This window comes from Triplophysa rosa, linkage group LG20 (genome assembly GCF_024868665.1).
Source record: "Triplophysa rosa linkage group LG20, Trosa_1v2, whole genome shotgun sequence".
In the NCBI taxonomy this organism is placed as follows: domain Eukaryota; kingdom Metazoa; phylum Chordata; class Actinopteri; order Cypriniformes; family Nemacheilidae; genus Triplophysa; species Triplophysa rosa.
Genome location: NC_079909.1, coordinates 2,599,249 through 2,838,962, shown reverse-complemented (window position 1 = coordinate 2,838,962; position 239,714 = coordinate 2,599,249). Strand labels below are relative to the sequence as shown.

At 39.0% G+C, this 239,714-nt stretch overlaps 17 protein-coding genes and 1 pseudogene across 26 annotated transcripts in view; 10 read left to right on the top strand and 8 right to left on the bottom strand.

The window, feature by feature from the left end:
* The first annotated feature begins 3,529 nt into the window (after positions 1–3,529).
* On the top strand, positions 3,530–12,127 carry LOC130571052 (uncharacterized; annotated as a pseudogene).
* A 28,032-nt stretch (positions 12,128–40,159) lies between these two features.
* On the top strand, positions 40,160–66,536 carry pparg (peroxisome proliferator-activated receptor gamma). 3 transcript variants are annotated; one of them, XM_057361731.1, is made up of 7 exons: positions 40,160–40,468; positions 51,954–52,301; positions 52,605–52,774; positions 57,352–57,490; positions 61,905–62,104; positions 63,720–64,188; positions 65,442–66,536. In XM_057361731.1, exons 2-7 carry the CDS (start codon positions 51,956–51,958, stop codon positions 65,687–65,689), a joined length of 1,572 nt encoding a protein of 523 aa, XP_057217714.1. In that variant the 5' UTR covers positions 40,160–40,468; positions 51,954–51,955; the 3' UTR covers positions 65,690–66,536. The 3 variants fall into 3 exon arrangements, with proteins under 3 accessions (XP_057217714.1, XP_057217713.1, XP_057217715.1); XM_057361730.1 differs by lacking the exon at positions 40,160–40,468 and adding an exon at positions 40,502–40,591; XM_057361732.1 differs by lacking the exon at positions 40,160–40,468 and adding an exon at positions 45,241–45,373.
* Positions 66,537–69,742: 3,206 nt separating this feature from the next.
* On the top strand, positions 69,743–81,766 carry tsen2 (TSEN2 tRNA splicing endonuclease subunit). The gene is made up of 11 exons (XM_057362351.1): positions 69,743–70,025; positions 70,278–70,344; positions 70,445–70,484; positions 70,565–71,099; positions 72,472–72,546; positions 73,020–73,070; positions 73,152–73,290; positions 80,112–80,148; positions 80,980–81,091; positions 81,486–81,566; positions 81,656–81,766. Exons 1-11 carry the CDS (start codon positions 69,855–69,857, stop codon positions 81,713–81,715), a joined length of 1,368 nt encoding a protein of 455 aa, XP_057218334.1. The 5' UTR covers positions 69,743–69,854; the 3' UTR covers positions 81,716–81,766.
* An 822-nt stretch (positions 81,767–82,588) lies between these two features.
* Positions 82,589–85,352, bottom strand: mkrn2os.2 (MKRN2 opposite strand, tandem duplicate 2). The gene is made up of 4 exons (XM_057362352.1): positions 85,131–85,352; positions 84,983–85,032; positions 83,893–84,061; positions 82,589–82,844 (listed from the first exon to the last, which is right to left on the bottom strand). The coding sequence occupies exons 1-4, from the start codon at positions 85,331–85,333 to the stop codon at positions 82,589–82,591; spliced, it is 678 nt and encodes a 225-aa protein (XP_057218335.1). The 5' UTR covers positions 85,334–85,352.
* Positions 85,353–85,854: 502 nt separating this feature from the next.
* Positions 85,855–88,020, bottom strand: mkrn2os.1 (MKRN2 opposite strand, tandem duplicate 1). The gene is made up of 4 exons (XM_057362353.1): positions 87,452–88,020; positions 87,316–87,362; positions 86,866–87,028; positions 85,855–86,072 (listed from the first exon to the last, which is right to left on the bottom strand). Exons 1-4 carry the CDS (start codon positions 87,691–87,693, stop codon positions 85,862–85,864), a joined length of 663 nt encoding a protein of 220 aa, XP_057218336.1. The 5' UTR covers positions 87,694–88,020; the 3' UTR covers positions 85,855–85,861.
* Positions 88,021–89,081: 1,061 nt separating this feature from the next.
* Positions 89,082–100,043, top strand: mkrn2 (makorin, ring finger protein, 2). Its single transcript, XM_057362631.1, has 8 exons — positions 89,082–89,201; positions 89,499–89,627; positions 89,838–89,989; positions 90,170–90,480; positions 90,587–90,801; positions 98,358–98,468; positions 98,987–99,131; positions 99,238–100,043. The coding sequence occupies exons 1-8, from the start codon at positions 89,176–89,178 to the stop codon at positions 99,385–99,387; spliced, it is 1,239 nt and encodes a 412-aa protein (XP_057218614.1). The 5' UTR covers positions 89,082–89,175; the 3' UTR covers positions 99,388–100,043.
* A 2,390-nt stretch (positions 100,044–102,433) lies between these two features.
* Positions 102,434–136,600, bottom strand: raf1b (Raf-1 proto-oncogene, serine/threonine kinase b). Its single transcript, XM_057361595.1, has 17 exons — positions 136,542–136,600; positions 118,934–119,157; positions 118,664–118,779; positions 114,357–114,459; positions 114,119–114,276; positions 113,439–113,525; positions 112,044–112,200; positions 111,907–111,931; positions 111,712–111,812; positions 110,724–110,841; positions 110,534–110,618; positions 110,240–110,416; positions 108,205–108,251; positions 106,299–106,417; positions 105,822–105,953; positions 103,506–103,640; positions 102,434–103,288 (listed from the first exon to the last, which is right to left on the bottom strand). Exons 2-17 carry the CDS (start codon positions 119,129–119,131, stop codon positions 103,157–103,159), a joined length of 1,890 nt encoding a protein of 629 aa, XP_057217578.1. The 5' UTR covers positions 119,132–119,157; positions 136,542–136,600; the 3' UTR covers positions 102,434–103,156.
* Positions 136,601–140,990: 4,390 nt separating this feature from the next.
* cnbpb (CCHC-type zinc finger, nucleic acid binding protein b) lies at positions 140,991–143,500 on the top strand. Its single transcript, XM_057361596.1, has 5 exons — positions 140,991–141,118; positions 142,352–142,476; positions 142,564–142,629; positions 142,997–143,195; positions 143,270–143,500. Exons 2-5 carry the CDS (start codon positions 142,374–142,376, stop codon positions 143,385–143,387), a joined length of 486 nt encoding a protein of 161 aa, XP_057217579.1. The 5' UTR covers positions 140,991–141,118; positions 142,352–142,373; the 3' UTR covers positions 143,388–143,500.
* Positions 143,501–147,148: 3,648 nt separating this feature from the next.
* On the top strand, positions 147,149–152,983 carry isy1 (ISY1 splicing factor homolog). 2 transcript variants are annotated; one of them, XM_057361831.1, is made up of 11 exons: positions 147,149–147,258; positions 147,786–147,808; positions 147,905–147,956; positions 148,866–148,931; positions 149,077–149,119; positions 149,223–149,335; positions 149,532–149,649; positions 150,624–150,746; positions 151,811–151,926; positions 152,022–152,108; positions 152,248–152,983. In XM_057361831.1, the coding sequence occupies exons 1-11, from the start codon at positions 147,256–147,258 to the stop codon at positions 152,353–152,355; spliced, it is 852 nt and encodes a 283-aa protein (XP_057217814.1). In that variant the 5' UTR covers positions 147,149–147,255; the 3' UTR covers positions 152,356–152,983. The 2 variants fall into 2 exon arrangements, with proteins under 2 accessions (XP_057217814.1, XP_057217813.1); XM_057361830.1 differs by having other exon boundaries at positions 147,150–147,258; positions 152,019–152,108.
* Positions 152,984–153,210: 227 nt separating this feature from the next.
* zgc:77375 (uncharacterized protein LOC402927 homolog) lies at positions 153,211–160,635 on the top strand. The gene is made up of 8 exons (XM_057361828.1): positions 153,211–153,583; positions 156,610–156,813; positions 157,274–157,386; positions 157,637–157,730; positions 158,433–158,466; positions 158,597–158,771; positions 159,082–159,270; positions 159,500–160,635. Exons 1-8 carry the CDS (start codon positions 153,488–153,490, stop codon positions 159,897–159,899), a joined length of 1,305 nt encoding a protein of 434 aa, XP_057217811.1. The 5' UTR covers positions 153,211–153,487; the 3' UTR covers positions 159,900–160,635.
* Positions 160,636–162,439: 1,804 nt separating this feature from the next.
* On the bottom strand, positions 162,440–166,065 carry rab43 (RAB43, member RAS oncogene family). The gene is made up of 3 exons (XM_057361832.1): positions 165,757–166,065; positions 164,610–164,793; positions 162,440–164,039 (listed from the first exon to the last, which is right to left on the bottom strand). Exons 1-3 carry the CDS (start codon positions 165,943–165,945, stop codon positions 163,786–163,788), a joined length of 627 nt encoding a protein of 208 aa, XP_057217815.1. The 5' UTR covers positions 165,946–166,065; the 3' UTR covers positions 162,440–163,785.
* Positions 166,066–166,781: 716 nt separating this feature from the next.
* Positions 166,782–176,531, top strand: nuf2 (UF2 component of NDC80 kinetochore complex). Of its 4 annotated transcripts, none has more exons than XM_057362061.1 (14): positions 166,782–166,914; positions 167,670–167,797; positions 171,221–171,295; positions 171,384–171,460; positions 171,568–171,629; positions 171,744–171,841; positions 172,069–172,142; positions 172,230–172,323; positions 173,459–173,521; positions 173,620–173,757; positions 173,864–174,004; positions 174,114–174,289; positions 174,675–174,810; positions 174,905–176,531. In XM_057362061.1, exons 2-14 carry the CDS (start codon positions 167,675–167,677, stop codon positions 175,010–175,012), a joined length of 1,365 nt encoding a protein of 454 aa, XP_057218044.1. In that variant the 5' UTR covers positions 166,782–166,914; positions 167,670–167,674; the 3' UTR covers positions 175,013–176,531. The 4 variants fall into 4 exon arrangements, with proteins under 4 accessions (XP_057218044.1, XP_057218045.1, XP_057218043.1 ...); XM_057362062.1 differs by having other exon boundaries at positions 166,784–166,901; XM_057362060.1 differs by lacking the exon at positions 166,782–166,914 and adding an exon at positions 166,919–166,998.
* A 93-nt stretch (positions 176,532–176,624) lies between these two features.
* On the bottom strand, positions 176,625–183,540 carry mybl2b (v-myb avian myeloblastosis viral oncogene homolog-like 2b). Its single transcript, XM_057362161.1, has 15 exons — positions 183,318–183,540; positions 182,624–182,720; positions 182,419–182,490; positions 182,227–182,319; positions 180,264–180,484; positions 179,886–180,033; positions 179,742–179,798; positions 178,870–179,070; positions 178,382–178,654; positions 178,159–178,301; positions 177,980–178,079; positions 177,753–177,863; positions 177,504–177,620; positions 177,286–177,420; positions 176,625–177,185 (listed from the first exon to the last, which is right to left on the bottom strand). Exons 1-15 carry the CDS (start codon positions 183,335–183,337, stop codon positions 177,057–177,059), a joined length of 1,917 nt encoding a protein of 638 aa, XP_057218144.1. The 5' UTR covers positions 183,338–183,540; the 3' UTR covers positions 176,625–177,056.
* A 797-nt stretch (positions 183,541–184,337) lies between these two features.
* On the top strand, positions 184,338–185,242 carry si:ch73-303b9.1 (uncharacterized; the record flags this gene model as incomplete). The annotated part of the gene is made up of 3 exons (XM_057362749.1): positions 184,338–184,374; positions 184,460–185,078; positions 185,145–185,242. Coding segments are annotated over 2 exons (648 nt in total), but the record flags the coding sequence as incomplete, so codon positions are not given.
* A 172-nt stretch (positions 185,243–185,414) lies between these two features.
* ift52 (intraflagellar transport 52 homolog (Chlamydomonas)) lies at positions 185,415–192,584 on the bottom strand. Of its 3 annotated transcripts, none has more exons than XM_057362057.1 (14): positions 192,508–192,584; positions 192,033–192,262; positions 191,559–191,646; positions 191,325–191,454; positions 190,869–190,944; positions 190,380–190,451; positions 190,062–190,188; positions 189,884–189,967; positions 189,422–189,490; positions 187,111–187,265; positions 186,945–187,032; positions 186,422–186,530; positions 185,967–186,112; positions 185,415–185,873 (listed from the first exon to the last, which is right to left on the bottom strand). In XM_057362057.1, exons 2-14 carry the CDS (start codon positions 192,173–192,175, stop codon positions 185,829–185,831), a joined length of 1,332 nt encoding a protein of 443 aa, XP_057218040.1. In that variant the 5' UTR covers positions 192,176–192,262; positions 192,508–192,584; the 3' UTR covers positions 185,415–185,828. The 3 variants fall into 3 exon arrangements, with proteins under 3 accessions (XP_057218040.1, XP_057218038.1, XP_057218039.1); XM_057362055.1 differs by having other exon boundaries at positions 192,033–192,192; XM_057362056.1 differs by lacking the exon at positions 192,508–192,584 and having other exon boundaries at positions 192,033–192,501.
* Positions 192,585–197,527: 4,943 nt separating this feature from the next.
* On the bottom strand, positions 197,528–201,998 carry srsf6b (serine and arginine rich splicing factor 6b). Its single transcript, XM_057362556.1, has 6 exons — positions 201,790–201,998; positions 200,805–200,980; positions 199,296–199,441; positions 198,860–199,062; positions 198,702–198,773; positions 197,528–198,623 (listed from the first exon to the last, which is right to left on the bottom strand). The coding sequence occupies exons 1-6, from the start codon at positions 201,894–201,896 to the stop codon at positions 198,101–198,103; spliced, it is 1,227 nt and encodes a 408-aa protein (XP_057218539.1). The 5' UTR covers positions 201,897–201,998; the 3' UTR covers positions 197,528–198,100.
* Positions 201,999–202,479: 481 nt separating this feature from the next.
* On the bottom strand, positions 202,480–204,637 carry acot8 (acyl-CoA thioesterase 8). Its single transcript, XM_057362190.1, has 6 exons — positions 204,379–204,637; positions 203,970–204,106; positions 203,666–203,891; positions 203,417–203,574; positions 203,087–203,278; positions 202,480–202,987 (listed from the first exon to the last, which is right to left on the bottom strand). Exons 1-6 carry the CDS (start codon positions 204,507–204,509, stop codon positions 202,872–202,874), a joined length of 960 nt encoding a protein of 319 aa, XP_057218173.1. The 5' UTR covers positions 204,510–204,637; the 3' UTR covers positions 202,480–202,871.
* Positions 204,638–222,447: 17,810 nt separating this feature from the next.
* phactr3b (phosphatase and actin regulator 3b) overlaps positions 222,448–239,714 on the top strand; it is a 72,965-nt gene continuing 55,698 nt past the window's right edge. The window contains exon 1 of one of the 2 annotated variants that reach the window (XM_057361709.1): positions 222,448–222,720. In XM_057361709.1, coding sequence (XP_057217692.1) covers positions 222,615–222,720 — 106 coding nt within the window. In that variant the 5' untranslated portion in view covers positions 222,448–222,614. The remainder of the gene's footprint in view (positions 222,721–239,714) is intronic. The other variant, XM_057361711.1, reaches the window with a different exon arrangement.

The window sequence follows — 239,714 nt, the reverse complement described above, 5'->3', positions numbered from 1 at the left end:
AGTCCAGTCCGGTGGTCCAGCCGGCGTCCAGTCCGGTGGTCCAGCCGGCGTCCAGTCCTGTGATCCAGCCGGCGTCCAGTCCTGTGATCCAGCCGGCGTCCAGTCCTGTGATCCAGTCCGTTGTCCAGTCCGTTGTCCAGTCCGATGTCCAGTCCGGTGTCCAGTCCTCGCCACATCCATCCGGCAGTCAGCCGGCATCCCCCCAGTCCGGTGGTCTCCAGTCCGGTGGTCCCGTGTCCGGTGGCCCAGCCGGCGCCATGTCCAGTCAGCCGGCCTTCCAGCCGGCGCCATGTCCAGTCAGCCGGTCTTCCAGCCGGCGTCATGTGGTGTTCAGCCGGCCCTCCAGCCGGTGCCATGTGTGTCTAGCCGGCGATCCAGCCGGCGCTATGTATTGTCCAGCCGGCATTCCAGCTGGCGCCATGTGTGTCCAGCCGGCGATCCAGCCGGCGCCATGTACTGTCCAGCCGGCGATCCAGCCGGTGCCATGTACTCTCCAGCCAGCAATCCAGCCGGCACTATGTACTGTCCAGCCGGCATTCCAGCCGGCGCTATGTACTGTCCAGCCGGCGCCATGTGTGTCTAGCCGGCGATCCAGCCGGCGCTATGTACTGTCCAGCCAGCCTTGCAGCCGGTGCCATGTGTGTCCTGCCGGCCTTCTAGCCGGCGCCACGTACTATCCAGCCGGCCTTGCAGCTGGCGCCATGTGTGTCCAGCCGGCGCTCCAGCCAGCGCCATGTGTTGTCCAGGCCACCGTCGAGCCGGCGCCATGTCGTTTATTTGGGACCTTTTTTTTCCTGTTTGGTATTGTTCTTGTTGTTGTTTGTTTTGTCACAGTCTGTCTAGTCTTGTTTGTTCCTTAGGGAGCGTCAGGATGCCGCTCCTTAAGGAGGGGCTTCTGTCATGGTTCTGCCCCATCTTGTCCTGTTTTTCTTGACCTAGTGGCAGAATCGTGACAGAACCTCTTGTTTTATGTGAAGAGAGGCAATCTGGTGCTGATTGCCTTCCATCTCTCCATGTCTCATCATTGTTCCTGCCCTCCTGTTTCCTCGTTAGCTATAATTATTAGTTCATGCCCCACACCTGTCCCTTCTTGATTTCGTCCCCTTTATAAAGTCCTCATGTTTCATTGTCCTGTGTTGGTCCATTGCTTGTGTGTTTGTCACGTGGGTGAGTTCTTTGTCAGTGAGTTTAGTGTTAGTTCTTGTAATGTTTTACTAGTCTAGTCTTGTTAGTTTAGTGAGTCTTCGTTCCTTTTGCCATGTTTTGTTCTGTTGTCCCCCATTGTGGGCTTTTGTTTTGTCTGTTATTTATTATTAAAGTCTTGTTAACCCCTTACGTCCCTGTCTGCACTTGGGTCCGTTGTCCTCACCTCACCCGAGAGATTCGTGACACATGATTGTTAATGTTCACGGTGTCGTCTTCGATAAACAGGTTTGAATGAATGAATAGATCACAGTTGTTGAATGACCTCTCTCTACTGGGTTACCTCACAGAACATTCTTGACTGTAATGGATTTGCAGTTGGACCCAAACAAGTCCAGGCAAAATGATTTCAACCACCACAAATCCAGATAAACGGTTCAATCGTCATAACCAGTTGATATCTGTCTAATGGGTCTCACCAAAGACATTTTAGCGATTGCCATCAAACTGAATGGCTAATAGAAATCTGAGATTTCAGAATATCAAGCTAGATTTCACCTGTGACTTCATCCTCCCATGACTTCTCGACTGTCATCTTATATCAGACATCATTATAAACAATATAAAACCTGTTGCAGAGCATGTATTCAAATGGGTGAATCATCACTTTTTACCCTAAAATCAAAATATATTTTGCCTAATGAAAATGAAGCATTTATAGGACTATTAACATTTTGTAACATTGTGACATTTTTCTGATAATTAAGCATACTTTACCCTCCTCACTACTATAATGTGAAATATAAAAGGTTCGATTTAAAAGTAAAAAGAAAAACTATACAGGAATGAACACAGAGGAAATAGTCACAGTCATAAAATATGCTTTATATTTTACATCTTCAGATTTTGGGGTAAAATGTGACCATGTTTTTGTGTGATTTAGCCAAATATACTTCCATTACATAAGTTAAGACAAGTGTAAGCATTACAATAATCCCTGTGCTTTATTACAATGCAGTTTTCTAGCATTGCTTGAGAAGTGCCATGTTTTAGCCATACAGTGTTTTTTTATGCAAAGATAAATAAAGATAAATATTTCAATAAATTAATAAGCTAATATAGTGATAAAATTTTGACATTACATGATGCAATATTAGTTTGACAAACCGTTGCTCTTTTCTGTACATGACATCCGTAGGTTCTGTCATTCGGAAACATGGCTTTTCCTATGACTGCTATGTGGATGATACACAACTCCACCTTTCATTTCAGCCTGACGATCCGACTGTTTCTGCACTCATTTCAGCATGCCTGAGTGACATTTCGCTCTGGACGAAGGACCATCACCTGCAGCTGAACCTCGCAAAAACAGAACTGCTTGTAATCCCGGCCGACACAAAGATTCATCACAACTTCTCCATCCAACTTCACCATCATCAACCATCACACCTTCCAGAACGGCCAGAAACCTGGGAGTGGTAAGCGATGATCAGCTAAATTTCACGGATCATGTTGCCAGCACCACCTGGTCCTTTATGATATATGATATCTTTATTTCAGACTCAAAAAGGTCCATATATACAATAAAAGAAAAAAAGAAGAACAGCATACAGCATGAATAACAACAACAACATACAACAAGAAGATATTAACATCTAATGTCCATATAAGCACTTTCTCCAGTGCCTCCAAAGTGGAGAAGTGTACCTAACAGTGCTCTTCTCTAAGATCACAATAATTTCATTTCTAGAGGCCTCAAATCGCTTTATAAATTTATACACAACATTTATGATAACATCATTTAACATGGGCACCTGATTCTGTACAATAAGCTTTAAACAACGCTATTTTGACATCATCAGTACACATGCTAAATTTACGAATAAGCATGTTAGCTTGTGCATATAATTTACAATACTGTCTCTGAATGTCATCGTCATCACAAAGATCACTTCTAATGGCATGACCAAGATATTTGACCTTATTCACTACAGATAACTCCTGACCAGTCAAATAAAAAGAGGGAAACACGGCCTTACGGTCCTCCTTTGTCCTCATCAACATAACAACACTCTTTTTGATGTTAAACTTTAAATCATATTGCTCACCATAGTCAGAGCAGACTCTGAGCAACTGTCGCAGCCCAGTAGAGTAAGGTGACATTACAACTACACTGTAAAAAATTTCCAGGATTTCACAATATGTAACTGTGAAATTTTACAGTAAATTAGATTATTGGCACTTCACAAGCTGTAGCTGTGATGTTTTACCGTATAATACACTATTCAGACTTTTATTGTGAAAATAATGCAGGTGGGACATTTACCGGTAGCTACAGTAAATTACGTCTTTTGCGCATGCGTCTGGGCTTTCACAGCTGCTCCCACGGATAAAGCAGTAAGTGATTAATTGTCACATTATGTTAAATGACCGTTTTCATCTGATAGTTCATGTAATTTTACAGTTTTAACCAAATTATTGTTAGTTACATGTTCTGTTGTCACGTTGTTAGCAGTTAAAGTACTCCGGTAACTAAACAAGAAATGAGCAGACGTCGGTTGTAATGTCTGTAAATTCTCGGGGTTTTTACTGCATAGAGAATTTAGAAGCAGCTGCCTCCGTGAAGTTGCATGCTTCATCTAATATTCAACATAAAAATTGTTAGATATTTGAATTAAAAACTCCCAATCACACAAGTGTAACTTTTAACTGCAGTTACAGCATTACACTGAAGAGGTGGCGCTGTATCGTCGTAAGCACAATGAAGGCTGACTAAACTTTAGACGGCGAAAAGATCTCCAATATATCACCTTAATAGCGGTTTCGTAGCTGTTCAGGTAAACAGTTTAGATAACATCTACATATGTATATAGGTAACGTGGCATGCCAACAGTATAATGTTTTAAGCATTACAATGCGACTTCACGAGGGGATGAGTGCAGGTAAAACAAGACAGACAACATGTTCATGAATACAGTGTTTTGACCTATTTTGAGTACAAGTAATATTTGTAACTATTTTTTGTAAGGGATTAATATGATTTATTATATAAATTTGCGAATTATATAGTTATATATCAAGTAAAGGATTATGATGTAACAATTTTCTATTTTAATAAGCAGGAAAATATAGCTTTGTTTGGCAATATGGTACTGTACATAAAGATGACAGTAAGAGTGACGGGTACGAAGGTACCCAGACAGCAAGCTAACAGGTCCAAACCATTGAATCAATGTTAAAAATGGTTGATTTGTCAATGTTAATTTCATTGAATCAATATCACTTTTGCACCTGCTATTAATATGACATCAGCCTTAACACTGATTAAATATCACACTAAAGTGCTTCACAATTTACACACATTAATGCCACAACACAATCAAAAGTTTTTAATTGACTGACATCACAATGTCTGTAACTGCACAAAAAGTTTAATATTGTATAGTTCACTCAAAACAATTCTTCACTCAAAGGTTCTCTCAGGAATTCTGTTATCACTCTCTTACTCTCTGACATTTGGTCAGATTTTTGCCCTGATTTTCAGTCTGGAGTTGTTGCAGAAAGTCTGCCCCAGTCTGCAGATTCTATTACGTATTGTTTTCAATGAAAATGTTAATAAAGTTGGCAAGTGTATGAAGTCTAGTTAAAAAATAAAAATGTGTACAGATTTTAAAAGTCGTGTAGTGATCACCCCCTAGGAGGTTGCTTTGATTGAGATCAGTATGTGTGTAACATTGGTTTTGCTCTTTGTCACAACAGCGTTTTCTCATTCCTTATTGGTTCTCACCACAGCATTTTTCTGCGGTTATAAGGTAAGATATGGTAGGTATTGTGACCATTTTTGTGACTGAGAAATTACAGTGTTGTGGATTAGGACAAATGTATCATAAATTAATCACAAATTACTAATGTTAGCAGCTCCCTCTTTGCTGTTTTCTCAACTCTGGCACGCGAATTCCACTTTCCTGCTAAAATTAGCCCTGACCATAATCAAACACACCTGAACAAGATTAATCAAGCTCATTATGCAACTGCACAGATTGACCTACGTTTGACATTAAAGCACTGCAAGAGCAAATCTACAAATAATGTGCGCAGCACTGCATTAAGTTCTTTAGTAAGCTTCTTCATTTGCGTTTTATTAGGGTCACTCAGGGCTAATTTCATTGAGACTTGAGAACCACTGGTGTATATATTGGCCGTGACTTTTTATGTGCCTCAGTAATGTTTAGTTATTCTTGTGTGTGATCCTAATTTGTTTACTTGGTGTTGTTAGGGGAGACTGCTAGCTATATCCAAAATCCCAGCATTGTTAGTTTTAAATCGCTGTTAGCTTGATATTTCTTTCGCAACTAAATAGAACAATGTTCATCTGTAAATTCAGGTTGTGTGAGCATGTGTCTCAGACTGTATGGCGTTATTATAATGACAAATGTCGCGAGCGCATTATTACAAGGCGAGAGCGCATTCTTGTAATACGAGCGCGCGAATCTCTCCGCTCGCACGCCGATTTCCTTTGCTCGTGCACAAAACTGGACGCGCGCTTTCAATTATACGCTGCTCTCTTATGAATTTTCTCTCCTCTCGCTCAGTGAGCGTGTGCGCACTCAAAATGCGTGCCGTGCGTCCACGAATCCTTTGGTACTCTTGCTCTCGAGAGGTCCTCCTGTGTGTTCCAGGCATTATAGGCTGTCAAAAGTAGTCAACCAATCAGGGATAGGCTTCCACGGCGGGCCAATGAAAACGCGACCTCTTACATGGCATCTTATTGGTTGAAAGTGACTCGACGTATTCAACGAAGCAAGATGGATCCACCACGTTCTCAGGTAACAATATTAATATATTTGATGCAACATTATTAATCAAATGTATATTAGAAATGAACGGGGCATTAGGATGCTTTGTAGGCTACATATAAACATCCTAGTCAGTTTAACTACCATGTTATTCAGACAAAACAGGCCAACACCCTCAAGTTCATGTGGTCCTCATGCATGTCCTACACTAAACATAGTATTGTCAAAATAGTACTAAATTGATTACCGAACAATTTAGATTGGTGTCTTAAGTTAGCTTTATTCTAAAATAATATTTACTACAAGTAACGGTACATATCAAAACAATAATAGCACTGGAGCATTTGGAAAATCATATAATATTCTATACCTATTTGGTTATGCATTTAATGCGTTTGCAGACAGACACTGTAAGTGTTCTGCATTCAGTGTTCCAGAAGTTCAGGGCACACAACTGAACTTCTATGCAATATACCAAACGCTCCCTTACCGTTCATTTATAATATACATTTGATGAATAATGTTGCATCAAATATATTAAAATTGTTACCTGAGAACGTGGTGGATCCAGAGGCGTATTAAGACCTCATGGTGCCCCCCATCCACCCACCCACCCACACGCAAGAATCCACTCATTAAAAGATTTATATATTAAAAGATTTTATAAGAATGAAACTCAGCAATTTACAATATACTATTTTACAAGAATTACACATTAACATGACACTTTTGTAGAAAAGAACACAAAAAACAACTCTTTTCATCAAGCATTTTTAACAATTAGGCCTACTGTAGTTAAGAGGTCGCGTTTTCATTGGCCCGCCGTGGAAGCCTATCCCTGATTGGTTGACTACTTTTGACAGCCTATAGTGCCTGGAACACACAGGAGGACCTTACGAGAGCAAGAGTACCGAAGGATTCGTTGACGCACGGCACGCATTTTGAGTGCGCACACGCTCACTGAGCGAGAGGAGAGACAATTCATAAGAGAGCAGCGTATAATTGAAAGCGCGCGTCCAGTTTTGTGCACGAGCAAAGGAAATCGGCGTGCGAGCGGAGAGATTCGCATGCGCTCTCGCCTTGTAATAATGCGCTCGCGACATTTGTCATTATAATAACGCCATAAGACTGTTGTTGATTTTATTTTGCACGCAAAACTGCATAGCAACGCTCCTAACTATAAGTATCATTGCGGTGTGCTTGAATGCACTCAGAAATATCGCAAAGCAAATGTTTTGAGGTCTCATATGTATAGAAAGCATAAAAGGCTTGGCTCAATTGTGAAACATAGCAAGCAATTTGAAACTCCCTTAAAATGTGTGGCTCCGTTTTGTACAGTTACAAGCTCACCTTAAGCTGAATCAGTCATTTCTTTCTGAACCTTGCCCTATACACAGGGGCATTGTCATGTTGGAAAGGAAAAGGGGCCTTTTCCAAACTGTTGCTATAAAATTAGAAGCACATAATTCCATAGAATACCATTATATCCTATTACATTAAGATTGGTACCCACGGAAATTAATAAAGTAGTCAAACCTGTTTATTAAAAGGGGGTGACCCAATACTTTTGGCAATATAGTGTAGGTAGCTGGATTCAATGTAATGAGAAAAATGCACACCCAGTTTGTGAACTTGATGGGTGTGCTTTTCGAGCCCACAGGATGTCCTTTGCTACATTTTTTCTATGTTCTCTAGTACATGTTCTTATCACAGTGATCCAAAGAAAAGGAAAAATAGTTGATTGTGAAATTGTGCTTAGTTTAAAAAAAGTTATTTATCATTCATTACATGGCCAATTTAAGTATTTTATAGTCTGTTTACAAGTTAAGATGTAAAAATGCATTATATAGTCATAGACAGTGTGACAGAAAGGTGTAGTCCAGTCTGTTACAGTAAAAAAACTCAAAGTAGTGTATAAGACCATAGTCAATTGACAAATGAAATTGTTTTCATGTCTGCCCAAACTTTCTATTTAGAAAATGGATGATGTAAGGGTGAAAGATTTGGTGTTGTCATTCTTACCGGGCCTCTCTCACGAAACTCTGACTTCATTGCTGAATGGGTTGCAAGAGCTTGGTGTGGAAAACAAGGAAGACCTTGCATTGGTACAAGAAAGAGATCTAGAGCAATACCTTCGACCTATTCAGTCGAAAGTTACTGAATGGCTTTCAAGGTAACTATTTTGATATTGTACAATGTTAAAGTGGAATAACTTAAACTTGAATTGATCAATAATTAACTAGAATTAAATAATGTTACTTAAGGTTCATTCATATACATAGAGTGCATAAAATCAAGGTCAATAATATTTTCGAAGAAGCCCATAAATGCATGTGCAAATATAACGTAACTTTTTTTGCCAGTTTATGTGGCAGTTTTTTTTATTTTGGCAGTTTATTTATGTGTTATTTATTATAGGTTGTGCAACAAATGGGAGTATGTGGCATTTTATTGATACTACTATTCTTATCATTATTGGGATATCAGGTTGTTTTTCTATCAATAACATATTTTGTACTCACAAGGTTACAGTAGGTGAGAAACCTATAGTTGCTTGAAAGATGAAGCCAATCTGTTTACCAAATATGGCATGCAGCGGCAAAATATAGTCATTCTTTTCCCTCCCGGTAGGATTTTTTCATTCTCCATGTATTATTCTGTTCTCATATTTTTAGGACTTGCAGTAGGTCAACTGGATCTGGTTCCTGTCACCTCTTCAGCTCACGCCCCCAGCTCCTCGAACACTCCTTGCACCATACCTGCCACCTCTCCATGCACTCAAGAACCAGTTTCCTCTCCCTCTTTTCAGCTTGGCAGACCATGGCATGCAGACTTCCAGGTCAACTGGGCTAGAATGCCAGCAGCAATTCGAAGGGCAATAGCAAATAGAACAAGACCATCACCAGGCGATAGAAAAGATATGGTGAAGGCAGTGGTGGATCAGATGTTGGAGCATGAACCTAACCCAACCAGAGCAATTTGTCACAGTGTTGTTCGAAGCATTATAAGGAGCCATCCAGAATGTTTTGCTGATGTGGCAAAAAATGGAGACGTCCTTGGAGATGGTTGTTATTCTCTTCTGCAGCAAATTAAAACTAGGGTGGAGTATAAAAACAGGAACAATACTCTTGGGAGACGACGCAGGGAGAGAAGGCCACGAAGTGAGGTTCCAGATGAAGGCAGAGCGATGCAAAGAGGCCCTGTAGATCAGTATGGCTGTGTAAGATGGGGTCCTTTAGAAATTCCTCCTGGTGAAACTGAGGCATCATTGGATGGCATCAAACGTCATCTCCTTGACATCTATTCAAAGGAAGGCATGAGTGGTGCTGAGAGAGCTGATCCTCTGATGGAGAAGACCTATGTCATCCAGCGACGCTATCTTAATAGTGTGCCTCCACCAGCCATTGCAGTGTTAAAGGAGGAATGGCCTTTTCTCTTTTCACCAAGAGGTTTTTTTCCTAAATTTTGATTTTGTGAAGCACAAGGCTCATGCCATTAGCCGAATATAGTCTTAATCCAAAAAGTAAAATGCGAATTTGATTCAGAAACCTCCCAAGGCACACTGTAAAAGTTCCCTTATTTTACATGGTGTATTTTTACACAGACCACTGTGTTTCAACCAACACAGGTCACTGTGTAATAAGTGGAAAAAGAACTCAAGATAACTGCACCGTATCTGGGATATTTTTGTCTGGGGGAGGGGTGGAGACACGTCATCTATCTTAATATGCAGTCTATGGTCGCAATGTGTTTGTTTTAAAATACATATTTTAAAGAGGCCACTATGATTGTTGATTCTGATTGGTTGAGCTGTGTTGTAAACTGTTATCAAATACCCCAAAATACACAGCATTACATGAGTATCGCTGCTCAACTGTATGTGTCTATGTCTGTGTTGCTTTCCAGGTTTTTTTTCACACTTCACTCTCTTGACTGATATCCCCATCCTTACCAAGTTTCGAGAGGCCCTGGATAGAAAAGGCAACACTATTATGAGGTTCTGCCAGGAGGTCAAGTGTCATCAAAGGGTGAAAAGTGTTTTGACTTGTTTTGAACACGAGGATTCAGAGAAGGCAGCGTGCATTCTTCTCCTTGTGATGGCATACTTCAAAGAGCCCAAGGATGCCATTGTGCTTGAAGTTGATGTAAGTATTGATTAATTGTCGCATTAGGCATTTTGTTTGTTGTAAACTGTAAATGAACTTTTGAACACACAATCATCCACTTTCACACACTGAAGACACATGGCAAGGACAGTTTAACTTGTGGTCTGGGTAAAACCAGGATCAAACCACTAACCTTCCAGTTGGCTGATGACCTGCTTTACCACTAAGCCCTGTTTGTACAAATGCACTGTCATGTTGTCCTTTTTGATATATGGTCTATGTTGCTGTCCTGTATCTGCATTTTTATAGTCGTAGCTGAGACTTATAGCTGAAGTGCTTGGTGAGTGTACAGTGAATACATTACACAAAGTCATAATCACAATCTAAACTGTACCAAAGGGGTACAGGGATAATTGATGGGGTCAAGGGATGGTTTGTGCACAGATTTTGACTCTTTGGTACCATATGTTGTACATATTATTAACTTAGTCTTATTCTACACTTAATCTATTGATTTATTATTTTTGCAGACTTGTGCCACAGCCACTGACATTAAAAGTACTATCACCCTAACAAGTACTCCTCGCTTGATTGTCCAAGGTAATGTTGATGTCTAAATGAGTAGTTTCTTGTAGGAACTGTTGTTTTCTTCTAAGAGTTCCTAAACTAAAAAAGAAACTATTTCTGGTTTATTTGGCAACCCAGCACTGGGTAAATATTGGACAGAACAAATGCTGGGTAATTTTGACCCAGTTTGTTTTATACATTAACCCATTTACTGGATTGTTTTTTGATATAGTGCTGTGTGAAATATCCTGATATTCAAGATTTGTCAGGCATGATGACTATATATGGTTTTGTTTCAGGTAACACAACAAGGCCAAGGGCATGGATGTTGTCTTTGGATGGTGGAGTAGTTATGGGACCTCATCCAGACTTCACAACTGGTCTGTGTGCTATTTTTGCCAGCTACTACAATTTCAATTTACAGTATGCTGAAGATGCTGCTTGCACTCTGGAATTTATTCAAAGGTAGTGTCTACAATTATATTGTAATTGAGTGCTTGTTTTTTATTTGGTGGGTTAAACCAGGAAAGTTTGGATGTGTTGTGCAGAACGACAGCAGCCAAGCAGTTACAATGTTATTTAAATGGTTGCAGTTTAACAGAACCACAGTAATGTCACCTTGCTCAAACTGAGATAACTTCAGTTTTGCTCTCAACAGAATAAGAGACTCTGAATTATGAGCATGAACTACAAACATCATGTGTGATATTATCAACTCTATTTACTACACTAAACACTGTACACAGTATTTTAACATACACAAATATACAGGTGAATCTCACAAATTAGATTGCCATGGACAAGTTCTTTATATTTTGTATTTTTATTCCAAAAAAAGTAAATTTTATTATAAATTTATTACACAAACAGTGAAATATTTCAAGAGTTTTTTGTTTTATTTCTGATGGTTACAAGTTACAGCTCAGTATCCCAAAATATTTTCTCAAAGATCAAATATTATTTCCAAAAAAGTATTCTCTTGAACATTCGGCATGGGTTGCTATTGCCACCATAGTTGTGTTTTTGCCTCAAGGTGTTAACTTGTTAGTTTGGTGGTAACAGTACCTTGTGATTAGCTTGCCTGTTGAAGGAGAGGCTTACAATTATATTGAAAGAAAAGTAACTAATTATTGTGTGTCTGATTTGGCGCAGTCATTACACCACTGAAGGTGGTGACTGAGGACTGCCACCTTTTTCATCCCATTTGGATGAAACTAACAGCTTTTCTCTCTGCTTTTTTGTTTATAGGTGCTTTCTGGGCATAAATCCAGAGGCTGGCACAAAGTCAAAGAGGCATACAGGGCAAATAAACCAGCAAGTTTGTACATTTATAAGAAAACTCATTGATTTTGAATGGATGACAGAGTAAGCAGTCTAAACCAACCTAATACCGGCATGGTCAAGCTTTTGTTAAGTTATGTTGTTTGGTTTTTCAGTTAGATTCTAGCTGAACATATTCTTGGTTCAGCCTGTCTTGGTTTCATAAAGAGTCATGATCTGTGTGTCATAGCTGAAATATTTAGAGAAACTATTAAAATAAATAATATGTCAAACTGTTTCTGCTTGTTTACTTTAAAACAGGTTCTCGGTCTTCTCAGTGTTATTCTGTATTGATGGGCTATCAGATAAAAATCATATTTTTAAGTGTAAATTAAAAGCACATTATTGGCTGCTGAGGTATAGCCGTGTATTGTCATGAGTGTGTAATTGGTTCACTTTACACTGTAATTCTGCAGCTGGCCAACTGGTGAATCACAGATATTTAATTTTAAGATTTTAGCTAATCTGATCCTTATCTGGCACTTACTGTTCAGTTAAAAACCATCACTTTCACAGCAGCCAACTGCAACCTCACAATAAACTGACAGACATTTACTCACGGTTTAGTATAATAATTGTACAACACTGAACTGCTAAATAACAGTAGTGTGACAGACAGGAACTTTAACTTCACAGTTAATTAAACTAGTTTCAATGGAGCATTCTATGAAATCACAGTAATACAATGGCATACATACTGTGAGGGCACAGTACACAACAGTTAGTTTACAACTCTTTACTGCAGACATGACACAGTGAGTTACTGTGAAAACAACCAGAAGCCGGTAATTTACTGTGAAGTCACATACCACAGCATACTGTGAAAGTCATGTAACCAGAAGCCAGAAATATACTGTGAAGTTACGGTCAAACATTTTACAGTGTAGGTCATCTGCATACAGTAGATGGTTCAAAAGTCTTTCTCCCGTCATGCATCCAGTCTTACAGTTTTTAAGTCTTTGAGCTAGGTCGTCCATATAAAGGTGACCATATTCCACCCTGTCTAACCCCATTTGTCACTAAAAAAGGCCCATCTAACCTGCATTGATTGGTGTGTATACCAAAAATGCAGAACCCGGACTAGGTATGGGGGAACCCCTCGCTGCTGTAATTTTACAAATAGCTTTCCATGATTAATGCGATCAAAGGCTTTGGAGGCATCTAAGAAGCACAGACACATAGTGGAGTTCTGCCTTCTGTACTTACTCACCGCCTCTTTCAGTGCATAGATACACATATCAGTCCCATGCTTACTTTTAAAACCAAACTGCTCATCATTGGCATCTGACCGAGGTTGTATCTCGTTATTGGTGCTGCTAGACCTTAGTGCTGCATTCGATACCATTGACCACAGCACACTCCTACATAGACTCGAAAATTACGTCGGCATTAAAGGAATAGCTTTGAAATGGTTTAAATCTTATTTATCCGACCGTTTTCAATTTGTAGCAATAAACAATGAGGTGTCACGCAAATCCCAAGTCCAGTACGGTGTACCACAGAGCTCAGTCTCAGGGCCTCTGCTCTTCGCATTAAACATGCTACCTCTAGGAGATATAATAAAGCGACACGGCGTTAGCTTTCATTGTTATGCTGATGATTCTCAACTTTATATTTCCTCGAAGTCTCATGAAACACAGCAGTTCCATCGAATAATGGAATGCATAGTCGATATAAAAAACTGGATGAGTAACAACTTTTTATTACTGAACTCGGACAAAACGGAAGTGTTACTTATTGGACCGAAAACTGCTATAAGTAACAACCAAGAATACTGTTTAACTATTGACGGATGTTCCATAAAACCCTCGTCGTCAGCAAAGAATCTTGGCGTTCTATTCGATAGTAATCTGTCATTTGAGAGCCACGTCGCCAACACCTGTAAAATTGCGTTTTTCCATTTTAAGAATATATCTAAACTACGTCATATGCTGTCAATCTCAGATGCAGAGAAGTTAATTCATGCATTCATGACATCAAGACTAGATTACTGTAATGCACTGTTAGGTGGTTGCCCTGCAGGCTTATTACAAAAACTCCAATTGGTCCAAAACGCGGCAGCTCGAGTTCTTACACGTACAAAAAAGTATGAACATATTAGCCCGGTTCTGTCAACCTTGCACTGGTTACCTATAAAGCATCGCGTTAACTTTAAAATCTTGCTTATTACCTATAAAGCCTTACATGGTTTAGCTCCTCAGTACTTGAATGAACTCCTTTTGTATTACAGTCCTTCACGTGCATTACGCTCTCAGGCGTCCTGTCAGTTGGTAATACCTAGAATTTCAAAATCAAGTGCAGGTGGTAGATCCTTTTCCTATCTAGCGCCTAAACTTTGGAATAGTCTTCCCTGCACTGTCCGGGAGGCAGACACACTCTGTCAGTTTAAATCTAGACTAAAGACGCATCTTTTTAATCTTGCATACACTACTCTTCCATAATATAAATCTTCTGAGGGTTTAGGCTGCATTAGTTAGATCAACCGGAACCAAAAACACAACTGATGTACTTGTTGCATCAAAGAGTGCAGAACAGTACTCTACTCTCAGCCAGTCTTGTCTCATTGTTCCAAGGTTACCACAGCGAGCAGGATGCAGTTCATGGCCTGACCTGATGGTAGAGCGGAGAATGGGAAGTGGGGACCTGACAAGAGCTGAGATGATAGAGCTGGATAAAGAGGTCACCTGACACGTCTTCACCACAAAATTTCAAATGCTGTTAGATTATTAATGATAATCTTAAACTATAATTTACCTTATTAGTAAGTTTATTTATTTTATTTAGCCTTGTTATGCAAGTTCTCTGGAGCTTGTGCAGAGGCAGCAGCTTTTGCCAGAGGGGAACTGGAATCCCCTGGTTGCGTCTGGGTTCTCCTGAGGTGTTTTTTCTTGATTAGAGTTTTGGGTTCCTCGCCACCGTTTGCATACTGTTTTTTGCACTATTTGCCTGGCCGGGGGGGCTGCTTTAGAATTTTAAAGTTTTACTTAATTAATATTGCATATAGGAATTTATAGTCTGTTATATTTGACCTGTGCTTCTTTCTCCTTTATATTAAATGTGTGCTCTCACTGAGCGTGTGTGCGTGCGTGCGTGTGCGTGCGTGTCTGTGTGTGTGCGCATACTTGTCTGTGTACGTGTGTGTGTGTGCATGCGTGCGCATCCGTGTGTGTTTGTCTTTGTCTATGTGTGTTAGTACGTGTGCATATTGTGTGTGTGGAGTGTTTTGTATGTGGGTATGTCTGTTTTCAACTTTTTCTTGTTTTTACAGGTACAACTTTAATTGTTTTGCTTATAGTCAATATGTCTTATGTACAGCTGCTTTGTAACAATGAAAATTGTAAAAAGCGCTATATAAATAAANTTTAATTGTTTTGCTTATAGTCAATATGTCTTATGTACAGCTGCTTTGTAACAATGAAAATTGTAAAAAGCGCTATATAAATAAAGTTGAGTTGAGAGTTGAGTTGAGTTGAGTTGAGTTGAAAACATATTGTTGAAATTGGTCCAGTAATATAAGGCAATAGGCCTATAGTTTTCTATGTTAGATATTTCCCCTGTTTTGTCTTTAATTACAGGTTTCCAGCAAACAGAAAGGGCAATGTACCATGAATCAACATTCCAGTAAAACATAAGGCCAATAAAACAACAAGTCTGTGACTAGCAAATTTCAAATGCTCTACTGTGCTCTGATCTAGGCCACAAGATTTATTCATAACTTATTTTCCTATAGCAGAGGTTACTTCCTCAGCCTTAACCTCATTATTAAAAGACACATTCCCAATAATGAAATCATCACTTTTAACACAGTTGAAGAATAGTTCACTGTAATGCCTTCTCCAAAGATCTGCAATATTTTCAGATCCAGTAACCCTTTCAACACTAGAGGGCAGAGGAATTTTACTAGCATTCATAACTTTAACTTCTTTCCAGAAATCTTGTATATCATTTTGTAATAACTTTTGAGCCAAAGAGTTAGCTCTTAGAGTATGTTCGCTACTTTTTATGAAGCGAACAGCATATTTAAACTGTAACAGCTTGTTTCTTTACTTTGCATGTACAGCCATTCCTTGGTTTCCCAGCCGCAACCGAGTTTTTAAAGGCTTCTCTTGCTTGCTGGTGTTTACTCACATGCTCATTCCATCCTGGTCTAATACTGTATTGTTTAGATCTTTTGTTACAAAATGATTTGCTTGCATTGTTTAGTACCATCACAATTTCATCATACATGTTACAGAAAACATCATTATGGTTTGAGTTGTCACAATTAACATTATCACACGAAAATACATCATATGGAATTTGAATATTCCCCAGAGACAGTCATTTTATAATAATGCTGCAAATCACAATCTGCGAGTTTAGCCCACTCAACTCGCCCATCATAGGTATAATTGCGCTTTTTGGTTATCTCAGGTAATTTTTCTATATTTAGCATCACAGAAATAGGCATGTGATCTGTTGCAGCTGTTCCATACAAGATTTTGACAATCACTATACTTTCATGGGCATCAGCAGAGCATATACAGTGATCCAGCCATGAAGTTGTGTTCCAGGCCTCACTGACATATGTGTAGCTGTCAGTTGGCAACAGATCCAGACTTGACAGAATTAAACTATTATCCTGACAAAACCTAATCAAGTACTGGCCAAACAAAGATTTCACATCAGAAACATCTGCATTAAAATCTCCCATTACATAGATACAAGTGCATTCACTCTCTTCAATAAAATAGCCTATAAAAGCAAGCCTTTGAATAGATTCATCCTCGTTACCAGGACATTCATAGGGCATATAAACATTTAAGATAATAAAAACATTAGTGTCAATGGCTACTTTAATTCCTATACACCAATCAACATTCAGTCTAATCACTGTGATTACAGGATCATATTTTATATGCCACATAATGGCCACTACCCCAGATATTCTGCCATGCACAAACCCCAAACTCAAGTCTGTTGTGGACTCTCCCACCCGTGAAAGGCACTTTTAACAGAGTTAAGTTTGTCCAGATCTTGTTTCGGGAGGAAGGTTACCTGTATTCTGTGTTTTCAACTTTTTCTTGTTTTTGCAGGTACAACTTTAATTGTTTTGCTTATAGTCAATATGTCTTATGTACAGCTGCTTTGTAACAATGAAAATTGTAAAAAGCGCTATATAAATAAAGTTGAGTTGAGTTGAGCTGTACACATAAAATGTCTGTGTTCTCAAACAGTTTGTCAACAACAAGCCGTCGAGCCTCATCCGCCGCAGTTTGTCCCAAACGCAGACCACGAGTGTTATATGACACGACTCTCATTATATGACAATTTAATCTACTGGGTAATGTGCCCCCCTAAGCACGTTCATCTTAACATCTTCAGTATCACCCTTTGATTTACGCACTTCTAGAAGTGCCGCACAAACGCATCTTCAGACCACAAGTCCGGGTCATACATTTCCCTCACGTCATCACACTCCGCCATAACTTTAAATGAATTATATTGACTTTGCACAGTGTCTATCTTCATGCACGTGACGTTGCGGCCAAGTTTACAAATAGCTTGCTAATGTATCCGCATCTAGCTCCGGCGTGAACTTTGTGGCAAAAATACTCACCAATTTAGTCCTCACAGTATAGATGCTACTACCCGGACCAGTACCAACAATGCCAGCTCTCTGGCCCCGCTGTGTAGGTCTGACCCCCCGGGGCTTGGAACTCTCGTGCGCCGTAGCTGCTGTTTGTAACCGGTGACTGCCTCTCTTAGCCATGGTACTCCAAATAGTTGTTGTAGCCGCTGCGATATCACTCTCCTCCACCATTCCCTCCATGGGGGGGTCATCACTAGTCGGTACGTTCCCATTAGGCTTCCGCCATACACGTTTGCTAGTTGTTGTTGTAGCTGCTGCAATATCACTCTCCTCCACCACTACCTGCACAGGGAGGTCATCACAAGTGTGCTAGATGTATCCTCCATGTCCTTGTCCCCTTTTACTGTAGTTTGCTTTGGGGCCTGCAAAAATCCACGGCCATGTTGTTCAGCTGCACACAGACGCCGAATTAAATCCTCTGACACGGCACAAAGATCGGCAGAAACTTTTACTTGCACATTCATTCCTTGCTTCATAGCAGCTATGTCAACACTCAGCCTCTCCATTTTAGCAAGTAAACATGACACATCAATGCTGTTAAAGGAAACAGGTGGCAGCTCCTCAAGATAGTATGACACAGAGCAATGTAGCGTTTAACTAGGGATGTAACGATTCACCGTGAGCCGGTTGAAAATCGGTTATAATGAGTGACGATTCAAATCGGTTGAGGTGTGAACTGAATCGCAATACATTTTTTGAACAGCAGGGGCCGCTTTTTTCACTGCAAATCTAAACTTGGACATGCTGATATTTCTTAAATGCAAAAAAATCCAAGAAAAGCTCAGACAGTATTAGTTTGTTTATATTAAAGAGACTTTTTCTATTATTAATTTGTTATAAAATTGCGGTTTAGTTTTGTTATTTGAAATAAAACATTTTATTATACAAAGAAACGTGAAGCATTTAAGAAATAATGCAAGGGAAGTTGTTCATTTCTAATTTGTTTCAACTCATTTTGTAAAAATAAATCGTGAGTAAATCGTGAATAAATCGCATCGTGAGATCAGAATCGTGACTCGCATCGCATCGTGAGCTGAGTGAATCGTTACATCCCTACTTTTAACATTATTAATGTCTTTTTGTTCTCCCCTGTGCTGAACAAAGCGCTGAGAGGAACCCGGAAAAAGTTCAAATAACACTTTCCACTTCCAACCGGCAGCACTACATATGTCTGCCAGAGAGGCGCCCTGAGCCAGTGCCCACGAGGAGGCCATACTCCGAGTGGGCTCTCACTGCAAGCGGGCACGGGCGATCTTGGGACTGGTATGCCAAGAGATGGCATCCACAATCCAGTGCGCAAATCTCTGTTTGGAGAAAGCCCTCCCAGGTGCTGTCCCCCATAACAGACAAAGAGCTGCTCAGAGCTTCTAAAGCTCTGCGTGCGGTCCAAGTCGAGGTGCAGTGCGCGTACTGGACACAACACATTGAAGGTTGGGTCTTCCTCCCCAGAGGGGAGCGCCTGCAGGTTCACCACCTGGTTCCGGAAGGGAGTGGTGGGAACCTTGGGCACGTAACCAGGCCGGGGTCTCAGGATAATGTGAGAACTACCGGGCTCGAATTCTAGGCACCCATGGGACATGAAAAATGCCTGGAGGTCCCCCACCCTCTTGATAGAAGCGAGCGCCATCAAGAGTACCGTCTTCATCGTCAGATGAGGAAGACTGGCGTCTCTGAGGGGCTCGAAGGGGCCGTTCCAAGGCCCTGTAAGACCACATTAAGGTCCCAAGAGGGTACAGAGCACGGTCGAGGTGGATTCACCCCTCTCGCGGCCCTAAGGAACCTGGTGACCAGGTCATGTTGGCCGAGAGACTTACCCTCCACGAGATCGTGGAGCAATAGCGGCTACATACACTTTCAACATGGATGGGGAGAGGTTACTCTCTAGTCTCCTTGTAGGAAGGCCAACGCTGACCCGATCGAGCAATTCCATGGGTTCTTCCTGCTGGAAGAACACCAGGATGAGAAGAGACGGCACTTATAAGCATATAGACGCCTAGTGGCGGGCTCTAGCCTGCAGTACGGTCTCTCTGACCGCCGGCGGCAAGTCTCCTCATCCCGTCCAGGGGCCAGACATGGAGAGTCCAGAGGCCTGACTTGGGGTGCCACACCGTGCCCTTCCCCAGGGGTATCGGCCAGGGGGGCACTGTCATCAGCGTCTGGTTGGGCCCTTAAGGCGCTTGTCCCGCGGCCAGCTGTGTGCTAAGGCATCCGTGCCGAGGGGTCACTCGGTCAGGGAGTGCCAAAGCGGGCGATGGGTGGAGTCCGGGGATGCAACAGGTCCACCTGCGCCTGGCCGAACCACTCCCATATGAGCCGGACTGCGCGGGGATGGAGTTGCCATTCTCCGCAGGGCGTCCCCTGACGAGAGAGCGCATTGGCTGACTGGTTCAGGTCTCCCGGGATGAAGGTGGCTCACAGGGACTTGGTCACCTGCTGACTCCAGAGGAGGAGGCGTCGGGTGAGTCATGACATCTGCCGTGAGCATATGCCACCTTGGTTGATATACGCCACGGCAGCCGTGCTGTCCGACCGGACCAGCACTTGTTTGTCCTGCACGAGGGGCCAGAGCCTCCTGAGTGCCAAAAGGACAGCCAGCAACTCCAGGCAGTTGATGTGCCACCGCAGCCGGGGACTCGTCCACTGCCCCGATACTGCGTGCCCGTTGCACACTGCACCCCACCCCTGCAGGGAGGCATCTGTCATGACCACGACACACCTCAACCCGCCCGAGCAGAACCCCACTCGGAGAAAGGTCAGATCTAACCAGGGGTTGAGGGTGCGAAGGCACTGAGGCGTTACCATAATGCGCCTGGTGCCGGTGTGCCACGCCATCCAGGGAACACGACTCTGAAGCCAGTGCTGAAGCGGCCGCATGTGCATCAACCAGAGAGGGATTACCCTAGGGCTGTAGTCAAGTCCACCCATTGTCGAGTCCAAGACAAGTCCAAGACCAGGACTAGTCGAGACCGAGTCAAGTCCGAGTCCAAAGAGGTTCGAGTCCAAGTCAAGTCCAAGTCCAGAGAGGTTCGAGTCCAAGTCAAGACCGAGTCCAATTGAGACAGTCAAGACAGAGACAGAAAAAATTCATGACTACAAGACCACATACTTAACTATTGATAACTTATGTGACGCAAGAGACAGCATATCTTCTATTCTAAGATAATCATTTTCATTATTGTTTGTAATGATTGAAAAGCAGATAAAATAAGGTCATTTTATTTTTACTATATAAGTACAGCACTAAAGTCACAAAGCCGAAGTTTAACTGTATATTACTTTTTTAAGGAACTTTTTTATCAGCCCTCCTAACAGCAGGGTTTTGCAGCAATGAACACTTTTGTGCATGCGTGCGTGTGCGCGCCTGCCCGTGCATGTGCTTGTTCGATAGAGGAGCCGCTAGAAAGAGCAGAGGTTCCACGGCTCGTTAATAAGCACGTCGGTGCCTATCCTTAAATAATCTTACAATCTTATCTCTGAAACATGGCATTAACTTACCTCTCTTTGTGATGCCTTTGCAGGTGTCTTACGAAATTGTATGTTGTCCCACATGTTTCGGGGAAAGTTTTGTTGTAAAAAGTTTCCTTTTAAGCGCACTGTCGATACATTTATTATGGTTTGTAAAACCAATCTGTATTATGCCGCTGCTCTCTGACATCGTGCCTGATGAATGATTGATGCTGGTTCGTGCTGCGGACGAATCATTCATTCGAACCGGTTCTTTCTTTTTAGTGAACCGGTCGAACCAGTTCAGCTGAATCGTTCCCGTTTAGCGTCTCCCGTAAACACTTAATATTATCCACAAATTAATTCAGTTATTCATTTCCTGGCGTGCATGACAGTCCCGCGGACTCGAACCAATATACCGGAGTTATTTAATTACAACAACAGCACACACTGAACTGAACTGCTGTGTGAAAAGAGAACTTATGAGCACGCGCAGCTCTCTTTCTAGAGTCGAGAGTCGGCAACAGTTTTCGGATCATTCGTTTTCGGATCACAAGAATATTGCTCTATCAATGTTTTGTTTTGAAGGAGAAAATAAAACATATATCGCTGGACTTGGACGAGACCGACTAGAACATTTGCGAGACCAATGACCAAGTCCGAGACAAGTCCGAGTTCAAATACCAACGAGTCCAAGACAAGTCCAAGACCATAAAAAAATGTCTTGAGTCCGGACTCGAGTCTGAGACCGGACTCGAGTACTACAGCACTAGATTACCCCTGCAATATTGTGATGTTCCACAGGAGCCTCTGGAAATGTTTCAGCGGGACCGCTGGAGTGCGCCTGACAAATTTCAGACAGTTCAGAACCGGCTGCGCACACTCGTTGAGACGCACTGACATACGGGCAGAGTCTAGTTCCATACCGAGATAAGAGGAGCTCTGCGCTGGGGAGAGCTTGTTCTTTTCTCGGTTGACCCTTAGGCTCAGATGGTCTAGGTGCCGGAGCACGAGGTCCCTGTGCGTACACTACATATCTTGCGAGTGTGCCAAGTTAAGCCAGTCGTCGAGATAGTTGAGTATCCGCAAGCCTTCGAGTTTGGTAAAAAACCCGAGGAGACAGGGCCAGACCAAAGGGCAGGACCTTATACTGATACGCTCTTCCCTCAAAGGTGAACCGCAGGAACGGTCGGTGTCGAGGGAGGATGGAGATTTGAAAGTATGCGTCCTTCAGGTCAATTGCCACAAACCAATCTTGGTGACGAACTGAGCCAAAGATGCGCCTCTGCGTCAGCATCCTGAATGGCAGCTTGTGTAGGTGCTTGTTCAGGAGGCGCAGATGCAGAATGGGGCGCAGCCCCCCACCTTTTTTGGGCACTATGACGTATGGGCTGTAAAATCTGGAAGACATCTCGGTTAGAAGCACGGGTTCAATCGCACCTTTCGCCAGAAGGGCGGCAACCTTGTCCCGAAGCACGGGAGCATTCTCCCCTCGAAACGAGTTGTGGAGAATGCCCCGAAACTTGGGCGGGCACCTGGCGAACTGGATCACATAACTGAGACGGACCGTCTTCTCTAGCCAGCGTGACGGGCTGAACCAGAGGGACGATTTGCTTCACCGTGCCGTGAGAGGCTGGTTTGGTGACTGACAAAGCGGTCACCTCGCAAGGGGCAGAACCCCGGGGAGGTTGACGGCTCTGCTGACTTACCTGCCTGGTGTTACTGCCGGCCAACGCAACGTCAAGTGGAGATTGCGGAAGGCAGCGAGAAGTTGTGTCACCCAGCGTACCGTCGTATCGAGAGTGGAGGGAAGTAACAGCTCCTGAGCCTGTCAGACGGGAACGTGCCGCGAACGGCATATTCCATGTCTTTGTGAGCTCCTCATGCACCTCCAGGTCAGCCTCGAGCCCCGGGAAAGCATGGCCGTCATCTCTGCGTCGCCTCGTCTTGGGCTCGACCGCCCGGGGGTGGGAGCTCCAAGGGGTCTCCGCATCCGATGCCAGGAGGTAGCTGTCCGACGTTATGACAGAAAGTTCGTCCCCATCCCGTTGTTGAGTCTGCCTGCTATGGGACGGTACACCGCCGCCCATCGGGGACAAGCCGGTGGGCATGCCAGGGCACGGATGGTCCGTGAGCCGAAACTGGCAGAGTGACATCCGTGGGAATCACCCCCGCCGCTCTCCGAAGCGGTCGACCTCACCGAAGCGGCAGTCGTTTTTGCTCGGGAAGCAGACAGGGTTGTGGCTACATTCCAAAGAATGTAGCCGACCGTGACTGCAACACCTTAATCTATGAGCCCTGCCACTGCATGCTGGACCCCCAACATGCAATACAGGTGTCATGCTCGTCGGACTCGGGGATGAGTCTGTCATACCTAAGAACACAGCTGCGAGACATGCCCAAAGACAGTGCAGAATGTGAGAGGAAATTTGCTCTTTTAGAAATATCTGCGGCTTGCTGCCGAGACGCCCAGGGGAAGTCCACTACCAAGAGGGAGAAATCCACTGCTTCGCGTCGTAAATCCAGCTGTCTGGAAGAATCTCGAAGAGATGGAGCACTTGACATGTACGTCATGCAGGTTCCGCGTTACATTTACTTCGTTACATTTACTTGAGTAACATTTTGGAAAATATGTACTTTTTAAGTAAAATTAAAAGTGTGTACTTTTACTCTTACTTGAGTAAATTTCTAATAGAAAATCTGTACTTTTACTTCGTTACATAACTTACATTGCGTGACGTTCCTTCGTTCCTTCATTTTAAAATATGCTTTTTAAAACGCGTTGTTTATTTCAAGGTTGTCGTCTCTTTTTACGGGCATTCCCGAGTGATCGATTCTTTTGAGTCGATTCTTTTGAAAGCATTAATTGAACAATGGGCAAAACCATTTGAATAGGCTAATGAATCAGTTCAAATGATTTGTTCAGTTCGCAGCACGATCTGAATCATCTGAAGCAGGATTACTCACTCCTCGTAGCGCGAAATTTAAGAACACGCAGAACACAAAGAGCGTTGGATGAAGTGGATATTAATCTATATCTATACAATCAAAACTGCAAATGTGTCATATTGTTTGCCAGCAATGATAAATGCCCGCCATATGCGCGCACCCACGTGACCTGTTCGTCAGACACAGCAACATGTACGTTACCTGTTAGACACAGAGACGTGGGCTTGCAGAAATATACATTTGAAGAACAGAAGGAAGAAAACTTGTTGATGGGCGTGTGGTTCACTGTTTACTGTTTGTTTACAAGTAAGAGCGTTTCACAATACACACAACACAACACGAGAAAACATGAGCTTTGTTCAAAAATGTGTATTTCACATTTTTCAGCACTGCAGATGTTCTAGATCATCTTAGGAAATGCTCTGAGTTTAGTTAATGCTTTAGTTTGACATGGTCTATTATTCTAAATAATTTGTGTAAACTACATTGACATCAGGACTAGATGAAAATTACAGAAATGCTTTTCTCTTCTGTGTTTGTCTATTCTATTCTCTCTAGTATATTGCAAAGATATGTGTTTGCGGAGATGATAGGTTCTCATGATCAAACCCACAGTCTGTCTCTCAACACAACGTCGAGCGTATGTGCAATTTGCGCATGAGAAAGAATGTTTATTTGATCGCTGATGTAGTTCTAAAAAAGCTGACACTTTTGAATTACTTAGATAGGTAATCTTTTTAGAGGAATTTAAGGCATGTGTTCCCGAAGCAGCGACTACTTATCTAAATGAACAGAAGGTCGATACATTAGCGGAGGCAGCAGTTTTAGCAGATAAATTTGTGGTGACCCATAAGAGTGTGTCTGGTAATTGGCATGGTGCTCAGGGTGAATCTAGAGGTTTCTCTGGGAATACTCACAGACCTAGTATTACAGTATCTAAACCTGGGTCTCCTCAGAAAAGTAGTGCTTCATCTGAGATGAGGTCTAACATTATTTGCTTTTATTGCAAGAAAGTTGGACATAAAATTTCTGTATGTCATGCTTTAAAAAGAGGTAAACAGACTAAACCTATGGCGTTACTGACATTTTTACCTATATTGGGAGATAGTACTCCCGTAGACATGGTTAAATCTTCAGAGATAGGGATTAAGGATGGATGTGCCAATTATGCTCAACTCAACTCAACTCAACTTTATTTATATAGCGCTTTTACAATTTTCATTGTTACAAAGCAGCTGCACATGAGACACATTGACTACAAGCAAAACAATCAAAGTTGTACCTGCAAAAACAAGAAAAGGTTGAAAACACAGAAGACAGACACACCCACACACAAAACACTCCACACACAGAACACGCACACACACCAACACACACAGACACAGAGACACACACACACACACACACACACACACACACACGTACGTACACAGACAAGTACGCACACACACACACGCTCAGTGAGAGCACACATTTAGGATAAAGGAGAGAGAAGCACAGGTCAAATATAACAGATAATAAATTCCTATATGCAATATTAATTAAGTAAAACTTTAAGATTCTAAAGCAGCCCCCCCGGTCAGGCAGATAGTGCAAAAACAGTATGCAAACGGTGGCGAGGAACCCAAAACTCTAATCGAGAAAAAAAACCTCAGGAGAACCCAGGCCCAACCAGGGGATTCCAGTTCCCCTCTGGCAAAAGCTGCTGCCTCTGCACAAGCTCCAGAGAGCTTGCACAACAAGGCTAAATAAAATAAATAAACTTAATAATAAAATAAATTATAGTTTAAGATTATCATTAATAATCTAATAGCATTTGAAATTTTGTGGTGAAGACGTGTCAAGAGACCGCGTCCTTCTTTATCCAGCTCTATCATCTCAGCTCTTGTCAGGTCCCCACTTCCCATTCTCCGCTCTACCATCAGGTCAGGCCATGAACTGCATCCTGCTCGCTGTGGTAACCTTGGAACAATGAGACAAGACTGGCTGAGAGTAGAGTACTGTTCTGTACTCTTTGATGCAACAAGTACATCAGTTGTGTTTTTGGTTCCGGTTGATCTAACTAATGCAGCCTAAACCCTCTGAAGATTTATATTATGGAAGAGTAGTGTATGCAAGATTAAAAAGATGCGTCTTTAGTCTAGATTTAAACTGACAGAGTGTGTCTGCCTCCCGGACAGTGCAGGGAAGACTATTCCAAAGTTTAGGCGCTAGATAGGAAAAGGATCTACCACCTGCACTTGATTTTGAAATTCTAGGTATTACCAACTGACAGGACGCCTGAGAGCGTAATGCACGTGAAGGACTGTAATACAAAAGGAGTTCATTCAAGTACTGAGGAGCTAAACCATGTAAGGCTTTATAGGTAATAAGCAAGATTTTAAAGTTAACGCGATGCTTTATAGGTAACCAGTGCAAGGTTGACAGAACCGGGCTAATATGTTCATACTTTTTTGTACGTGTAAGAACTCGAGCTGCCGCGTTTTGGACCAATTGGAGTTTTTGTAATAAGCCTGCAGGGCAACCACCTAACAGTGCATTACAGTAATCTAGTCTTGATGTCATGAATGCATGAATTAACTTCTCTGCATCTGAGATTGACAGCATATGACGTAGTTTAGATATATTCTTAAGATGGAAAAACGCAATTTTACAGGTGTTGGCGACGTGGCTCTCAAATGACAGATTACTATCGAATAGAACGCCAAGATTCTTTGCTGACGACGAGGGTTTTATGGAACATCCGTCAATAGTTAAACAGTATTCTTGGTTGTTACTTATAGCAGTTTTCGGTCCAATAAGTAACACTTCCGTTTTGTCCGAGTTCAGTAATAAAAAGTTGTTACTCATCCAGTTTTTTATATCGACTATGCATTCCATTATTCGATGGAACTGCTGTGTTTCATGAGGCTTCGAGGAAATATAAAGTTGAGTATCATCAGCATAACAGTGAAAGCTAACTCCGTGTCGCTTTATTATATCTCCTAGAGGTAGCATGTATAATGCGAAGAGCAGAGGCCCTAAGACTGAGCCCTGTGGTACACCGTACTGGACTTGCGATTTGCGTGACACCTCATTGTTTATTGCTACAAATTGAAAACGGTCGGATAAATAAGATTTAAACCATTTCAAAGCTATTCCCTTAATGCCGACATAATTTTCGAGTCTATGTAGGAGTGTGCTGTGGTCAATGGTATCGAATGCAGCACTAAGGTCTAGCAGCACCAATAACGAGATACAACCTCGGTCAGACGCCAATAGCAGATCATTTGTAACTCTGATCAAAGCAGTCTCTGTACTGTGACATGCTCTAAATCCAGACTGGAATTCTTCATTGATGTCATTCCTTTGGAGGAAGGAGCATAATTGAGTTGAAACTACTTTTTCCAGAACTTTAGATATGAAAGGTAGATTCGATATAGGCCTGTAGTTCCTTAGTTCTCTAGGGTCGAGTTGGGGTTTTTTGACAAGGGGCCTTATAACAGCCACCTTATATGCTTTAGGCACATGTCCTAATGTCAGAGATGAGTTAATAATACCAAGAAGAGGATCTATAATTTCTGGGAGCATCTCTTTCAGTAGATTTGTAGGTATAGGGTCTAGTATGCATGTTGTTGATTTAGATGATCTAATAATTTTAGACAGCTCATCTTGATCTACGGTATAAAATAATTGCATTTTCTCCTTAAGGGCGCTGTAGTTAGTTTGTTCAGCGGGTTTCACTTCTGATTGCATTGTTATAATTTTTTCTCTAATATCTTGGATTTTATATGTGAAGTAGTTCATAAATTCATCACTGCTATGCTGATATACAGGATCAGAAGTCACTGACGATTTATTTTTTGTTAATTTAGCCACCGTGTTAAATAAAAACCTAGGGTTGTGCTGGTTTTCTTCTATTAGTGATGAAAAGTAGGCGGATCTAGAAGTTATTAGGGCTTTCCTGTATTTTCGAATACTATCCTTCCATGCTGTACGAAATACCTCTAATTTAGTTTTCTTAAAGTTGCGCTCCATTTTTCGGGCCGCTTTCTTTAGAGCCTGAGTGTGTTCATTATACCACGGTGTGGGGCTGCCATATTTAATCTTCTTTAAACGTAGTGGAGCAACTTTGTCTAGCGTTACCGAGAAGGTGGAATTAAAATTTTCAGTGGTCCATGCTCCTTTCATCACTTGTGGAACTGTGTCTCTGCTTGGGTTGGAAGAAAGACCCCTTTGTATATTGCGAGATACAGGTGCAACACAGTCTTTTTTGGTATAGGGAGTTGTTCCCCTTTCTGAGGAAAATGCCACAGGAACACATGTGCTAATTCGGGTTTTTGAAATGGGTTTTGTGGAAGTACCACTATATAGGGTGAACCTTACCTCTGATTTGGTAACTGGGACTGTAGTAGTGGGGGTTTACATTACATCTTTACGTGTGCCTGATGTTGAGTTTATATTGGGTAATGACCTAGTTGGTGGAAATGTGTGGGGAAATTACATGAGCACACCAAAAAAAATTCTCAGATTTTTCCAGCTTGTGCTGTAACTAGAGCCAGAGTTAAACAACTACAGGAGAAGACTTTAATAGAGGTGCAGAACTCCACTGGTGAAGGCATGAGGTCAACTGATTCTGAGTCAGAACAGCATTATGAGAAGGCCTCTGGAAAAATTAAGGTTGGTGGAGAGATTTTCCGTGAACCTGAGAGTCAAATTAACTCCCATGTTGTTGCTGAAGTAAATTCCTTGGAGTCTAAAGAGACTCGTGGATTACGATTCTCTCTCCTCATTGCTTAATGTTTCCCGAGAGGATCTTATTGTGGAGCAGAGAGTTGATGAGGATCTTTTGAAATTATTTAATCAGATTGTATCTGAAGGAAAATCTAAATTTGAATCATCATCCCATTATTTCTTACAACAGGGTTTACTGTGTAGGAGATGGTCTATGACCAAAGGTTCTCTCCATTCTGATTGTATTCAGGTGGTAATTCCCCGTCTGTTTAGGTCTGCAGTATTGGAACTGTGTCATGGACAAACTGCTGGACATGGTTGTATTAGGAAAACTTATGATCGAGTAACCCGCAGGTTCTTTTGGCCTGCAGGTTCTTTATATCAAAGAGTGCCATACATGTCAGATTACAGGTAAAACCAACCAAAAATTGCCTGTAGTTCCATTACAGCCTATCCCTGCTATTACCACGCCTTTTGAACATCTATTAGTGGATTGTGTGGGGCCTTAACCCCGTTCACAAGCGGGGCATTGTTACCTTTTAACTATGATGTGTCAGTCAACACGCTATCCAGCTGCTTATCCCTTGCAGTCAATTACAGCTCGCTCTATATTGAAAGCATTGACTAATTTCATGTCTACTTTTGGAATTCCCTGTATCATTTGGTCTGACCAAGGATCAAATTTCATGTTGAAACAATTCTCAAGGGCTTTGCGACAGCTAAGGACTCGGCATAGGATTTCTATTGCTTATCATCCACAGAGCCAAGGGGCTCTGGAAAGATTTCACCAGACCTTGAAGTCCCTGTTATTGGGCTTACTGTGTGGAATTGGGCAAGGACTGGGAGGAAGGTCTTCCTTGCTTTTGGCCATACGTGAAGTGGCTCAAGAAAGTACGGGTTTCAGCCCGACTGAGTTAGTCTTCGGCCATACAGTTCGTGGACCTTCTGCAGTTTTAGCAGATCAGTGGTGTAACCAGCAACCTGGGGACAATGTTCTAGACCAGTGGTCACCAACCCTGTTCCTGGAGATCGACCGTCCTGCAGACTGCAGCTCCAACCCTGCTTCAGCACACCTGTCTGTAATTATCAAGCAAACCTGAACACTTTGATTAGATAGTTCAGGTGTGTTTGATTGGGGTTAGAGCTGAAATCTTCAGGACGGTCGATCTCCAGGAGTAGGGTTGGTGACCACTGTTCTAGACTATGTTAGTGGGTTTAAATATCGCCTCTATAAAGCCCAAGTGTAACCGGTTCCACTCGCACCGCTCTGTGCGGGCCTCGAAGCGGCGACGGTCCGGATGGGAGACGGGCGCTCTAACGAGGAGTCTAAAGACCGCAGTCTCTAGCGTCTGTCGCTAGAGCGTCTCTGTTGGTCGGGGAGTGAGGTTTACACACTGCACAGCTCTTCACTAGCTGGCCTCCGTTACACAAGCAACAGCTAGAAAAATGTTGGTAAAATCCCAATGTAAGATGCAGCGACTGTTTGACAGAAAATCTAAACCTCGATGCTTTGAGGTTGGTGACCAAGTGTTGGCACTATTGCCTGTTGTTAACAGTCCTTTCCAGGCTAGGTTTGCTGGTCCATATACTGTAGCTAAGAGTATGTCGAATAACAATTATTTGTTAAACACCACTGATCGTAGGAAGAAAGTGCAAGTTTGTCATGTAAATCTCTTAAAACGATATTTCCCTTCTACTTTGCCTGTGATTTCCAGTTCAACACCCTTAATCTCATGTTCTTTGGTAGGGCCAAATATCGGGGCGGAGGATGACAATCTCAGGATACCATCCCACAGTATTATTGAGGGAAGGCTGAGTAACTCTGAGATGCTGAAAGAACTGGATAAACATTTTATTTATTTGTCTAAGGAACAGCGTAGGGACATTATTGGACTGGTAGATGCTTTTCCAAATTTGTTCCCTGACATGCCTAGCTGTACCTCGGTTTTGGAACATGATATAGATGTGGGTTCTGCGATACCCGTCAAGCAGCATTTCTACAGAGTAAATCCTCATAAGCGAGCCTTGTTGAAGGACGTGGAATATTTGTTAGAACATGATTTGGCTGAACTGAGCATTAGTGCTTGGAGTTCGCCTTGTGTATTAGTCACCAAATCAGATGGGACTCATCGATTCTGTACGGATTATCGAAAGTTAAATTCCGTTACCAAACCTGACTGTTTTCCTTTGCCCAGAGTTAATAACTGTGTGGACCGTGTGGGGGGTGCCCAGGTTGTAAGTAAGTTCAACCTTTTAATGCGCTATTGGCAAATCCCCTTAACTACACGTGCCCGAGAGTTAACCGCTTTTGTTACCCCTGACTCTTTCCTGCAATACAAGGTTATGCCTTTTGGAGTTAGAAATGCCCCAGAAACTTTCCAACGCTTAACTAACATGCCTGGGTGTGAGGCGTATCTGGACGATGTGGTGGTTTTTAGTTCAGATTGGTCAGAACATATTGATCAACTTCGAGAACTTTTCAGACGTCTTTCAGAGGCCCATTTTACCATTAATCTTGCTAAATGCGAGTTTGGGAAGGCCACCGTAACATATTTGGGAAAGGCTAAAACCAAATATTTGGTGAGGCTATTTGCAATTTTACTGTGCCTAGGAATCGCCGTGAACTACGACGCTTCTTAGGAATGTCAGGATATTATAGGGGATTTTGTAAAAACTTTGCTACCGTTGTTTCACCCCTTACTGATCTTCTGAGTCCAAAAATTCAGTTCGTATGGACTGAAGCTTGACAACAGGCTTTTGAAGTCACTAAGGTTTTGTTGGCCAGTAACCCGGTGTTGGTTGCTCCTCGGTTTGAGGAAACTTTTTGTTTGGCTGTTGACGCTAGTGATTCTGGCATGGGATCTGTTTTGCTGCAAGTTGGTTTTGATGGTGTTGAACATCCAGTAAGCTACTTCTCAAAGAAGTTTAATGTACCCCAAAGGAGGTATTCCACCATCGAGAAAGAGGCTTTGGCATTAATAATGCCTTACAACAGTTTGAGGTTTATTTAGGTTCCTCCTCTAGCCCAATCACAGTCTATAATGACCATAACCCCCTTGTCTTTATAGACTGATGAAGACGTCCAACCAGCGTATCCTTTGTACCTTAAACATATTCGGGGTGTAGATAATGTTATAGCTGATGGTCTTTATAGGGCATAAAAGTTGTGTGTATTCTGTGTCTCTTCTCTTGTTTTTCAGTGCCTTGGGCCCATGATGCTGAACAACCGGGGTAGAATCTAATGGAGGGTCTTATGGTTCTTTTTGGTTTCCATAAGTAACCCTCTTGGGGAATGAGGTGTGACGACCCTCTGCGTTCCTACCTGTCTGTGTACTGGCCATACATTGATTGGAGGAAGGTATCCTGGGGTAAATCATTGTCACCCGGATGGGGCGTGGCGAAGGAAATAAAGATCTGCGCGTACCTTCTGGCTCGCACTCACTCTCATGGATACTCAGAGACACACACAATGCTGAGAGACTGATTTAGTCTTAAACTATTTTGGGTTTATTTTTTATTAATTTTTCCCAAAAAATTTTGTTATGTGTTTTTCTCCCGCCTTTGTCAATGTTGTTTTCATTTAACCCTTGATTTAACCCTTGATTTAACGCTTCATTTAACATTTGATGCTTGCAATAAATTGTTAACAACACCACCTTGCATTCTTGGCAATTTTTTTGTTGCGGTCTGAACGAGCCAGGCCGTAACATTATGAAGCAATCATCTGTGAAATGCGCTGCACACACTTGAATATTTGGATTGTACTGTTCTGGAACAGTATTGTAAATAAAATGTAACCATTCGTTTTTAATTGTCTCATCTTTTGGAAGGGTAAACAAAGAGGCTTTCTTTTCGCAATGAAACACACAGCATCTCCACGACATGGCTGCAGCGGCGACTATACAATGAGATTTACAGGATGCCCACCTTACTTGCGTATAGATTTGGGCGGTCTTAATCAAGTCATACCACGAAATGACGTAGATTTGTGGGGGTGAGGCGTTACACGAGGCGTTTCAGGCAGGTCTGGGTGAGCATTCGTTTTTAGATAGAATGCATCTTTTTTCCGACACATTTTACATTTACATTTAGTCATTTAGCAGACTCTTTTATCCAAAGTGACTTACAGATGAGGGAAACAATGGAAGCAATTGGAACAACATAAGGACAACAAAAAGCATAAGTGCAAAAAAGAAAATTAGTCTCATATAGCCTATCACAGTATACAGAGCTAGATTCTAGATGTCGAGATCCAATAGATAACTGAATCAGTCCAACCATCAACAGAAGATCCAAACGGAAACTTGGTAGTCCTCCACACAATAATTATCCCCGCTACTCCTGGACAGATCTGAACAGAGACTAGAGTGACGATAAGCATGAGTGAACAACGATCTGACAATGAGCATGTGGAATAGCAGGGCAGATATAGGCAGCCGGCAATGCACAACAGGTGCCGCCAAGCTGATTGCTAATCAGCGCCCTGGTTGCTGAGGCAACGCTAACCAGCAACAGACATGAGACAGACAAGCAGGAATGAAGACACGGATCCATGAACCGTAACAGTACCCCTTCCCCTAGGAGCGCCGCTTGGCGCTTCCCAGGGATCCTTCCTGTTGATTGTAAACATCAATAAGCGAATGATCCAATATGTCTCTGGCAGGAACCCAACTCCTCTCCTCAGGACCGTAACCTTCCCAGTCCACCAAGTATTGAAATCCACTTCCCCTCCGCCTAGAGTCCAGAATACGTTTTACAGAAGCTAGTTCCCCATCTACGAGTCGCGGCAGTGGGGGAACTGGGGCAGGCGGATTAATGGTAGCAAAAAAAACTGGTTTTAATTTGGAAACCTGAAATACGGGATGAATTCTCCTGTACGCTGGAGGAAGTTTGAGGCGGACTGCCACCGGACTAATCTTTTTGGTGACAGTAAATGGATGCCCAAGCCAATGAATTTAGGAGCAAGTTTATTACAAACGGTACGGAGAGGAATGTTCTTGGATGAAAGCCACACTTTTTGACCAACGACGTAGATGGGAGGCTTAGACCGGTGGCGATCGGCTTGGGCATTGGTGCGTGACCTTACCTGGAGGATAGACTGTCTAGCCTTGCTCCAGCTGCGGACGTACCTCTGGACAAAGGCGTGGGCAGAGGGGACCGCGACTTCGGATTCCAAACTCTGAAAAACAGGTGGCTGGTAACCTAAATTAGCCTCAAATGGGGATAGGCCCGTAGACGACACTGGTAACGAATTGTGCGCGTACTCCACAACCGACAGTTGCTGACTCCACGAAGATGGGTTCTGGGATACCAAACACCGTAACATGCGCTCAAGATCTTGGTTTGCCCTCTCTGTCTGACCGTTACTCTGGGGGTGCAGCAACTCTCTATTACCAATGTAGTAATTACTCTCGGCAGGGGATAAACCATGGGAAAAATACGCGCAAGGGTGAACACCTTGCCGTCCGTGGAAGAGCGCTGTGAGAGAACCGCACCAACCCCCACCTCTGATGCGTCGACCTCCACCACAAACTGACGAGAGGAATCAGGGGCAATGAGAATAGGAGCTGAAACGAAGCAACTCTTGAGTTTGTAAAACGCAGTCTCAGCCGCGCTACACCACCTGAATGTCTTTTTGGTGGAGGTTAAAGCAGTCAGAGGTGCGGCTAGCTGGCTGTAATTGCGAATAAAATGCCGGTAGAAATTGGCTAAGCTCAGAAACCTCTGCAGGGCCTTGTGGGAATCAGAAGTTTGCCAATTTACCACAGCCTTAACCTTGTCGGGATCCATGCGTTCTCCATCGGATGACACGATGTACCCTAAGAAAGGAACAGACTGTGCATGAAAAATGCATTTCTCCGCCTTGACAAAAAGCCCATTCTCTAACAGCCTCTGAAGCACTAGTCTGACGTGCTGAACGTGTTCCTGGAAAGACTGAGAAAAAAATCAAAATGTCGTCCACGTAGACATAAATGAAACGATCCACCATGTCCCTCAGCACGTCATTAACCATAGCCTGGAAACTTGCGGGGGCATTGGACAATCCAATCGGCATGACCAAATACTCAAAATGCCCCCTGGGGGTATTAAATGCAGTTTTCCATTCATCCCCCTCCCTCATGCGGACCAAATGATAAGCATTGCGAATGTCCAACTTTGTGAAAATAGAAGAACCCTGCAGATTCTCGAAGGCCGACGACATCAATGGCAAAGGATATGAATTCTTTACCGTTATGCCGTTCAACCCTCGATAATCGATACAGGGACGAAGAGAACCATCCTTCTTTTCCACAAAGAAAAACCTGCACCTGCCGGAGATGAGGAAGGGCGAATGATCTTGGCTGCCAGAGAATCAGAAATATATTTCTCCATGGCCTCCCTTTCCGAAGTGGAAAGGAGTATAACCTGCCCTTAGGCGGAGACGTACCTGACAATAAATCTATTGCACAGTCATAGGGACGATGAGGAGGAAGAGAAGCTGCCCGAGACTTACTGAACACTCCCTTCAGGTCAAGATACTCAGCAGGCACGTTTAACAGATCCGCATGCTCATCCTGTAACATAGAACCAGAAACAGGATAACGGGCAGACAACAAACAAGAAACATGACAATAATCGCTCCTGGAGGAGACAGTGTTCTGGCACCAGTTAATGCTAAGGTTGTGGCATGAGAGCCAGGGGTGACCCAAAACAACCGGGGACAAAGTAGAGTCAGTCAAATAAAAAGAGATGTTCTCAGAGTGATTGCCCGATGTGATGAGACTCACCCGTTCCGTGACATGGGTGACGGGTGGGAGGGATTGACCGCAGAGGGCACTGTCCGAAATGGGAGGTTTGAGAGGAACCAACGGAACCCCTAGCTTCAACGCAGCCTTGCGGTCCAAAAATTTACCCTCTGCCCCTGAGTAAATCAGAGCCTCACATGAAAATGTGGCACGACCCGCCTGTAGCTGCACCGGGAGATGAGTAGTGGTAGAGGAGGATTTGTCAAAAGCGACTCCGCCCATCAGTAACCTCCTTCCTACCGACGGGCTTCGGTTTTTACTGGGCACCAAGCTGCGATGTGACCCGCAGCACCACAATACAGGCAGAGTCCCCAAGCTCTGCGCCTCTCTTTCTCCTCCCTAGTGAGACGAGCTCTGCCCACCTGCATAGGCTCCGGATCAAAACAATGTTTGGTGGTCTCATTAGCTCCGTAGAAAGGTGGGTTCTCAGCATCGGCCACAGTCCTTAGAAAAGGTTGTTGATCGCAATGTCGTAGCCTAGCGTCCACTCTGATAGCCAGGTCAATCAATCCATCAAGGGAGGTGGGCAGCTCGAGAGTGTAAATCTCATCGAGGATGCGATCGGCCAGTCCATGCCTGAACATATCCCACTACGCCTCCACATTCTATTTACACTCGGCCGCCAGCGTTCGATATTCGATAGAGTAGTCCGTCACAGATCTGTTGCCTTGGCGTAGCTCAGCCAATTCCTGCGCCGCCTTTCTACCAGATGCAGCCCGGTCAAACACCTTCTTGATCTCGTCCGAAAAGGACTGAAATGACGAACAGCATTGGTGTCCTTGTTCCCACACTGTAGTTCCCCAGAGAGCTGCTTGTCCCGATAGCAACGAAATCACGAATGCCACTTTGGCTGCTTCTGTAGGAAACAATGAAGGCTGGAGAGTAATATGAAGAGAACAGGTAGTAAGAAATTAGCGACATAATCGGGGCTCACCAGAGTAGCAGGTAGGAGGCGGTAGGCGGGGTTCGACGTGCCGGCTGGAGATCTTAGGGGATGAAGCTGCGAGAGGGTGGGGCGCCACGGGCTGTTGGGCAGACTCAGTCCTAAACTGTTGAAACTGAGCGGTTAACTCCGAAACCTGTGACACCAAGGCCTGAACGGCATGTCCCGTGGCCAAGATCTGTTCATCCTGTTGTCCCATGTGAGCGTTGCTGCTGGTAAAAATGTCTCTGATCTCTGCCACACTTGCTGGATCCATGACAAAGTGATTAGATTCTAGATGTCGAGATCCAATAGATAACTGAATCAGTCCAACCATCAACAGAAGATCCAAACGGAAATTTGGTAGTCCTCCACACGATAATAATCCCCGCTACTACTGGACAGATCTGAACAGAGACTAGAGTGATGATAAGCATGAGTGAACAACGATCTGACAATGAGCATGTGGAATAGCAGGGCAGATATAGCCAGTCAGCAATGCACAACAGGTGCCGCCAAGCTGATTGCTAATCAGCGCCCTGGTTGCTGAGGCAACGCTAACCAGCAACAGACATGAGACAGACAAGCAGGAATGAACACACGGATCCATGAACCGTGACAATTCCATAAATGTGGAACCGATCCCGAGAAGGTATGTGAGAGAGATTTTTTACCTTTTTGGGATGGCACCACAAGACGTCGTTCATTCACTTTCATTTTTGCAATTTTACGTGTCTAATACATGCATGGGCAACTTATAACACACCAAAGACACAGAAAAACACTTATTCGCACCACATGACCCCTTTAAGTAAGTTTATTACTTTGTCACGTTTGTACCCCACCTCATATTTTGATAGCTTAATCTGAGGGAACGGGTTGTACAAACATGACACCCCCACACACATACGACGAGAGAGATATTTTGTGTACTTTGTGAGAAATCAAAGTTAAACTCTCAGTGAGGTCATTACTCTTGTAATGGACAGGGGCTGGACAGGGCTTGACGCCGGCTGGAAGGCCGGCTGGACAGGACTTGACGCCGGCTGGAAGGCCGGCTGGACAGGGCTTGACGCCGGCTGCTGTACCGGCTGGGGTGCCGGACTGGACACCGGACTGGACATCGGACTAGACATCGGACTGGACATCGGACTGGATGCCGGACTGGACGCCGGACTGGACGCCGGCTGGATCACCGGACTGGACGCCGGCTGCACCGGACTGGACACCGACTGCACCGGACTGGACAACGGCTGCACCGGACTGGACACCGGCTGCACCGGACTGGACACAAGACTAGACACCGGGCTGGACACCGGACTGGACGCCGGCTGGATCACCGGACTGGACGCCGGCTGGATCACCGGACTGGATGCCGGCTGGATCACCGGACTGGACGCCGGCTGGATCACCGGACTGGACGCCGGCTGGATCACCGGACTGGACGCCGGCTGGATCACCGGACTGGATGCCGGCTGGATCACCGGACTGGACGCCGGCTGCACCGGCGTGGACGCTCCTCCGCTGCGCCTCTCCCTCCTTCTCCGCACCATCGGATCCATAGCCGACCTTGGCGAATCTGTGGGGACTGGAGGGAGTTCCGCAGCGGAGGAGTCAGCCGATGTCATCCCCGGATCCCCCCTCTCCCGCCCGCTACCGGCTCCACCAGAGTGAACGGGGACCGTGGAGCTCAAGCCGGAGGGTACTGAGTCCTCCCGGGTAGCGGCAGCCAGGTCGAGGCCCTCCGGCGTGATCGACTGCGAGGTGGAAGTCCCACGTGGAACCCCACCCCCGGGATCGTCCCGGTTGGCCACGAACCTGACCATTGCCGCGAACCCAAGGGGACCCAGCAGCCTCTTCTCAGATGGGGTGAGGCGCTGAGTGAGGCAGCAGTTGAAGATCGTCTTCAACTCTGCCTCGTTGAACTCAGTCGCCTCAGCCACCGCCGAGAATGCCCCGGCGAACTCCTGGTTCCCTTAGTTCCCCTGGCGGAAACCTAGCAGCAAGCTGGCTAGGGCGGACCGCGAGGACGACGCCTTGCCGTCCATCTTGCTGCCCGCTGGGTTCTGATATGGCTCGTGTATTCTGTCACGACTGGCGTGAAAGAACCCAAATGCAGGCAGGCGGTGGTGAAGGGGTTAACAAAGACTTTAATACAAATATCAAGACAAAACAAAAACCCACGATGGGGGAAAATCAAACTAAGGATAAATACAAATAAAAACTTCCCACGAGGGGGCAAAACGTACAGACAGGATCAAAATAAAACTAAAATCCACAGACAGGGCAAAGCAACAGGAACACGGGCAAACACAGACACTAAACAACCAGGTAAGCACATAAGTACACTTACACAGGACGCAGCAAACACAATGACCACAACGTATGTAATACACGAGCACAGGACAAAGAAACAAGAGGGTATATATAGGTAACACAAACGAGGGATAACGACACAGGGCAGGTGTGGGTAATCAAACACTCAGGGAAAGATAACAAGGATACGAGAGGAGCGGGGCCAATGACGAGACACGAGAAAACACATGAGAAGTAAAAACAAACAACTCATGGTTTTCTCACATAAAACCTAAGGACTCTGCCCCGATCGCGCCACACGACTAGAATTTCATAAACAAGACGGTGGGACCGTGACAACTCTCATCTTAAACTTGATTTATAAAAAGTAAAGCCAACATGAGTCCAGCAGGTGGCACTTGATGACTTGTAATGCAGTACGTATAGAAAACAGCAAAGTACACTGACTGATCAAATAACTATGTTTATAAAATATGAAATTTAACCTAAAAAAGGAATTAAGGAGAATTAATTTATTTTAGTGAATTTAACCAAAGTTTGTTATTGGCATGTATATATAATATTGCTTATAACACTAATGCAGGCACAAGACATATTTCCAGACTCTGTCAGAGGAATTCTGAATGGTCATATCACTGATGATGTTTACAGATGCCGTCTGCCCTTTTCACATCTCTATTACATTATATTTAAACATGTGACCATGTTGTATGTCAAAACAATGACACACACACTCAGTGGACAACAGTGGATCTTCACAAGCATGTGAGGCTTCATTTCATGACATTAAACTGAGTAAGAAACAAAGATACAGCTCTGAATCCATTAAAAGATCAGCAAAATCGCCAGTGTTAAAAAGGGTCAAATTAACTCTCACAGTGTTTATATAATCCACACTTTGAGAGTGTGGATTATTAACACTGGCGATTTTACTGTGTGGTGATGATATTTATAAGACATGGTAGTTAAAGTACAAACAAATAAAACCATGAGAAACTGTTTCTTCCAACATGAAAAATAATGTAGCCTACTGTATACATAGTATTAACTATGGTAAACTGTAGTAATAACTATAGTAAATTGATAAACTGTAGTATACTTTTTACTATAATGAAGCTCAAAAACTATAGTAGCTAGGAAGAATTTTACTACAGTTCACAACAGTAAATACCATACTATTACAGTATTTTTTCATGTTGATTAGAAGAGCAAATGATGAACACGTCAAAATGAGATCATATAAGGAGTTGGCACGCATGCAAATGAATTTATTGGATTTTTTTCACCCCAGTATTTACCATCAGTCACACTTTCTATGGTTAAAAGAAAAAAAACACGAGCTGACTAAATTATCAGCATCGAGTTTGTGTGGTTTCACAGGAGTTGACAACAGGTGGAGTGTCATCCACAGTCAAGTCCTGCAGTTCATTGCATTGACTCTTCCGCATATAGTCCATGTGCTCCAAATGTGATCCAGATGGGAGGAGAGAGTTCATGTTGTCTACATAGGCAGCTTACTAAGTTTCGGGACACATTCCCGGAGTGTACGTGCCCCGCGCGCATCTGTGCGCGTTATAGAGCTCGAGCAGTGATTCCTGCATCTGTTACCCGCTTCATATTAGCCCAAAACCTGCTAAAGACAGTCTCGTGTAAAGCTCTGAGGACCAGGACACATTGAGCACTGCAGAGCACACACAGAAGAGCAGAGGTTTGCTGTTCATACCAGGCGGAAACATATTTACCGTCATCGTGTACTTTGAAGAGACCCCTCACAGGTCAGTGCAGTCTGAGACCACCTGTATGAACAGCAGGTGAATGCTGAACTTCACCCACAGTCTCTGTTAACTTACATATGCTGCACAGTCGTTTCACTATTAAAAACACATCATTTAAAGACGGTAAGATGATGTTATCTTTAATAATTTGCAAAAAAATTGTTTAAAATTGGCTTTTGGATATTAAAGTTTGTGAGTTAAATTGAGCGATATATAATTTCAAGAATTCTTATAGATCTAAAACAGTCAGTAACACGTCATGTTCTGTATAGCTGTATATCTTGCTTTATTAAAAACTCAAAGGCATTTTGAAGATGTAATATTCTGGTAGCAATAATATTAAATCGTTCAGTAAAATGCATATATAAATGTATTTATTTATTATGTTGAAACTATAGGTCGCTTAGTTTAGTTTTAGGCACTTTAGTTTTTTTGTAGATTTTTATTTAGTTTCTTTTATAAAACCAAAAAAGTTTGATATTTTGTTGTTTTCCTCATTTACATTATATTTTACTTTCAAACACCAAAAAAACAGTTCTGTTCAGTATGCCAGGTTTTCAGGCTTTCTCTTAACTAATGTTAATTTAATGTAAACGATCCAAAATCTACTTAAAGGCCAATTGTTTTCTTGCTATTGTTGCCTTTTGCTCACTTGTGGCCGTTGGTAGATTTGGCACAAAACATAATGTGAATACGTAAGTGCCACAGTATGTGAATAAATTGGTCTGTTTGGCTACCGTGCTATTAAAACTATAGTTTAATTCATATAATCTCCTTCCACATGATTATGAGTCAGATGAAAGTATGAAGTATAATCATCATGGTGCTCTGAAAGACAGTTAGACATATAATCGTACTCTCTCACATGGTGGCTATATTCTTTTCTGCAAAACCGGCTGGGTTTTTGTGCAATGATTTTATTGTTGCCAATGCGATTGCGCAATGCAAATTATAATTGTGATTCTGGAAAGATGTACGTCATAAATCATGACTAACTGTAATCGCTCTTTAAACTTTAAAGCTGTTGGCGTATGTCTGTGTCTTGATAATGACCACAGTAGCTTTATCATTGAAAAATAAAAAAACTTTGCCCATGTAAGCATTGTTTAGTTTAAGAGTCAGGTTCTTGTGACAGGCACAAATAGCAACTCACTCAGAATCTCTGGCTTGCTGTTATTTAAGGAAATTAAAGAATCCTTTGACATTTGTGATGTATGACACAAATTGTGAAATGATTATGACGGATATATTGTTAAATATATGATTCTGCTTTACCAGTAAATCAGAGGTCAGCTTTGTAATTTCAGCTCAGACTTCTGGTTTTTGCGGAAAAAAATGAAACTGAAAATCAAAGTTTGAAAGAATGCATATGTTTTTGTACATCAGTGTGTTATATAATTGTGCGAATGTATTCGCATGTTTACATACTGCAGTCCAAAGTTTGAACATACCTACTCATTCTATCTTACAATTTTATACATTTTAGTAAATATCAGTTATAATATTTACTATAATGTATAGTAAATATAAGTATAAACATCGAAACTGTTGAAATTTCTTGAAAGCAGCCGCTTTGCACAGTTCTGGTCATTCTCTCAACCAGTGTCAGGTGCATCCTGGGATACTTTTTAAACAATATTAAAGGAGTGCCCATGTATGCTGGATGTGATTCACATGTGAACGCAACTTATTTAGTCTCCAAAACCTATTTTGAGAATTTAGGCGTAAGCATTTAGATCAAAGTATTTTTTTAAATCATTTTAACTTATACAGTATGTGGTAAAGCCCGTAGAATGTGTGCAGACGGTCTGACCTGTTGTATAACCGAAACACAACGTGATGGACTTTGGCCCGTTGTCATAAATGTAAGGTGTGGAAACAGCAGCGTGTCGATCTTTATGGCAAACCAGCCTGTCGCTTTGAGTGTTTAGTGTTGAAACTAAGATTTACAGTGAAAGGACTCAATAAGAGTAGTTTTTCCTTTTTTTTTAGGTTTTGTCTGTTGTGGTTGTTTTGCATGTGTTCAACCGATGTAGAGTGCGTTGTGTTTTTAGCCGTAAAATATGACTGGAGTCTGTCTGTAGGTGGGTCAACGCATCATTTACTCTCAGACGGCGAAAATGCATTCATAATAAAGTGCTGCTTTGTGGTCACCCTCAGTAAATGTATTTCTTGAACTGCAAAAGAAACAAACAATACAATAATAAGTAAAATTGAAGAAGAAAAAAAACATTTCTTTGTCATACCTGATGATGAGTGAACATTCTTAAAGCATGTATTCATCAGAGTATACATTCATGGACCGACTCTAAAGTGTTGTTTTCCACACAGACTAAACCAGTTACATTTGTGCTTTGTCAGAAGTGGTAAGACAACTTAGTTTCAATGTACAGATGAGGGATTAGGTCTCTTTTGAAATGGCCAGGTTATACATTAGTGTGTTATCTTTCTCTTGTTCCTACACAAATTCTGTGATTATGCAAGAGCGTTTAGTACCATTATATGGCAGAAGCCGCACCTTATCCAAAGACGCCTCCTGAGCTTTACAATTCAATGGCCTGGAACTTCACTTCAGGAACCTGTTGTGGCAGCATTGCATGCGTGGCAAATAAGTGTGGGCTGTATAGTGTGTGCACGTGTATGCTTTAGTGTTTGTATATTGAGAAGTGTTGATTTATTGATGTTTGGATTCTGGAGTAATGTGTATCAATTTTTAAAGGGATGGTTCACCCGAACATGAAAATTCTTTCAACATTTATTTTCCCTCATGTCATTCCAAACCTGTGTGAATTTCTTCTGCAGAACACAAAAGAAGATATTTTAAAGAATGTTGGTAACCAAACAACACAGACCCCCAGTGACTTCCATTGTATGAACACAAAAGACATTTCTCAAAATACATCTTTTGTGTTCCACTGATGAAAGAGCCATATACAGTTTTGAACGACATGAAGGTGAATAAAATAATGACAGAATTTATTTTTGGATGGGATCTGCATGTAGACTGACATGAAGAAGATTTTTTAACCAATCAAACCTAAATGGGTAGTTCACAGACAAATACGCAAACTTGTCCTATGGTGTGACGCAAACATTTAGAAAAAACTAACAAAAATGAAGATAAATCTCTCTTGTGCTATTTTATATGATAAATATTAATATCAATAATATAAAACAATGTAATATCAACAGTTTGTTTTCTAAATTGTGCTATGTCACACCACACATGTACGATTTATTTGCCAACTAGCCAAATACAGTTTTGTGAACTTGATTTAAATACTGATTCAAAACATGAACTGAATGCTGAATTTTCAGTTTTGTCGAAATGTTCACATTGACATGAATGTGCCAAATCACAAAAAAACATTTTATGTTCATTCAGCTTATGTTTAATGAATAAGGCTCAATTTACAACAGTGCAATAACGTGTAAACAATGTCCGTAAACCAGCATATGACTTAAAATGGAACTTTGATTGACGTTCAGAAGAACTCATGGTTTCGGGGTCATTTCAAGGGTTGTAGTTTCTGCCGAAGTACAAAACGACAGTAAACATTGAAATATTTGGGAACGCTCCTCAGAGGTCTTTCACAGTAGCGCCATTAGCGCATGTTTTTAGCCCTAATGTGACCATAACTAACCTTCTACCCCCTTTCCTCCCCACATCGAGGAACAGGGAAGACCCTTCCTCTGTTTTTTTTACGGGATCTGTAGCGAATTGCGAAGGCCTTGACAGAAAGCATGGTTCTTCCTTATCCGTTTAGGAAGCTCCGCAGAACCCTCAGGAGAGTCATTCACTATTAACTCATTCCTATTAAAAGTAATTGGGAGAAAGTTCATGTCCTTAGATGTTGTGCAAGTCAAAATTCCCAAGTAGCTTTACAAGTCCGCGCTGGGTTTGCTCAAGTCCCTCATGAACATTTGGGTGAAACGTCAGAACGCATCGTGTCTTCATTAGTCAAATGTACTTAACGTCTTTTTCTCGATTCAGAAAAGGGATACTTCACCCAAAAATGACAATTCTGTCTTCATTTACTCACCTTCGAGTTGTTCCAAATCTGTGTAAATGTCTTTGTTCTGATGAACACAGAGAAAGATATTTGGAAGAAAGCTCATAACCAGACAGATTTTGTCCCCCATTGACTCCCATAGTAGGAAAAAAAACAATGGTAGTCAAAAGTGCCCCAAAACGGTTTGCTGTCCTACATTCTTCAAAATGATAAAGTATTTTTACTTTAGTAAATGGAGTAAATGGGGGGCAAAATCTGTTTGGTGATAAGCATTCTTCCGAATATCTTTCTCTGTGTTCATCAGAACAAAGACATTTATGCAAATTTAGAACAACTTGATGACACGATGACACGATTTTCATTTTTGGGTGATGAATCCCTTTAAACATTGTACTAGGTTAATCACGCTTTAAAATAGTAGAATTTATAGTAGTTTTTAGTAGTTTTTTATTTTTAGTAGTACAAATATGTCAAAAGTAACGAACCGCAACAATCGCCTGCCACCAATCAGTTGTCTTGTGACGACTGCAGCAGACGGCGTCTTAAAAGCCTAATTTTACTTCTGTCTCTCGGGTCCGTTTATTAGAAGACGCTCTTCTGCGAAGAGAAGTGGAACCAGCAAAGCTTTGAGTTAGAATGAAGCAACAGGAAGTCATGTTGGCGAGCCGTACACCTCATAGCAGGACCACATGATACTTAGCTGTCTGCACTTCTGCTGAGGCTGTGGAGATGTGTCAAAAAAATCCTTCAGTTCCTGTTCAATTTAATATAACCACAGAAATAGCCACTCACTTGCCCATTCGCTTAAGTCAAAAGTTCACAGCGCGCGACTCACTTTATCAACCTAAATCGACAAGGATTTGACCTCAAGAGAGGAACTCGGGTTTTGAGGGTGAGATCTAGTCTTTTTGTCTGGTTTTGTTGGATGCATTTGTGTGTTTTCTCTTGACTTGAGTGCAACTTTGTGTTCCTTTTTTAGAAACCTGTCATACGGTCTGGTCAGGTATCAACCAAAGTGTTATGTTAGTGAACTACTATAGCTGTTAAATGCAGAGCTGTAAAACGATGTCAAATACTTGCTGTGGACATTTTAAAGACCTTGAGGCACATTAGTCATAGATTAAGAAAACAAAAGATTGTTGGTATTTTAAAAAAATCACACACAGAGGTGGTCGCTAAAGCATTAGGTGTATTCATTTGTTTCCCAGTATTGAATATTTGTTTTGTGAGTATGCGACACCAACACTAAAACCAAAAGAGTTTTGGAGAATTCCCCGAATGAGGTCACGTTTCAAAATAAATCAGGGTTCACTCGTGCCACGCTTGAGGGATCTGTGCCAGGCTACCTGAAATGCGTTCAGAAATGTGTATAACGTGAAACCTGCATCAAAGCGACACCAGCGTGCATCGCAAAATCAGTAGTAGCCGAGTAGGCGGCCAGACAACTTTATTGTCTGGGCAAACAGACTCATAGCGGGAGGGCAGGGGTCAGACTTCAGCATGGAGGTAGTTGTAGCAGAGTGCTGAGGTGAGGAAGTCATATTTTTTCATGCCTGACAAAGCTTTGAGGTCACGCTGGGTACTCCCCCACCCTGGTGCCAAAGGCGCCCACGACACACAAACTCCTCCAGACGTATTTCTGAAGAAAATGTTGCATCAGGTAACTTTAAGTCCGGTGCACATTACAAAGATCTGATTATATACTGATTTTAATGTGTGGAAAATAAAATAAGACATTTGGTTGAATCTTTTGTCAGCTCTCAGGAAAGTTCAGTAAAGCTATATTACAAGTCTTCTTAATTCATGTAAAATAATGTAAGTTTGAGGAACAGACCGACAGTGTTCTTAAATGTTTCTCACACAAAATCATCATTATGCACTCAGAAGATATGGAATATAGTGCATATGTATGTTATGTGTAGGGCTGTGCGATATTAAAGAAAAACGCGATATGCGATAGCATGCTAAATAATGCGATAGCATGCTAAATAATGCGATATTCAATATGCGATACGATATTTCTTGATCATCTTTCTAAAATCTATTGAAATAGTTTTAAAATATATTGAAAAAATGAAATAACCTTGGGGCTGCACGACATTAAAGAAAAATGTGATATACAATAATTTGCTAAATAATGCGATGTGCGATCGAATAATGCTCAAGTTTGTGTAATGTATATTTAAAAACTGAAAATGATATAACCAACATAAATATTTTACATTATTTCTGATTACTGATCCTCTTCCACACAAGTCTCTCTGCTGTCTGCATCAACCTAAAACTTATAGACTATAGACCACTTCGCGAGATGTAAACACTGGTCCAGAAGCACTTCCGGTTTCAATCGGGTTTTTTTTATCTCATATATACTGAATTGAAACTTTAAGATATTCGTTTAACATTTTGATTAGGGTAAAAACGTTCTGTTAGTTGCATTTTGTTCAACCATTGTGTTGCGTTAAAAACTGAAACAGGAAGTTCTTTTGGACCAGCTTTGGATCAGCGTTGTTTACGTCATCCAAAGTGGTCTATACATAACTTTTTGAAATGTGCGATATGCACATTTGCAATATTTCGATCATTTCGATACATTGCGCAGCCCTAGTTATGTGTATTATATGTTGTCTTTTGTGGTACTACAGTATATGAACATGTTCCTGTTTTCAATTCCACAATAGAGAGAAAGTCATATGGTTTGAAACAACTTGAGGGTAAATAAATAATGGCAGATACATACACATTCTTAGGTGAACTGTTGCTAATGTGGGGACTGTCATTGCTGTCTTTTATTTAGACTAAACAGTTTTTTGTAGGCTATGTGTTTGTATGGGTTCCGTTCACTGCAACAACCAAAAGACTTTCCGCGACCCACAATTCGAAAATCCCTGACACAGAAGATCTAAAACAAATTATACAAATGGAAATACAGAAAAACGTTGCAAGAACGTATAGAGACAGGGGTTTGGGTTGCACCCTTTTATCAGATTTAGTGATGTTATCATCTGTAAAATGGCCTTTGGGAATCTTTCAAGGAAACTTGTCTTTGCGGTGGTGTAGAGATGCCAGTGAATGTTGTCGGGCAGGTTTTTCTTGTGCGCTCTCTGTGTTTTAATGACGATTGCCTGTCTGCAGAGCAGCATGAGAGCTTCTGTAATGTCTAATGTAAAGCATGTCTCTGCTTGAGAAATATGTGATATTAACAAACTGTTAGTTGAACTATTTTCATGAATACAATAGAAATATATTTTATTATTTTGGCATTTCTTGTACTTTAATAAGTAAGTACAATTACACTTTACGATTATATTTACTGTTATCTTTCATAAAGTTCTGTTCTTTGTGATTCTACTTCTTACACAAATGAAATATTAGAGATGTAGACGTTCAGATTCATGTAATATACTGTGGCCCCATCCTTTTGGCTTTTGTTTAGCGCTCTTAAGAAACACTGTGAAAAACATCATGGTGCTGTTGCAATAATGTCCCGATGGAAAGGATTTCACATAACAGGCTCCTCTGGTTGATTTTCTGTTTCTCACATCAACAGTGAATTTGTCAAAATAAATTGACTGCTCTTGTGTTTGTGGGCACTTCGACTACCATTCACATAGTCAATTTCATAAATAAAAAATAAATCAGCGGTGTCTGCCGTGTTGTTTAGGAGATTCTTTATCATGGTGAGATTAATGCACCAGCAGCATTAAATCATGTGTCACATTCATTTTTAGTGGTGCTTGTTAATGCAAAATAAACAATCATGAAACCCCAAAGGCTTACATGTAGGGAGAAAACAGAGACACCAAAACAGCAAGTGTACTTGGGGTAACCCATAGCAACGTTTTAACGATAATCCAGATTACCCTAGCAACCACAGAGCAATACCCTGGCAACCAACCACAACCCTCTAGGCTGATGGTAAACTCTTGGCCAGGCTAATCCAGCTGTTTTTATTAGTTTTAAAAAATATATTTTCATTTTTTGTAACACTGTACAATAATGTTGTATTTGTTAACTTTAGTTAATGCATTATTTAATTTTACATAATTCAACTCTTTATTTTACATGATGGGTTTAAAATAACATGTCAATTTCATCGTACAATTTCATCGCACCCCAGTTGCCGGAACATTACAGTGTAACATGAACTAACAATGAACAATACTTCTACAGCATTTATTAATCTTAATACATGTTAATTTTAGCATTGCCATTTACGAATTTTAAAATCAAACATTGTAAAACAGTGAATTAACATGAACAATTGTATTTGTATTAACTTTGTTAACTAACAATTACAAATATTCATCAATGCCGAAAAACTATATTGCTTATTATTAGTTCATGTTTGCTAATGTATTTGGTAATGTTAAAAAATGCATCCTTACTGTAAAATGTTATCCATATTTGATATTTCATAGTAAGTTTGTTTATGATTAACTAGTGATTGTAGTAATGTTTGTAATGATTAACTTTGAACAGTTTATGGAAGGGCTTCGTTCTTTTTTTGTTGGCTACAAAATTTAGGCAGGGCGAGTCGGCTTTTCACAGGCTTTGTTCGCAGCGCTTAAACTCGACATTTACCTCTGTCTCAACTTCCACATTCACTGCAAGATCAGACATGATTGGCGGAGGCAACGCTGAAAATCTGTCCACGTGGTATTTGTTGTCTTTTGTTAAGATACAGGGCATTAACTTTGGCAATTTATCATGTTTTGTTATGTTCCATTCGCACGTCACACCGATGCAAACATTTTTGTCCAATGAATCGTAAGTTGAGTCGAGAGCCCCATTGTTCCTTTAAGTTTGTCAGAATTATGTAACAAAAAGCATTAACGAGTGCTTGGCTTGGCCACGTTCAAAGCACAATGTATAAGTTATATTCTTGCTGCGCCGTAAAGAACACGACCCTGAAATGTTTTTAGGTTTGACCTAATATTTTGACGAGTCTGTGGTTTGAACCAAAATATCTCTTGGTTTTCAACCACTTGAGTCAGAGTTGTGGAAGGTTGTCTCGCTAAATTAAATTTCTGAGAATGCTACAATATCATTTGCCAAGTGGAGCAAGTGTCCAGTGGCAAGATGTTTATCACATGTCAAAATAGGCATGTTGTGAACGGAAACTTCTTTACTAAGAATAGATCGTTTCGCAGTATATCGAGACACGTCGTTCGACGAAAGACAATTGGCAGAGTTTTGTTGGGTGGTTGGCATTCTGTTCAGATGCTCAGCCCTTGATATGAATCTGTCTGTATTTTTAGAAAATCATTGCAGTCACTGAAATATTTCCCAGTGCCTTGTTTGAGTTTCTCACCTGCACATGTTCTCATGACATGTTTTAACCCTCTTTCCTTGATGTTTTTAGCATGAATATTTTTAAGCTGACGTTCTTGTCTGGTGTTGAAAGATTTTGGGGTGGGAAGTCTTTACATTTAAACGCTTTGTGTCATTCGGACAAGACCAGAACTGCTTAATCTATGTAAACCAGGGGTGTCCAAAGTCAGTCCTGGAGGGCCGGTGTCCTTAAACTGTAGCTGTTATACCTATAAAAAAGTGGACTTTAGAGGAAAGTAGAACAACGATGAATAACACAGAGAATTGAGTAGCTCACAAAATTTCAGCTGTGTTTTGCACAACCAGTGACCTTTGCTATCTCAATGTACATTCTCTGTGTACAGGCTTCGTATAGAGAAAGCCAACGTGGTCAGCTGTTTATAAGGTCAACCCAGTTAGACGTCGGTTTATTATCAACTACAGTCTTTTCTATGATGGTGGTACTCTGGATTTGTATTCTATATTTAGCACATTTTCTTTAAACATGTCTTCAACATGTATCATGTGTAAGAGATCTCTCAGGTTTCCTAATGATGCCATATCACATGAAATTACTCCCTTTGCTTTCAAAGCTTCTCAAAACCATCGCCTTCACTACCAGGTTACTGTACAAACATTGTAATATAACGCCCTGCCTAAAAGGGATAGGCCCTAGAGCATTGAAAGTTTTATGCAAAGAATTACATAAAAAAAGTTTGGGACGGACATTATTTAGATGGATTAAAGGCCAGCAAAACCTGAAACAGAATCGATACTTAATGATACCTGGATATATAGCAAAATTCAACAAGCATTTCATTCGTCACCATTGGTCACCAAACAGTGTTTACCATCAGATCGCAGAAGATGAAGAACGACACCTCGCTAAATATTTGCGAACAAAAGAAAAGGTGCATTTCTATAGATGCAAAATTCACGTAGGAGGAAAAATGCACTTTCATTTTTAAAAGCCGAAGTGATATTTTCCTGCTTCTGTCAGAGTGAAGAAAAAACAGTTTTCAGCTGATCTTTTGAAGGAATGCACAAGTTTGATTCGATTTAACGCTACGACTATAATGTGTTTTAGAAGTACAAATGTCAATGAAAACATGCTAGTAGATGATTTTATAGAAAGCATTGCACACAGCAGGACAAGATTTGATGGTCTTTCTTAGATCCCCTCTTAAAAATAAAGTGCTAGACGGGGCTGTTTAGACACTGTTTAACACTTAATCTAGTGAAGGTTCACACTTTAAGTCACAGAATGTCATTTATGGCAGAACCTGTTAACTGAGATCTCTCGTAAACTGAGTTGTGTGCTGCTAAGAGTCCTTCAGCATCAGTTTATTTGTTTAGACTCTTACAGTTGGGATTTTGCTATTTATAAATGTTATTTATTGGTATGTTTGCTTCAATGAAATTCAACAGTGTAGGTTTGGTACCCCTGTAATGTACCAGATTGATGTCAAAAACAAAATCCGATAAAATTATTCTATACACCTTTAATACGATGTTTAAAACAATATTTAAAGGAATCAACTGTACAATCCGAAATCGATCATAGTTTTATGAGTTGAAAACCCACACACGTAAACCTTTCCAAGTCTTTTAATGCTTGTGTGATGTTCAGGTCTATGGGACTTGTTTTCAATATTTACAAAAAAAATGATGAGATTCATGGTTTTCTCGACCTCAAACATTTTATATTTATTCAAAATGAACGTGTTTTTATCCATATCATAAATTTGAATTTTTAGTACATTTTTAACAAGCAAAAATCATAAATGTGGTTTGACAGAGGCAGCTGTCAAATATGAACCATATATGCTTTCTGTTTTTTTTGTAATTGTGATGTATTTTCACATACTGTACATTGTAATGGCTATAACGATTTAAAACACAAATAATGCTGTGAACACTGACGAGAAACTAAAACATAAACACCATATAAGGGTTAAATCAGCTGTACGTGTATTTCTCATCCTGATCTGTAAGTATATGTAACATTTTGGCAGAAACTGTGATCGCCGTGGCAAATCTGTGAGCCGTTGCCAAAACATCTTTTAAATAAACACGCTAAGAATGATTCTGATGTTATTACAAGAACACAGATTTGCCTTTGGCCTCACTTTGCGTTTGTGTCTCTCTCTTTCGGGCAGATATGGTGGACACACAGACGTTTTCCTGGCCTGTGGGATTCGGTCTGAGTGCTTTGGAACTGGACGAGCTTGACGATAGTTCTCACTCGCTGGACATGAAACCTTTGTCCACGCTGGACTACACCACCATATCCGGCGTGGAGTACGAGCCGAGCCCGCCGCCGAGCGAGATGCCCCACATGATGGACCTGACGCACATGTACTACAGAACACAGGACAGCTACAGGGTGCAGGAGAGCATCTACAGGGCTCATGAGAACACCTACAGAGGCCACGACGGGAACTACAGAGCACAGGAGAACAGTTACCCGGCTGAAGAGAGCAACTACAGATCACAAGATGCCCAAAGTATGCACTTCACTATAACACTCATAACAAGTCAAGCTCGTTTTAAAGTCAAGCCAGACAAATAGCAAGTATATTACATATTATATGATCGCTTGATATAGATTAAATAGAGTAGCTCAATTGTTTTAGCATCACGTTATCAGCCAAACGTCATCGGTTTGATTCGCTCTGGACACACTTTACTGCACTTGATTGAAATAATTTTGTGATTTTTTTTATTTACCATGTACTGTGACTCTACGCATACGTAGCTGTACAAGACTTATTTTTGTGTTAAGTCTTTTCCCTGTGGTTTTATTTCAGACACAATCAAACTGGAACCCGAGTCTCCTCCTCAGTTTGCAGAGAGCAGCCTGCCATTTACCAAACCTCATGAAGATCTGTCCACTTCAGTTTTAAATATCGAGTGTCGTGTGTGTGGAGACAAAGCTTCTGGCTTTCATTACGGCGTTCACGCCTGTGAGGGATGCAAGGTATACTGGTTTGTTAATGCGTTAGATATCACCGCTTAACACATGCTAGGAATCACAACACCAGGTGTCAGAGATCCAGGCTCCTTTTTTTATCACGTTAAAAAACATGTCTTAACTTTATCTGTGAATCTGAAACATTCAGGGTAAAATCTACCTGTGAAACAAAATTGTTCAAGATAATTACTTTTTTATTGTCAAATAGTTTTTTAGGTATACATCTTTAAGTATAAATAAAAGACCTAAGCTTACAACAAGAAAGCGTTATTTGCCGAAAGGTGTAGAAAACTAAACACAAAACTAAACAAATATCTTAAGCAGTTTATCATTTTGAAGGATGTTTTAGAAAACATTTTACCATTCCAGGTAAAGCAGTGAGAAATGCAGTGATCGCGCTCATGAACGTATGGATTTTATCAGTGGCGGTGAGACTGAGTGCATAGATTGAAACACGTGTTAAGGTGTGTCACGACAGGTTTTCAGAGAAAAGTCATTTATCTGCCCATCCTAAAACAACCCACACATGTCAAATCAGAACACAGCAGACGTTTAGCATTTAGCTATATGGATTAAGACGTTGGACCAGTGAGATTTCACAGAGAGCAAAGCACCCAGACTTGCTGTGGTTGTGTTTTTATTGCTTGTCCATTTATTGCAACACATCTGGTTAGGACAAGAGTCTGTGATGGCTGGAGACATTGAAACGCTTTTATACAAAGCAACAAAAAACTTACCACAGTAGAGGACAGACATCTGATGCATGATCATACATCACATCATATACATTCAATTATAATTGATACTGGTGATGTAGGAAATCACGTTGTACGCAGAAATTTAGCATGTGTCATATACAGTAAATATATATCCAATTTTTTGTATTTTAAAATAAATGAAGAGTTTATTTCCAAAATGAGATAACACTGCAGTTGGTTTGTTTTTATTTAAGACAAAATAACAAAAAAAATACAGCTAACTAACACAATAAAACACAATAAAAACATGATAGCATAATAAAAAACATGATTTTTGAAAAAAAATTGTAAAAACAAGTTATCTCTTTTTGGAAATAAACTTAATGTATTCGAAAGTATGTGACATCTATACATAAACACAACTATTTTATTAGATTTCTGTACGTGATGTTAATCTTAGCAAATAATTTTTCAGCAATGTTAAGACGTGACCGTAACAAAAATGATGCTGTTGACAAAACATGACAGGAAAAAATAACTGCACGGTATTATGAATGTGTTAACAACGTTTTAGGAAACTGATTCCGATTTGAGTGTTTTTGTATATTGGGGTTGCTTGTGCGCATGAGAAGCGTTTTTTTTTAATGTTTACATTATGTTCGGTTTGGTGTATCTTTTTTGACAGTTTTGCTTTTGTCAATTACAATTATACATCATTTTAGTCAAATTTATTGAATAATGCGTATCATGACAAAATATTGCCTAAATTCAAAGCATCACAAAAAGCTGTGACTAAAACTACTACTACTTTTTTAGAAAGTACATGGTGATGTCCCTGATGGGTGCTGGGGTTAGGTATCTCAATAACAGACATGCAGATGATAGTTGGTGTATCGCACCACGCAGGGTTCAAACCCGCCACCCTCTCTGTGCTTTCCGACTCCAAACCAACGCTCCACACCACCCACACGCACAACAGCACGTTTGATGTACGAAGAGCTGTGAACATCTGTTTGCTGTAACACATCGCGCTCTTCCAGTCATTCTGATAAATTTAGAACATTAAGAAAATTCAATTCAGACGCAGACATGCAGATGAGATCAGAAATCGTCCTTCCATGCCTGAGCAACCTAAACTTGTCTGTCACTTCGACCGCAAAGCCTCGATAAGTTTCCACTGTGGCAGACATACGTATGGGCAGAGCAATATGTCTGAATAAGAATAATCATCCGAGTGGGTGACCCAGACATGTCAGATGCACTCTTCCCACCGACTCAACAGAGGTGTCTGTGTGGTTTTGGTGATACATGTTACAGAAATTAAAAGACACGCGTTTATGAATGGAACACTGCATCCTTTCAAACAGACTCTTCTTTCTTTCTTTTAAACATCGATCATTTATGAGCGTCGGTAACAGAATGATCCTTTAAAAATGCAACGCTTGTGGCTAACCACATCCCTGGTCGACACGCAGCATTCTGTGAAAAAAGCGGACTTCGCTAGAACTATTTTCTGTGCGATTGTCTGAAAATCACAATCGGAAAGCACTAAATTTAGACCGTTCCTACAATGGCAGAAGCCAGATCTGCTCGTGAGCAGAAATTGTTCCAGCGTCCTCAACAATGTGTAGAATGCTCTAAGATGGGTTCAGCCAAGCGGGTTAACTCATTTATTGTCCAATAATACAAAGCCACGGGTTCTCACCTTACTATTTATATTCTTGGCCTACCGTATGTTTCTAAATTTAAAAGTAAAGTGATCGAGGGGTTAAATGCATGAAAAACATCCTCTTTTAAAAAACTCTTTCCTGTGCGCTTGCTTCTCGCATTTGCATGTATTTTTTACTTGCTAAAAATACCATGCTAGCCCCTCTCGAGTTTTTCAAAAAGTACCAAAAATAGTTTCGGTCACCGTCTTTCTGCACCCTGTATTGTTTTCCACTTTAACAGCACTTAAGAATCGACCCGCGCTGATGAAATCTCCTGGGTTGGGTCTTTATCGTTTTTCAGCATGCACATTGTTTGTTGGGGTCCGACCATGCGGGTTTTCATAATATTTGCTTTAAGATTCTCAGCTACGCTTATTAATGACTTCACGTCAAGACAAACACTAGAAAGAATTGTTTCTGGCCAAAGTCCAAAGCGGGCAGCACTTGTCTGTCCTAATGACATATTATTTAGATAAAAGCTCACTATCATGAGACCTCGGGTTATCTTTGGGTACATAATGACTCGAGGGGCATGTTGGAAGTAAATCTCAGCCTGTGGTTTGGCTGGATTAAAGCATAACTTCTAAAGCGCTGAGGGGGTGCAGGGAGCAGCGTCGGTTAAGATGAAAGTTTAGACGGACAATTTTCATTTTGTTTCATAACTATAAAAGTATAGCGATATTATATATATATTTAATATTTTATTAATAGAATATTTTTCGGTATTTGTATTGTCAATGTTATGCTGGCACTATTTGATATCAATTTACAAATGTCATGACAGATGTGGTTAACAGGTGCAGCTGTTCAAATAAACACCTTTATCACTGTAAATGATAGCATTTGTAAATTGTTGTCTCACAGGGAAGTATTTCACTTCGTCCAACATTCTGTTATAGTTTTACCAAAGTTATTAATATTACCAAGATGCGCCACTGCCGTTACAATGAATGGCGAGGATTGCAACGCTCAATATGGCCGCTCTGGCAAAGGAAGTCCCGCCTTCCAGTGAAACGAGCCAATCGTCATTCAAGATTGATTTAGGATTCTCTGGGGTGGGGCTCACGTGAGGCGCTTGCCAGCCTGTGCGCATGTGCAGTAGGTGAAGTGACCTCGAAAAAGATGATTTTCAGCGCAGCTTCGCAACCCAAAGTTATGGTACAGTTCATGTCATGTTTTGTTATTGATCGGAAACATGCTGTTTAATAGAAATATCCGCCTTTCACCATTTAAAGAGATAGGACTGTGGACTTGTTATGATGTAAATAGCTGCCCAGAGAAGTTGCAAATATGGCCACCGAGTGACACGATTTCCATAAACGGCCTTTGGTTTTATTGAATAAATTAGCTTTCAAAATGATTCAGAATCATTTGTAATATTATATTACAAAATATCACTATTACACACTCTTAAAATGGATGTGTTAATTGCAACACATTGTTTGTGTTATCCTTTATACAACGGTCAGTTCTGGTCCTTGATTCTGATTGGTTGAGCCAAGTTCTAAGCCGTTATAAAAATAGAAAACTTGTGCATAGACTGTTCAAACTCTATCTACAAGGGTTTAGTAAAATATAAACATATGATTCAGTATGTTGGTAAGAAATACATACTATGAGCGTTCTTATGTCACATCCATAACGCTGGAATTGCCAGATGTCGAATCAGAAAATTGGACTTTTAACAGAAAACTGGTACAATCAAAATGTCTTGTTTTTAGAGTGCAGTTACCAAAAAAACCTGCTTTGTTGGGTAGTTTTGTGCACTCTTACTTGGACCTGTTCACGATGTTAGTCTTACAAAAAACGTGTGATTTAAAAAAAGCAAAAATGAAGCCCCATCCCTGGAGCGAAAGCAGATCATACAAAGACAAATGAGATTACCAGTTTTCTGTTATAAGTCCAATTTTCTGATTGGAGCCCTAAAAATAACATTTGACAAATGATTATGAGGTCGATTCATTAGTTTAATTGGGAATTGTTTTTGATAAACGTCAGTATTAGGACTGATTTCTGTCATTGGGGCAGAGAGCGTCGGAGCGCTGCTCTTATAGGAACTGGTATTGTGATTCTTGACAATGAGTTGAATAGATCAGATGTGTGTATAAGAGCACTGAGAAGGCATCAGGAAAGGCAATAGCCCTTCCTTCCTAACAGCATTCCTTTCATTTGCCAGGGATTCTTCCGTCGAACCATACGGCTGAAGCTGATCTACGACCACTGCGACCTGCACTGCCGCATCCACAAGAAGAGTCGCAACAAATGCCAGTACTGCCGCTTTCAGAAGTGCCTGATGGTGGGCATGTCACACAACGGTGAGGTGCCAGCGCACACGAGAAAGGCCCTGTTGTTTCACGGAAGTGCTTTGTGTTTGAACCGCTCGAGGTAGACTCTTTTCGACGCTACATGCCTCCTCAGGCAACTGCGCTTGGCCTCGTGTGCATTGTTGTTTCCTTTGTGTGGTCTCCTGCTGCAACATATGTGGCATTTCTGTCAGAACGTGTGCACATCTGGTGTGTGTGCTGTGCGTGTGTGTGTGTGTTAGTGTGTGTGTCTGTTAATGTGTGTGTGTGTGCTGGCTCGGGGCTTAAAGGCAACTTCCCTCACAGAGTGACACCTTACTTGCAACCCTGCAACCACACGAGTCTTGGTTTAAGCACCTATGTGTGGAACACCACAGTTCATTAGCATCCGCACCAGCTCAAGAGCTGCAAACTGTCTGTGTGAGGACCTTCATTACAATCAGAGCTGAAACATTTCTGCTAAAGACACACTACTAAAATAAAAAAAACAACTGAGTAAAATATATAAGAGACTCTCTCTCCTTATCTGTCTGTCTCTGTGTATCTGTCTGTCTGTCTTTGTTTCTTTCTATTTCTGTCTCACTCTCTTTGCATGTCTGTCAACTGTATGTGTCTGTATTGTATATCTGTCTTTATTTGTCTGTGTTTATCTGTTTGTCTGTCTGTCTATTTATATCTTTCTGTCTATATACTGTACATCTGTCAATGTCTGTCTGTCTATTTATATCTGTCTGTCTGTCTATATCTATCTTTCTACATCTTTCTATCTCTGTCTGTCTGACTCTCTATGTCTCACTGTCTGTCAATGTATGTCTGTCTATATCTATCTGTCTGTATTTGTCTGTCTTTTTGTATCTGTCTGTCTGTCTGTCTGTCTGTCTGTCTGTCTGTCTGTCTGCCTGCCTGCCTGTCTGTCTGTCTATGTCTCACTGTCTGTCTCTCTATGTCTCACTGTCTGTCTGTCTTTTTGTATCTGTCTGTCTCTCATTCTGTCTCTCTATTTCTCTCTGTCTGTATCTGTCTGTCTTTTGTATCTGTCTGTCTGTCTGTCTGCCTGCCTGTCTGTCTGTCTGTCTGTGTCTCTCTGTCTCTCTGTCTCTCTATATCTCTCTGTCTGTATCTGTCTGTCTTTTTGTGTCTGTCTGTCTCTCATTCTGTCTCTCTATATCTCTCTGTCTGTATCAGTCTGTCTGTCTGTTTATATCTCTCTGTCTGTATCTGTCTGTCTTTTTGTATCTGTCTGTCTGTCTCTCATTCTGTCAGTCTATATCTCTCTGTCTGTATCTGTCGGTCTTTTTGTATCTATCTGTCTGTCTGTCTGTCTGTTTGTCTCTCATTCTGTCTGTCTATATCTCTCTGTCTGTATCTGTCTGTCAGTCTGTCTGTCTATATCTCTCTGTCTGTCTGTCTGTCTGTCTGTCTATATCTCTCTGTCTGTATCTGTCTGTCTTTTTGTATCTGTCTGTCTGTTTGTCTCTCATTCTGTCTCTCTATATCTCTCTGTCTGTATCAGTCTGTCTATATCTCTCTGTCTGTATCTGTCTGTCTTTTTGTATCTGTCTGTCTGTCTCTCATTCTGTCAGTCTATATCTCTCTGTCTGTATCTGTCGGTCTTTTTGTATCTATCCGTCTGTCTGTCTGTTTGTCTCTCATTCTGTCTGTCTATATCTCTCTGTCTGTATCTGTCTGTCTTTTTGTATATATCTGTCTGTCTGTCTGTTTGTCTGTATGTTGTTCTTTAAGAATCTGTTTTCAGTCCCTGACTTTCATGTCAGCTTTATTTTAAAGTTTTTAATCAAGTTTACAATTACATTTGTTTTTTAGTTGATGTATATCAGTGATTATACCATGGTCTGTCTGAATCCCTATTCTGATTGGCTCAAATCTGTGCAATTAAAATCCGTCCCTTACATAGCATGCTGCACCTTACTTATCCATTCATGTGTAATTGTTTATTTAGATTTTTTTTATTTTGTTCGGTTCGGTTTTTAATTTGTTGTTCATTTAATTTTTTTGTTGTTTTATGTAAAAAAAATGTTTTTCCTTTTATTCATGGATTAGTTTTTTTGAACAGCTTATTCCATCTAGCTGTCAGGTTCTTGTATTTCCTGGGTGTTAAAGGTTTTCTGAGAGCATTGAAGTGGATTGCAGGTGTTATCCCGCGCTCCGCAGGGTCAATCGAGTTTAACGTTATCAGCTCGCTGGCTCCTCATTGGCTTGCTCTGTTTTCCCTCCTCCCTCTTTGCGCGCTCTCTCTCTCTCTCTCTCTCTCTCTCTCTCTCTCTCTCTCTCTCTCTCTCTCTCTGTCTTTTCACGCACACTGTAGTGATTGGATGAAATCTGGCTGCTTGTCTCCGTTATCAATGATTCATGAAAGCGTGGACGGGCTGCCACAAACATGCTGTGTCACTCAATCTGGCCTGAGGCCAAGCCATACAGGAGGAGGAAGGTAGTTTGGCATGCGCTGGTTTACAAAAGGTGTGATAATAATGCGCACGTCATATTAATCAAAACTGTTTTGCAGCATGTCGAGGCAGACACATGAAAGCAGCATGGGTTTGTAACTTTGTCACCTTTACAAAAGTTTTCCAACCCTCAAGTCAAATAATGAAATCAAATTGCTCGACAAAGGATTATAACCATTATGTCTATTAAAATGTTTACAAAAATATCTTCCAGTTTTTTCAGTTCATTTTATGTCTGACTGGCCTACAAACATACTCGAAGTTTATCAGAAGGAGCTAAAAAACGTAACATTTCTTTTAAGGTTAACATTGAGGGTGGCACTAATTTTAGCATCACGTGAGATGATTCGACGGTTTTGTGATCTTGTTTCTGTCGACTTTGAACGCGTCTGCTGGCCTACATTCAATTTATGAGTTAGAAGTTTCACAAAGTGAGATCTGAATGCACAGATTATTTTGGTATTAATTATATTTTGGCATTATAATATTAATGACAGAGAAATTTCTGGCATGAAACTCTAGATGGCGCAGTCCTATACATTTACGCATTTGGCAGACGCTTTTATCCAAAGCGACTTACATTGCGTTGTACATTTTGTTGTTACATGTGTAATCCCCTGGGATCGAACCCATGGCCTTGGCATTGCTAGTGCCATGCTCTAACCACTGAGCCATAGTCTAACCCAATCTGACATAATAACTTTACCACACGGCGCAGCTGATTGGTTCGTTCTGTAATCGGCAGCCAATGAGCTTGCTGCTCAACGTTTGCTCAAAGCCCTCCTCCTTCCCCAGCTCCACTGTATAGATCTGCTACAAGATGATCATGTATGCTATACAGGGTTTATTCATATATGTTATATGTGCAGCACACAGCAGCATGTTGTGGATGTATTGGCGGTAGAAAGTCTCTGTACTTGCTCCGCCGCTGCATCAGCAGAAGATCTATCCGCCAAGATCAAATATATTTATATGTCATTTACACTACCATGCTAAACCCTCCGAAAGTTGTCATGACAGAGATATAATTAATAATATTATAAAAATATGAATTGTCTCAAACATATCTGTAATACAAATAGTTATTTATTAAAGTCAGAAAAACTTCTGATTTGTTACCATGAAAGTATAATAAAGACTAAAGATTGGAAAGGAGCCATGGCCTTGTGGTTGTAAAGAAGCTTCAAGCATCTTGAGGTCTGGTGCTTGTGTGGGAGTCATGGGTTTAAACCTGACCTCATTTGTACCTCTTCAATTTCTTATCATCACTTTTTGCTCAATAAAATAGCAAAAAAAGGTTTGTGACGTGATGCAGGCATTGTGGTTTAATATAAATGATTGACCTCTCCCTTTTGTTCTTTAAGTAAATGATTAGATTGAGGGAGCGTCTTTATGCAGTTGATAGAGTAGCGTGACAACACAACATGTCAAGAGTCCTGGAGGTGCAGTTACTTTTCATGCGATCTGCTGGAATGCAGCAGCGTCATTAGTCACATGCATCCCAAGTGACGGTGGCTTGATTTTTGAAAGCTTTCCCATCAATACTACACAAAACCAAGTGTTGAGGTTCTGTCTACAAGTCCCCAAGGAGCTCTGACCAACAGTCAGATAGCGCTGAAAATGTGCTGAACTTCTAAAGCATGCAATATATAACAGAGTAGCTCTCCAAGCCACACAAAGCCCTGTTTTTGTTTTTAATGAAACAATTTGATGTTTCGAGAAATTAGATGGCGCGAATGCTTCGTTTTCTCCATTACCGTGAGGATGATAAACATGAAAGAATGTTGGAAATGGTCATAATGACCTGCGCTAACATACCGAAAGACTGAAAACAAACTCCCTGCCTTTAACTCCCACACAGATCCCAGCAGACCCACAGATATTAGTAAAGACTTCAAGCATGTTGGATCTGGGATTTGGGGGTTTTCAACTGTCTGTTTGTTTGTTTGTTTTTTTCCCAGCCATTCGTTTTGGTCGGATGCCCCAAGCAGAGAAAGAAAAGCTTCTGGCTGAATTCTCTACTGACGTGGATCACATGCACCCGGAGTCGGCCGATCTCAGGGCCCTGGCCAAGCACCTCTATGAGTCCTATCTCAAGTACTTCCCTCTGACCAAAGCCAAAGCCAGGGCGATTCTCTCAGGAAAGACCAGCGACAACGCCGTGAGTTTGCTTTGTTTTTTGGTCTTGAAAACAGGTGCAGGAATAAATCCATCATAGCTGTTCTTATCAGAGTAAGGAAGAGTGCTCTTGAAATGAAACGTAGCCGGGGCAGAAATTCAGGTTTCTAACGTTAACCTGTCATGCGTCTCTACATGTAGATAATCTTACTGTATGCTTTTGTCATGTCTTGTGAGTAGCCTAACTGCTGAGAATATGAAACCATATACACGTAAATTATAGTGTAACTGTAACCTATAGAATATTTGAAGAATATTTCTAGAGAAAAAAGCAATATTAGGCTACATGTCATAAGTAGAGGCCAAAGAAGTGGCCAAAGAGCATTAATTTCACTACTAATACTAAATTTCTCCACGGATACCGATAGCCGATTATTACACATCAATCAGTGTGAGTGTATAAAGTTGATGAAGCCAAGTGCTTTTTCCAGCTCTCCATGTTTTTACTGTTGTCAGGAAGGGGGCGCTGTTGCATGTGTTCTTGATGAGTACCTGCACCTTAAAACAAGCAAAGCGAATGCAAACTTTTATGTTTTTATCACCTTTCTGAATCCGATCTGCATGAAGTTACAATTGTCTTTTTTAATGTATTTTTAAAGATTAAACTACAGTGGCGAGGGGATTAAAAAGATAATAAATAGAAGATAGACATGGATTTTTATCTTTTTAGTTAGTTTGTTTAAAAGTAAAGGTTTTGACATTCTGTATGTTTATATATTCATAGAAGAGCATTTTCGGGGGGGGGCATCAAAGTTTTGTGAAAATGATTAAACATGCTGGTGCTGACTGGCAAGTTTTCTAAAACACACTGGCGGGAAAGAGTTAAACGTTTAACGCTCCTCTCGCTTTCCACTGTAAATTTCTATTCTTTTAAGAAAAAGAACCACACTTTTTTCTTGTCAGGGAAAATAGGTTTTTATTAACACACACCCCACAAACGGCTGCATCACGTATCTTTAACAGAAGATATGGGCAAGGCTGTTAGATGCTTGTTTTGACTAACACAGCTCAGTGATATCCAACATCTGCTCCATTTGGAGGGAGGCTATATTTATACAAGCACAAGCTTTAGGAAAGAAAATCCTACAAAAATATAGAAATTATAGATATAAATCTGTAAATCTACTCAGAACCGGCTTAATTCGTGTTTTATTGTTGCATGTACTGTACATGGCCTGACGGGTTCTGCGGGAGCTCAGCCAACTCAAAGGAAGTTGACAGAAAAAGAAAAATCAGCTTGGGTTTTCACCCAATGTGTTTTCTGTACAAATACAAGAGTAAACATCGAGAGAAACTGTGTTTAGAGAAGAATCCAAGACCTCCTGATATATTCTTGGCTTGGCTCTTTCGGTGACGTTGGAGACTGAGGTGAAAAATACTTTGAGAACATTCAGGATACCTAGAATAAAGAGACCTTTACAAAAATAAAATAAACAGACAGGTTTTCACATGTGAATGAGAAAATGCTCTGCGTGGGCACAAGAAACATCTCTGTTTTTGTAAAACACCGGAATGTTTCGTGTGTGCAAGAGAAACTTGATTTATGTGATTTATGTAAAACCTGTTTTCTTGTCTTTCATTGTCTCTCTCACTCACAGCCTTTCGTTATTCACGACATGAAGTCTTTGATGGAAGGCGAGCAGATCATCAACTGCCGGCAGATGCCGATACAGGAGCACAGGAGATCAGACATGGGCATCATGCACGAGGTGGAGCTTCGCTTCTTCCACAGCTGCCAGTCGCGGTCGGCCGAAGCCGTCAGCGAAATCACCGAATTCGCCAAGAGCATCCCGGGGTTCATCAACCTGGACCTGAACGACCAAGTGACGCTCCTGAAGTACGCCGTCATCGAAGTTATCATCATCATGATGTCACCCCTCATGAACAAAGACGGCACGCTCGTCTCCTACGGCCAGATCTTCATGACCCGAGAGTTCCTCAAGAGCCTCCGCAAGCCCTTCTGTGAAATGATGGAGCCCAAGTTTGAGTTCTCCGTCAAGTTCAACACGCTGGAGTTGGATGACAGCGACATGGCTCTGTTTCTAGCCGTCATCATCCTGAGCGGAGGTGAGTCAAAGGCAGACTGTAAGGAAATTCAATGGAAAGAGAACACTGTGGCCGACACTTCAGCGTCAGCTCAATGGCATAAGCTTGGGCTGTTTTGCTGATGTACTGAATGTTAATATCAACCCTCAGTTGCATTTTTACTGCAAATCTAACCACAATGTCTGTGAGTCACACTGTGGGTATCGAGCTGAAAGCAGACTCGCGTGATCAGAGCCATACATGTGAGATTGTGTCATACAGTTAAAACTGGCAGGTTTACATTTGGCTCATTGTGAACATTGATCTGAACTCATCTTTAGTTTTATTCACAGCACGATTTTAAAAGCAACAGTGCCGTTATCACATGTTTATTGGCAATTCATGACCGTTTAATCTCTAAATCTCAACCTTGAACTTTGATGATTAAAATCACCTAAAGGACAACAAAGTTATGAAAAAAATATGGAAATGACGTGGGATTTTAGCATTTACAGTACAGTACACTTTTTTCCTAAATTCTCATTAGTGTAATGGAAAAAAAGAGGTTAAAAATAGTTTTTTTAAATGTATTGTCATTATCAATAATAAAATTATTTTTTATTTGTGGTTTTATGATCAATTATTATTCATTTATATTAATAATATTTTATTGGTGGTTAATTGTTAATTATTATTATTTATAATAAAACATATTTTTTATTTGGTGTTTTATATTATCGTAATGTAAAAATGAATATTAGTTTACTTTTTAATATGTATTATTTACTAATTAATTGCTTATACATTATTCATTTATAATTATTTATCTAAATATTTATTGGTGGTTAATTGTTAATTATTATTATTTATAATAAAAAATATTTTTATTTGGTGTTTTTTATTATCGTAATGTAAAAATGAAGATTAGTTTACTTTTTAATATGTATTATTTACTAATTAATTGCTTATACATTATTCATTTATAATTATCTAAATATTTTGTATTTATTCATGGTAAAAGAGTGTAATTGTAGGTGTTTAGATTTTATTAATTTAGTTTATTACAGTAATACATTTACTTTTTTTTTTATAGTACTTTATAGTTTTTACACAAATATTTGTGAGAGTTGTAAAAAATCTCAAAAATCTCAAAATGCAGCAACAAAATATCAATGATATCAATTCAAGCCTAAAAACAAGAAAACACAAATAAAGCCCAAAATAGAAGAAAAAAGAATCTGGTGGTTTCTCGATGAGCATACAGTTTTTGATCCACTCTTGTTTTTCGGTGACAGATCGACCCGGGCTCTTGAACGTTAAGCCCATTGAAGATCTGCAGGAGACCGTTCTTCATTCTCTGGAGCTTCAGCTGAAGACCAATCATCCCGACTCTCTTCAGCTCTTCGCCAAAGTCCTGCAGAAGATGACGGATCTACGGCAGCTGGTGGCCGATCACGTTCAGTTGGTTCAGCTGCTGAATGAGACGGAGGTCGACTGGTGCTTACACCCCCTTCTGCAGGAGATTATAAGAGACTTGTACTAATTGTGTGGTTTGCTGATAAGTCATTTTGAGTTTTGGTTTACCGCTCTGATGTGGGGGGTGATGTTTTTGCACTGTTTCAAACCTTTGTCGACAGAGAAACTAGAACAGAGCGTTGCTTTTTGGTCAGCAAGCGCTTTGTGATTCGTTTCTGGCTTTCGAGACAAAAGAGTGGCGTTTGCTGCCCATTGCAAGGACCCTGCTTGAAAGGACAGTGTCACTGTGAATATGTTTTACAGGGTGAAACATGGCCCTTACAGATAAAGCCATGGACATAGAAGTGACACTCCATTTTTAATAATAATAAAAAACATTTTCCTTTTAATACGACAGTTCATTTTTATCACTGTAAAAAAATGGAGTGCCACATATATGGCCAACTTAGGACTGCAATAAAAGTGACTGGTTTTTGGACAAAAACTAAAAACCTTGAGTATCTCGATATATGCACCAGCTACTAAATGTACCAAAGAGTTTGTATTTGTCCCGTATGACAGGAACAATACACCCGCAGCTTTAATATTTCTCACAGCTTTTCATTTTGCTTTTAGCAAATGAAATTCTTTCTTACATCTTTCTTAAATTTGCTTCTCGCTTCAATGATGTGCCATTTGCATTTATCATGTTTGGACATTTTTTTCATGGATATTGTGAGGGATATAATGATTTTCTTTATTTTTCTCAGTCAGGAAGTAAAAGTTGAAATCATTCCAAAGCCTTAATTGTTGACTTTAATTGCCAAAATGTATGTAAATATAAAAACGGATTTTACAAGGGAGCGTTTGAACTCAGTTGTATTTGAATATGTAAATAAATATTTTCAAGCTACAATTATTTTAGGTCTCTGGATTTATTGTGCTGTTACACTCCCCAAGTTTTTCCATGTTTTTTCTTTCAAGTTGATGTCTTCCTATTAAAGTTTTGATCAGGCAAATGTGCGTGCAGTCCCGTAACACGCAAAGCTACAGTCATTACGTCATCCTTTTATAGCGTGTCTCTGAACACACCCTGTTGTGATTGCAAAACGTGAACTTCAATGCACCCCGCTGTAGATGTATATCTCCCCTGACAAAATGCAATTTCCAGCTGCTGACTGGAATATTTCTTCCTCTTGATATGGCATGTTTTGAAATGTGCGTTAAAGAAACACGAAGGGACTTGAAGGATAATAGATGTTTGATCACATTTTACGATACACAAATAATAAACAGAACTGTTTTATTTGATGTACTTTTCTTTCATAGAGGTCATAAACGGGGAAAGTAAAACCTGGCAATCCATTATTGCCTATATTTGTACAATTCCACCGCTAATAGATGTATCTTTCACAATCTCGAGAAGAAAACCTGCGAGTCGGGTTTCACACTGTAGTTGTACACTTAAACATTCTGAGTGCTCGTATCACTCTTGTATTATGATATCCCTATTATGGGAAAATTGTTTTATACATCAGCGATATTTCATAAACTTGAATCCTCGTGAGACACAGACGGGAATGGATGGTTTCAAGTGGACTGGCCCTTGCGACGCTAAAACACGGCCCTGTTCTCTTCTGTTCTGATGAGGATGATTAAATGTGTTTTTGTGTTGTGTCAGCACGTCCTTACTTTGTTGCTATCAATTCCCCGGAGACTTCATCCTGCCAAGACGCTTTATGCACAATGCCAAGTCATTTCAGAAAATACATTTCCCTGCTTTTTTAAATCTTGAGAGGAATGCAGCCAAAGAGCACCATTCCAGTGTCAAACATCTGTGTTTTTTCTCTGAGAAGAGAGGAGTTGTGTGAGGATGATGCCTGAGGAAACTCACCTGCTGGAAGGAAAACAAATGCAGTGCGTGAACAATGTTAAAGGAACACTCCACTTTGTTTTGGAAATAGGCTCATTCTCCAACTCCCCCAGAGTTAATAAATTGAGTTCTGCCGTTTTGAAATCTATTCAGCCGATCTCCGGGTCTGGCGATAGCACTTTTAGCATAGCTTAGCATAGATCATTGAATCCAATTAGACCAGTAGCATTGCGTTCAAAAATGACCAAAGAGTTTCGATATTTTTCCTGTTTAAAACTGGACTCTTCTGTAGTTATATCGTGTGCTAAGGATATGATATGATTAGGAACTATACTTCCATTCCGGCGTAATAATCATGGAAGTTTACTGCCGTAAACTGGCATCCACACTCTTCAAAATAAAGGGCCTTTCTCAGGCTGTATCTGCTTTCAAAAAGCTTTTAACATAGACTTTTTTTAGGATACTAAAATGTTTTTGATCGTTGAAAAAGATCCTGCAGACTATAAAAAGAAAGAAATGGTTCTTCCTCTATATAAAGCACCTTTATTTTTTACAAGTTTAAAACTAGTAGGGTATGAGCACTGTGAAGTAGTCACATTAAACGGAATTTTTAGTTTTCATTGTTGTGTATTTACATGAATTATTATGGGTAAATAAAGAATGAAAAAACGAGAAAAAAATGTAATTTTTATTGTCATCCATTTGTGGTGAAACAAATGTGTGCGGTTGTGTTGAAGGGAAAGTTTACAGTCAAGTTCCAAACCTGTTTAACACAAAAGAAGATATTTTGAAGAAAGTGGGAAATCAGACTGTTCTGGTCATTATTGACTATAGATTATTACTATAGTAGTCAAATTGCCCCAGAATTGTTTAGTTACCAAAATCCTTCAAAATATCTATCTTTGTGTTAAGCAGAACCAAGAAAGTAAAAAGTAACAAGTTCACTTATGTGTGTCAGTGTCAAAAATAAACTTGAAAAACTAAACAATATTTGTCCCCTGGAATTTCCGTTCAGGGACATTTTTACCCTAAAGTTTCCAGTTCTCTGCTAACTTTGTACTAAGCCTATAACGTGGACTTACAAGAGAAAATATATATTACATATTGAATAAATAAATATAAACTATATTTTCTACAGAGGAATGTTTTACCCATTCTCACTTTTGACTTAACGTCCTACTTTTTAAAATATTATTTAAAATATTTAAGCCCACACATAAACACATAATTACATATGCCTACATATAAACAAAATGAATGTTTACTATATTCATAAACAGTGGTGTATATATACAGTTTAGTATATATTATACACATTCTGTGTTTATATAGCCCACTAATATACTTTGTAATTAAATGTGGAAATGTAAGTAAAAACATTAAACAAATTTAAAGCATTGTATAGCCTATAGCCTTTTGTATAGTCAAGAGATAAGATATCAACCGTTGATATTTTACTAATAAATGTAGCATTTATAACTCACTGATATGAGATTCATAGCCTACTTTACATATACATTTATAATAGCCTCATAGTGGTTCCTCTGGACACTGTCTTATAATGCAGCATTTTTAAAGCAAAACTTCACCCGTAATAAAACATATGGGCTGCTGGTTTGACTTTCCTGTGAAACACTAAAAGAAGCTGGGTTTTGAAGAGTGTCATTGGTATTGTTTATAGGAGTAAATGATCATAGAAATTGTTTTGGGCCATTTTTTCTTGTCAACATTGTCTTCATCCAAAGTAGGTTTTAATAAAAACCCAGGCAGCAAATGGACAGACTTGTTTATCAAAGAGTCTTACATAGTAAGAAGTTACTTTAATAAGAAAACCTCCTGACTGATGATTTTGAAAGCTGAGTTAACTTTTAAAACTAAGAAAAACTTTCTATTCTTTATATCAGGTCATTTTTGTATTGTTGTATTGCGTCACTTTTTACACATCTTTAGTGATGCTACGTATACTAACATTTGCACGTATAAAATGTTTAACTGAAACGTATCAACTTAGTTGGAAAACATACCACCACGGCCCTCTGCTGGCTCATAAAACTCATTACATTTAAAATGTTTAAGGAAATGTGTGGATAAATTGGTAACATCAGGTAATTATTCATATCGAATTGGGTTATTGAATATTTATTAACCACATATAACACAAAACTTATTTTAAATTTAAATGTAACTGCAGGCCAATTTGAACTTCAGTCGGAACTGAAGACGATATTTGCTGAAGCGCTACGGATGTTATTTAATGTGACACCGCAACTCACATGGGCTGGCAGAATGCATTAAAGCATGAAACTTCTGTCAAACAAACACAATCTGTGATAGACACCTAAAGTAATGTTGTTTATGTGATGTGAGGGATATTTCCTTCATGACTGAAGCTGTGTTTCAAGCGCCTAAACGGCGAGCGAAGATCTATGAATCATTTGAAGCTCCTCTTCCCATCAGAGAAGATGAAGATCACATCATATACAGAGCAGAAATCATCAATCATCATGTCATAGTGAAACATCCTCTTCACATACAAGCTTTGTATGACAGGGTGAGACGCACTTTTTCACTGCATATTATACATGTGTTTCAAAGTCTTAAATGAAAAGCTTTTGAATGATACCTATAGGTGATGGATGTTATGGACATGTGAGTATCATTATAATAGGTTTTTGTATTTTGTTACATTGTTAATCTTTGATATTCGTTTATACTTACCTGACACATCTAATGCTGATCATTTGATTTGTCATGATAAGTTATTATACCACTTTAAACTGTTTATTTTGCTCTCTTTCTGAAGGGTTATTTTGGTAAAGGAGTATTTTCTAGGTCCAGGCCTGAACACAGGATCTCTCAACAATGGAAATGTGGGTATAAACTTTTTTGGTTGTTTTTATTTTTAATATCTAACCTATATATTTTGTAAGTATACTTCATATATTTGTATATATTCCTCTTGTTTATTAGGTATTGGCGACAGGTATCTTCCTGTGATAACAGCATCAGAGTAAGATCTTAAATCGTTTAAGTTCATTTTGAGTGATTTAATGTAAATACTTAATCTAATGACGATTTCATTTCTTCCAGGTATCAGAAACGTGTGAGCTGGGCGCGGGCCGCTCTCTTTATGCAGGGTTTGGATGATGAAGCTGTCAGTCATGCACTGCAGACCCTCACAAAACCTGTGGAGCTTGATATCGGTGAAGAACATGACCCAGAACCCATCAATTCTCAAGCAGGACATTTCGATGGGTCATCGGTGGACCACTTAATGGATTGCACGTCTGGTGACGCAGATCGAAATGATGAAAACGCTGACGTGGTCCAGACTGACACTATAAAGCCTCAACGACAAGGAAACCCACGTTATGATCCATTGGCTGAACTCTGTCCTGATGAACCTGAAGCACTGACTGAAGAAAATGAGGATTCAAGAGTGAATGTGAAGTGCAAACGACATGATGATTGGATCATTCATTGTGGCTGTAGAGCGGATGATAACCAATCACTGAGTTCAAAGCATCGAGTACCAGACGCTGACCCTTCTGATGGTTATGAATATGTTTTGGTGGAGAAAGCTGAAGATGATCACGAGAACTGCACCAAGGACAACGTCTCAGTTGTAAATCAAACTATATTTGTTTTTACACAATGAAATACTAGGATTGTGACGTTTCCATGCAATACACGTTATACTGGGATCACAACATGAAGAGTTTATTTGCAAAAATAGATAACTTGACTTTCAAAAGTCATGTTTGTATTGTGTTAGTTTTTTGTTGTTGTTGTTATTATTACTTAATCGAAACAACCCAACTGCAGTTTGATTGAAATGACTTGTAAAGCACAATATAAAAACTTGATTAAAAAAAATAAAGTTCTGTTTTTGCAAGTTAACTCTTCATATATATATAATACACAAAATTGGAAAAGAATGAAACTGAAATGCAGGTTCCACATTTTTATTGCACACACAACAACATGGTTTAATTGAACATTCTGTGTGTAAAATAATACAAGTTGAATTTGGTTTATCACAAAAAACTAAATTCTAACACAAATTTAAATGACGGAAGGATTTGAAAAAGCTAATACCTAAGAGATAACAGGAAATAGCAGGAGAAATCTTTGACAACACTGGTCACATGTTGACAGCACTACCAATAGGATTAAAAAGATATGTTCTAAAAATATTGCTGTTTTATGATCACATAATATATTGTTACAGCCCTATGAAATACCAAAAGATTTAGAATAAATTGCTATAGATGTAAAAAGATCAGTTCAGTCACAATTCAGCATGTAAATATTGTAGTGACATTATTTCCAGTTAGATTTTGCATGCTGCACATTCAGTCAAGTTATTTTGAAACATTTTATTTTAAATGTAGTGTCAAATTTACCAAAAGCAAAACACACCTGAAGCCAGAATAATCTACAAATTAAAGTTCAAATAGATTGCAAAACATTGTGGAGAAAAAAAACGATATTGTTAAACTTCAAAAAATATATATGCACAACTTTCAAAATCATTTATGTTTATTCAAAAATGTTTAACAACTTATTTTGGTTATTTCTAAAATAACCAACAACATGCAATTAATAATAGCCGTGGAGTGGCCTAAAACTGAAGAGTCAGAAAAATACAAACCGTTTTTATCTTATGGCTGTTAAAACCTAGTAGTATAAGGTTATTTTAATATTGTCAGTTTTAGGTCTGCAAAAATCATGGCCATTAATGAAATCTTTAAAAGTTATAGGGAAATGAAGTTATATACATTTCTATTGTGACGCCTGGCTCACAAAATATTTGTAAAAAATCCCTATTCACTGATGACATATAAATCAGGAAAATTGACTCCTCAAAGAGTGTGAGAAAGTGCCGTCTTATTTACAACCTGCATGTTTGTTAAAGAGCTGTCTTCAACCCTTCAGAAAACGTTGAGGATATTTGCAAGTATGAATGTGTTAATACGGTCATTTCTTTGTGTCAGGATGGATGTGGGAGGTTGGAGTGTAGGATAAACCCTTTCAGCATGATGGAGTACCTGCAGCTCACTTATGAAGAAGTACGTCACACATCAGCGCCACAGAATAACATCAGTGTGTCGACATATTGAATATTGCAGCATCTTTTCCCAGCCCTGAACGCTTCTCAGCCCCTGTGGTCTGTGCTTTATCTGTCAAGTGTGACTCAAGTAGCATAAAAAACATTTCGGTAGTGCTTGTATTGTTTCAGCTGGATGTATTAAAGAGGTTTCACTCGACTGAGCCAATGCAAACAGCAGAATTCAAGCAGTGAATACATTTGGTTTTATTTACTGTATTTCACTGTAGCTTACTGAAATCACACCCAGGAGTCTGATGTAAGGGTCAGAAATGTGATATTTTATCATTGATCATTTAGCCTCCCAACGGTATGCCGGCTTTGATCCAAATGCGGTGTGATTTAAGACACATCCTAACATAACCCTGTTAGCAGCTGGGTGGATGAGAGTACTTTTTCTTTCCACATAATAACGTTTTTATTTTTGTATTTCAGGCTTTTTTCCTGGTTTATGGACTTGGATGCCTGTCAGTTTATTACAGTGGGGTAAGTTTCATCTCCTGCTGTGTACTCATAATCGGCATCATTGTGTGTTTGTCAAGTTTTCCCTTTGTTTGTTTACTTCAGGAGCCTCTATCGATTCTTGAGGTTTGGTCGATGTTCCGCTCAGTCCAGCCCAACTTCTCAATCACCTACGCGGCCTATCACTATTTCCGTGCCAAAGGCTGGGTGCCGAAGACGGGAGTTAAATATGGAACTGATTTAAGTAAGCATAGGAGAATATTACACATTTTCAACAAAACCTAAATCTACATCAAATTTTATTTGTAAAAAAGCAGAAAAAGCACCTCTGGCATTTTTCAAGGCATCTCCACAACAAATGTTGCAAACCATGTCCAGGCTGTAAAATTAAACTGAAATAAAAAAATATGAAGATATGCAAAATTTTAGAAAACTAAATTAATTACTTTTTTCAATTTTAAGGATTTTAATCTAGGTACTATTTTGGTGTCTTAATCAAATGAAAAAATGTAGTTACTTATAATACATTTAATAATGAATAATAATAACAACTTTTGAAGAACAAATTTGAACATCACTAGTTCACAGAAAGTAGCAGGAAAGTGGCACAAAGTATTGTTTACTCATGTTTATTATTTATAAATAATCAGAAATGTTGGTTATGGCTGTGGTAATACACAATAGATGTCTCTTTAAAAGTATTCAATATTTCCTGTTTGTAGAAGCGATATTAGAAACCTTGAAAGCACTAGGTGTGACTCCTAACTATCTGAAAACTTCACACATGTTTATAGACGGTTTCAAAGCAACAGCGTTACTGCGCATGCACGCTTTTGTGGCCGGTGTGTGATGACAAATCCTGTTTGTGCCCGCTTAAGAACCCGCGTGGCTAAAAGAACTTCGAATGGGTACTCTTTTTAGCGCCTGATTGCATTATTACAAAATTACATTACGATTAATGTCCCTAGTACTTTGTTGAAATGACCATTATTGTCTTTTTCACTAAATGCTTCATATAATAGTACATAGATGAGGCTATGGGCAGTGAAATCAAACAAATCTCGTTCTTACTGTTTTAGTTATTTACTATAATAAAACCATGGTAATTTTAAGATATCAAAAGTGATGTTGACCAAGAAATACTTGCGTGTATGTTACATCAAGCTTTGACAAAAAATGTTTTTCGTAAACTTAAAATTCAACATGTCATTTTAATGCTTTTATTTTACACTGCATATTTAGCTCACTAGAAGCAAACGCAGCTTCGATTAGCCATACAACAACATATCGAGATAACAACTTTGTGATCAGGCATTACAACTACCTACTAGGCCCTAAGCGGACACAATTCACATGGGTGCATTTTTCATGACACCGGTACACATTCACATTCCTAGAATCCCTGAAAATAACTTTCTGAAAACAAGCAAAACAAATAAAGTACATTGCTAAAGTACATTAGCTAGTATTTAAAAGTATGTCTAGCTAGAATTATTTTGGGTTACCAGTTGAAGAACCGTTACTTGGCTAAACTAAAATGCGACAAAGTTACAAGACCCAAATTGTTTATTTAATAAAAATGAACATAACAAAAGTCAACAACTTGTTTATTTAATCAAATTAGCATCCAATACAATTATACAAATTGTTTACTTAATACAATTAACATCCAATCAAATTCAACAAATTGTTTATTTAATACAATTAACATCCAATAAATTCAACAAATTGTTTATTTAATACAATTAACATCCAATAAAATTCAACAAATTGTTTATTTAATACAATTAACAGCCAATAAAATTCAACAAATTGTTTATTTAAAGGTGCCATGAATTAAAACCACAATTTTAACCCGAGCTTTTGTTATATAAGAGGGAATTGTATTCACGCGAACATCCTGTAAGTGTCAGAATTGAAAACGCCCTTGTTACTGAAATTAAAACTGTTATTGACACCAGGCCCAGCCAACGCCAGGTTCTGGAATGCACCTATAGGTTGAACACCGCCTCCACAGAAGAATATTAACGACTACTTCTCCAGCCCCGCCCCAATTCTGAAGTAACACAAGTGGCGCGGAACCAGATAGAGCGAGCAAGCAATAAACAAACATGCCGCTAAAGATCGCAAAATATTGTGCCATCCCTGGTTGTGGAAGAACACAGTCGCTGCATAACCTTCCTTTGGATTCTGACAGTAGGAATGCGTGGTTTACGTTCATTTTTAAAGACGTTCCAGCTCACGTGGGGAAAACATTGAGTGTTTGTTCGCTTCATTTCAACGCGGCTTCATGAACAAGTCACAGGTTGACACTGGATTTGCGGAGAGACTAAAATTAAAAAGCAGTGCTGTGCCGTCAATATTGGATCCGATATGAATGGCGCAGCAATCTTATGTGAGTAAAACATTTTTGTACTAGATCGCTTGATATGCCCTGATAGTATTACCTGGGGACCTCTAGTCATTTGTATTAATTGCAGATGTTGTCTGTGATCTTCAGCCCGTGCGAATCGGGATCTCTGTGATTTGGCGGGCTCATAAATCATTTTTCAAGGTTTTATCCACCGTTTGCGAATAATGGATGTGTTTTGGTATTATTTCGGGTGCTGGGTCATATCCATAAGTTACCGGGAGTCTCCCGTTTGTTTATTTATCATGGAAACTCTCGTAACATTTGAGACCGCGATCGCAGTGATCTTCTGTCTGGTTCGAGATCACGGGTCTCAAATGCTGAGAGGTGCGGTCATATATCACTAAACACCATACAACTATAGGCTATACAAACTATATGCAAAGCCTTGCCATCACATCCTGGAAATAAGTCAGTCAATTTGAGTAAAATCATCCCGTACGAATGCGTCACATGAAATACTGATGTGGGGAGGCAATTTATAAATCACACTAGGTCCTCAGATAATACTAATCCCGTGCGAATGGTGCTTATGTGTAACCTAATGTTACGTCTCTAACTAGGGCTGTCACGATTATGAAATTTGGCTGACGATTAATTGTCTAATAAATCATTGTGATTATGACGATTAATTGTCTGTTTTAGAGCTTTGACTTTTAATTCTCATACATTTTTTGTTCAGCTTTGAAATGACCATATTGTTCTGAATATAAAGACTATGTTCTTTTACTTGGAAATACATAGGAAAAAATTGGGTCATCATACTTAAGGTTTAGGCTTTTACCTGTCAATAATACAACCGCCAAATACTTGTAAATTAAGTAAATTGATCAGGAGTGAATTGAAGCCACCATTAAAATGCTATCAGTCATAGAAATGCTTCTAGTCTGTTTTTTTCTCACTTGCAAGACTACAATATAAGTTTACTTCTATGTTAATGAGATTTTGGTAGACTGGTTTTCACACTGAAATAATATTAAATTGTACTGCAGGTTATTTTTATGGTGTATGCTTTAGTTTTATTTAAAGTGATTGTGTTGCGGTGGTACATTTTACAAGTATTACCATGCTTTTGTTACAATATATACAATAAAATATGCAGATGCACTACAGCTCCCCCTAGTGTCTTCTAGAGAGATGTGCAATAATTGCGATGATCTGAAACCATTGCGATGAGGTCAAACAATAGCGATGAGATGATTATTTAATAATCGTGACAGCCCTATCTCTAACCAAATTCACAGAAGGCTCCAACTAAGTTTACTACGCAAACTGCCATCCAATCAAATCAGTGGGCGTTTACTTCCAAGTCTTCAATGGCGGCACACCCATTAAAACAGAGCATTTGTTTGAATGGGGCCTCAAAGCCCGGGTAGAAAATAGCCTATTACTTATTGATTTGGATGTTTTTGAATGTAAAAACCACGCGAACGTCATAAGTAGACCTCATACAACAGTATAAAACAATAAACAAGCCCAGTTCATGAGACCTTTAATAAAATTTTAATTCAACAAATTGTTTATTTAATTAAATTAACATCCAATAAAATTCAACAAATTGTTTATTTAATACAATTATTATAATATCAAATATGAATATAAATTAATATGAATATAAATGGATTAAAATATAAATAGTTATATTATTAACCACAAGACAGGCCGATCAACAAGTTAACTTTGAGCCAGACGTTTGCGACTGATGAAACCGTCTATATGTTGTGTGTGAATTAACGTCAATAAAACATGTACATATGTTCATAATATACTGTAGTACTGTATGTATTGTTGGACTTTAAAGGCAGTCCTGCATGTTCGTATTTAATGTTATTGCCTGTAAACCAGGTTAGATTTGTAGCAGTTTGAAATCTTCAGACGTGAGCTCTGTCCCTTTAAAACATTAAGGCTAACCCTGGATCGACTGATTCTAGCTGCTGATGAGAGATTTTCCGAGTAGTGTCGGTAACACTTGAGGACGGCAGGTGAATTATTCAGGTGTGTTAAGCATTGCTTTGCTTGCCCTTCTGTCCCGTTTCAACGCAGTCTCGGGGCACAGGGTGGAAAGTTCAGGAACAGCGTCTGAATTGATGGACACATGACTCTTCTACAGCATGATAGAGTTCATGCTTCAGGGCCCGTATTCTTAAAGCTTCTAAGAATCCTCTAAGAAAGCTCTTAATTTAGCTTAAAAACTTCTACGTAGGAGTCTTAGCTTAAAAACGATTCAGGACCAATCTGAGAGAAGCAAGGAAAAAAGAAAAACTTTTATCTTTGCGAGGAGGCGGGGCTGACCCCGTTGCTATGTATGACACAGTCTTTTAAAGACTGTGATTGGTTGGTTGACTAAGAAGGAAAAAGGAGCGCTTTTAAGTATAGGGTCATTAGTTTGAAATTGCATACGTCTTTTTTCCTGTTTTACCATACTCACGCACTATATACAGTATATATATACAGTGGCTTGCAAAAGTATTCATCCCCCTTCATTTTATTCACATTTTGTTATGCTGCTGCCTTATCTTAAACTACTTTAAATGATTATCTTTTTACATTAATCTACACTCCATGCACAATAATGACAAAACAAAAAACAGATTTTTGACAGCTTTGCAAATTTATTAAAAATAAAAAACAAAATTAAGTACATTGCATAAGTATTCATACCCTTTTCTGGGACACTTGAAATTTAGCTCAGAAGCATTAGTTTTGCTTGTTGATGTTTCTACACTTCGAGTGGAGTTAACCTGTGCCAAATTCAATTGAATAAGTATGATTTGGAGCGGCACATACCTCTCTATAAAGGGTGCAACAGCTGAAAATGCATATCAAAGTAAAAACCAAGACATGAGGTCAAAAGAACTGCCAGTAGAGCTTTGAGACAGGATTGTATCAAGGCACAGATCTGGGGAAGACTTCTGAAAAAAATCTGCTGTATTGAAGGTTCACAGAAGCATGTAGCCTCCATTTATCCTCAATGAAAGAGGTTTGGAACCACCAGATCTCTTACTTGAGCTGACCTCCTGTCCAAACTGAGCCATCGATGGAGAAGGGTCTTGGTTAGAGCGGTGACCAAGAAGCTGATGATTACTCTGGTTGAGCTCCATGATCATATATGGAGATGGGAGAAACTTACAGAAGGACAAACATCACTGCAACACTCCACCAATCTGGGCTTTATGGCTTAGTGGCCAGACTCAAGCCTTTGCTCAGTGAAGACACATGGAAACTTGAAATATGCAAAAACGTACTTCAACGAATCTTTCAAACTGTCAGAAACAAGATATTCTGGTCTGATGAATCTCAGATTCATGCATCATGTCTGGAGAAAAACAAGCACTGCTCAACACCTCTACAATACCGTCTTAACAGTAAAGTGTAGTGGAAACAGCATCATGATGTGGGGGTGTTTTTCAGCTTCAGGGACTGTACACAAAATACAGAGATAATGATCATGAAAACCTAGCCCAGAACATTCAGAACCTCGGACAGGGCAGAAGGTTCATTCTCCAACATGACAATGATCCTAAGTACACAACTAAAACAATGCAAGAGTGGCTTATGGACAACTCTGTCTATGTCCTTGAGTGGCCCAGCTAGTGCTTGAACCCAACTGAACATCTCTGTAGAAACCTGAAAATGTCTGTACTGATGATCTCCATCCAACCTGACAAAGGATCTGAGGAGAAGAATGGCAGAAAATTGCCAAATGCAGATGTGTAAAGCTTTTCACATCATACCCAAAAAGATTTGAGTCTGTAAAGGGGCTATAACCATTTTCTGAGTTGAGGGTATGAATACTTATGCAATGTACTTATTTATTTATTTTTTAATAAATTTGCAACGCTGTCAAAATCAGTTTTTTGTTTTGTCATTATTGTGCATAGAGTGTAGATTAATGTAAAAAAAATAATTTAAAGTAGTTTAAGATAAGGCAACAGCATAACAAAATGTGAATAAAATGAAGGGGGATGAATACTTTTGCAAGCCACTGTATATATATATATATATATATATATATTATATTCTTTATTTTTTTATTTACCATGCTGTTAATGTCAACGTATTTGATAGAAAATGAACAGTGGCACAATAATTTTCTGTAGTGATTTCTTCTATGTCTGGCGCTATGGCATTTCTGCGCTATCTTGGAGATGTTAGCGTGTCTCTAATAGGATCGATCACAAACATCTAATGTGTTGTGTCTTATTAATTCACTGTCATTCAATTCAATGTCATTTAATGTTATAGTGCGTTTACAATTTGCATTGCATCAAAGCAGCACACACACAAAAACAATAAAAAAAATCTGATAAACCTTTAAAGCGAAATGGAAATTGTCATGCATTGCAACACATTTCTTCTCACTTTTCGTGTTTCGTCCATTTTCTCTGCTGCTAAAGAATCTCTAAATAAAGTCCTCTTCGCTACTCCTAAAATTTTGAACCTTAAGAGCTCTTTTAAGGGTTAAGATGCTTTATGAATGTATTTTTTCTTTACTGGGATATTTTCTATAATTCTAAGGGGAAATGCCCACATTTCTAAGAATTTTCTTAGAATTTTGTCACTAGGAGCAATTCTTTGCGCTAAGATTTTTCATGAATATGGGCCCAGGTTTTTTGTGCTTGTTCTTAATTAGTCTCTGATTCCTTACTTTCCAGTGCTGTACCGAAAAGGACCACCGTTTTATCATGCAAGGTTTGTTCATTTTTGCTCTCATGATCATCATTTTTCAATCAGTTAAAACTGCAACATTTCGGAGAGACTGGATTTTAATGTTTATATATTTATATGAATGTTATTTATATTAATATTTAAATGTCTTGAAACTAACATTTGAGTAAAATAGTTAAAGTAAGAGTAAAAAAGTCATTTTATTAACATAAAAGATCCTTTATTTAGACTAAACAATCTAGGTGGGACTTCTATTTAGACATAAATATGGCTGCAGTCTTTAGACCTGGGCTAGTTCACCCAAAAATGAAAATTCTGTCATCAATTACTCACCCTCAAGTTGCTCCAAACCAGTAGAAGTTTCTTGTTCGGTTGAACACAAAGAAAGATATTTGGAAGAATGTTAGCAACTGATATTTCTGGGGCACCATTGACTCCCATAGTAGGAAAAAATAGAATGGTAGCCAAAGGTGCCCCAGAACTGTTTGCTTTCCTAAATTCTTCTAAACATCTCATCACAAAAAAAATGATACAATAATTTCCCTTACTATGGGAGTCAATGTTGTCCGTCCAGAAATGTCAGTTGCTAACATATTTGCAAATATCTTTCTTTGTGTTCATCAGAACAAAGAAATGTGTACAGGTTTGGAACAACTGGAGGGCGAGTAAATGATTACAGAATTTTCCTGTTCCTTTAACAGCTTGTTTTACTTGTAATATACAGAATGTACTTTTCACTTAAGGGGGTGTCACATCTTACTCCACTCGCCCTTATTCATGCTTGCTTCTTCTTAAAACAAGCACATTTCTATAGTTTTCTAATAGGAGTAAATGCTCTATTGTTGTCATGTTCAGTTATTCAGTGGTGGTGGATAGAGCAGATGATTCATTCACAGGGTCGGCCCTGCGGCCCTTCACATGGAGATCTCTCGCTGCTCTGAGCAGAATCACTGGCAATGTTTCAAAGGTAAAGTCATTTTCTGCATGTAGCCATCGTTGACATTATGCATATAAAGAAATATAAACAAGAAGGACTGTTTGTAAAGCCTGACAACAGAACCTGATACACACAAAGCAATTTAAGTGTTATCCTAATAAATATCACAAGAAATGACAAAGCTTACTTCACCCAAAAATGACAAATCTGTACTTATTTAGGCTTATTCCATTTCAAATCCAAATGCTGTTACATCAAACATTTGAATTTCCATTTTTCTGTTCCACAAACATACTGTAAAATAAATAACGGCAAATTTTGAGTTTGAAATGAAATTTTGCCCTTTTTCGACTCTTGTCATTATTAGGTAAGTATGCTTACAGAAAAATGACCGAGTGAAAGCTAACATTCATGTCTCATACAGGAACTGATGCTCTGCTACGTCATCACACCGTCAGAAGACATGTTCTCATCTCCAGAATGTCTGAAAAGGCTCACAGTACAGGTAATAAACCACATCACACTTTGCTTTAAGAGTTGAAGTGCTTTTTTTTCGTTTAAATCTGTGGTGTGATATTATTTGTGTTGTTGCAGGAGGTCATCGTGAGCAGATGGGTCTCCTCTAAAGAGCGAACCGAGCAGGATGAACTCTAAATAAGCCAGCATTCCTCTCTCCATTCCATCAATATTTATTGTGAAGTGGAAAGAATTTTATTTGTTTTTCTTGTGTTTGTCTTTCTAAAAATGTCCATACAATGACCCTCGGAAGCAAAAAGTAATAAATGATGGATGTTAAATATACATGAACGCTAAACATCATTGTAGTGTAAGGTTTATCATTTAACGTCATGAGCTGGGATAGTTCCCCCGAAAATCTTTTACTCACCCATCTTTATGACTCTCTTTTAACACAAAAGAAGATATTTTGAAGAAAGTTGGTAACCGAACAGCACTGTGCCCCATTCACTTCTATTGTATGGACACAAAACCAATGCAAGTGAATGGGGGCCAGTTAACATTCTTCATAATATCTTCTTTTGTGAGAAAGTCATACAGGTTTGAAATGAGAAAAGGGTGAGTAAATGATGACAGAAGCTTCATTTTTGGGTGAACTATCACTCAGTCCTATTGTGACGCAGACCGCCGTGACCTCAAACACAAGCGTTCAAACTAACCTACAGTATTATCAACTCGTGAAACAGTTCTTTATTACATTTTCAGTTTATTTTCTTTATTATGGAGGTAAAAACAAAGGTACAGTTTTACATTAGGTCACTACTCGCCTCTTTCAAGTATCCAAACCCAAGCGTTTCCCGAAACAAACCTCATAAAGCATTCATTGGGGTGAAGCAAAAGCGTATCTGTTCCACAACAGCTTTACAAAAGTGGCATTGAAATTTAAGATGGTACAGAGCAGAGGGCGCATAAACGCATCACGCAATCAGACATCACCTTGATACAAGATATTAGAGAAATTATTTCATTCAATAAAAGGAACTCGGTGTTATTTTGTCCAGAAATTCTCCATTAAGTGGAATATATTCTGTCATCTTCCTCACTCGGAGCCTCTTGCGAGTTTCTCCGAGGACTGTTCATGATGTAGAAGTGATTCTGGGAAATCTCTCGACACAACATCATGTATTTGGTAGCTCTTCTAATGCGAGGCAGCACAAACGTGTGTGTAAATTCCTTTTTACTCAGGGCTGGCTTCGACTGGGTGGCCAGCACGCAGTTTATGAACATCAATGTGTAGTTGTAGCAATTGTGCGTTTCCTCGTGAAAGCTAAAAAGAACAGATGGATTACCAGCATGAACTTAAAATAGCATGATTTTTATTGTATTGCATAAACGTTTATTTAAAGTCCCCGTGAACCGGAAGTTGCGGTCGTTTTTACGACAGTGGGCAGGACTTTCATCTTTCTCTGCGATTTGATTGGATGTATAAAAACAGCCGTTGCATTTTGAAATGGCACTGGCAGCAGACTGGCAGTTGAAGGGGAGGAGTAATTTTGCTTCGCTAAATTAATAAATGTAAGTATACAGTAAACATTACATACAAAATAATAAATGAATAAATACTTCAATGCAAGGAAGAGCTGTATTTTGATGTTTGTGACAGTTAAAGATCACAGTGTCTTCTAGGCAACAACGGCCACTTCTGTTTCGCGTTAGTATGTCCCAGTGCGTGCATACAGTTTTGCTACGCACTAAAATGTATATACTTTTCCATAACAAAAACAGTACACACTTTAAGGGCATATAAGTAGGCGAATTGGGACGCAGCAAGAGAGTTGCGTCAACGGAAGTAAAAAATGTCACGCGTCACGTAATTCATGGTGTCTTCAGATCGTTCCAAGAAGTGATGTTTTCTCTTTAAATGCTTTATTTCTTTCATTTTTTTATTCCTTAAATGACTTGCGTCTTTAAATGGGTTAAAAGTTTACCTCAGTTGGTCTGTTTAATGTTACTTCACGCGTTACTAGTAACTTCCGGGTACTATTGAGAGCCTCCATGAACCGCCATTGTTGTGAAAAAACTGTTCCATTGGAGTCAACGGAGTTGACGCGACTCTCTCTCTCAATGGCCCTGCTCCGCCCGAGCCGTCTAACATGGATAGTCACTACAGGACGGAAGTGCAATTTGAACTAAAGATTATGAGGGAACACGATTCTTTAAAAGAGAATGACCCACATTGATAAACTATTTACAATAACCGCTGCAATATTTCATGAAAAAATAGGCATTGTAATTTTTTATTTCACTGGGACTTTAAAGCAAGCAGCATCTGTAAACACAGTGATGTACCGTACATGAGGCATCCGTCTGTTTACCTTTGCCATAGAGGATCCCACATCTGAGCGGAGGAGAACTTCTCCAGATACTCATCCCACTGACTGATCAGATTAAACATGTCCGGCTGAACCAGCGGGATGCAAATACAGCGCTCCCATCCCTGATGATCTCTATGGACACCCGTCCTGGTGTAATTGTAGACCACTCCTTCATTAAGAAAAAGAAATACATCTTACAGTCAAAATAAAGAACAATGTCACTTGATTGATGTGGAGTTTTTAACATATTGTGCAATACTGCAGGTCATATTCAGAGGTCATCATATTGATATTGAAATGTCCAAGCGGCTGGGGGAGACTGGGCCTCTATCTATCTTGTCACATGGGGCCTATATAATTATAACTGGATTTGAGTCCAGTTTAAAAAGATATGTTCCCCTTGGCAGCGGTTTGCTTTTCAGACTCAGAACTTATATTTTGAAACAGTTGTCTTAAAATGTTTATTATTTATTTATAAATATTCTGATATCAGGTTGGGTAGCAAGCAAACATCATACATCTGCACTGGCATCAGAGTCATTTTAGTTTGATATTTTGAATTAGCCATATACTGTATACGTGTATGTTCATTTTAGTTTAAGCCATTCTTGTGTGCTTTTTCAATACATTATCTCATTTGTTTTTATTTTTTTACTGCAATTATTAATCAACTGATTTTTTTATCAACTTAATCATATTTCAGTTTATTGCTGGGGCAACATTTCTCATTTTCATTCAGTTTTTAAGAAGTATTTAGGCATGATTTTTTTAATGTTATGCTAAAAAAATTACATGAATTAAGATTAATAAATCATGTAGAAATATTGTTCATTGTGTGTTCATGTTAACTAATGTTAGCAAATGAAACCTTATTGCAGTTGGTTCAAGTTGTCACATGTGTTTGTATCAGTTACGATTTTTTTTAAACTAGCAATGCTTTAATATTTTTGTATCTTAAATTGTGACTTTGTTGAAGTAGAGCCCTTAAAGACAACATAAACCGTGCAAAATGTGTGACAATTACCCCCGGTTCCCTCTACTGTGTAATATGAACACACCTTACTGTGAAATGACAAAAACAGCTCCGTACCATTTGTGTTCGTAACTCCTGTATGTAGATCAGAGTGGCCATCAAAGTCTCTGCAGGAAGAAAATAGCTGTAGATGTCACCTCAGTCCGTTAAACCTTTGCTTTGATAAGAATGAGAAGAACTTCTACAAGATGAAACCTGGTCCTACCTTAACACGCTGTCTTCAGTTGGTGCCACCAGAAAGGCACATGGGACTTTATGTCCATTGGAGAAAGGGTTTGGGATGCTGACCGGTGCTTCTTCAAGCCTCTTCCCACTGAAACGAACTCCACATTCAGGACATTCATCGGGAACAAAGCAACAAAAGATGTCCTTGTCACAGTGGTTGAATCTAATAATGCTCTTATCCATTGGGAGAGAACATAGAGAAGCAGCTGCGTGGCGTACGAGAGCTGCCCGGCCGGCATTAATGCCGCGGTCGAGAGAGACCAGCAATTGTGTTTCAATAGAGTGACGTTGATTGGAGTCGGATCTGGTTGCAGTTAACTCTAAACCTGTGGATCAGCTGGATCTGTTTGCACGCCAGCTTCTTTAATGTTCACCGATGCTCGCGTGCGTGTGGACAGAGCAGAGGATACGTCATGATGCTTGGAGCAGGACTGAATGAGACATGTGTGCATGCTTACCAATACAGACACCTGATTGTGCTTTATTTATTCAAGTTGAACAAGTAGTTGACACGGCATCTTTTATGTTGTTGGTTTAAATCCGACTGTTAAAGTATTTACAGGTTTACAAGCTGTCATGAGTAATTCAATCCCATCTGTCATGTGTAAATAACACCTCACACCACAGGCGTGGTTTCAGTCTACAACAGGCTTACTACTTCATAAACTTTTGCATAACCCATGAGTGTAGCGTTTTAAAAAACAACATGCGTCACGTGTGGTCCAGTTTGTAAAATCCGTGCTGTAATATTGTATGGTAGATTTTGATGTATGTGGACACAGTCTTCATTCTGGGTAATATGTAAGATCCTGTGAACTCGTCTCTGCTCAGAGACACTTTTCCATCCAGTGAGCGCATGCGGTTGATGAAGGTCAAAGCAAAACCGTAACAACAGGATCCAAATTCTCTCTCCTCGTCAAATCTGTTGTTAAAAAATATTTCGAATCTATTATTATTATTATCATTTTTAAAAACGACAATATTTTAGACATTATTATAGCCTAGTGTATAATCTTACATTTGAAAATCTGACATTTTTGTTAACTAAAACGATTAAAGCATTTCTGTTCATTTAAGTCAAATAAAATAAAGGGCTAAATATTAAAAAACTAAACTACTGTTGCCTTAGCAAAAAATGTCGAGGGACTAAAATATAACTGTACCTGGAAATGAATCAAATCTAAACATAAAAATGAACCAATACAGCAATATAATAAATAGATTTGATTTATTATTCCTGAAAGTAAATAGTAAAATTTCTACAAATGTTATTAAAATTCAACTAAAGCTATTCAAAACATTGCTAAAACTAGAGAAGAAAAGAACTTAAATAACTCTGTAATAAATTCTAAAGGATCCAAAAAGATTTTTTTACATTTCAACACAAAGTATTAATTCTGTATTAAGTCCAACTGAATATTTTGCTGCAACAACCTACCAGACATTTAAAGCAAATCTAAGTTTATTAAAACTTCTTTTATTCTCTAAACCTGTTTTATTCCCATGTATTTCATGTCATACATGAGCATTTCACTATAAATCCTCTGTCAGTTTGTTCTTAAATATTATTGTGTGTGCGTGCGTATGTTTGTTTGTGTGTTCTTGGTTCTAAACTACAATGAAACGACCAACAAGAATCCTTTGTAATGTTTTGGCTATAGGGCTGTACATATTTTTACACATTTCATTATGTATTGCATAAGGAGTATTGTTACCGTTCTGAAACCCATTCTGCGAGTACAGAAAACTCTTCTAGTTCTCTGTCCCATGATTCCCTCAGGTCATGTCTCCACGGTGGGACCAACTGTACACAGACACACTGTTCCCAACCCCGATCATCTCTCTGGACTCCTGACAGCGTGTAGTTATAAACCAGACCTGAAGGTGCACATTAACAAACTATAAACACAACAACATCCAACCAAAACAACAGATATTAGCCTATAGCATGTTAGGGTCATATTTTAACTTATAACCTAAAGTTGTGCACAATTATATATCTGCATAAACAAAATGTGTTAGTGTACAATTTTGATTTTCAGCATTGTGAAATAATTCTCTTATACAAAAAATACAATATAAAGCATATTTCTGTTGATCATCGTGAAATATGACATTATTTACATTATAATAGTTCATATAGGCTAATCACTTTTTGTCAATACCTTCTGAATTTGAGACTCCCACGTGTATTTCTGTGTCATGCCATTCTCTGGAGAAAACAAACGGAAAATATATAAATAACTACAGAAACAGGACCATCGTGTTATTATGACCTCAATTTATCATCATTAAACTCACCCCAGATATGATGGTCCGTGAACAGATCCTATCACAAAAGCACACGAGACTTGATGCGCGTTCATAAAAGGACAGGTGAGCGTCACAGGTGCGTCTAAAAGACCGAATGTCAGAGTTTGATGACAGATCGGACACTCGCTTCTGTCCACGTCATCAGTTTGCTGAGTAAAAGAATAAGGTGAACATGAAAAACTGTAAATGTCTCTTCCACAATGTCTGTATTTGATCACGGTTTGATCCATCGAGAGAGACAGGGTCGCGTTACCTGACCTCAGATCAGTTTCGGTTTCTCCTATTTCCCTGTTGACGTCACGTGATGCCTCAAAACTCTCCGTCTTATCACGGGATGTTTTTATTTTATCGAAAAATATCCACTAATTATAGAATCCAGGCTTGTCAATGTCGTTTCGATTATTTTTTTTTAAATATTACCCAATATACGACTGTGATTAGTAAGCGGACAAACAAGTCGGTAAAGTCATTAACAACCAAAGTTATTACAAAATACTTAAAACAGAAAATGTTCATTATTTAGCCGATTTAGATCGATCGTACCTGTCCATTTAAACCATTTCCGGACGGCTAAGCCCCGCCCATTGGAGTACATGACAAACCCATGCATTTCATGTTTTTTCGTGTATCCTTTTAATTTTAATTTGTATGGTTTTATAATTTCTTCTTTGGTAGCCTGGCTCCTTTAAATCTACCTATACGCGTTTAAGATTAAACTTCAAATAAAAATCCACACATACTGAGCCACAGCTGCTTCCAGGTTAGCGTCTAAACTTTCCATTAAGATTTATTTAAGATATTACCATTTACATATTTCACACACACCATTCCTAAGACTTTTTTATTGAATTATAGCAAATTTACAAAACAAATTGGCATATACTTTACATTAAAAAACATCGGGTTTTAAAGGGGCTTAGACACAAAAACATAATACAACAAAAATACAGACAATAAATAAATAAACAAAAATAAAATAAAATAAAGACTTCATTCTTTTAACCATCCACATTATTAAATATAAAACATACATAGGGGCCCAGATAGCACAATCCATCTGGTTTACGTCTATTTGACGTCTGTATCTGCAAGACATCTTAAATACATAGTTTGCTCATCTGCAATACGTCTCGGAGACGTCTGAACGTCTGTAATACGTCTGCTAAAGATCTGGAGATCTGCTGCTTAAAAGCATCTGCTAAACATCTTAGAAAGAGCTGTTGTACACCCATTCTAAATCATAAACATCTTACAGACATCTTCTAGATGTCTGTATGACGTCTGACAGCAGACATCTCCGAGACGTATTGCAGATGAGCAAACGATGTATTGTAGATGTCTTGCAGATGTAAATGCAGACGTCAAATAGACGTAAACCAGATGTATGTGTGCTATCAGGGGGAAGATATCATAATAAATTATATTTATCAAATAGATCTAATAGGATTCCAGATTTTTATTTTTTGTTTTCGACAGTGTTTTAGGTATTGTCTTAAATAAGTTTTAAATACTACAAACGGGGGGGGGGGGGGTTGTTCCTAAAACGTATTTATAATGAAATATCATGTTGTGAACGTCATTTAAAGCGCCAGCAAAAGATGCGGAACCAGTCAGCAGAGCAGCGTGTCCGCGATCTAGCCGGAGTTGTTTTCCGGTTGCACAGAACCGTGGAGACCGAACAAAAATATAAAAAATCGGTCTACGGAAAAAAAATGTCAACGAAACAAGTGACCTGCAGGTAAAGATAAACACGAACATGTCGTTACATAGAAATGAACGCATCGCTGTATTAATAATGCGAGTGATAGTGTCAACATTACTTTGACGAGAGAAAATGGTGCTGCTGCACTGACGCATGTGTGACTGCAGATCTCAGACGTTTACACACAACTGCTTAACATACATTTATTTAACATAGATATTTGAGTGGTATAAGCGCGAGTGGTTGAAATCTTTGCTTTTGAAGGTCTGTGCCACGAACAGTCCATTAAGATGTTTGATTCACGTGTCATTGCTTGACTGATGTTTTCTGTAGATATTTCCTCCATGGTGTTTGTCGAGAGGGCAGCAGATGCATGTTCTCTCATGATCTGACCACAAGCAAACCTTCAACTATCTGTAAATACTATCAGAGAGGAGTTTGTGCTTATGGAGACAGATGCAGGTGAGAGATCTCTTCTGAAACTCTATTCTTATGGGTCTGATCATGACTCTGAGCAGGTTGTGGTATAATGTGTGATGTCTGACTTTTGTAAAGGCACCATTATAAGCTTTCCTCCAGCAGTTCCTCTAGCTCAAAAGTCCCCCACACACCATATATTGATAATATGTGATACGTGGTGGTTAAGGAAAGCTTACCATGTCTTTTTTATAGATATGACCACATCAAACCATCTGGCCGTGGCAGCGGCCCACCGGTAGACAACACTACCAGAGCCAGCACGGCGGGAGCGTCAGTGCCAGAACCCGGACCACCATCAAACTTGACGAAACATGTCAAGAAACCCCTAGTGTTGAGAGACAAAGGTTTCTGAATAGCATTTTGATTTCTACACAAACGTAATGAATTATGATATTAGAAGGTAATGTCAATGAAACCGTAGCTCTGTTTTATTATGTACGTTACACGTATTTGTGTGTCTTTAGTCTTATGTCATTTCATTTATTTCTTTATGTTTCGTGTACAATTGTTTATTCCTGTGATAGCTCTGGGTTGTGACAGCAGAGGTCAGGCATACAGCGGAGGAGAAAGCACAGAGTGCTGGGACTACAGAGACGACAGCGCTCACGGCAAGCCGCACACTTACCTGGACGCCATCCGCTCGGGTTTGGAGAGTTCAGCCTCTGCCAGCGCTTATCCAGACGTGAGCCAGCAGCCTCAGCTCTGCCCGTACATGGCGGCGGGCCAGTGTCACTATGGAGATAGCTGCCCGTATCTGCACGGCGACATGTGCGAAATATGTCGCCTGCATGTTCTGCATCCACACGACCCTGAGCAAAGGGCAGCGCATGAAAAGGTGACCGTACCTTGTTTCATTTTCTGTTACTTTCCAGATGGTGATCGCTGTGCAACAGCTCAACAGAGAAATATTGTTTAGTGATGGTGACTGTCATTGTTTTTAGATGTGTATGATGGCCTTTGAGATGGACATGGAGAAAGCGTTCGCGGTCCAGCACAGTCAGGACAAGCAGTGCACCATCTGTATGGAGGTGGTGTATGAGAAAGCGTCTCCATCAGAGCGACGCTTCGGCATTCTTTCCAGCTGCTGTCACACGTACTGTTTGAGCTGCATCCGTCAGTGGCGCTGCGTCGAGCAGTTCACAAATCAGATCCGCAAGTGAGTCAAATCCTCATCTGTATTAGGGCGATTCTCAGGAAATTTTGATTTCAAGATTTCTTAAAAACACTCATCAACAAGTTTCCTTTTGCTTCATTAGGTATGACATGTTTATAAATATTCCTTATAAAACTTTTCCTGACAGTTCAACACAGTTTTGAACATTTTTTACAAAAAAGGCCTTAAAGGGATATTTCACAGGCAAAACCAAATTTCCCCATGTTTTACTCACCCTCAAGGCATCCTCACTGAATATGACTTTCTTCTTGAAGAATAATGCAGTCGGAGTTATATTACCACGTATCGTTTTCTTCCAAGCGGTAGAATGGGAGTGAATAGGGGGCAATTTTTTGAAGCTCCAAAAAGTGAAACCATCGATCAAAGAACGGCTCAACACTCAACTCAACTCAACTTTATTTATAAAGCGCTTTTACAATTTTCATTGTTACAAAGCAGCTGTACATGAGACATATTGACTATAAGCAAAATAATTAAAGTTGTACCTGCAAAAACAAGAAAAGGTTGAAAACACAGAAGACAGACATACCCACATACAAAACACTCCACACACACAATATGCACACGTACTAACACACATAGACATAGAGACACACACACACACACGGATGCGCACGCACACACACACAACACACACACACGCACGTACACAGACAAGTACGCACACACACACACACACACACACACACACACACACACACACACACACACACACACACACACACGCTCAGTGAGAGCACACATTTAGGATAAAGGAGAGAGAAGCACAGGTCAAATATAACAGACTATAAATTCCTATATGCAATATTAATTAAGTAAAACTTTAAAATTCTAAAGCAGCCCCCCCGGTCAGGCAGATAGTGCAAAAACAGTATGCAAACGGTGGCGAGGAACCCAAAACTCTAATCGAGAAAAAAAACCTCAGGAGAACCCAGGCCCAACCAGGGGATTCCAGTTCCCCTCTGGCAAAAGCTGCTGCCTCTGCACAAGCTCCAGAGAACTTGCACAACAAGGCTAAATAAAATAAATAAACTTAATAATAAAATAAATTGTAGTTTAAGATTATCATTAATAATCTAATAGCATTTGAAGTTTTGTGGTGAAGACATGTCAAGAGACCGCGTCCTTCTTTATCCAGCTCTATCATCTCAGCTCTTGTCAGGTCCCCACTTCCCATTCTCCACTCTACCATCAGGTCAGGCCATGAACTGCATCCTGCTCGCTGTGGTAACCTTGGAACAATGAGACAAGACTGGCTGAGAGTAGAGTACTGTTCTGTACTCTTTGATGCAACAAGTACATCAGTTGTGTTTTTGGTTCCGGTTGATCTAACTAATGCAGCCTAAACCCTCTGAAGATTTATATTATGGAAGAGTAGTGTATGCAAGATTAAAAAGATGCGTCTTTAGTCTAGATTTAAACTGACAGAGTGTGTCTGCCTCCCGGACAGTGCAGGGAAGACTATTCCAAAGTTTAGGCGCTAGATAGGAAAAGGATCTACCACCTGCACTTGATTTTGAAATTCTAGGTATTACCAACTGACAGGACGCCTGAGAGCGTAATGCACGTGAAGGACTGTAATACAAAAGGAGTTCATTCAAGTACTGAGGAGCTAAACCATGTAAGGCTTTATAGGTAATAAGCAAGATTTTAAAGTTAACGCGATGCTTTATAGGTAACCAGTGCAAGGTTGACAGAACCGGGCTAATATGTTCATACTTTTTTGTACGTGTAAGAACTCGAGCTGCCGCGTTTTGGACCAATTGGAGTTTTTGTAATAAGCCTGCAGGGCAACCACCTAACAGTGCATTACAGTAATCTAGTCTTGATGTCATGAATGCATGAATTAACTTCTCTGCATCTGAGATTGACAGCATATGACGTAGTTTAGATATATTCTTAAAATGGAAAAACGCAATTTTACAGGTGTTGGCGACGTGGCTCTCAAATGACAGATTACTATCGAATAGAACGCCAAGATTCTTTGCTGACGACGAGGGTTTTATGGAACATCCGTCAATAGTTAAACAGTATTCTTGGTTGTTACTTATAGCAGTTTTCGGTCCAATAAGTAACACTTCCGTTTTGTCCGAGTTCAGTAATAAAAAGTTGTTACTCATCCAGTTTTTTATATCGACTATGCATTCCATTATTCGATGGAACTGCTGTGTTTCATGAGGCTTCGAGGAAATATAAAGTTGAGTATCATCAGCATAACAGTGAAAGCTAACTCCGTGTCGCTTTATTATATCTCCTAGAGGTAGCATGTATAATGCGAAGAGCAGAGGCCCTAAGACTGAGCCCTGTGGTACACCGTACTGGACTTGCGATTTGCGTGACACCTCATTGTTTATTGCTACAAATTGAAAACGGTCGGATAAATAAGATTTAAACCATTTCAAAGCTATTCCCTTAATGCCGACATAATTTTCGAGTCTATGTAGGAGTGTGCTGTGGTCAATGGTATCGAATGCAGCACTAAGGTCTAGCAGCACCAATAACGAGATACAACCTCGGTCAGACGCCAATAGCAGATCATTTGTAACTCTGATCAAAGCAGTCTCTGTACTGTGACATGCTCTAAATCCAGACTGGAATTCTTCATTGATGTCATTCCTTTGGAGGAAGGAGCATAATTGAGTTGAAACTACTTTTTCCAGAACTTTAGATATGAAAGGTAGATTCGATATAGGCCTGTAGTTCCTTAGTTCTCTAGGGTCGAGTTGGGGTTTTTTGACAAGGGGCCTTATAACAGCCACCTTATATGCTTTAGGCACATGTCCTAATGTCAGAGATGAGTTAATAATACCAAGAAGAGGATCTATAATTTCTGGGAGCATCTCTTTCAGTAGATTTGTAGGTATAGGGTCTAGTATGCATGTTGTTGATTTAGATGATCTAATAATTTTAGACAGCTCATCTTGATCTACGGTATAAAATAATTGCATTTTCTCCTTAAGGGCGCTGTAGTTAGTTTGTTCAGCGGGTTTCACTTCTGATTGCATTGTTATAATTTTTTCTCTAATATCTTGGATTTTATATGTGAAGTAGTTCATAAATTCATCACTGCTATGCTGATATACAGGATCAGAAGTCACTGACGATTTATTTTTTGTTAATTTAGCCACCGTGTTAAATAAAAACCTAGGGTTGTGCTGGTTTTCTTCTATTAGTGATGAAAAGTAGGCGGATCTAGAAGTTATTAGGGCTTTCCTGTATTTTCGAATACTATCCTTCCATGCTGTACGAAATACCTCTAATTTAGTTTTCTTAAAGTTGCGCTCCATTTTTCGGGCCGCTTTCTTTAGAGCCTGAGTGTGTTCATTATACCACGGTGTGGGGCTGCCATTTTTAATCTTCTTTAAACGTAGTGGAGCAACTTTGTCTAGCGTTACCGAGAAGGTGGAATTAAAATTTTCAGTGGTAATGTCAAGATCTTCAACGTTATTTCTCATGATTTGAGACAATTCGGGCAGATTATCGAGAAACGCATCTTTGGTAGTTGAAGTTATTGTTCTACCATATTTGTAACAATGAGTTTTATTTGCAGCCGTAGGCCAGTGAAGCAAACATAATACCAGATAATGATCCGAAATGTCTTCACTCTGCTGAAGGATTTTAACGTCGTCCACATTTATACCGTAAGACAGTATTAAATCTAAAGTATGATTACGAAGGTGAGTGGGTCCTGACACATGTTGACTAATGCCCATGGAGTTAAGAGTGTCTTTGAAAGCCATTCCTAAGGCATCTGTAACGTTATCTACGTGGATGTTAAAGTCACCAACGACAAGGAGTCTATCTGCGGCCAGTACTAGTTCTGATAAGAACCCACCAAATTCTTTAATAAAATCTGTGTGGTGCCCTGGAGGCCTATATACAATAGCTAGAATCAATTTAAAAAGTGTTTTATCTTTAGTATTAGGTGTTGAAACATGAAGAACCATGACTTCAAAAGAATTATATTTAGAGTTCGACTTCTGGGAAATGCTAAGAGAGTTATTGTAAAGTGCTGCGACACCTCCCCCTCTGCCTTTTAGACGAGGCTCGTGTTTATAATAATAATCTTGGGGGACAGATTCATTTAAAGCAATATAATCATCTGGTTTTAGCCATGTTTCTGTCAAACAGAGCATGTCTATTTTATGATCTGTTATCATATCGTTAACAAAAAGTGCTTTATTAGAGAGAGATCTAATATTTAGCAATCCGAGTCGTAACAGTTGATTATCTGTATTTTGTTCATGTTTAGTTTGTTTAACGTTTATTAAATTACTTTCAAGAGGTTTACGCATTATTTTATGTTTGCTAATCCGGGGGACAGACACAGTCTCTATTTTGTGATGTTTGGGAGAACGGATTACTACATGTTGTACATTTTGTGTATTCTGCGACGTGAGACGGCAAGCAGACAGTTGGTTAAGCCATACTGTCTGCTCCCTGACCTGGGCCCCAGCGAGTCAAGTTTTAGCATTAGCATTAAGACTTTTTGCCATATTTCTAGACAGGATGGAAATCCCAGCCCAGGAGGGATGGAGACCATCTCGTTTCAACAGGTCAGGTCTGCCCTCAAAACTCTTCCAGTTATTTATAAAAACTATATCATTCTGCAGGCACCACTCAGACAACCAGCCATTTAGTGATGATAATCTGCTATAAATCTCATCACCACGATAAGCATTGAGGGGGCCAGAGAATATTACAGTGTCTGACATCATGCTTGCGAGCTCACACACCTCTTTAATGTTATCTTTTGTGATCTCCGATTGACGGAGTCGAACATCATTTGTGCCGACGTGAATGACAATCTTACTGAATTTACGATTAGCCTTAGCCAGCACATTTAAATTTGACTTGATGTCAGGCGCTCTGGCTCCCGGTAAACATTGGACTATGGTGGCTGGTGCCTCTATGTTAACGTTCCGAACAATAGAATCACCGATAACTAGGGCACTTTCAGCAGGTTTCTCAGTCGGTGCGTCACTGAGCGGGGCAAACCTGTTCGAGACTGTAATCGGAACGGTCGAGTGATGTTTTGTCCTGCGACTACGCCGTCTCACAGTCACGAAGTTTCCCAGCTGCGGGGGATTTTCAACCGGAACCGAGCTGTGTGCGCTAATGTTGCTCGCATCCAAAGTGTTTTCTATCGTCGTTAAACTCTTACTATCCTCAGATAAAGATTGGATGCGAGACTCTAATTCTAAGATCTTCTCTGTCAGCCTAACTATTTCCCTGCATTTATCGCATATAAAGCCCTCGCAGCTGACAGAGAAGGCTAAGCTAAACATATGACATGAGGTGCAAGTAACAATAATAGGAATAGAAGCCATAACTCACCGGATTTGAAGTGCAATTCCAACTTACCAAGGTTGCTCGATGGATCGTAGTATACTCGCTTAAAAAGAGAAACAGTTAGCACACAAGACAAACCAGAGGCAAGATGATATTCCACAGTGTGAACAGAAAGCAAGCTAACACGCTATTGCTATGCTAACGGCGTTAAGTTAACTATCACTTTTGGTTTAGACTCTTCCAAGTAAATAACAGGAACAGGGTTATTGAGATATCAGGATAAGTTAGCAACGACAATAACAATTAACGATAATAAAATACACTAATATTAGAGCGAAGTGGTAAGCGCACTGATACAAACAAGCCGCCGGCAGCGATGCAGGAGTTTAACACGGCTCTGTGGTCTTAACAAAGGTCTTCTGAAGCCAATCTATGCGTTTGTTGGAAAAACAAGCCAAACGGAAGCTAGACATTAAGTTAATAGCATTGTCAATATGGATATTTCTCTTAAACAAACGCATCGATTGGCTTCAGAAGACCTTTGTTAAGACCATGGAGCCGTGTCGAGCAGTTCTTTGATCAATGGATGCACTTTTTGGAGCTTCAAAAAGTCGACGCCCATTCACACCCAGTCTACCGCTTGTAAGTAAAATGATACGTGGTATTATAACTCTGACTGGATTATTCTTCAAGAAGAAAGTCATAGTCAGTCAGAGTGAGTAAAATAAATTTAGTTTTGCCTCTAAAATATCACTTTTAAAATTGTCGTTACCGTAACCATTTCAAACGGACAATCTCATAGCACATTTGTTTAAAAAAAACAAAGCCATGATGCCTAAGCAAGTTTTTATTAATCATGCACATAAAGACATTAATAAAGTATATTTCCATAGAAAATTTTACATGAAACTTTTTTTAAATGCTGAAAACTATCTGTAACGGTAATGAGAATATAAAAAGTCGTGTACACAGCGTGACAAGAGAATTTTAAGCTTTTTACTAGAAAAATCGAAAGTAATCTGTTAACCTGTAAGCCATTTGAAAGGTACTGGCAGATGTGTTTCTAAGCATAAAATAAACTTAACTTAAAACTTAATGTAAATATATTTGTATGTGTTTAAAAAGTCCTTTAAAAATGTTACGGAGGATGAGAATATCAGTCATGGATACTTATGTTTTCCACTATTTCTTTATTTTTATTATACATGAATATTCTGTCAATTCTTTGTCATTTGAGAACATCTAGAAGAACATCCGATTGCTTTTTTTTCAGTATATTTAAATTTAAATTACAACATATAATGCGATCAGACAAATCAGGATGTGTTACGGTAATGAAAATGTCTGCAGGAAACACAATAAAAGACTTAAATAATGCATTACTATGTTATCCTGATGCTTTGTGCAATGTAGAGAACACAATTATGTTATTATTATGATCATTTTTTTGTGTTACTAAATTATATTGTATAACTAAACTGTTTACTGCCATTTTGTTTCAGTGGTTTCGGAAAAATTACCCTTTTAATTTTACATTTTGTGTCCTGCAAAACAGACATTTCATAAGTTTGTGCAGTATTCTTTGCTGATGCTTGATCATGTATGCACTCCATGATGACACAGAAACCAAACAGCAATGCTGTCTCTTACATACAAACATTATTGTTCATCATTCAGCAGATGCTTTTATTCTAAGAAACGTATACAAATATACAGTACAAAGTTATTTATCTTAAGGAGGGAATCATATTTTTTTAATGGCATGGGTTCAACAGTCTTGGTCAAGTGCTACGCTTGTACACATTTCTTGAATATATAATTATATATTGTGATGGACTGCTGTTTGGGAAACACATTCCACTGGTGAGGTACAGTGTAAGTGATGTTTTGATGGCATCATGAAGGTGTGTAAATGTAAATCATGTATTTATGCAGAGCTGGGTAGAGTTGCTGAAAACTTGACCCAAGTAACAGGTAATATAGAAATAATTAGTCAAGTAGAAGTAAACGTAAAACTCGTTAGTGAAACAGTACAGATGGTTTTTGGCCGCAAAGAATTGACTCAAATGACTCAAATTGTCATTATAAATACAGTCAAGCGATTTTCTTACGTCACTCAAAATAAATGAACAGAGTAAATGTAGCATCATGTAATGTAAAACTATGATGCATTATGTTCTTACTATTGTCTTTTTTGCTTTTGAGGAAAATGTAACGGTTTGACATGAAAAGCGGTGTGTGTGCAGGTCTTGTCCAGAGTGCCGTGTGGTTTCTGAGTTTGTCATACCCAGTATGTACTGGGTGGAGGATCAGGACGAGAAGAATCGGCTCATTGAGGAGTTCAAGTCTGGGGTCAGGTGTGTTTCAAAGACATTTTCAGTTTGCAAACATAATTTTGCTACCGGATTTACAAAAATACTTGCAAGTACCAGTGAAGAATCTTTCAACTTTCAGTCCTGGTTAAAGCGACAAGCTTCAAGAAAATAAATTCCTGACCAGTTCTGTTTGGTCAAACCGGGTAGCCCCACCCACTACAAAATCTCATTGGTGCAGGATCTCACTTCACTATAACTACACATAAAACGTTGAGCTGTGCAGTTCACTTTAAAGACGAGCTGCGTAGCTGAAACAGAAATAAATAGAAAACCAAAGGTTAAATGTTGGGAGTCATCCCATAGTGCTACCTGACTGTCAGCTGCCTTTCATCTGCACTGAGACCAATAGTCAAACTCTTTAGATGTTATTCTGTTTTCATCTATTTATACATTCATCTATTTTATTAGCAGATTTATTTAAAGCGGCAAATTGAATCTTGTTTTTAGGTTTTGTCAGTATGTAATGTGTCGTGTAATATATTCTGACATGTGTCTTGCAGTAAGAAGCCGTGTAAATACTTTGATCACGGTAGAGGAACGTGTCCATTTGGAGGAAAGTGTTTCTACATGCACGCCTACGCCGATGGGACACTGGCAGAACCCGACAAACCACGCAAACAGCTCAGCGCTGAGGGCAGCGTCCGGGTAAACACACACACACACACCTCATGTGCCCATAAATACACTTAGACAATACCTTGACTGTGATTGGTTGAGTGTGAAGTAATGCACTGGCCCATTTTGTCTTCAGTTTCTTAATTCGGTGCGTCTGTGGGACTTCATAGAGGAGCGTGAGCACCGCGGTGTACCTCAGCATGAGGATGAGGTGAATGAACTGGGTGAACTGTTCATGCAGCTGTCAGGAGCCGGAGACGAGAGCGCCTCTTCAGCATCACATTGATTGCATCACACACAAACACGGATGCTCTTAGGTACCGGGTTCAATACCCAGGCAATAAAAATTTGTTTGCAGGTTAACTTTCACGTTTACATTCGAGATGGTTTCCTAAGAAAACATTTTTCCAAGTGGTTGGTTCTTGTGCAAAAGCATATACTACATGAGTATATAACAAATATAAAGCACCTGTATCATGTCTGTAGGCTGCTATATTCTGCATAAGGATTGAATAGATTGTTTTATTTAATGCCCAAAGATGATTGTATGCTCAAAATGGAACTAAAAATTGGTTTGGCACATTTTACAAGCACTTGAGAAGTATATGAAGTTTAATAAAGAAATATTGTAATAGTGAAAAAAAAGTAACTGTTGCACTTTGTTCATATAAAATGTATACATAACTTTATTACTTTTGGGCAACAGGCAATATATTACTGTGATTTAACAAACACTTTGTAACTGTTTATTCATTGCAGACAAATGGATATATCTATATTTTTAGGGCCGTTTGGGTATAGATGATTCATTTTGGAGCTAATGTAATACTGAATTTCACTCCTCTGGTTTACTCTTGAACCTGATCTCATATGAGTTATATATTCTGTTTTATGAATTGTATTGTTGAGTGACACTGGACCGAGTGTATTAAACAGTTTAGTGTTGAAGTGTCTTGTACTTCATAGTAAATGTGTACAGTATTGAACATTTACTGTACACATTTACAACAACATTTTTGTGTCTTATTCCATATTATGGGGTCAGTTTGTATGCAACCACACACACTACCGGTCAAAAGTTTGGGATCACACGACAAAAATGTTTCTCATGCTCTTAAAAATCTTTTAATCTGAAGGTGTGCGTTTCAATATTTGTAATTACCCGTGTGGACAAAAATAACTGCCAACATTAATTTCTTTCTAAAAAACGACATTTTTATTTGAAAAAAATATTTTTGAAATGGATTACTTGGACGAAATAATGAATAAAAAGCAGCCAATAAAAATTCCAGCATAAGAAGCTGGTTTATAAAATGCCAAGAGAATGCAATGCAAATTCTAATCAAATGGTGACTACAATGAAAGTACTAAAATGCTAGAATGTAGAGTTCATTTATTTTGAATGCTTTTAGTCACAACTGTATTATTCCATGGTTTTGATGAGTTTACTATTATCTTAAAATCCCTACTTGCTCCCCGGGTGCTGCAGTGATAGCTGCCCACAGCTCCGGGTGTACGTGTGTTCACCACTTGCTGTGCGTGTGTTCACTACTCTCTGGATGGGTTAAATGCAGAGGTCACATTTCGGGTATGGGTCACCATATCTGACTAATAGGTCACTTTCACAAAATGTGGATAAAATATAAAGAATGAGTGAGTGATCCCAAACTTTTGACCGGTAGTGTAATTAAATGATCACTTTAGAAATATAATCAAATTCAGTTAAAGGACTTTGCAAGAGTTCTTAAAATACCCCCAAGATAAAATTTTATTTTCATAAGATTTATATGTAAACATATATTTTCATAAGATTTATATGTAAAAAAAAAAATGTTCCTCTCTTAACACACATTACTGAGTGTTAGCATCATATTTCTCATGATTATAAAACCTTTAATTCTAAGGTCAATTTTCGGAGGATAACATGTCAAAATTTGGTTGAAGTATTGTTACATTGTCATTCAGGGAAACACAATATTTATGTACAAATTCAAACAACATGCTTATTCTGACTTGTACATATTAAAATATACAAAAGAAGGGAGCATATTAAATTTTATTGTGCTTTAAATGAGCAAAAAATTCTTATTGACAAATGGGCAAAACCTATAGGATAGTGGCAACTTTTAAAAAAGGTAAAATTGCAACCAATTAGCATTTGGGGTGAAAGTAATTAGTCTTCGTTTGTCATAAATTATTTTTGTTGTAAATATGCCTGAAAAGATTGTAAAACTGAATGACATTTTAGTGGGCGTCTTCTGTAAATCAGGGAAAAATATATGGTATTAATTTTTGCTCAGAAATATAAAAACAAAAATGCAATTAAATTAAACAGAAAACTTAAATTTAAAGCACTTATTGTTTTTATGCATAAACCCTTTTTCGTCTTTGACCCATGAATGTTTTAAATTAGTTACGTAGACAACAAAAATAAAATTGTTCCAATGTAAAATACCTTTTTGGTTTGCAATGTACAATGTACAAAGTGTTGGTTTAAATATTTTGAATGGATTATTTGTAGTGAGTAATGTAGAAAAACAGTCAATAAGAGCTGAGTATAGACGGTAATTCCTTCAATTGTTTTAAAAGCAAGTTTATATCTTGGCTGATAAACTGCCAAGAGTACATTGCAATTTCTGAAAATGCTAAAAACTATACGTTTTGATCAAGGGGCAATCTTCCGGTTTCTCTCGTGAAACCAACACGGAAGTGACAAAAACTGCAATTCATCGACTGGCCGCTAGAGGCTGGCTCCAAAACAGCAGAATCTCATTGAGCCCCATGTTAAAATGGCCAACTTTACAGCACAAAAAACATGTTTACAGCCTGGTTTTTTATAACTCATCCGTTTAGATTATATTAAGCCTTAAAATTCTGCATAATTAAGGGCGTGGACACTTGAGTGACAGGTGTCCATTTAGCTGTCACATGCACATTTTTTTGTGTAGTTTCAGGTAATTTACCTCAAGAGTAAGCTGTAGCCGCCAATAAATCGAGCTTGGTTGCCGTGGTTTGTCTCAGCAACCAGGCACGTCAGCTCCACCCACGTCCTGCCTCTTTGCCCATTTTCGATTATCGGGGAGTGACGCGTGATGACGCGCTGCCAAGATGGCGACGACCGGCTCCGCCTACTTTAGGCTTCATTTTTACTCTTCACAAACCTACGGGTGACGTCACGGACACTACGTCCATATTTTATACAGTCTATGGTTTTGATCCATTTTGGTATTTTTTACAACACAAAATCTCTAGTTCTATTGGTTTTATTTCAGTTTCAATGAATTTACTGTCATTCTAAAATATGAAAAAAATAACCTTGGCAGTATGATTTACATTACAACAGAGCCTGTGTGTTGTATTTAACTTAATTTTATTAAAATACAATGAATAAACGATCTGTCAAGTTTACAAGTTAATTCTCACTGACAAGCAGGAACGAGCCAAAAATATATGAATCCCAAATAAAGTTAATACCCACTTTTCTTTGAGTTGCGTACGAGGCACAAACTCAGAGACGACACATGATCATAAAGTGCTCCCCATACCCTGTGCTGAAGAGGCATTTAACTGGTGTCCGATTAAAAAACCATACCAACTCCACGTTGACAACCACAGTACTGGCACTTAAGAAAAATATACACAATGCTAAATGTCCAGTCACTCGTATCACGCACTGTATAACTGATTGTATAATGTTTGAACATGATAGTACTTCTGATCGACTGATCCAGTTCTGCTATTGAAACTACACGAGATGACTACACGCAAGTGTGAACCGAGAAAGTGCTGTTAACCGTTCCCTCTCCCAACGGATCCTTGGGTACATTGATGTCCAGCAGACCAGAAGAGAGGCCAGCATCATCAAAGTCGACATTCCACCAGTCATCTTAAGTATAAATACATACAAAGCACATAAACCACCAGCACGTTACTCCGGTCAAAAATAAAACGAGGCCACCCGGGCGCTAATTCATCCACGTCGCGTCCATTCATAGCTTAAATATGTGGAAGTCTGTGTTTCTAGCTTGCGTTTCGCTGGAGTGAGCAGCTGAGCTTCATTTGAAGGCAGATGTGAGCGTGAAGACGTTGATGTCCTCCGTGTGAGAGGCTCGGTGCAGCGACGGCTCGGATGCGCTGCGGTTTATTTTGGGGAGGGAGTGCTGGAGAAGCTCTATCGAAGACAGGATCTGTAAGACACAAGCGGGAGTAATCGACTGTGAACATCACATCCAACAAATCATCAGGATCAAAATGAATGACTTAAAAACAAGAAAATCCTTTATGCAAATGAACTAGGTATCTATTTCTGTGGCGAGACTTTTCAACCCCAATTCTCTGAATGATTTCAACAATCTTTGCTTTAGAGAACTTAAAGACCATAGCAGTGATGTTAAGTGATGTCACCTGTGGAAACAATGGCCTGTCGTCTTTAGACTTCTGGATGCAGTCGGCCACGAGTCTCTTCATGGCTTTGGGGCAGCTCTTGTAGAGTTTACTGAGATCTGGGGTGAGATATCCTCTGCCCACCATAAAGATGATCTACATGCAACAACGCGGATAAACATATTATTATATAGGTTACTACAACATTAATTTACCAAACTAGATCTTTCCATTTTCTAAAGGTAATGTCAGAGATGAAAACGTCAGTCACAGTGCTAGGGAGTTCTGGGTGGTTGCTAGGGCATTACTATGTGGTCGCTAGGGTGTTCTGGGTGAGTGTGTCATAAAGGCAAAAGTATAGCCCAGCCACCCATGCACTGCCCGCATGACGCAATTTTCGTCATTTTCGCGCTCGTCCGCACACCCTGTCCGCATGCAGTCCATTTTTTGAGACCGCGCGGACAGAACGTGCACAACGGCGCATGAGCGAAAAAATGTTGAATCAGCAGTCCACTCGGTGACGTACTGCGCATGTGTCGAACTCGTCTATCCGCGATTAACCGCGATTGAGTATCTCAAGAAGATGTGCAGACGTGTTTGTGCGCGAGACGGACACGGACGCGGAAAGTCAAGTACTGTATACCCGGCCCTTAAGAGGTCTGATTTCCTAATGGCTGGGGTTTTATTGTCATAGGTGTTGATCTCACGGGACAGCAAAACCATTTTATGAGGTGACAATTTCATGTTCAAAGCACAAACACAGCAGGATGAGTTGAAAGAAGTTTATAACTTACACATTTAGAGCAACATATAACACTAACACTTTACAAAAGGCTTTACATGTTAAGCCACAGTTTTAACACGAACTAGCAATGCATACTATTACAGTATGTATTAATATCTAATTATGTTAGTTTATACAACATTAACACAACATTATACAACTAAGAAGAATAAATGCCATAGAAGTACTGCTTATTGTAGTTAGGCTACATAATGTTCACAAACAGCAACAGTAATAGTGATGCTTATCACATTTAATAGTTTTTGCTAAGGATTTACTTAATTATGTTAAGATGTTCTTAGAAGAGGTTATAGTAAGAATAAAAATGTCAGGTCTTTGTTTCGGAGTCCAGCAACAATAAAGTGAGAGTCACAGGTCACACTAGAAGTGACTGGGCTTTTAAAATGGATCTTTAGCCTTTGGGCGGCTAAATTTAGCAGCAGGGCTCCAGGGTGACTATCCAAGCACATCACACTCATGCCAAACGCACTTCAGCTGCTCACTGAAACTCATGCTTCAAGAAACAGTCAAAGATACACCTCACACCAAAGGCTGAAGTATATTTCCCTTTTTACGCGTATGCGAGGGACAGCGTACAGTGAGCATTACACAAATTTTGTCATCAGAATAGTATGCGCGTACTGTACGTGCACCGCCGGAATTTTGTTACCTTGCGTACAAAGTACGCGCCGGTCAAGCATGTGCATTCCGTTTCTTGCAGTAATTAGTTTAACCACCAGGTGGCAACCGTGTCCTGGGAGCATCAATTCAAGGTAGTAGAAGAAAACCTGACCCCTGTAGGCCCAGAGAGGTATTGCAATATGTTGTAATGCGCATGCATTTAAACCCGTGTGTACGCGTACAAGTCGAAAGCAGTATACCTTGCAAGGCTGTGTGTTCGGCTGTACACGTACGCTCGCGTACACGTAAAAAAGAAGTATACCACGGGCATTACTATGAATACTGAAGAAAGTGTCATATGTCATATAACTATTCGAGGACTGTCAAACGATTAATCGCAATTTAACGCATCCAGAATAAAAGTTTGTGTTTAAATAATAAGTCTGTGTACTGTGGATATTAATTTTGTATTTATAAACACATACACATACATGCACATATTTAAGAAAAAAAAAGTGTATACAAATGTATATATATATATATATATATATATTGGTCAATATAAATAAATGCATATAAATATTTCCTAAATATATATACATGTGTGTATGTTTTTGTGTTTATAAATACAAAATAAATATGCACAGTACACAGACATAATATGATGTAAACACAGACTTTTATTCTGGAAGCGATTAATCGCAATTGATCGTTTGACAGCCCTAAACAATTCAAGTCTAACCTACATTATTAGTCTTTAATCATTTCTGAATCTTATAGGGAAATATGAAATAACCAACATATATTTTAACCTCAAATCATAGTTTATAAACATCTAAATTCATATTTATGCTCAAAAGAAATGTCCTAGTATAGAATCAAGCACAGAATATTAGTTTATCAATTACATCTGAATGATTATTTCATCTTACCTGATCTCTATTTCCAATCATAGCATAAGGCAATTCCCCGGTCATGAGCTCATACAGAACAATACCATACGAGTACACGTCCGACTGAAAACTGTAGGGATTATTATCCTCCATCCGGATCACCTCAGGAGCCTAAAGCAAAAAATCTGTTCACTTCATCTCACATTCTTTCACACAGTATTACACAAAATATACTTTCTTCATTTTGTTTTTTTTATGTGTCATCACTGTCCAATTTGGACATTTTTTAATAAAAAAGTATGTTTGAATAAAAAAATAAGTAAAAAATTACATTGAAAAATAAACGCTTCAGCAACTGAGCAATATGTGCCAGAGATGCTATGATAACAAGACAAAATTGCCGGCAGTGGAGATGTGGATAATCTAATAATATAATATCAATACATAAAAACAGAGCGTTTGTTTCTTTAAGTAACAACATTTAAGATCTGAGATCGGATCAACTTTCAAACACACCATCCACAGAACTGATCCAGACGGTTGCTCTACTCGATGTGAGCCGGTCCACCTTGCTTTAACTGTGGCCAGTCCAAAATCGCCGATCTTCACTGTTAAACCTTCATGCAGGAAGATATCTGAACATGTCATCAAGAAACAACAAAACTGCTGAAGAACACACACACTACAGCTGAAAACAGAATTATTAAATGGACATATACGGTGAGGGAAATAATTATTTGATCCCCTGCTGATTTTGTAAGTTTGCCTGCTTATAAAGAAATGAAGGGTCTATCATTTTTATGGTAGGTTTATTTTAACTGATAGAGACAGAATATAAAAAAAACAGGGGAAAAAATGTTATATAAAGGTTATAAATTGATTTGCAGCTCAGTCAGTGAAATAAGTATTTGATCCCCGAGAAAAACATAACTGTACTTGGTGGAGAAACCCTTGTAAGCACAGATGTAAGACATTTCTGATAGTTGGTCACCAGGTTTGCACATGTGTCAGGATACATTTAGTCCACTACTCTGTCAATCTTTAAGGGTTCTTGGCTGTCGCTCAGCAAATTGGAGTTTCAGCCTCCTTCACAGAGGTTCTATAGGACTAGGGTCTAGAGACTGGCTAGGACATTTAATGTGCTTCTCCTTAAGCCACTCTTTGGTTGTCTTGGCAATATGTTTTGGGTCTTTGTCATGTTAAAGGCACATCCACGACCCATCTTCAGTGATCTAGTTAAGGGGAGGAGGTTCTCGTCTTTTCTGAATCATTTTGATGTTCATTGTCAAACTTCAGACGAGCCAGACGGGTCTTCTTGGGCAGGAGGACCTTGCGGGTGCTTCAGGATTTCAATCTATTGTGGCATAGCGTGTTACCAATGGTTTGCTTGCTAACTGTGGTCCCAACTGTCTTGAAAGTTTCTTCCGTGTAGTTCTGGGCTGATCTTTAACCTTTCTCATGATCATCTTTACTCCATTGGGGAAATCTGCAGGGAGCTCCAGCCGAAGGGCAATGGATAGTTAATTTGTATTTCTTCTATTTCCAAATAATCGCACCAACAGTTGACTCCTTCTCACCAAGGTTCTGTCTGTAGCCTATTCAAGGTTTGTGCAGTTCTACAATCTTGTCCCTGACATCATTTGAAACCTATTTGGTCTGGACCATGGTGGTGGAGAGGTTGAAATAGAAGATACAGATTCTGTTGGCATGCATCTTTTATATACTGTACATAACAAGCTGATTTAGGAGTACTTTCTTAAAGTGACAGGACTAATCTGTGGTCCATATAGGCACATAACCAATCTGTGGAGCCAGAATTCTTGCTAGTTGGTAGGGGATCAAATACTTATTTCACTGACTGAAATGCAAATCAATTTATAACCTTTATAAAACATTTTTTCCCCTGATTTTTTTATATTCTGTCTCTATCAGTTAAAATAAACCTACCATAAAAATGATAGACCCTTCATTTCTTTGTAAGCAGACAAACTTACAAAATCAGAAGGGAATCAAATAATTATTTCCCTCATTGTATCAACAATAAAACGTGTAGCATGCCAACCACAACGATAGAGTCCTGTTAATGTATCCTGAGCGCTTTGCAATGTTGCAATGTGGTTACAAAGACGATGCTAAGTGGTTGCTCAAGGGCCTAGATTAAAGAAGCCTAAAGTCAAGTGGCTCACCCCTTTAATGCAAATCTTAAAGGGACAGTCATTCATCATTTACTCATCCCCATTTCATTCCAAACCTGTATGACTTTCTTTCTTCAGCAGAACACAAAAGAAGATATTTTGAAGAATGTCGGTAATCAAACAACACTGAACCCCATTGACTTCCAGTGAATGAACACAAATGTATTTATTTTCGATAAACAGAAGTCTAATCATTCAGAAAAGCAAGAAAGCATTGCAAAAGATACTGTTTGACTTCATGTCCCGATGGATGATATTCTTTGCATGTAAGTAACTAAAGGAGAGAAAACATGATTAGTGATATTCACATATATACCATGGTCTATTTGAATCCTTGATTCTGATTGGCTGGAAGGTGTGCATTAATAAAGCAATAAGCTCCAAGAAGCAGTGGGTTACAGTGCATTTTATAACAGCTAAGGGCGTTGTGGCACGACGCGAAGCGGAGTGCCTAAAACCCCGTAGCTGTTATAAAATGCACTGTAACCCACTGCTTCACGGGGCTTATTGCTTTTATAAAACGGTTATTCCATATGCTTAGCAAGGTTTCATAAAATAAAGTAAATAAAATGATATTTAGGCTATGTGGTGCGGTCAGCCGTTATATATTGAGGTATTTTATAACGGCTTAGAACTCCGCTCAGCCAATCAGAATCAAGGACCAGAACTGACCGTTTTATAATGAGGTATTTTATAACGGCTTAGAACTCCGCTCAGCCAATCAGAATCAAGGACCAGAACTGACCGTTTTATAAAACCCTTTAACGCATGGGTAGCTCCAGTCAGTTTGATTACATTTGAAATTAACTGACAAAATAACTGTCGTTTTCACCTGTTTGATCTAAAACTACACTGTAAACATTAATAAAAGCTTTAACTTGGCAAATGACCATGATATAAGTGGGGACTTTGGGGAGGGACTTTTTGGCCTCCACGTCGTGCATTAAAAGCCTTTAACGCACGGCTAGCTGTTGATTATCCCATACATAACAACAGAAGTTTGTATATTCTAGAGGTGTTTTCCTTTTTTTCAAACCAAAAAAGCACAATACACAACCCATGGTACACTACGTACCACAATACTCTCATGAGGTACAGAATACCCACCGCCCCCTGCTAACCCGGCCTATAGTTGAGATTATGTCACGATACTCATTTTTCATTGGCATTTGATTAAACAGTAATTCACACACTTTTAACAACTAAGAAGAGCTGGATTTTTTCTGAAAACCATACACTAAAGTTACAGCCTTCCAAAGAGAAACACAAAGCCAATGTTTAAAGTTAATAAAGATCAAGTTAATAAGTTAAATTATTATAATTATCATCAAGTTAAAAGTGAATCTAGTGTTCTTTAGCATTGCTAAAGCAACAAATGAACTTTGTCCCCATATCAAACCGAACCGAACCGTGGCATTGTTATATCATTACACCCCCTATATTCTGCATGTGTTTGACATTATCACTGTGCTGGTGGAGAAAACAGACTAAAAGTGTTAACTGACAAAACCACCTCTATATTTATATATAAACAACCCCCACCCCCCCAAAAAACATTCTATTTTTGTGCCTCGTCCCATTTCTATAAATAACTAATGGTCTCGTGATCAAAATGCAAATCTGTTACTGAAAATACACTATGAAGCCATGTACTATTATGCTATATCAAAGTTCCTAAATGTTTAAAAAGACACTTTCTAATCCAGTGAGTTAAGCCCCAAAAAACAGATCACAGATCAATTGTAGAACAATTGTAAGCTTATAATAATGATTTATAATTGATACCAATGTATTATAATTTGAACTGTCAGGTATGTTTTCATAGGAAATCCTAGTTTGACAAACGTTGACAAAATGTTAAAGAGTGTCAAATGTTTGACATCATTTGACTTTAATAGAAACAAATAACTTGCCATTTTTTATTTCAAACAGAGATGGCGATAGAGAGGCAACAGTTACCAATTGTAGCTGTAACCTTAAAGGGATACTTCACCCAAAAATGATAATTCTGTCATCATTTACTCACCTTCGAGTTGTTCCAAATCTGTATAAATGTCTTTGTTCTGATGAACACAGAGAAAGATATTTGTAAGAATGCTTATAACCAAACAGAACCTGCCCCCGAAGGTGAGGAAATGATGACAGAATTTTCATTTTTGGGTGAGGTATCCCTTTACCTATGATTAATACATTTGAACAACCTGAAGCATTTACTGTAAGCCTGCAGACTGCATGTCCTGAATTGGTGTGTGAGATACTCACTCCATGCCCTGAGCTGTCTGTCTGGCGATGTCGATGAGCTGAAACATCTGAAAGTTTGTCTCTTGCACGTGTAGATGTTTGTAGAGGCTGCTGCCCTCACACCACTGTGTCACAATGGCCAGATTTTCCTTGGTCATGTAACCCATGAATAAAACAATATTGACATGCCTGGTCTTCCTGCGATCCAAATAAAGAAACATGATCATTGGCATCGGCAAAGGAAATCTCCTGTGCATGAACAGGATGTTCAGGATCTTCAGATGTAATTTCACTGGGCTTTTAATGTTGTTTTACCTGAGAACAGCCACTTCGTTGCGAAAGGCCTGAAACTGCTCCGGCGTGGGATTTGTGACCTTTAAAACCTTTACAGCGACATCGCCTGAACAGAGAACATTTACAGACAGTGAACGAAACGTTCGATGATGTGTTTAAATAACATCTGACATATGCCGTCATATATTGACTGAAATTGATGTCATCTTACCGTGCCACTTCCCTTTGTAAACTGTGCCAAAAGACCCCGAGCCGATCCTGGAGAGAAAAACCACCTCCGTGTAGTTAATCTCCCAGTAGTAGCTGGAATCTCTCTTCTCTCGAGGACGCTAGAAAAGAATAAAATTGGGTTAATTATGGAGCGCTAATATTTCACATATTATTCACATGACAGTCAAATAAAATAAAAAGTTTGTGTTTACATAATATATGTCTGTGCACTGTGCATATTATAAACACATACATCTACACAAACATGTATATATTTAGGAAATATTAGCATGCATATATAATAATATTTATATAGTATTTAAATGATATATAAACAAATATTTATGTTTATATTAATAATATATACACATCTGTATGTGTTTATAAATACAAAATTGATATGCACAGTGCACAGACATATATTACGTAAACGCAAACTTTTCTTATTAATCCTATTAATCGCAATTCATCGTTAAACAGCCCTGACATGTTTGTACGATTCAAGAAAAAACGGTAGGACAACAAAAATCAAATAATAATATATATGAATAATAACATAAATTAAATAAAATATAAAACGGTCTATATTAAAAACATTTTAAAACAAAGAAACGTACATCTACACACTGTCATTATTATAGTTTTCATTATAAATTGCGCGAAAATACTTGAAATGTTTAGAAATTAGAAATGTTGCAATAAAGTGAAGTAAGTTTAAAAATGATTTTGATGAAATAAATATGAAAAAAAAATGAAATAAATAAAAACAAAACTAGAACTGAAATAAAAACATATTCATGTTTATATTTATAACATATACACGTGTCTGTATGCGTTTATAAATACAAAATGAATATGCACAGACATACAGTATATTATGTAAACGCAAACTTTTCTTCTGGATGCGATTAATCACGATTAATCGTTAAACAGCCCTGACATAGTTGTACGATTCAAGTAAAAACAGAAGTAAAATCTCAAAAACGTACAATTCTGTTTGTTTCCTGAGTGTTAGCTGAAGGTGCTTTCTCTTTATGGGCTGGTGCCGGGGTTTTGGACCACTCCGTCGGACTTTGGTCTTGAGGGCTTCCTGTAAATCAACATGTCCCGAAGAGAGAAGAATGAGCAAACAGGCCCTAGCTTTACTGAGAAATCTATAAGGGGGTAAAATCAAAACTCCATACCAGATTCATTACTTCCTAAGGCTTCCTATGAATAAAGAGAGTAAGTATTTTAACATATGGAGAATCTGACACATAAATCTGTCAAGAAAATGACACTGCTTCATGGTGATGTTGGTTGAATTTGTTGATGTTTGTACCTGATAAGCGGCTTCATCAACAGGCTGGGTGGTGCTCACCATGTGGACGTTGGGGGTGGATGTGGACAACACTTTATTATGACTGAGCGAAACCCCGGGGACTGGCATGGGAGTGATGTAGTTGAAAGCATTTGGCGTTGAGTATCTGTGATGTGGACTGAAAAAGTGTTCGGACATTAATGAAGGCCTGGCGATTTGTCACCGCGTGTAGGAGTGAGTGTGATCACAAGATGTGAAATGAGATCTGTCCACTGACATTTCATTCTTACACAGCGTGGTTTTATCATAGAGCCGGGAAATGAACTTTCAAAAAATCTACAATACGATGACATTAGCCGGGTTTCCATCCAAAGTTGCGAATTTAGCTTATGCGCAAAATTGGAATATCGCATAAAACATTTTCGAATAAGCACCGTTTCCATCCAAACAGTCAACCGTCACTTCCTAATAAACTGCCACTAAATATCAGTAAGAAAAGTAAGAGAAGCCACTGAATATAATGATTTTCATACAGAATAATACTTGCGCAAGCAGACGATTACGAAACACAATAAATGCGGTGCTTTTGTGGATGCCTGCTGTTCGGGAAACACAGTTGTGACAGTTCTAAGAGGCAATTACAGAATACTTTGACGACTTTGCTCAGGCATTTAAGAATGACCATAACAATATTTCTGATGCTGTGTAACAAGATCAGTACTCTGGTTAGTCAGGTTACGCTGTCTCATAGTGCAATTACGTGACTTTTTGGAGGAATTTATTCGGCAAATGTGTTTCCATCTCCCATTATTCGCATTAACCCTTTTTCGCAAAAATGAAAAACCACCTCAAGCGAGTGTAAAAACTTTTTGCGAATTAAGGGTTTTTAATTCGAAATTTGGCGTTTCCATCACTCGTTTCTGATGCGAAACTTCAAAATGCGAGTGATGGAAACCCGCTTAATGATACCTGGCCGATTTAAATACAAACATCACATCGTTCTCTCCTGATTGGTTGTTCATAAATATCCTTACATCTCGATTGGCTATTGAGAAACATCCTTATGTTTGATTGGATGCAGAGAAAATATCTTCAAAAACGTCAAAAAATTTCAGTGCATTTCTATTAAGATGGTCTCTCTGGCATGGTGATCTGGTTGGATTCAAGTTAAATATACAGTTAGGTCCATAAATATTATAGTATAAAAGTGTATTCGAGTTACAGTTTTATAACAGATATTGTCTTAAAGTGCACACTCTCAGCTTTATTTCGAGTGTAGCTGAGAGTGTGCACTTTAAGACAATATCCATTATAAAACTATAACTCGAATACACTTTGATACACAGCTAAAATAACAAAAAATGTGCTTCGGTCCAGTATTTATGGACCTAACTGTACATACAGGTCTTTCGTTACCTGAAAGGGAATCTAGAGTTTTGCATACGCCGTGATGAGGGGGGCGGGAGGGATGGAGTCCCGTTCTCTCCTGGAGTAGGAAACAGCCTGGACGAGAAAGAAGAGAGGGCAGTTTGACCCGAAAGAGTGGTTGAAATGCCGTTCTGCAGCAACACATCCAACAGTACATGGCGACTAACATAAGAATCAGAAGAATGGACCGTTGTGTCCTGCATTACCTCATTTTCATTGATAAACATCCACAGAGTTAAAAGTATGACAGGCCTTTATCTTTATGCAAACGACATCAACAAACCTATCCTCGCTTCACTGGAAAACACTGCTGTGTGAGCATTACCGAACACTGGATTTCTAGATATACTAGTTACACAAGATGGTAAAAGGGAAAATTCTGCCATCGTTTCCTCCATATGATGCCTTGTTAAGGAATGTACTGGTCCACACTATGTTCAAAACATAAGTTTACTGATAATCTGTTCATTCAATTCATTCATAACACAATGGTTGGGTCTGCACATATTTTATCAATACATGGGATGAAAACAACCAAGCGCAAAAAAAAGATATGAACGATGCCAGAATTTTCATATATGGGCGAACTGTTTCTTTATGTAAATGAAAGAATACAGATCCATGGTTCCAACATGAAATCGCATTGCTTCTTCACAAGGGCAACTTACAGAAGCTGTCGGATGTTGCTCCAGTCCACACACATGGTGGGCACTCTGGTGCTGCAGTGCTCGTGAAATTTGTAGCCACACGTCTGACACCTGAAGCCGTGCAAGAGAAACTTCTGACATATGTCGCAGAAGGCCAACTTCAAAAACGTTTTCCGTACCTGTGACAAAACGGACTGTCAAATCGAGACAGTTGCAAGCCGATCATTTCGCTTTTTCAAACACATCAATATCAACTCACAAAATTGTGCGTAGTCAGGGGTACGTGATCTAAGACTTCAACCAGGAGCTCCTCTCCCATCAGTGAGGTAGAATCTGTGTTCCAATCCATACGTGACTTTTTGCTAAAAAGAAAACAATAGATCATTTTGAATTTTCTGTTTTTTCTTACACAAAGGTCGTGTAAGAATGCGTCGATAATGCTTTCAAACTGGGTATTTTATATAGACAGTTTCATCTTAACAACATAAACGAACGCTAATGCGCACAACTGAACTTCCGGTACACATTCAACTCAACTCAACTCAACTTTATTTATAAAGCGCTTTTACAATTTTCATTGTTACAAAGCAGCTGTACATGAGACATATTGACTATAAGCAAAACAATTAAAGTTGTACCTGCAAAAACAAGAAAAGGTTGAAAACACAGAAGACAGACATACCCACATACAAAACACTCCACACACACAATATGCACACGTACTAACACACATAGACATAGAGACACACACACACACACACATGCGCACGCACACACACACACACACACACGCACACACACACACACACACACACACACACACACACACACACACACACACACACACGTACGTACACAGACAAGTACGCACACACACACACGCTCAGTGAGAGCACACATTTAGGATAAAGGAGAGAGAAGCACAGGTCAAATATAACAGATAATAAATTCCTATATGCAATATTAATTAAGTAAAACTTTAAAATTCTAAAGCAGCCCCCCCGGTCAGGCAGATAGTGCAAAAACAGTATGCAAACGGTGGCGAGGAACCCAAAACTCTAATCGAGAAAAAAAACCTCAGGAGAACCCAGGCCCAACCAGGGGATTCCAGTTCCCCTCTGGCAAAAGCTGCTGCCTCTGCACAAGCTCCAGAGAACTTGCACAACAAGGCTAAATAAAATAAATAAACTTAATAATAAAATAAATTATAGTTTAAGATTATCATTAATAATCTAATAGCATTTGAAGTTTTGTGGTGAAGACATGTCAAGAGACCGCGTCCTTCTTTATCCAGCTCTATCATCTCAGCTCTTGTCAGGTCCCCACTTCCCATTCTCCGCTCTACCATCAGGTCAGGCCATGAACTGCATCCTGCTCGCTGTGGTAACCTTGGAACAATGAGACAAGACTGGCTGAGAGTAGAGTACTGTTCTGTACTCTTTGATGCAACAAGTACATCAGTTGTGTTTTTGGTTCCGGTTGATCTAACTAATGCAGCCTAAACCCTCTGAAGATTTATATTATGGAAGAGTAGTGTATGCAAGATTAAAAAGATGCGTCTTTAGTCTAGATTTAAACTGACAGAGTGTGTCTGCCTCCCGGACAGTGCAGGGAAGACTATTCCAAAGTTTAGGCGCTAGATAGGAAAAGGATCTACCACCTGCACTTGATTTTGAAATTCTAGGTATTACCAACTGACAGGACGCCTGAGAGCGTAATGCACGTGAAGGACTGTAATACAAAAGGAGTTCATTCAAGTACTGAGGAGCTAAACCATGTAAGGCTTTATAGGTAATAAGCAAGATTTTAAAGTTAACGCGATGCTTTATAGGTAACCAGTGCAAGGTTGACAGAACCGGGCTAATATGTTCATACTTTTTTGTACGTGTAAGAACTCGAGCTGCCGCGTTTTGGACCAATTGGAGTTTTTGTAATAAGCCTGCAGGGCAACCACCTAACAGTGCATTACAGTAATCTAGTCTTGATGTCATGAATGCATGAATTAACTTCTCTGCATCTGACATTGACAGCATATGACGTAGTTTAGATATATTCTTAAGATGGAAAAACGCAATTTTACAGGTGTTGGCGACGTGGCTCTCAAATGACAGATTACTATCGAATAGAACGCCAAGATTCTTTGCTGACGACGAGGGTTTTATGGAACATCCGTCAATAGTTAAACAGTATTCTTGGTTGTTACTTATAGCAGTTTTCGGTCCAATAAGTAACACTTCCGTTTTGTCCGAGTTCAGTAATAAAAAGTTGTTACTCATCCAGTTTTTTATATCGACTATGCATTCCATTATTCGATGGAACTGCTGTGTTTCATGAGGCTTCGAGGAAATATAAAGTTGAGTATCATCAGCATAACAGTGAAAGCTAACTCCGTGTCGCTTTATTATATCTCCTAGAGGTAGCATGTATAATGCGAAGAGCAGAGGCCCTAAGACTGAGCCCTGTGGTACACCGTACTGGACTTGCGATTTGCGTGACACCTCATTGTTTATTGCTACAAATTGAAAACGGTCGGATAAATAAGATTTAAACCATTTCAAAGCTATTCCCTTAATGCCGACATAATTTTCGAGTCTATGTAGGAGTGTGCTGTGGTCAATGGTATCGAATGCAGCACTAAGGTCTAGCAGCACCAATAACGAGATACAACCTCGGTCAGACGCCAATAGCAGATCATTTGTAACTCTGATCAAAGCAGTCTCTGTACTGTGACATGCTCTAAATCCAGACTGGAATTCTTCATTGATGTCATTCCTTTGGAGGAAGGAGCATAATTGAGTTGAAACTACTTTTTCCAGAACTTTAGATATGAAAGGTAGATTCGATATAGGCCTGTAGTTCCTTAGTTCTCTAGGGTCGAGTTGGGGTTTTTTGACAAGGGGCCTTATAACAGCCACCTTATATGCTTTAGGCACATGTCCTAATGTCAGAGATGAGTTAATAATACCAAGAAGAGGATCTATAATTTCTGGGAGCATCTCTTTCAGTAGATTTGTAGGTATAGGGTCTAGTATGCATGTTGTTGATTTAGATGATCTAATAATTTTAGACAGCTCATCTTGATCTACGGTATAAAATAATTGCATTTTCTCCTTAAGGGCGCTGTAGTTAGTTTGTTCAGCGGGTTTCACTTCTGATTGCATTGTTATAATTTTTTCTCTAATATCTTGGATTTTATATGTGAAGTAGTTCATAAATTCATCACTGCTATGCTGATATACAGGATCAGAAGTCACTGACGATTTATTTTTTGTTAATTTAGCCACCGTGTTAAATAAAAACCTAGGGTTGTGCTGGTTTTCTTCTATTAGTGATGAAAAGTAGGCGGATCTAGAAGTTTTTAGGGCTTTCCTGTATTTTCGAATACTATCCTTCCATGCTGTACGAAATACCTCTAATTTCACAAACAATAGAGTGCCTGTAGATTATTTCTGATAACAAGCAAAAGAAACCGAGAAGAACTGTTACTTGGCTAAACCTGTCTCTCCAATATTTTTAATTTAGACTACGATACCAATCTCAACCACTAGATGTCAATGTACCATACGGTTTCTTTAAATGCGACCAAACTACAGGACCCATTCAACAAATTGTGTATTTAAAGGGATAGTTCATCCAAAAATGAAAATTCTGTCATAATTCACTCACGCTCATGTAATTTCATACATGTATAAATGAAACATTTGTTCCGATGAACACAAAGAAAGATATTTGTAAGAATGTTAGTAATTTTCAGTTCCGGGACATCATTGACTACCATAGTAGAAAGAATTAAATGTTAGTCAAAGGTGCCCGAGAACTCTTTGTTTTCCTAAATTCTTCAAAATATCTCATTATGTGTTCAACAGAACAAAAACATAAAAAATTTTTTACTAATATGGTAGTGGATGATGTCCCAGAACTGAAAATTGCTAACATTGAGCTTTGTTCATTGGAACAAAGAAATGTATACTGGTTTGAAACAACCTGAGGGTGAGTAAATGATGACAGACTATACCTTTAAATACAATTATTACACAATCAAATAATTATATATATTAATATTAACATAAATTAAATACAATATAAGTAGTTATATTATTAGACACTCTGGGTCAGGTGCACGCGTGTCCGATGAAACTGTCTATATTAAAAACATTTTAAAACAAAGAAACATACATCTACACACTGTCATTATTATAGTTTTCATTAGAATTGCGCAAAAATGCTTGACTGCACACAAGGGTTATTATACTTAAAACTATTAAAAAATGTCTGTTATTAAACATCAAATACAATATAGGCCTAAATATGATGTGGGAAGAAAACTAGATGAAAATGAAAAATGTTAAAAAAGATTGAAAATGAAAAAGTTTAATAATGATTTTATTGGAAATGAATAAAAACAAAACTAGAACTGAACTAAAAAAAATCAACCACTATTATTAAATCTTATCAAATTAACATGACAACGAAAAACATGGTTCCAGAATGGGTCCATAGATTCAACAGCAGCATCGTGGGATTTTCTTCAGCTTTCTTTGTGTGTGAATGATAGCGAACACTTACGTTTTGCCATGTTCTGTGTGCAGCTTGAACACAGCGCAGCATTCTGGTTGAAGTCCTCGAACTTTCAGGGCTTTGATGAGGCAGTTGTGCAGCGTCATGCCTGCTCGCCCATTCACCTATTTCAACAGCATTTACAAGATATTCTCATTTCAACAGGGAGGACAAACATGAACATGTTCTTTAAAGATGCAAAACATTCACACATCTGCCAAAATTACGAGATCTATAAACTGATTCTCTCGCCACACAAACTAATGATTTTCAAGTTACCACAGTGCGCTGTTTGTTGGGCAGGTAGACACGGATTGTGCTGCTAGTTTTAGAGTCTGGTATTCTCCCGTCATCCGATAATCTCCGGTACGGAAAGTTCTTTAGAATGGTGGGAGACATGCAGGAATCTTCATATACAGAGTCTTTGCATCCAAACACGTGACTGATGCTTTTCCGGGCCCCTTGAATGTGCTCCATCACAGCGGGCAGCAGACTACAATAATCTGCCAGGAGAGGAGAAACAATCATTCATTACTAACATCATCTGCACCGGTCGAACACAAAACCTTAAGGACTTCAAATGAGGGATGTGGGGTATGAGGGTACATACTGTCAAATGGTCCAGATTATGTTATATTACTTAGATCACAGAATAAACATTTGCACAACCACCAGAGGGAATGAATGTGAGATTGACAAAATAAGTGAAAATATGTGTTCCAAACAAGTCAAGGTGAAAATGTAATTGTTATTAATAAAACAGGCCAATTTTATTATCTTATAGTTTAGCTGGTAAATTGGGTCACACTTTATTTTAAGGTCCAATTCTTGCTATTAACAAACCATTAACTACAACTTTTTCCTCAATAAACTCCTAATTTGGTACTTATTAATAGTTAATATAATAGTTGTTAGGTTTAGGTATTGGGTAGGATTCGGGATTTAGAATATGGTCATGCAGAATATGTGCGTTATAAGTACTAATAAACCAATATTCTAATAATATGCATTCTAATAATATGCATAATATGCACGCTAATAAGCAACTTGTTAATAGTGAGAATTGGTCCCTATACTAAAGTGTTACCGTAAATTGTTATTTAAAGTTGGGGTAACATGCTATTTCATGCAATCTGACTTCTTAACACTGTTGAACGTGCTTGCTTCTCATGCTTAACATGATCAACTTGTTAAAGAACGAGTTGGATGTATGACGTAGTATTTCTGTGCTCGATACACTCCCCCAGCACTCCAACTTGTTTCGGAAAGTTTTTTATAAGTCTGGATCCCTGTTTCGTAACAGGGATCCTATTCCTTTTATTGGCCATTCTCCCAGAAAAACACACCCACGCGTCATCCACCGAGCGAAAGAGCACGCCCATACGCTAGAGTGAGAAAAAAGGGCACACCCATGCGCTAGCGTGAGAGAAAGAGCATGCCCACGTGCTAGCGTGAGAGAAAGAGCATGCCCACGCTCTAGCGTGAGAGAAAGAGCATGCCCACGCGCTAGCGTGAGAGAAAGAGCATGCCAATGGGTCTGTGCAGCGCTGAATGATGTCACATATACACGCTGAACTGCTCCGAGAGCAACTTAACCGGAGCGAATGAGACGAGTGGAGGAAATCATTGATGATCGCACATAAAGACAGAAACTGTGCATTAAACATGAGAACTGTTGCTGAGACTCTGTAGGCTACTGGCCATCTTTCTAACATAAATAACGTTTAACCAGGGCAAATGAATCGAGTGGATGAAATTATTGATCAGCGCACATACATAGAGCGATATGGTAAACATGGGAAGCGTAAACGAGCATGCACCAAGCGCCAGATGTGTTGCTGAGACTCTGCACTGGCCATCAGGGTTTTCCTGGCTCAAAATGAGGCGGAGGTGGTGCCATCCTGATCTTGTACACACACACGTAGGCCTACCGTACCTTTAAGTGGCTTAACCAAAGTGACCTTGAGACATTACAAGTTTATTCAACCAAACAGAAAAGTGTTTTTTATCAAATAAAGCTTTTTTATCATTTTCAACTAACTTTTCAGCCCACAATAGCCAACTGAATTAACCAGTCTTACTAAATGAGCAAAGCTCATTCACATCTTGCATTCTCTGTGGTTCACTTTAAATGATTCAAGGATCTCTTATATTCGCTAGTGACTGAAAAGTTCAATAGCTTAAATGAATCGGTTCAAATGAGTCATTCGTTGCGAGTCGTTCTGAACGCAATGTGCGTTCATACTGGCGAACTGGCTGTGTACAGTATACGCTGATTCAACAATACAACGGCACAGCTAAAGACATTACAATGATGTACGTCATGTTAATTCAAGAAATTTCAAGAAATTAAACGTACTTGGATGCAAAACAAACTCTTGTTCTGAAACTCTTTTTAGCGCCTCAGTGTGCTGATAACGAAACAGCGCCTCCACTGTGGCATAATGCCGCAACTGCAGTTACAAATGACAGAATTTTTCGTTTTTTCTCTAAATCCCAACACCACCAGTCTTGTCAACCTTATGGCCGTTCGAACATGGAAGTGTGATCGGCTTCAGCGGACCTCCGAAACAGCTGTGGCCGGCACACAGCATTTCTTGTGAAGACACCTCTTATAATCAGTGTTGGGAGTAATGCGTTACAAAAGTAATGTATTACAGTAACATATTACTTTTTGCTGTAACGCAGTAGTGTAAGGCATTACTAATCAATTTTCAGTAATAATTTACTCGGTACATGTTCAGTAACGCTTGCGTTACAACAAACTTTTCGCCCGCGAGACATTAACAAATCAAAAATCCCGCAAGTAAGTTCTATTTCCTGTTCGTGAATAGACGCCTGTGGTGTCATTCATCTCCCTCTGGCTGGTGGAACTTTGTATTTTGTATTGTAACGTGGCATGATTTCAGTCTCTGAGCTAAAGGTCCGAGGCTATTGACCCCGCCCGGTTCGCTGTAAGCCCTAGCGCCAGTGTTGCCAGGGTTTCGGTTTTCCACACAATTGGGCTATTTTTAAAATGCAGTTGCGGGAAAAATTATGGGCCGGTTGCGGGTTTTGGGGCTACTTTCATAATGCACTGCGGCCGCCAAATTGTTTGTTTATATTCTAAGTATAAATGTTAATTGATGAGATTCTTAATGTGTATTCATACTCAGATTAATACCTGGCAACTCCAGGACCGGGACCCGTTCTCGAAAGTGTGGGGAACGAGCGTCTGACAGGCAGGCTACAGTACAGGGAGGGACACGGGAGCTCAGCTTAACCAAAGAGGAAAATATAACGGTGGTATTAGACAATCCGAATTATGTTTTTACCAATGTTTCGTACTAAGGTGCATGTCACCTTGCACAATGAAAGAAATCACTCTTGAGTGTACAACAGTTGATTCTCCCGGCTGCCAAAAATCACGTTTGAGCAGCGCTATACGCAGTCTGGAACAACTAAAACATTGACGTGCTTGTACACATCATTATACATATGCAATATATTTAAACCTCGAGCACACATGGGATCTTTTTTAAAGATACACTCCACCCAAAAATGAAAATTCTGTTATAGATTACTCACCCTCTAGTTGTTCCAAACCTGTATAAATTTCCTTGTTCAGTTGAACACAAAGATATTTGGTAGAATGTTAGCAACTGAAAATTCTTTGGCATCGGCTGTGTCTCGTTTCGGAAGGCTGCGTCCTCCGGAGGTCTCATTTGAAGCCTGTTACGTAGGCACCCTTTTAATGCAACCTACTTTCATGAGAATTTCGGAGGACACATGAGGTGTATCCTTAGTTGTTAGAGATAACCCACAATTCTTTGCGTCGGCCAACGTCTGTTAAATAAACGTGTGTTGAATAAACGGCAGCAGCTGCACATTCAATCAAATATGTGGTGTTTAAATGTGAACAGTTAACAATTTGTGTCAAGTTTTTTTAATCTTAGTAGGCATATGTAGTAAATAGGTTTACAAGTGTTTAGTGATTTTTAAACGTTTTAAAACAGTAAGGCAAATTTGTTTACATTTGTTTAATTCTTTTGGCATTGTTTAGGGTAGAACATAACCAACTTTTTACCTCTTAAAATCATCTAGAAATCATTTTAATTCATTTGACAAGTGTTCGAGTGCAAAGTGCTGTCATAACAACGTGGTACTTCCTGTTTCCTTTTGCCAGTATGTCCTACAAAGGACTTCTCGTTTAATTCTAATTTGAGAATCCTCCTTATACAACCTTACGAAACGAGACACAGCTATCATTGACTACTAGGGGTGTAACGGTTCAAATTACTCACGGTTCGGTTTGTGACACGGTTTTAGGGTCACGGTTTCGGTTCGGTTTGTGCTATGTTCAGGGAAAAGGGACTACTGACAAATAAAAATAAGAACAAATAATCAAATCAAGCTACAAGTAACAGCACCAATAAAACAACAGAGCAAAGCAGAATACAGATACTGTATATATACCTTTTAAGGTAGAAATGGATTAAAGTAATCAAATAAAACATAACATTGCATATGTACAAATTAAATAAAGATGAATCATAATTGAAGTTACAGAAGCTATTGAGTCACAAGCAGTGAGTGATTTCCTTGACTTTTAACAGACAGCAGGAATATGCTACTGTCGCTTTAAGAGGAATGAAACCGATCCAGTACACCGATACTGTACACATGCGTTGTTTTTCGTCTGTTTCGTCCGTTCACTTAAGACATAACCTACTATGTTTGTTAAGATACTCGACAAGAGGGGCATGTTGACCTACTTCGTGTGTGAATTTGTCTGTTTAAGCGCTTCAAAGACAACTCAATATTTGCGCCATGTCTGAGACTTTCCTTATGCGCGCTTCGGATTTTCTTGTGCATCATCTTGCACTTAAATGTTTAAATTGGCAAGGCTTGAATGAGTGTAGTTTAAACAGCAGCATGTGCTGTTCAGGTCTCACCTGCACTCGCATGCTCACAACACCCGGGTGATGAAAGCATAAATGACTGTACAGCATACATCAATCCTATTGAAATTTGTCTACGTTATTTGATTTGCTGTAGGTATTAAATGTGTATCCATCGACAAGCATACATTAGCTGAACTTTGTCAGTCTGTTTTACGCATTATAATTTTGAACGAACTAGTGTTGTCACGGTACCAAAATTTCAGTAGTCGGTACCAATACCAGTAAAATTCCACGGTTCTCGGTACCAATTTCGGTACCAAAGCAAAACACCAGTACATGCTAATTGAAACACAATTTTATTAATCAAGCTCATTGTTAATATAAATGTATAAAAAGCAATGCCATTTTGTATACATGACGTATAAGTTAATTGTTGCTGAAACTGTTGTGTGCTCACTGGGGTCTTTCATGCTGATGAACATCCTCCTCAGTCTGCTGCTGTATAAGACAAATAGAATAAACTTCAGTAAGTCAACTGACTGAACAAACATGCATATGCAATATTAGAACAAACCTCAGTTTTTATACTGCATTTACACAAGATTACTTATATTAAGGTAACTGTATATTAAAATAATAAATGCAACAGATAGATTTTTATTTACTTTAAATGTGGTTTTTTAAACCTAATAGTGTTATCTATCCAAGACATACACATTGCTAGTCATACAGTTAGTATGCTAGTTTTCTAGCACATAGATTTCAGATAGGCCTAAATAAAACAGGTACTGTAAACCCCATCCTGTCCTCCCATTTATTTTACCACATTACAGTTATAAAAGCATTAAATGGTTAATAAGGACACTTGACTGGATTAGCATTGGCGCTAACAAATTAACACGCAAACAAGGACGTTTATTTTAACGTAACCTTTAACTTAACATATGATACAACATTCATAATGCAAACGCGAACAGAATTTGAAACTTACCGCTTGAACTTGTTAACTTAAATCCGGATGCTTCCTCGTTTCACCACAAAACTCTGTTTGTTTTCTTCGTGATATGACTTTAATCTGAAGTATTTCTGTGCGCATCTCTTGTGGATCGGAGCCGCGCTTATCCGCTCATCACGTCTTATTGCGTCTATAAAAAGTTTCCGACTGACAACCTGTCAGACAGAGCATCAGTACCTGGTTGACCCGGTACGTCGGTGGTACCGGGTCTTATGAAAATTAGGTACCGACAACTTTTGTATTTTTAGGTACCGACTTGGACCCGAAGTACCGGTACTTTTGACAACACTAGAACGAACCATATTATTAATGCGTCATCAGATTTAAGATGAGCCGCGGTCCAAGCGTGTTGGACCACGTGCCGAACCGTTGGTGGAGAACCGTGCGGTTAAATCTTTTACCGAGAACCGTTACACCCATATATAGCAGAAAAAATTATAACGGTAGTCAAAGGTGATCGACCCAGAATTGTTTGCTTTCCTAAATCCCCCAAAACATCTTTTGAGTTCAACAGAACAAAAAATATATACAATACCTAGGAAACCAGTTAGCAAGATCCCTGTAACCAGCAGCAATGACAAGGTAAGCTAACGTTTACATGATGACTAGCTAGAATTCTATATAATCTAGTTCAGTGATGGGATGGGACTATTTTGTATTTAAATACCTTTGAAAAAAATTAAATGTATTTTGTATTTAAATGCGTTTAATCTTAGTATTTTTGTATTTTCAAACTAAAATACTTTTTACCAATCAACCTCCTTATTAGACTGCATGGATGGGCAGTGTTTCAAATACATCCATTTGAAATACAAAATACTATTATTTTGTAATAGTATTTTGTATTTAAATGCATTTATTCTTAGTATTTTTTTGTATTTATTTGTGTGTAGCCTAGTTAATTCAAGAAATCAGCAGTCTAATAAAGAGGTTGATTGGCAAAAAGTATTTTGTATTTTGAAAATACAAAAATACAAAGACATTTTGTCATTTTAGAATGTCAAGTTCTGCTTCTGTAGTTATTTTGGTAAATGTAATACAGGAGTCATTACAATTACAATTACAACGTATTACAATTCTGAGACAGTAGTATTGCAAGGTAAGGGATTACTTTTAAATATCAGTAACAAGTAATCTGTAATGTATTACAGTTTGGAAGTAACTTGCACAACACTGGTTATAATTTTGGCGAGAGTCTGAGGCGGCATGACATTTTACGGAGGCGGCCGCCTCCAATTTCTCTATGCAGGAAAAACCCTGGTATCGCAAAAACGTTCTCACGCTCGTATGAGGTGTTTTTTCAGGCAATACGATAAAGGCATATTCCGCAAAACTGCAATGGAAACACTTTTTGTCATATTTACAAGTCACGTGGCGTATAAAAAATTCACATGACCATTCGCGGTATGTTTTGGCAGAACATTTGGAAAGATAGGATATAAGGAATTCACATTAAGTAATATTTTATATTATGGCCGAAATGCAGGAAAAAGAGTGAGTGCAGTATGGAGATTTATTTGGAACAGTGAGGTAATATGAAAATATATAAGGAAATATAGACATTTCTCTTCACTCTTTCATCACAGTAGGTGGCACCATGTACTAAAGTTGGTTTGCAACCTGCCATAAAACGTACTAAGAAGAAGTACGGCCAGAATGACTTATCGGGAGAAGAATCAAAATACACTTTAAAGGTGGGGTGGTTGATTTGGAAAGGTGCTAACTTTAACCTGCTAGCACTGAAATTATAATCCCACCCTCTATGCGATTCGCCGTCTAAAGCCACGCCTCCTCCAAACACATGAATGTGTTTCGTAAATCCACGTAACGAATGACAAACTAAATCCATTAAATTCTTCTCGAAGCATGCAAATACCTGTCCAAAAGAAAGAGAGCAACCATGGTATTGTCTTTCAGACCCTTTGCCTGCCGGAGCTGTCTCCATCATGTAAAAGCTGAACCGATGTTAATTCAAGTTTTTTTCTCTTTCATGATCCAGACGTTTTTTCGTCACTGCTTTTTCAAAAATTGACTTTCGTTTTGTAGATTTACTTGTTGTCGGTTCCACAGGAAAGTTTGATTGTTGATGATTGTCCGCCATTCTCCCTACATTGACACAGTAGACGTGACTGCGCTGATGACATATGATGTCTGCGTGAACAGGGTGCGCAGTGGTATGCAAAATACACATGACCAGTCACAGCATTAGGCCAGAACGTTTTGATTGGGCGAACGTTTTTTGGACGATATATAATATAAAAAATATTATTTGCCCACTATACTTCTTGATTGCTATCAGGATGTAAAGAGATTTCCAACCAACATGACAAAAAATGTTTCTGGATAGGATCACCCACGCTGCCTTTAATCGCATACATCGTTTAATGGAAATGCAGTCATTCCGCAATATTGTTTTAATCGACATTTAGAAAACGTAGCTTAAATTTTGCACAAATCTGTAATGAAAACCTGGCTAATGATAGGCCTTTTTCACGCTTCCGGACTTTTGACTTCCGCATCGTTCGACGCAGAGTAAACAATGTTCCGGTTACAGCAGTAGTTGCAGTTGTGCTGGAAAGACATCACCCAATCCCTTCCATCACACTTTCTGCAAAGAAAAGACAGCGCAGCTTCAAAGTGACACGAGCCAATAGCGCTTGAGCGTGAGCTCTGTCAGAGTGTTTCATTGGTTGAATGTACTAATAAATATACTCTTCACTGAACGAACGAGTCAATTGAGTCAAAATGAGACTGAATGAACTGCTACATGTCGTTCATGGTCTAATATTCTCTCTGTTACAATAATGCATATCCAGTAGTTACTCAACTTTTCTGAAAAATGAAGGTAATGACCTAGTTTAATTTAATTCCAAGGTAAAGTAAATTATGTCGAAACAGTTAAATCTTTGTATGGAACATTTAATTACACCAATTAATTGAGTTAATCCAGATAGATTTTAGTAGACTAATATAATGTAGATTTCGTCGACTAAAAATAGACTAAAACTATGATAAATTGGGATGACTAAATTGCATTTTAGTCAAAAGACTATGACTAAAACTAAATCAAAATTTGCTGTCAAAATTGACACTGATCTTAATTCTAATTTCAGTTAAGCCTTAAAATGTTAAAATTCTTTATTAAGTTGTATGTGCAACAAAATAAGTTACTGAAATATATCTGAAATATTTTGAAAATAAATCTTTTGAATTTTTTATTTTGTTCAAAATATTGAGATGTGTATCGTATCGTGAACCCAGCATCGAGATATGTACCGAATCGTGAGCTGAGTGTATCGTTACACCCCTAGTATACAGTATATTAAAATAAACGGAAGACCATGATTATTCAGGAACATTAGAATCTTATGAGCATTATTGAAAGCGACCCATTAAAAGATTGGAGAAGGACAATACAGCTGTTTATGGTAAGCATTTTATAATAAGGTCTAATTTATTAATATTGGTTACATTGCAATGTAATACTTTGTATTTTTCATGCTGCGTTCCCGCCAGATGCGAATGAAGCATTAAGCGCAAGTGATTTACATGTTAAGTCAATACAAAGATGAGATAGGACATCCTGCGGTGCGTTAACGCGCCGCGTTAACCAATCAGGAGCTTGCTCTAGTAGTGACGTGATTACGACGTAGCGAGCGGAGGCAGAAATCCAAAACAACAATGGAGGACAAAATCATCATCGCTGTATGTGCATACCCGGAGCTGTACGATACATCTTACTTTTATCGAAACAGGAATAAAAAGGATTAGCCTTCCATAGCACATAAAGCGCAGCTACCCTCTCAACGAATTAAGCGAATTTCACGCGCGAATGAAGCGAGTAAACTCAAAATGTTCAAGCGTCCATCTACGCGCGAATAGCGCAATTCATTCGTGCAAGTCGCGTCTGGTGTGAACGCTCAGTTAACCTTGGTTAATTTTAAAGTTCTACATTTATAACGTTTTCACCATTTAAGTTTTACATTTGGTATTATGAATGAACAAAGAATCGTATTTTAATTACAATAAAAAAGAAACCTTACCTTAGCAGTTTATGATATCTTATTTACTAACAAATATTAACGAGTTACACGCTATGTTAACAGTGTACCAGCATTTTAAAGTAATTTCTTATGATACAGTGACGCGATCACGTTTAAATAACACGCGAGCTATAGGGTGTATGATCTCAAAACACATATGAATATTAGCAGTTTGAGTGCACAAAACAGATAAACGCACAGATATAAATTTTTATGTTTAATATAGATTAAAGTCGCAAAACAAGACAGTACAGATAAACGGAAGTAGCTTTAAATGACAAGCGCATTATTTTTAGGGCTGCAACTAACGATTATTTTGATAATCGATTAGTTGGGCTATTATTTTTTCGATTAATCGGATAAAATGTAATTACATCTTTTGCTTATAATAAGTAAATCAGATATGGGAAAAGTATACACAACTGAACTCATTAGCCTTCTCCCAAAATGTTGTGAATGTCTCCATAATTAACACACCTGGTGAGTTGATTCATGTGTGTCATATTAGAAGCAACTGACAATAGTCTCTCCCAAACGTGGGAGCGAGGGGAGGGTCGGCCAAGGAAATCATTTTTTTTGTGCCATGAAAAGTGAGATATTTGTCATTCAAATGTAGTGAAGTACAGTAAAAATTAAACAGAAAAAGTAATACTTCAGTACAAATACTCAAAAAGTGTACTTAAGTACAGTACTCAAGTAAATGTACTTCGTTACCCACCTCTGAACTAAATAAACCACCAAATCAGGGTATTTAGCCTATTATGTACTTTGCAAAGTGCAAACGCCACAAATTGGGTTTTACTAATATAATCTTTAATTTTGTCATTTAAAACACCTCTCCCCTTTAAACTTTAAAACTGCGCAGCTTGAAGAGATGCATGCAAAACACGTCTGACTTTAAAACTGCGCACCTCGCGCTGCACGGAGAGACACGTGCACCGAGAGACACGTCTGACTTTAAAACAGCACAACTTGTGCCGCACGGAGAGACGCATCCACGGAGAGACACGTGTGACTTTAAAACTGCGCACCTCGCGCTGCACTGAGAGACACGTGTGACTTTAAAACTGCGCACCTCGCGCTGCACGGAGAGACACGTGTGACTTTAAAACTGCGCACCTCGCGCTGCACGGAGAGACACGTGTGACTTTAAAACTGCGCACCTCGCGCTGCACGGAGAGACACGTGTGACTTTAAAACTGCGCACCTCGCGCTGCACGGAGAGACACGTGTGACTTTAAAACTGCGCACCTCGCGCTGCACGGAGAGACACGTGTGACTTTAAAACTGCGCACCTCGCGCTGCACGGAGAGACACGTGTGACTTTAAAACTGCGCACCTCGCGCTGCACGGAGAGACACGTGTGACTTTAAAACTGCGCACCTCGCGCTGCACGGAGAGACACGTGTGACTTTAAAACTGCGCACCTCGCGCTGCACGGAGAGACACGTGTGACTTTAAAACTGCGCACCTCGCGCTGCACGGAGAGACACGTGTGACTTTAAAACTGCGCACCTCGCGCTGCACGGAGAGACTTTAAAACTGCGCACCTCGCGCTGCACTGAGAGACACGTGTGACTTTAAAACTGCGCACCTCGCGCAGCACTGAGAGACACGTGTGACTTTAAAACTGCGCATCTCGCGCTGCACGAAGAGACGCATCCACGGAGAACCACGTCTGACTTTAAAACTGCGCACCTCGCGCTGCACGAAGAGACGCATCCACAGAGAACCACGTCTGACTTTAAAACTGCGCAGCTCATGCTGCACGAGAGACACATCTAAAACGGTAATTTTAAAAGGGAAGAAGATGCGCTTGATTTATAACGGCGCAGCTCGCAAGTGACGTCACAGACCAACTAATCGATTTTATCGATTAGTTGTTGCAGCCCTAATTATTTTACAATGGGATTTAATCTGTGGGGGAAATTGCTTTACCCTGCGGTGACGTAGTTTACGACTCATGTGAAAGAGGCTTATTATTATGAATAAAAGCCCAATTAAAATTTGTTAATCATATAAATGTATGTTAATGTTAGTTAAAAAAATACAACTATTTATGTAAGCTCTGGTCCATTAATATTGACAAATAGCTTACAACTTTGATTTTAAATAGTAAATGTATTAGTAGAATTAACATTAGATTAACAATTAATAAATAATGTAAAAATATACCTCATTGTCTAGTCTTGTTTAATTTCATTTTTAATAAAAATAAAAACATTTAGGGCCTTATTGTAATGGCGGTTTTTTCCCCGTAGTATCAGAAATGGTTTCAAGTATCGATATATTTTAGATATTGAATCGATGTTAGAAATTCCAGTATCGTGACAACACTAAAGGTACTCAAGATTAGGGCTGCAGCTATCGATTCTTTTACTAATCGAGTATTCTACTGATTTTCCATCGATTAATCGGGTATTCGGATAATAAGTACTTTTTCATTATTAAAAAGCAATACTAAATATACAAGAGAAAATAAGACAGGTCTCTTAAAATGAGTAAAACAACAAATTTGTTTCCTTTTTAGAACAATTAAAGTTTTTATTGCTGAAATTGCATACATTAATATCTGTGAAAACTAAACCCATTTAGTACATTCCATTGCCATATTAAATTCAAAATGCAATATAATACAAATATATAAATAAGAAACATGAATAAACCTAGAAAGAATAATTTCAAAGGTAAACAACTAACTTCAGCTTATGCATAATGCATTTAGTTTATACAAATTAGTTTTAGTTTCTTTTTTTACTATTAAACAGTAATATATAGCCTATGACTTTTATTTTGGCAGGTTGTCGGAAGACGTTTATTTTTTAGTATGTCTGTTTCTTCACTCAAACAATAACATGTTCGTGAAATAAACTTTCAGAGCAACTCTGGAGGTGAAGTTCATGTCCTCATTCAGTGCAGACGCAGACAAATTTATGAGCATCACGCATGTAGCACGTTAAACTGGGCAGTTCATTCACTCAGACACACAGAACAGACAGATGGCATGTGTAAATAACAAGATTTGGCATCCACTAGTCCGAATCTAGTTTTATGGACTCAATGCAGCCGGAAAACAAGTTTCACTCGCAAAATAGACTAAAACTAAGTAAAAAAGCAGTTCGCCATTTCAATAAGCTATCACTTATTTATCAGCATGAGAAATACGTGTGAGCGTGTGAACAGACTAAAATGCGTGTCACGGTGAATGCGTGAGACTTGAGAGCCCTGTAACATGAACAGAGTTTAGCGGGCTGTGCGTTAGTAATAACGGTCCGTGGGGAAACGCAGTGCTCTGTGTGTACTGTAGTTAAATGCATTAAATGAGGTTTCGAGGCACCAAAAATTGCCTAGAGTTTTTGTATTCGAATAACTCGAGTTACTCGAGGAATCGTTTCAGCCCTTCTCAAGATTAATATGAGATTGGCAGAAACTGCGTGTGTTACCCCATCTTTTAATAGGATAAAAAAATAGTATAACTTTTTTATAAAGGATAAGTATTTAATTCACTGGATTGACCAAAATAAGACATTACCGGACAATTAATAATTCAATTTCCAGCAAAAATTATTATATTGCAACACATACCATTACCCATAACATAAGATACTAGTCACACCCATTTTCATCTTACGTGAATTAATAACCACTTGGTACAAAACTGGTACAATCTGTGATAGTCTGTATGTGAAATGCTTTCAAGGAAATTGTTTATTTATAGATACTCTGAGGAATCAAGTACAAGACAACGAATCTGAGCCTCATCCAGACCGCGTGTCAACAAAATATCAGTGCAGAAGGTGAAAGCATTCAGCCAGAAGTCTAATAACATGTCACATTGATATGTAGTCTGATGTCAGCTCACAACGGCACAAATGAATGAAACCTTTTGGCCTTTTTCATACAGCACTGCCAACTTTAAAGTGGGTATTGTATTTGTAATGTGACTACGTGACTTGCAGCGATAGTCCTCTAAAAAATTATCCCCACAGTTTATAAACAAGGTCATCTGCAGGACTTAAAGGGCTAGTTCCCCCAAAAATGTTAATTCTGTCATTTACTCACCCACAGGTTGTTTTTAACCTGTATAAATGTCTTTGTTCTGCTAAACACAAAGGAAGTTATTTGGAAGAATGTCAGTAACCGAGCAGATTTCGTACCCCATTGACTCCCATAGTATTTCTTTTCCCTACTATGGCAGTAAATGGGGGACGAGATCTGCTCAGTTACTGACATTCTTCCAAGTATCTTCCTTTGTGTTTAGCAGAACAAATAAATTTGAACAGGTTTAGAACAATCTGAGGGTGAGTAAATGATGACAGAATTTTCATTTTGGGTGAACTATCCCTTTAACACAACCTTACTGTTCACATCACGGGAATGATAACGCAAAGAACAAACATTTTTTATAGACTCATACTTTTGGTTGAAAAGTTTCCCACAACAATGCTGAAAATATCATCAAGCAGTGCAGTGAAGATAAAAATGTGCTCTTGTAGGACTACCGATCACATGTTCAGTGCAATGAGAACTGTAGATTAGGTGTTAAATATCCCTCATGTCATTGTGGTGTGAACAGTACAGTGGTGTTTGAATACATGACAGCATCATTAACGCTTAGATCTAGGGATGCACGGATATGTCAATTTTGGCTGATAACGATAACCGATAATTCTTGAACATTGGTAGCCGATAACCGATATATTGGCCGATATACCATATCTAAATATTAATACAACATTTTCTGAGACTGAACATTCTATTTTTCCCTGAAAAATCATGTACCAAGCCTACTTTACACTAATTTAAGATTCTTTAACTTTTAAACTTCTGGTATAATGTTTATTTAATAAACAAATGAAAGATGTTGTTCCAGAGCAACCCAGAAGTGTTCTCAATTAGCCACAAGTCTAACAGGTCTCAAGACAGAAAGCATTCAGACAGCAGTCTTCTTCGAACAATGTGCTTTTGTTCCTATAATTTACACTAGGGCTGCACGATAAATTGTTGCGATACCACTAAATCCTATTGAAATCAAGCTGGCTGCGATATGCAATGTGTCGATATTTTTTTTAATGCGTAGCTTGTCCGTGAAGCACGGCTCTGGGATCAGTAGGAAATGCTGCTCATTCTAATAGCAGTGCGAGTTTGCGTCGCAACATGATCAAAACATGATCATTATGAATATACATTATTATCATAAAAATGGCTTATAAGGCTTGAGTAACAGTCGGGATGTAACGATTCACCGTGAGCCGGTTGAAAATCGGTTATAATGAGCGACGATTCAAATTGGTTGAGGCTTGAACTGAATCGCAATACATTTTTTGAACAGCAGGGGCCGCTATTTTCACTGCAAACCTAAACGTGGATGCTGATATTTCTTAAATGCAAAAAAATCCAAGAAAAGCACAGACAGTATTAGTTTGTTTATATTAAAGAGACTTTTTCTATTATTAATTTGTTATAAAATTGCAGTTTAGTTTTGTTATTTGAAATAAAACATTATTTTATCATACAAAGAAACGTGAAGCATTTAAGAAATAATGCAAGGGACGTTGTTCATTTCTAATTGGTTTCAACTTATTTTTTCAAAATAAATCGTAAGTAAATCGTGAATAAATCGCATCGTGAGATCAGAATCGTGAATCGCATCGCGTCGTGAGCTGAGTGAATCGTTACATCCCTAAGTAACAGTGATAAAAAGATGTCTATAGGCATTTCCTAGATTCTAGAACGTGTTATGGTCTTCTTCTGCAGTGCGTATTTGGAGTTTCCGCACGAGAGCGCCCTCTGGCTTTTGGATGCAGCAGCATTTTCCCGTACTTCACTCAAAAGCTGTGCATAAATCACGTGATATTTATCGTCGGTTTATCGCGACAGCCCTGATTTAAACACATTCATAAATACTGTACATACCACATCAACAATGTTTTGCTAATAGCAGTAAGTGAATGATCACGACAGAAAGACAGTACTGTACTGGATCTTAACTGTGAGCAGCGTGCACCTGAAGAAGTTTAACCAGAGGAAATTATTCAGAATTTATCAGCTATAATATATCGGCCTAAATTTGATTATCGGCCAATACCGATAACATTAAAAATGACCATTTATTGGCCGATACCAATATGGACTTATTTACATTTATTCATTTGGCAGACGCTTTTATCCAAAGCGACTTGCAAGTAGGAGAGCATATAAACATTTTGTCAACATGCTAAACAGTACCGTTAGTTTATAAGCTGCTTGATTTATTTCTGGAAACTGCCCTTTTACAATCCGATGGTTTGGACAGCTCATGTTTGCGACCAGTTATGCAAGTTACGCAGCATTTGCAGCCAAGATGAACACATTTCTCACCCAGTTCGCATGAGGCGCAGTGATATCCGCCTGTTCTCGCACAGAAAGCAACACAGCACTTATGCTGGGTTTGTGCGCACTGAACTCATCCTCGAGTGTTGTAGCTCTTTGTTCAGGCATCAGAAACCTGTCGAACAGGTCTGTGTCCTCACAGACAGAAACTCTCATGGCTGATTTGGCCATTAGTGTGCTTTTACTATAAAGTATTTAACACGAACATTCATCATCACGCGTCCTGAAATACAGGTCGCCTTGTGCTGCCATGGTTTTTATATCGATATTATTGCATGTGATGCTCATGACATTTTCCACAAGTTAACTTGAAGCTTGCAACTCACATATAATCAGAAATAGTCAATTGTTTCATAATAAAATATTTTCACATTTTGACTAGTTGGTAATGACGCCTGATGAAGTCAAATCATCTCATATAAAGATCAATGAGACTGTCATCTTAGCAGAGATTCACAACAAAACAGCTAATAATAAATAAATATAGCACGGAGAACAACAATGCTATATTGTTTAGTAAAACAAGTGACAACTAAGTAAATATAAAATAGCCAAGAGAATAGGTACAAAATTCATCACAAATAGCCTACATGATGATACTTTAATCAAAATGTTCTGAAATCGGAATCAGCAGTCGATCAGATTGTTTTGTGGATTTCGATTAAAAAAGAATCAAATGTAGATGAATGATATTCTTGTTGTTTAGATTCTCCTTATCACCCAAAAACAGTTCAAAGCCGTTCTGTAAATCTTGCATCAGCAATCCAGCAGCACAATTAGAGTAAGTGCTGAATGCCTCATGTCTGCTTTACTTGAGGTCAGAGAGGAACAGATGACTCTAGAAAACCTTTAAACCACAATAACATCAGATTACATCTCTAATGCATCCATACAAATACAGTCCTTAAAGGCATTACACACACTGTTATAACAGCAACCAAGTACAGGCAGGGTGGGAAGAAAATGAGTGACAATCTGGGCCAGTGATGAAGTGTGAAAGTAAGTCATCTTGGTTAATGTAACATTTTCCTCTAAACAGAACTGAGCAAAATAACCGTAACCTACAGCAAACAGACGCAGAAGAGAATGCCAAAAAGCAGAATATGTGACCCAGATCATTTGATCCACTGTTAATGAGATCCATAATAATTTTATTTAACGACAAAACCTCCGTCATAAATCTATTGTTCATTCATATACAAATGCTTTGACGTTTTTGTAACCAGCAAACAAACATCAGTGTAAAGTGAATTAGTGTCCTTGCTTTAGTAATCGCTGGATCTCTATTAGAAAGCCATGCAGATGACTGTGACTATAGGAAGAAATACTGCAAGACCAATTTAAGCGTGTCTAACTTACAAACAAAGATCTCACCGATAAGCTCTTCTCTTTACATAAATTTCCAAATTAGACACAAACAAACAATAACAACTTCGACTGAGGTTTCATCGACACAACAGCAAACATTTACACTTTCACTTACAACCAAGCGTCTACAAAGAGCTGAGCTGCGAAACGCACGTTTATCTACACGATATAAAGTATGTGTAGTGCGACAGACGAGCTTCACTCACCAGAGAAAGTTGTTGAATTGTTGATCCGCCATGATTATCGCTGCGGGAGAAAAAAAAACTGTGTGACACCAGGGTGACGTCATCATATTCATGACTGCCCGCGACGCGACGGAATGAAGTACGCTTGCGTCGCGTCGCAGCTTTAAATATGTGTAGATTCTGTTCAGGTTTATTTCTATGGAGCTTTTCACGATTTTGCATTGTTGCGAAGCAGCTGTACAAAAAACGATTGTAAAACAAAGTATAAATAATAATAATACAGATGTAGAGAATATAAAGTCACGGCATGAATATCATAACAACATGGAAATTATAATAAATTGCCTGAAGGATTTAATCCTGTATATTCATCGATTATATTCATGGTTCTGTTCATAAATTAATTCTAAATCTAGTGTCAATTTATTTGCCTAGTTTTTTTTCTGACACAAAACTTGAGCTACAACAACAAATGTAAGATAGATGGAAACGTAAGAAGGATAGATACATATAAATGACACATCGTTTTCAAATCTGCCATTTTAAATTGAAATAGGCTAAATTTACTATAAAATCATGTTTTTATCGTGCATAATATCAATCAAACTGCAGCTGAGTTGTTTTTATTAAGTAATAATAACTCAAACACATACACATGTATAACAAAATAAAAGACATGATTTTGCAATTTTTTTATCTGTTACCTATTAATTATATAAACTCTTCATTTTAAAAAGCCTATTTAATAAAACTAAAGAAATATTGTCATTTCTAAACGTTTGTTTAGTCTATTGTATTATTGCTCCTGTATGACATATCGCTTTATGCTCCCTGAACTGTCTGTGAGTCGCTTTGGATAAAAGCGTCTGCTAAACGACTAAATGTAAATGTAATGTTGTCTAATGTGTATACAACTTGGACATTGTTATCTGTAGGCCTACGTGTATTTTAATTGTACCTGTAAATATTTTTGTCGTATTAATCACTCGTTGCATTGCTTTTCAGAACAGAAACACTAAACATCCTGATTTGTCTGAATAAACAGTGCCATCACTTGGACAAATAAACACATTACTTCAAAATTGTAACTAACAACTAACAAATAACTGAAAATATACCACAGATCCTACTCCAACACGATGTTACCAAAGTCAAATGACACGAATTAAGTGAACATCAAAAATCTGTTTGAGTTTTGACATAGTCAATTATTCAACCTATGACCTATTAATTCACATCCACAAGCACATTAATGCAAGGTATAAGATCAAAGATGTAATACAGAGGACAATCTCCACAGCACATTATCTCCTTTAACTAATGATCCAATGACTAAGACATCATCTATTATCTATTATAAATAGTCTCATTAAAGTGTTCAAGTGAGCCTAAAAGATGATCATTTACGAGTTTAATATTCTCACCTGAATCATGATTATCTTCTCATATCCCACCACGGGACCATCAAATGCTCAGTTTGATCGCTTCTTTTCACACCCATTTTCTTTGTTGATTCAAAACCAAATAATTGTATATTTACTCAGGATTTTAGTCCTATAGTGTAAATCCACACAAAAAAAATATAACATCTATGGCACATCTGGGGCAGCATTAGAGCTGCAGATGAGTGGCTTCTAAATCCCAGGGCATCTCAAATGCACTCAGCTCTCATAGAGATGAGGCGGAGAGAACACAGTGCAGGACACAGATTTAAGGTATTCCCTCAAGCTTGCATCATCTGACAACAGCACAAGAGTAAACAAAACAACTCTAATACCTGCTGGGCAATATTATTTCACTGGGCAATGACAGAACGTTTGTGACAGGCTGACTTTTTATATGTTGGATAACGGATTCAAAAGACTAAATGTATGTTTTAGCTTATAACATTCTTCATCATTCTGTATAATATGTGTTGTTTACAAATAAGAAAAACCTTTTTATGTTTTATTTATTGAGACAATTGGATGATCACACCGAATACACAAACTACCTTAACAGTGAGCAGTGAGCACAGCTCTGAATGTATTGATTCTGAGAGAGATGCTGGAATATTCTGTCCCATAAGTAAGTTGACTCCTCTATAAAAGCCTCCAGCACAGAAGTATGTCTCTCTCTCTCTCTCTCTCTCGCTCTCGCTCTCTACTCTGTCCTTCATTGACAGGTGAATCACTATAAAGTAGGGCTGTCAACGTTAACGCGTTAACGCATGCGATTAATTTTTTCAAATTAACGCGTGAGAAAAAAATTATCGCAATTAACGCAGCATCCGTTTGTTTTGACATCCTTTGTCTAGCGTTACATTATGTAATCACGCTCTTATTCGTGTACAGGCTTTTAAACCACTTAAGCGCGATTTGAAACAGTTGCTTTGACGCGTTCAATGAAGATAGACAGCTTCTAAACTGTGGGACGCGGCAAAACGCAACGCGAGGTCCAGTCTGGTGTGTACAGTAACGGCTGCGTCGGTGAATCTCTGTCAGACAGCGCATCCGTGTTAAGTTCTCTTTCGTGCTTGAATGGATAAAACCACACAAGACTATGTCAGAAAGCCCGTTTTGTCTAGCATTTTCTTAAGCACAGACTTCAAAGTGTAAAATAAAATCTTAAATGAATGCAAAGAGTTGTGAAAATGGGAGTGCGGTGACGGTCAGATCTGCGTACTGAGACAGCTCTTAAAGGGGCCGCGTTCTTAAACGTGCTGCTGTGACTCTTGTCACTAATGTTAATCAAAGAACAAAATAAAAGAAGAAATCAATGTGATTTTATAGCTTTAATGAGAATTCTTCTGCATTTAATTTATAATTTAGCATTAAAGACTGTAAAGTGTCCTTCAATTTCCTACATGAGCTCTCAATTATACTGTTGAATGGCTATAATTAATGTTAAAATAATCAATTTAATAGAGACATCAGTTACAATACTAATATCAAAATGTTAGCTTTCATAAAATGATGCTGTTAAAGAAATATGTTGTTTCTACATCAATTTGAAGATTAAATGTGAAATTATTAAAATGTAAAAGTATATTTTAAAATATAATTGTTGTGTGCGATTAATCATGATTAATCACAGAAAAAATGTGTGATTAATCCGATTATTTTTTTTAATCGATTGACAGCACTACTATAAAGTAAATACATGAAGGGTTGTGAAGCGATATATAGTATATCAACTGAATAAGTAAATAAATGTTGGTCAGCTATAAAATCTCATTCATGGATGAATATGCATGTATTATTTATTACCAAATACTGAACACGAGCTACCGGCAGATTCACCAACACATTTGAATTATTTAGTTGGTCGGCTTTAAAGTCCCAGTGAAATAAAAAAGTGACAAAAAAGCCACACCCACTATTTTTCTCATTAGAAATTCCATTTCACTGCTGCCAGTTCTGAGTGAAATTCCATTTCGAAATGGAATTTCTAATGAGAAAAATAGTGGGCGTGTTTCTCTGCGATTTGATGCATAAAAACAGCCATTGCATTTTGAAATGGAACTGGCAGCAGCAGACTGACAGTTGAAGGGGAGGAGTTAACGGATATACAGCATTTAAAGGGGTCATATGGCGCGAATACGTGTATTTCTGTGTCTTTGGTGTGTTATAAGTTGCCCATGCATGTACTAGACACGTTAATTTGCAAAATTTTAAGAACAAAAGATTAATTTTATCTAACCACACCCCCACAAATCTATGACAGTTCGAGTTCGTGGTATGATTTGACTTAGACCGCCCAAATGTATAAGCAAGTAAGGTGGGCATACCTGTCAGTACAATTGCTTTAGAACCTGATGTTCCAAATATGGTAAGAGGCGTTACATTTACGTCACACGCTTGCAGTATTCGACCAATCACTATGCACTGGTTAACTGGCCAATCATAGCACACCTCGCTTTTCAGAGCGATGAGCTTACGTTTCAGAGAGGCGGGGCAAAGAGGAGATACAAACATGCACGGTATGTGGATAATACAGCGTTTTTGAACCTTAAATCGTGTATACACATTGCATTACATCTAAAACAAACGATAATATTCGCCGTGTCATATGACCCCTTTAGGATGGATAGTCATTACAGGAAGGAAGTGCATTTTCAGATTTTAACTAAAGAGGGCACACGAATTTTAAAAAGAGAATGACCCACATTAATAAACTATTTACAATAAACGCTGCGATATTTCATGAAAAAAATAGTGATTGTAATTATTAATTTCACTGGGACTTTAACCATAAGCAACAGAAAAGTTTTTAGGTGACTGCTTTTTGCCATCTTTCTGTCTGTTTGCTTTTAGTGAGACCAGTATAGTTAAAGCAATTGCTGTTTGTTTGAGAGATATCTGCATTCTATAATTAATAGCCTACTCTATTTGACATGAAAATAAAAACCATACTAATGCATGTATAAATGGTGGTGGTGTGTCAGTGATGAATGTATGCTGATATGATGTGTGGTGTGTTGAATGAGCGTGCCGTGCGCAAAGCGCGGTAGGCGGGACAAGAGGAGTCGGCCATGAGCGTGCCGTGCGCAAACCGCGTGTGGCGCAGCGCGGAGAGGAGGAACCCGAAAATAAACAGCAACGAGTCACGTCGTCGAGGTGAGTTTCTTAAAGGACGAAATCACGACATTTAACACGGTGCATATGGTGTGGTGACATCGCCACGGTGTCGGAGAGTGTCTCCGCTGTGTTAAGATGCAGAGATGTGGTTTTGAGACGAATCGGTGGGGTTTAATCTGTTCAGAAAGGTGCTCGAGCGAGGTTTTCTGACGGCGCACTTTGGCCTACTGCGACAGGCTGCGAGCGGGAAAGTCGCGAGTAATCGCGGCGTTTCGGTGACGCCGTATGAAATTTACGAATGCAGATAAAGTCCGAGCGCATGCACGTAGCTGAAGGATAGATATAATGGCGTCGTGGGACTGGATGGTCTCCCAAATGGTGAGAGAGGGTCTGTGGGAACCAGCGTGATGGACCTGGTGAGTTGAAAGGCCGAGACCTGAAGACCGCTGCTGATCTTCATCATGTTTTCATGTCACAAGATCATCTTTTTTTACTTTACGTGTAACAGTTATGTACAGATCTGTGAGCGATGACCCCGTTACAGTATTGCGGATAGATTAAAGACACATGCAGACTGTAGTAGATGTCTATGGGTTGTGTCACAAACCTAGCGAGCTGCCTACCTAGACAGCACTTTTTGGACATCGACTCGAGGATCAAAGTCAACGTGTGTTCTCTTAAATGGTGTTGTTTTATGCTTTTCTCTTTAATGATGTGTTGTTTTATGCTTTTCTCTTTAATGATGTGTTGTTTTATGCTTTTCTCTTTAATGATGTATTGTTTTATGCTTTTCTCTTTACGATTGGTCAGTTTTGTTTAGGTAGGCAGTGCTAGGGATTGGACCGTAACCACGTGTAAATACGTTATTATGAATAAACGTGCCAGGCCCTCAGACATGTGCTATAAAAATAGCCTAGAAACTGGTCTAAGCACCGAAAGACTTGTTTGTCCACCAGCTGTTTAGTCAAATCCACTCATTTGACTTTTGTTGGTAATGTTTTACCAGCTGGTTCAGCATGTTTTTGTTGAATGACTTAACCAGCTATTCAGGTTGAATTACTGGCAGACCATATAGGCACCTTTTTATAGCCCGTTTTTATTCTTCAAGCACCACCCTTTAGGTTTGTTTGTTCGTTGAATATCTGACATAATTGTGGTATCAAAACAGAAATGACTTCAACTCTTATGGCACTACTTTGTCAACTGTGTCTCATTGGCAGTGTATTTCAACGAATGCCATGCTGGCTGTTTTTCATTGTCATTTTTTTTCAGCCGTAGGGTACAGTCTGAGGCTATGAGCAGCAACGAGTGTTTTGGTTGCGGCCGTACAGGCCACTGGATCAAGAACTGTCCAAATGCTGGACGTGGACGTGGCAAGGGCCGTGGCAGAGGGAAAGGTGAGAGCCGCTCTGTTGTGTATGCTGTGAACTGAACTGGCGATTGCCGAGTTGATAAATGACACGTGTGTCCTGATGTACCTGTAGATCTTTTCTGCTATCGCTGTGGAGAACCAGGACACGTTGCAAGGGATTGTGAGAGGACTGAGGACGGTAAGGGCATGTATGAAATATGAACTCGCTGACGATTGCTAAATGGGTTGTGATTAGTCGTTTCTGTGAAAGCTTAGTTATATAAATGAATAAAAAGATTAGTGAATGTGCACTACACTAGCATTAACTGTACTTTCATGTATTTTCATCTGAGAAAAGTTAACTTGCTTTATATGTCAACGTTATTTGTAAAATGTTGTTTTTATTTGATCTGCTAGCTGAACATTTGGCTCAAAAAGTTCAATTCTAGTAAAAGTGTTGAAAACGTGCACGTACAATATAACCTGCAAATCAAACAAATTGCTTGTGCTTGTGCAAATATGCTTGACTGATAATAAGGAGGGTTTTTTTATCTGGCGTTTTTCAGCATGCTACAACTGCGGCAGGAGTGGCCACATCTCCAGGGATTGCAAGGAACCCAAGAAGGAGAGGGAGCAAGTGTGCTACAACTGTGGCAAGGCCGGCCACATGGCCCGTGACTGTGACCATGCCAACGAGCAGAAGTGCTACTCCTGCGGCGGCTTTGGACACATTCAGAAAGGCTGTGAGAAAGTCAAGTGCTACAGGTACATTTAAAGGGTTAACCCACCGGAATATTGTCCCGTGTAAAAAATAACAAAGTTTCCTTTGACCCCGGCAGGTGTGGTGAGATCGGTCATGTTGCCGTGCAGTGCAGCAAGGCGAGCGAGGTCAACTGCTACAACTGCGGGAAATCTGGCCACGTGGCGAAAGAGTGCACCATCGAGGCCACCGCTTAGTCCCGTTTCCTTGTTCGCCCCTCCTTTTTCTGATTGATGGTTGTATTATTTTCTCTGAATCCTCTTCACTGGCCAACGGTTGGCAGATAGAGGCTATTCCCAGGCCAGTGAGCTCTTGACATGTTAAAGGAGGAAAGGGGTGGAAAAAACTTTCCACTTTCTGCATTTAATACAAAAAAATGTTTATGTTTAGTTTGGTAGAGGTGTTATGTATAATGCTTTGTTAAAGAACCCCCTTTCCATGCCACTGGTGAGCAGGGATGTGTGAGTTGAGTGGGAAGAACGTTTGTCGGGTAGGCCTCTAGAGACTCGTGGAACGTAGCCTCGGAGAGATCGGGGAAAAAAATCGGTTGAATAAAATAAGAACCATACAAATCGCGGAGGCGTTCGCTTCTGAATGATTTGCATTTTTGTTTTATCAACGAGACTGAGTTAGCCTACGTGCGATTGACCTGATACAGCAGCACAGGACACATTACAGTCAGGTCTATCCAGGCCGAACCAGCAGTACGCAGCTATGTGGAGAAACACCGTAACGTGTAATATAAAACGTCGTGTAATAACAGTTTCAGAAAAAAAGATATCATTGGTGAAATGCTGGCTGTTGGATCGCAGCAGCCGTGGTGTTGAAAACCTAACTAATGATCCCAAGAGTTTGCGATGGAGTTTTGATCGTTCAATAAAATAACAATAAAAGGAAAAAAAGTTCATAAAACATATTTGGAGTTTGTAGAAAGGTGAATGTTTTCACAGAAATCAAAAGGTTATTTTTGTACAATATCACTACTCTGGAAAAAATACTATCATTTGCGTGTACTCAGTTTTTAAGTCGGAAGGTGAATGCAACTGAAGTTCTAGGACATAGAAATGTAATTTTAAACTATCAATAAAACTGGAGGAGGAAGGGGTGTCACGTCTCACGTTTCTTTTCTGCTTTGCCACATTTGGCTCAGTTTTTTTCCTGTAAAGCAAGCTTTTGTTTTAGATCACAATTTTCATTTGATACAATCTCGGGTCAAGATGTGTTTAGGTGTATGCGCGTTTTCTAAGCAAATATGGGCTAAACGTTACGCCATTGACTTCCATAAGAAGATGATGGGACCTTTCAAAATGCATTATGATTTTCACTGCAATTGACAACTAACTCAAAAGTTATGGAGAATAAGTGATTTCTAGCCCTGCTCTCTCAGTAAAAGAGTGTCAAATTAGATCTCATGGGACTATTCTTTGCAAGCTGGGATCAGTTCCAGGCATTCCCTGTAACACCCCAACGTAAATATAGCCAACCTAAAATAAAAGTCTATGATCGATCATAATTATTTTGCAGCTTTCAAGCTCTGCCCTTTTTAAAATGTTTACAAATGTATATAACTCTGAAATGGGACTGTTTTTGAATGATCGCATCATTAAAGCATATTTTATCATTGTATTTGTAAAATTTAAATTCTGTCATCATTTACTCGCCTTCAAGTTGTTCCAAATCTGTATAAATGTCTTTGTTCCGATGAACACGGAGAAAGATATTTGGAAGAATGCTTATAACTAAACAGATCTTGCCCCCCATTGACTCCCATAGGAAAATTTGAAAAGTAGTCTTTTTTTTGTTCTGTTGAACACAAAAGATATTTTGAAGAATGTAGGACAGCAAACAGTTCTGGGGCACTTTTGACTACTATTGTAGTTTTTCCTACTATGAGAGTCAATGGGGGACAAGATCTGTTTGGTTATAAGCATTCTTCCAAATATCTTTCTCTGTGCTCATCAGAACAAAGACATTTATACAGATTTGGAACAACTCGAAGGTGAGTAAATGATGACAGAATTTTCACTTTTGGTTGAAGTATCACTTTAACTTACAAAAAACAATTTGACACCAGATAGACTATGCCCTATTTAATTTACTACATTGGTTAATTGAAGAGTAAGACGCTCAATGCAGCAGCTGGCCTGCAAGGTATCTGATGAACTTGCAAGAGTTAATTTCTTTAGTAAATAATTGAACTTCACATATCAAGATTTACATAGTTATGTCTGTGTGCATGCAAACTGCAGCAAATTCCATAATAAAAGTAGATTTCATCTTATTAAAAAAAAAATTAGTTAAGAGATGGTGCTACTTTCATGTGACTCGCATAGAAACTTTATTTTTAGATTTCTTGAAGCCAAATGGGATACCAAAGTAGTGCGGGGGGTGTGGACCCTATCAGGTTACCATGGATCAATAAGAACAGACCTTACAGAACTAAGCATAGCTTCAGTAACCGGAGATCTATTCAGTACTGCGGAAGAGCTGAATGCCCAATAAACAGTATCAGAGGGATTTGATACTACACAACTGTGTGGCTGTTAGTGAACGGTTCACAACATACTCAAACTACCACAGGAATCTAAGCAAGTTTAAGACTGGTGTTGTCTTTGGAAGTACTTTTAAAGGTCGAGAATGAACAAGACATTGTCAATGTCAGGAGAGCTTGACAAATTAAAGTAGTGCATTTGTATACAGGGCTATCGAAGTTGAAGAAGATTACTGGTCCCACTTCAGTCTAGTGATGCTTCATAAAAGATGTCTAAGAAGAATTGTGCATTTTGAGGAAATTGGATTTGGTAAAAAGATCAATCGACAGCCGAAGTTGCATGACTTCTACAAACCAGGATTTCTGTAATGAAAATGAGTCGTTCAACAACAAACCATCACGGAATCCATGGGCTTCAATGAGACCACATTATGAAAATCACACTGCGTTATGTAGAGCAAGGTGCCAGTTAAATATTTTAATAAGAGCTCTGAAAGCTGCTATGCAAATAGAAATGGGTTGCAGTTTATATTTCAACTGCTTGAAGAAAATGCTACTTTGACATCATCTGTCACCCGACCTTCAACTTTAAAAAAAAAAAAATGTGCCCAGAAACAGACCTTTCCGAAGCAAAGCCTAGATCAGACTTAGACGATAAATGTTAAAAATGATAAAACGGAGACAGACTGAAAAATATGATCAGTAATATTTAGAAAATCTTAAGTTGAAAAACATCACTCATGATATGGAAAGGTCTTTTGTATTCTACACTTTTGTGCAGCAACAAATCCTGTTTATATCAAGCCGCTCACACGCGCAGGTGCTTATTGGAAATGGAAATGGCAAAACTGCACACTAAGTCAAAATCTACGATGGTCAGGGTTACTGAAAACAGATGCACTTGGGAGTTAAAAGATCAGCACTGCAACTTTTAAATGGGTTGTTTCCAACGTTCAGCTTTTATTGTGTGATAAATATGCTGTCTAAGACTTTTTAATAATTTGATGCGCTTAGCAAACACTTTTTGAGGATTAACAGGTATAAGCAATGCAATGTTAAAAGATTTCTTGCATTTGATAGTGAGGTTTACTAACACTTAGCTTCAATATCCAAAAGTCTCTGTGAAGGCTAATTCAGACACACTTTACCACACAGCTACCATTTTAGGAAAATACTTAATCTGTTTTGACCCATAAAAATCGCTTTGACAAGCAAACACAACTTTATTTTTTGTTTATAAATTGGGAGAGACCTCTGTAATTCACAATGTGTAGTTTCATCGCTCACCACTAGATGACATAAGGACACAATTTAGGTTTTCTTGACACACATATTCGAGAAATCGTTCAAATGGCTTAAATTACTAGTTAACATCATTAGTATTAATAAATAAATAAGTTCACCTGGATATGTTTCAAGATATCAAACGTTTGCTTGGGCTGTCAACGCTTTTGTTTTCTGTTTTGTTTGTTCAAACGTGATGCGCCGGAAGTTGCCGCAGTCTTACGTCATAATTACGCGACGAGCGCTCTTACCGTTGTGCTCACGCAGGATTCAACTGTTGAACTACAGAAATGGTAAAATGGTTATTCTTACAGTTTATGTTATTGTACTTGTGTTAATATAAAGGTGAAGAGTAAATGAAAACATCAGAAAAATAATTAGTTACAGCTGGCTTAAACAACTTACTTAAAGAACTTCAACATCAGAGAGCTGTCTCTAAAAATATAAAAAACAATGATTACTATAGTTAAACCACAAATTAACCATGATTTTGCTACAGTGATCATAATTTAACCATGGTATTTGTTGTATAACTGAATTAAACAAAAAACGGTTACTAAGAAAAAAACGCGGCGTTATTGAGATCAGAAATGCATATGTATGGTTTTGTGTTAGTATGTTATTTATTAGTATTAGTTTTTATGTTTAATAGGATATGTATTATGTTGGTTCAGGCAGTTATCTGTGTGATTCTGATTGACACTCTTAATAACAATGTAAATTAAGCATTGAGATGTATCTGACAGATACGTTTTCATGTGCTCACAAATGTAACACTAAATATTTGCCTTTTAATGAAATGTTGGTGTTGTTTTTTTAGGCTCGAAATGCAGAAAAGGCCATGTAAGTTTCTTTATTCATTGTTACATTTTTTACATGTTTAAAAATGCTTAATGTTTTTCATATTAAAACTTTGTATTAATTTATTTGTTTATACAGGACGGCCTTGGCCAGGTTTCGGCAAGCCCAGCTTGAAGAAGGAAAGTTTAAGGTGAGGTCAATGCAGTGCAAAATATCAGGTTAACTTTGTCCTGTGATGTGGCATGCTAAACTTGATAAAACTGTGAAATACTTAAAGGGATACTTCACCCAAAAATCATGTACTCATCTTCGAGTTGTTACAAATCTGTATAAATTTCTTTGTTCTGATGAACACAGAGAAAGATATTTGGAAGAATGCCATAGTAGGAAAAATACAATGGTAGTCAAAAGTGTCCCAGAACTGTTTTCTGCCCTACATTCTTCAAAATGTCTTCTTTTGTGTTCAACAGAACACAAAGTGATTATAAAGTGATTTTTCCTACTATGGGAGTCAATGGGGGGGACAAAATCTGTTTGGTTTTAGCATTCTTCCAAATATCTTTCTCTGTGTTCATCAGAACAAAGACATTTATAGAGATTTGGAACAACTCGAAGGTGAGTAAATGATGATAGAATTTTCATTTTTGGTTGAAGTGTCCCTTTAACATTATGCTGGTGTATAATAGTTTTCATGTTGATTAAAAACCATTTATGCAAGCATTATACTTCAACTTTATCAGACCGTATCAGATTTTTACTTCGCAGTTATAATGACCAAAAGAATTCATGTTAACGATATTATCATAATATCTGTTTAAATGTGTATCAGTCAAATTCATCTTTATTTTTGTGTATTTCCTGGTTTCTCCTTTTTTGGCCAACAAATCACACTTAAAATTTGAATGTAGGCATTAGAGAGAGAGCGGTTATATCTATTGTGGCTCTTTAAATGAGTGCTGAATTATTTTCAATATTAGTAGAATTACCACAATATCAACAATAATCATGGTTTTTAATATTACGGTTATTGCCAGTACCCCCTTACATCAACTGCTTGCATATTAATTGTTTTGCTCTGGTCCAATTGATATTTCTGCAGGAACGAAGACCATTTCTTGCTTCAGAGTGTAATGAGTTACCCAAAGCAGAGAAGTGGAGACGACAGGTCCGGAAATGAAACAAAATCTTTTGTTCTGACAGATGCACTTTTAGTTTGGTGTTTAGTACAATTTTGTATGAGACGATACGTTTTAATGAACACATAAAAATACTCAGAAGTGACTGTGATTTCACTGCAATCTTTTTTTTAGATCATCAGTGAGATTTCGAAGAAGGTCGCCCAGATTCAAAATGGTGAGAAAGTGTGTGGAATATTGCTCCCAAATTTTAATCCAAACATCAAATGTACAGACTTCATGTAGTGTTCCTTTACTAAACTCTTGGATACATTTTTCAGCCGGTTTGGGTGAATTTAAGATCCGTGATATGAATGATGAAATCAACAAGCTTCTTCGAGAGAAAGGTCACTGGGAGGTCAGAATTAAAGAACTGGGAGGACCTGACTATAGAGTAAGTTCTTATTCCATTGATATTTCAGCTAATGTTTTTGTGCTTTTCATCTACAGTGTAAAGTAAAAACATTGTTTTATACTGTAGTTACAGTGTTTTCATACTGTGTTCTGATATGTGCAGCAACTTCGATTTATTACAGTGCTGTTTGAAACTTAACGGCATGGATTGTATCATTTTGTTTTTAACCTATTAGAGATTCGGACCCAGGATGTTGGACCACGAGGGTAAAGAGGTCCCAGGAAACAGAGGATATAAGTATTTTGGTGCAGCAAAAGATTTACCTGGAGTCAGAGAGCTGTTTGAAACAGAGCGTAAGTTTATTAAATGATATCAGAATTGAAGTACTGAATGAGTCTAATCTATTAATAACAACCTTTTTATTCAGAACTGTTATTATATGCTTTATGTTGGTATGCTAAGAGATCTGTAATGCAGTGAAGTTAGTGCTATGCTAGGGTGACCACCCGTCCCGCTTTGCTTTGTACTGCACCGCATTTTCACCCCTTGTCCCGCACGTCGCATATTGAGAAAATGTCCCACATTTTCATCCGTCTTTCACCAGTGTTGGTTTTTAGTTGTCACATAAAGAAAACACATTCTTTTTCCCGAAAAGCACACGTGACGCTTGTTTGGCCCATTGTTTATTCAACTATTTGCACACCAGTGTCCAACGAGCTCATACAAACGCAACTATTTTACTTACTACTAAGTCTAGCTTTTATCCAGTGGATGAGAAGACAGCAGTGAGTTCAATCATCAAGAGTCTGCTACGTCTGTGAATCAAACTGTAAGTCGGTTGGCGATCCCTCCTATGTCAACTTGCTGGAGAAGTCACTAAAACATCGTAAACTGTGTGGCTTTGAAACTGTTTATACGCTGTGGTAAGCGTTTTAAAATAAAAATGATTTGCAAATAATGAAATGCATCATTTACATTTTAAAAGAGAAACTATTATTCATTATTCGTCTGTTCTTAATAACCTTAAATTGAACTTGTTGTATGTTATATAACATTTTATCTATGCCTTAATTATGTTGTAGTTGGAATAGACAAAATAAGTAAAAAAATATTTTTTTACGCGCTTAAAGGAAAAAATGTTTTCATTCTATTATTATATCAGTTTTACGCTACCTTTTAGTGGTGTCCCACATTGTCCCACAAGAAGGTATTACTTTATTATTTGGTTTGTTGGGTGGTGGTCACCCTATGCTATGCTATGTTGACATTTTTTGCTGCCCAGTTTCTGCTTGTAATCCAAAATATTTTGATTTCTTTTTCTTTGCAGCCGTCCAACCGCCCAGAAAAACACGAGCTGATCTGATGAAGGACGTTGATGCTGAGTATTATGGTTATAGAGACGAGGATGATGGCATTTTAGTCCCTTTGGAACAGGAATATGAGAAACGAGGTGATGCAAGAGCACTAGACAAATTAGGGTGTATTTGAAGGAATTGCACAAAAATTCCCATCAGCCCATGAAAGAAAATGAACAAAATGACGTAGGATGCTTGTTTTTATTTACGAAATATCTTTCTTTGATCAAAATCTCCTTAACTGCCGTAGCTCTCAAATCTGCTTTACTTTGCCTTTAGATTTAACTATGGCTTTGCATTCTTTTTTGAAGAAAGACGTTATTGTGCAGAAATGCATTTAAAATGTCAGAGATGCAGGATTGATCCCTTTGCAAAGATTTGATTTACATACATCTTTATGTAAAGAACTTTGGACCCAAATAAAGCAGACTTCTTAATTGAACAGCATCATAAAGCATTATTTTGTCAAATTTAGGACATGGACGTAATTGATGCTTGTCACCATTACACCTTGTTCGATTTGGGCTTCTCTTGCCTTTGGATGACACTGGCAACCATGTGACTTCCTTTAATTGACACACTCTCGCCCCAACTGTCCTCACATTATTTGGATGAAGCTTTGCATTGTGTGTTTTTACTCTGGTACAGTCGTGGCATTGTGTGATGTTGTATTTTACCAGCGTGTTTCTCATTTGTGTCTGTTTAACTGAGTGCTTGACGTGCAGCTGGAGGTTCGATGTGACTTATATGAAGCGTTAGGGTGCACCTGACTGTCCAGTGACTGCGACACATGACTGCTGCATTACACTATTAATTCATTGACTTGCTCCTGTGTAACTCATGTGATCGCTGAAACCTTAGGTTGCACTTTATTTTACAGTATCTACACTTGGCTAGTATGTATGTACAGTGTACTTACCCAACAAAATAAAGGTAACTACATGGACTAAATATGGGTTAGCGCTGGTAGGTCTACAGGCCATTATCACAAAATAAATCCCAACTGGCTAAAAAAGGACCCTGACAGTTTGCACAGATTCCTTTGTGGGATTTATTTGACAATAACGACTGACCTGGAAGCACTTATATACAATATGTAATGCTTATATATGTAATGTTATATACAATATGTAATGCTTATATATTTTTGATCCTGCAGTTATAGCAGAGGCTGTTGAGAAATGGAAAGCAGATAAAGAGGCTCGATTGGCTGGTGGAGTCGTGAAAGACACTGAAGAAGAGGAAGAATATATTTACGCTGTCAAAGACGATGAGGTAAACATCCACGCTGCTCTGTGACAGGCTATTTTGAGCGATTCCTTTATTGGCCTATTTCTATTTCATTTGCCTCGACGTTTTTCATTCAGCAGTCGGACGATGAAAGCCGAGAGCAGATGGAGGGTGAAAACAGTGCACAAACGTTTATTGCACATGTTCCCGTTCCGTCACAGAAGGAGGTGGGTTGGGTACTTGAAACATGTCAACTGAAAGTGTTTTTATTAGTGTTTGTACACAGAAGACACGGCAATGAAGTGAAATAGACTTCACCCCAAAGTGAACATCTCTTTTTGTCTCTTTTTTCTGTGGTTGTCGCAGATTGAAGAAGCTTTGGTGAGACGGAAGAAAATGGAGCTCCTGCAGAAATACGCCAGTGAGAGTTTGATGGCACAAAGCGAAGAGGCCAAAACGTTACTTGGTTTATAGTGTGCTGAACAGCTTCGGTCGGGTTCCCAACTCATTTTGTGTACAATCTTGAGGGTTGTATTGAGATCATATGAAGCCAGAATGATGTCATTTCAGAGCAGTACACATAACATGATTTGATCAGATGTGGCTGTATTTGAAGTTTGACTATTGGATGTGGTTAAAGATGCTGTAATTTTGGGTTATGGATCAGAATTTAAATACAAAACAGAAGAATATATCTGCAATGCTTAATTTGATAAGGTCACTATGATTCATATTGATTGTACAGTTAACATGAGATCAGCCGAATTTTAAGTCAAAGTTCACAGAATAATAAAGTAATTTAGTTGTTGTTACGGGCCAAAAGATGTTGGCGATTTTGGGTGTAATAACACCTTTACTGTATACTGGTGGTTTAAAGTGGTGTTCGTTCAAGTTATTTGTTCTTCCACAGGACGAACAGTGCAAAAATGTCTGTAAATATTTTGTATACTATGTTTACTTAGCCTTTTTGACAAGTAAACTCATTTTTACAATACATGCCTTTATCTTCCCAGAAATACATAGTTGCACAATCTCTCAAAAAAGGTGCAGCGCACATGTTTGTTTTTAATTTTGTTAGTAGAAATAAAAGGTGATGCAGCAATCCTGATACAGTAGATTCTCTAGTGGCACCCAGTGACGTCACTAGTCGCGTACTTCCACATCTGCTGCAGTGGCCAAGTGTTCTTTAATTGTATCGATTCCAACACCTTCCCCCACAAAATACACAATTTCTCTAGTAAAAATGATTTAAATCTAACAAACATCTGATATTTCTTTGCCTATGTAATAATATTCGACAAAAGAAAAGCGCTTCCGGATCGTCACATGCACGAGCGCATCTGCTAATGAATCACTTCATTCGCTTGCTCCATTTACACGCGGCGCGTTGCGGTTCTCTCGCTGCGTCGCGGGGTGTCAGATTCCCCATTCTTCCCAAAGCGAAGAAGGGTGTTTATTTCCTGACTCGCGTCTCTCGACTGAGTCGGACCACCTCCTCTCTGTCGTCACATCGCACAGCTACAAAAGCTACATGGAGGAATCGGTCGCGGTCGAAACCGGCCAGCAAAGCGAAACGGAACGCGCAGTGTGAGCGTCAGACGTCAAAATGAAGGCCTTGAGTGCGCTCGTGCGGTCGGCGAGCTCCGCGTGTTCCCGGCGTACGGAGCGCGTCGCGTCGGGGCGATGCGGACTGTGCAGTAAGGTACTGGACGTGTTTGCATTCCTGTAGCTGCATCAGCAACATTGTGTGACATCTGCTTGCACACACCGCTGGGTCTATTATTAATATATAACTAGATTTAAATGATGAGTGATTTAAACAAATAGAAATGTGAATAAGAATGATTTCTCATTTGTATTTCTGGGTTGTTTCCGTTTCTAATTGTTGTTGCACCCAAGAAAGGAACGTCAGTCTGTTAGTTGTCGTTATGAAGAAACAAACTGACATTCATTTCTTATTGCCCCTCCTTTTTTATATTGTTGTTTATGGTGAATTGAACGGGAACACGTCCTGTCACAACATGCCTTCTTTTTGTCTTTAGTGCGCCATCTGAGCTGTTTACTGGCTGCTGTGTTGGGTGTTCATGGCTCTAATGGCCACTTGATCTCTGTGCACCATGTACACAGCTGTAGTCTTATTGATCCATGTGCTTTCTTGGATTCGGACACAGTCCGCAGTGCTCTTGACTCTCATCTGGCTTTGCTCAGTCTTTGATGCACGATGTTTCCTGACATTTCCGTCTTCAGTCAATCAGCATCTGGTTTAATAGGAAATCCATGTGTTTTAGATGTCACTGATGCGGTAACTTATTATAATTATTATAATGCAATTGTGATTGATTTGACGAAGCTAATGAAAGAGACATTTCTGTTATTTAAGCCAAGTATATAGATGGCAAACATCTGTAAATGCTAAATAGTAATACATTTATTAGACATTAGACTAGGGATGTCGAGACTGCGATTCTGATCTCACGATGCGATTTATTCACGATTTACTCACGATTTATTTTTACAAAATGAGTTGAAACAAATTAGAAATGAACAACTTCCCTTGCATTATTTCTTAAATGCTTCACGTTTCTTTGTATAATTTTTATTTATTTCAAATAACAAAACTAAACTGCAATTTTAAAACAACTTAATAAAAGAAAAAGTATCTTTAATATAAACAAACTAATACTGTCTGTGCTTTTCTTGGATTTTTTTGCATTTAAGAAATATCAGCATGTTCACGTTTAAGTTTGCAGTGAACATTGGCGGCCCCTGCTGCACAAAAAATGTATTGCGATTCAGTTCACACTTCAACCGATTTGAATCGTCACACAGTATAATCGATTTTCAACCGGCTCACGGTGAATCGTTACATCCCTACATTAGACATAAATATGCCTATGAATTGTCTTTAAGATTTTCTGTCATCATTTATTTGCCGTCATTTGGTTCCAATCCTGTATGCAGAGGTGTAAAGAGTACCTGAAAACCATACTTAAGTAAAAGTACAGATACCTTGCAGTGAAAATTACTCCATTACAAGTTACAAGTCACCAATTACAAAACGACTTCAGTAAAAGTCTTCGAGTATCTGATTTTAACAGTACTTGAGTATTTTACTCATACTGAATGTAGGCTCAAAGCAGCACTAGTCCTCAACACTTATGAGACTTGTCAGTGAAAAACAAGAAACAGTCGATTCGTGAGGAGAGCAATCGCATTTATTTTCTTAAATCATAATAAGACTGAACACCTCAAAATTGCAACAAATCATGGTCGACACCATAACCTACATCTATTACAAACACCCAAGTCTCATTTAAGCTCAAGTGCTCATAAGTAAGCCAACATTCTTCAAAAAGGTCTCTTCAATATAACGGATAAATAAAATAATGTTAGGTAAAATTAAAAAGTCAAAGCCAGCGATTGTCAACTACCTGATAATGCACTCGTATTCACATAAAGAAGTAAGGGCAGAATTCACAAGAAGTACCTTCAATGCCCTTTAAATTGCAATATAAATTCTTCTGTAGCAAAAATAAACTGCTGCAAAAAAGATAGGTGCCATGCAAAATATAATGTGTAATTGCATTAGTCATTACAAATGTAGTGTTCAAAAATGTAGTCAAGTAGAGAGTAAAAGTTGCTAATATCTTTAACACTCAGTACAACTACAAAGTAGCCAAAAAGATACTTAAGTACAGTAACTAATTACATTTACTCCAATACTTTACACCACTGCCTGTATGTGACTCTTTCTTTTGTCAATCACACAAAAAAGTCCCTCTGGTTTTGTGTTCATGCAATGGAAGTCAATGGTTAAAAAAAGATTTTTCTCTGCTGGCCAGTAGCTCAGGTATTTGTGATGCCTGCCAAACATAGTTTTACGTGTCAAGAACAGAAATATTTTATTTTGTGGGTCAATGACGTGTAACGACTCATGTGGTGTAACCAATTATATCAAATTAAGGAATTCTGAAGGAGTCTAAAGATTTATTTTTGGTTCGTTTCCATGTGAAAGTCATTAGAAATCAAAAGTTGGCCTGTGGTTTATTTGTCATAAAGTTGTGCTTGTAGGTTCATGTGTGAACGTGTGAAGGTACGTGACACACACTTGAGGAAGTGTGAACAAAAAGTCTTGAGTGAACGTACATAACCGTGCCAAGGACCGCTAGAACACACGTCAGGATTTTTGTGAATAAGGTCTTAAGTTCTTGTTTTCAAGCCTGTTGACCATTTTACGGACAAAAAACATTCCATGTTTTTCAGAAAGTCATATAGTTCTCTAACGTAAGGGAACGTTTGACATCACAGTGGCTTTTCACAGAGAACACAGAGAACATAAACATCAAGTCCCTAAAGAGACAAGTGCGACTGTTTTCTTTGAGCAGGTTGTCAGAACTGGTCATAATCCTCAAGTGTACGCAGACAATAAAAGCAAAACAAGGGACAAATGTCCGGCGAGGGTCAAGTCTTACGCACCCTCTCATCCCTTTGCTCGCGTCATTATGTACAGCGTCAATCCCATTTGCAACGGAAGATTCGTGCGATGACACTTTATTCGTTCACTATTTTTTCAATTCTAATTTTATTTATGCTTTTATTATAATCCTCAGCATCCTGATGACGAGGTGATGGGTGAATCTTAGTTCATGTTGCACAACAACGCACAATAGTCATGCAATAGACTTGTAGTTATTCACGTGTTGTTCTCGTGTATCTTTTGACATACAGATCCAGCCAAGCTTTGGATTGTTGTTTGACATCGACGGAGTCTTAGTCCGAGGAAAGACGCCCATCCCAGCGGCAAAGAGAGCTTTCCAGAAGCTGGTGGATTCAAATGGACAGTTTGTGGTTCCCGTTGTCTTTGTCACGAATGCTGGCAACTGCTTACGGCAGAAGAAGGCCGATCAGCTGTTTCACATACTGGGTGTTCCTGTGAGTTTTCTTCTTTTTAAAGGAGCAGTTCACCTTCAGAATGAAAATTCTGTCATCATTTACTCGCCCTCTTGTCATTTCAGACCTGTATGAGTTTCTTTCTTCTGCAGAACACAAAAGAAGATATTTTGAAAAATGTTGGTAATAGAACAGCACAGCCCCCATTCACTTCTATTGTAACCAATGCAAGTGAATGGGGGGGTGTTCTTCAAAATATCTTCTTTGGTGTTCTGCAGAAGAAAGGAAGTCATACAGGTTTGAAATGACAAGAGGGTGAGTAAACGATGACAGAATTTTCATTTTGAAGGTGAACTATTCCTTTAAGAACTATGACATTCATTCGGCTGCTTGATTTTGTGTTCAAATACATTTATTAGTTTCATATACCTCACACAATAAGTGTTATACCGACGTGTTTATACACATGCTTATACATCATATCTGTTTGCTTTGCCTCTAGATAACGCAAGACCAAGTGATGATGTCTCACAGCCCTTTGAGAATGTTTAAGAGATACCATGACAAGTGTGTGCTGGTATCTGGACAAGGTCCTGTGCTTGACATTGCCAAAAAGTATCCTCCCACATTTACTACAAGATTCTTCCTCAGATTATCATCTGTGTCGTTATGCGAGACAAACCCATCAAATTAAATCTCTTCTTCTTGCTTTCTTTTGCATTTGCTTACATTTGCTTCTTATTTTTTTGCTGGATGATCAGAGATAATACTCGTTTGGCCCTTTTACTCCTTTGATGTGAAGGTATTTTGATAGAATTGAGGAGTTTACAGAATTCTTATGATCTGTCTTAACTCAGTGTGACAGTGTGGGCTTTACAAATGTTGTCAGTATTGACATGCTCAGAGAATCTTTCCCCCTGCTGGACATGGTGGATCACAACAGACGTCCAAAACTACCGGTACACATCACTTGATGTTCACCTTGGATGGTTTTATTTGATCTGGACTCGTCATGAAATCTAAACTTTTTTAAGGATTCTGTACAAAAATACTCACAAAATGAACAGCAGGAACACTTTAAAGTCTTATAGATGCTTTCAAGAGCAACAACATGAACACACATTATGTGGCGAATATTATTCGAAGAGAATGTCAATGAGATAAAATATTAGATTCACATTTCACTTTTGTTCTTATATCAGTCTAAATTAAATATAAAGAGAATGTGAAGCTATGTCACGCCATGTTGAATGTTGCGCCATCTTGGGAGGATGGCTGCTAGTGCGTTCAATGCAGTGTTTTGTTTTTCTTGTTTGATTAGGAAATATAACTCTGGTAGGTCGGTCTTGCAGTGTTAAAAACTGCAATACTAGCATTAGTCGTTCAGGAAAAGCCCCTGGTTCTTTCATTTTCGATTTCTCCATATATCAAACAAAACAAGTAACGGTACATATCACAACAATAATAGCAGTGAAGTATGATCCTCCCAAGATGGCGGTGCCACTGCAACATGACATCAGCTTCACATTCTCTAGTCAAGCTCTTTTAAATCAGTAATGTTGTAATGAAATCTGAAGGATTGAAAGTGGTATTGCGTTCTCAGCAATATGCTAAACAATTGCAGACATGACAGAAACCAGATATTTGTCTTATTGTTTCAGTCTTCTCCTGTGATGAACCTCCCTAGAGTTGAAGGTACGTTTATCAGCAGATAACTGAATGACCTTCAGTATAATCAAACAGTTAAAAACATGAATATTAAACAGTGTACAGTGTTTCTAAATGCAACGGCTCTGACGTTCCTTGTCCTCTTGTGTCATTTTAGCTGTGGTTCTGTTCGGAGAACCCATTCGATGGGAAACAAACCTTCAGCTCATCGTGGACGTCCTTCTGACCAATGGGAATCTATGTAACGTGTATGAGAGCACTCACACTTCTCATCTGCCGCTCTTGGCCTGTAACATGGATCTCATGTGGATGGCCGAAGCTCATTCACCAAGGTGATCAATACTCATCTGTAGAAAGTTTTAAGATGTAGATTCATTCAGTTTTAAGGCCACACAGGCCCACGTGTAGTCATCTTAATGATTTTTTATACTGCTACAAACAACGGTTTGATTCCAGCCTTATAGACACATAGTTGTCTGTACAGTTTGTAATGCAAAATCGGTATCTTATATTTGTTCTTTTATGTAAATGAAGTAGCGACAAATTAGAGACTGATTTGTATGTCTAATATGATCCATCTTTTGTGACTGAAAGATGGAGTTTTATTGTTGCTGTAAATGATTTTCCTTTTTGTCATGTCAGATTTGGTCACGGCACTTTCATGGTGTGTTTGGAGAGCATCTATAAGAAGATCACTGGCAAAGATGTGAAGTATGAGGCCCTCATGGGGAAACCCAGTGAACTGACGTACCATTTTGCCGAATACCTCATTCGAGAACAAGCTGCAGAAAGAGGCTGGAGGGCACCAATCAGATCTCTCTATGCTGTCGGGTGAGACACTTACACATTTTAACAGGCACCAGTGAGTTTGTTAAACCTGACATCACATAAATGAACAGTTTGGATACATCATCACCTGCTGATCATGAAATGAACCGATGCATTGTCACATACTGTATATCTACAAATGTGTCATATCTATGTATCTGGTCTTGATATTACTGCTTGTATTTGTCACAGAAGAAATATTTTGTTCATAAGTTCATGTTTTGTTAAATAGGGACAACCTGATGACCGATATTTATGGCGCCAACCTCTACAACCGCTACCTGGAAGAACGAGCGGCTAGGAAGAGCACCAAAGCGGTAGCAAAGGTGGTGACGGGCACAGGGCTGCCCACCGCTGTCCCTCAGGAGGTGGATATGGACAATGGTTGGGAAAATGAGCTTGCTTCGCCCTCCGCCACCTCCTGCAAGTCGATTCTGGTTTGCACAGGAGTCTACAATCCCCACATGGAGTTACCTAAAGATGCAAACCAATGTATCAAGGAGACGGTCTTCCACGGGCATCGTGACTTCCGCTTTGACCCCGCGCTGGTCGAGCCGGAGAAAATTGTTCAGGACGTGGATGCTGCGGTTGAACTTATATTTGAGATGGAGAAATTTCAGACAGCAGTTTAGTTTCGGTTTGTATTAACAGTCTGTTACGCCACATTTTCATTTTTAGAACGTGCCTGTCGGAGAAACCTCAATGCTCAATGAAATTTTAGTTTAACTATGTACATGGTTTGTTTCCAAACAGTGTTTTTATGAGCTATTAACATTTTCGTTTGTCAGTACTCCTGACAGAACAGATTTGCTTAAACATGTGACAAGAATGATATTCAGACGTGCTAGAAAACAGGACAAAAAAAAATGAGTAAAATGTATATTTTGAAAGTGATGTGAAACTACACCATTGCAAATCATGGATGTTAAGGGCTCAGAGCTTGCCTTTTAATGCTGTATACTCCATACATTATTACTGTAACTTTCATTCTTTTTATGTATTACAGTAAGTTTACATCGTAAAGCTAAAATCTTAAACTTATTGTACGTTTTAGTTGTTTCATTGTTATTTTCTGTAGATTGGTTTGTGAAAAATGTTATACTGCAGACGAATTAAACATGTTTACCTGTTAACTGTATTGTGCCAATATACATGTTTAGAAGTCAATTTAAAGTACTGAACAATGTTACATCAGTAATCGTTACATTCTCCATCCTTTTTTCTACTTTTGTGTTGTTGATGTTACATTAGGGTTAGTTTTTCTTTTTTTATTGGGAACAATACAGTACAGAATTGCACTGAGAGACAAAACAACCTTATAGCTATTGTTTGAAGACAAAGGGTGTTAATAAAAGTCTATCACTTAAACGTTCGTCCTTGAATTATCTGATGCAACAAAATAAGTTATTAGAAATAAATTATATAGATAATAAATACATATCATCTATGTTAATAATATTGATCATTAATACATTCTTAAAACAAAAATTAAGGGTAATCAAATATGTAATTTAAAACTAAGCAAAAAATAATTACTGAATCACAAAACACTGAATGGGAAAAGTGGATATCAAAAAGTCATATTAAATATATTATCAGGGGTGCACATAAGTTCTTGTATTTAGGATATTCAGGGGACTTTTATTTAAAAACACCACATCAGACTGTCCTGATATTGAATGATGGACAATCTGAGATGGTGTACTATGAATATGAGGTGAAATCATTTTCACAAAACAGGTAGTTTCCTTTTATCAGCTATCTAAACATATAGAAAAAAACAGCTTATATGGGACATTTGGGGGGGTATTTAAGACATCACATCAGACAGTCCTGATATTGTGTATTAAAAGTTATCTATTTGTCAGTTATTTTTAGTTATTTCATGGTCAGCCATAACCGAAATGTGACCTCTGCATTCAACCTATCGTGTGAGTCGTGAGCACACACACCCGGAGCAGAGGACAGCCATGACTTTTTGGTTACGAGTCTGACTCTCTAACCACCAGGCCACAACTTCCCCACTAGGCCAAAACCAACCACCAGAATGCCTTAGCAACGACCTAGCAACCACACAGAGAACGCCACACAAACTGCATAGCAACACTCTTACAACCACCAAAATACCTCATCAACGGCCTAGAAATCACCCAGAACATCATAGAAACTGCATAGCAACCCTTTAACATCGTCTCTCATTGCACTAGCAACATCACTTGCAACCGGAAAAACACTAGCAAATGATAGTTTGCGAAACCGCTTTTATTTTGAAATTTGTCCTCCCGCGCTCCTACCGCAATCTGTCATATATGCGCGTACAGACAACCACCGTGAGGGCTGGCTTGACAGTCATTTTCAAAGTGGAGGCTGGCCTGATCGCAGTCGTTTACTACCGGGAACAACCGAGATATCAGTAGTTTTAGCAGCATTCAGTACAAACGGAAATCTTATCCAGTATTACATTTAGTCGGTCTAAAACAGTGATTGTGCATCAAAAGGTTTCAACCATGTTAGTACGCAAATGAGCGTTCTAAACTTATTTACAGAGCGCATTTTTAATTTTGGTTGCACATGCGCACCACTTATGTGCATCCCTGTATATTATATCATAACATATTAATATACAATTCATACACTAACAAAACACTTACGTAAGTAACCCCATCTGTGAAGTCCAGACTAAACTCGCATAACAATAATAATTGTTGCAAATGTACTAAATTTTTCAATTATCATATAATAAATACTGAAATTCATTCTTTTAATTTATACTGCATTTTATTATCTTCCACAAAAAGTACTTAAAGTGGGCTTCCCTTCCTAAACATTGATTTTAATCTTTGATATCAAGGTTATATATATATTTTACACAATGTTCTTTACATTTTGTAAGATGATTTTATGCAGAAAACTAGATGGGACTGTTTTCACAGACAGGGTCACATCTCGCTGTTTTTCTGAAAACTTTTATCTCCATATTTTGTGCCATAAATCATTAGTCACCCTTTATGTTTGTCACTGGGTTTTGCAAATACTGTATCTAACCAATAAAAGGTATTACAATGTGCTTATCAACTTTGACAATACAGTATTTAACCACTGAAAAAGTCATGTTAAAAGTAACGTTCTATCCATTTCCTGAAAAACTGCGAATTTGAACACGATAAATGTGTCAATATATAAAGTTTAGTAAAATAACTTTATTTTGAATCTCCGTTTAACACATAATTTATGCTGTGAAAGTTCTATTGATAAAATAATAAATGAACAATTTATCACCAAGTACAAGATTTCAATGATTGACATAAAATGCATAGTAACATGAAAACAGACTACAAGGCACTGTTATTATTTTCAAGAATCCTCATTCAATGTTATTTACCTTCAACAACATTTGACAACACATAACGCTTAAATACTGTCTCCTTCCTCTCACTCATAACTTTAGGCAAATATCCGGTACAAAATTTGACTAAAAACGACAAAAGAATGTGTAAAACGTAAACTTTCCATTCTTATCATTGGCCACCGTATACTGTACATGTTGATTTCATTTATACATCAATTAATGACATACATATACTGTAAACGTACCAAAGATGTTAACCTCAAGAAAAGATTGCATGCTAATATAAATACAAGACATTGCATGTAAAATGGCTCTGTTTTTTTATGCCCACTTGAAACGAAACAAGACGTTCTGCTATTTCCCAATTCTTCATTGCAATATTATCTTAAATTAAACATGGTCAAATATTATCCGAAGATTTTCATCATAGTTTAAAAACCTTTTATCTGAACAAGGCTTTGTGGTGGTTTAAATGAACCAAAGTTATATAAAATAAATGCCCACGTGGCCTCTAAGTCTTATAGGGGGTCGCAAAAGCAGTCGAACAGTTCCAAAACTCTGCTGGTTTTATGAATAGATTATAAAAGGCGTGTGCATGAGTATAGTCATCGAATCACATGACTACACTATTAATGGCAGCTTTTTAGACAGAACTTTAAAGATCTTGTTGAATGAAAATACTGCTGACCCCAACATTTCAATGGCAGGAATGAACGCTCAATGTTCGTGTGATGTGCATTCTAAAGGATGAATTGCATCAACTGCATTTTAGTAATAGCTTAATATGCATTTATGTGTATGTATCTTGTAACATTACTTACTTTCAAACCTAAATCATCAAGAAAATTCATTAACGTACAATTTGGATATAATGATTTTACAAAATAGATCTGCATTGTGCAACAAGTCATGTGACCCCAGGAGAATTTTGCCCTTAGTAATGACAACTGCGTCTAGCCAGTGTCTTCACAGTTTAACCAGGATTAGAAAACCAGATGGAAACGCTTTTTATTAACCATCACAGAATGTTTTCTTGTCCTGTGCATAATCTGAACCACTTCAGTTTATCCTTCCGGAAATGCATTAAACAAGCACTATGTGATAGTACCTGACTTACATGACTGGATGGTAATCACCAAAGCTTTTATTGCTTCATGAAAAGGCAGATATCAACAGCCACACCCCCAGCCCTCGCCGCTCACGTCTTTGCTGTTCAGTTTGAAGCTGTCTGTCACGGTTTCATTGAACATGGGCCCGCCATGTCTGAGGATGAGCTCGTTGGCCATTTTGTTAAATGCCTCTTCTATATTAACAGAGTCCTTGGCTGAAGTCTCGATGGCGTTAACGAAATCCAGCTGGTGAGCCATGGTCTGTGCGTCCTCCGACGACACTTCACGCATGTCAGTCAAATCTGATTTATTACCTAATAATAAACCGTTACATTACATATAGGACTACAATAAGTGTTAGACAGTCATAATAGTAACAAACCGTCACAATTACATTTATATTTATATTTAAGCATTTAGCAGGCAAACCTCAACCCAATAATCAGAAAAACAATCAAGCAAAATATATTTGACCTTTCTTACGTCTGAAGTAAAAACCGTCAAGATGATGTCAATTACAGCAATGAAAAACATCTTATTAAAAGAATGAAGTGATTTGACCACAAGTCTTTTATCATTTTAACCTTTTAATAAAATTGTAAGGTTAATTTACATTCATAGGTCATAAACCGTTCTCATTTTCCTTTAAATCAATTGGTAGAGCATCAGTCAAAGAATTGCGTACCAGGTGACAAACATACTGATAAAATAACAAAAGTGTCTCCAAAATGTAAAACAACAAACATCCAAAATGACTTGCAGTGAATTCAATCTATAGATTTTATCAGTATGCATGTGCCTTGGGATGGAACCCTTGACCTTTGTGCTACTAACACAATGATCCACAGCTGCGCTACAGCACCTCAACACACGTTTGCACTCACCGATTAAAAGAGGAACGATGTTGGAACCACCGTATTTCTTTACATCCTCCATCCACTTGGGCACAGACATAAAGGTGGCTCTTTTTGTGATGTCATAAGTGATGATGGCACCGTTGGCACTGCGGTAGTAACTCTGTGTGATGGTGCGAAACCGCTCCTGTCCAGCTGTGTCCCAAATCTGTAACTATAGCACAAAATCACACAGTTTTACCAAAGATCTAAAAGCCATTATACAACAGTGAAGTCTGCCTTTCTCTCTATTTGAAGTCTGCTTTGGCAGCGACGGGTGTCAGGTTTTTGTTCAGGCTGGGACGAGCAAAACAACGATAAATGGCACGATGAATTACAAAAAAACACCAATACAACCATCTCTGTAGGAACTGAACAAATAATACTGGCGTACTCCAAGAAAAGACTCGGACAAGAACAAAGCCTCAACCCTCACAATAAAAAGTGCTGATGTTTGCTGAGCGAGACATTTCACAATGGAGACTCATATCAGCCGAGTTAGCAACTGAACCAATGGACATGGCTGAAAGACTACGCATGTATATTATTTTCACTTTCAAAACGACTACTTATTTTGCACGACATGCCTTGTTGCCTTAGTGTTTTAAAGAAAAATGATATTACATAGAGTTTTAAAGTGTTTTTTAGACATTAACTCTGTTATCTTAATCTTGAAACTGCTGAGAACTTTGAGCCTCATGCCAAGTCTCTCCACTTTTAGCTTCTCCACGTCATGAGTGCCAACGTTAACAGAGCTGACTCCTCCCTTACAAACACTTACTGTAGTTACCATAGTATTTTGTGGTAACTAGTACCACAGTTTTACTGAATACTACTATAATGGTATCTTGCCGTTGCTAAGTTACTACTGTCATAATAGAAGTATGAATAAATCCAGAACGTTTTTCAATGGTTCGGGGAGGTTTCTTACACTTTTTTTTAAAGAAGATTACGTCTGGTTTTACAGTAGTAACGATAACTGCAATAATCTGTATTTATTGTACAGAATCCCCACTAGTGTAAACTTTGGTCACCAAATTATATAAAGATGTATGTATATCTTTGTAATGCAGGCATACACATAACGTGTATGAAATATCAAGACACACGAGTAAAGTTACAGGTAGGCGGCACTAACCTTCACTCTCTTCCCCTGAATTTCCATCGTTTTCATGGTGAAATCCACTCCGATAGTGTTCCCCTGTTTCTCGATGAATATACCGGTCTTAAACCGCTGAACCACACAAGTTTTCCCGACACCGACATCACCAACCAGAACGATTTTAAAGACGAAATCGTAGCTGTCATCAGACTCTTGTAATGACATATCTGTGCAGTCAGCGATCACCCGACAACTGAAGCTTATGTGATGATGAAAACAACAACAGTGACTGACGTGGAGAAACACACACAACACCTGTAACGTGCCAATGCGGAAGACATCAGGTGTGAGACGCCATGCGCAGCTGCGCAGACCGTGCGGAGTATTACATAAAAGTACCGCGAGAACGATTCAAAAGCACAACGTTCTAATCACTCTCGCGGCACTACAAGTCATACGCTGGTTAGTTTGCGCAGCACCTCATGCCGACAGCGCTGTTTTAGGTGTCCCAGAGCAGCGCCTGACTTATTTAACAGGGTAAATATACAGATGATGAATGAGATACTCGTTTCATTGGACAGGTTTGGAGTATTATTGTTCTTTTACAATCAACCGACGAGACAAAATTACAACGTTCCTTACATAATCAACGACACGGGTTTGCGCCGTTGAATAGTGACGTCGTCACCAACCGATCAATCAGAAGCGTTTCTTATGCGAGCGACGCCACGCTTCTAACTTTTTAAAGTTTTAAACAAAACCTTAAAAAAAAGGCAATCATATATCAGAAAGATGTACAATCAAGAGCTGATGGAGCACAGCTCGAATTCCAACATTTTTACAATTAAAAAAATACTAAAAGAAGAATTAAAGGATAAGAAAAACAAATAAAAGCAAACTACATAAATAAATTATACTATTATAAATAGGTGTTTAATAAACTTTGAATGAACTTTTTAAGAAAGTAAACTATTATAAAGTTGTATTAGATACTAAATTGATCAGAACACGAGTAACTTCATAAATTTTGAATTTGATGGCAACGCATAAGTTGTTCAATAGGGGGTGCTAAATGAATACCCTTGCACAGAGGCGTGGCGTAAGGGAACGAGGAACGTTTGGGCGGAAGTGACGACGGAGGCGCTTAAAGTTTAAATTTGCTTCAGTCGTCGGTGCGGGACGTAAGTAAATCTGGTTAGTAAAATATTTCGTTTTGTTCTCTTTTTAAAGATCTCGCTATATCTTCAGTAATGTCGGATCAACACTGTGATAAAGATGGTAACGGAATTTTGTGTCGTTGACTTCTATGATTCTGGTATTGTTCCCACAAGGTTTTGTTATTGTTTTTGACCGCACCTTAGCGTTGTCGCTTTTACAGGTAAACTGCCCAAAACCTATTTCTTTAGATTTTTTTCTCTTGATCTCACAAAGTTCAACAAGCAATTCTGCTCGAATTATTAACGATCGTGTTAATAACTTTGATGTACTTTCTCAAATTGCGTGTTTAGCGCTTGCCGCATGTGAACTTGTTGTATTTGACAGGTTTTTATCATTTTGCCTATAGTATCAAAATAGTACAGGCAGGGTTTTGGGCCATCCCTAATTTACCACACTCTATTTATCCCCATATTCCCCGTTCCATAACCCACGTAAGGAATTAGTTGGGTAGTCCTGGATTCACTACAACAAGAGACTGAGATATTTATTTATTGAAAACATCCATTGTGATGTGGGTGAAAAGAAAACCTCTGGTCATTGGCCAAATGCATAAGACGGTTGATGGAAAACATCAAAGTACAGTGAGAGAGACTACACTTGACACTTGAATTGAATGCTGAATTTTTTGATGAAACACAATGATTCCACTGTTATTATCACCAGTTCTTTTTCAGGGGATGTTTGGAAATTGATTGCAATGTGATTGTAAAAAAAGTGTTTTGTCATTGCAGCAGGGATGACCGAAAACACATTCCCTGTGTATAAGGTGGATGTCATCGTGCAGTTCTACCGAACTGAAGTTTTGACCGGACAAGAAGCCAAACATTTTACAAAGAATGACATTACTCCCAACCCTAAGGTACATTATACAACTGGTAGCCTGATATATTTTTGTTCTGTGGCATTTTTTTCACTAAATAATGTAGTCAAAATAGTGTATTTCTATTAAATATTGCTACGGTTCTTATAGGGATACTTCACCCAAAAATGAAAATTCTGTCATCATTTACTCACCTCTGAGTTGTTTCAAATCTGTATAAATGTCTTTGTTCTGATGAACACAGAGAAAGATATTTGGAAGAATGCTAATGACCAAACAGATCTCTCAGATTGACTCCCATAGTAGGAAAAGTCACTTTATAATTTTTTTGTTCTGTTGAACACAAAAGATATTTTGAAGAATGTAGGACAGCAAACAGTTCTGGGACACTTTTGACCACCATTGTATTTTTTCCTACTATAGGAGTCAATGGGGGGCAAAATCTGTTTGGTGATAAGCATTCTTCAAAATATCTTCTTTTGTGTTCAACAGAACAAAAAAATTATAAAGTGATTTTTACTACTATGGGAGTCAATGGGGGGAAAGATCTGTTTGGTCATTAGCATTCTTCCAAATATCTTTCTCTGTGTTCATCAGAACAAAGACATTTACACAGATTTGGAACAACTCAGATGTGAGTAAATGATGACAGAATTTAAATTTTAGGGTGAACTATCCTTTTAATTCTGAAAGTTGTCACATCGGGGTATCGCTGCTGTCCTTCTAAAGCTTTGTATCTCCATATTTCGTGAATACCATAAATCATTACTGTTAGTCACCCTTTATGGTTCTTACTGGGTTTTGCAAATATCCAACCAATAAAAGGTAGTAAAAGTGCTTGTAATTTAATCATTTAAACGTGCAGTGTTTTTTTCATCTCCTCATCCGAGGTTTCGGAAGGACATCAACGATTAATCACCATTATATTGGCCACCATATTTTATAGTAATTCTTGGCATCTGTATTTGAAATAACTCTATTGGTTCTGTGCTAAAGTTCTGACTTGACAGCATTTGTCATGATAAATATGGATGCACCGATACGGATACCGGTATCTGTTAGGGATGTGTATTGGCCAGTGCCTCCCGATACGATACATATCACGATAGATGGGTCACGATTAGAGATGCACCGATTGCAATTTTCTTTGCCGGTTCCGATTTTATTACAAGTGAAACCTGCCGATTCCGATTTTTGTCGATTCCGATTTTCTATCCACAAACTATAATTGACAGTATACTGTATATAAAACCATATGAACTTTTCTTCAATACACATTTTTTTAATTTTCATTGAATAAATGATTGAACATTGCAATTTCCCCAAATTTCCCTAAATGCAGTTCTGCAAGCTGCATTAAATTACAGAATCTTCTCTTTCCCAAACAACTCTTAAATTGAATAACTCTGTGACTGAAAAGAAGTACAAATAATAAAATATAACTAAACATGTCACTTAATTTACCTTTTTCATTTTTGTACTCATCTCACAAAAGTCTAAGATAACAATAAAATAATTCAACTTTATTCTCGTCTGTTTCCGTTTATGAAACTAACACTGCTTTATTTCATTTTTTCTGAAATGTAAAATAAATTGTCTTTATCTTGTGTCTGTTTAGGATTAAAAGAAGTGGGTTGATTTTTGCTGCAACTTCAATAAAAAAGTTAAAACATCTTATGAGTGAATTCTAGTCTAAAGATGTATATGTATTTGCAGTTTTTTGTGTTAGTAAAGAACTCAATCAGATATATATCACATATATTGGTTTATTTATTCATTTTTTATATTTTGGATTTTTAAAAACAAGTAGAAGTCGTGTTGAATGTCATTTTACCTAGGTGAAATGACCACAGTTTTAACGTAAGACAAGGAATCAGGTTGAGCGGAATTTGCGTTTGTTTTACACAGAGTGAACGACTTCAACATGAGCTTAGCACGTGTCAGAGTTTAGCATGATGCTAATAGCATCACTGTTGGCATACATACCCCATGTAGACGGAGCAGCGAGAGATGAACTACAGTGCACCTTTTTGTCTGTACAGTACATGATGCGTGTGCACGCGCGTGCAGTCAGCGGATATGAGAGATGCGCGTCAGTCAGCAGAGACTCGCGGTCCGGTGGACCCACATGCGAGTATAAACGAGCCGTGAAAGACAGGCTGTGCGCGCGCACGTTTACATGTTTACTTGCGGCTTTGAGTGTACTGACGGCTGTGACGTTCTTGCCCGCATCACGGGAAACAGAAGATCGGCTTGGAATCGGCGAGACTGACCGGCCGGTCACCGGTCGGGCCGATCATACGAAAAACCGTCCGATTCCGATCTCTTGCCGGTCAATCGGTGCACCTCTAGTCACGATACAATATATTGCTATGTATTTCGATACGATACACATTTGCGATATATTGCAATACTTTAAATAGAAAATGTGAAAAGTAGAGCTAGAAATACAACATGCTGTGCACCACCGGGGGTTTTTTGTAAGGATAAGTGTAAAAACATCCCTTACCTCTGCAGAGTGGCCATGATGTGCGATGTTCATGGACCTTTAGATCAGAGGTTTGGGTTCTCAAACTGTGGGTCGCGCCCCTCAAGTGGGTAGCACAGGGCAATAAGGTGGCTCACGCAAGTCACTTGGCTGTTGTGGTGCATTACAGTTAAAACACTGAACACGGGCAGTATAAAACCTCTGCTTCATCCGTGCTGTAAATGCGCCGGTTTCACATCTGTGAAAGCACAATAAATGTCATTGTTACTTTTCTTAATAAACTTTTTGTCTAATGCACTGCAGTAGCCAAGTGACTTGTGTCATGACTTGCGAAGCCTACAAACAGCATTATTTGATATAACTCATTACTCCATGACTTATTTTGAAAACCAAAGCACACCCACACATCAGCTCTGAGAGCTCCAAGCGTTCTTATATTTTTCACCATGCTCGCTTCCACTTACTTTTGACCATATGTATATGACATGATTTAAAATAAATGATCGATAGTATAGGTATCACTATAGATACACTATCGAAAAAAAAATATTGCGATAGTTACATGTATCGATATTTTTGCACAGCCCTAGTATCTGTATCGGGCCCGATACCAAGCTCACATACTCGTAAAGAGACACCAATACCAACGACCGATACCTCACGTGACATACCTGACAGAACTGACTAAAATTTGTGCTTTGTAAGTTTTTGACAAGCACATAAATATGTCTTTTTTCATAATGTGTTTGAGGCGGAGTTGTTCGTAATAAAGAAACTGTTCTATTTGTATTAGTTTTAGAGTGTTGTGCTTGGAAAACTGCCACCTCTCCAAAAAAATACAGGTAGAGGCATCGGTATCGGCGTGTACCAGAAAAGAAATATCAGTACTCGGTCTTTAAAAAATGGTATCGGAGCATCCCTAATGATAAACTATTGTAAGTGGAATATTTACAGACGCCTGTTTTCAATTGCAGTCGGAATCTATTCAGAGACTCTACATGAGAATATTACAGCTGCTTTTCCGCTTTAAGCCCGAGTGCCATTACACGGTGAGTGATGCTGATCTGTTAACTTGATTTTTGACATGTACAATATTTCACGTAATTTGTGCGTTTGTGAACTGTTGACTTTTCCCAGGTGCCTTTGTCTGAGAATATTCAGTACCCAATGCTTTATGAGTGGGTTACACCGATCATGAGTGTTTACATGCGCATGTAAGTAATGGAGTTTTTTTTTTTTTTTAATTATTGAGTGACTTTTATTTTGTTGATGTACTGAGAGGATTCTTGGCACTAAAATGGTTTGTATTTGTTTCTTTCAGGTGTCAGTTCTTACCACTCTGTCATGTGTATGACTTCTCACTGAATGACTTGCTTAACCCCAGTAAGTTGTGTTCTTTTTCTCTTTTTAAAGTAACATTTAACAGCAATGTTTCACTACTTAACATTTAAAAAGTTTATTGTTAGCAATGCTAAATTATTTATCATCACTTTACAGAGGCAAAGAGAACAATCACCACACTGAGTGCAATCCAGAATTTCCTTCACTTCAGAAAGCAGAGGCTGGAATTAACTGCTGCCCACCAGCAGAGTTTCGTAAGATTAAGTTCTTTTATTTGAAAAAATGAATGATGGTAATAGGAATGTTAAAAATTGGGAGCGAGAATAATTTAACCAGTTAGGCTTGTAAGATGATGATTTATCAACCTATAGAATAAACGCATCATCATGTGATGTTGGTGTATATTTTACAAAACCGCATTTGCGTTTGCTGCCACATTGTTCTTCATTCTTTGCATTTAAGACGTTTATTCCCTCCCCAGAGGTCAGATATGGACAGACTCCAGGCATACACAAGAGAAATAAAGGAAGCTGAAAAAAAGATTGAGAAGCTCACGTAAGTGCAGAATCGTTTTGGCATGTATTGCCTTTATCACAACTGAACCCCAAGTTTATAAGAATGAAATGTGTTCTCTGTGTGCAGCATCATACCACCAGAACAGCAAGCGGAGGCTAAAGAGCTGGCGTCTGCTCTGGCAGAGCTGACAACAAACACACAACAAGAGTATCAGGATGTGGTGAGTTAATATTTACATCTAAAGAAACAAGTATTTTATCGGTTTTAGTAAATGTGAATCCTTGTTCATGTGGGGCTAAAAGTAGCTTACAATAAGATACAAATATACAAGCACCTTACATTTACTCAGACTTTTACTGGGACTGTTTGTCACACCTGACCTTGTATGCATTTTTTAGGGCTGTGAATCGATTACAATGTCTAATCTAATTAATTACATGATGTGGAATTAATCACGCATCACATTTGGGGCCAAAATGTCATTTAAAGCCATTATAAGACAATACAGAAAGTAGCTTCGGATGTTCAGAAGATAAAACGGCCATCGTTTCGTTTTTTTAAAAGCTGAAATATCATTTGTATATAATTAAAGACCAAATTAGTTTGGTTACCAATATTAAGAAATAGCTTCCTTTTTCACCCAAAAAATTGTAATTCAGGTTTAAAACGACATGAGGGTAAGTAAATGTAAATAAGCAGAATATTATTTTTTGGGCAAACTATCACCAATTTATTCGTATTAAACTTTTTTATTTTAATACTGTTAAAATTCTTTGATGAATCAAAAACTGCCAGTAGGTGGCGGTAAATGTCGTTAATTCATTGGATTCACTGAACTCTTTCAGAATGTAGTAAATGACTCTTATGAATGAGCCACTGATTAATTGATTCACTTTAAGAAACTTGTTCATTTACAAACTAAACACTTTCCTGAGGCTTTAGTGGTAAAATTTTCACAAAAAATTAAGAAAACTGCTATCAATTATATCGTAATAGTTATTTCTTATTTATAACTGTTGTATAAAATCAACATGACATGTGCACTCATAGTTTTATGGACAAAAATAGCACTTGTATGATATGTGCTTGTGTGATTGCATAACTAAATAAATATGAGACAATTTTGGGTTCTTTCTGACACTCCCCTATACATCACGCAGTAAGTTGTTGCAGGCATCGTATTAGTCACCAATCAACTGTATTGAATGAAAGATGACCTACTTATGTCTGGGGCGGGTGCGTTAAAATTTTTAATCGCGTTAATTTTCCATAACGCGTTAACTATTATTGCCGCGTTACATGCACAGCTCAATTTTTTCCCATTGTCTGATTCTTGATTTTGACTTTTCTTTTAGAGTGCAATGAATGAAAAAGTTGCACAGTGCAAGACAGAAATTGCAGAATTATCACAGAAACTGGTATGTACGAGTACATATGTTTATTAGACTTACACCCTGCCGCTACAAAACTAATGTGAATGTACGTCTGTGTGTGACGCGTATTGTGTACTCTACAGAGTCAGCGGAGAGTGGAAGTGGCCACACTGAAAGATGAGATAGTAAAGCTCAAGTCTCAGATCGTGGAGTCGCCCGAAGAGCTCAGAAATGAGATGGAAAGGATGAAAGAGAACGTGAAAAACATCAAGATGTCCAAAGTATGTGTTGTTGTATTACACCTCTTATGCTATATATAACGGAAGTAATGGATAAGCTACCCCTGATCTCTAGTAGTGATGGTTTGGTTGATGTGTCTTGTGACAGGATCTGGCCGATGAGAGGCTGGTGGAGCTTCAGATGCTGGTGCAGTGTGCAGGTCAGGTGGAGGCAGAGATTCAGGTTTTACTCAAACAGCTGCAGGACCTGCAAAACAGCATGTGTCAAACCAACCAGCAGAAGGAGAAGGTGCATAGCAAGCATAAAACATACAGAACAGAAAAGCATCAATACTTTGTGATGTTTGCTGGACTGATTTGAATCTGGAATAATGTAACACTCTATATGATCGCTGCAGGTTCAGGATTTAGCAGCTATGAATGAAGCACTGCAGAAAGAGCTGAGGAGTTCGAGCACTGAGGAAGGCCAGCTGAAGAGAGCACTCGCCATGAAATTTGACAAAGAGTCCAAGCATCAAATTCGTCGACAGAAGAAGAAAGAAGTGAAAGATCAGCAAGTCAAAAACATATATGGGTAAGAGAACTGTAATCTAAGCCATTATTTTATCAACTTGGGTTTGACATTTCATCATCTTCGTCTTGTTAAAATTCATTTTTGGCACCTTCGAATATGTAACATCATTGTTGTTGGGTCTGCATACATACTTTAGGCTTAAGGTCCCTGCAGCCATCTAAAACATCTTGTTTATAATGCATGTTTTACAGGGTTTGTATAGTGTATTTTGTATTGTATTTTTGAAATGACAATTTTCTAGACCTGAATTTCTACGTTTTAGGAAAGAATGTCAGTATTTGTACACAATAAGTGAATATTGGATAAACAAGACTTAACATGCTGTGACTGCATTGGTAGAAAGTGTATGACCTCTGTTTTACTTGATGAAATGAACTTTCCTCAGGCAATATGATAAAATCCATGAGAAACGTGAGGAAGTTGTAAAAATAATCGAAGAAACCAACCGTGAAACCAAACAGTTCAAGGAAAAGATGCAAAAGCTGAGAGAGAAGTGTAACCAGCGGAGCCAGAAAGCCCAGGTGAGCTTCACCTTTACTGTCAAGTTTCTTAGTTCGACTTGTTTAAATGAGCTGGTGTGGTGTTAAGGCCATGTTTCGTTTATTTCTTCTTTAGGAGATCTATGAACACCTCCTTAATACTTTGGAGCAGTATAACAAGCGGATTGAAAGCATTGTACTGGAGACCAATGCTGACATCTCAAAAATGAAATTGCATTTCTAGAATGCTTTCTTTTTCGCACTGTACCATTTCAAGGTTGTTGTATGTCAGTTTGTCTTAAGTTTCCTATTTTTGTAAATGGCATTTATTTGTGTGACCGCACTAATAAATATGGAAAGTTACTGGTTGTTTCCACTATACTGATAAGTGATGTCTATATCTTATCACCAGTTTTGTACACCTTCATGTAGATCCACTAACTCTGGTGCTCTGTTCTGCTCTTGGTAAGTGGTAAAAGGTAAGTGACTGTAAATGTCAGCATTATCATGTGTGTAAACCATCAAAGAATGTCGAGTGAAACAAGATTATACAGTTAGTTCAGCGAGTCTGCTATTTTATTCCTACAGTTAACTCCTGACGGGAGGCTTCCGTAAATATTTAGTTTATACGTAACATTATGCTTCAACTAAGTTGAATGGTGCAGCTCAAAAATATTTAGTAGTGCGTAATTTGCAACTTAGTGCCCGTTTAAGTCAAAACTAGGCCTTACGCACTACTAAATATGTTTGGGTCCCGTACCCGTCAGGAGTAACTGTAGGAATAAAATGGCAGACTCACTGAACTAACTAAATAAACTGTAGTTTCACTCGACATTCTTCAATACTTTAAACATAAATGATAATACTGACATTTACAGTCATGTACCGTTTAAAACAGAGAGCATTATGTGATGACATATTGCTTTATTAGCGGCTTTAACAAGAACCAGTCCTACTGCGCCACCATCTGCCTGTGTTGTGCATATCAAAATAAAATCATCCTTTTAATTTCATTGGGGGTTGACAGTAAAATGAAACCACATGTATTACATGTCATTAATTATTATCTTTTAATGTTGTATTATTTTTAATCAGTATTTTTTGTTTGTTTGTTTAACTTAAAATACCTATTATGTTATTCACGATTAGGTAGCATTTTATCTATTATGCGAGGTAAAATAAGTTTACATAAAGAACGTTTTGAAATTCACAACACTTTGAACTTTTTCTCACGAATTTAAAGGCTGTTATTGGACTACTAAACGTAAACGTCATATTATGCAACTACGCATTACTTTACAGAGCGCTTACGAATTACGTTCTGCCTTGAGACCAAATGGTGCAACCGAATACCGTACAGAGTTGGTTACAAACTAGCTAGCTAGCTAGTTACTAAACCTCTAGTGTGAATTTTACGTTCTCACTTATGAAGGAACTTACGAATGGCTGGTGCAACCTTACCCTGAACATTTTTACTGTGCGCGAGTAGTTATTTCCTAGTGTCACACTTTTGATGTGATTTGTTCTAAGGTGTACAGCTATATCTGGCATTTGAATGTGCAAATGTTCACAGTAGGTGGATCATTAATATTCACAAACCAACTAACCGTTAACATGACTAAAGAATAGTTTTACCCAAGGACGACATCTGAAAGTCATTTTGACAGTTGGCAGCCGTTTTCTTGCATATGAATATTTTTTGTCATGAACATCATTAAGAAAAACATCATCATGTTTATGTGTACATTGTAATAAAGCACCAGTTTCACGTGACTTCTGCTTCTAAAACTTGTTTTGGAAAGATGCAAAGTGATATTTACTAAACAACACTTATGAATTCGAGACAAAGACAGGAAAATGTCTACCACATTTAATATACACAAACTGTATATACAACAAATTGACCACATGAGCTGAAAAATGCCTTATTCTTACAGAAAATGTAAAGACAAACAACCCTCAACCTGATTACTCTCATCTTGACACTCATGCCACCAAACAGTGGCATTAAAATGTCTGTGTGTATGATTGCATTGTCATACATAAATTCGAGACACTGATCACACACAGGGTTCAAGGAAGGATTGTTTTCTGTATGTGGGAATATACCATAGAAAACCAAATAAGAGCATTATCAGCGTTAAAGTGTCTATCAATGCAAGCCTGGAACAATCGTTTCTTCAATGAATGCTACGTGACATTTACATTTAAGTCAACTCGAAGTTTCCACATTATTTTTTGGAAAGATGATGTTTAAGGAAGCTTCATGCTTAGATGTCAGCGTCGGATCAGGAAAGTATGAGGGCTCGGCTTGGGGCGTGACACTTTAAAGAGCGAAGGTAATGTCTTGCTTTCTCCGTCATGATTAACTGGTCTTTCGTCCGGCCACATACGACAGTTTCCCAGGCTGGAGACATCTATCAGGAAAACAACAGTAAATTGTGTAAATGAGCGTGTGTTAATAAAAGAATAGATATGAAAACATGCGTTGGTATTCTCTGATCTAGCATCACTCACAGGCAAAGGAGAAACTGATTTTAATTCTGCAGACACGCATGTGGTTGTCGGCCCGCTCTCATTGGGTCCATGAATAAATCCTTGATCCAAAACGTTCTCCTCTTTCACGAGAGGAAGTGACCGTGCTGCTCGAACCTACAATGGAATACAAAACTGTTACATAGTGCATACAGTGATATTAGACAAATGGAGAATTTTTATTTGTCTGGTTTCTGTACCTTTTGATTTGTTTGGACCGAGGGTTTACATTGCTGTTTGCGGGCAATAATGCTCTCGCTGCAGTCAATGACATCGAGAGCCAAAGATTTACGCACTTTCTTCATAGGAGGCCGGTGCTGTAGAAGTAAAAAAATCCAGCAATTTAAACGATCACAAAATATATCCCAGACTAGAAGTGGGTACATGAACACTTGTCAACTTGCCACAAGATCACAGATCAATCAAATCCCAATGCGAGCATCCCTTACCACTTGTTTACGTTTTTTCCCAGTAGGAGTTTCATCCTCTACTATCAGCTCGATTCCCGCCTCACTGCGCAACACTTCTTTAAGGTCCTCCTCCAGATTTGGGGTCTGAGGCTTCAGAAGAGAACCAAAACAAAAATGACGTTCATTATATCACAGCGTCATCAGTAGAATAGCAAACAAAATGTCAAAAAAAAAAAAACTGACGACATCGATTGTATTTTTCTCACCAGTGGCCGCAGGGGGCCGTATTTCTCCATGGCGTTTTTGAAGGGCGTGGGCGTGCGTGGAGTTGTGTCCAGGTCAGACTTGTGATTTGGTGTGATAAACCTATAAGGACAAAAACCCAGACTGTCAGGAAACTTGAGCGAGCGAGGTTTAATTTAAAGGGGAGGATTCGAAAACGCACAGAGAGTTTTCCTTCTGAGTGAGTGGGGTTTTATCACGGTGAAGAGGTGTCGTTACCATGGCTTTCTGACTGCACACAGGAGTGGATGTAAGTGAAGGATTCTCCAGGTCCAGAGTGTCCTGCTTGGTCCACATATTAAGGAACTGTGAACATATGATTAACTATTGTTATAGATAATGAAATACATTTTCAGTTCAAAACACTACTTCAGTGTTGACAGTACCTGTGAAGGAGAGAAGGGCAGGATTTTCACTGGTGTGCTTTTTGGGGTCATGGAGTCGTTGGGGTCCGGGGAAAGGGCGATTCGCCGACGGCTGCGTCGACTCAAGATCGACGGAGGTGTGGCTCCGCCCGGTGAGATGGGGATGAGCTCCCCTTTACTGCCCTTGCTGAGCTCCTGCAGGGTGCTTCCCTCCAGCCGAAACTGCAGAAGCTCAGAACTCTGACTCTCCTCCGGCAGGTCAAAGTCTGACATCGTACACCAGCCTTCTAGATCCTTGAGAGAGTAAAATCGCTTTTATTATCAGCCCTGTGACAACACGGCACACCAGGGTGCAAAACACACAGACCCCGAAAGTTGATTCTAACGGATGCTAACACAAGGACAAAACCATTCCTCTGAGAATGATGTCAATTTTACCCTGAACCTTTTAAACCGCAATTTACGATTGAAGAACTTAAACCAAGCTCACAAGTGTTTTTAAGACTTACCCCGTCCATAAGTTCCATCACCTCCTTTAGCGTAGGGGCGGCCGAGGGTGAGAGGAAACCCGAGCTGTCCATGACCCAGGTGGACACGTTAGGGTCTCCAGACGTGTCAGCTTCACTTCCGGGGGTTTTTGAAGCTTTGGGTGTCTTGGGAGATGCAGTTTTGATAGGAGCGGTGCAGGCTTTCTCATGTACATCAGGATCCTATAAATGACAATAGTGTTAGACACACCAGTTATCTGTTTGGAGCATCGGACTGAATTTTATAGCAAACTTTATCTTATTCAACTGGCTTTTCACAATTTTGCAGTGTTGCAAACATACATTTAGGCAGTAGTTACTGTAGTAAAGTGAATAATTTAATCGGTTTGTAATTGGACATTTCTTTTCATAGTACTAATAAGCACTGTGTATCTGTTTTTTAATGGACTGTATATTATTAGTATTCACTGTAGAATTAATTCAAGATTGTTTCTATGTAGAAAACTCTATATGCATCTATGAATGGAAAGACTGAGTTTATGGCAAATGAAATAGACGGGCATCAGAAATAGATGTCATGTCATTCAAAGGCTTTTGAGAGACTAATTACTTAACTGCTCCAATTTCCTTTTTTTAAACCCCAGACTGTCAACCGTTTAGTTGCAGTTTTACAAGCACAGCGTTAACAAAAATATCAGTTACTTTTGCCGCATTATTTACACTATTTTGATTCGAACGGCATAGTATACAAAAATTTCCCTTCAAATTCATCATCCTCATTACAAATGTCCTCTCCAAACCCATAAATCACTTTATTTCCTGTCAGATGTTGTAGCTACATTGAAGAAACATGAACATGCAGGAGATGTAAGATGTGTAATAAGTTCTTATACCCGCTTTATAATCTGGACTGGAATTCCCTCAGTGGCTCCATCATAACAGAGCTCCACCTACAAAAACAAATCAAACGTTCAACCAAAAACCTTCAACAGTTTCGATTTAGAATATGAACTCATAAGGCACCTGGCTGCAAATACCTGTTCTTGACTGGTCTCTTCAGATACCATCTCTTCATTCTCTGTTTGACGGATCATATGAAGTGTTGGGTCCACCCCAGCATAATAACCCGTTTCAACTTTACGCTTAATGGTAGAGTTCCAGTGGTTTTTGACAGCGTTGTCTGTTCTGAAAAAAAAAAGACTTTTTACTCAACTGAACATCACACATTTGTCAAATTAAAATATATTGTACTTAAAAGCTCTGATCAGTTCGCCCCCCCCACAAAATCCTGTTACAGATACAGAGTCAATACGGTTGAGTTTTGTGCTTAAATATCTGCTTAAAAAAGCTGCTTTGCAACAATGAGTATGAGAACTTGTTAGCATGAATATAAAGACGCATCCTAATTCAAAAACCTTCCAGGAAGTAGTTTGGCAATCTCTGCCCAGCGGTTGCCCAGCACACAGTGGGCTTTGAAGATGATGAGATCTTCTTCTGGAGTCCAGGAGGACTTCTTCACGTCTGGATTGAGGTGGTTGTGCCAGCGTTCTCTGCATTGCTTTCCAAGACGACCCTTCAGGTGCTTGGCCACCATCGCCCACTGCTTGTTGCCATACTTTTTCACCAGTTCAATCACCTGGACACGTAACACATTCAACTTATATGCAGGGGTTTAAACCAATGATTTGTTAAATCAATTACACTTACTGGCCCTCATTCATGAAACACGAGCGGAACGAATTTTCGTGTCAATCGTTCATAATGTCGTTCTGACGTAAATGTTCGTATTTTCAAATAGTTAGTTGGTACGAAAAAAAGGTACACCTGCTCCCCACCACGTGTAAATGGTGCGTAAAACATTCAAACGTTCTGTATTATTTTTGACAAACTGATTACAATGCACTTTGATGACCTGTGTATCAATGATATTTCACGAGTTCCTTTGCCTTGTCGTTGTCATAAAGAGTCGTTTTTTACTCTTTAACTTTGGGAAAAACGCAGACCTCGTCACTGTCCCTTTTAACACAGCTGTCCAATCACAGTGGAGGAGAGGCAGGACAAACAGTACATTGACCAACCATCACACTTGTACAACACAACAATGGAGAAGTTAAAGGGATACTTCACCCAAAAAATGAAAATTCCGTCATCATTTCCTCACCTTCGAGTTGTTCCAAATCTGTATAAATGTCTTTGTTCTGATGACCCCAGAGAAAGATATTTGGAAGAATGCTCATAACAAGACAGATCTTAACCCCCATTGACTCCCATAGCAGGAAAAGATACTTTATCATTTTTTTTATTCTGTTGAACACAAAATTAAGCCACTTTGAAGAATGTAAGACAGCAAACAGTTCTGGGGCACTTTTGACTACCATTGTTTTTTTCCTACTATGGGAGTCAAAGGGTGGTGAAATTTGTTTGGTTATACGCATTCTTCCAAATATCTTTCTCTGTGTTCATCAGAACAAAGAAATTTATTCCGATTTGGAACAACTTCGAAGGTGAGTAAATGATGACAGAATATTCATTTTTAGGTAAAGGAACTTACGAAATATCATTATGATACACAGTGCATTAAAGTCCAGTGTAATCAGTTTGTCAAAAAAACAGAACATTTTAATGTTTTACGCACCACTTACACGTGGTGGGGAAGAGGTGTAATTTTTTTTCATACCAACTAACATTTATAAAAAAAATTACGAATCTGAAAATTTACGTCAAAACGACTTACGAACGATTTCCACAAACAATAATTCTGCTTGTGTTTTATGAATGAGGCCCATTAACATGCAAAAAGGAAACATTGCTAGAAAAAAAGAATATTTACAGTATAAAGGGGGATTTTTACTTATGCGCAGTAGGCAACGCACCGGTTTTTGTTTATACTTGTGTGTTGTTGTCTGCGTCAACAGGCAATGGCCACTAGTCGTCAGTGTCCACAGGCGTGTTGGTCATAAACCAAGACAAGAGTTGAAGAAGAAGCGGTTTTTTGTGTACGCTGTCTGGAGCATTTAACAGTGATAGCGGCAAGTAAACAGTCACTTTTGCAGTTTGAGTTGTTACATACAGAAGAACACATCATTTATATAATTTGTTCGGAAATGCATATCACGCTATCACTGAGTTTTTTGACCTGAAGGGAGGGGGTTCAAGCAGACCAATAACAGCGCTTGCGGACCGCGTTGACGCACGTCACCGAGTAGGCTATGGTGTAGGTCTGTCGCAGAAGTAAAAATCCCCCTTAAATTTTCACGACTTTTCCAAAACAACTTCTGTGGCAACGCCGAAAGTGAACTGTGATCTGGAATAGGAATGTCTAATGTTTTTGCTGAAACGTACACATTGCTTTATTGCTCTTATGTCTGGATATTATACCTTCTCGTCCTCTTCTCTAGTCCAAGGTCCTTTGACAAGATCTGGATCCAATACTTTGAACCAGCGATGCTGACACTGATGCTCTGAACGATTCTGAAGAAACAAGTGTCTGTATTTAAGCGTTTCTTTGATAGACGCAATTCAGAAATCAGTGTCAATCTTAAATGGATTATTACGGAAGGAAATATTTACAGGTAAAAAGCTTGCAATGTATTTCCAATCATTCGGTCCGACCCTCAGAACCAGTTTTCGCAGCTTATCGTCCTGAAAAACACAAACAAATATGAAAAGCATGTCAACCAGGTATTCCTCTATGGATTAAATATACTTCCTGTTTGAGTTTTAAATTGGGAGTGTTCAAATAAATAAAAGACATGGTTTTCGTTAGTAACAATACCTCCTCTTGTGTCCACTTGACTTTCACTTTCCCACAATCCTTTTGGTCAGCCACATCTGAATCTGTGTCTTGACACATGGCCTCCTCTTCATCCTCGCTGTTAACACAAACACAACAAACTGTATTTAGACTGTAGGCCAACACAGTCTACTGGTCATCAAATAGTGCCAACTATGTGTTGAGGACACTCCGACACCATTCCTGTTTGCTAAACTTTGTTGATTAGGCCTAATGCTGGATGGGAATCTCATTTAAACTTGAAGTAATGATGAATAAAGAAGTTTGATGATTGTAAACGATCACTTTTGTGTAACAGACTCGACATCCACTAGCGGAGCTGGCTAATATGTTGCATGCATGTCATCAAAATGTGTTGCATATTTAGTTCTCTAAAACGTGCATACTGCGATAGAGTAACACTTCTCATTAACTCTCTAAACATCACCTCTGGTTTGAAGTTGTAAAGATAATATAATGTTGAATACAAACGAGCGCCGATGTGTTGCAAGCTGTCTTTTTGTTCTTTCACTAACGTTAACTTAGGCGGGGTTCAATGCAACCCATACAAGCTTTGTTGATAAAGACCTCTACAACTCTCTGCGTTATGTCGAAGTCACATTCAGTGTCAACTGTCTTGTCATTAACTGAGATCTATTCGAATGTATGAAAAGAAAACATCACTTTGTGTACTTACCCGCGCGCCCACCACGACATTTCCCCGTGTTTATCAATTGCGCTAATAAAACAGATCTTTAAGAGGATGTGGTGCACAAGACACACAACGACGAAAACATCTGTGATGTTATTAAGAATGTCGATCAAATACAAGACACGTTATAATATAAAAACAGCAGCGGAGCTCAACAGTATCACAGCCGCTCCTCCGCGCTCAAGTTTCTATTTCGCGCTTCTTTTCACATCCATTCCCGCGGGTGACGTCAGCGGGCAGAGGCTGCGCGCGCACGTTCAGAAATGTTAGAAATTTCCTCTCCTTTTCTGACAAGAGCACACCCAGTTGGAAAAACCACCAGCAAATTAGTTTATTGTATTATTTACATTTCATATTTTTCATGTTTTCTAAACAAAAAAACATTATATTTGTATTTCCCCTATTTTCTATCAATTTTGCCAACAGAACATGTTGCCAACAGAGTTTTTATAATAATAAAAACACATCGTTAGTCATGTTAAACAAGGGAAATTGAGGGTTAATGAAATGGCCATCATACTAAAGCGAGATATGTGGTTAAATTCTCGATTTATGTCTTTTACTATCGGTAAACTAAAGGTACTATTTAGCGTGTTGACAAATTTGATATGCTCTCCTACTTGTAAGTCGCTTTGGATAAAAGCGTCTTCCAAATAAATAAATGTGAATGTTTTAAAAAGTTAGCTTTCATGCGGTGCTGCGCAGACCTATGGACGTTTGACATCATAGGACCGCGAGAACGTAGCCTTCACTTGCTCTCTCGGTACTTTGATGTCATACGTGGATCGGTCTGCGCAGAGGCGCATAAAGTCGCAGAATGGCTGGAATCGCTTACGGCACATTAAATGGTTACGATGCAGTTATAGTTGTAACGTTACAGCAAAACGACGTTCATTAAAAAATGTATGTTACAAGTGTTTTAAAAACGAGTTATTAGCCTGAAGAATGACCTCTAAATGACGTAATCAGGCACAGCTATAAATACAAGCTGCATCCAATTAACTCCAAACCTTCCTCATGGATGCAGGACCAGACAGATCTGGTAATTTCTCAATTTATGAAACACTCTCAAGCGTAATCTCGCTCTGTCTTGGTCGTACATAAGAATTCAACATTTTATTTTTTAGATCTGACCAGGAGCTATGAGGGCACATCGCTGTCAGACCTTGACAAAGGCTTTTATACAGATCAGAGCATATCGCTCTCTGTGGTTTCATCTGATGGTCTCCTAAAACCAAGTAAAGGTGTTGTGCTAGAGTATTTAGATCCTAACCCTACAGTTTTACCACGACTGAACTACTGCATGAATATTTTGTCACCTCTGGTTGCTGTCAGCAAAAACATTCTCTCCCCGGGCAACACCCTAAATACAGAGCTAAGCAGTCCGGTGGAAGGCAAGTCCTCCACACCATATGAGAGGGTGAAATTTCAAAAGCCCATGTTGGCAGACTCGCTGGACCTGTCGTGTGTTGACCTGACCACCACACACCCCTCATGGGAGGTGTCCTTTGTGAAGCCCATCACGGAGAGTCCAAAGTCATGCTTGGAGTCCTCATGGAGTCCCATTAACCCGTCGGCACCCCCTGAGGTGTCACTGATATGGTCAGGAACATCGCCTCGTCCACACGTTTCAGAGGAGCTTCAGCGCTCTTGGAAAGAAATGGTGAGGTCGAGTCAAGTTCCTACGACCTCTGAGCTCAGAGATGAACAGCAGAGTTATTCAAACTTGGCAATTTGATATTTTAGGTATGTATGTTCACTTAAAATGTTTAATGTTAATCTATGATTTTAATTTTGATCTTTTTTTGACAGGTATCATGACGTTTTCGAGAACGGTACCATCACATATATAAATGTATACTATAAATGTATATATACTGCATGTAAATGGGTTGAAAAATAAAGTGAAGTGCAATTCAAAAAACAGTTGGACTGTACTGACCTCATGGGAATGTAGAAACTAAATGGTAGATGTATTTAGCAGTATACGTTTTTTACCATTCCATCTTCTTTGACAATGTAGGCTGCTGAGTACTGTTGGACCCAAACATTTTTACATTAAACTTGACAATAATCCAAACGGCATCTTTAATGCTTTAATGGAAAAAACAATGGATCAAAAATCTGAAAGGTTGTAGACATTGGATTAGTGACCTAGAAAGGGTTGATTCTTCTTTTTATATATATATTTCACAAAAAAATCCAGGATTAAATGACATGCACATGTTTGTTCAACCATTGGAAAACATCGCCATTACAAATCTTGACATATTTATTGACAAAACTATGAAAGTAGTTGTGGTTGTGTAGTTAATATGGCAAACAGGCATGTGTGGTGCCAGAGACTAAATTCTGATAAACCATGTGACTGTTGTTGCACTTAAATTGCAACTGTACTAAATGCATAATAATCACTGCTTTAGTAGTATTTTGTATACATATATAAACAAACACATTTTTTTTCAAAAACCGGTCACTGCTACATGACTACTGACTTCAGAATATGTTGAACCGCGATTCTGTTGTGTCAATATCATGTTCCTTGAGAAAAGGAAGAAAAAAGCAGTTTCAGTTCAAATCTGTCACTTCAGGACCAAATAAATGGGAAAGTAACATGGAATATGTTTGACTCACTTCATTGAGCTTCTTGAACTCGACCACCTGGAAGAAGACATGTTCCAGTAAGTGCTTTGCTTCTCTCTTGTCCTTGTCTAAATTCCCCGTTACTCCTAAGATGTCTCCACATTTACGCACGTAGAACTCAAGATCATCATCAGTACCTGAGGCAAAATGAGATCCATTAATATACTGTATAACGAAAGTGGAAAATAACTGACTGTACAACAAAAAACTTAATTTACTTTAAAGGTAAAATAGGTATTTTGTGTGGGCTAACTGCGTGCCATATTCCTCGTGTAAGCTACACATCCGACGCAAGCTGAGAACTGAAAATACTTGTAAATGAAGACCTTTTATGCAATGGGACCTACATGGAATGCTGTAATTTTTCACAGCAAGTCAATTGCTAATTGTTGTTTAGGCTTTCTACAGTCATTCCAAGATGGAAGACTGCCAAAACACAAACTCACATTTATTTGAGAGCTGAGCCAGTCTGACTTTCTCTGAAGAAAAAGTCTCGTCGAGGTCAAAGAGGTCAAGCATGGGTGGTGGCAGGTCTCGAAAAGCCGGCTGAAAGACCTGAACAAAACACAAAGACTCAGTGAAAGTGGACTGTTCTACATGACAACTGTAGAAACACGAAGACTGTATATCAGTGTTATCTACTGAACCTTGTGTTTGCAGCTTATTATACACAGATCACAACGGAAACGCTGCTTGTGCTGTATGACGTTATTCAAGACTCACAATAAGTTTGTAAGCCTTAGTGCCAGGATATTTTTTACGATAAAAGGAAAAGCATGCAGATTTGAAACAATGCTGACGTCATGACCAAATGAAATGAATATTCCTAGGAAATATAATTCCCAGGAAATTCAAAGGTATAGAAAGCCATTAAATACTGACTAACGGGTTCGGACATATTTCTTTCTTTTGCAAGTGTAACGAGTATTAGGTATTGTGGGTATTGTGTGAGAAGTGAAACAAACTCACAGCCGGTTGCAGAGGGGGTAGAGGGGTTTCAAACTGTGGTGTGATCAGCTGCAAAGGTTCATGTTTGACATTCAACTGCTTGTAAGCACTAAAAATGAAAATATAACAATAAATTACAACAGTGCAGAATGTCGACATGTTTTAGTGGCTGAAAGCAGGTTCTTACTCAATGACTGAGGGAAGAGTGTTTGTATGCAGCTTCAGAAGTGACGTGTCGAAGAGAGAGGTGAAATCTCGCGGGTTCTCATCTCCCTCCTGTAGACACACCCTCAGTCTGTCGGACAGACAACCTGTGTCTGGCAGCATGGTGTAATCTGTGATCTGCTCGAAACAAAGACAAGGCTTCTGTTTCAAAACTTGTAGCTCAATTGGTGTTGAGTGTTGAGTTAGCAGTGCAAACATCATGGGTTCCCAGACATACTGATAAAATGAATACACTGTAAGTCACTTGGAATAAAACGTATGCCAAATAAATAAATGTACAGTAAATGACCAATGACCTGTCTAAAAGCATGTGAAAATTTAAGCGACTACATAGCACACAAATATGTAATGAAGTATCCAGTTTATGATTGGCTACTGCAAAACTCGCTGTTATAATATTCAAGAAAAAAAGAATATATAAAACAAGAGTACAAATTCTCACAAAATGCAATGCCATGCATGTGTATTTCTATGTATATTCTAGTTCTTTGTAATGCTATTCAATGGTGTCCAACATCCAAAGCTCTCCCATCACAAAAGTAATCTATAAAACAAAGTGGATAAAAAAAGTATTTTTTTGAAGTGAAACAACAGGTTTGTGTAAGAGAAATATTCACGTTTCAAAAATTACAGCTGGCTTCAAGGTAACGGTCGTCCATTCACACATTCACTAGAGATTCGAATGTGTGACCCCTGACCTTTCGCAAATATATCATTAAACTCACAAATGTAGAAGCACACACACACACAAAAACACCGGTAACAAACTACATGTTTACAATGGAAACAATTTACTTCCATATGACATTCAACCTTTGTTGTAAACAATTCAGCGATTATGTGCTTTTTACAAGAGGCTTCTATTTTAGTATGCACAGACTTACAACCATCATTTCAATGACGATTAATCTTTAGTTAAAAAATGTTTTTAGTAAATTAGTTTCTGTAAGATGAACTGGAGTCGAAAGGACTGCTGGATGTAATATGATGGATGTTAGCGCTTTTTGGACCGTCAACAGGTTGAAGACAATTCAATGGCATTGTAAAGCCTGAGAAAACCTAGACATTATTTACATTCAGCTGTTCAACTAAAGAAAGTCTGGAATGACATGAGAATGAGTAATGCTGAGAGAATTTATACTATTCCTTTACCCCACAAAAACAATGCTAATTCTGCTTCATAAGAAACCTGACCTCAAAGTCAAAAAAATGTTAAGATTTGTCAAATAAATAAATAGCTATCCATACCGTATATTTGAACCTTAACTCACAATTAATTCCAATATTGTGTAACAATAACTCTCTGGAATTTTTGTTTTTGAGAATTTGACAGAAACATGGCATCCTAGTAGGTAGTATAAGTTGCCTAACTTTTGGCACAGCCTTTGAATCAAGAATGCACCAATGATGTCTTAAGATGCTCCCTATATAAGCAGCGTACTAGGTTTAAGAATAGAGCAAGTGTCACTGACTAGTAATTTCACTTCAAAGCCCTAAAGCTGTTATGTAGTCAGACTGAATGTATTTATAATGATGTGGACTCAATTGAGTGGATTATAGTAACACTAGTTAACATTAGCATTAAAGGGGTCATATGGCATGAACACGTGTTTTTCTGTGTCTTTGTTGTGTCCCATGCATGTAACGCCTCGTGTAACCACACCCCCACAAATCTACGTCAGTTCATGGTATGAGTTGACTAAGACCGCCCAAATGTATACGCAAGTAAGGTGGGCGTACCTGTCAGTACAACTGCTCTGGAACCTGATGTTCCAAATATGGTAAGAGGCGTTACATTTCCACCACACGCTTGCAGTATTCGACCAATCACTATATGCACTGGTTAACTGGCCAATCATAGCACACCTCGCTTTTCAGAGCGATGAACTTTGTAAAAAATCTGCGCGTTTCAGAGAGGCGGGGCAAAGAGGAGATACAAACAAGCACGGTATGTGGAAAATACAGCGTTTTTGAACCTTAAATCGTGTTTTCACATTACATTACATCTAAAACAAACGATAATATTTGTTTTAGCCGTGTCATATGACCCCTTTAACTAACAGGAACGAACAATGAATAATACCGTTTTTTCAGCATGTATTATACTTTGTTAATACAAATACAGTTGCTCATCGTTTGTTTATGTTAGTTTATTGTGCATGAACCAAAGTTAGGAAATACAACTTTTGAATAACAGATTAACAAAAGAACTAATGTTAACATAAGGAAGTGTACTGTAAAGTGTTAGCCAAGTAACTACTGCAAGAGCCTACCTCTGGGTCTTCTGCATCTATCTGGTTAAGATGAATGTTATCGGTTGTAAGCCACTGGAAAACAACATCCTGTAACATAGCATATTTTTATTATCACACATTACAATAACAACAAAAGTAACATATATGTTTTAGAATTTTTTTCAAAGAGAATGTAGGTAGGGTTTGCCTGTGCACAACTAATTTATTACTTCAGGATGTTATCATGTGGTTGTTAGGGTGTTGAGTTGATAGGTGTATATATTAGGGCGGTCAAACGATTAATCGTGATTAATCACATCCAGAAAAAAGTTTGTTTACACATAATATATGTCTGCGTACACAGTACATATTAATTTTGTATGGATGCGATTGATCGTTTTACAGCCCTAGTATACTGTATATACTGTACATATATGGATATTCTTAATAACAGTTGTAATACTAATGCCCTAGCTAGCCCTAGTTAACTATGAATCTTACCATTATTTTACTATTCTCCTCCTTGTCCAGGTACTGGTCACTGAACATGTGACATGAGCCAAGAACTGCCAACTTGCCAGCATTCTTTATAGACAAAGTAAAACATGAAAAAAATTCAAATGTATGTAAGAAAATTGGGGTCTCAGTTTAGCTACATGATCATATTGAGTGTACACACCTTGGCATGATGGAAAGCAAGAACTGGCCTGTTGAGTGGAAAACACACGGAGCCGGTGGACAGGACAGCTACAGCAGGCTTTATCACATTTAATGTGGCTCCATACGGGTATACGAATGTAAGTGCTCTGTTGAATCATACAAAAACAAACTGGGTGAACTTCATGAAATTGATTATGGCCTTCCTTTATTTTTGTGAATATGCACACTCACACCACAAATATCTCTTTAGTTAAACATTTTTTGCAAGCTAGTAGCTATCTGTACAAACATCCTCAACAACATAAACAGATATTTAAGAGGCTCTGCTCAAGCTTACTGTGAATTATTCCCTGTATTTTCTTCATCAATGACCCCTGTGGCCACTTTGCCAGCCGCACGACTTATCTCCCTGAAAAAGAGAAAAGCTAATGGTCTACAGTTCTGAAAGGGTCCTTTTTAAAAATATTTTAATATAATCAGTAGACATTTTAATGCTGTATTGCTGAATTGTAAATTTGTTTCTGTATGTGGTTCCATATACATTTTTCTTGTATTATTTTGTCATTGATATTAGTAATTACTTGTATACCTCCTCCTTCATGTAATCATTTTCAATATTTATGGATTTGTGTGTGTGTGTGTGTGTGTGTGTTTTACATTTTCTATTTATTGTTTTTGCAGGTTTCATATTTACGAATAACATTTGATCCGATTAGCATTGTTAGGTCACAACATTTGTCATGTAGATTTGATTGTTTTGTTAACCTTACTGTTATTCTACCAACTGGAAATTGTGACAATAGCAGTGGAAATGTGAGACACAAACCTGTTCAAAACACCGTTGGACACCAGCGCTTCTTTGGGATGAAAGTATTTGTAATAGACATTTCTTACTACTGCATCTGCAAATGCAACATAACAACACATCACGTCAATGTATCATAAACATAACAAGAACACTACATGGTCAGGTGACAAAAAATGTTAAAATGACATACAATATGATTATATATAATATTGTATAGACTCCCCGTGACCCTGCATAGGACCTGGAGGTATACCAAAGATAATAGATATTTAAAAGATGCACCCTTGCTATTACTCTGAATGGGGAGTGAATGCAACGCTCAATAAAATGAAGGAAGTCCCGCCTTCTAGTTAAAACAGCCAATCGTTAATCGATAAAGATTGATGATTTTCTTGGCCGGTATGGTCAAATTGATATCCGTATATTTATATTTAATACCAAAAGTCCAGGAACTTTGACCATCTATACACTTACCATTGTTGACCATAATGCCAAATTCTTCCAGGAGAAAGTTGATATTTGTGTCATACTTCATTTCTCCTCCTTCTCCGAGCATCACAAGCATACCTCCACCACTGTCTAGATATTGCTTGAGAACCTCCAGCTGAATAAAACACAACACAGCAGACATCCAGCATCTGGATTCATTTAATCCAAGTGATCGAGCTATTTCACAGATTAAATCTTTCCCATCACGCACATTCTCACCTCAGCCAAAGTGAACTTTTCCCGAGGACCTGTAGTGATCCACAACTTTACTCCTTGAAGTTTCTCCAATGTGAGCTCATCTTTGATGCTAAGAGAATCGTAACGTTATTCATTCTCACCGCACTGTTGTAAAAACCAGTATATGCTGGTTAGGTAGGTTTTGAAGCATGGTATCTGATTTGTGCTGGTCCTGAACTGGTTTAAGCTTTTCCAAAACCAGCTCAGGACCATCTTAAACCAGCACATGACCATTTTAGGACCAGCACAAACCAGATACCATGCTTCAAAACCTACCTAATCAGCATTAAGATGGTTTTTTCAAGCGGGTGTGCAGGTTACTGTACGATGACATACCCACGACAATCCATTCTTTTTTATTTTATTTCAAAATACACTGACATGAACGTCAAGATGTAATGTTATATCAGATTATTGCTTTACATATTTAAACATGACTCGTGCGAGAAGTTTCACCTTTGAATCTTCCATTGTGCTCTTAGTTTCTTCTGCAGGGACTTGTATCCAGAGTTGACTGTAAAGAGCTCTCGTTTGGATGCGTTGAAAATGATCATATTTCGCTGTTCTTTGTCTATGCTGGTATGCAGGTCTGGATACATTATCTACACGTCAAACCCTGATGGTGATGAAGAGACTGTCAGTGATGCAAAATCCACGTTTCTTTTCTTCTGTCTGACTATTTCCCGCTAGATATAAAGACAATCGAATAAATGTTGTATTTGCTCATAACAACCTGAACTATAAATGGCAGTAGCAAACAATTAAACATCTTATATTTCACTGGTAAAGGTGGCTAAGCTAGCAAGCTAACGCTATCCGATAATACTCGAGGATCAGCTGTTTTCATCTGCTCAGAGAGCAACAGAACTCTTTTTAATGAGGTTTATGACGTAAATGCATCTAAACGAACAAACGTTACCGTTAAACTCACCATGTTTACGTGTGCCTGCTCTCGGTGCATTGTGGGTATTTTTTGACAACACAACCGTAACCAGGGGCGCTTCCTCCATGGCAACAGTCGAGTTTTTTATTAACACTTAATATACATAAATAATAATAATAAAAAACATAAACTAACTAAACGATTAAATTGTCTTACAGGGGTGTTCCATATCCAAAATATATCCAGTAATTAACAGTTTTAATGCACTTTTGACTTTGTGTTTAAATATTTCAGATAAAAAATTTGAAATATAAAATGCAACAAGACATGGAGCAACTTTAATGAATCTACATTTGTGTAAATAAAACTTGTAATCAACATAATAGGCTTGTTCGACTTGATGCGGCGCCGCCAAGATCCGACAGGCAGATGACATCAAAGTACCGCGAGAGCCATTCGAAAAACCATAGAATGTTTGGTTTCGAATCGCTCTCGCGGTACTTTGATGTCATCCGCCTGTCGGATCTTGCGGCGCCGCATCAAGTCGAACAAGCCTAATGTGTCCGCCCTTTTGGAACTGTCCACTGACGTCACTTACAGTTTGCCAAGGTACCAAAACGGCATAGGCTACTCTAAGACTGGACTACATTTATAATTGACCATATTGACCGTCAAGTAAAAGAAATATATATTTTACGTTTAACTTCGTTTTAATTTATGCTAAATTTCATGAATGCAAATATAGTCAAAGTAAACATTTGTTTCCTGAAAAAGTTATTAAAATTTATATGAAGACCTTTTTTGACTCAAATAATAAGAAAACCATTAAAACGTCTGTTACATGGGATTCTTTTAATATATTTGTGTGATGCTTAATCTACCACCTGGCTGTTTGCATGTGTTCTGCATATATTGTAGTTTTGACTGTAGGCCTACTTTGTCTAAGTCTATATTGTTCAATTGATTAAATAAATACAATTAAATCAAAAGATCGCGCATTGGCCCGGACGGGGGAGCTGAGTTTTTCGAAAAGCAGAATACATTTCTTAATGGTTTATCATCTGCGTGGAGTAGGCTACAAAGACGACGTTTTGGTGGTGGTTGTATGATGGCGGGAAAGCCACTAGATGGCAGCATGTTTAAACACCCAAGTTCATATATTTTAATTTACATGATAGGCCTATGTCAAAAATACGTTTTTTTTGTTTGTTTGGGAAATGACTTTTTTGTCATTAGCTTTTTTTGTGCTGCCTACCTTTCAGTGGAACGGAATGAATTTGGATGATTATCAGTGGCTGTCATAAAAATACATATAAGCCTAAGTCATATTGTATTGGTCTTCTGGCAAGACATAAACACTACTGGTCCAGAAGCACTTCCAATAATGTGAAGATGATGTTTGTCTAAAACAAAGTCTCAAAAGATGTCTGATTTATATTTTGACTCAGTTCTAAATGTTTTAATACATAGTTCATATTAATATTTAAAATAAAATACTTTTTTATGTATACATAGTCTTGTCATTCAGATATGCTAAGTTTAAATAAAGTGTTATATAGTTCTGAACTGTCATTTTATGTCATGGTTTAACAGGTAAAGATCTTGACCAGCTGCTTGTCTGACCCATGATGAAGGGTTACACCTGTGGGACAGAGATGACTCTTTTGTGTTCCAGCTCTCTGGTGGAGGGTCAAATTGCAGTGAAAGGCGAGAGCAGAGGAGATTTGTGTTGGAAAGATACTCCGAAAAGCATTTCCTCCATTCAGCCAAAACTAAAGCCCACAGAAAACAAGCTGCAAGGAAAGACTGCACCTAGCTATTATGATCACGAAAAACATTTTTCAAGTTTTTCAAAATGTTAAGGTTCATGGTATTTTATTTAGTACAATTTGATTTGTGGGCAAAAATGTGACTGTTGATGACCAGACAGATTCGACTTGCATTTAAATTAATTATTTTATTTTTAAACCTTGAGTTTTGAAAATAGTCAGCAAGAAATACATTTATATGAAAATAGTAAAAATACATGAAAATATTTTTATAGGGTCAACATTACCCCAAAATAATTCATTTTACTAAAATGTGCATATAACAGGAGTGTTAAAGTATTATATTCTGCATATCTGAAGTTATGCAGATCACTTCATATTTTCACCTGTATCTAATTTAACATTTTACTAACTTTGACCAAATTTTAAACTTTAGCTTTCTTATCTATACTGCAAAAACTTGGATGTCCCCTGTGTTAACTCATGATTTTACTCACGACAAAAAACTGGGGAATAAATGAAAGTACATGTCAGATGCAGGAGGTTAATGCTTTGACTTTTTATCACTTTAAACTGTCTTGATATATTTCACTTGATCACAAGACTGAGATCTATAGGTTACAGGAGAGAAGCCCTCTGTAAAGGCACACGACTGGGTATCTGTTGAGACTCCATTATTCATATTTACTAAAGTTACCAACATGTGAATCTTATAACGTTAGTTGACATCAGCATAAAGTGGATGAATATTTGGGCATTTAAACAGTGTTTTTTTCTTTAATAATATTTAGTTTTAGGAATAAATTATTTGTGTTACCAATCCATTTATTTAGTTAAAAAAGAAAGTCTGAAAATGTTTTTCATGTTTGTACACCGGTACACTGTACTGTACACTGGTATGAGCTGGTATTAATTTCTGACGCGCACCCAATGTTTTTTTCAGTGTACCATGCAGGATGGAGATTTGCAACCGCAAGGTTAACAAGAAACCTTTGTTAACCCCCAAAACATTGAAAGAATGGAGGGCCAGCAGAAAGAGAAAACAGGAGGAAAGAAGAGCAAAAAAAAACAAAAACAGGAAAAGGAAGACCTCATTCGTTCTTTTAAAGAAAATTTGCTGAAAATTAGCTCACATTACATTACATTACATGACATTAGCTCATATATTTAACTCAAATTTTAAAATAGTAAATTAAAATGACTTGTAAAGCCAAGTTAGATTTTTTTGCTTATAAATTATGGTATTTGATTATGATTACATTTGTAAATGATTAACTGTAATATACCTGCAGCTTTGCACTTTTAATTAATTTCAATTATTTTGATTAACATTAATATTTTGCCCATAATCTCTAAATTAAAGAACCTCACGATTACAGAGCAGAAGCCGGATTTAGGATAATGTGAATGAAAAAATCTAACAACATTCTTATATTCACAGTGATTTTACAAGCCTGCTCATGAGGTAACTGTAAATGCATCTATTCAATAAAGGTTTTAGTGTAACTCGACTTCTTGTGTATAACGTCATGAAGTTATATTTTATTTACAATAGAACACAGAAAACACATTAAGGCTCGGTTTCACAGACACGGCTTACCTTAAACCAGGATTATGTTTTAGTTGAATTAAGATATTTATGTCGCTTTAAATAAATTCCTTAGAAGAATAATCTACTGGTCTACATCTTGAGACAAAACAACAGCACGATTGTATTTGAAGATATTTCTGTTCAAGTTATATTGAGTTAAGACAGGTCACACATTCATTTTAGTCTGGGACTAGCCTTAAGCCTTGTCTGTGAAACCGGGCCTAAGTGTTTAAATTGAGAAAATGTACCGTTAAAAGCAATGTCATTTTGCAGCAACACATTTGAAAAAAATTGGGGCAGGTCCATTTTACCTGTGTATCATCCTCTTTTCTTTAAACATCAGTCTGTATATGTCTGGAAACTGAGGAGAGTTGCTGGAGTTTTGGGAGAGGACTTTTCTTTGCTGTTTCTTAATATTTATAATTGTTGAAACGTCTAGACTGCTTATTTTTGATGAACTCAACGTGCTTGTCTGGTTTAGTTCATGTAAACAAATGAATTCAACACGATTTTACAACAACATGAATCATTGATGTGTTTAAGTAGCAGTATTTCCAGTTCCAAGTTAAGTGCTATTTTATGTGTTTAAGTAATGAGAAAGACTTGTTAGTGTTTAATGTACAGTTATCTTGGGGATTTAAGAGAGTCGATAATACTTTTTTACCAGAATTTTACTGACCTGTTTTTTTAATAACACTTCCAGCCTTTTCGGAGACGTGTTGCTGCATCAAATTCAATGTCCTTTTTTTAAGATGGTACTTATCCTTAATTTCCACACGGATTGTCCCATACCTTTGTTATGCAATTTTGTTTTCAAACAAAATCAATTCTTGATTAATTGACATGTTCATGTGTTTTTTTACTGGCCCATGAGATATAACTGTACAGTTCTGTAGGGGGACAAAATCAACGGTGTTGAACAAAAACTTTCTTTTCTAAAACATGATACTGACATGGAAACATATTTAGATGTAGTGCTGTGCATAATTAGATTTTTAGACATTTATCCAAAGAGTCTTGTTTTAGCTGACATAACCCAAATGCTTTTATGTACATAAAAAGCATTTGAGAGTAACTAAACCGTTCATTTAGCAATAATCCCACCTGGATTTCGCAAGTTTAACTAGATGGAGACAGGTAAAGTGGCATTTTTGTATAAATTGAGAAAGAAACAACAATCTTCACTTGAGGACATTACTGCTTTTGGAAAGAGGTCAGATGAAACACTTCATATTCTTTGAAAGCTGTTGATACAGGTAGAACACATACAATAAAATTACCAAACAAAAAGGCAATTATGTGGAATTTTAAATTTGTACGTTTTATAGTACCAGTTTTACAAAGATCATAAACAAGCTATCAAACAAATTCTTAAAGGAATAGTTCACATAAAAATGAAAATTGTGTAATTTACGCAGACCATTTTTTCTAAACCAGTTTTATTGAACACGGATATTTTGAAAAATGTAGGAAACCAAGGAGTTCTGAGACAGGATTAACTACCATGCTTCGGTTACTGACAGAAACTAACCCTTAACTTGTGAATTTTTTGGTTGTAAGATATCCATTTATGCAAATATACCACAACACCTTAAAGTACTAATGATGCAAGAGAGAATTCAAGAACTGTTGAGTTAATGTCAATCAACAGTGATGTCCGAAAACAGTTCAAGATGTGATTAAATATACCAAAATATTTTTCAAGAAAGACAAAAGCAGCGAGATTGAAAACCCAATTAAATGTTTATTCAACTAAAACAGTGGAAAATATTCAAAAACCCATTTAAAAATGAGATCAATCCTGGACAAAGAAATCAGGCTGAAAGTGCAGTAATGTGTCACACTTTATAAAACCTCAAGTAACATCACTAAGACAATTCAAGATTAAGCAGAAGCACTAACAGAAAGCTCTCAGGTAAGGAAAAAATGACTATACAGTGAGGAAGCATTTGTAGCCAATCACTCAATCACATCTTAAACATGTGAACACATCATAGACAGCTGCTAATGTTGACACTTATCCAATCGAGTCTAGTAATGTCCTATCCTCCTCAAACCACACACTACAGCAACAAGCAATGGGTCTTTACAGACTCTCTGGGAGGTGTGGGGGGTCTGGTTCGAAATCGTTTTCATGCAATGATACAATCAGAAAGAGCATGGTAATCAATATTACATTGGGATGCAGCCTTTAAGCATTTGCTGAATGCTCACACGCCGTGAACGACCAATTTAACACTGAGCTGTGAATTACAAACCATTTTCTGGAATCGAAGACACCCTAGTCTTGCGAGGCAGACCTTGAACGTGACTTTGATCGTGAAGGGGACCGAGATGGGGAACGCTTGCCGGGTGACTCTGACTGATGACGATCCCCTTTAGGAGATGGCGAACGTGAAGTCGACTTTGCTCGCTCTCCATTACCATTCTCCCTTGGAGAGACGGAGCGGCTTCTGGACTTCTCCTTGGATCGGCTTCTGGAATCTCTCTCAGACTTTGCTTTTGAGCGGCTCTTGGATCGAGACTTGGATCGGCTCTTGGATCGAGACTTGGATCGGCTCTTGGATCGAGACTTGGATCGGCTCTTGGATCGGCTCTTGGATCGAGACTTGGATCGAGACTTGGATCGGCTCTTGGGAGCGTCGGACCGCGAGCGGGACTTGGGGCTAGCAGAACGGCTGCGTGACTTGGACTTTCTGGAGCGGGATTTCCCCGGGGACTTGGAGTGGGACTTTCTCCTTGATCTAGAACGGGACTTGCGGCCGGATCTGGAGCGAGAGCGGTTCTTGCTTCGGGACCTTGACCTGAAACAGAAGAACACCGTTAGATACGGCATACCAACTCACATTTTAACCCAAGCAAAAAAAAAAGAGCCATCTCACCGTGATCTGGACCTTGAGCGGCTTTGTGAACTCCTGCGGCTCCTGCTGCGAGAGCGGCGTCTGCTACGAGACCTGCATTTCGAAAAGGCTGTTAGAGAACTTCCAGACATCAGAAACAAGATTTACCACAAATAAATGTTCTCAACGCAGTGGCTCACCTTGACCTGCTCCCAGAGTAAGAACGACGACGTCTAGGCTTGTCCTCTACAAGACGAATCTTTCTCCCGTTGATATCGGTGCCATCCAACTTATCCAAGGCTCTCTTCATATCAGAGTAAGAGCGAAACTCAATGACTCCCTCATTTGTCCGTTCTTTGTGGGCATCAGCATAAGTCACCTCTCCAGCCTGACGCATAAAGTCCTTTGGAAAAAGGGGAAGCAATCTTTCACCTTGATGTCTAAAGTGTATAAAACTCCTATGAAATACAAATGATCCCAACAACATTCTGTAGCTCAAGAAAGTAGAGCCAATATGACTGCTTACACTAAGTTTGCACCAAACACACTTTGGGCCTTAAAAAGCAAAGACAATCCGTTTAGAGTAGTTTTCGTCGAGATTTACTTAAAAGAAAACACAAAAGGAAAATGTGTTACCTTGAGGTCCTGCCAACTACAGCGACTGGACAGGTTCTCCACTACGAGACGATACTCTGTGCGAACCGGAGGTCCATATTTGTCTCTTCCACTTCGGTTCCTGCTGCTGCTGCTGCTACTACTGCTGTTGTTGTAACCACTACTGCCTTCAGACAAAAGTCAAGAGACGGAAAACCATCAGTACAATATATACGAGGCGTTCCAAAGAGCGCACAGACCTCTTCAGACGTCAAACTGCTTAAGGCAAGTCAGAAAAATAATTAAATTTTAGTTTTTTCCTTCCCATCCTATCCCATTGACCCTATCCCTAACTCAACCCCCCCAAAAGAAAAGACCTCAGCACCACATAGTTCTAATAGGAACAGTTAGCTTGGCTTTATAAAACCAATTCTTGGCAAATCCGCCACCAATTTGTTTAATCGGTCCCTCTGAATGGGGTCAAAGGTCGCATTGCTGGTCTTCACTCGAAGGCACAAGAACAGCAATGCTGTGAAATGGAATACTGCTCCAGAGACACAAGAGGCAGTAATTTTAAAGATGGCGAACAGTGCCCTCGCCAAAACAAACAGAAGGAAATTTTTTATAAAAAAACATAACCAGGATTACTTACAGTAGATGCTGACACGTTACCTGTCTACTGACAGAACAGCGACAGCACACACACATAGCAAGGGAAGCCCATTGCTCTTTTTAATAAAGAAAAAGAAAAGGAAACTACCGGGCAGCTACATGAATTCGTTTAACCTGTCCAATATTTCGTTCAACATAAAAACCAATGGGTTTCCTCACCATCACCCTGGTCTATTGGCAAAAGGCAGCTGTCATCATGGCTTCCGGTTAGGTCAGCCAAGGGTCAAAGGGCAAAGGTCACACACACATTGTAAGGTGAAAGCCAAGGCCAAACGGGACAGGCAGTCATCTTAGCCTCAATGGACTCGGACTCAGCCCGCACCGGACTCTTTTAAATTGAAACATCAAGGACTTTTGTTAATGTTGAATTCAAATGTAAACACAAGTCTCATGGTCACACGTCATACTGTTTACATGCCAGTTGAGGCTTCAGGATGAGGCACATAACCAATCACTAAATCTAATGGCTAGAATAGATGCAGTCTGGCCCAAAAAGACAGAAAAAAAACACAGCCCACCATCTGACATGTAAACATCTACAGGTCAAGTCTCCCTAACTACTGAAGATTACAAACATACTGCACATTGTCATGAGCTTTTTTTTTTTTTAAATGGGCCAAAACTACAAAGCTAAGGCGTCTTATAAAAAGGAATCCCCATTTAAACGGGTCAGACAGTCAAGGACCACCTGCATTACATCTTGGATAACAAAATCCCTTCCTTCGATGCCTCGGGCGCTGCAGCTTTTAACAGAGAAGACGTGTTAGTCACTGGATGCGTGTGCCCTCGGTCTGTCCACTGCAAATAAGAGTTATTATACAGCACCATAATCTCCACCTGTAAAAAGAAAGTGCTCGAGAGAGTGATGAGTGTACTTACTGCGGCCACCTCCCCCATAACCTCCCCCACCATATCCTTCTCTGTCTCGGTCTCTATCTCGCCGGGGTCCCCTCGCGTGTTCCACGATCACACGCTCCCCGCACAGCTCTTTACCGTTCAACTCGTACACGGCATCATCTGCATCACGGGTGTCTTCGAACTCCACAAACCCGTACCTGAGGAAACAAAAGGTACATTTTAAGCACGAGCGATAAAGTAAATCACTGAAAAAAAAAAAGATAGAGAATAAACTTTAACATTGACATAAATGTGTATTTTCAAAGACAACCAATTACATGTCTGGAAATCAAAAAATAAAACAAAAATACTTTTGTCATTTTTGCATCGCTGTGTAAGTCACGAAGCAGCTTTACAACAGACGGTGAAGACATTGAATGTGCACTCCAGCGCCCCTATCGGCAACGCTGAGAACCGAACCGTACTTACCCTACAATAAATAAACGCTGACATTAGCAAGCATGTGAAATGCATTGCTTTGTGTGCACTCTGTCAGGCTCGAAAACTACATGGTGAGCATGAAACTGTAACAAACGTGCAAGAAACAAGGCGCTAACTTACACAAAACGCTTTTTGACGGGCGCCAATATAACAACTAAGTAAAATAAACAACTATAACGTTACTGGTGTGCAAATAGAAACATGGTCATTCTTAATTGATTATTTGTTTAGGCATCAACTAAAACAGCCTTATAGTTCTCTTTGTCGTATTTAACAGTTAAATACATTGAACACAAAACCCCTCCGCCATTTTGAGCACGCGGCAAGCACCGCTGCATGTAAATTACGACACATTGCATCTTCAACATATCACAGTAGCAGACAGAGAAGCGGAGTTTAACACGCTGAACGCATCACTGCAATGCACATGCAATGAAATAATTACAATTATGTCACGCACAAATGTAAACAGCATAGTGCGCGTTGATCTCGAGGCCGCTAACAGTTACGTTACCTACAAACTCACCCGTTCTTTAGATCGATCTCTAAAAGCTTCCCGTAGCCGCTGAAAAACCTCTGGATGTCCTTCTCCCTCACATGATAACTCAGTCTGCCCACGTACACGCGCGGCATGTTTAGTTTTTTGTGGGTAACGTTAATTGTAAAGCGTACGGACTCTCGTAGCTTTTAACGCTGTCGGTCTCCGAATGGCCACGGCGCGATTATAACAGCCACGTCGCCGACGTCACTTCCGGCGTGCTAAAGACTTCCTAAATCCTGACAGTTATTGCACGCACACAGAATGTGCGTGAAAATACACGAAATGCTACATAAAAACACAATGAACAAATACAAAACAATAGGAGCTAATTTCTTATTAGTTTACAAAATATAATTCTTCTAAATTTGAGAAAATTGAAAGAGATAAAGTGTCAAAATGCTTCTTAGCGTTTCATCTTTGGTGTCACAATTTAAAAGAATGTTGCAATTTTGTAAAAAGTGAGAAATTATGTGGTAAAAGAAGTGTGTGGCATTAAAATTAGTTAGATGTTTCAAACTAGCTACTAGTCATTCTGGGTTCATTTAATGTTTTAATAAAAATATATAGTACTGTATTCATGCCACCTGCACTTAATAAGTTATGTGTAACATGTAAGTAACAGAATAATAATGTTCAGATGCTGACAAAATGCGTCACACACAACACAACTGTTGGTAAATATTTATTAACAATCCTACTTGAAAGAAATCAGTCCAGAATATCTTAAATGAGCGTTTCATAAAACACAGAGCAAAGGAATTCTTAATTTAAAATACCAAATCACAGTCTTCAAATAAAAGTCATTACACCTTTACCTGTTAGTGCAAGGGACAAACAAGTACATAAGTGCTGTTCTTGTCATAATTATATGGCACTGCAGGCCAATGTGCAATACAGCCATGACCTCTGGGAACTCCAGCGGTCTTTGCCAGTATTAGTTCATTTTCAAACAACTTATACAATGACATTGTGCATTGTAACATGACATGTCTTGAATCACAAAACTATTATGAGACATCACAATTAGTCAATGCAATATTATTTAAATTGATTATATGTTAGGTCCTTCATAATTTACTTTGAGACACGGCCTTTACTCGCATTACACCTTCTTGAGCACAGGAAACTGCAAGCACGCCATCCTGTCTCCACATGCGGCCCTGAACGAAACCTCTGCTGCCTCCTAATGTGGAATAAAACAAGAAAGATCATGAGAACTAAATAGAACTAAATACATGGATCAGAATGTATGCCGGAATAGAAAAAAAAAACATGTGCTTACCTGCCCAGGGGCTCTCACATTCATACAGCATCCATTCATCTGCTCTGAACGTGCCGTGAAACCACATGGCGTGATCCAGAGAGGCTGAAAACTGAGCCCGGTACTTTGGGTAAGGTAACAACGCTGTGCCCAGCAAAAAATAGTCGGAAACATACGCTGCTACACAACAGTGCAGTTTCATGTCACCCTTTCCTAAAATACAAGACAATACAAAGTCAAAAAACAAGACAAATCTACAAAGTCAGGGTTGTTATACGAACATATTTGGTGCTGAATGCAGCGACTGACCAATCAGTATCAAGTATTTTTTCAATAAGTTAATTGTTTTACCAATATGTCCTCTCGCTCGTACCCAAAACAGTTTCTTTGGTTCCATGGCAGTGCGTCTGTAAAAATCAGGTGGATTGATGGGTTTGATCTCAATAGGAACTTCATCAGCCAGTATTTTATTTAGTCCCTGCCGTGCATTGTCTGCCAGATTTGGGTCACTGTAAAACAAAAAACAAAGCCGTGATTAACACACGATAGAAACAATCATTCAGACATTGTACAGTGAACACATCTGTGCTGCAGTGACACCTGAGGTATCGCTGAATAAGTTCCTCTATATTAAGCAGTGAATCGGGTGGGGGGACGGTGGGCATGATGAACTGATGCTCTAGTGGACTGGGCTGCAGCATGTGAAAGGACGCCTGACAGATCAGTATGGGCTGACCGTGCTGAATGGCTTTAACAGATCGCACGCAAAAACTTCGGCCATCGCGAGTCCTCTCCACCTGATACAGCACAGGCACCGATGGGTCTCCTGGAACAAAGTCAAGAAGCAACATTTACACGCCTATACACTGTATATGGTTTTAAGTGATTGTTGGACTGCTTTTACCTGCCCTAACAAAGTAACAGTGCAGTGAATGAGCATAGACATTTTCACTGACAGATTTGGCTGCAGCCACCAGAGCCTGTCCAACAATCTGGCCTCCGAAAAGACGTTTGGTGCGAGGAATCCAGTGATGGGTCCCTCTTTAACAAAAAATAATGCATACATCAAAGAGGTCTTAGAAAGAATGTCATTGTACAGTAAAGGTATCAAAGGTCCAGTGTTTTATATATGGGAAGATATTCCATGTAAACGTTGTTTAAACATTAGTTAAAAAGTAATGAAAATGGTTGTCTAGGATGGTAAAATGACCATTACATAAGAATTACAGGCATTATGATACACTACGTACACATGGAAATCTCGTGGGGCACATTAACAGACTGACATACATTTAAAAAACGAAACTCTTTACCTGTATAGGTCGGTGTCGAGTCTGTCTAAATTTAAGACACTCGTAACTAGTACACTTCTGAGGTCAGCTTCACCTGTAGACTCAAGTTGCCGCTTTTCAGTTTGCGTTTCTTTACCGCTGTCAGCCGCCATATTGAAAGACCAAGTGACTCTGAGAAGACCCCGCCCCGTTCAACCAGCTACGTTCGGAAGTGTGCACATTCCTGGGTCATGGCCCGCACTCTCAGGACCGCATTTCTGGGGACGCATTTCTAGGACCCTGCGACAACGGAAGTGACGAGTCGAGTGCATCCAGAATGGACGACAATCAGAGTGTACGGATGAGTATTAGGGCCAAGCAATAAAAAAATATATAAAACCGTTTTGAGATTAAAGTCATTATAATGCGAAATTAAACCCGCAGTTTTTCGGGGAAAAAAGTCGAAATTAAATGCTGAGAATAAACTCAATAAATTTCGAGAATAAAGTCGTGTTTCGAGAAAAAACTCGTTAAATTTCGAGAAAAAAAACTCGAAATAAAATGTCGACAATAAACTCACTATACTTTGAGAATAATGTCGTTGTGTTTCGAGAAGGAAAGCCTAAAGTATAGCTTGACTAAGTGATACAACTCTGCCATGTCCTGATTCAGTACTACGCAATGAACATGACTCTGATATAGGATAAACGTTTATTCTCGAAATTTAACGAGTTTTTTCTCGAAACACAACGACTTTTTTCTCGAAACACAACGACTTTATTCTCAAAGTATAGTCCTATGGGGTAGTTTGGGGTGCAGTGCCTTTAGTAACCACTAGAGTGTAGTGTTGTGCCGTGAATTATAACTGTATTTGCCATTTGTCCTGGTGAAGTCATACAAAGCTGTTGGTTGTTGAACTTGATGCATATATCTTAGTTTTCTACTTATCTAAACAATGTTTCAATAAATGTGATATCCTTTTCTAAAGATTCTGCTTTACTTTGTACCCGTCGTTCTCCTTAAGTGTATTCTCTTTAAACGCATCCTTATTAAGAGGTTTGCTACAGTATATTCGTTTAGCGAAACTGTAGCACGACTGGCAAGATTATGTTGATTTTGTGACTATGGGATGATTCTTAATTCTAGACCTAGTTTATCTCTCTTAGGATTCAATGAAGACATGCATGGATGTGGTTCATTTAAACATTTGTTTTGTGTCAGTTGTGATTTTAAATAAACACAATCTTAAATCTGCGTCCAGAGTCATCATTGTGTCTTCACTCTGTACTTGAAATGTGGTTGATGTAGTGATTGAAAAGGCTATACCATGATTCCTTGTTTATTTTATTTTTTTACTTATTATATTATGCTAGTTAGTCACAATAATTACTCAACATTCAGCTGTTAGCAAAAAGGTTGAATTGCATGAAATTTAGTATTTGGGTGTAATAAACCTTTTAAAAACTAAGTAATTAGTTTACTTAGGTGTTTCTAGAGGAAATCCTGCTTCCTGTTTCCTGCATCGCTGCCGGCAGCTTGTTTGTATCAGTGCGCTTACCACTTCGCTCTAATATTAGTGTATTTTATTATCATTAATTATTATTGTCGTTGCTAACTTATCCTGATATCTCAATAACCCTGTTCCTGTTATTTACTTGGAAGAGTCTAAACCAAATGTGATAGTTAACTTAACGCCGTTAGCATAGCAATAGCGTGTTAGCTTGCTTTCTGTTAACACTGTGGAATATCATCTTGCCTCTGGTTTGTCTTGTGTGCTAACTGTTTCTCTTTTTAAGCGAGTATACTACGATCCATCGAGCAACCTTGGTAAGTTGGAATTGCACTTCAAATCCGGTGAGTTATGGCTTCTATTCCTATTATTGTTACTTGCACCTCATGTCATATGTTTAGCTTAGCCTTCTCTGTCAGCTGCGAGGGCTTTATATGCGATAAATGCAGGGAAATAGTTAGGCTGACAGAGAAGATCTTAGAATTAGAGTCTCGCATCCAATCCTTATCTGAGGATAGTAAGAGTTTAACGACGATAGAAAACACTTTGGATGCGAGCAACATTAGCGCACACAGCTCGGTTCCGGTTGAAAATCCTCCGCAGCTGGGAAACTTCGTGACTGTGAGACGGCGTAGTCGCAGGACAAAACATCACTCGACCGTTCCGATTACAGTCTCGAACAGGTTTGCCCCGCTCAGTGACGCACCGGCTGAGAAACCTGCTGAAAGTGCCCTAGTTATCGGTGATTCTATTGTTCGGAACGTTAACATAGAGGCACCAGCCACCATAGTCCAATGTTTACCGGGAGCCAGAGCGCCTGACATCAAGTCAAATTTAAATGTGCTGGCTAAGGCTAATCGTAAATTCAGTAAGATTGTCATTCACGTCGGCACAAATGATGTTCGACTCCGTCAATCGGAGATCACAAAAGATAACATTAAAGAGGTGTGTGAGCTCGCAAGCATGATGTCAGACACTGTAATATTCTCTGGCCCCCTCACTGCTTATCGTGGTGATGAGATTTATAGCAGATTATCATCACTAAATGGCTGGTTGTCTGAGTGGTGCCTGCAGAATGATATAGTTTTTATAAATAACTGGAAGAGTTTTGAGGGCAGACCTGACCTGTTGAAACGAGATGGTCTCCATCCCTCCTGGGCTGGGACTTCCATCCTGTCTAGAAATATGGCAAAAAGTCTTAATGCTAATGCTAAAACTTGACTCGCTGGGGCCCAGGTCAGGGAGCAGACAGTATGGCTTAACCAACTGTCTGCTTGCCGTCTCACGTCGCAGAATACACAAAATGTACAACATGTAGTAATCCGTTCTCCCAAACATCACAAAATAGAGACTGTGTCTGTCCCCCGGATTAGCAAACATAAAATAATGCGTAAACCTCTTGAAAGTAATTTAATAAACGTTAAACAAACTAAACATGAACAAAATACAGATAATCAACTGTTACGACTCGGATTGCTAAATATTAGATCTCTCTCTAATAAAGCACTTTTTGTTAACGATATGATAACAGATCATAAAATAGACATGCTCTGTTTGACAGAAACATGGCTAAAACCAGATGATTATATTGCTTTAAATGAATCTGTCCCCCAAGATTATTATTATAAACACGAGCCTCGTCTAAAAGGCAGAGGGGGAGGTGTCGCAGCACTTTACAATAACTCTCTTAGCATTTCCCAGAAGTCGAACTCTAAATATAATTCTTTTGAAGTCATGGTTCTTCATGTTTCAACACCTAATACTAAAGATAAAACACTTTTTAAATTGATTCTAGCTATTGTATATAGGCCTCCAGGGCACCACACAGATTTTATTAAAGAATTTGGTGGGTTCTTATCAGAACTAGTACTGGCCGCAGATAGACTCCTTGTCGTTGGTGACTTTAACATCCACGTAGATAACGTTACAGATGCCTTAGGAATGGCTTTCAAAGACACTCTTAACTCCATGGGCATTAGTCAACATGTGTCAGGACCCACTCACCTTCGTAATCATACTTTAGATTTAATACTGTCTTACGGTATAAATGTGGACGACGTTAAAATCCTTCAGCAGAGTGAAGACATTTCGGATCATTATCTGGTATTATGTTTGCTTCACTGGCCTACGGCTGCAAATAAAACTCATTGTTACAAATATGGTAGAACAATAACTTCAACTACCAAAGATGCGTTTCTCGATAATCTGCCCGAATTGTCTCAAATCATGAGAAATAACGTTGAAGATCTTGACATTACCACTGAAAATTTTAATTCCACCTTCTCGGTAACGCTAGACAAAGTTGCTCCACTACGTTTAAAGAAGATTAAAAATGGCAGCCCCACACCGTGGTATAATGAACACACTCAGGCTCTAAAGAAAGCGGCCCGAAAAATGGAGCGCAACTTTAAGAAAACTAAATTAGAGGTATTTCGTACAGCATGGAAGGATAGTATTCGAAAATACAGGAAAGCCCTAATAACTTCTAGATCCGCCTACTTTTCATCACTAATAGAAGAAAACCAGCACAATCCTAGGTTTTTATTTAACACGGTGGCTAAATTAACAAAAAATAAATCGTCAGTGACTTCTGATCCTGTATATCAGCATAGCAGTGATGAATTTATGAACTACTTCACATATAAAATCCAAGATATTAGAGAAAAAATTATAACAATGCAATCAGAAGTGAAACCCGCTGAACAAACTAACTACAGCGCCCTTAAGGAGAAAATGCAATTATTTTATACCGTAGATCAAGATGAGCTGTCTAAAATTATTAGATCATCTAAATCAACAACATGCATACTAGACCCTATACCTACAAATCTACTGAAAGAGATGCTCCCAGAAATTATAGATCCTCTTCTTGGTATTATTAACTCATCTCTGACATTAGGACATGTGCCTAAAGCATATAAGGTGGCTGTTATAAGGCCCCTTGTCAAAAAACCCCAACTCGACCCTAGAGAACTAAGGAACTACAGGCCTATATCGAATCTACCTTTCATATCTAAAGTTCTGGAAAAAGTAGTTTCAACTCAATTATGCTCCTTCCTCCAAAGGAATGACATCAATGAAGAATTCCAGTCTGGATTTAGAGCATGTCACAGTACAGAGACTGCTTTGATCAGAGTTACAAATGATCTGCTATTGGCGTCTGACCGAGGTTGTATCTCGTTATTGGTGCTGCTAGACCTTAGTGCTGCATTCGATACCATTGACCACAGCACACTCCTACATAGACTCGAAAATTATGTCGGCATTAAGGGAATAGCTTTGAAATGGTTTAAATCTTATTTATCCGACCGTTTTCAATTTGTAGCAATAAACAATGAGGTGTCACGCAAATCGCAAGTCCAGTACGGTGTACCACAGGGCTCAGTCTTAGGGCCTCTGCTCTTCGCATTATACATGCTACCTCTAGGAGATATAATAAAGCGACACGGAGTTAGCTTTCACTGTTATGCTGATGATACTCAACTTTATATTTCCTCGAAGCCTCATGAAACACAGCAGTTCCATCGAATAATGGAATGCATAGTCGATATAAAAAACTGGATGAGTAACAACTTTTTATTACTGAACTCGGACAAAACGGAAGTGTTACTTATTGGACCGAAAACTGCTATAAGTAACAACCAAGAATACTGTTTAACTATTGACGGATGTTCCATAAAACCCTCGTCGTCAGCAAAGAATCTTGGCGTTCTATTCGATAGTAATCTGTCATTTGAGAGCCACGTCGCCAACACCTGTAAAATTGCGTTTTTCCATCTTAAGAATATATCTAAACTACGTCATATGCTGTCAATCTCAGATGCAGAGAAGTTAATTCATGCATTCATGACATCAAGACTAGATTACTGTAATGCACTGTTAGGTGGTTGCCCTGCAGGCTTATTACAAAAACTCCAATTGGTCCAAAACGCGGCAGCTCGAGTTCTTACACGTACAAAAAAGTATGAACATATTAGCCCGGTTCTGTCAACCTTGCACTGGTTACCTATAAAGCATCGCGTTAACTTTAAAATCTTGCTTATTACCTATAAAGCCTTACATGGTTTAGCTCCTCAGTACTTGAATGAACTCCTTTTGTATTACAGTCCTTCACGTGCATTACGCTCTCAGGCGTCCTGTCAGTTGGTAATACCTAGAATTTCAAAATCAAGTGCAGGTGGTAGATCCTTTTCCTATCTAGCGCCTAAACTTTGGAATAGTCTTCCCTGCACTGTCCGGGAGGCAGACACACTCTGTCAGTTTAAATCTAGACTAAAGACGCATCTTTTTAATCTTGCATACACTACTCTTCCATAATATAAATCTTCAGAGGGTTTAGGCTGCATTAGTTAGATCAACCGGAACCAAAAACACAACTGATGTACTTGTTGCATCAAAGAGTACAGAACAGTACTCTACTCTCAGCCAGTCTTGTCTCATTGTTCCAAGGTTACCACAGCGAGCAGGATGCAGTTCATGGCCTGACCTGATGGTAGAGCGGAGAATGGGAAGTGGGGACCTGACAAGAGCTGAGATGATAGAGCTGGATAAAGAAGGACGCGGTCTCTTGACATGTCTTCACCACAAAATTTCAAATGCTATTAGATTATTAATGATAATCTTAAACTATAATTTATTTTATTATTAAGTTTATTTATTTTATTTAGCCTTGTTGTGCAAGCTCTCTGGAGCTTGTGCAGAGGCAGCAGCTTTTGCCAGAGGGGAACTGGAATCCCCTGGTTGGGCCTGGGTTCTCCTGAGGTTTTTTTTCTCGATTAGAGTTTTGGGTTCCTCGCCACCGTTTGCATACTGTTTTTGCACTATCTGCCTGACCGGGGGGGCTGCTTTAGAATTTTAAAGTTTTACTTAATTAATATTGCATATAGGAATTTATTATCTGTTATATTTGACCTGTGCTTCTCTCTCCTTTATCCTAAATGTGTGCTCTCACTGAGCGTGTGTGTGTGTGCGTACTTGTCTGTGTACGTACGTGTGTGTGTGTGTGTGTGTGTGTGTGTGTGTGTGTGTGTGTCTCTGTGTGTTGGTGTGTGTGCGTGTTGTGTGTGTGGAGTGTTTTGTGTGTGGGTGTGTCTGTCTTCTGTGTTTTCAACCTTTTCTTGTTTTTGCAGGTACAACTTTGATTGTTTTGCTTGTAGTCAATGTGTCTCATGTGCAGCTGCTTTGTAACAATGAAAATTGTAAAAGCGCTATATAAATAAAGTTGAGTTGAGTTGAGTTAATTAGAATTGGGGGGATATACTGCCTTGGTTGCACTTTTTCGGTGATCAAAAACTAGGGTCCTTGGTATTACGGTTCTTTCCTAAGTCCGATTCGGTAGGTGGCGCTGTAAAAACCAATTAGGGTCCTAGAAGTGCAGCCCCAGAAGTGCGGTCCTGAGAGTGCAGCCTCCCATATTGCAGTCGGATAATATTGGAGTAGCCACTTGTCTAAAATGTGTAATCGGAGAACCACTATGAATCCAGCTGCTCATTACAAATACTCCTTGTATTTTAAGGAAGGAAGGAAGAAGGAAGAACTCCTTGTTCTTTATTATGGGTCCATTTGCTAAGTTTTACTTTGAGGTGTTCATTAATACATTAACTTACAAACATGCACTAACATGTAGTTAACCTGGGCAGTTTTAACACATGAATCCTCAAGACAGTATTACCTAAGGTTAGCCCTTTCATTGCCGTAGCCAGGGCTTGAAAATTAGTGAGGTCTGAGGTGTGGTGTCAATAATTATACCTAATATTACCAATAAATGCTATAAGTCATTCAACTTTAATAAATATAATGAATAATAAAGTTAACAAATGATTAACTTATTATTATGTTATAAACAGGGCTTGATGCTGTGGCTAGGACACCTGGGTCCGTATTCATGAAAAATCTTAGCGCAAAGAGTTGCTCCTAGTGACAAAATTCTAAGAAAATTCTTAGAAATGTGGGTGTTTCCCCTTAGAATTACAGAAAAGATCCTAAAGAAAAAAGTCATTCATAAAGCATCTTAGCCCTTAAAAGAGCTTTTAAGGTCCAAAATTTTAGGAGTAGCGAGGAGGACTTTTAAGAGACTTAAGAGTTTCTTTAGCAGCAGAGAAAATGGACGAAACACGAAAAGTGAGAAGAAATGTGTTGCAATGCATGACAATTTCCCTATTACTTTTAAGGTTTATCAGATTTTTAAAATTGTTTTTTGTGTATGTGTGTGTGTGTGTGTGTGTGTGTTCAACTTTTGATTATCTTGGTTTTGATTTTCTTGTATAGCTGCTTTGATGCAATGCAAATTGTAAAAGCGCTATAAAATAAAATTACATTGAATTGAATGACAGTGAGTTAACAACACATTAGATGTTTGTGACCAATCCTATTAGAGACACCGTTCTTGTCCACCATTGACTACCATAGTAGGAAAAATTGCTTTATAAATTTCTTTGTTCTGTTGAACACAAAATGAGATATTTTGAAGAATGTATTTTGGGGGACTTTTGACTACCATTGTCATTTTTCCTACTATGGTGTCATGGTTCTGCCTCTTCTTGTCATGTCTGTCTTGGTCTTATGGCAGAACCATGGCAGAGCCTCTTGTTTTGCGTGGAGAGAAAGATATTATTGTCAGTCATGACATACTATGCGTTCTCTTCGGTCTCGTCTTTGGCCCTGCCCCTCTCGTTTCCTTGTTTAGCTTTCCATTAGTGTTTCATTCCCCACACCTTCCTAGTGTTAATTATCGCCTTGTTAGTCTCCCTATATAATGCCCTTGTGACTATTGTCCTGTGCTTGTTCGTACTGCTTGTATCCTGATGGTTTGTTCCCTAAAGGATTTCTTGTCAAGTTCCTGTTTTCTGACCCGTGAGTTTTAGTCCAGTCTAGTTAGTGTCAACCCTTGTCATATGTTGTCTTAGTCTAGTGTATTTTAGTTAGTGTTCTTGTCTTGTCTGTGTACTCCCCTGTTTGTCGTTTTACCCCCTCGTGGGTTTTTGCTTTGTGTTTTGTTAAATATTATTTTTCTTAACCGTTTACTCGCTGCCTGCATCTGGGTTCTCTGTCCCTGACACTATGGTACTATGGAGCTATCCCTTTAACGGAAACTTGCACTTTGCGTTCATCTTGCCATTGCATATTTGATTTATTTATAAAATATGTGTTGAATTTGTTAGACCTGTCTTACTTTAATGTCATTGTCACTTTTCTCTCAAAATATTATGACTTTAAACTTGTATCTTATTTTTTTTTAAATGTGACCCTTATCCTCTTTCGCTTTGATCTACTCATCATTAATTCCATTGTTCACTTCATTTTAATTGCAGCATTCGAAATACAGTAACATACCTTACAATACCAGCTGAGGTATCACGACACCAAGTAGGCCTTTTATGATGTTGTCCCATGTTCATAATTAAAATCTACACAAAAAAATCTAAATTTCTTAAATACACATACCTAGATAAAAACATTTTTATGTACTATAGTAAATTGTTTTACCCTGTAATATGTTATAGTATTACCACAGTAAACATTTTGTAGTATTAATTGTAGCAGGTACTGTAAGAATTTCTTTGGCATGATTAAAAAAACTAGTGTCTAGGAATTTTAGTAGAGTTTATAGGCCTATAGTAAATACAAGTACACTAGAGCATTTTTCACGTGGGAACTAATTAAAATGTGCAACAAATTAAATGTATACAGTATTATATGAAGGGAAATATTAGGCTTGCTTTTAAATGTGAAACTGAAACGGCCAGTAGGTAGAGTCAGTGATTCGTTCACAACGGCCAGTATTGTGAAACTTGGCATCGCGATGTTACCGGTACACCGTGCAACTCTAAAGCTCTTGTTGGCTATTGATGTTAATAAAGTAATCTTTTCTAGTATATTTGATCTTTGTCTGCATATTTAATGCTTATCCCGGACCTACCGGCCAAAGGTGGTGGCAACATAAATATAAATATTACCCCTAATGGTTAAAGCTCACTAGAGCCCCCAAGTGGTGGCTTTTGTAGTATACGCAACATAAGATTATCCCCTCTGTATTAATTATGGCCCCAGTCTTGTGCCCACCAGAGGAAAAAAATCTCCCCCGTTATAGTATCGACACCTAATAGAAAACCACGAGGTTAATAAACACATAGGCTAATGTTCAATGTGTGTAATGTGCATGTCAAAAAAGACAAACCAGACCACACCACTGCGATCAATACGTTTTATTACACCAGATACTTGAGATAATCTACCCTTTTCATTTGATGGACCTCAGTGTGGGCTTTCCATCAACACGCTCGCGCGCTCACACACGCGCACCCGGGTTCTCCTCCTCCAGTGCGGCTGTATCTGTCCAGCTGAATTACACCCATCGCTGCCGTACGGACTCCGCTCATATATTTTAACAGGCAGATCGGTGTTTTATATTCTGTCCTCTCATCTCCATGGCCGCATCGGATGGTTTAGAGGATTGCATTGTGCATAGAGGAAGATCTCAAAGTGACCCGAGCATCCTCACCGACACTCTTGTCATTTATACGAACAGCACAGGTGAGTGACACTCTTATTTCCATATGTTTAGGGGAAATCATTGTAAAATCAACGCCATACTGTATTTAAGTGCGATTTTTACCGTATGACAACGTTTAGGGATAGACTGCGGTATGGATACGCGCAACAGCCTCTGTTATTCTAAAAATAAAATATATTGTAAAAGACCTGTAAAACAGCCGTTAGAAATGCAACACATATGTCGCTGATGATGTTGACGGTGGAGGAATATGAAATGCATCGGTGAGACATGCCTTTATCGTTTCGTTATGGAAAATGTGTTAAGTGTTGGTGCTGCTGTGACGCGCTGGGCTTCCCCGTGACTGATGAATGCTATGAGACGCGCATTTTGAAAAGCAGCATGTCCAGCATGATGACTTAATTCCAGCAAAAACATGAAATGTCTGACATGAAACGCACTGAGGGTGCACAGTTTCCGACGTGCTCAAAGACAGACAGTGTTTTCTGAACGTGCCCAGCAGCACATAGTGCTAATATGCATCTCTGTTTTACACTGACCTTATTTTTATTGAGTAATAGACTGCGATTCATCTAGAAGACGAGGGATGAGCATCATTACTTCAACTTCTAAAAAACACGACTCGTTGTGTCCATCACAAAGGCAGTCAGTTTGTTTCTCAGCTTTAATTGTTAAATGCTAATATATTTCATTGCACGTTGAGCTTGTGAAAGTCGACTTAGTTTAACTATTTACTCTAATGCACAGGTATATGAAGCCATACTTAGTTACACTATAAAAGTTTTTGCTGTAGTTATGCAGCTAGTTGCCAAAAACTTACTTTAGATTTATATTTATCTAATTTATTGGCAACAGTTTGTTCAAAGACGAATTCAAATTAAACATGAACAAGTCTTTATCTTTACAAAAAAAAACTATAAAATAACAGCCTCATGCAAAGCATTCTGGGAACCAGAGATCTTCATCATCCTTTTTCTGTTTTTTTTCTAATTTTGGTTCCCAGAATGCTTTGCACGATGCTCTTATTTTATTGTTTTTTTTCTGTAAAGATAAAGACTTGTTAATGTTTAATGTTCATTTATCTTTGAGCAAATGTTGCCAGTAAATTACACAAATTTAAATCTACAGTAAGCTACTGGCTGCCAGTAATAGTGTAATTTCTACATATTTTTTACAGTGTATGATTGTAATCGTGAATTACCAATAGTTAGAGCTGCTGACTTTGTCAAAACAGTCATTTACTTTGGTGTTATTTTCCATGCGAGTAAAGCAGATTACAGTAATTATTAGTGGAAACTCTCTCACCCTGGAAAGCTAATGTGGAATAAGAGATTGAAATGTGTTAAAAGCTCTTTGTTTGTACACAGACAGCTGGTGAACATTTGTCCTTGGATTCAGAGATGATGGCACTGTCCCGATAATGTACCAATGACACAAAATGTTTTGACTTACTTCGCTAAACTAACTGAGGCATGACTGGTAGAAACTTTGACGTGAAGTGGTCTAATGTACTGCATACTTCACTGTTCTGAAGTGCACAAAGCAAAGTCTAAAGTTATTTATGTCCTCTTGTCGACAAGAAATGTATATTTGCTATAGTAGTGTAAATGAAAGAGAATGATGGCTATAGGCTGCTGGATTGCAAACAAAATCCTAATAAAAGTACTTTTTCAATCTGAAAAGTTGTAATTGGCTGGCTTGTACGTGTTAAAGTGTAGAATGCATTGTAAATCGCATTAAAATAATAAATAATATTATAACCTTACTAACTTGTTAAAAACGACACACGGTGCATAGGTAACCGTTTAAATGACCCCTGTTAGTTGAGATGCTGAGAGCATCACTTGTCAGCACCGTTTTGCTGGTCTTCTCTTTGAGACCCTGCCAGCAGTTTATCTCTTGGTACACTTACATGTTCTCACCGTCTGAAAACATCCTGTGAAATCAGAAATTGTGGACGGTACAGTGCATGCAGTTTGCAAAGGTTCAAGGAGATTTCTTCCCCAGAAGACACATACAATGAGAGCAGGTCTAAATATGAACTGCATTCTGCATAAGATGATGCGTCACAGCACTGACTGTCATTGACTAGGCCTTTCTCTTGTGTTTTGCCGGTGAGACGGAACCCTTTCATCTCCGCAGCACACCCACCGCAGCTTTGATCTCTCCTCTTGAGCCTGTACTTAAGAAACAGAGCCAAAAACCATAGTTGCCAAGTCCGCTTATAATACGCGACCTTGGGCTTCTTTTTCTGTCAAGTCGTGTTAAAAAATCACTTGTTGCGGGTTGCGAGTTTTTGGGCTTATTTTAAAAAATATGGTTGCTTGTTCTGAACCTGACAAGCAACTTTGTTTCTTTACATCTATGGTCGCTGTTTTGTTCAATCCATTAACACTGTCTGCTCGAAGGTAGGCTTTTTGTACTACATGCGGCAGAGCATAACATCACAGCAGTGATGAATTTATGAACTACTTCACATATAAAATCCAAGATATTAGAGAAAAAATTATAACAATGCAATCAGAAGTGAAACCCGCTGAACAAACTAACTACAGCGCCCTTAAGGAGAAAATGCAATTATTTTATACCGTAGATCAAGATGAGCTGTCTAAAATTATTAGATCATCTAAATCAACAACATGCATACTAGACCCTATACCTACAAATCTACTGAAAGAGATGCTCCCAGAAATTATAGATCCTCTTCTTGGTATTATTAACTCATCTCTGACATTAGGACATGTGCCTAAAGCATATAAGGTGGCTGTTATAAGGCCCCTTGTCAAAAAACCCCAACTCGACCCTAGAGAACTAAGGAACTACAGGCCTATATCGAATCTACCTTTCATATCTAAAGTTCTGGAAAAAGTAGTTTCAACTCAATTATGCTCCTTCCTCCAAAGGAATGACATCAATGAAGAATTCCAGTCTGGATTTAGAGCATGTCACAGTACAGAGACTGCTTTGATCAGAGTTACAAATGATCTGCTATTGGCGTCTGACCGAGGTTGTATCTCGTTATTGGTGCTGCTAGACCTTAGTGCTGCATTCGATACCATTGACCACAGCACACTCCTACATAGACTCGAAAATTATGTCGGCATTAAGGGAATAGCTTTGAAATGGTTTAAATCTTATTTATCCGACCGTTTTCAATTTGTAGCAATAAACAATGAGGTGTCACGCAAATCGCAAGTCCAGTACGGTGTACCACAGGGCTCAGTCTTAGGGCCTCTGCTCTTCGCATTATACATGCTACCTCTAGGAGATATAATAAAGCGACACGGAGTTAGCTTTCACTGTTATGCTGATGATACTCAACTTTATATTTCCTCGAAGCCTCATGAAACACAGCAGTTCCATCGAATAATGGAATGCATAGTCGATATAAAAAACTGGATGAGTAACAACTTTTTATTACTGAACTCGGACAAAACGGAAGTGTTACTTATTGGACCGAAAACTGCTATAAGTAACAACCAAGAATACTGTTTAACTATTGACGGATGTTCCATAAAACCCTCGTCGTCAGCAAAGAATCTTGGCGTTCTATTCGATAGTAATCTGTCATTTGAGAGCCACGTCGCCAACACCTGTAAAATTGCGTTTTTCCATCTTAAGAATATATCTAAACTACGTCATATGCTGTCAATCTCAGATGCAGAGAAGTTAATTCATGCATTCATGACATCAAGACTAGATTACTGTAATGCACTGTTAGGTGGTTGCCCTGCAGGCTTATTACAAAAACTCCAATTGGTCCAAAACGCGGCAGCTCGAGTTCTTACACGTACAAAAAAGTATGAACATATTAGCCCGGTTCTGTCAACCTTGCACTGGTTACCTATAAAGCATCGCGTTAACTTTAAAATCTTGCTTATTACCTATAAAGCCTTACATGGTTTAGCTCCTCAGTACTTGAATGAACTCCTTTTGTATTACAGTCCTTCACGTGCATTACGCTCTCAGGCGTCCTGTCAGTTGGTAATACCTAGAATTTCAAAATCAAGTGCAGGTGGTAGATCCTTTTCCTATCTAGCGCCTAAACTTTGGAATAGTCTTCCCTGCACTGTCCGGGAGGCAGACACACTCTGTCAGTTTAAATCTAGACTAAAGACGCATCTTTTTAATCTTGCATACACTACTCTTCCATAATATAAATCTTCAGAGGGTTTAGGCTGCATTAGTTAGATCAACCGGAACCAAAAACACAACTGATGTACTTGTTGCATCAAAGAGTACAGAACAGTACTCTACTCTCAGCCAGTCTTGTCTCATTGTTCCAAGGTTACCACAGCGAGCAGGATGCAGTTCATGGCCTGACCTGATGGTAGAGCGGAGAATGGGAAGTGGGGACCTGACAAGAGCTGAGATGATAGAGCTGGATAAAGAAGGACGCGGTCTCTTGACATGTCTTCACCACAAAATTTCAAATGCTATTAGATTATTAATGATAATCTTAAACTATAATTTATTTTATTATTAAGTTTATTTATTTTATTTAGCCTTGTTGTGCAAGCTCTCTGGAGCTTGTGCAGAGGCAGCAGCTTTTGCCAGAGGGGAACTGGAATCCCCTGGTTGGGCCTGGGTTCTCCTGAGGTTTTTTTTCTCGATTAGAGTTTTGGGTTCCTCGCCACCGTTTGCATACTGTTTTTGCACTATCTGCCTGACCGGGGGGGCTGCTTTAGAATTTTAAAGTTTTACTTAATTAATATTGCATATAGGAATTTATTATCTGTTATATTTGACCTGTGCTTCTCTCTCCTTTATCCTAAATGTGTGCTCTCACTGAGCGTGTGTGTGTGTGCGTACTTGTCTGTGTACGTACGTGTGTGTGTGTGTGTGTGTGTGTGTGTGTGTGTCTGTGTGTGTTGGTGCGTGTGCGTGTTGTGTGTGTGGAGTGTTTTGTGTGTGGGTGTGTCTGTCTTCTGTGTTTTCAACCTTTTCTTGTTTTTGCAGGTACAACTTTGATTGTTTTGCTTGTAGTCAATGTGTCTCATGTGCAGCTGCTTTGTAACAATGAAAATTGTAAAAGCGCTATATAAATAAAGTTGAGTTGAGTTGAGTTAATTAGAATTGGGGGGATATACTGCCTTGGTTGCACTTTTTCGGTGATCAAAAACTAGGGTCCTTGGTATTACGGTTCTTTCCTAAGTCCGATTCGGTAGGTGGCGCTGTAAAAACCAATTAGGGTCCTAGAAGTGCAGCCCCAGAAGTGCGGTCCTGAGAGTGCAGCCTCCCATATTGCAGTCGGATAATATTGGAGTAGCCACTTGTCTAAAATGTGTAATCGGAGAACCACTATGAATCCAGCTGCTCATTACAAATACTCCTTGTATTTTAAGGAAGGAAGGAAGAAGGAAGAACTCCTTGTTCTTTATTATGGGTCCATTTGCTAAGTTTTACTTTGAGGTGTTCATTAATACATTAACTTACAAACATGCACTAACATGTAGTTAACCTGGGCAGTTTTAACACATGAATCCTCAAGACAGTATTACCTAAGGTTAGCCCTTTCATTGCCGTAGCCAGGGCTTGAAAATTAGTGAGGTCTGAGGTGTGGTGTCAATAATTATACCTAATATTACCAATAAATGCTATAAGTCATTCAACTTTAATAAATATAATGAATAATAAAGTTAACAAATGATTAACTTATTATTATGTTATAAACAGGGCTTGATGCTGTGGCTAGGACACCTGGGTCCGTATTCATGAAAAATCTTAGCGCAAAGAGTTGCTCCTAGTGACAAAATTCTAAGAAAATTCTTAGAAATGTGGGTGTTTCCCCTTAGAATTACAGAAAAGATCCTAAAGAAAAAAGTCATTCATAAAGCATCTTAGCCCTTAAAAGAGCTTTTAAGGTCCAAAATTTTAGGAGTAGCGAGGAGGACTTTTAAGAGACTTAAGAGTTTCTTTAGCAGCAGAGAAAATGGACGAAACACGAAAAGTGAGAAGAAATGTGTTGCAATGCATGACAATTTCCCTATTACTTTTAAGGTTTATCAGATTTTTAAAATTGTTTTTTGTGTATGTGTGTGTGTGTGTGTGTGTGTGTTCAACTTTTGATTATCTTGGTTTTGATTTTCTTGTATAGCTGCTTTGATGCAATGCAAATTGTAAAAGCGCTATAAAATAAAATTACATTGAATTGAATGACAGTGAGTTAACAACACATTAGATGTTTGTGACCAATCCTATTAGAGACACCGTTCTTGTCCACCATTGACTACCATAGTAGGAAAAATTGCTTTATAAATTTCTTTGTTCTGTTGAACACAAAATGAGATATTTTGAAGAATGTATTTTGGGGGACTTTTGACTACCATTGTCATTTTTCCTACTATGGTGTCATGGTTCTGCCTCTTCTTGTCATGTCTGTCTTGGTCTTATGGCAGAACCATGGCAGAGCCTCTTGTTTTGCGTGGAGAGAAAGATATTATTGTCAGTCATGACATACTATGCGTTCTCTTCGGTCTCGTCTTTGGCCCTGCCCCTCTCGTTTCCTTGTTTAGCTTTCCATTAGTGTTTCATTCCCCACACCTTCCTAGTGTTAATTATCGCCTTGTTAGTCTCCCTATATAATGCCCTTGTGACTATTGTCCTGTGCTTGTTCGTACTGCTTGTATCCTGATGGTTTGTTCCCTAAAGGATTTCTTGTCAAGTTCCTGTTTTCTGACCCGTGAGTTTTAGTCCAGTCTAGTTAGTGTCAACCCTTGTCATATGTTGTCTTAGTCTAGTGTATTTTAGTTAGTGTTCTTGTCTTGTCTGTGTACTCCCCTGTTTGTCGTTTTACCCCCTCGTGGGTTTTTGCTTTGTGTTTTGTTAAATATTATTTTTCTTAACCGTTTACTCGCTGCCTGCATCTGGGTTCTCTGTCCCTGACACTATGGTACTATGGAGCTATCCCTTTAACGGAAACTTGCACTTTGCGTTCATCTTGCCATTGCATATTTGATTTATTTATAAAATATGTGTTGAATTTGTTAGACCTGTCTTACTTTAATGTCATTGTCACTTTTCTCTCAAAATATTATGACTTTAAACTTGTATCTTATTTTTTTTTAAATGTGACCCTTATCCTCTTTCGCTTTGATCTACTCATCATTAATTCCATTGTTCACTTCATTTTAATTGCAGCATTCGAAATACAGTAACATACCTTACAATACCAGCTGAGGTATCACGACACCAAGTAGGCCTTTTATGATGTTGTCCCATGTTCATAATTAAAATCTACACAAAAAAATCTAAATTTCTTAAATACACATACCTAGATAAAAACATTTTTATGTACTATAGTAAATTGTTTTACCCTGTAATATGTTATAGTATTACCACAGTAAACATTTTGTAGTATTAATTGTAGCAGGTACTGTAAGAATTTCTTTGGCATGATTAAAAAAACTAGTGTCTAGGAATTTTAGTAGAGTTTATAGGCCTATAGTAAATACAAGTACACTAGAGCATTTTTCACGTGGGAACTAATTAAAATGTGCAACAAATTAAATGTATACAGTATTATATGAAGGGAAATATTAGGCTTGCTTTTAAATGTGAAACTGAAACGGCCAGTAGGTAGAGTCAGTGATTCGTTCACAACGGCCAGTATTGTGAAACTTGGCATCGCGATGTTACCGGTACACCGTGCAACTCTAAAGCTCTTGTTGGCTATTGATGTTAATAAAGTAATCTTTTCTAGTATATTTGATCTTTGTCTGCATATTTAATGCTTATCCCGGACCTACCGGCCAAAGGTGGTGGCAACATAAATATAAATATTACCCCTAATGGTTAAAGCTCACTAGAGCCCCCAAGTGGTGGCTTTTGTAGTATACGCAACATAAGATTATCCCCTCTGTATTAATTATGGCCCCAGTCTTGTGCCCACCAGAGGAAAAAAATCTCCCCCGTTATAGTATCGACACCTAATAGAAAACCACGAGGTTAATAAACACATAGGCTAATGTTCAATGTGTGTAATGTGCATGTCAAAAAAGACAAACCAGACCACACCACTGCGATCAATACGTTTTATTACACCAGATACTTGAGATAATCTACCCTTTTCATTTGATGGACCTCAGTGTGGGCTTTCCATCAACACGCTCGCGCGCTCACACACGCGCACCCGGGTTCTCCTCCTCCAGTGCGGCTGTATCTGTCCAGCTGAATTACACCCATCGCTGCCGTACGGACTCCGCTCATATATTTTAACAGGCAGATCGGTGTTTTATATTCTGTCCTCTCATCTCCATGGCCGCATCGGATGGTTTAGAGGATTGCATTGTGCATAGAGGAAGATCTCAAAGTGACCCGAGCATCCTCACCGACACTCTTGTCATTTATACGAACAGCACAGGTGAGTGACACTCTTATTTCCATATGTTTAGGGGAAATCATTGTAAAATCAACGCCATACTGTATTTAAGTGCGATTTTTACCGTATGACAACGTTTAGGGATAGACTGCGGTATGGATACGCGCAACAGCCTCTGTTATTCTAAAAATAAAATATATTGTAAAAGACCTGTAAAACAGCCGTTAGAAATGCAACACATATGTCGCTGATGATGTTGACGGTGGAGGAATATGAAATGCATCGGTGAGACATGCCTTTATCGTTTCGTTATGGAAAATGTGTTAAGTGTTGGTGCTGCTGTGACGCGCTGGGCTTCCCCGTGACTGATGAATGCTATGAGACGCGCATTTTGAAAAGCAGCATGTCCAGCATGATGACTTAATTCCAGCAAAAACATGAAATGTCTGACATGAAACGCACTGAGGGTGCACAGTTTCCGACGTGCTCAAAGACAGACAGTGTTTTCTGAACGTGCCCAGCAGCACATAGTGCTAATATGCATCTCTGTTTTACACTGACCTTATTTTTATTGAGTAATAGACTGCGATTCATCTAGAAGACGAGGGATGAGCATCATTACTTCAACTTCTAAAAAACACGACTCGTTGTGTCCATCACAAAGGCAGTCAGTTTGTTTCTCAGCTTTAATTGTTAAATGCTAATATATTTCATTGCACGTTGAGCTTGTGAAAGTCGACTTAGTTTAACTATTTACTCTAATGCACAGGTATATGAAGCCATACTTAGTTACACTATAAAAGTTTTTGCTGTAGTTATGCAGCTAGTTGCCAAAAACTTACTTTAGATTTATATTTATCTAATTTATTGGCAACAGTTTGTTCAAAGACGAATTCAAATTAAACATGAACAAGTCTTTATCTTTACAAAAAAAAACTATAAAATAACAGCCTCATGCAAAGCATTCTGGGAACCAGAGATCTTCATCATCCTTTTTCTGTTTTTTTTCTAATTTTGGTTCCCAGAATGCTTTGCACGATGCTCTTATTTTATTGTTTTTTTTCTGTAAAGATAAAGACTTGTTAATGTTTAATGTTCATTTATCTTTGAGCAAATGTTGCCAGTAAATTACACAAATTTAAATCTACAGTAAGCTACTGGCTGCCAGTAATAGTGTAATTTCTACATATTTTTTACAGTGTATGATTGTAATCGTGAATTACCAATAGTTAGAGCTGCTGACTTTGTCAAAACAGTCATTTACTTTGGTGTTATTTTCCATGCGAGTAAAGCAGATTACAGTAATTATTAGTGGAAACTCTCTCACCCTGGAAAGCTAATGTGGAATAAGAGATTGAAATGTGTTAAAAGCTCTTTGTTTGTACACAGACAGCTGGTGAACATTTGTCCTTGGATTCAGAGATGATGGCACTGTCCCGATAATGTACCAATGACACAAAATGTTTTGACTTACTTCGCTAAACTAACTGAGGCATGACTGGTAGAAACTTTGACGTGAAGTGGTCTAATGTACTGCATACTTCACTGTTCTGAAGTGCACAAAGCAAAGTCTAAAGTTATTTATGTCCTCTTGTCGACAAGAAATGTATATTTGCTATAGTAGTGTAAATGAAAGAGAATGATGGCTATAGGCTGCTGGATTGCAAACAAAATCCTAATAAAAGTACTTTTTCAATCTGAAAAGTTGTAATTGGCTGGCTTGTACGTGTTAAAGTGTAGAATGCATTGTAAATCGCATTAAAATAATAAATAATATTATAACCTTACTAACTTGTTAAAAACGACACACGGTGCATAGGTAACCGTTTAAATGACCCCTGTTAGTTGAGATGCTGAGAGCATCACTTGTCAGCACCGTTTTGCTGGTCTTCTCTTTGAGACCCTGCCAGCAGTTTATCTCTTGGTACACTTACATGTTCTCACCGTCTGAAAACATCCTGTGAAATCAGAAATTGTGGACGGTACAGTGCATGCAGTTTGCAAAGGTTCAAGGAGATTTCTTCCCCAGAAGACACATACAATGAGAGCAGGTCTAAATATGAACTGCATTCTGCATAAGATGATGCGTCACAGCACTGACTGTCATTGACTAGGCCTTTCTCTTGTGTTTTGCCGGTGAGACGGAACCCTTTCATCTCCGCAGCACACCCACCGCAGCTTGTGGATGTAGCTACTCTGTGAGAACTGTACTTAGTTACTTTACTTAAGTATCTTTTTGGCTACTTTGTAGTTGTACTGAGTATTAAAGATATTAGCAACTTTTACTCTCTACTTAACTACATTTTTGAACAAGTATATGTACTCTTTACTCCACTACATTTGTAATGACTAATGCAGTTACACATTACATTTTGCATGACACCTATCTTATAATTAATATGCCGATTTACAGGGTAATGAAGGTACTACAATCTTGTGGATTTTGCCCTAACTTACAAAAACTTGTCAACATGGCTTCTTTATATGAATATGAGTGCAGTATCAGGTAGATGTCAATCGCTGGCGGTTTACACAGGTTAGCCCTTACCCGCTATTTCTACAGTAATATATTGGCAACACTGTTGCCAGCTAGTTACTGTAGGTCACACATCTACAAAAGCTCTTATTTTTAAAACTAACTCTTCCTAAATGTGCTCTAAACATGTTTGCTCAAAATTTGACCATATGGTGGGACTATTGCCATGAAGTGATGTAAACCAGTAAAAAGAATGTATAGTATTTCAATTTTCAAAAGTGCTCTCACACTATATAGACAAAATATTAACCTATAGAATGAGTCGGACACAGAGAAATGAACAATCCACATATGAATCTCAACAATGGTGACAATCAACTGAACAGCTTCATGCTGCAATGCATGCTGGGTACATAGTACAAAACTCATTCATGATTGTTTGTCACCATTGATGAGGTTTGTATGTCAAGTGTCTAACTGTGTCTCAATTGCAAAGAAAGATTTTCTGACAGAGATCTTTCCATTATAACATGTGATCACTTTACCAAACATATCTTAATAAATCTTAAATGCTATATTATTATTATTTAATGATTGAATTCTTTCAGATGTATCTTCAGTTACTAAGCAAACATAAAGTTGCGGTTCCTGTAAAGTCCCTTTCAGTGTTATTGTATAAGTGTACATTTTAAAGCTACAAGAAAGTCAAAGAGTCCAACCAAAGCAAACACTGATCGCCATAATGGTGACTTAAAACACAATTGAACCACTATGAACTCGAGTTCAATCTCAATAAGATCTTACACAGATGACAGAAATAAAGTGAAAGTGGTGTCTGTAATATGTGAAGATGTTATTGATGTTTGTGTTTAATTCTCCTCTGGTGAAATCTTGACAGATTTATTGTGTTCATCTGTTATTTACACGTGTTCATCTAAGACTGTGTGACTTAAGTGCGTTAATATCTAAAGTTCTTCACGCCATTGCAGTAGTTTACTGTAAAACACCTACAGTAACTAGCAGGCAACAGTGTTGCCAATACAGTATATTACTGTAGAAATGGCAGGTAAGGGCTAACAGTGTATGTGAAATGAGGACATGACTGCAGCTGGCCATGAGGCCCAAACCAGCATGTCCAGTGCAAAAAGGCTTTGACTTTTTGATTTTACTTAACATTACTTTATTTATCCGTTATATTGAAGAGACCTTTTTGAAGGAGTTTGGTTTACTTATGAGCAGTTGAGCTTAAATGAGACTTGGGTGTTTGTAATAGACGTACAGTAGGTTATGATGTCGGCCATGATTTGTTGCAATTTTGAGGTGTTCAGTCTTATTATGATTTAAGAAAATAAATGCGATTGCTCTCCTCACGAAATCGACTGTTTCTAGTTTTTCCACTGACATGTCTCTTAAGTGTTGAGGACTAGTGCTGCTTTGAGCCTACATTCAGTAGAGTAAAATACTCAAGTACTGTTCAAATCAGATACTCGAAGACTTTTACTCAAGTCGTTTTGAAATTGGTGACTTGTAACTTGTAATGGAGTAATTTTCACTGCAAGGTATCTGTACTTTTACTTAAGTATGGTTTTCAGGTACTCTTTACACCTCTGCGNCGCAGCTTTGATCTCTCCTCTTGAGCCTGTACTTAAGAAACAGAGCCAAAAACCATAGTTGCCAAGTCCGCTTATAATACGCGACCTTGGGCTTCTTTTTCTGTCAAGTCGTGTTAAAAAATCACTTGTTGCGGGTTGCGAGTTTTTGGGCTTATTTTAAAAAATATGGTTGCTTGTTCTGAACCTGACAAGCAACTTTGTTTCTTTACATCTATGGTCGCTGTTTTGTTCAATCCATTAACACTGTCTGCTCGAAGGTAGGCTTTTTGTACTACATGCGGCAGAGCATAACATCACAATACTGCGAGAGCTATTTGAAAGCATACAGAGACGTCTACTGTCGAATCACTCTCGCGGTACTATGATGTCACGCGCCGATTGGTCAAACGGTCTAAGCACGTAAAACAACATAGAGAAGCCAAGAATGTTACAGTGGTCTCTTCACGTAATCATCGGCGCTCTTTGGGTAATCGGAGGTAAATATACTAAACAGATGAAATATTCACTTAAAGATAAAAAGCATTTTATAACCGGGTACATCATTAAACATGTTAAAAGTGTAGATCTGCGCGTTTGGCTACACAGCGTTATTCAAGCCTAAGCACGTGTGAATAGCGTAATTTGTCCTCAAACACACCGCCTCCTTTTTTCTACCAACTAAACTAAATGTATTACATCTGTCACGATTAGAATGAAATCTGAAAATGAACGAAACGTTCAGATCTGATCACGGTGCAGCAAAGGGGTAGGGAGGGATGACCCTATTTATTAGGCTATAAGGTAAACATCAAACATTTTAATGTATTAAATAAATGTATTGATCAATGCAGAATATAATTTTAAAAAGTATAAATCAAATGCATATAGTTCAGTTTTACTTTATTATAAATGTGTGGCTGTTACAGCTACGTTAAGTGGTCATTATATCTTCTCCTTTTTCCATCTCTCCAGGCCTATACTGCTCACATCAGAGATTTGCAATTAATTTTTGTAAAATAATTTATGTTTGTGTTTTTCAAACAGGGTAGTGTCAGTTTAAAATGACCCAGGCTCGTTCATTAATAATAAATAATTGATAATAAATTACATTGATGATCATGAATAATGTTGGGCTTGTTTGGGCTTGTTTTTGGAGCTGCAGTTGCTTATTTGTCTTGCAAAAGTTGGCAACACTGCCAAAAAACCTCATTCTGAAAAAAACATGTAGAGGACATGTATGGAGTTACCTAACTAGACAGAGCATCAGCTGTAACGTTACAGACATGAATGAACCAAACAGAAAAAGATGCAACTAGGGCTGAAACGATTCCTCGAGTAACTCGAGTTATTCGAATACAAAAAATCATCGAGGCAATTATTGTTGTCTCGAAGCCTTGTTTATTCCATTTAACTACAGTACACACGGAGCACTGCGTTTCCCCACGGACCGTTATTACTGACGCACAGCCCGCTAAACTCTATTCATGTTACAGAGCTCTCAAGTCTCACACATTCACCGCGAGACAGGCATTTTAGTCTGTTCACACGCTCACACGTATTTCTCATGCTGATAAATAAGTGATAGCTTATTGAAATGGCGAACTGCTATTTTACTTAGTTTTAGTCTATTTTGCGAGTGAAACTTGTTTTCCGCCTGCATTGAGTCCATAAAACTAGATTCTGACTAGTGGATGCCGAATCCTGTTATTTACACATTTCATCTGTCTGTTCTGCGTGTCTGAGTGAATGAACTGCACAGTTTAACGTGCTACACGCGTGATGCTCATGAATCTGTCTGCGTCTGCGCTTTATGAGGACATGAACTTCATCTCCAGAGTTGCTCTGAGAGTTTATTTCAGAACATTTTACTGAGTGAAGCTAACACACTAAAAAATAAGCGTCTTTCGACGACCTGCCAAAATAAAAGTCCGTGTAACTCGGTATTTTTATGTGGACAAATATATTACTTTTTAATAGTAAAAAAAGAAACTAAAACTAATTTAGATAAACTAGATGCATCATGCATAAGCTGAAGTTAGTTGTTTACCTTTGAAATTATTCTTTCTATTTTTATTAATGTTTCATATTTATACATTTGTATTAGGCCTATATTGCATTTTGAATGTAATATGGCAATGGAATGTACTAAATGGGTTTAGTTTTCACAGATATGAATGTATGCAATTTCAGCAATAAATATGTTAATTTTTCTAAAAAGGAAACAAATTAGTTGTTCATTTTAAAGATAGAGTGCGGGATGTTTTGTATGATCTATGAACAGAAATGCAATATAACATACAAAACTGTGTCTTTAGATGTGTATAAAAACCTTACGTAATGAAAAGTTATGTTTTTATTACCTTAGAATAAACCAGTTGTATCTACATAGGGAGCGGGCCTATCTACATGGAATTTGTTATGTTGCGCAGCCATGTTTTGTACAGTAAGCTCTAACGGACAAACAGCTCTACAGAGCGCGTTTCTTATATGTTGGTCTTCTTCGTGTGTTTTTTTAGACGCAGCTTGCGTCATCACTGAGTTACGCACAAAGTAGTAAGTCGTAGTACGGAGAGGAGGAGGAGTAGTCGTCGTCTAGCTGAAGCAATTGATTGTTCTGTCTTAGAAGTTTTGATAAAATGGAGGACCATGCGTATTGTGCACAAGAGCCGACAGAGCGTGAATCTCCGTCGTCAAAGAAGCGCAAACGTGATGCTGCCAGACGAATTAGAGACAAACGCCGGCAGAAATCCAGGATAAACATCGGTGCATCTATTACCAGATGGAAGGCACTGTTGAAAGACAAATGTTTTCAAGGCGACGCTGAAGTTGCCTGTTTTCTGCTAGACTGGTAAGATAATTCAACATTTTCAATGTTTCCACTTTTTCAATGTTTACCAAACAACTGTTTTGTTGAAACGGTAAAGGTCAGTTTATGGTTCTGCGTAGGACCTACGCCGTAACATACGGCGTAGCCTACGTACGTAGACGACGCCGTCGTGAACATTTATGGTTCTGCATTGAGAGTATGCGTCATACTGCAATTACACCGCCGAAACGCTAGTTGGCTCTTTGTGTTTTCATGGGTTTGCTCTTCTTCGCCGATGTTTTGTGTGTGTGTATGCTAGTGTTTGCAAACGACAATGGAAGCCAAACCGACGTTAGAGGAAATCTCTCTCCAAGAATTCGCCGCCATCTGACAGTCTTTATAGTCCGCTGAAGAGGAGTCATACAGATGCGTGTATTTCCGAACCTCTTCAATTAGACGCTCAGTAACTTGGTCGATGTCGATGCTCACCATGTTGTTCTTTTGTGGACTCTGAACTTGCCGGAAGAAGACACCAGAGAAGAAGATGCCGGAAATGCGTAGAAGGAAGTACGATGCTGCCAAACCGACCAATCACAGCGCTTGCGGTCCGCGTAGGGTCCGCGTTGTTACATTTTTGGAGAGGTGCGCGTCAGGCTACGGCGTAGGGTATGCACAGGGTACGCGGCTCTGCGTAGGCTACGCCGTAGGTTACGGCGTAGGTCCTACGCAAAACCATAAACTGACCTTAACGTTAGCATTTTATACAAATGGCCATATAACCTCCGAATAATAATGTTTTTCCGTCCCTGCGGTACATACTCCGGTTGTTCCTGACGTTACAAAGGAGGAGACAAACGTCTACTAACTTACACCTAACTGCCTATGTCGCTGTCAGATCAAACGCTTTGAACAGCGTTGCTATTTACGATTAGCTAACTTTAGTTACTTCACTACTCTCAGCGTGTATTAGATAGCACGCAAGAAATATATCTAATTATAGAATTGTAACAGTAACTTTTGCAATAGAATACATGTTAAATGATTAATTACGTTAATATATTGCCTTACCTGCTTGTATCACTGCTATCCGCTGTCTCAGTAGACGACATATTTTTTTACTGTTGCGGCCACCGTCGTAATTCGAAAGGGAGGGGTGGGCAAATGACTCAGAGATTCGTTGCAAAACTATATTACAACGCTAGTGGCCGCTGATTTTCAAGAACTGCGCCTTTAAGAGACCTGTCTTATCTTCTCTTGTATATTTAGTATTGCTCTTTAATAAAAAAGCCTACTTATTATCCGAATACCAGATTAATCGATGGAAAATCAGTAAAATACTTGATTACTAAATAAATCTATAGCTACAGCCCTAGATGCAATGCAGAATGCTTAAACATTACAGACTGTGTTTTTCCATTGAGCTTGAAGAGGACTGCGAAAATGTTTTCAATAAAGAGTATTTTATTTCTAGGCTTTTAATGATATAGAACAGTGAAGGCAGACAGTAAAATATGAGGTGAAAGACAATAAGGTTTCTAAAGATATATTTAATGGAGAAGTCGGTTTTCACCTTAAGCCAAACACAGTATGTAATTGTAATATTTAGTATATTCAAGCTTAAATCTGATGATGTGATGAGTGAAGTTTATGTTTAAAACTAGACTAAACGATTTGCTAATGGGGTAAGAAAACAAACCTAATTGAATACATATTCTCTTAATTTAATCAAGTTAATTTTCGTTGGCTTATGATGGTTTTTACTGCGAAACATGTAAAAATCCTGAATCAGAAAAGGTTTTCTTCTGCACAGCCCACACTGACTGATCATTGACCTGTTCGCCGCACTGTTAGTTCTCTTAAACATTCAGCACCGCTGACTGTAGAGGTGAATATTTAGAGCCCTTCTTCCACACTGTGGTGGGCACCAACAAGCCGTTGAAGGGTCTTCAGTTGTATTTCTGTTATGTACTCGACTGAATGTGGAGCCTGACTCATCCTCTGTTCTCTCAGGTTGGTGGAGCAACACTTTGTGCAGTCCATGAGCTGTAATTCACTTGCCTCACACGTAATGGATTCTCTGAACAGGCTCATATTGTAATGATTTCTGTATATGCTGTTCTATTCAGCACACGTCTAGACATAAATGGAGATACAGTATAGTGGTTAAACTCAGCTAACTGGAATACCTGAGGTAACTGTTTTGATGGTCTCTCTAGTTAATGGTGTTTAATAAGGCATGGCAATTGCTTCTGCTTATCGGGTTATTCTTTAAGGTCTTTGCACATACAGTCTGAAATTTTCGTATGCGTTTTTTCGTATTTGCCTCTCCTTTGTACGGTGTCTCTGAATTGTTATAAAAGGCCACTCAAAATGCTTGCTACGGATGCGAAAATGCAGAAAATTGAACCCGGTCCGAATTTTTTTATGACGGACGAAAATATCGGAGGCAGTGTGTAAATGTGATTGACACAACATGAGGTCGTATTTATTTTTTAACGTGCAGAAATTTCTGACGCATATTTCGGACTCAATGTGCCTAATGCCTAATGGTTAGAGAGTCGGACTCGTGACCAGAAGGTTGCCGGTTCGATTCCCAGGGCCAGCAGGTAACGACTGAGGTGCCCTTGAGCAAGGCACCTTATCCCTACTTGCTACCCGGGCGCTGCAGTGATAGCTGCCCACTGCTCCGGGTGTACATGTGTTCACCACTTGCTGTGCGTGTGTTCACTACTCTCTGGATGGGTTAAATGCAGAGGTCACATTTCGGCTATGGGTCACCATATCTGACTAATAGGTCACTTTCACTTAACAATTGCAGGTTGCAGAAACAAACATTTGTGACTTTCTGATGGCTCTAATGGCCCCACACAGTTGCAAACTAACCGCACATAATTTGTATCATACATTGTTTCACAGATTTATATTTTCTTTGATTATTACATGCATAGAATTTTTATTGAACCGTTTTAAAAATGTCCACATGACAAATTGGGTAGCTCATTCGTTAACCCCTCCCCTTCAACTGTCAATCAACTCTGAATTTCATTTCTAACTGAAATGCCCACTTTTATGAATGTTCGGCCACCGAAAATGTTCGGCCGAATATAGCAAAAAACGCAAGTTCGGTGTTCGGCCGAATGTGTGAAGTGGCCGAATAAATTTTACCGAACATGACTCGTGATACGATCAAGCAGCAACTAGCGCAGAGAGAGAGAGAGAGAGAGAGAGAGAGAGAGAGAGAGAGAGAGCGAGAGAGAGAGAGAGAGAGCGAGAGAGAGAGAGAGAGACACACACGCGTGCGCTTTATTACTGCCGCAAACATTTTGGCAGTGCGTGTATGTGTGTGCATGCGCGTGGGAAGGGTAAACCCTACGGTATGGGGACAAAATGTCCCCACAAAGATGGCAATATCCAAAATCCTTGTCCTTGTGGGGACATTTTTTTGTCCCCATGAGGAAACAAGCTTATAAATCATACAAAATTAACTTTTTTGAAAATCTAAAAGAGCAGACAGTTGTGTGTGATTGTTAGGGTTAGGGGTAGGGAATATGATATACAGTTTGTACAGTATAAAAACCATTGCGTCTGTGGAATGTCCCCATAAAACATGGAAACCCAACATGTGTGTGCGTGTGGAGCATTTTAAAGTGTCAGAGAAAGACACAGCACGGGACTTGCCGCATGGAAGTAAATTTCCGAATGAAAGTGTCTTTACCGGTCGGTAACTTTACTTCAGACGGAGGCGGGCTGTCTGACAGTAGCCCCGCCGCTCGCGACGTCCTTTGACATCATACAGTGGTCGCGTGCACACAGTTCCCTGTACTAAACAACTTGTCAAAGTATGTTCTGTGCATCCCGGCCACGAGTGCACCTTCTGAGAGAACAGTCAGCTTTTGTGGGCGGAGTTTGGAGGAGAGACGTGAACTGACATGGTTGTCAGTCAGCATCAGTCAGAATTGCTTGCATTGGATGTTTTTTTTCTCAAATCATTTTGCAATGTAGCCTATAATAATCCAACAGTTTTAGTTTATTCGTGTTTTTAGCTTATAGGCCTAATGTGGAATGACACTTTTTAATGAAGTGTTTTGTTGTAGGGGTACAGAGTAACTTACATTACATTCTTTTAGCAGTCAGTTATAATTAATATAGGCTATTCATGAAGGGAGAGGGCTCAATTTTTTGTTTGAATTTACTTTGTTTTGCTCAATTTTATATTAAGTTGTATTGTATTGTATTGAAAAACAAGACAAATTATGAAAAGCACATTTTGACTATTCAGTTTGTGCAATAGTGAAAAAAAATGGCTTAATAAATAGAAGAAATACAAAAAACCATGTTCGGTGGTCGGTATTATTCGTCCTTCGGCCAAGTGTTTCACATCATGTTCGGCTTCGGCCAAGAATTTTCGTTTCGGTGCATCCCTAACTTTTTATAGATCCTACCAATCTGCAGTGAAAAGCACAATTGGGGAATAAGAGACCTTGGAATGGTGCGACTAGCCAATCAGAATCAAGTATTCCAGAGTGCTGCATCATTTTATATCATTCTTCTTTTTTTTAAACCATAGCACTTATCTATCAATGTCCCGGCAACTAGGACTCCCTGGTAGAAGATATATTGTATCTCAATGGGACCTTCCTGGTTTAAATAAATAAATAAAAGTAGAGCACCCTAGAATCCACATAGTATTACTCCAGCAACAACATTGTGGTGGTGACTTTGGTATGGACAGCCAACATTTTTCTTTTACTGTATACTGATGTGAGACCAGTATATCCACATTTGAAGTGTCTTAATGAGTAAAGTTTAAAGTTATGGAGTTTTCCATGCTGACCGTGTTGCTCCAGGATGTCGTGATCTAGATTAGCTATCTCCTATAATCCTCAGGAACCCATTCGATCATTTTCAGTCAAAACAAAAAAGATTTCCCCACTCTTTACCCATAGTTCTGTCTTGAAATGATCCACTAATTTTAGGACTGTTGGTTCGAGTTGGAATAAAGATAAGAATATCACCCTACAGTCTGAATCATTTGTATTCATGTTTAATTAATAAGACGGCTATATTAAGCCATTGTATGATTCTGGTGAATATATGGGGAAGTGATTAATTCAGAGCATGTGAAGAATGAGCTCTTCAAAGAGAACAGTAACCACGCTGTATGCACTTCACTAGTCTAGTGTGTCTGTTAAGGCAAAAGTATAGTCCGTCCGTCCGCGCGCCCCTGCGGTCGTCCGCACACCCCATCTGCGTGGTCTCCAAAAATGGGATGCACGCGGCATGTATAAGAGCGCATGTGCGAAAAAATGTTGAATCAGCCGAGTCCACTCGGTGATGTACTGCGCATGTGTCGAACTCGTCTCTTCGCGCTTATCCGCGCTTGAGTATGCTCAAGAAGCTGTGCGGACACGGACACGGAAAGTCAAGTATACCCGGCACTTTACAGGACAGCTCAATTTCCTTTAAACAATCAGTCCAGATCTGTGTGAATAATTCTGCTGAAATCCTGTGGGGTTTCTGTACAGTTCTTCACAGATCTCATGTGGGCTTGCTCATTTAGTGTTTGTTTTTTAAGATTTTTTTCTGCCACAAAGTTGCGTACATGCCTATTTGGATTTTGTAGTCAGTTTTGGGATGAATGTAAACTGTTGTGAAAAGTTCAGGCCAGGGTAATAGCGCCCTCTAAATGGTCTGACTTCTTTTTGGTGCCTTTCTAATGTACATTTTTTAAACCCTTAAAGCGAAGCTATCATGCTATGTCATGCATTCTGACTTCTTTACACTGTTAAACGTGCTGGCTTCTCATGCATGGTCAACTTGTTAAAAAACGAGTTGGACGATTGACGTAGTATTTCTGTACTCGATACACTCCCCCAGCATTCCAAATTATTTCGGAGTCTTTCGTCAAAGATCCTATTCCTTTTATTGGCCAAAAGCACGGAAGCGAGCGAGCGAGACCTGCTTACCATCAAGATTATCTGCGCTGCGTCAAGATGGTCTGCACTGCAGCTCGTTACTCTTGCGATAGTGAAGTTTAGGTGTGTCTGTTTGTTCAAGGCATTTCTGTGATGGATGTTATATAAACGGTAGATATAACGCTGGATTTGGAGATGGTTTGAAACTGATAGATGGAGCGGTCCCAGTGCTAAAAGATGCCGGACATGAACTGCATGCGGTAAGTGAAACTAAAGCCCTATTCGCACGGGATTACAGTAGTATTATCTCGAGACCTCTGGTCATTTGTAATAATTGCAGAGATTGTCTGTGATCATGTAGCGCATATTCGCACGGGATAAGTGAAGCCTGTGATTTTACTCAAATTTACTGATGTCAGGGTTCTGGTAGACGGAGAGCACACCACGGAGGTAGATAAGAAAAAGGAGTTTATTTCAAAAAACAGGTAAGTATCCAAAAACAGGTACTTATCCAAAAACAGGTAAGTATCCAAAAACAGGTAAGTATCCCAAAACAGGTATGTATCCCAAAACAGGTATGTATCCCAAAACAGGTATGTATCCCAAAACAGGTATGTATCCCAAAACAGGTAAGTATCCCAAAACAGGTAAGTATCCAAAAACAGGCAAATATCCAAAAACAGGCAAATATCCAAAAACAGGTAAATATCCAAAAACAGGTAAATATCCAAAAACAGGTAAGTCTTTCAAAAACAGGTAGGTGTACTTATCGGGGTTGAGAATTGCTTTGAAGACAACAAGACTGAACAAGGAAGAACAAAAAGGTGCAAACTTAAATAGAGTCCTGATGATGTGATGCAGGTGTGGACTAATCAAAAATGGTGGGTGTGTGGTGCATGCTGGGAAATTGATTTAAAAACTCTGGGGAGAGGGAACGGGTGAAGCGAGCTGGCGGTGACGACATGGGGGGCGTGGCCGGTGGTGCTGAAACCGTTACAGTACCCCCTCCTCCATGGTCCGCTCCAGCGGACCTACCAGGGTGACGGGGTCGACCTCGAAGTCGAGGACCCGGACGTTCAGGATGGGTTTGGTGGAACTCTCGTAGGAGTGCTTGGTCTAGAATGTCAATCCGTGGTACCCAGGATTGTTCTTCAGGTCCGTAGCCCTCCCAGTTGATTAGGTACTCGAGGTGACCTCCCCGTCTCCTGGAGTCCATGATCTCCTCTACCCTGAAGATCTGTTGGGCGGCGTCCAGAGGTGGTGGAGGAGGAGGCAGATCTGTTGTTACAGCAGGGTCTGTAGAGGAAACAGAAACAGGAGTAATAAAGGGTTTGAGAAGGGAAACGTGAAAGGAGGGGGAGATCCGGTAGTGTTTGGGCAGCTGGAGGCGGAAGGTGACGGGATTGATCTGTCGAGTGATGAGGAATGGTCCGATGTATTTGGGACTCAGCTTCCGGCAGGGTTGTCGCAGGCGTAAGTCCCTTGTGGACAACCAGACCCGTTGTCCTGGAGCATACTGGGGGTTTTGGGATCTTCGGGCGTCCGCATGGAGCTTCTGCCTGCGGATAGCCTGCTGGAGGTGGTGGTGAGCTGAGTCCCAGACCCTCTCGCTCTCCCGAAACCAGTGATCGACAGCTGGCACCGATGAGGGTTCTACAGACCAGGGGAACAGAGGAGGTTGATATCCTAGGATATACTGAAACGGGGTGAGACCGGTTGAGGTCTGTCGAAGGGAGTTTTGGGCGTACTCTGCCCAGGGTAGGAAACGGTGCCAGCTGTGTTGGTGAGTATGGCAGTATGATCTCAGGTACCTCCCGATGTCCTGTATCTTCCGCTCAGCCTGGCCGTTCGCCTGAGGGTGATATCCGGAGGTCAAGCTCACCGAGATGTTCAGTATTCCTAAGAAGGCCTTCCAGACCCGGGAGATGAATTGGGGACCCCTGTCTGACACAACGTCTTCAGGAAGCCCGTAATTGCGAAACACATTGGTAAACAGGGCCTCAGCCGTCTCTAGTGCAGTGGGGAGTGAGGGGAATCAACTTGCATGCCTTGGAGAACCTATCCACTGCCACCAGGATACAGGTGAATGTGTCAGACAGGGGCAGGTCGGTGATAAAGTCCACTGCGAGGTGAGACCACGGTCGTTGGGTTATGGGCAATGGGAGTAGTTTTCCCTCCGGCAGGCGACGTGGTGTCTTTGCTATGGCGCAGACTGAGTATCCTTTGACGAATCGGGCGATGTCCTGAGTCATCCCAGGCCACCAGTATCGGGCGGAGATGAGCGAGAGGGTGCGCTGCCTGCCTGGGTGTCCTGATCCCGGAACAGAATGAGCAGAGTCCACGAGGGTAGTGCGGAGCTCGGATGGCACAAAGATCCTACCCTCGGGACCTCCCGGCGGAGTAGGTTGTTGGAGTTCAGCGATGTCCCGGTCGAGGGCCCACTGGATGGGGCAGACGAACAGGGCTGGAGGAAGCACTGGTTCAGGTTCGGTTAAATCTGGGGTGACGTAGTGTTGTCTGGAGAGAGCATCAGCTTTGCCATTTTGCGATCCAGTTCGGTAAGTCACTTTGAAGTCGAACCGTGAGAAGAAGAGTGCCCAACGGGCCTGACGAGAATTCAGCCTCCGGGCCTCTTTGAGGTACTAGTTCGCGCCCTCCAGCCAGTGTCGCCATTCTTCCAGAGCCAGTTTGATGGCTAGGAGCTCTTTATTCCCGATGTCGTAGTTTAACTCCGCCGGGGATAGCTTGCGGGAGAAGTAGGCACATGGATGAAGTCTAGGAGGCTTCCCCTGCCGCTGAGAGAGCACCTCTCCTACCCCGGTCGAAGAGGCATCCACTTCCACGAGAAAAGGCAGGTCTGGATCGGGTAGACGTAGGGTAGGAGCAGTACAGAAGGCTTGCTTCATCTGGTCAAAAGCTTTGAGAGCTTCGGGATTCCAGGACAGGGATTTCGAGCCTTTTCCAGTCATGGCGGTGAGGTGAGCTGCAATAGAGCTGAATCCAGCGATGAAGCGTCGGTAGAAATTATCAAATCCTAAAAACCGCTGCAACTCCCTCACCGTATGGGGTTGTGACCAGTTCTGGACCGCCTCCACCTTCCCCTGATCCATGGTAACTTGGTTGAAAGAGATGATATAACCCAGAAATTGTATGGTGGATTGGTGGAACTGGCATTTCTCGAGTTTCAGGTATAGCTTATGTTGGCGTAGGCGTTGGAGGACGATGGAGACATGGGTAACGTGAGCGGGTCGAGAGCGGGAGTAAATAAGAATATCGTCGAGGTAAATTATAACGAATTTCCCCAGCAGGTCCCGGAAGATCTCATTCATGAAGCTCTGGAACACTGCTGGGGCGTTCACCAGGCCGAAGGGCATGACCTTATATTCGTAATGACCGGTGGGAGTCACAAAGGCCGTCTTCCATTCGTCACCTGGGTGAATCCGAATCAGGTTGTAGGCGCTTCTTAGATCCAGCTTGGTGAACAGTGTGGCATGGCGTAACTGTTCCAGGGCGGCAGGTATCAGGGGAAGAGGATAGGCGAAGCGCTTGGTATGACGATTGAGATCCCGCTAGTCTATGCAGGGACGAAGACCTCCATCCTTTTTCCCTACGAAGAAGAAGCTTGACGCGGCAGGGGAGACAGACGGTCGGATGAAACCTTGTCGTAATGCCTCCTCGATATACTCCTCCATGGCCTTCTGCTCCGGGATGGACAAAGAATATATCTTTCCTTTGGGCATTGTGGCCCCAGGCAGCAGCTCAATGGCGCAGTCCCATGGCCGGTGAGGAGGCAGCTCCGTAGCCCTCAGCTTGGAGAAGACGTCTTGGAACGACCGATAATCTACGGGAACCTCCCCGGAGTTGAGGACCTCAGGACTCTCGACGGTAGTGGCTAGGATGGGTAGTACCGGTTTTAGGAGAGGTTCCTCCTTGATCGGGACCCTGGTGTTGACGGTGCGACCCGCCCATCCGGATATGATGCCAGTGCGCCAGTCCACGATAGGTTGACATTCCATTAGCCAGGGTCGTCCCAGAACGATATCGGAGGTGGACCCCTCCAGTACCCAGAAGGAGATCTTCTCCGTATGCCTGGGAGAGATGTGAAGGGTGATGGGTGGGGAATGGTGTGTGATCCGACCTCGGCCCAGCGGTTTTCCTAGGATGTCTTGCACAAACATGGTTCTCTCGTTCCTTAGGCGCGGGAAGCCCAACTGATTAAGAAGATTCAGAGAAATGAAGTTCCCGGC

What these genes read in the sequence shown, in the direction of transcription:
- pparg (XM_057361730.1), top strand. Translation starts at nt 40,546, where the DNA reads ATGCTGCACAGTCGTTTCACTATTAAAAACACATCATTTAAAGACG. An exon ending in CAGATCACAAGATGCCCAAA is followed by an intron (nt 52,302 to 52,604) that starts GTATGCACTTCA and finishes GTTTTATTTCAG; the next exon opens with ACACAATCAAACTGGAACCC. An exon ending in GAAAGACCAGCGACAACGCC is followed by an intron (nt 62,105 to 63,719) that starts GTGAGTTTGCTT and finishes TCTCACTCACAG; the next exon opens with CCTTTCGTTATTCACGACAT.
- tsen2 (XM_057362351.1), top strand. Translation starts at nt 69,855, where the DNA reads ATGACTGAAGCTGTGTTTCAAGCGCCTAAACGGCGAGCGAAGATCTAT. An exon ending in TACAAGCTTTGTATGACAGG is followed by an intron (nt 70,026 to 70,277) that starts GTGAGACGCACT and finishes CTCTTTCTGAAG; the next exon opens with GGTTATTTTGGTAAAGGAGT. An exon ending in CCACCGTTTTATCATGCAAG is followed by an intron (nt 80,149 to 80,979) that starts GTTTGTTCATTT and finishes TGTCATGTTCAG; the next exon opens with TTATTCAGTGGTGGTGGATA.
- mkrn2os.2 (XM_057362352.1), bottom strand. Translation starts at nt 85,333, where the DNA reads ATGGATAAGAGCATTATTAGATTCAACCACTGTGACAAGGACATCTTT. An exon ending in ACTGAAGACAGCGTGTTAAG is followed by an intron (nt 85,033 to 85,130) that starts GTAGGACCAGGT and finishes TTCTTCCTGCAG; the next exon opens with AGACTTTGATGGCCACTCTG. An exon ending in AGGAGTTACGAACACAAATG is followed by an intron (nt 84,062 to 84,982) that starts GTACGGAGCTGT and finishes TTCTTAATGAAG; the next exon opens with GAGTGGTCTACAATTACACC.
- mkrn2os.1 (XM_057362353.1), bottom strand. Translation starts at nt 87,693, where the DNA reads ATGGATCAAACCGTGATCAAATACAGACATTGTGGAAGAGACATTTAC. An exon ending in GGGAGTCTCAAATTCAGAAG is followed by an intron (nt 87,029 to 87,315) that starts GTATTGACAAAA and finishes GTGCACCTTCAG; the next exon opens with GTCTGGTTTATAACTACACG. An exon ending in GCAGAATGGGTTTCAGAACG is followed by an intron (nt 86,073 to 86,865) that starts GTAACAATACTC and finishes TTTTAACAACAG; the next exon opens with ATTTGACGAGGAGAGAGAAT.
- mkrn2 (XM_057362631.1), top strand. Translation starts at nt 89,176, where the DNA reads ATGTCAACGAAACAAGTGACCTGCAG. An exon ending in GCTTATGGAGACAGATGCAG is followed by an intron (nt 89,628 to 89,837) that starts GTGAGAGATCTC and finishes TCTTTTTTATAG; the next exon opens with ATATGACCACATCAAACCAT. An exon ending in GAGTTCAAGTCTGGGGTCAG is followed by an intron (nt 98,469 to 98,986) that starts GTGTGTTTCAAA and finishes TGTGTCTTGCAG; the next exon opens with TAAGAAGCCGTGTAAATACT.
- raf1b (XM_057361595.1), bottom strand. Translation starts at nt 119,131, where the DNA reads ATGGAGCACATTCAAGGGGCCCGGAAAAGCATCAGTCACGTGTTTGGA. An exon ending in CTCAGGAAACAAACAGAATT is followed by an intron (nt 110,842 to 111,711) that starts GTACGTTTTTGA and finishes ATTCTTTTCTAG; the next exon opens with CGTCCTCGAGAGAAGAGAGA. An exon ending in ACAGGCCATTGTTTCCACAG is followed by an intron (nt 103,289 to 103,505) that starts GTGACATCACTT and finishes TGTGTCTTACAG; the next exon opens with ATCCTGTCTTCGATAGAGCT.
- cnbpb (XM_057361596.1), top strand. Translation starts at nt 142,374, where the DNA reads ATGAGCAGCAACGAGTGTTTTGGTTGCGGCCGTACAGGCCACTGGATC. An exon ending in GGGCCGTGGCAGAGGGAAAG is followed by an intron (nt 142,477 to 142,563) that starts GTGAGAGCCGCT and finishes ATGTACCTGTAG; the next exon opens with ATCTTTTCTGCTATCGCTGT. An exon ending in TTGTGAGAGGACTGAGGACG is followed by an intron (nt 142,630 to 142,996) that starts GTAAGGGCATGT and finishes GGCGTTTTTCAG; the next exon opens with CATGCTACAACTGCGGCAGG.
- isy1 (XM_057361830.1), top strand. An exon ending in GGTCGCCCAGATTCAAAATG is followed by an intron (nt 149,120 to 149,222) that starts GTGAGAAAGTGT and finishes TACATTTTTCAG; the next exon opens with CCGGTTTGGGTGAATTTAAG. An exon ending in ACAGGAATATGAGAAACGAG is followed by an intron (nt 150,747 to 151,810) that starts GTGATGCAAGAG and finishes TTGATCCTGCAG; the next exon opens with TTATAGCAGAGGCTGTTGAG.
- zgc:77375 (XM_057361828.1), top strand. Translation starts at nt 153,488, where the DNA reads ATGAAGGCCTTGAGTGCGCTCGTGCGGTCGGCGAGCTCCGCGTGTTCC. An exon ending in TTCACATACTGGGTGTTCCT is followed by an intron (nt 156,814 to 157,273) that starts GTGAGTTTTCTT and finishes CTTTGCCTCTAG; the next exon opens with ATAACGCAAGACCAAGTGAT. An exon ending in GAACCTCCCTAGAGTTGAAG is followed by an intron (nt 158,467 to 158,596) that starts GTACGTTTATCA and finishes GTGTCATTTTAG; the next exon opens with CTGTGGTTCTGTTCGGAGAA.
- rab43 (XM_057361832.1), bottom strand. Translation starts at nt 165,945, where the DNA reads ATGTCATTACAAGAGTCTGATGACAGCTACGATTTCGTCTTTAAAATC. An exon ending in TTCAGGGGAAGAGAGTGAAG is followed by an intron (nt 164,794 to 165,756) that starts GTTAGTGCCGCC and finishes TTTGTGCTATAG; the next exon opens with TTACAGATTTGGGACACAGC. An exon ending in CATCGTTCCTCTTTTAATCG is followed by an intron (nt 164,040 to 164,609) that starts GTGAGTGCAAAC and finishes GTTTATTATTAG; the next exon opens with GTAATAAATCAGATTTGACT.
- nuf2 (XM_057362060.1), top strand. Translation starts at nt 166,971, where the DNA reads ATGTCGGATCAACACTGTGATAAAGATG. An exon ending in CTGCCCACCAGCAGAGTTTC is followed by an intron (nt 171,842 to 172,068) that starts GTAAGATTAAGT and finishes TTCCCTCCCCAG; the next exon opens with AGGTCAGATATGGACAGACT. An exon ending in CAGAATTATCACAGAAACTG is followed by an intron (nt 173,522 to 173,619) that starts GTATGTACGAGT and finishes TGTACTCTACAG; the next exon opens with AGTCAGCGGAGAGTGGAAGT.
- mybl2b (XM_057362161.1), bottom strand. Translation starts at nt 183,337, where the DNA reads ATGTCGTGGTGGGCGCGCGG. An exon ending in CTAGAGAAGAGGACGAGAAG is followed by an intron (nt 180,485 to 182,226) that starts GTATAATATCCA and finishes TTACGTGTCCAG; the next exon opens with GTGATTGAACTGGTGAAAAA. An exon ending in AATCAGTTTCTCCTTTGCCT is followed by an intron (nt 177,186 to 177,285) that starts GTGAGTGATGCT and finishes TTTTCCTGATAG; the next exon opens with ATGTCTCCAGCCTGGGAAAC.
- ift52 (XM_057362057.1), bottom strand. Translation starts at nt 192,175, where the DNA reads ATGTATCCAGACCTGCATACCAGCATAGACAAAGAACAGCGAAATATG. An exon ending in TGGCATTATGGTCAACAATG is followed by an intron (nt 190,945 to 191,324) that starts GTAAGTGTATAG and finishes TTGCATTTGCAG; the next exon opens with ATGCAGTAGTAAGAAATGTC. An exon ending in TTGCTTTCCATCATGCCAAG is followed by an intron (nt 189,968 to 190,061) that starts GTGTGTACACTC and finishes TTGTCTATAAAG; the next exon opens with AATGCTGGCAAGTTGGCAGT.
- srsf6b (XM_057362556.1), bottom strand. Translation starts at nt 201,896, where the DNA reads ATGCCGCGCGTGTACGTGGGCAGACTGAGTTATCATGTGAGGGAGAAG. An exon ending in GAGATCGATCTAAAGAACGG is followed by an intron (nt 200,981 to 201,789) that starts GTGAGTTTGTAG and finishes TTGTTTCCTCAG; the next exon opens with GTACGGGTTTGTGGAGTTCG. An exon ending in TTATGGGGGAGGTGGCCGCA is followed by an intron (nt 199,442 to 200,804) that starts GTAAGTACACTC and finishes TTTTGTCTGAAG; the next exon opens with GCAGTAGTGGTTACAACAAC.
- acot8 (XM_057362190.1), bottom strand. Translation starts at nt 204,509, where the DNA reads ATGGCGGCTGACAGCGGTAAAGAAACGCAAACTGAAAAGCGGCAACTT. An exon ending in CTTATTCAGCGATACCTCAG is followed by an intron (nt 203,575 to 203,665) that starts GTGTCACTGCAG and finishes TTTGTTTTACAG; the next exon opens with TGACCCAAATCTGGCAGACA. An exon ending in ACGAGCGAGAGGACATATTG is followed by an intron (nt 203,279 to 203,416) that starts GTAAAACAATTA and finishes CTTGTATTTTAG; the next exon opens with GAAAGGGTGACATGAAACTG.